Source organism: Schistocerca gregaria, chromosome X (assembly GCF_023897955.1).
Source record: "Schistocerca gregaria isolate iqSchGreg1 chromosome X, iqSchGreg1.2, whole genome shotgun sequence".
Lineage (NCBI taxonomy): Eukaryota > Metazoa > Arthropoda > Insecta > Orthoptera > Acrididae > Schistocerca > Schistocerca gregaria.
In genome coordinates, this window is record NC_064931.1 from 598,999,816 (window position 1) to 599,272,279 (window position 272,464).

The window sequence follows — 272,464 nt, forward strand, 5'->3', positions numbered from 1 at the left end:
CAATGTCAGAGATTTGATTTTTTACTGGATCCCTGATATTCATGGTACACTCGTGAAATGGTCATGCGGGAAAATCCCCACTTCATCACTACCTCAGAGATGCTGTGTCCCGTAATTCATGTGCTGACAATAGCACCATGTTGAAACTCACTTAAAACTTGATAACCTGCCATTTAGCAGCAGTTACTGATCTAACAATTGCACCAGACACTTGTTGTTTGATGTAGGCATTGTCAACTGCAGCACCATCTTCTGCCTGTCTACATATCTCTGCATTTGAATATGCATGCCTATATCAGTTTCTTTGGTGCTTCAGTGTATAACAATAACTTCTGTGTCCAGGCATGCAGAATCACATGATGTTTGTATCAAGCTGTGCACATTGTAGGTGAACAACTAATTCCTAAAATAGGTCTATCTAAATCACTGAACTTCTCTGAACATATTTTCATTCCCTTTCTAATTGCCTGGGTTTTGGTTCTAGTCAATGAAAACTCTAGGTCATGTAATTTTTTAATTGCTTCACATCTGCAGTCTGATGTTTTGAAACTCAATTCATGTCTCGCAGTGTGGTATATAAATGCAGCCTCTCTAGCAGCACACTCGAGATCATTGGTATTTCCATGTTTAGCTCTAAAAAAAATATCCTCTTATGATTGGTGACTCACTAGAATTAACAGTACACCCATGTTTAGCTACTTACACAAGGTCTTTAATATCATCCTTTCCTTTATGTGCAACAGAAAATACTTCAGTACATAAACACATTTGTTGTTACTGTCATTACACATTTTCCAACATTTGTATTCCTGTTGCAGGTTAACATTAAAAACACACTTTCTTTTGTCTGTTGCTAAATGCTGAGACAAAAAATGAATAGAGATAAAATGCTCAAAAACCTGCAGATGAGTTATTTCACACATGAAAACAACCTAAACACAGTGCCCCTGTTCTGTTGCCAAAATTCAAAAGTTATGGCAAAACCAGTAGCCACTCCTCCCCATCAACGTTTGCATTTGTTCCAAGGTCACCTGAGAGGGGAACAGCCATAAGAGAATGCTTAAAACATGATGTCTATAGGTCTAAAAGTAAAACAAATCCTAACCAGTCATAAAATTCTAAAATCTCATACATTTTTCTAAACCCAGACATTACCCCAGACAGCACTAAAAAGTGAGGACTGTCCAGGCTACCTCCTGAACATTTAGTAAGCCTATCAACAGTCGCCCTAAAAATGTATAATCAACTGCCTCCAGAAGTAAAATCCCTGCCCCATTATTTCGGAAAAAAATTGCTCAGGACTTGAAACAACATCCACTATATTCCTTGGAAGAGTTTTTCAACAGTGGTTCTAGTGAATGGACAAAATAATAAATATTGTTATGTTTTATATATAATTTTGCCTAAATTTAATCTTCTTTTTATGTTCTCAGTTAACTGCACATTTAATTTTGTGTTTTACTTAAAGTACATATTTTGCCAAAATGAAACTTTGTGTGTGTGACCTACATGGTCTTGTAAACATTTTGCTTTATGGTATTTTCATTTGCTGCTATGAAGTTTTACTTTCCTGTTTAGTTATATTTCATTTTCTCTGTGTTCTATGTGTTTTGTGCACTGCATAAATATTTTCTTTTATTTGTCATATAAATTTTGCATATGGTGTTGTATAAATGTTAGTTGAGAAACATTGTATTTGTAACGCAGTCTGTCCAGCCATGGCTGGTAAATGATGAAGATATAGTAATAAAGTAGTAATAATAAAAAAACTGAACCACAAAACAAATTAGCAGTTGGACACATGTTATCAGATAACAAGACTTTCATATTGAATTTTCACATACATCAAAATACATATCCACATAAACCTGCTGTTACGATTAAGAATGAACCAGTGATGAATAGCACAGAAATAAAATTCTTAGCTATATGTATGCAAGGTGACATAAAATGGATACGTGTAGTGTTAATGTTAATGGCAAGCTTAGCAGAAGTTGTTGTGTCAAGAGAGCTCTTAAACCTTGTGCCAATATGGAAAGAATTATGAGTGCCTACTATGCCTATATTCAGCTTTGCCTAAATTATGGTATAATAGTCTCATGAATGGATGTAAAATAAGGGAATCATACAAACCTGCTTTCATAGCACTTAATATACTTCTAAGGAGGTTAAATCTACCTGATCTAATAGCTTTTCATCCACTGTGATGTTATTCCTTTTTGCTCACTGCCTATAATAAAATAACAAGTCTATAATAAAAATGTGACTGACCTGAAACAGCTATTTGTTATGTATTTTGGGCAGTAAAATGCTTCATTAACTCTTCAAGATACAGTAAGTATGTAAGTGTGTTTTAATAATAATATGTTATTCATTTCATTTTACTGAAGTTGCCAGATTTATGGGCCTGCTGGAGTGGAGGCAGTGGAACACGGTGCAAGGCAGTTCATGACTGCAGAGAAATGCTGCAGCTGTCTGTAAACATTTTATTTTCCATGGCCTCAGGCAGTACAGGTGTCAATCACCTGCTGCTTACTTGGTGGTTTGGTCACTCTGCTTTGCTGAGGACATAGCCCCATTGCCCATGGCCCAGTTGTGATAGCCACAATGTGGCATGCTACTCCAGCAGGAAACTCTTCAATGACAGTCACGTGACATCCTCAGGTGATAAGTGGCACTCAGCCATGCCAATGCACTCCCTGTGATAGTGGAAGGCAGATGCTGGTGGGAGGCACTCCTCTGCAGCAGCTAGGATGCAATCCTCGTCTCTGGGCAGGAAGCGACCATGCTGCTGAAAGGCATGGTCTGGCCCACTGCTGGCTGGCTCCATGTCCCTTGTGAACACAGAAAGTCAAACCATAGCCCTGCCACAGACTGGAGCTGTGGTCTTCCATCAAAAGCTTCATGGGGCCACCTGTGTAGCACAGCAATGTTGTCCAAGAGACCTGTGACATGGAAAGACACTGGTATTACTTGCCTATTTATACTTGGTAGTGCGCATTTGTTTTGTGAATGTACCTCTTCGAGTCACACACTGACACACATTAGATTAGTGCCAGTGCACTGGTTTTGATGGCAACTTGTGGTGAGAGCTACTTGCAATCCCAATGAGCATGCTGTTTTGGTAACTTTTGTGCCCGTGTCAGCCCGACATACTTTGCTATTTCACGTTGCACGAAGTTATTATCAACAAGCCTGCATCTAACTCACAGGTATGGCTGCAATCCACTGCCACAAATTCACAGTAAAACTAGTTTATGTGGTGATGTCACTACATTATTTTGCCCCTTGGGAAGACCCGATCCTTGTGTCAACCTCTAACTGCCGTTACATACCCTTTAGTTACAGGGGTTTCTCTTAAGCAGAATTTAATCTATTACATGGCTTCTACAAGTTTTCATAATAACATATGTTATTTTGTGACGCTCAAGGTATTTTGCTCCGCCCACACACACATGAATCTTAAAGTTACGCTGTTACTTAAGCACTAGGCGCCAAGAATTTTGGAGTTTGCTTCTCCTCTCATGCCCTAAGCATCCAATCCATTAGGATTTGTACCATTGATGGTTTCTTTTGTTTTCTGACTTTCTGCCTTACAAGAATGAAAGCAATGCATAACAGAACCAGGGTTACTATGGCCCTCGTTATAGTGGCAATCAGGACAGTCACTCCCAGCTGTCCTCCTCTGTAACACGTGACATGTTGCATCTGGTGCTCAGCTGAGATGCACTGCTCTTGCTTGGCAATGAATTGATCCATGGACTGTATTAGGCCTGGCTCCAAGTCTGAGTCAGAAAGATTAAATTTTTTTCAGGTAAAAATCCTAACATTGCCTCCAGTCAGTACAGCTGTGGCTGCATGATGTCCAATTGTGTGACTCCTGAAATTGATGCTGGAAGATGAAAAGTTGGTTCTCTGATGTTGCACACAGCCCATAAGTCAGTATTCCAATTCCATCAAGTTCTATGTAGCTAACTTCCATGAATCCACCCTGCTCATAGCAGCTTGCCACCCCACCAGACTTTCGTAGGTGGGATAAACTCAATGCTGCCTGATTCACTGTAGACTCGGCTTGGGTTTCACTATACTCCTTGGGCAATCTATCTCCTTTTAGCAGGCTAGAAACAACTGCACCGCACATGAATTTGGATTTCTGTGTATCACTGGATGGACACACAGTTATCCTTCATCTGTGGCAATTTTGAAATTCTTCCCTTGAAATTTTGTGGTATCTGCCTCTACCTACTGAGATTACTAACATTTCCTCAGTCCGTACTTCCTTGTACTTCCTCAAAGCTCCACAACTTACTAGGTGTGGATGGATGGTATAGCACTGGAATTTCGCAGGCTTCCCCATTACTGGAGATGAAACAAGAATGTATACTTGTGCTTGGTCAGGCTTTACTTCCACCGATGCAACGTGATAGTAAAACAGTAGGTTTTTCTTGCTAGGTACCATTACCAAACGTAACCCTGGTGGCAGTTCTTTTTGCACTTTATGTAATCCCACCAAGTACCAGCCTGGTGGTAACAAATTAGTACTCAGCTGCCTGTGTAAGGTGTGATGCAAAGCTTCCTGTAGGGTTGTCATTACTCACTGCACATCCCATACACTGTAAGTTACTCCTTGCAAACTTCTCTTCAACACAATACTGGTATCCAGCACTTCCAAACATCCCTGCAAAACTCCTAGATTTTGGTTCATGATGTCTTCTAATGTTTTAGCATACTCCATCACCTTTTGCACCAGCTTATGAAGTTATCATCTGTTGTTCAGGACAGCCCCCCCCCCCCCCCTTGCAAACTCTTATCTGTGTCTTGTGCCATGCACCTGTTGCTTTACTGTCCTCTGCCAATTTCTTTACAGTTTCAACCATGCTGCTCTGTTCCATAACATTGCTTTCATCTCCCATTCCAAACACTGTCTTCAAACTTTTCCCACCTGCATCTGAACAACCCCTTTTGCCTTGCATGCAGTATAGCTTCCATCATTTGTCCATACGTTCCTGTAGCATACCTTACACCTAATGCAATTCCTAATATTCCCTGCTACTTTCCCAAGCAGTCCTTTGCTTCCTGCAACCTGTGTCTCCTACAATCTCCTCATTACGTTTTGCATCTCCCATGTGTTCAATGCTAACCTTCACACCCACTGGTGACTCTTCAACACCACACTTTCCTGCCTCGAGTGTACCACTCCTCCGTCCAAGTGCTGGACCTGCAAGGCATCCACAAGATGTGTCACTGCCAAGATTCCCATTTTTGTAACCTGAGAACAGGGATCACCATCACCCTTCCTACCATTAGAAAAGACTAGTGCACCTAGTAAGCTCTGTAATACACATAAAATCAAACAACATAACTAAATTACAACAAAATGGAATGGTTGTTCACTAATAACTAATAGGAAAAATTACACATATACTATTTCGTAGATCTCAATACATATGTCATCTCATGTTCTAGCCCAATCATGTCTTTCTGTTTCTTATTCTCTTTTTTCCTCTTCCACAAATGCCCAATGCACACAATTGTCATTCTGGTGGGCAACGTATGTTCAACATTGACCTTCTACTTGATATGGCCCTTGACACCTGTTGATGGATTTCTTGGTCTTCTCTTTTGGAGTATAGGGGCTGGAAAGCATCACCAACTGCCACCACTCTGTCCTATGGCAAACTCATTGTTCATCTCACTGCCTCCTCCTACATTTCCAAAGCCCTTGTATTTGTCTTTTGCACTTGCTTCTACACCTCCCAAACCACTTTTCTGAACTCACGCACTGATTCCCCATTTCTGCCTTTCCTAACTTTATCAGGCCAATGGAGGTGGCATTTTCTGTCTGTATACTGTCTCAAATGGAGACAACCCAGTATTCAAGAGGACTTTTGAGTTGTAAGTGCAGACAACATACCCCAGATATTCATCCCAATCCTGATGATGTGAGTTTACATAGTAACCCAGCATCTTACCAGCTGTTCTGTGCACAATTTCCAGCCTCTCATTTGTCTACAGATGCAGCATGCTCATTCTCAAACTCTTTATGTTCAGTAACTGATGAAGTTCCTTCAATAAAGCTGACAAAAATTGGTACCCTGGTTGGTAATTATCACTTTATGTACACCAAACTTCAGAATCCAATTGTTCACCAACACTTCTGTGAACATCGTTGCCTGCTGATTTGATATGACTACCATTTCTATGTACCTTGAAAAATGGTCTGTTGTCATCAGGATGAATCTGTTCCCTGCTGGTGTTTGACTGAATGGTTCCGCTGTTCTATCTGCTTCCAACACAAATTTGCCCTTTGTGCATATGTATACAACTCCTCACACCCTGGTCTACATCATTCTTCCTTCCATTGCACCAGTACCTCTCCACCTCTCTCCTATTCACTGGCCTACACCCACTATGACCAGACAATACATTATCATGTGATTCTCTTAATACTTTCTCCTTTAACTTTGCTGGCACCACTCATGGTCCTAACCTTATTTCTCTGCATAGAGGACCATCGTACATGCTAAACTGTGGCTGTCTCTGGTACTGCTTACAGTCACCATCTGTGTCCCGCATTTCCTGCCATACTACAAGACTGTGACCCAAGACTTTCACCATTGCCATTTTTCTACTTAGTGTGTCTGCATGACTCTGCTTTTTCACTGGCTCGTGTATGGGTTTGTAGTTAAACTCACTAAGCCCTAAAGAGCACCTTGTGGGTCCATCAGATGGATCTTTTAGTCCCAGTAACCATTTCAAAGTGATGGAGGCTGTTATCAAACAAAATTTTTTCTTGTACAAATAACACTTAAAATATGTAGACCAATTAAGCATTTCCCTCTATATCATCAAGCGATTCCTTTCTGCTGCATTCAATTGTCTTGATGCATATGCCACAGCATGCTGCTTCCCATCAACTTCCTGCTTAAGAACACACCACAGTACCTGATTAGATGTGTCACATGTCAGAATAAACTCCTCCTCAGAATCAGGGAAAACAAAAACTGGACTCATTGGCAAAACCATCTTTAATTTGTCAAATGCTTCCTGACACTCCCCCGTCCACTCAAACTTCACACCTTTTCATAACAATTGTTTCAGTGGCCATGCTATGTTGGCAAATCCCTTCACAAATTTTCTATAGAAATTCGAGATCCTGAGAAAGGACTCAACTTCTTTAATTGTTTTCAGTTCTGGAAGATTCTGCACTGCCTGTACCAACCTCAGATCAATCTGCACTCTATTGTTACTAATAATATGGCCCAAATATCTCACCTCTTCCAATTCAAAATGACACTTCTCCAGGCACAATGTCAAGTGTGCTGCTTGCATCCTTTAAACATTTCACTTAGATGCTGTCTATGCTGTTGCATGTGATTTGAAACTACTATGATGATGTTTAGGTATATGAGATATTCCTGTGGTTTCAAACCTCTCAATACACTATCTACATATGATGGTCTTCTATGCAGAGAAATGAGGCTAGGACCATGAGAGGTGTCAGCAAAGTTAGAGAAAGTATTAAGGGAAGCACATGATCATGTGTTGTCTGTTCATAGTGGATGTAGGTCAATGAGTAGCAGAGAGGTGTAGAGGTACTGGTGGAAGGGAAGTAAGAATGATGTAGACCACAGTATGAGGAGTTGTATACAGTGTGCACAAAGGGACAATTTGTGTTGGAAGTAGATACAACTCATTTTCTGGTTCAAATGGCTCTGAGCACTATGGGACTTAATTTCGGAGGTCATCAGTCCCCTAGAACTTAGAACTACTTAAACCTAACTGACCTAAGGACATCACACACATCCATGCCCTAGGCAGGATTCGAACCTGCGACCGTAGCAGTCGCGCGGTTCCAGACTGTAGCATCTAGAACCGCTCGTCCACTCTGGCGGGCTCATTTTCTGTGTCATGGATTAACATCATGGGACCATTCATTCAAACACCAGCAGGGTACAGATTCATTCTGACAATAACACACCATTTTCCAAGGTACATAGAAATGGTAGCCATGTCAAATCAGCAGGCAATAATGTTCACAGAGGTGTTGGTGAACAACTGAATTCTGAAGTTTGGTGCACCTGACGTTGTAATTACCAACTAGGGCACCAAATTTATGTCAACTTTATTGAAGGAACTTTGTCAGTTACTGAATGTAAAGGAGTTGGGGATGAGCGTGGGAGCATTCTTTAGACTGAATGGCATCCTTCTATATTGGTAGTGACGTCCGGGCATGGCAAACACATTTTGTGAATGATCCTCCAGAACCACTTCTAAATTATGATAACAGCTCATCAGTATCCATGGTCAAAAAGTGCTGGCACCATCTCAAGTGATCCATGTGATATATTTGAAATATCCATCGACTTTTATGGCACAACAAGGATCTTGGCTCCCCAAGCATTGTTGTTATGTTCTGTTATACCATCAGCTAGCTGCTAGTAAATAAAATACTCCATTATTGGTTGAAAATACCTGGGTATACAGGAGGGTTTATGGTAAACTGGTGCTTTGTTCCCCATTGGCTTTCTGTGCTGAAGTATCGGAGTTGCTGGCAATGGCCCTTGTCGAAAAAACAAATCCTCAGATTCCCATAACGATTTTTCCATCTGCGTCTTCTCCACTCCTTTCAAATGCTAAGTTTTCTTGCATAATGCCATGCTCTTGGTGGCTTGTGGTTTACACTTAAATTCACTATCAAAATCCCTTTCCTTCGATTCACTTCCATAGCACTATAATTATCCTCGTTCATGGGTACTCCACATTCACGCAAAGTAACTTCACAGTGCCACTACACAGACAACCATGTAAACTGAGCCTTAGTGCTAATGCAAAGTCGTTCAGTAGATTTGTTCATTATGTTGAACCCCCTTGTGACAGTTCCGCATTGATAACAGTTTCCTCTAGCTGAAATAACATTCCACTAAGCTCCATAGTTCACTGTCCGAGGTCAGTTTTGACATGATGCTGAAATAAGAAATCTGCCCCTACAACCATGTCATAATCTTCACTCACAAGTAGTATAACCTCCATGCACTGATCAAATTGAACCCCACTAGTTCGCAGCTCATGGTCATGTGGTAGCGTTCTAGCTTCCCGCGCTTAGGTTCCTGGGTTCAATTCCCGGCGGGGATTTTCTCTGCCTCGTGATGACTGGGTGTTGTGTGCTGTCCTTAGGTTAGTTAGGTTTAAGTAGTTCTAAGTTCTAGGGGACTGATGACCACAGATGTTAAGTCCCATAGTGCTCAGGGCCATTTGAACCATTTTGAACCCCGACTATTTGAAAATCCGTGTGCACTGACCCCAACGGTGTGAACTTCCCATCGCCTACTCCACACTACCTATAACATAGTGGGTTCAACTTCCTTCGACTTACAAGACTCTTACCAGCCATGGACACATGCACTCAGCATCCAACAAAAACTTAAGTTTCCTGGTTCCTACAAATCTTACGACTCAACATTCCACCCCTGCATACATACTTGTAGCACTGAAATTAAACAGATCTTCTTTATGTGGACCTTGGACTCCCTCTACCGTTAAATGGCTGCTTAACATTACCTCATCAATCCCCCCATCCTCCACATTGCTGATTACCACCTCTACCCCTATTCTCTGGTGGCTGGCAATACTGCTTCAGGATATATCCTATACAACCTGTAACACCTCAATTACAGAAACTATAATAAACAACCCTTTGTTGCAAAAGAAGTAGGAAAATCAGTCATCCTGTCAGTGACAGCAGCTACTGACGACAAAATTTACACTTCTGATACATTGATCAACAGGAATGTCATGTGAATAATAATATTTATCATGAAATAGATACTGAATGAAAGAAAATGATAGGATACACAACAAAAATATCAAAGAAAGAATTGCAAAATAATTGATAAGGAAGGTTAAAGCCAAGATGGTTAACTGGAAAAAGATAACATTTACCATAGAAGAGAGTTATAGCCGCATCAAAAAGGAAGTTTGATGTGACTGCAATGTAACTCGGAAATGGAAATGTTAGCTTCAGCTGCTATCTAGTCTTTCTCTAGCACTATTGCGATAGTAGCATGCGTGTAAGCGCTACTAGATTGTTTTAAGCTAATCGCAAGTTTGAAAGTTTATGGTATAGACTGAAGCATTATTCAGAAGTTATACTAAAGCAAAGTCATCTTTACCGTTAGCAAGATAAAGGGATACGGGGATTCGCAACGAAGTTAAATTGTGTGAGATTTTTGGTGGGACTTAGCCTTAGTGATACTGAATAAGCACGAACATTCAAGGGCATTGAAAAAGAAAGATCACTAACAGAATAACAATTATTAGTCTTGAATAGGTAACATACCGACGCCAACACGAAGAACGTACAATTGCGCCAAGTTGTCAGAAGTTGTCGTCAACGACAGAATTACTGTTGCAAACGGAAGCAATTCCCTGAGTGAGAAATCGGTGTGCGTGCTCAGCGCAGCGACAATTAGTTACAAGGAACAATAAAATTGGATTCAAACGTTAATTCTTCGTTTCGCCTACATAATTGAATATACATTATCATGCGTATTAGTGAAAATTAATTGACTATTGGAATATTATGAAGTGAGAAGTGAATTCATGATTATTTAACAGCGAACAGCCATCGATTACGACGCATTCTGAACATTGTTTAAGTATATGTTATCTCTGGAATTACGTCATGTAGTTATTGAACACATGACGTAGCGACGTCTTGACGACGGAATAACAACTTAACATCCTCGCAATTCCATAATGTGGCCACGACTTGGGTGATGGATTGAAGATTCAAGACTTTATATTATTTATATTCAACATCCATTATGTAACTGGGCATAATACAAAGAAGAAGCAAGAGCGGCGTACACATTCTGACGTGCTTCTCTATCGAATATTGACATTAATCACGAAAGACGGTATCTGAAATATGACCAAACCATTCGAGGAGTTTGTGTTTTCGTACTAGTTACAGGGTGGCGTTGTCTTGAGCGACGGACGCCGTTCCACGTTATACCGACTGGTACAACCATCACCACTGTGTCGTGTCAACTCTAAGGAGACGCAGAAAGCACATTATTAGGCGTCTGCAACGCTGGGCTTGACGACGCCAAAAACAACGTGCGGGGCTTGACGCCGACACGACTCCAACGTGAGAGTCGACGCTTCGCGACTACGAGACATTTTCAGACGGAGAACAGGAATAGAGCAGAACGTCGGTTGAGACGGCGACATCGGCTGCTGGTAGTACGTGAGCAAGACTGCAACAACACACAAACAGAATACAAAGTGTAATCACTACTCAAAATAAGTGATTATCCAAGTAAGCTAGAATTCGTTACTTTGCCAAATTGGTAATTGTGAGTATTTCATTGTGCTGGTGTATTAGTATTGTGTGACAATTGTGGTTAGAGTTAGCGTGGGTATTAGTAAAAAGTAATTAACAAAATTTACGTCATGTACAGAAGACGTAGAAAATTGCGTAGCGATTTCGACAAAACTGTTCCGAAATCCTGTGCCGAATTGAGTGAAGTATCAGACCATGAGGAGATCAATAGAACGATTGGTCAATGTGCGAATAGAATTAACATCCCTAGTGTATCTGGCTCTGGGTTAGAAAGTAAGGAAATGGAATCTGATGGTAATAATTCCGATCCGAAGGAGCAACCAGTCAATGAATACATGACAAATGTTACACCAGTGGGGTCAGGAAATGTAGATGTCCTTTAGTGCTACATTAGCAAAATTGACTATGTTGGATGATTTAAATATTAAATTCTCTGATATTAACAATAAGTTCGCCGAATAGCAAGCGACTTTAAATGTTAAATTCTCTAACATGAACAACAAGTTCCCTGAAGAGCAAGAGACTTTAAATATTAAGTTCTCTCAAATGAATAGTAAGTTTGAGGAACAGCAGGCGATGTTAGAGAATAAGTTATCTGACATCGATGCTAGGTTAATGGAGCAGTAAGCATCTATTGATGCTAAATTTAGTGATCAACAAGAGGCATTAGAAACTAAACATGTGGAACAACAGGCTAATATAATTGCCATTTGGAGGGGCAAATTTGTCGAACAGCAGGGTAAAGTTGATAATAAATTTGAAAATCTAGAGTCAAGGTTAGCAAATCGAGAGGAGGAGGAGATTAAAATTATTGACCATGTAGATAAAATCAATGAAAGTGTCAATACTTTTTCAGAACAGTTCGGGGCTGTGTGTCAAAAGGTTGATGTCTTAGCTGAGAATAACAGCTGTATCACAGAAAGAATAGAGGGATTAACTGGTCGTTTGAATGATTTAGAGAAAAAATCGTTAAGTGGATACATATATGCAAGATCAAACTAGGAAACTAGAATAAGATCTATCTGAATGGACAGAAAACAAAACAGTATAAGTTGATGGAAAGGTGCGTTCAGCTATTGAGAGCGCCCAAAAGCAAGTTTGGGGATAGGTGAAGACTGATAATTCTCTGAAAGAGAATGTCAGCAAATTAAAGACAAAATTGTCGAGGAATGTGCTAAAGGCTGTCAATCAACCATTAGTATCACTCAGTCTTCCGAGCAACCGTCAGGAAGCAATTCCAAGAAGGAAAATGAACAAATACGTAACAATATGAAATCTAACTGCGAGAGAAAACGCCCGCGAGTGCAACATAGCATGTTTGTAAGTGAACAGTGGGAAACGAACAGCCAATCAGACGAGGAGGATGCATTTCGTCATTAAAAGTGGAACAAAGTATTTTGAAAAGCCGACAGTTTCCCACATTTTCGAATGAAAAGAGTTACGTCAACCCCCGAGTATTTGTCAATTCCTTTAAAAGAATATTTCACCGTAGCTGGACGGAGTATGATAAATTACAGTTTACGGAATCGAAAATTGTAGAAGAAGCAGCGTTATGGGCAGCGCTGAAGCCAGCGAGACCTGCAAAACTTGTTCTGCATTTGAAAGATTATTTCTAGCTAAATATTGGCCCTTAAGTAAACAAGAGAAACTGCGGAAGGAAGTATACAAACCAGAATTTTACAACTCGAAAAAGGAAACACTTAGGCAGCATTTCGAACGCTATTTGAATAAGACGTGTTATTGGACCGAACCGATTTCGAGTAGATAGGGATTCGAATATCGAAGGGCAGACTACCTTTTAATATTCGAGAGAAAGTAATTCATTTTCCCGACTCTGACATAGAGCAATTCCTATCAGCAATCGATTCTAGCGACATGCTGATGGAGGATGCTAATCAATGGCATAGTAATAACAATAACTATTATTATTCTAGGAATAACGCTAGTAATAACAACTGAAACATTGGCAATCAAATTAACAGACATCTTCCAGAATTTAACCGATATAACGGTAATTCTAAGAGCAGTAATGATCATTTAGATCGCGGATAAAAGAAAAATCATAATTGGAATATGAATTACCAATATGCAAAACGGAATTTTGTAGGAAATAATAACCAAGTACCTGGAGCGGGGGCAACGAGTTAACGTCTTAATTACCAAGAGGAAAAGAAAGTATGGGGGGCAGCAATCGTCGAACAATCAATGTTGTGAAGATGGCAGCAGGAATAATTGCTTTCCTATGGAGCCACAGAATAAATCGAATTGGGGAAATTGTCCAATGCACAATGTAAGTTGGGGAAACTCTAATAATACAGGCGCATCTTCTGGGTCCAATAGACCCATACCGTTATCAGACGGAAGAGGTGTAGTTGTGGACAACCCATATCCACAAACAGGAAACGTAATTCATATACACTACTGGCCATTAAAATTGCTACACCACGAAGATGACGTGCTACAGACGCGAAATTTAACCGACAGGAAGAAGATGCCGTGATATGCAAATGATTAGCTTTTCAGAGCATTCACACAAGGTTGGCGCCGGTGACGACTCTTACAACGTGCTGACATGAGGAAAGTTTCCAACCGATTTCTCATATAGAAACAGCAGTTGACCGGCGTTGCCTGATGAAACGTTGTTGTGATGCCTCGTGTAAGGAGGAGAAATGCGTACCATCACGTTTCCGAATTTGATAAAGGTCAGATTGTAGCCCATCGCGATTGCGGTTTATCGTATCGCGACATTGCTGCTCGCGTTGGTCGAGATCCAATGACTGTTAGCAGAATATGGAACCGGTGAGTTCAGGAGAGTAATACGGAACGCCGTGTTGGATCCCAACGGCCTCGTATCACTAGCAGTCGAGATGACGGGCATCTTATCCGCATTGCTGTAACGGATCGTTCAGCCACGTCTCGATCCCTGACTCAACAGATGGGAACTTTTGCAAGACAACAGCCATCTGCACGAACAGTTCGACGACGTTTGCAGCAGCATGGACTATCACCTCGGAGACAATAGCTGCAGTTATCCTTGACGCTGCATCACAAACAGGAGCGCCTGCGATGGTGTACTCAATGACGAACCTGGGTGCATTTTTTCGAATGAATCCAGGTTCTGTTTACAGCATCACGATGGTCGCATCCGCGTTTGGCGACATCCCGGTGAATACACGTTGGAAGCGTGTATTTGTCATCGCCATACTGGCGTATCACCCGGCGTGATTGTATGGGGTGCCATTGGTTACACGTCTTGTTTGCATTGACGGCACTTTGAACAGTGGACGTTACATTTCAGATGTTGCAGGTCCTGTACGGGCCTTTCTGGATACAGAAAATGTTCGACTGCGCCGGCCGGAGTGGCCGTTCGGTTGTTTCTAGGCACTATAGTCGGGAGCCAAGTGACCGCTAAGGTCGCAGGTTCGAATCCTGCCACGGGCAAAGATGTGTGTGATGTCCTTGGGTTAGTTAGGTCTAATTAGTTCTAGGTTCTAGGTGACTGATGACGTCAGAAGTTAAGTCGCGTAGTGCTCAGAGCCATTTGAACCATTTGTTCTTCTGCTGCCCTAGCCAGCTCATTCTCCAGATCTCGCACCAATTGAAAACGTCTTGTCAATAGTGGCCGAGCAACTGGCTCGTCACAATACGCCAGTCACTGCTCTTGATGAACTGTGGTATCGTGTTGAAGCTGCATGGGCAGCTGTACCTGTATACACCATCCAGGCTCTGTTTGACTCGATGCCCAGGTGTATCAAGGCCGTTATTACGGTCAGAGGTGGCTGTTCTGGGTACTGATTTCTCAGGGTCTATGCACCCAAATTGCATGAAAATGTAATCACATGTCAGTTCTAGTATAATATATTTGTCCAATGAATACCCGTTTATCATCTGCATTTCTTCTTGGTGTTGCAATTTTAATGGCCAGTAGTGTAGTTGCTCTGCATGAACAGTCGAGGGACCTAAAAGGTGGACGGTCAAACTAATGCCAGTCATTTTAGACCTTCCTCGGCTGGCTGGTATTGACGAGGGAGGCAAACGTCGCGAGTTAATAAATATTCTGGAATGTAGTAAGGAAACTGATATTCGGGAAGCTCTTATGTTGGAACCAAAACAGGAAATGAATGAGAGTGGGTATACGTTGCAAGAAATTGTCGAAATAATAATTAATGACATACCAATTAATTTAATTATAGATACAGGGACGACAATTAGTGTGATGAGGTTGAGTTGCTTGAATATTGTTAGTCGGCAACGAAAAATATTCGCCTTAACAGTAACAGGCTGCACGGTGTCAGGGGCGTTTAGCGCAAAAGCCCAACGCTTTATTAAACAGGTTCAGGTGACGGTAGAACTGCAAGGAGTAGCTACTGAATGCACTTTCTTGGTAGTATCACGAATGTCACCGCCGTGTATTTGGGGAATGGATTTTTTATGTCATTATGGTGCAGTAATTGATATTAAGGAGAGTGTATGTACTTTTATAGTTAAAGGCAAACCATTAAGGGTAACCTTATTAAAGAAAAAGATTATTTTGGCAATGTATTGCCAAAATATATCAGTCAATTGTCTACCTGTGAATGCTTTGCGTTTGAAGGGGAATGCTTGTGTTGGACAAACTGATGTTGAGATAGATGTATCAAGCAGCGTAGAAAAAATACGCAAATCAGAATGTCTATCAGCAGAGCAACAGGATGAATTGGGAGAAGTATTGCATTGATACTTGCCAGTATTTAATAAGAAACCAGGAGTAATTAAAGATTTTGAATATTGTAGTCAAACATACCTCCACTCGATGTTTTGTAAAACTACTTAGTCAGTCCCCTGGTCAAAAAGAGAAGCTGTGACCAAAGAAATAAAAAAGATGATAGATTGGGGAATAATTGAGACTTAAACTTCCGAATACTCAAGTTCATTGTTAGCAGTGACTAAACGGAACGGCGACATTCGACTAGTTCTTGACGCTCGCGACATTCATAAGATTATCAAACCTGTAAGAACTCGTCCTGAGGACTTAAAAGTATTATTGCAGAAATTTCACGACGTGAAATTCTTGACCTCCCTCGACCTCTGAAGTTCTTACTGACAAATTAAAATATCAAAGAAATCCAGAAAGTGCACGGCATTCGTTTTTTTGGGATGGAGTTACCAATTTAAGGTAATGCCGTTTGGTCTTAATATTAGCGGTGGTGTTTTCATAACTGCGTTAGATACAGTGCTCGGTCCTGGTTTACTAGAACGTGTCACTTTATATGTAGACGACTTACTTATCGCCAAAGTGACCTGGGACGAACATATAGAATTAATTAATCGTGTATTTAATAAATTCCTTGAGTCACGATTAATTTATCAAAATACAAATTTAGTAGGAATCAAATAAAACTCTGAGGGAATATTGTGACTCCAGAAGGCATTATACCGAACCCTAAAAAGTTGGATGCAATAAAAAATTATTCGTATCTCCAAAATAAAAAACAATTAAAGTCATTTTTGGGTCTTGCATCTGTCTTTACAAAGTTTATGTCGCAAAAATTATTAAATAAGGATTATCTGTTGCAGTTGTTAAGGAAAAATGTTCCTTGGCAATGGACAGAATCTTGCAGTAAAGCTTTTGACGACATTCATAATGCTGTGATTAATGCTCCATTGTTGCATCTTCCACAAATGGATAAAGACTTTTACATAGCGACAGATGCAGCGGAGACAGGATTAGTGGTACCCTATTCCAAATGGAAGATGAGAATAATGCAGTAACTATAAAGATTATCAACTTTGCGAACGATCGTACAGAACAACTGAGCTGGAAATGCTAGAAATTATCTGGGCACTTAATAGGTTCCAAAATTTTGTATATGGAAAACGAATTGTAATCTATTGTGACCATAAAGCACTGACATTTTTGATGACAAGTAGAATGCTACATGGCCGACTAGCACGTTGGGCCTTATTGCTACAAGAATGTGACATAACTCTTAAGCATGTTAAAGAAAGGGATAATATTGTCACTGACGCATTGTCAGGTTTACCAACTACAAATGTAGATGAGGTGGGAGAAGAACCGGTAATAGATTTTAAAGTGATGATGTTCGGAACACTTCCGTATAGGAAAGAAGTTAATGAAATGTGTTCGCAAATGGGACAAATGCAGAAATCGGATGACAAATGGAAAAAAATTAGAAGTGACTTAAAAGAAGAAACTCATAGTAAAGTTAATAATCATTACCAAGTGCAAGCAGGTGTATTATTTCATCGTAGAACTAAGAAGGATGAGTGGAAGATATGTATTCCCTCATGGTGTATTGAGACCTTATTATGGTTCACACACATGTAAGATGAGGATATTTTGGAGCTCACAAATGTGTAATGAAATTGCAATAACTATGATTCTATCCAGGCTTATTGAAAAACGCTCAGGAGATACTCAAGAGAGGCAGAATTTGTCAAAGAGCAAAGCCAGTCAATGACTGCGTCAAACTTGTATTATATCCCATAATACCAAGGAAACCATGGATTATAGAGTCATGTGATATGTGCGGGGCATTTCCCAAAGCTAAAGGAAATTTTAAATATATAGTTGCCATGTATGATCTATTCACAAAGTATGTGAAGCTATACACCATGCGAACAACTAATGTAAAACCCATGGTGAGAAAGATTACAGATGATTATTTAGTGAAAGTAGAAAACCCTGAAATGATGATTTCAGATAATGCATCATATTTTCGAAGTAAAGAGTGGAAGGATACAATGAAGACACGTGGGATTCCTCATGTATTCATTGTCTGCTTTAATCCGTCAGGAATCCCAATAAAAAAGAGTTTTTATAGCATTGAATAGATTTATAAGAACTTATGTACCTAATCAACGCCATAGGTGGATTGAATTAGTCGAAGATTTTGAAGAGATGTACAATGAGTTACCTTATATATCAACTGGGTATTCGCTGAATGAGATCTTATTTAATAATCAAAATAATAATTGGCTTGGTAATTTACCATGGCTGCATAATAAACCGAAAGATCGTAGTGAAGTTATAAAAAAGGTATCTTTAAGATTACAAGATAAAGCAAATCTTAGAAAACGTCAATTTGACAAAAAGAGTATAGTATAAAGTTGGTGATAGTGTTTTATTAAACAATCATCCTAAATCTTTGAAGATAAGAAAATTAAACCGAAAATGGTGTAATTTGTATAAAGGACCATATACACCTATTAAGATTCCACATGAAGGAAGTTACCTGCCGGAAGATGAAGATACCAAGAAGATAAAGGGGGTGTACCCTCATCTAGAGTCAAAGAAATATTTTAGTTGATTAAAAGTTTAGATTTAAGTATGCCAACTGGGATAAGTCATAAAACTGGAAGACATTACAACAGTGTTTATGAATATTTCTATATAGAACTAGTGGACAATGAATTAGTGCTAAGTAATTCTTGCAACAATTAAGTTTTATTTAGTTAAGTCCTCAAGAAAGATTACGAGGTACAAGCCAACATGAAGAACGTGAAATTGCTCCGAGTTGTCAGAAGTTGTCACCAATGACAGGATTACTTATGCAAATGGAATCAATTCCCTGAGTGAGAAATCGGTGTGTGTGCTCAGCGTAGGGATAATTTATTACAAGGAACAACAAAATTGGATTCAAACTTTAATTCTTCGTCTCGCCTACATAACTGAATAGACATTATCATGTGTATTAGTGAAAATTAATTGGCTATTGGAATATTATGAAGTGAAAAGTGAATTCATGATAATTTAACAGCGAACAGTCATCGATTTGTCCCAAGATTACGACGCATTCTGAACATTGCTTAAGTATATGTTATCTCTGGAATTACGTCATGTAGTTATTGAACGCACGACGTAGCCACGTTTTGACGACGGAATAACAATTTATCAACTTAACATACTCGTAATTCCATAATGTGGCCACAACTTTGGTGATGGATTGAAGATTCAAGACTTTATATTATTAATATTCAACATCCATTATCTCATCATCATCATCATCATCATCATCATTTAAGACTGATTATGCCTTTCAGCGTTCAGTCTGGAGCATAGCCCCCTTATAAAATTCCTCCATGATCCCCTATTCAGTGCTAACATTGGTGCCTCTTCTGATGTTAAACCTATTACTTCAAAATCATTCTTAACCAAATCCAGGTACCTTCTCCTTGGTCTGCCCCGACTCCTCCTACCCTCTACTGGTGAACCCATGAGTCTCTTGGGTAACCTTGCTTCTCCCATGCGTGTAACATGACCCCACCATCTAAGCCTGTTCGCCCTGACTGCTACATCTATAGAGTTCATTCCCAGTTTTTCTTTGATTTCTTCACTGTGGATACCCTCCTGCCATTGTTCCCATTTACTAGTACCTGCAATCATCCTAGCTACTTTCATATCCGTGACCTCAACCTTGTTGATAAGGTAACCTGATTCCACCCAACTTTCGCTCCCATACAACAAAGTTGGTCGAAAGATTGAATGGTGCACAGATAACTTAGTCTTGGTACTGACTTCCTTCTTGCAGAAGAGAGTGGATCGTTGCTAAGCGCTCACTGCATTAGCTTTGCTACACCTCGCTTCCAGTTCTTTCACTATGTTCCCCTCCTGTGAGAATGTGCATCCTAAGTACTTGAAACCGTCCACCTGTTCTAACTTTGTTCCTCCTATTTGGCACTCAATCCGTTTCTATTTCTTTCCCACTGACATTACTTTCGTTTTGGAGATGCTAATCTTCATACCATAGTCCTTACATTTCTGATCCAGCTCTGAAATATTACTTTGCAAACTTTCAATCGAATCTGCCATCACAACTAAGTCATCTGCATATGCAAGACTGCTTATTTTGTGTTCACATATCGTAATCTCACCCAGCCAATCTATTGTTTTCAACATATGATCCATAAATAATATGAACAAGAGTGGAGAGAGGTTGCAGCCTTGTCTTACCCCCGAAACTACTCTGAACCATGAACTCAATTTACCGTCAACTCTAACTGTTGCCTGACTATCCATGTAAAGACCTTTAATTGCTTGCAAAAGTTTGCCTCCTATTCCATAATCTCGTAGAACAGACAATAACTTCCTCCTAGGAACCCGGTCATATGCCTTTTCTACATCTATAAAGCATAGATACAATTCCCTGTTTCACTCATAACACTTCTCCATTATTTGCCGTAAGCTAAAGATCTGGTCCTGACAACCTCTAAGAGGCCTAAATCCACACTGATTTTCATCCAATTGGTCCTCAACTAATACTCGCACTTTCCTTTCGACAATACCTGAGAAGATTTTACCCACAACGCTGATTAAAGTGATACCTCTGTAGTTGTTACAATATTTTCTATTTCCATGTTTAAAGATTGGTGTGATTACTGCTTTTGTCCAGTCTGATGGAACCTGTCCCGACTCCCAGGCCATTTCAATTATGCTGTGTAACTATTTAAGACCTGACATTCCACAGTATTTGATGAGTTCTGACTTAATTTCATCCACCCCAGCTGCTTTATTGCACTGAAATCTATTGACCATTTTCTCCACTTCCTCAAATGTGATCCTATTTCCATCATCATTCCTATCCCATTCTACCTCGAAATCTGAAACATTGCTGATCGTATTTTCACCTACATTGAGCAACTCTTCAAAATATTCCCTCCATCTGCCCGCTTCATCCTACTTTTACACACTACTGTTCCAAGACATTCTTTAGCCACTTCTAGTACTGTGTCCCTGTACCTTGTCCATTCCTTTTCAATGACTGTAATTGACTACATTCAGCTAACTGGTACCTTTCTGAGATCGCTGTTATGTACTTTTGCCTGATTTCCTTATCCTGAAGTTTCTCCACTCTTATCCTCCTACATATGGACCTGACCTCCTGCACTTTCGGCCTCACAATCCCAATTTCACTGCAGATTAGATAATGATCAGTGTCATCAAAGAATCCCCTGAATACCCGTGTGTTCCTCACAGCCTTCCTGAATTCCTGATCTGTTATTATATAGTCCATAACAGATCTGGTTCCCCTGCCTTCTCAAGTATACCGGTGAATGTTCTTATGTTTAAAAGAGGAGTTTGTAATTACTAAGCCCATACTGGCACAGAAATCCAAGAGTTGTTTCCCGTTCCTGTTGGCCTCCATATTCTCTCCAAATTTACCCATAACCTTTTCATACCCTTCTGTTCGATTTCCTATCCTGGCATTAAAATCACTCATGAGCAGAACACTGTCCTTGTCCTTTACTCTAACAACTATATCACTGAGTGCCTCATAAAAACTATCCATCTTATCTTGATCTGTCCCTTCACAATGCGAATATACTGACACAGTCCTAATTTTCTTGCTAGACACTGTCAAACCTATCCACACCAGTCGTTCGTTTACATACCTTACTGCAACTACGATGGGTACCATTTCTTTCCTGATGTAAAGCCCTACACCTCATTGTGCTATTCCTGCTTTGACTCCTGACAGGTAGACCTTGTATTCTCCCACTCCCTCTTCTTTCTCACCCCTTACCCGTATGTCACTAACAGCTAAAAAGTCCAGCCCCATCTTACTTGCAGCCTCTGCCAGCTCTACCTTCTTCCCAGAGTAGCCCCCATTGATATTAATAGCTCCCCATCTCATTACCATTTGTTTGCCAAGTCGTATCTTAGGAGTCCCTGGTTTGTCAGTTAGAGGTGGGACTCCGTCACCTCAAAAGGTCCGAGGCATTTTGCTCTGAATGTTGCCAGCATCATATTTAAAGTATCAGGGAAGCAGGTTGCTAGCCTTACTTGCCCAGATTCCCATTGTGTTTTACCCCTAATGGTTGAGGGACTAACCGGTGATTTGGTGGTCTTTGCCGTATGAGCACAAAGGTGACCACAACTCAGAATATATCCGAGATGCCCAGCCTTATTCCATGAACCATGGACCTTGCCGTTGGTGGGGAGGCTTACGTGCCTCAGCGATACAGATGGCCGTACACACACAACGGATGGGTATCTGTTGAGAGGCCAGACAAACATGTGGTTCCTGAAGAGGGGCAGCAGCCTTTTCAGTAGCTGCAGGGGCAACAGTCTGAATGATTGACTAATCTGGCCTTGCAACATTAACCAAAACGTCCTTGCTGTTCTGGTACTGCGAACAACTGAAAGCAAGGGGAAACTACAGCCGTAATTTTTCCCGAGGACATGCAGCTTTACTGTATGATTAAATGTTGATGGCGTCCTCTTGGGTAAAATATTCCGGAGGTAAAATAGTCCCCCATTCGGATCTTTGGGCGGGGACTACTCAGGAGGATGTCGTTATCAGGAGAAAGAAAACTGGTGTTCTACGGATCGGAGTGTGGAATGTCAGATCCCTTGATTGGGCAGGTAGGTTAGAAAATTTAAAAAGGGAAATGGATAGGTTAAAGTTAGATATAGTGGGAATTAGTGAAGTTCGGTGGCAGGAGGAACAAGACTTTTGGTCAGGTGAATACAGGGTTATAAATACAAAATCAAATAGGAGTAATGCAGGAGTAGGCTTAATAATGAATGAAAAATAGAAGTGCGGGTAAGCTACTACAAACAGCATAGTGAACGCATTATTGTGGCCAAGATAGACACAAAGCCCATGCCTACTACAGTAGTACAAGTTTATATGCCTACTAGCTCTGCAGATGACGAAGAAATTGAAGAAATGTATGATGAGATAAAAGAAATTATTCAGGTAGTGAAGGGAGACGAAAATTTAATAGTCATGGAAGACTGGAATTAGTCAGTAGGAAAAGGGAGAGAAGGAAAGATAGTAGGTGATTATGGATTGGGGCTAAGAAATGAAAGAGAAAGCCGACTGGTAGAATTTTGCACAGAGCATAAATTAATCATAGCTAACACTTAGTTCAAGAATCATAAAAGAAGGTTGTATACATGGAAGAATCCTGGAGATACTAAAATGTATCAGATAGAGTATATAATAGTAAGACAGAGATTTAGGAACCAGGTTTTAAATTGTAAGACATTTCTAGGGGCAGATGTGGACTCTGACCACAATCTCTTGGTTATGACCTGTAGATTAAAACTGAAGAAACTGCAAAAAGGTGGGAACTTAAGGACATGGGATCTGGATAAGCTGAAAGAACCAGAGGTTATACGGAGTTTCAAGGAAAGCATAAGAGAAGAATTGACAGGAAAGGGGGAAAAAAACACAGTAGAAGCAGAATGCGTAGCTCTGAGGGAAGAAATAGTGAAGGCAGAAGAGGATAAAGTAGGTAAAAAGACGAGGACTGCTAGAAATCCTTGGGTAACAGAAGAAATATTGAATTTAATTGATGAAAGGAGAAAATATAAAAATGCAGTAAATGAAGCAGGCAAAAAGGAATACAAACGTCTCAACAATGACATCGACAGGAAGTGCAAAATGGCTAAGCAGGGATGGGTAGAGGACAAATGTAAGGATGTAGAAGCTTATCTCACTAGGGGTAAGATAGATACTGCCTACAGGAAAATTAAAGATACCTTTGGAGAAAAGAGAACCACTTGTATGAATATCAAGAGCTCAGATGGCAACCCAGTTCTAAGCAAAGAAGGGAAGGCAGAAAGGTGGAAGGAGTATATACAAGGTTCATATAAGGGCGATGTACTTGAGGACAATATTATGGAAATGGAAGAGGATGTAGATGAAGACGAAATGGGAGATAAGATAGTGCGTGAAGAGTTTGACAGAGCACTGAAAGACCTGAGTCGAAAGAAGGCCCCCGGAGTAGACAACATTCCATTGGAACTACTGACGGCCTTGGGAGAGCCAGTCATAACAAAACTCTACCAGCTGGTGAGCAAGATGTACGAGACAGGCGAAGTACCCTCACACTTCAAGAAGAATATAATAATTCCAATCCCAAAGAAAGCACGTGCTGACAGATGTGAAAATTACCGAACTATCAGTTTAATAAGTCACAGCTGCAAAATATTAACGCGAATTCTTTACAGACGAATGGAAAAATTGGTAGACGCGGACCTCGGGGAGGATCAGTTTGGATTCCGTAGAAATGTTGGAACACGTGAGGCAATACTGACCTTATGACTTATTTTAGAAGAAATATTAAGAAAAGGCAAACCTACGTTTCTAGCATTTGTAGACTTGGAGAAAGCTTTTGACAATGTTGACTGGAATACTCTCTTTCAAATTCTGAAGGTGGCAGGGGTAAAGTACAGGGAGCGAAAAGCTATTTACAATTTATACAGAAACCAGATGGCAGTCATAAGAGTCGAGGGGTATGAAAGGGAAGCAGTGGTTGGGAAAGGAGTGAGACAAGGTTGTAGCCTCTCCCCGCTGTTATTCAATCTGTATATTGAGCAAGCAGTAAAGGAAACGAAAGAAAAATTCGGAGTAGGTAGTAAAATTCATGTGGAAGAAGAAAGAACTTTGAGGTTCGCAGATGACATTGTAATTCTGTCAGAGACGGCAAAGGACCTGGAAGAGCAGTTGAACGGAATGGACAGTGTCTTCAAAGGAGGATATAAGATAAACATCATCAAAAGCAAACCGAGGATCGTGGAATGTAGTCGAATTAAGTCGGCTGATGCTGAGTGAATTAGATTAAGAAATGAGACACTTAAAGTAGTAAAGGAGTTTTGCTATTTAGGAAGTAAAATAACTGATGATGGTCGAAGTAGAGAGGATATAAAATGTAGACTGGCAATGGCAAGGAAAGCGTTTCTGAAGAAGAGAAATTTGTTAACATCGAGTATAGATTTAAGTGTCAGGAAGTCGTTTCTGAAAGCATTTGTTTGGAGTGTAGCCATGTATGGAAGTGAAACATGGATGATAAATAGTTTGGACAAGACGAGAATAGAAGCTTTCGAAATGGGGTGCTACAGAAGAATGCTGCCGATTAGATGGGTAGACCAAGTAACTAATGAGGAGGTATTGAATAGAAAAGGAGCTTGTGGCACAGCTTGACAAGAAGAAGGGACCGGATGGTGGGGCATGTTCTGAGACATCAAGGGATCACAAATTTAGCATTGGAGGGCAGCGTGGAGGGTAGAAATCGTAAAGGGAGACCAAGAGATGAATACACTAAGCAGATTCAGAAGGATGTAGATTGCAGTAAGAACTGGGAGATGAAGAAGCTTGCACAGGATAGAGTAGCATGGAGAGCTGCATCAAACCAGTCTCAGGAATGAAGACAATAACAACAACATTCCAAAGTAACTGGTATCCCGACTGTCAGGACCACTTTCTTGGGCCACTCATACGTTGCCCGTGGTTCATGAACTATGACATGACTACAGGAACCCACACCATGATCCACCCACATCCATTATCTAACTGGGTATAATACAAAGAAGAAGCAAGAGCTTCTTACACAATCAGATGTTGTGCTCTATCAAATATTGACATTAATCACGAAAGACAGTGTCTGAAATATGACCACACCACGCGAGGAGTTTGTGTTTTCTTACTAGTTACAGGGTAGCATTGTCGTGAGCGACGGACGCGGTTCCACATTATACCGACTGAGACAACCATCACCGCTGACTTGTGTCAACTCTAAGGAGACGCAGACGCCACAGAAAACACTTACAACACCTTACGCTGGTTGAAAACGCTGTCCGCTTACCACATACCCCCATTGCTATGTCCATTTCCTCATACTGAATTGCCAACAGAGTAGCAGAGTACAGATTCCTCACGATCGCTTCAAATGGTTCAAATGGCTCTGAGCACTATGGGACTTAACTTCTGAGGTCATCAGCCCCTTAGAACTTGGAACTACTTAAACCTAACTAACCTAAGGACATCACACACATCCATGCCTGAGGCAGGATTCGAACTTGCAACCGTAGCAGTCGCGCGCTTCCAGACTGTAGTGTCTAGAACCGCTTGGCCACCCCGGCCGGCCCAGGATCTCTTCACACGCCTTTCTACGCATATTCACTAGTAACCCCATCAAAAATACAAATGCCCTCTGCTCATCTTCTTGTTGTTGTTGTTGTTGTGGTCTTCAGTCCAGAGACTGGTTTGATGCAGCTCTCCATGCTACTCTATCCTGTGCAAGCTTCTTCATCTCCCAGTTCTTACTGCAATCTACATCCTTCTGAATCTGGTTAGTGTATTCATCTCTTGGTCTCCCTTTACGATTTATACCCTCCACGCTGCCCTCCAATGCTAAATTTGTGATCCCTTGATGTCTCAGAACATGCCCCACCATCCGGTCCCTTCTTCTTGTCAAGCTGTGCCACAAGCTCCTTTTCTATTCAATACCTCCTCATTAGTTACTTGGTCTACCCATCTAATCGGCAGCATTCTTCTGTAGCACCCCATTTCGAAAGCTTCTATTCTCGTCTTGTCCAAACTATTTATCATCCATGTTTCACTTCCATACATGGCTACACTCCAAACAAATACTTTCAGAAACGACTTCCTGACACTTAAATCTATACTCGATGTTAACAAATTTCTCTTCTTCAGAAACGCTTTCCTTGCCATTGCCAGTCTACATTTTATATCATCTCTACTTTGACCATCATCAGTTATTTTGCTGCCCAAATAGCAAAACTCCTTTACTACTTTAAGTGTCTCATTTCCTAATCTAATTCACTCAGCATCAGCCGACTTAATTCGACTACATTCCACGATCCTCGGTTTGCTTTTGATGATGTTCATCTTATATCCTCCTTTCAAGACCCTGTCCATTCCGTTCAACTACTCTTCCAAGTCCTTTGCTGTCTCTGACAGAATTATAATGTCATCGGCGAACCTCAAAGTTTTTATTTCTTCTCCATGGATTTTAATACCTACTAAGAATTTTTCTTTCGTTTCCTTTACTGTACACTCAATATACAGATTGAATAACATCGGGGAGAGGTTATAAACCTGTCTCACTCCCTACCCAACCACTGCTTTCCTTTCATGCTCCTCGACTCTTATAACTGCCATCTGGTTTCTGTAAAAATTCTAAATAGCCTTTCGTTCCCTGTATTTTACCCCTGACACCTTTAGAATTTTAGAAAATGCAGGAAACGTAGGTCGTAAGGTCAGTATTGAATCACATGTTCCAACATGTCTACGGAATCCAAACTGATCTTCCCTGAGGTCGACTTCTACCAGTTTTTCAATTTGTCTGTAAAGAATTCGGGTTAGTATTTTGCAGCTGTGACTTATTAAACTGATAGTTCGGTAATTTTCACATCTGCCAACATCTGCTTTCTTTGGGATTGGAATTATTATATTCTTCTTGAAGTCTGAAGGTATTTCGCCTGTCTCATACATCTCGCTCACTAGATGGTAGATTTTTGTTATGACTGGCTCTCTCAAGCCCGGTAGTAGTTCTAATGGAATGTTGTCTACTCCTGGGGCCTTGTTTCGACTCAGGTCTTTCAGTGGTCTGTCATACTCTTCACGCAATATCGTATCTTCCATTTCGTCTTTATCTAGATCCTCTTCCATTTCCATAAAATTGTCCTCAAGTACATCGCCCTTGTATAGACCCTCTATATAATCGTTCCACCTGTCTGTTTCCCCTTCTCTGCTTAGAACTGGGTTTCCATCTGAGCTCTTGATATTCATACAAGTGGTTCTCTTTTCTCCAAAAGTCTCTTTATTGTCCTGTAGGCAGTTTCTATCTTACCCCTAGTGAGATACGCCTCTACATCCTTACATTTGTCCTCTACCCATCCCTGCTTAGCAGTTTTGCACTTCCTGTCGATCTAATTTTTGAGACGTTTGTATTCCTTTTTGCCTGCTTCACTTACTGCATCTTTATATTTTCTCCTTTCATCAATTAAATTCAATATTTCTTCTGTTACCCAAGGATTTCTACCAGCCCTTGTCCTTTTACCTACTTGATCGTCTGCTGCCTTCACTATTTCATTCCTCAAAGCTACCCATTCTTCTTCTACTGTATTTCTTTCCTCCATTCCTATCAATTGTTCCCTTATGCTCTCCCTGAAACTCTCTCCAACCTCTGGTTTAGTCAGTTTATGCAGGTACCATCTTAAAATCCCACCTTTTTGCAGTTTCTTCAGTTTTAATCTACAGTTCATAACCAATATATTGTGGTCAGAGTCCACATGTGTCCCTGGAAATGTCTTACAGTATAAAACCTGGTTCTTAAATCTCCGTCTTACCATTATATAATCTATCTGATACTTTTTAGTATCTCCAGGGTTCTTCCATGTATACACTCTTCTTTCATGATTCTTGAACCAAGTGTTAGCTATGATTAATTTATGCTCTGTGCAAAATTCTAGCAGATGGCTTCCTCTTTCATTTCCTACCCCCAATCAGTATTCACCTACTATGTTTCCTTCTCTCCCTTTTCCTAGTCTCGAATTCCAGTCACCCATGACTATTAAATTTTCGTCTCCCTTCACTACCTGAATAATTTCTTTTATCTCATCATACATTTCATCAATTTCTTAATCATCTGCAGAGCTAGTTGGTATATTAACTTATACTACTGTAGTAGGCATGGGCTTCATGTCTATCTTGGCTACAATAATGCATTCACTATGCTGTTTGTAGTAGCTTACCAGCACTCCTATTTTTTATTCATTATTAAACCTACTCCTGTATTACCCCTTTTTGATTTTGTATTTATAACCCTGTATTCACCTGACCAAAAGTCTTGTTCTTCCTGCCACCAAACTTCACTAAATACCACTATATCTAACTTTAAACTATCCATTTCCCTTTTTAAATTTTCTAATCTACCTGCCCAATCAAGGGATCTGACATTCCACGCTCCGATCCGTAGAACACCAGTTTTCTTTCTCCTGATAACGACATCCTCCTGAGTAGTCCCCGCCCAAAGATCCGAATGGGGGACTGTTTTACCTCCGGAATATTTTACCCAAGAGGACGCTATCAACATTTAATCATACAGTAAAGTTGCATGCTCTCAGGAAAAATTACGGCTGTAGTTTCCCCTTGCTTTCAGCTGTTCGCAGTACCAGCACAGCAAGGCCGTTTTGGTTATGTTACAAGGCCAGATCAGTTAATCACCCAGACTGTTGCCCCTGCAACTACTGAAAAGGCTGCTGCCCCTCTTCAGGAACCACACGTTTGTCTGGCCTCTCAACAGATACCGCTCCATTGTGGTTGCACCTACAGTACGGCCATCTGTATCGTTGAGGCACGCAAGCCTCCCCACCAAGGGCGAGATCCATGGTTCATGGGGAGAGGCAGCCTATTGTATCAGAACATTATTTTTCTCATAACTTTGTCCCAGTTCGTAAGTGTGCTCATTTATCTCTCTTAGCCTAACTGTGAAGTTCTCCACCATTTCTCCTTGCCTCTTTACCATTATACTCAACCTCTCCCAAAAGTACCATGTGCTATTCTGTTTCTTATATCTCTGCAATGAACCTTCCTTCAACTTAACAAACTCCTTCACCTTTCTCAAGGCCTCAGAACACTTCACATACATTTTAGCTTCTCCCATTAATCGTAACTTAGCCACATACAACAACTGATTATCAGTCCAACCATTCATCACAGCCAACATCTCGGGATCTCCTACAAAAGAATGCACATCCTCAGGTGCTCTAACCAAAAATGGCACAATCTATCCTACAGCAGCCAAAGCTACCTCCTGCTGTGACACTTGAGACAACACCTGCTCACCTCTGGCTGCTAACTGATTACTTAAATGCGTATTATCCACTGTTAATTCAGATATATTTTCCTATAAAATCCACATTGCCTCAAGTTCTAGCATGCCTTGTGTCCCTGACTATGGCATTGTGCTGCTTTCACTCAGCAGTATCCCAAATCACAAACCGCATCACCACAAACAGAAAAACTCCTCTGCCTGGTCATGCCACTACTCCTCACACTTACTGTAGTAAACCACTTACATACAACATAGAACAAAACAAGCTTAACTCCTACATCTTACCACTTAGACTCAATATGTTGATTCATGTTATGGCCCAAACAATTTGAAAATACAACACAAACTCAGTACAAGACACAGAATGGTCCACCAATTATACTGTCTGCACCTTACAGATACCAACGAATCATGATTCCTAATCCTGTGAGACAATGGAACAACAAGTTCCTCATACAACAAATCTCACTAAGGTTCACAACAAAACAAAACTTAAATGCTTCTTGACATCCTTCCCTAATAATAATAATAATAATAATAAACCCCACGGAGGCCCAGGAAAAGAATAGGCTTCCGGTATGTTCCGCCAGTCGTAAAAGGCGACGAAAAGAACAAACCACTAATAGGGCTAACCCCCCTTTTAGTGTGATTAGTTGGTTCAGGACAGAACTAAAGAAGCCCTGGACAAGCGCCGTCATGGTCGGGGACGTTGCTTGAACCCTATGCCGGCCCACATTGGTAACGACATTGCTAGCCAATTGGAAAATGATTTAAATCCAAATAGAGGTGTTTTGCAGGATATGCTTCCTGCAACCACCCTAGAAGGAAAACAAAGACAGAGGATGAGCTGGTCAGATGAAGTTAATCTACACCTCATGTTCTGTTATTACCAAGCAACAAACCTAGGAACCAACACAACTGGACACAGATCACAAGTATACACAACATTTATTACCAGATACCCAGAATTAAAAATTTTAACAGAACAGCGACCAGCTGATCAGATCCGTTTAATAATAAAAAAATAACAGGATACCCCAGTCAGAATTAGAAAACAACAAGTAAAACAAATACTGGAACAAAATAATGTGCAATCAGAAGAAGAAGAAAATACAGTAATGGACTCAAACATCCCAGAGCAAACAAACAAAGAACAACACACATCAATTAAACAATCAGAGGAAAACGAAATCTTAAGACAGCCACAAGAACAAGCACAAATAGAAACAAAGTGACGCAAATGTTAGATATAGAAGAAAAATTACAGCTGACATATATAGAATACCAAGACACAAATATAGACATTAGACCATTCTTGCATAGACCGCCAAATAACCCACAAGTCGAAACAATAATAAAAACTATCAACACAATCATATACAACAAAATAAATGAAAACACAACTATGGAAGAGTTAAAACTACTGGTTTATATAGGAGCACTCACTACACTAAATATACACACTAGGCAGAGATCAGAACCAACCAACACACAGAAGAAAGCCACAAAACCAGCATGGCAACACAGGCTACAGATCAGAATAGAAAAACTGAGAAAAGACATCGGACAGCTAACACAATTTATAAGAAATGAAATGTCAGAAAAAAACGAAAAATGTTAGGTAAAATCTCACAACAAGAAGCGACAGAGCAATTAGATGAAAAGAAGCAGAAATTACAAGCATTCGCCAAACAACTTAGAAGACACAAAAAAAGTGAAAATAGAAGGAAACAAAACCAAACATTCAACACAAACCAAAAGAAATTTTAACAGACAATAGATAACACACACATTAAGATAGACAATCCACCAAACATAACAGACATGGAACACTTCTGGAGCAACATATGGTCAAACCCGCTACAACTTAACAGACATGCACACTGGATACAAGCAGAAACACACATGTACAAGATGATACCACAAATGCCTGAAGTGATAATTTTGCAACATGAAGTCACCCAAGCAATTAATTCTACTCACAATTGGAAAGCCCCTGCAAAAGGTAAAATAGCAAATTTCTGGCTAAAGAAGTTCACCTCAACACATTCACATCTAACTAAATTATTTAACAGTTACATTGCAGACCCATACACATTCCCTGATACACTTACACATGGAATAACTTATCTGAAACATAAAGATCAAGCAGACACAGCAAATCCAGCTAAATATCTCCCCATAACATGCCTACCAACAATATACAAAATATTAACTTCAGTCATTACACAGAAATTAATGACACATACAACACAGAACAAAACTATAAATGAAGAAAAAAAGACTGTTGCAAAGGAGCATGAGGATGTAAAGAGCAACTGATAATTGAGGCAGAGGTGACATATCAAGCTAAAATTAAACAAAAGTCGCTACACTACACATACATTGATTACCAAAAACTTTTGATAGTGTACCTCACTCATGGTTACTACAAATATTGAAAATATACAAAGTAGATCCTAAATTGATACAGTTCCTAAACATAGTAATGAAAAATTGGAAAACCACACTTAATATCCAAACAAATTCAAATAATATCACATCACAGCCAATACAGATTAAGCATGGAATATACCAAGGAGACTCATTAAGTCCTTTCTGGTTCTGCCTTGCTCTGAACCCACTATCCAACATGCTAAATAATACAAATTATGGATACAATATTACTGGAACATACCCACACAAAATCACACATTTGCTATACATGGATGATCTAAAACTACCGGCAGCAACAACTCAACCAATTATTAAAGATAACAGAAGTATTCAGCAATGATATAAATATGGCTTTTGGAACAGACAAATGTAAGAAAAATAGCATAGTCAACGGAAAACATACTAAACAAGAAGATTACATATTGGATAACCACAGCGACTGCATAGAAGCGATGGAAAAAACAGAGGCCTATAAATATCTAGGATACAGACAAAAAATAGGAATAGATAATACAAATATTAAAGAAGAACTAAAAGAAAAATATAGACAAAGACTAACAAAAATACTGAAAACAGAATTGACAGCAAGAAACAAGACAAAAGCTATAAATACTTATGCTATACCAATATTGACCTACTCATTTGGAGTAGTGAAATGGAGTAACACACACCTAGAAGCACGCAATACACTCACACGATCACAATGCCACAAATATAGAATACATCACATACATTCAGCAACAGAAAGATTCACATTAAGCAGAAAGGAAGGAGGAAGGGGATTTATCGATATAAAAAATCTACATTATGGACAGATAGACAATTTAAGAAAATTTTTTTCTAGAACGAGCAGAAACAAGCAAAATACAGAAAGCAATCACTCATATAAATACATCGGCTACACCACTGCAATTTCATAACCACTTCTACAACTCTTTAGATCACATAACATCAACAGATACGAAGGAAATTGGAAAAAGAAAACACTACATGGCAAGCACCCGTATCATCTAACACAGCCACACATCGATCAAGACGCATCCAACATATGGCTAAGTAAAGGCAATATATACAGTGAGAGAGAAGGATTCATGATTGCAATACAGGATCAAACAATAAACACCAGATATTACAGCAAGCATATTATTAAAGATCCCAATACCACAACAGATAAATGCAGACTTTGGAAACAACAAATAGAAACAGTAGATCACATCACAAGCGGATGTAAAATACTAGCAAATACAGAATACACCAGAAGACATGACAATGTAGCAAAAATAATACATCAACAACTTGCCTTACAACATAAACTTATAAAACAACACGTTCCCACATGCAAGTATGCACCACAAAATGTACTGGAGAATGATGAATACAAATTATACTGGAACAGAACCGTTATAGCAGATAAAACAACACTACATAACAAACCTGACATCATATTCACAAATAAAAAGAAGAAATTAACACAACTAATCGAAATATCCATACCCAATACAACAAATATACAAAGGAAAACTGGAGGAAAAAATGAATAATACATCCAACTGGCTGAGGAAGTCAAGGACATGTGGCATCAGGATAAAGTTGGCATTATACCAATTATACTATCAACTACAGGAGTCATACCACACAATATCGACCAGTACATCAATGCAATACAGCTACATCCAAACATATATATACAACTACAGAAATGCGTAATTATTGATTCATTTTCAATTACCCGAAAGTTCCTAAATGCAATATAACATATAACGTACAGTTAAAAGGAAGTCACGCTTGATCAAGGTCCATGTCACTTTCCACTTTTGACCAGACATAACATCTGAGAAAAGAAAGAAATAATAATAATTATAATAATAATTTAAATTTGCACCTCCCGTACATCCTACATATTCTAAGACAAAACTGTTTATCACTCAACACACCTTGCAACTGCTGTATCCAAATGGCTCTTCCAGATTATGTAGGCAGTGGGTCTAAGTGCTGTACTGCAAAGCTGACACCTACTACTCCAACATTAGATGAAGCTACCGGAGGTATAGGGATGCTAGAGTGGAGGCTGTGGGGTGAGGCACAGTTCACCTCATGGCTGCAGAAAAATTATGTGGCTATCTGTACAAATTCTAATTTTCCTTGCCTCAGACAGTACAGGTGTCCATTGTCCTGCTCACATTGAATTCTGCTCACTTGGCAGCTTGGTCTGTCTGCTTTGCTGAGGACACAGCCCGTTGCCCATGGACCAGTTGTGACAGCCATGGCAAGCCAGCAGTGAACCCTACAATGATGTCCATGCTAGTCTCCAGTGGCAAGTGGTACTCGTTCCATGCTAACATGCTCCCCGTGATGGTGGGAGGCGGATGCTAGCAGGAGGAAGTCTTCTGTAACAGCCGGGATGCAAGCTACTGCCTATAGGCAGGAGTTGACAGTGTTGCAGGAAGTCCTGGTCTGGCCTGCTGATGACTGACCCCAAGTCCCTTGCAAACTCAAGGCCCCGCTGTAGACTGAACTGTGACTCTCCATTGGAAGATTCATATGTCACAGTACAGTTCACAGACACAAAAAGATACTAGTATTACTTGACTTCCCCTGTTTATACTTGGCAGTGCGCATATATTTTGCTAATGTGCCTCTTCAAGTCATGTACTGACATTCACTAGCTTAGTGCCAGTGCAGTAGTTTCAGTACAGCTTGTGGCAAGTTACTTGCAGTCCCACTGAGCCCGCCATTTTGGCAACTCTTGTGCCCAGATTGTCCCAACATACTTTCCTACTTCACGTTGCAGAAAGTTATGTAGACAAGATGGCGCCGATAGGAAAGTGTAGTGACGCTTCTGTCTCGTTAAAAAGGCAAAAAATGAACAGTTCTTCGTGTAGAGAATGTGAAAAGCATGTGATGAAGGGTATTCTGTGTATCAAATGCAACTACTGGTTACACGAAAAGTGCGCGAAAGTAAATCTAAAGTTCGTCAGTGATGATTTTCCGTGGACATGCCACGGTTGTTTACGTGACGAAACGGCCGATGTTGTAAGTGCAGTTGATACAAAAAACAAAGTTATAAAGTTACTACAAACTGACATTGAGGCATTGAAAACCGAACTTTCTTCCATCAAGAGAGAAAACGATACATTAATACAAGAAAAGAAGTCCTGTGTGTCTAAAATCCATCAAACGGAAAAGCAAGAAGATATCGAAAATATGAGTGACCGTTCGGACTTTAAAAACAACATTTCAAGTGTTCCCGTTGATGTCTCGGTAAACTCAGTAAGCCAAAAACCGGAAGATAAATATAAATTGAAGGTGGTGACATACAGCAAAAGGAAAAACAAGGCGACAGAAGCGCAACAAAAGGAAAATGCCTTTTTAATAATTGGCGATTCGCTGCTCAAGAATATCTCTGTCCCCAATTGCAAAATCGACGTACGGCCTGGAATTAGAACGCATCAACTCGGTAAACATTTTAAAAGTATGGTAAATGCAACACTAGATGCTACAGAACCAGATTCTGAAACCAGACATAATTATAAAGGGGTGTTTATATACATGTTGGAACGAATTCGTTAAGGAGCAGCAGTGAGGAAGAAATGGCAAACGAAACAAGAAACATGATTCGTTCTGCAAGATCATTAGAAACAAGGAAAACTAATATGGCCTGAAGGGGGTGAAAATAATACATTCTAGTTGGAAAAGAAAAATGTAAGCATTATACAAAATAAGACGATACTAAAGAATTTGCCCCACAATACAGCTCACAACATGTAAACCAACAAAAGAAAAATTACATAAAAGCACTTCATCAAAATATTCAATACTTTGGTAACAAAAAATTAGAAGCAGAAGTACTCCTGAGTGAAGTAAGACCAGACATATTATGCATAAGTGAACATAGACTAACTGAAAGTAAAATACATAATGTGGCAATAAAGGACTACAAACTAGCTAGTTACTTCTGCAGGTCTAAATATAAGGGTGGTGGCGTTTGTATATATATTAAAACAGGTACTCTATCAAAGAATGTCAACAGTGAAGTTGCTACATTGCCCATAGCTAGAGAAAAAGACTTTGAAGTTACTGGTATAGTGGCAAAGGATTTTAGAGTGTTTTGTGTGTACAGGTCACCATGTGGCAATATTAGCATCTTTCTGAAAAAAAAAAAACTGCTGGCTTATTGAGAATGAAAATGAAGAGTCATCTTATTATATGTGGAGACTTCAACATTGACATGGGAAAAGACACAAACATGACAGGATTTTGAAGAATTGTTAATACAGCATAACATGAAAGTGTCAATAACTGCACCAACAAGAGTGACTTCACAAAGTGAGACAGTTATTGACAACATAATTATTGTATGTGTAACTATGTGTCACATGTAGTTCATACAGAAATATCTGACCATCCCGAACAACTAATCAGCTTTTGCAGAAGTAATGACAAAGTATCAGAACCAAAACAAACAACCAAAGAAATTTGGATCATCAGTGAACAAAATATCAACATCTGTGGAACAATGCTAAGTAAGGAAACCTGGAATGAATCACTACAGGCCCAGAGTGTAAATGAAAAATATGATGCATTTATTTCAACAATTAAGTACCATTTTAATGTAGCGTTTCCCAAAGAAAAGATACAAGAAAGGCAGCAAGATCAAACACAGTGGATTACCAGTGAAATACTAGAACAGCGAAGGAAGCTTCAAGATGTGAGACGAATAGGCGAAGCTGAAATCTATAAAATGTTGAAAAAGAAGTATAGAAAACCAATAAGAGAAGCCAAAGCAAGAGCAATTGAGACCACCATAACGAACTCAAAAAACAAGGCAAAGGCAGCTTGGAAAGCAATCAGTGCTGAAAGGAAGGAAAAAGTTGGGTCAAACAAAGAAGAAGGTATTAGGTCAATTAAAATAGACAACACAGTGGTCACAGATGGTATGGAAATAGCAAACATACTGGATACTAACTATATCAGTGTAGAAGAAAACTTAACATTTATTAAGGTACCAAAATGATCATGCTGTACTATGTTCTTAAGACCAGTCACGGAAGATGAATTGCAGAAAACTATACAAAAACTGAAGTCCAAGAAATCAGCTGGTGATGATGAAATATCAAATCATGTAATAAAGCTGGTAAGTAAGGAGATAATAAGACCACTGCTGAACATAGAAAACTGTTCTTTCAGATATGCAATTTTTCCAGAAGAACTGAAGATAACGAAGGTAGTGACAGTGTACAAGAAAGGGTATGAGGATGACCCCAACAACTACACACCAGTTTCACTAGATTAGATTAGATTAATACTTGTTCCATAAATCATGAATACAACACTTCGTAATGATGTGGAACGTGTCAGGTTAATGAAAGATGTCTGTACAAGATATTACATTACACAAAATATTGCATGACACTAATGTTTAAGTTAGTTTTTTCCCCTCCCTTAATTTATATCTAAAAATTCAGCCAATGAGTAGAAGGAGTTGTCATCTAGAAATTCTTTTAATTTATTTTTAAATGTTGGTTGACTATGTGTCAGGCTTTTGATGCTGTTTGGTAGGTGACCAAAGACTTTTGTGGCAGCATAATTTACCCCTTTCTGCGACAAAGTCAGATTTAACCCTGCATAGTGAAGATCATCCTTTCTCCTGGTGTTATAGCTATGCACACTGCTATTACTTGTGAACTGGGTTGAATTATTAACAACAAATTTCATAAGTGTATATATATACTGTGAGGTTACTGTGAGGATCCCTAGATCCTTAAATAGATGTCTGCAAGATGACCATGGGTGGGCTCCAGCAATTATTCTGATTACATGTTTTTGAGCAATTAATACTTTTCTACTCAATGATGAATTACCCCAGAATATGATACCATACGAAAGCAGTGAATGAAAGTAGGCATAGTAAGATAATTTACTGAGATTCTTATCACCAAAATTTGCAATAACCCTAATAGCATACATAGCTGAACTCAGACGTCTCAGCAGACCATCAATGTGTTGCTTCCAGTTTAACCTCTCATCAATGGACACACCTGAAATTTTTGAAAATTCTACCTTAGCTACAGACTTCTGTTCAAAGTCTATATTTATTACTGGAGTTGTGCCATTTTCTGTATGGAACTGTATATACTGTGTTTTCTCAAAATTTAAAGAGTCCGTTTGCTGAGAACCACTTAATAATTTTGTGAAAAACATCATTTACAATAACATCACTTAGTTGTTGGTTTTTGGATGTTATTACTATACTTGTATCATCAGCAAAAAGAACTAACTTTGCATCTTCATCAGCGTGGAATATTAAGTCATTAATGTATATCAAGAACAGTAAAGGACCTAAGACCGAACCCTGTGGGACCCCTTACTTGATAGCCCCCCAGTTTGGGGAATCAGCTGTTGTTTTAACATTACATGAACCACTTATTTAAACTTTCTGCATTCTTCCAGTTAAGTATGAATTAAACCATTTGTGCACTGCCCCCCTCAAACCATAATGATTTAGCTTATGTAAAAGAATTCCATGATTTAATGATATCAGGTTTCTCAAAAATCCTAGAAATGCTTATGTATACCAGATTAGTTAACTATTTGGACAAACATAAGATTCTCATACCCTCACAGCATGGTTTCAGAAAGGGTAAGTCTACAACTCAGCAAATGCCATTCTAACAGAATACATTTTACAGTCCTTAGAGGAGAAAAAGTTTGTCTCTACAATGTTTCTGGACCTTTCAAAGGCATTTGATATCATTGACCATGAAATGCTGATCAAAAATTAAGCAACTATGGCATTCGAGGGCAACCAGGTGAATGGATAAAATCATACTTGCGCAACCGCAAGCAGTATGTATCATTAGGAATCTCATACCAATCAGAAGCCAAACCCATCAAATATGGAGTGCCACAGGGTTCGGTAATGGGACCATATTTATTTAATGTGTTTGTTAATGATATAGGTGTTGAGGAGGAAGAAAAGAAAATATTGTATGCTGATGACATGTCAATACTAAATAGTGACCAAAATATGGAACAGCTTGAGAGAAGAGCATACATATCTGCCAATGCCACAGCTCAGTGGCTGTTGGAAAATGAACTGGTTATAAATCTAAAAAAGACTATGTGTGCAGTGTTTAAAAACTAGGAAAAGGCTGTAGACATGGATTTAGTGGTTGCTGGAGCAAGGCTGGAAGATTTAGAATCTGCTAGATTCTTAGGTATTTTTATGGATAATGAACTGCAATGGAAAAAACATATTAATAATGTCTGTAAGAAACTGAGCTCTGTCATATTCTTAATGATGCAGCTATCACAGTATTCAGACAAGAACCTTCTGTGTACAGTGTATCATGGACTTTTCGAACCATACTTACAGTATGGAGTGACTGTGTGGGGAAACTCAAACAAACAAGAGACAAAACGAGTGTTCACATTACAAAAAAAAAAAAGCAATTGGGACCATTTTAAGAAGAAAGACCTCTGAAACGTGCAGAAACTATTTCATGAATTAAAATATCTTAACTTTTTCATCGTTGTACATATACAAAACAATAATGTACATCACAAAAGGTAGTGAGGGCTGGATTACAAATGCTAGTGTACACACCCACAATACAAGAAAGAAGAATGAAGTACGGAGCATACCCCACCGACTGGCAATGCTAGAAAAAGGACCCCAGTATTTTGGTATCAGACTACTAAGAAGTCTGCCCAAAACCCTGAAAGATAGTGTACATCACAATGACTTTCCAAAGAAACTTAAAGACTGTCTCATTGAAAAAGAGTTTTACAGTGTTGCAGAATACTTATGCCATTAAATTTGTATATATTGTTATTCAAAACCAATGATGTAAAAATGTAAGCGAAAAGTGTAGAAAAATAAGTGTTAATGAACGGTAATACTTTAGTATGTCCTATATTACACGTACATTTACTGTACACAATGTAATCTTACAGGATCAAATTCAATTCAATTCAATCAACAAGCCAGTACCCAACTTACAGTTATGACTGCAATCCCCTGCTACAAATTCACACTAAAAGTGACTTATGCGGTGATCCTGCTAAAATATATAACTTCTTTCATTTTCTTATCTGTTTGGAGATTTCATGTAGTGAAAATAAAATGTCTTTTTGTTGTTTCATTTTAAATTTAAGAGCAGACGCAACTAAAAAATCCATAATCTCACATAAGTATGGTACTCAGTAAACAAACTGCACGTGCGCGCATGTAAGTGTCTTTTACTGACAAAAGCTGTATGTGAGTGTCTTTTAATTGTGCCTGTCTGCAGCTTGACATGTCTTATTTACGGTAAGTAGCCATCTGCCTTTTCCTACATTGTTGATATTCCTACTTGGTGTTTCCATTGTTTGAAATGTAATATTTGCCAGCCATAAACACCATATTACTTCATTATTGGAGATAACCTAGCACCATTATTTTGGTATGAAGTTAGATGATAAAGACAAAATGTGGGCACCTGATGTATGCTACAATTCCTGGTGCAGATTTACATGGATTGATCAATAAATTCCTGTTACCATCTCTATGATTTAATCTTTATGATCTCTATGATATTCTAACATACCACCTGCAATCCTCTCACATCCACATGAGAATCATCCATCTGTAATGAATCCCACAGGGATTGTGTCTGGGTGCAGATTCTGATAAAGCCAAAATGGAGGCCACACAATACCCTTTGCTTCAACATCACAGGATACTAATTTTGCCACTGAATCAATTAGTTAGTAACATAAACTCAAGGTGATTCAAGTGAGTTAATTCAAGACTTAAAACTGCTAAAAAAAGAACTGAGCTTGTGTATTCTAGACTAAAACAGTGGAATCATCTAGAACCACAATTAACAGGAGAAAGATTTCATTTATTATTTTTTTAAAAAGGATAACCTAAATGCCTGCTGGTGAATGATTTGATGAAAGCTTTGAATGCGGTGCAGGGCCCATGGACTCTGTTCATAAACACATAAAAGCTGTATTGCTACATAATGGGAATTGTATGCCTTCTATTTCTGTGGGCTATGCAATTCATATGAAGGAAACATATGTTACTATGTAATTGCTTCTGTAAACAATTAAGTACAAAGACCACAACTAGCAGATCTGTGGCATGCCTTTGGGATACACAAAATGCTGCTGTTTTGTACATGTGTGGGACAGTGGGGACAGGTGCACGTACGGCAACAGAAAACACTGGCGTCCATGGGAAACTCTGTGGCTTAGGTGTGAGAATGTCCAGTAATTCCTCTGTAAGATTGAAATTAAATTATTCTGCTATGTTGGCATGTGGATTTTTCTGTGCCTGCAGTCTGCTGTTGGACATTGCTCTGAGATGCCCCAGAACAGGATTACAATAGACAAGCAAAGAGAAGACACCTACATCTGTAGGAGCCCATTTGTTTAATGTATTATTCTGAATTCATCTATGTTTTTGCTGTTAAGTTAAATGCAGTTTGTTTAAAATCACAATTTTCATTTGAAAAAAATAGAGCTATCCTATTATGATTTTGCTAATAGCAGCATAAATATGATTAAATCCTTCCTTGCAAACCGACAATAAGTAGTATGCATTAACAGGGAGAAGTCAGATCCAATTAATGTTAGGTCTGGCTTGCCACAGGACTTAGTACTTGGATCTCTGTTGCTTTTACTTATGATTAATGACCTGCCATGTTTTGCAAAGTCTCACACAATAATGTATGCCGATGACACGACTTTTTTTTAAAATAAAAGCCCATATTTAAACACACTAAAAATATAGTTAAAGATACCCTTGCTCAAAGTTCATTATGGTTTAGAGCGAACAGTTTTCTACTAAATGAAAGTAAGACCCAGGCACTTTCCTTTAGCTTAAGAGAGAATCATGACACAGAAAGTATAAAATTTTTAGGTGTTATAGTAGACAACAAGTTGACATGGGAACCACACATCAAACATTTATCTGCCAGACTCTCAAGAGTTATCTATTTAATTAGAAACTTAAAAAGACATTTCCCTAATAGTTGTATAAGGTCAGCATGTTTTGCTCTCTTTCAAAGTATCATATCATATGGAATCTTATTGTGGGGCAACAGCAGTCACGTAAAGGGCATTCTACTTTTACAAAAAAAAAAAAAAAAAAATAGTAAGGATAATAACCGACTCAGATGAGTTAGAGCACTGTAAACCCTTGTTTCTTAAATTGCAATGTCTGACGGTAAGAAACTTGTACATCTATAATGTTCTATTGTATGTTAGGAACCATATTTCAAATATATCATAGCCATAACACCAGGAACAAATCATGGGGAGATGTACCATATCAAAGACTATCCAAGTCATCTACAGCTACATGATTACTCTGCAATTAACATTAAAGTGCTTGGCACAGGGTTCATCAAACGACAATCATACTATCTCTCTACCATTCCACTCCCAAAAAGCGGTCAGGAAAAACGGAGCTTAATTAGAAGTTGCTTGTGAGGTACGGTGTCAAAAGCTTTCTGGAAATCTAGAAATACGGAATCAACTTGATAGTCGATAGTGGCCATTACTTCGTGTGAATAAAGAGCTAGTTGTGTTGCACAAGAATGATGTTTTCTGAAACCATGCTGATTACGTATCAATAGATCGTTCCCTTCGATGTGATTCATAATGTTTGAATCCAGTATATGCTCCAAAACCTTGCTGCAAACCGACATCAATGATATAGGTCTGTAGTTCAATGGATTACTCCTACTACCCTTCTTAAACACTGGTGCGACCTGCGCAATTTTCCAATCTGTAGGTACCGATCTATCGGTGAGCGAGCAGTTGTATATGATTGCTAAGTAGGGAGCTATTGTATCAGCGTAATCTGAAAGGAACCTAATCGGTATACAATCTGGATCTGATGACTTGCCCGTGTTAAGGCGATTTGAGTTGCTTCGCAACCCCTAAGGTATCTACTTCCAAGAAACTCATGCTAGCAGCTGTTCGTGTTTCAAATTCTGGAACATCCCATTCCTCTTTTCTGGTGAAGGAATTTCGGAAAACTGCGTTCAATAACTTCGCTTCCCCGGCACAGTCGTCGGTAACAGTACTACTGGCACTGCGCAGCGAAGGTATTGACTGCGTCCTGCCGCTTGTGTACTTTACATACGACCAGAATTTCTTCAGATTTTCTACCAAATTTCGACACAATGTTTCATTGTGGAAGTCCATGCTAAATTTCGGGCGTCTGTAAATTTTAGACAATCTTCAGGATTTCGCGTTCTTCTGAACTTCGCATGCCTTTTTCGTTGCACAGAATTCATATTTAGTTCTTGGACTTAAGTTGTACAGTAAGGTAAGTATAGATTTAAAAAGAGTTACCTGTCAATATCTTCAAAGCTAAGTTGTACAGAATACTAGTAAATAATCCTTTCTGCACAGTAGACGAATTTTTTGAAACTGAAAATACTCTCTTTAAACACTGTATCTAGCGGATGGCATTATGTAATCCAAACTAAATTGTATTTAGTAATTAATGTTAAAAATGTAAGTTATCTTGACGTTGTCTATTGCTTTATGAGCTGAACGACAGTAAAATTTGATTGATTGATTGATTGGTTGATTGAGTGTTCAGAGAATTTGTAATGGTTTCATATAACACAGGTAAAATTGCATTTTGCTGGTATTGTATTATTGTATATCTCTGACACTATAGCAAATAAAAAAAGCTAATATCAGATTGTTTTTCTACAGCCCCAAGTTAATAGAATTCCACATCATTCATTCAGGTCACAAAAATGAAGTTTGCGTTTTCTACCTGTGTATTTATAATGGTCTTAGGCATTGCAACAGTCACTTCTACTCCTTTTTTCTACAGCTCATCTGACTCTGATGATGTGTTATAGATTTTATTCAGCAGAGGCAAATATCAAACTGATTATCTGAGTTGATAATACGCCATGTAGTTTACCATAGGCAAGTTTTGGACTTCGTTTTTATATGCTTTTGTTACATGGCCAAGGTATACTATGAACTTGCCAGACCTCTTGACTCATAATGAACGCAGTGCATTTATATTTACCATCAATATGCAATGCCTGAAATTTTTCTACAGACTTTTAATGGGACACTATGTAATCCACCTGATGTTATCTTCCTGATGATATTAGTGTTCAGCTTTTGGAACCCTACTGAATGTCTGCTACACATTCAGAAAACCAGCACAATAGGTGTTGTTTCTCTCCAGAAATTTTTTTGTTAGTCATACTGCCCTTTGTCTAAATTGTCTCAAATGAACATGTGAGTTAAGTTACTGATTTTGTTTTAGAATACTTTGAAAGGACACACACTAATTTATTTTTCCATATTGTCTCAGCCACATAGATACATTTGTTGTAGCTTTTGATAAGTTTTGAAACTCTGCAGTCATAGAATTCTGCCTACTGAACCCACCTCGCATTATTTCCAGTAGTCCAAATCTTTGGTAATGAGTGAAGGTGGCATAAGACAATGATGCCATATGTTAAAAAATGGTTGGCCCAGTGTCCATGATGATGAGAAAAATGGTTGACTAGGTATCATGAATGCAGATCTGATTCATTTGGTTAACAAAAGAGTTACAGAAAACCACAGATTCACTATCTCGGAGCTTCTTATTCATTTTCTACAGATTAGTCGTACTCATCTGCACAAAGTGATTACCAGGGATATGTGCTGCTGGAAATTTAATGCTAGACGGATGTAGGTGTCAGATTTCTATGATTGCTTATTATCAAAGTTCATCAAACACAATGACAAATGTCTCAATGTGGCTGGAAACTATGTGGAAAAATTGAGTGTATACTTTCATAGTATTGTAAAACAATTCTCTATCCACATTTTTCAAAAACATAAATGGAGATTACTTTATGAATAGCCCTCGCATTTTTAGTAGCTATCTACATCTACTTGTGTAATCCAAAAACCATTGTACAGTGCATGGTTGAGGGTACTTAGTACCAATATTAGCAACTTACATTACACTAATCCATAGTATGAGTATAATTATGCCTTGGTACATGCCCTATTATTTTGTACCTCATTCTTATGATTCCTGTACAGGGTTTACAATGGAAGAAATATAACTATTAAACAGTCTTCTTAAAATGCCAGTTCTGTAAAACTTTTCAAGAGAATATCATCACTTTTCTTCCAATGGTTCCCATATGTTCACCAGGCATCTCTGTGACTCTTCCACATGGGCTACACCAGCTATTTTAGACCCTAGAAGGTCTCCTCTGAACTCTTTCAATGTCTACTGTCATATCTGCTCAATAAAGACTACAAACCTAATGTCGTGTATGTAGTTTCTTTTGCAGATGTGCAGCGGGTTCCCAGAACTTCTCAACACAGCTAAGTCTTCCACTTGCCTTCCCTACTTCTAATTTCATGTGTTTGTCCCATTTCATATAACTTTGTATTATTCCTCTAAATATTTAAAATGTGTGAATCTCCATAAAATTACAACTCCTTTTGTAATTAAGTTCTTTCTCTTCATTATGGGCATGGCCGTGCATTTAAAGAGAATGGTCATTCAGTGCACCAAATGAAGATCCTGTCTAGATCTTATAGTAATTCTTTACAGCTGCACAGTGACAATACTTTTCTGTATGTAACAGCACCATCAGTGAACAATCTGAGAGTTCTACCAACTCTGTCTGATAGTTTCACTTCTATTGGACGTTTGCTATCCATTATAATAGAGATCAATAAGAACATCATCAAGCCAGGTGTGAAACTGTGAACATTCTCCATATGATCATATTTTGGTTATAAGTGAACAGTGCAGTATTGTGTTGATAACCTTTCAAAAATCTAAGAATGCAAAATCTGCTAGTTCAGCTGAATCTACACTATGTGATCAAAAGTATTTGGACACCCCCAAAAACATATGTTTTTCATATTAGGTACATTGTGCTGCCACCTACTATCAGGTACTCCATATCAACGACCTCACTAGTCATTAGACATCATGAGAGAGCAGAATAGGGTGCTCCACAGAACTCACGGACTTCGAACACGGTCAGGTGATTGGGTGTCACTTGTGTCATATGTCTGTATGTGAGATTTCCACATTCCTAAACATCCCTAGTTCCATTGCTTCCAATGTGATAGTGAAGTGGAAATGTGAAGGGACACGTACAGCACAAGAGCGTAGAGGCTTATCTCATCTGTTGACTGACAGGGACTGTCAACAGGTGAAGAGGGTCATAATGTGTAATAGTCAGACATCTATCCAGACCATCACACAGGAATTCCAAACTGCATCAGAAACCACTGTAAGTACTGTGACAGTTATGCAGGACGTGAGAAAGCTTGGATTTCATGGTGGAGTGGTTGCTCATAAGCCACAAATCACGCCGGTAAATGCCAAATGACACCTCACTTGGAGTAAGGAGCACAAACATTGGAAGACTGAATAGTGGGAAAATGTTGTGTGGAGTGACGAATCATGGTACACAATGTGGCAACCCGATGGCAGGGTGTGGGTATGGCGAATGCCTGGTGAATGTCATCTGCCAGCGTGTGTAGTGCCAACAGTAAAATTTGGAGGTGGTGGTGTTATGGGTGGTCATGTTTTTCATGAAAGGGGTTTGCACTCCTTGTTGTTTTGTGTGGCACTATTACAGCACAGGCCTATATTGATATTTTAAGCACCCTCTTGCTTCCCACTGTTGAAGAGCAATTCAGGGAAGGCGCATGCATCTTTCAACACAATCGAGCACCTGTTCATTATGCACGGACTGTGGCAGAGTGGTTACATACCAGTAACATCCCTGTAATGGACTGGCCCTCAAAGAGTCCAGACCTGAATCCTAAAGAACACCTTTGGGATGTTTTGGAGCACCAACTTGGTGCCAGGCCTCACCAATCATCATCGATACCTCTCCTCAAAGCAGCACTCCATGAAGAATGAGCTACTGTTCCCCAAGAAACCTTCCAGCACTTAGTTTAACGTATGACTGCAAGAGTGGAAGCTGTAATCAAGGCTAAGGGTAGGCCAACACCATATTGAATTCCAGCATTGCCGATGGAGGGTGCCATGGACTTGTAATTCATTTTCAGCCAGGTTTCCAGATACTTTTGATCACATAGTGTGTTTGCAACATATCAGGTGTGAACAAAGAAACATGTGATTCATATTTATTTTTCTTAAATTATGCTGGTTCTGCAGAAATTTGTTCCCCCACAGGAATGTCAGAATGTGTGGACTTGAGAACATACTGTAGAATGCTGCAAAAAACAGATATTAGAAACATTGGTCTTTTAACTTTTTATAGACAGGAATTGAATTGAATTGAATTTTATTTGATCCTGTAAGATTACATTGTGTACAGTAAATGTACGTGTAATATAGGACATGTCGAAGTGTTAACATTTCTTATCACTTATTTTTCTACACCTTTAGCTTACATTTTTACATTACTGATAATGAGTAACAATATATATAAATTTAATGGCATAAGTATTCTGCAACACTGTAAAACTCTTTTTCAATGAGATAGTCTTTAAGTTTCTTTGGAAAGTCATTGTGAAGTACACTATCTTTCAGGGTTTTGGGCAGACTTCTTAGTAGTCTGATACCAAAGTACTGGGGTCCTTTTTCTAGCATTGCCAGTCGGTGGGGTATGCTCCGTACTTCATTCTTCTTTCTTGTATTTGGGTGTGTACACTAGCATTTGTAATCCAGCCCTCACTACGTTTTGTGATGTACATTATTGTTTTGTATATATACAACGATGAAAAAGTTAAGATATTTAAATTCTTGAAATAGTTTCTGCATGTTTCAGAGGTCTTTCTCCTTAAAATGGTCCTAATTGCTTTTTTTTTTTTTTTTTTTTGTAATGTGAACACTCGTTTTGTCTCTTGTTTGTTTGAGTTTCCCCACACAGTCACTCCATACTGTAAGTATGGTTCGAAAAGTCCATGATACACTGTACACAGAAGGTACTTGTCTGAATACTGTGATAGCTGCATCATTAAGAATATGACAGAGCTCAGTTTCTTACAGACATTATTAATATGTTTTTTCCATTTCAGTTCATTATCCATAAGAATACCTAAGAATCTAACAGATTCTACTTCTTCCAGCCTTGTTCCATCAACCTCTAATTCCATGTCTACAGCCTTTTCCTTGTTTTTAAACACTGCATACATAGTCTTTTTTAGATTTATAACCAGTTCATTTTCCAACAGCCATTGAGCTGTGACATTTGCAGATATGTATACTCTTCTCTCAAGCTGTTCCATATTTTGGTCACTATTCAGTATTGTCATGTCATCAGCATACAATATTTTCTTTTCTTCCTCCTCAACACCTATATCATTAACAAACACATTAAATAACTATGGTCCCATTACCGAACCCTGCGGCACTCCATATTTGATGGATTTGGTTTCTGATTGGTACGAGTTTCCTAATGATACATACTGCTTGCGGTTGCACAAGTATGATTTTATCCATTCACCTGGTTGCCCCGGAATGCCATAGTTGCTTAATTTTTGTATCAGCATTTCATTGTCAATGGGGTCAAATGCCTTTGAAAGATCCAGAAACATTGCAGAGAGAACCTTTTTCTCATCCAAGGACTGTAAAATGTATTCTGTTAGACTGACAATTGCTGATTCTGTAGATTTACCCTTTCTGAAACCATGCTGTGAGGGTATGAAAATCTTATGTTTGTCCAAATAGTTAACTAATCTGGTATACATAAGCATTTCTAGGATTTTTGAGAAACCTGATATCAGTGAAACTGGTCTGTAGTTGTTGGGATCATCCCTACACCCTTTCTTGTACACTGGCACTACCTTCGTTATCTTCAGTTTTTCTGGAAAAATTGCAACTCTGAAAGAACAGTTTGCTATGTTCTTCAGTGGTGTTATTATCTCCTCACATTCCAGTTTTATTACATGATTTGATATTTCATCATCACCATCTGATTTCTTGGACTTCAGTTTCTGTATAGTTTTCCGTAATTCATCTTCTGTGACTGGTCTTAAGAACATAGTACTCCATGATCTTTTTGGTACCTTAATATCCTTCTGTTTTTGACTATTTCTTTCCAGTTTTAGGTTTTCTACTACACTGATATAGTTATTATTCAGTATGTTTGCTATTTCCATACCATCTGTGACCACTGTGTTGTCTATTTTAATTGACCTAATACCTTCTTCTTTGTTTGACCCATCTTTTTCCTTCCTTTCAGCTTTGATTGGATATCAAGCCGCCTTTCCCTTGTTTTTTTTTAGTTCGTTATGGTGGTCTCAATTGCTCTTGCTTTGGCTTCTCTTATTGGTTTCTACACTTCTTTTTTAACATTTTATAGTTTTCAGCTCCGCCCATCCATCTCACGTCCTGAAGCTTCCTTCGCTGTTCTAGTATTTCACTGGTAATCCACTGTGTTTGATCTTGCTGCCTTTCTTGTATCTTTTCTTTGGGAAACGCTACATTAAAATGGTACTTAATTGTTGAAATAAATGCATCATATTTTTCATTTACACTCTGGGCCTGTAGTGATTCATTCCAGGTTTCCTTACTTAGCATTGTTCTACAGATGTTGATATTTTGTTCACTGATGATCCAAATTTCTTTGGTTGTTTGTTTTGGTTCTGATACTTTGTCATTACTTCTGCAAAAGCTGATTAGTTGTTCAGGATGGTCAGATATTTCTGTCTGAACTACATGTGACTCATAGTTACACATATTAGTAATTATGTTGTCAATAATTGTCTCACTTTGTGAAGTCACTCTTGTTGGTGCATTGCCACATGGTGACCTGTACACACAAAACACTCTAAAATCCTCTTCCACTATACCAGTAACTTCAAAGTCTTTTTCTCTAGCTACGGGCAATGTAGCAGCTTCACTGTTTACATTCTTTGATAGCGTACCTGTTTTAATATATATACAAACGCCACCACCCTTATATTTAGATCTGCAGAAGTAACTAGCTAGTTTGTAGTCCTTTATTGCCACATTATGTATTTTACTTTCAGTTAGCCCATGTTCACTTATGCATAATATATCTGGTCTTACTCCATTCAGGAGTACTTCTGCTTCTAATTTTTTGTTACCAAAGTATGGAATATTTTGATGAAGTACTTTTATGTAATTTTTCTTTTGTTGGTTTACATGTTGTGAGCTGTATTCTGGGGCAAATTCTTTAGTATCATCTTTTTTTTGTATGGTGCTTATATTTTTCTGTTCCAGCTGGAGTGTATAATTTTTCAACCCCTTCAGGCCATATTAGTTTCCCTTGCATCTAATGATTTTGCAGACATCTGCAAACATTCTGCTGAACGTTACAGACCCCAGTCTATTTAAATGCAAGCTAACCTTCGCTAGTGAGTTTTCATATAGGAATTTGTTTGGGTCTATAAAAATTGCCCCCAGACGATCACATTGCTCTTTATATGCACAGTTTATTTTGTCGATATATTTTTCACTCACCGACCTTCTGTTTATGATTCCGCTAAGTATCAGACGAGATCCTGCATACGTATTTCTTGCAGAGCGGATCATGTTTCTTGTTTCGTTTGCCATTTCTTCCTCACTGCTGCTCCTTAACGAATTCGTTCCAACATGTATAAACACCCCATTATAGTTATGTCTGGTTTCAGAATCTGGTTCTGTAGTATCTTGTCTTGCATTTACCATATTTTTAAAATGTTTACCGAGTTGATGCGTTCTAATACCAGGTCGTACGTCGATCTTGCAATTGGGGACAGCGATATTCTTCAGCAGCGAATCGCCAATTATTAAAAAGTCATTTTCCTTTTGTTGCGTATGGTGGTGATGGTTAGTGTTTAACGTCTCGTCGACAACGAGGTCATTAGAGACGGAGCGCAAGCTCGGGTTAGGGAAGGATTGGGAAGGAAATCGGCCGCGCCCTTTCAAAGTAACCATCCCGGCATTCGCCTGAAAGGATTTAGGGAAATCACGGGAAACCGAAATCAGGATGGCCGGAGACGGGATTGAACCGTCGTCCTCCCGAATGCGAGTCCAGTGTTTGTTGCGTATCTGTCGCCTTGTATTTCCTTTTGCTGTATGTCACCACCTTCCATTTATATTTATCTTCCGGTTTTTGGCTTACTGAGTTTACCGAGACATCAACGGGAACACTCGAAATGTTGTTTTTAAAGTATGATCGGTCATTCGTATTTTCGCGATCTTCTTGCTTTTCCGTTTGATGGCTTTTACACACACTGGACTTCTTTTCTTGTATTAATGTATAGTTTTCTTTCTTGAGGGTCGAAAGTTCGGTTTTTAATGCCTCAATGTCACTTCGTAGTAACTTTATAATTTCGTTTTCTGTATCAACTGCACTTACAAGATCGGTCGTTTCGTCACGTAAACAACCATGACATGTCCACGGAAAATCATCGCTGACGAACTTTAGATTTACTTTCGCGCACTTTTCGTGTAACCAGAGAGCTACATTTGACACACAGAATACCCTTCATCACGCGCTTTTTACATTCTCTACACGAAGAACTGTTCATTTTTTGCCTTTTTAACGAGAGAGAAGCGTCACTACACTTTCCTATCGGAGGAGTGACCTGTATTCCTTTCCACTCCTGCAGGAGTATTCACTGCACAAGATATTGTCTATAAATATGATCTTCAAAAGGAACTATTTCTACAGCAGATATGCTATAGAACCTGACAGGAATTCTATCCAGACCAGGAGCTTTATTTGCTTTGAGTAGTCTCAATTCTTTTTAAACAATGGGTGTGCTAATTTCAATAACACTCATTTGGAGTGACAGAAATTTCTCTCATTTGAGGAAAATAAACAAGTTCTCAGTAATCTCATTAACCATTTCAAGAGAACGTGAGTAGTGCTGTATCCTCTCCGGAGTGCAGTGATTGGATTGTTTTGGCAGATAGACTATTTTGAATGGCCACCTTTTCAACTAATCTACTGTAGTAACATATGCAACATCTACTTTGAGTTAATCTGAGCAAAACTGTGGAATGACATACAATAGACCCCAGTTAATCTTCAGATATAAACACAATGTGTTGTTTTCATTGAATAAACATCAATTACTTTCTGTACAGCCAATGAATGCCTTCTTTTAGCTATCAACATGCACCTAAAGTACTGTATCCATGAAATTAAATAAATGTGTAGCTCCAAGGCTGGTGCTAAGTTTTTGATTTGGCACCTCTTTGTGGCAGCCTGCACAATCTTCTGGCAAGTTTTTCATGTAGCTTCTCATTTCGGTTCATGAAGATGTGTGGACCACATTGTAGACCTAGCCATGGCATAAAAATGTACGGCATTCAGCAGGAATTGAGTTGTAGACTTCCACTACAGCAACCAGTGATATTAACTTATACAATCCAGTTACTCTCCTTTGATTCTATGCAGATCTACTATATTCAGTCCAGTCAAATTATCATTCTCAAATGAAACAACTGTATGGTGATGCAGATCCAGCTGCTTGAGCACTACTATTCACTGCAAATAGATGCCAAAACTCCTATTTGTTGGTTGGTTGGTTGATTTGGGGAAGGGGACCTTACAGTGAGGTCATCAGAGGAGGAAAGGATGGGAAAGGAAATCGGATGTGCCCTTTCAAAGGAATCATCCCAGCATTTGCCTGAAGCAGCTTAGGGAAATGACAGGAAACCTATATCAGGATGGCTGGCTGTCGAACCATCATCCTCACAAATGTGAGTCCTCGCTTTGTATTTCTATTTGTGACTCACCGTGTGGCCACTTTGGACAAGGGGTTGAAGCCTTCCATCATTCTCAGTGCACTACATAACGTTGTCATAAGAAAGGTTTATGTGTGCTTTCTGAGAAAGACAGTGAGAATTTCATGAGATGTGTGCTTTCATTTGCCTTCTGTACTCATGTGTGAGAGTCTACAAAGTGAAACATCAGTAAAATAGTAAGATCCTCACGTATGCAAGAATTTTTAAATGTGGAGTTTCTTAGAAGTTGATACCTTACGGGTTGCGGAGCAACTCAAATCGCTTAATACAGGCAAGTCTTCAGGTCCAGATTGTATACCAATTAGGTTCCTTTAAGGCTGATACAATAGCTCCCTACTTAGCAATCATATACAACCGCTCACCAACAGACTGGAAAATTGCGCAGGTCGCACCAATGTTTAAGAAGGGTAGTAGGAGTAATCCATTGAACTACATCATTGACGTCAGTTTGCAGTAGGGTTTTGGAGCATATACTGTATTCAAACATTGTGAATCACCTCGAAGGGAACGATTTATTGATACGTAATCAGCATGGTTTCAGAAAACATCGTTCTTGTACAACGCAACTAGCTCTTTATTCATACGAATTAATGGCCACTATCGACTATCAAGTTGATTCCGTATTTCTAGATTTCCGGAAAGCTTTTGACACCGTACCTCACAAGCAACTTCTAATTAAGCTCCGGGCCTATGGTGTATCGTCTCAGTTGTGCGACTGGATTCGTGATTTCCTATCAGGAAGGTCGTAATATATGGCAAATCATCGAGTAAAACTGAAGTGATATCAGGTGTTCCCCAGGGAAGTGTCCTGGGACCTCTGCTGTTCCTGATCTATATAAATGACCTGAGTGACAATCTGAGCAGTTCCCTTAGGTTGTTCGCAGGTGATGCTGTAATTTACCGTCTAGTAAGGTCATCCAAAGACCAGTATCAGTTGCAAAGCGATTTAGAAAAGATTGCTGTACGGTGTGGCAGGTGGCAGTTGACGCTAAATAATGAAAAGTGTGAGGTGATCCACATGAGTTCCAAAAGAAATCCATTGGAATTTGATTACTCGATAAATAGTACAATTCTCAGGGCTGTTAATTCAACTAAGTACCTGGGTGTACAAATTATAAACAACTTCAGTTGGAAAGACCACATAGACAATATTGTGGGGAAGGTGAGCCAAAGGCTGCGTTTCATTGGTAGGACACTTAGAAGATGCAACAAGTCCACTAAAGAGACATCTTACACTACACTTGTTTGTCCTCTGTTAGAATATAGCTGCGTGGTGTGGGATCCTTACCAGGTGGGATTGACGGAGGACATCGAAAAGGTGCAGAAAAGGGCAGCTCGTTTTGTATTATCATGTAATAGGGGAGAGAGTGTGGCAGATCTGATACGTGAGTTGGGATGGAAGTCATTAAAGCAAAGACGTTTTTCGTCACGGCGAGATCTATTTACGAAATTTCAGTCACCAACTTTCTCTTCCGAATGCAAAAATATTTTGTTGAGCCCAACCTACATAGGTAGGAATGATCATCAAAATAAAATAAGAGAAATCAGAGCTCGAACAGAAAGGTTTAGGTGTTCGTTTTTCCTGCCCGCTTTTTGGGAGTGGAATGGTAGAGAGATAGTATGATTGTGGTTCGATGAACCCACTGCCAAGCACTTAAATGTGAATTGCAGAGTTATCATGTAGATGTAGATGTAGATGGAATTTAATGCTTCAACTTTCTATGTCTTGCCTTCAGGTCACAAAACTAGAAATCCAAAAGAGACTGGATGGAATGGTTGAAGTTTTTCGGTGACTTTATATGATTTTATAATAGATTACTTCACCACAATTTGATTGAAAGGTGTTGCAGGCTTTGTAAATGGTCTTCCTTACAGGTGCATGAGTTGCCATGATGTTACAAGTTTCCCTGTATTTTGTTTTGTAATGAGGTTCTAAAATTCTTGACATCCTTAACATTCTCCAAACAATGCCATTAGTCCAAGGTGAGTCTATGCAGTATTTTACTAACTTCCTCATATTATATTTATCTACAGTGTAATTTATGATGCATTTAAGTTGTAACAACAACTACATTTGCTAGAATTCAAATAAATATTCTCTATATATTTTAAGGATGTTAGTGATACCCTATCAGTCCTGCCAGCAACAAAGATTTTCCTAGTTTTCTTGGCAAACTTTTTGACTTCAGTGATCTACGACTATAATACCATCCTGGCTGCTATCCTTTCTCTTTGATGATATTCTTGAAAAGATCAAGTTTGTTTGTACCAATGTGGTCTAAAATATTTCTCTTGTTCACAGGCTGCTGAACTAATTGTTCAAGGCACTTTTCTATTGAAGTGTTCAGTGGTATTTTGCATGAATATATCTCATTTGTCAAAATTTAATGGCTAATAGAAATATTGAATTATTAATTTAACAGCACCACTGCCAATTACTCTCACCCATATGAGTTCATGGTTGGATTCGGTTTGGGCCTTGTTAGACCAAATGTTTCAGCTTGTTGCTTTTGGATAGTCTGATCTAGCTTTCCATTACAGTTCCACACTATATTGAAAATTTCTTTCACATTTCAAGTAGTTCTCACGAGTTACAAGTATTGTATAAGAGTAATTGCTTTCTTGGGGGGGGGATGAGTTATGGTAATTTATAGCACATATTACAGCAGTTAATAATAATAATAATAATAATAATAACAATAATAATAGTAATTTGATATTCTCACCCTCCATAAAAAAATATAGCTAATATGTAGTACCCACCTGGTGATGCAACGCTACTTACAATACTACATTACAGGCTGAGGAATCTACAGTTGGATCTTAAACTAGCCACAAAATAGATGAAGTATATGGATTGGATACCCCACTTGGCTCCAGACAAGAATTTATCATCGTCATATCTAATACTGTAATGCAACGCAACATTAGGTTTACAGTTCAGTACAGGCACACAAGAGCACAGAGGATTTTGTATGAAAATTCCACACTTTAATCCTGCTTTTGAAGGTCTTACGCACTGTCAACACTACAGCCAGAGGTCTCTATATGCTATGAACTTCACTGCACACAATTGTGTTGTCACTGTTTAGATTCTCCTTTCTTTTTTGCCTCTGCCACACCTTAAACCATTAGCCTCACTTTCTCAATTTCTGTTACAAATTTAGTTTCCTTTACTGATACTGCTCATATCTTCCATGTTCTATCATCACTCATTATACTATTTAACCTCTACATGATTGTTCAATTTACCAGTTAATTTTATCCCTCTTCTATTGTTTACGTGTTGACTGATTCAGGTATATTGGGACACACAATATGCTAGAACAGTGAGGCAGATGTCCCCCAGGTTTTTCATAATGCTTCTTCTCCACCTTGCATACAGAGATCCTCCTTGCCTACGTTGGGAGTGGTTTGACTCCACTGCTGAGGCCTGTCGACATAGCGCTTGACTTCTTCAAAGCAGAAATGCAGGTGCTTTTGATAAAATGGATCTTTCAGTTACGCAGATTACACAAAATTAGCTGCAAAACTTTTCAAAATATCACTCTGCTAGATAGGGAGTTTCCTCATACCTACTGTCAATTTATTGGTCTTCCCCAGTAAGATATTACCAACTACAGTGTAAAATTCTCTATTACATTCAAAAGGTATTATTCTCTTTTTAATTAAGTTTCCAACCTCATACGAAGACTTCCATCAATTGGTGTTTAAGTCCAGGATAAGTAAGCACTATCACATCTGTATTGTTATTTTTTGCCTGTACTGTCTTCATTTGTTCTCTTTATGCTACTCGTACTGAGCATATCCACCAGTTTTCCATTACTAATATTTTTTGTACAATTGTCATTTCTTTTTTCACATGATTGAAATCCTTCATTCTTGTAGAGATGATCAGCAGATGTGGTTAATAGGTCAGCAGTTCAGAGTTCTGAGTAATGCACTCCCCCTGGTTGTCTCCAGTACTACCACAGGAGCTTATGTGCAGTCGGAGCCTGGCTGTAACAACGAGAAAGGGCAATCATTTGATTGGAATAGAACCCATTAGCAAATCCAGGTGATGTGTAAATAAATCCAAGCTCCTGTGTAGTGTGCTCCCTCCACTTATCTACAATACAGTCATAGGTTACAACGAGGGAAGAATGAGGTTCTCATTTGGCAAAAGAGAGGGGAAAGACATTGACACTATGTATTCTAAAATACTTTGTGTTTTATATGGAGAATCAGATGGACTGATTAAAAAAAAATAGGTGGACAATCATCTTATCTACACAATCATTTGAAATGATGTAATAATGGCATCCAGTCAGTGCAGAGAGTAGCTTTGGATTATAGTACCCAAGATGGAGAGAGTGATTCCAGGTGTAGTACTATTTTTTATTTGCTAATTTTCTTCTGCCCAATAATATTTCAGTATTCATTGTTAAACCACATACACACTGAGGTGACAAACGTCATGGGATACCTCCAAATACCGTGCTGGACTTCATTTTGCCTGGTGTAGCATAGCAACTCAGTACGGTATGGACTCAACAAGTCATTGGATGTCTGCTTCTATAGCAATCCATAACTGTGAAAGTGCTGCCAGTGCAGGATTTTATGCACTAGTTGACCTCTCGATTATGTCCCATAAATGTTTGATGGTATTCTTGTTGGTCAATTTACGTGGCCAAATTATTTGCTCAAATTGTCCAGAATGTTCTTCAAGCCAGTTGCGAACAATTGTGGGCAGGTGACAGGGTGCACTGTCATCATAAAAATTCCATTATTGTTTGAGAACACAAAGTCCATGAATGGCTGCAAATGGTTTCCAAATAGCCAAACATAACCATTTCCAGTCAATGATCAGTTCAGTTGGACCAGAGGACCCTGTCTATTCCATGGAAACAAAGCCCACATTATTATGGAGCCACCACTAGCTGGCACAGTGCCTTGTTGACAACTTGGGTTCATGGCTTTGAGGGGTCTGCACCACACCCAAACCGTACCATCAGCTCTTACCAATTGAAATCAGAATGTATCTAATCAGGGCATGTTTTTCCAGTCATCTACGGTCCAACCAATATACCCAGTAGCCCAGGAGAGGTAATGCAGGTAATGATGTGCTATTACCGAAGGCACTCCTGTTGGTTGTCTTACGCCGTAGCCCATTAATGCCAAATTTTGCCACACTGTCTTAATGGATGCATTTGTTGTATGTTCCACACTGATTTCTGTGGTTATTTCTCACAGTACTGCTTGTCTGTGAGCACAGATAACTCCACACAAATGCTGCTGTTCTTGGTCATTAAATGAAGGCTGTCAGCCACTGAAATGACCATGGTGCAAGGTAATGCCTTAAATTTGGTATTCTTGGCTTATTCTTGACAATATGGATCCCAGAACATTGAATTCCCTAATGATTTCTGAAATGGGACGTCCCATGTGTCTAGCTCCAACTACCATTCTGTGTTCAGTCTGTTAACTTCCATCGTGTGGTCATAATCATGTCAGAAACCTTTTTGACATGAATCACCTGAGTACAAATGATAGTTCTGCTAATACATTGCCCCTTTATACCTCGTATAAGCGACACTACCATCTTCTGTATATGTGATTATTGCTATCCCATGAGTTTGACGCCCTCAGTGTATCCTACAATGAAAGTAGTTTTTGTGTACAGTGAACTTCACAATCATTGTTCAGAGGTGTAAGAAATATTCATGAAGAGAAACAATCAGTTAAAGAAAACTTTGCTGTCATAGTACAGAGATAACTACAAAACTTATAAATGTGATGCTACAGTTACAAACTACATTCAGTAGAAGTGGCCAGATTACCTTCCTCAAATGAAGGTGACCTTTGAAAATACCCAATAATGCCTGTTTCATTGGGCAGCCAGGAGACAGTTTTTACACTGTGCTTTTTCATGATGCATTTGGTTTCTCCCCAATAGCACACCAGTGTATTGTATAGAATCTCAGTAACTTCAACCATCTCCACAAATTGTACTGTAGTGGTAAGGAGCAGAGCACTTCTAATCTGCCATTCTGAGTAACCATTTTTGCAGAATACCATTCTGGTGTACCAGTTCTCAGGAGAGACACACTACATCCAGAGATGGTGCATCCCATGCATACTAAAATTCTGAGCATCCCAGTGCTCTGTGCACAGTGATGGCAGCTGTCTGGTGTTGGTACAGGTCAGGGTATACTTTCTTCTGAGTGTTTTTGCATGTCTGATGAGACGGCATGCTGAGGATGTGATGTCAAACTTCACTAAGGTCCCACATAATGGTGATTAGCAGGCACCAAGTGAATCAAAGAAGTGGGTGTTGGTATATGAGAGGTTACACTTTACCCACCTAGGCCTGGAGAACACCACTCAGGAACTGTTTAAAATACTTTTATGTCTGGCTAACTATATTGATTCCTGGGCCTGGGAATGAATTGACAGTGTTACCTGGTGGCAGCCGATTCCACACACAGAAAAGCCATGGGAGGTCAAACATAAAAATTTGTATGTCTCTCAAACAAACGAGCAATCACTGAAGGCTCCTTCCAAAACTCATCAATTTGATTCACAGGAAACTGACTGGTGATGCACTCCTATGTTCACAATAGCCATAGGCATCATCAGCGCAGTTGAGCAGATCGCAATGCGACTCCTGCCTGAAGTAGCTAAAGAAGTACATTGCTAAATTTGTTACACTTTGACAAGAGCTAAACCTACATAGTCGAAAGCCAGCAGTAGAGAGAGAGTGCCCAGACAATACTGTCTTACCTGCTTACAAAGGCAATGCAGTGGTTGTGCTAGCCCATCAGGAATACACTGAGAAAATGTGAGGCCTGCTAGATGACTCACACAGGAAGGCAAAGCTGATCACACTAAGATGGTAGAGGCATTCCTCAAGGGCTTGAATTCACCTGAAGCGGTTAGCAAGAAAATATTACCACAAGGTCTTGTACTGCAAAGAATTTATGGACTCCACATAGAGATTACATCATTATGTCCTATTTTCAGCAACACTAGAGCTCCTATTGATTTGCTGGCCAAATAGTTAAGATGTACACCTCCGACATGTGGGTAAGCATGTGAATCACATCCATATTTCTGTGAATTTTGTCAAATATATTGACAGCTTCAGTTTGAAGGACTCTGACATCCCAGTGGGTTTTGGTGCTTCTCTTTTCAGTAGGGTGCCTCTACAAAAGTCACTAGAACTCAGAAATTTGACCCTAAGACTACTGATACTTTCAGACATGTTCTGACTTACAAATCTTTTCTCTCTAATGGAGAATACTGTGGACACACAGAGGGAGTCACAATTGGCATCCCACTCTCACCTGTGAATGCCAGTCTGTACATGGAGCACTTCGAGGAAGGAGCCCTGAAGTCATTCAAATGAAAACCTATTTGTGCTTTTTCTGTTATCTGGATGATACATTCATTATCAAGCCCCACTGATGAGAGAGACTAGGACTTCTTCATGCACACACACATACTAACATCAGTTTCACTAGACATCATGATCAGAAGAGTAGATGGTACCCTGGGCCACTGTGCATATCTGAAGAAACCACATGCTGACCTGTATCTGCACACGGACAGATGCTGTGACCCCAGTGGAGTAGGATACTCAAAACACTAGTACACAAGTGATTCCCCCAGGAACTGGAATGGTATTCTGGAAAAAAAAACTGGTTACTCAGAATGGCACATTAGGCACGATCTGCGTCCTACCACTACGCTACAACCTACTGAGATGAAAGAAGTTACAGCAAAAGAGGCAGCCATGGCCTCTATAGCATACAATGGCACACTTCAGGAAAAGGTCTAACAAGCAGCCAGCAGTGCTTATTAATGAAGCTATACATACAATGTCAGTTGTTTCAGTTCAGAATGTTGTGCTCAGTAATGTTTTTACCAATAATCTATTTAGCATTTACACTCCTCTGCCTCCAAGGATGTCACTCACATCCCTTCGATTCTAATTAAGATTAGGTTTGGAATTATCCACAACAATGTAGTACAATATTTTGTCACCTTTCCGCATATTAAATAAATCAACAACCACTTTTTTTGAGTGAGATGCCTATTCCAAATCCCAAATAGCATTACTGGGAGGCACCGCATCATTCACAGATTGTGCACTTGGCCCTCCACTTGCTGGTGATCTTTGGAAACTGGTGTTTCAGATTTATGCTCAAGATCTGTATAGAAATGATGACCTGGAGCCAAGAATGGAAATAACTGCTGCAGATTCTGATATTTCTCTATTATAGCAGGTGGTTACAGTACATTCAACGTTATTGTCACTGAACTTCAGTGTCCTAGGTTTCATTGCCTTACATCAATGGAATCATAATTCATGTTGTCATTGAGGGCAGTCTTTTAAAACGTTCCATACAGGAATCAGGAACTTGGGGTCAGTGGTCTTAAGTGAGATGCACTTTATGAGATGAATCCAAAATGACAATGTTGTTTTTGTTCTTTTTCTGACTCCTGCATTGTCACTGAAGGCAGTGAGGTTTTTACAGACTGACAAAGTTTTACATACCTCAGCAAACCATCACTTAACATATTCGCTGCCTACCTGTTCATTACCTCATTTCTTCTTAATGTTTTCACCTTCCATTCTTCTATTTTAATGTTTTGAATGCAAAAATAGCCTCTAATCTGACAAATTATAATGCACCAAAGCACGTGGTTGGAACAGTTTAAAAAAATCATTTGGGACCATAGATAGGCATCAAAGACTTGCATTTGTCTGCATCCAAAGACAAAACAGTTTTTGTTAAGCAGTTTCCCAAATAACTTCCAGGAAGCTGTTCAAATCGCTCTGTAAATCTATTTCCTTCGCCACCACAATATGATTCACATTCCACCAGATATTTGGTTTTGTCGTTTAAACCCCTTTGCTTCTTACCGCCTCAATTTACCTTGGATGTAGTATGTCACCTCACCACCATCCTCCTTTTCACAACCGTTATGGTGATGGTTTCACCAACTCATCGGTATAGGTTTTATTCACTAAATATGACTGAAGGTGGTGAATGGTGTCCTTTAATTAGAAATATCACTTAATATGCTACAAATTTCTGTTTTCTGAAGTACAGTCAGAACTGTACTTTGATGATACTACACCACCGGTATATCTGCTAGAGATGCCGCGACACCACCCCCATGTAAAATTTTGAGCTCTATTTTTGCAACAAATTTCATGAAAAGTAGTTTTTACTGTATTCACACAACAGCAGCATTTAAGTTTTGGTGCTACTGTGACCATCCTTCCCCTCATTACCTTGCTTATAGGACTGACATAAGCATTTTCCAGGTTTGAGAAAAATTTTGTGCTACTGTGTGTCAGATTTGAATTCATGTAGGGCTGAAGTGCCTTTGTGGATGAAGTATAAATCTATTAATTCTCTGAATTATTAAACTGAAGAGATAAACTGTATTATGCACTCAAAGCAATTGTGCTTCAGAAATTGAACAAGGCATAAACATGAAGATTACATCAAAATTATTAACTCTAGCCTATTGCACAGGCCTAGACCTGTTTTCCAGAGGACAATGTTTAATTAATTCAATATTTTTTTTCTACCATAAACTGCTTAAAAGTCACACCAACTATGATAATGCTTATCACAATATGATATCCCACCACAAACTAAAAACAATATGTTGCCTCCTGCAGTAGCGAACAATTGAGAGAGTGAAGCAGTACGAATACTTTATTTCTCACTTTACAAGTATTTGATAGACTTGAACGAGCATTACACAACAATTACACTGACCTGAAGTCAAAATTCAATTTTTAACAGATTGAAGAACAAATTTACTTTTCTAACACGAGAAATTCAAATATGTTCCTACAGGAATCTAACAGGTAAAAATTATTAAATCGGGTCTAAAATTTTCAATTTTTTATTAACAAAGTGTGTATATATATATAAAGTATCTAAATCACAATACACTGTAACAATGTAAACTGTTAAAAACCATTAAAAATTAACAAGAGTATAAAATGCACAAAATTTTTCACAATTTTTTAAAAAGTGCCTTCAGATCTAAGCAACTAGCAAAGCACATCAAAAAGAGAGCTGTTTTCAATTGTGGTCTCTGGTTTCAATCTACATAAATATGAATTCAGTAGAAAATGAAGACAATGGCATGTTAACCTCAAATACTACTATGTGCATTCTACCACAGTATAAAATTCTGTAAGAGACAGTTACAAGCCATCTGTATAAAAAGATAATGTGCTATCACAGATTATTCACAAATCACATGAGTGCTGAAGTAGCAATTGTGTTTACACATTATTTGCAGAAATCCTGGGCTATGGTGATAGCATATACTTATATGAGAGAAAAAAAATGGGCACTGTTATTCAATATAATACACTCCACTCTTGTTACAAAAATAAAATTACACAGACCAATGCAAATGATTTTATTAATGAAGAAACTTTTCTTGAGCTTGGTAGAGAAAAAAAAGATGAATATTTCATTTATCATAAATCAAATGAAGTATTTACATGACAATAACAGATTTTTTAAAAAATACACACAAAGATTAACAAATGATATAAATAAAATATATTGCATTAATACAACAAATAATAAAGACTTGGTTAAATTATATCAGTCCATAAAAAAGGTATTAGAGTCACTAATGGAAATTTAGCTTAATTTCCTACAAATGTGGGTCAGAAAGAACATCTTGAATGCATAAACACACTAATTACTTGAACAAGATGAAAGTCAAAGAAAAATCAGATTTTTTTAGAAGGGCCTATAAATCAAACACTTAATGAATATGTCTGAATGAAATTACCACTGTGTAACACCTATTACAGTATGAAGATGGGTGCTTTTTTGCAGAATTCAGTACCAACTCATCTGAAAATAATGGCTACCACCAAACATTTTAATGGAAGTTTAAAAAGATAATGATTCAATGTGTTTTATGTTAAAGGTATTTTAAAGTACAAATGGAAGAACATTTTTATTCAAACCATGCAAAAACTTGTTAATGCATTAATAAGATGTTAAGGGTTAATAATACACACACAGTGGTCGTTTATGTTATTGACAAATGACATAGGGGCAGTAGGAAGTGGCAGCTAAAAATTGTTAAATTATGTATTGGACATATCTAAGAGCAAGTAATAGAGAAACAAAGATAAATTAAGTTCTGTGTAAGATGCCATCATTTAACATATTGACTGGCATGAGGCCATAAGTGGCCATAGCACAGCCCTACACTAGACACCATGGTGTAGTCTAGTGTGTGGCAGTAACATGTTAAAACTGACTGGATATATTATGAAACTAGTAACAAAAAATGGGTGGTGGAGAGAATCACCAATTTAAAGGTGTGTAACAAAGCCAGAAATACGGCAGAATAAATGCAGTTTGTAATGATAACCATCTATGCATTATTTCTTTGATAATAATTTTGCCATAATACTAATTTCTCATGTAGCTTTAAGGTTCTATAACTACATAGCTTTCCAGCTGGTAGCTAAGGTTTTGTTGTCACTTTCACAGAAATAAAGCATTATTCACACTTTAACTGTAAGATACTGTTAAAAGTAATTTATTTGCCATTTTCTGCATTTATAAAATGCAAAGAAACCTCCACAAATCACAATTTTAATTTAAAAAAGTAATGTTTTATTAGCTAATGCTTCCCAATTTAGAAGTTACAGAGGTAGTTGAGCAAGGCTGTAGTTGCTTTTAATTCTATTTGTAACGTAATATTTCTGAGCAAAATGTAATTAGCCCCAATTACAGGTAACCCTTAAAATTCTTGCTTTTAAAATGCTGCACCAGAAGTGAGTACAACAAATACATGATTTTGGCACAAGTAGTAGCTTAATTCTTAAAACGCTGACAAAGCTGCACATTGCTCCCAGAATTGGATGAATAACTATTGATAACCACCCTTCCTACCATAACAGCAAGCAGCAATACGCTATGCAAAAAATGCTAACCACCAATGATGACAGATAGCTATATCTCTCAAAATATACTGTTCACACAACCAAAAATGTTCACATTAACGAAAGCTAATGTTTCAGCTGTGGAATGATTATGTAACATGCAGTATGGAATTGGATTTCATCGACTGAATGGGCATTTTATGCTCCAAACCACAAGCACATACGTGCCCACACACACAATACAACCGCTGTTCAGCATTTATTAACTAGCTCCTGCTAGATTAAATGCTTTGGGAACAACAGTGGGCATGGTCATGTACTCTGAGGTATCACAACTACATGGCCCACCAAAATGCAGAACATGCTCAGCTGTTATAAACACCACGACAGTTTGAAGTAGACACCATCAGCTGCATCTGCTTCTTATGAATGGCGATTTTAAAAATTCGTTTTCTTAAATATCTTTAACAAACTGGCCTCCTGTAAAGTAAAATGATATTACACTAATTAAACAGTCAAATATTTGTGTTGCTTAAATAATTTAATTGGATGTTGTTGTAAGCTTTACTTACTTACTTACTTACTTACTTGTTAACATGAACAACTTTTTGGTGGTTGTGGTACAGGTCCTGTCAACCGCAAACTTTCTGAAAGCACCGATGCAGCACTACCTGGCATTTCTTCTTGTCTCATAATGACATCAACCAAAAACCTAAAATTTAAAATAATAATAATAATAATAATAATAATAATAATAACAATAACAATAATAACAACAACAATAACAACAATAACAATAACACCAATTATACTATCAACTACAGGAGTCATACCACATGTTCAATTACCCGAATGTTCCTAAATGCAATGTAACATATAGCGTAGAGTGAAAAGGAAGTCACACTTGATCAAGGTCCGCGTCACTTTCTATTTTTAACCAGACATGACGTCTGAGAAAGGAAAGAAATAATAACAACAACAACAACAACAACAACAACAGTGTCTAGTTTCATAGGGAGTCTACTGTTCTCACCGACTAAAAAATAAGAAGCCAAATTCAAACCTTACTGTACTGAACTTCAAGGTGATTCAAATTTACAGACATGTGTATAAATAACCCCTCAATGTAAGTATGGCTACATTTGAATTCTGCTGCCCATTTCTTAATTCTTGAAATTGCAACCGAAGATGACAACACAAAAATGTGTGAATGTGAGATTGCATAATGGGCAGTTAGATGTATATAAAATGGCTGATCCCAAATGCATATCAGTACTTTTTACAAGAAAGTAACTGTAAAAAAGCACTGTGATAGTCCGAGTGCCAAACTGGATCAATGCAAACCAAAATCAAACAAAAAATTAATTTCTCAGTATGTTTGGAGCATGTGGATGAAATTCACATCTACCACATAACACCAGAAAGAAAACTGCAACCAAAGGAGGGGGTGGGAGGCAGTTGCTCGACTCACAAAGGCGAAGTCAATGTTTTCAGCTGGAACAGCTACGGTCAGATTTTTTTAAAAATATTTTTTTCCGACCTTCCAGAACTGCATTTCAATAAAAACAACTCATTATGAAATTATTAGAAAATTTGTGTTGTCCTGAAAGGGACTATACCAAAATGAATGTGCACTTATTTTACCTTAAAACCACTGCATTATTATTATTTTTTTTAAATAATAATTTCCCTCCTTCCTCTTCAGTCAGGATTCCTAACACCACATTTTTTTCAAAAATGATGTAATTAGAAACATCATTTGAATAACTTATGAATCAAATGTGACATACTGAAAGTATCCTATCACAACTACTTCAAACTAACTTTACCACAAACAGGTGAGTGAATCAGACCACAGGACAAAATTCTGGGACACGTTGGATTACCTTATAGTCGTAAGAGGATTTAAATGAAGACCCACACTGGCTGGTTGGTAAATTTCATTGACTACACCAACCTCTCAATCATTTACTCAACAAATGCACCTCAACTGCAAGTGCACAGCATACAGTAGAATAATACCCTGTGCAAAATGGTATGAACAGCAGCAAAGAGAGACAGCTAGAATTTAACCCAGAGAGAAACTGTTATCTTGCTCCTAACAGTATGAAAGTACATCACTTTTAATATTTGCTGTGCAAGGAAAGGCACTACTGAGATATTCCTGGAAACCACACTTGTCGAACTGTAAAAGAGAAATATTTTCATCACCACCAATTGGAGGTGTAATAACGAGTCTTCAACAGATTGTTCATTAGCACCTTTGAACGAGCTTTTAGTGAATTCAACAAAGAGCCTTTCCTCATAAGATATATCAGTGTGACTAAGTTATGAGTTTACACCCTTCCATCCTCTTCCCTCACTAATATTTGGAAATGCCACCTGCAAATAGAACAAGGACAAGCTGAAATGTGTTAAACTTGAAGGGAGAGCTGACCCCCCTTCCCACTATCACAAATGTCACATCAACTGTTTCTATTGTTTTCTGAGGTTGGGGTAGCTCCTCCACAGCATTCCCTTTTAATGTTGGTAAGCTAAGAGTTGCAGAACAATTACTATATTTGAAATTTCTCTCCTGTTTTACCTTTCAGAATGAAGCTACTGTGTGTGTGTGCGCCTCGCATAAAAATTCTTGGCCTCTTCGGGTTTGCCACTGAATTCTAAAACCAACACAACTCGATATTTTGGCACGTCAACCTGTCCCTAATCATTTATAGGTCCCTGTACCTTACACAAGACACGTGATGCCCACCTCAGGTGCCACCCCCAAGACCGAGCTTGAGGTGTGACCCATAGCAGAATACCAGCACCGGAAACCCTTTGTCTCTACTAATTAAGTTGCCTGCCAACCTGATTGTAAATGCTTCCTCATAAGCACTGGTGAAAACAAAAAATGTACTAGCGAGTATTAGGGTCTCATCAAATTTCATCCCGTGACCTTTATTTTAAAAATGTTGAATTATCACCAGTTTTTCAAGTTGTTGTAGCCTCATGTGATAGTCACATTCCAGTTGCCTGTCCTGAACTGTGCGAATCACCCAGCTCATGTAAGCCTTTCCATACTGACATGGAATTTTGTATATGCCAGTCCCAAATCATCCTTGATACAACCAAATAGTGCCTTAATCTTGGCACAAGAATGGAATGCACGCAAAGTCAAATCTCCTTAAAATCATCCCAATCTTAGGGAACATGCTCATCAATTTATTATAGAGATTGAAAGTGACGGGAACATCAATTTTTGGACATAATGGTAAACGTAGTAGTACTCTGGGACAATATTCATCGAAAACCAGCCCAAAGTGACATATCTGCGAGAATTGAGTTGTCAAAGCAGTGACATCCTTAGGACTCTGTTACAGAGAGCATATGCTATTTCTGATGCAGATATTATAAGGCAGGAACTTGCACACTCAGTAACAACGTTTAAGGAAAACAGTGGCGCATAGATGTAGATTCATCAGACTATGGATTAGGACCACCCCTAATGTTGCATAGCTCTGCATCCTTTATTCCTTACAGTTGTGGCATATCCTTTAAGATTAGAAGAATTTGAAGGTGAATTGACATAAAGAGTGTATTTCATCCACCTGAAAAATTAGAGCATTACTCAGCTATATCAAGGACTGTTTGGGACTTGGGAAGACTGGCATATACAAATTTCCATGTCAATGCGGAAAGGTTTAGATCAACCAATCAAGAAGCACAGTCCAGGACAGGTGTGTGGAGCAGCACTGTCACATGAGGCTACAATGGCCTGAAACATTTGCAGCAGTGGAACATGGTTTAAACAAGGGAGACGGGATGAAATAGGCGAGATTCTGATAGTTGCTAGTATAGCTGTTATTTTGAAACACTGTTCATAAGGAGGTAGTTTAAATTAAACTGATAGGCCATTCAATTAGCAGAGACAATGGGTTCCCTCTTACCTGGACATGCACTATTTCACATTGAAACACAACATCAGTTTCAGTGGCCACAGAATCTTTCCTGAAGGTGACAGACAGGTAGATCGCTAAAATATTGAGTCTTGACGATTTTAGAATCCTGCAGAAAACCTGGAGGAGGCTACTTGCATGTGACTCCTCACTGCATAAGAATGAGATTGAACAACAAACATGCAACACATTGTCATGTTGATTAATCGGGTTTCTGCCAGTTATTCGCGTCTTTCCTGCACGATATTTCAACTGCGTGAATTGCAGTCTTCTTCAGGTGCCGATTCCATGACAACGCATCACTGGGGAAGCTTGAAGACATGCAACACATTGATTTTTTTTTCAGTAGTAGTAGTAGTAGTAGTAGTAGTAGTACTAGTAATCATCATCGCCATCAGTTCAAAACTCGTTTGATTCGGCTTTGCACACGAACATGCACCTGCATGCACTTTTCATCAATTTTGTAACAGTGCTTTGAAGCATGATGGACACACCCAATGCATGAATTGTTCAGTATCAGTTCTGCATGGTTGTTTTCTCAGCAATAGAGATGAAGAAAACTATACTATAATCTTTGTTCCATTACTGAGCAAAAGGACAGTTGATAGAGATGGGAAAGCACACTGAATTTATCAATGAAGAGTGGAATGGGAAACTTTCCAAGTGTCATTTTCCCACAAAATGCATTTTCAGTGTTATTTTGTTCTTGGTACTCTGCTGCATGTCCCTAGACTTCATCTAGGTGCCAAACATGTAGAAAGTTTTTCAAACATGCATTAGTAGATGGTGCAAGGTCTCTGTGCCAAATTCTGCTTCCCTCTGGAGTCCCTAGATTTAACCCTTTGCCTACTGCAGCTGCATGTCCAGATGGCTGTGTCTAACACGTGCTTGACATTGCCTAATCCGTTTACCTGCGAAAACAACCATCTCCACGGACTGCTGTCTGTGCCTGAGCTCTTCACTTGGCCAACTTCGCCCTGTGCTGAAGTATTTCTGGAGCCAGGGCGGTCGTGAATGTCGAACAGTCTGTGTTTATTTGTAACATCGGTGATCACACTCAATGTATCTGGATACTTATTCCACAGCTTTGAATCTGGAGGTGAATGGCCTGACAGACAAAGTTATTGGACATACTGATACTTAACTATCAACTTTTTATACATAACTTATGATGAAATGCTGGAGGATCCGCAATGATCAAATATTGACGTTCATCTGAGCGCAATAATTCGCCTGCAAACAATTGTCGAGGGAAGCATGTGAATGCCGAGATACACTTAGGAAACTAATCACTATATTTTGAGACATTAACCCAATAAATTATCCCCAGGGAAACTTCAAAATCAAAAAGTGAACATTTCTGAATTCTTTTTGGGACACAACTGTTATTATACAGTAGACATAAACAATGTTGTACAACTTTATTTGAAGAATTCAATAAGGGAATATTAAAGTTTCTACAGTACCTGTTTAAATTTCAGAAACTTAACTAAAAACTGGCTTAACCAATTTGGATTTTTTTTTGTTGCATTCTTAATTGTTAAGGCAAGGTTTGAATGATAGAAAGATTGGAAAAGTTGCCTAGAAAATTGGAAAATTCTAGAAATACTGAAAGAGCTTTTTTCCTATTCGATTTTCAAGATTTTTGTTATTCACAATAGAAATGATCAATATGAATAATTCTTTTCTTGTTTCGTTCATTATAGTCTTGTGCTTCAGGCATCCAATCTGTGTTTATCAGCCCATCCTCCTCCATCATTTGGACAGACAAGGCAAAGTTAAAAATATTTTTTTATTTTTGTACTTAATTTTCATTTTTTAAAATTTTTAAATAATTTTTCCATCCTCCAGGTATTACTCCTTGACTAAAAGTAGTTCTTCGTTTGGTATGTTTTGAAACATGGAACAACATACAAGGGTATGTTGCATGTTTTGCATTCATATTTTGTTTGTTGATGCACATTCTGTTTCGAGCACCCTGCACAGCTATGCCATAGTCCACATTTCTTGGGCTGGTCACTTGGAATAACATTTGGAAAGTGTCTTCCAGTAAAGCACAGAGGATTCTTGTCATCAGAGCATCTTCCTTTTATATCTCTTCTCTGTTCTGTAACAAATTTTTCCACAAATTCTCATACCAAACATAAATGAAAATCTGCTAATGGTATTTTTCTCCCTGTCACCAATCTGTGAAGTGTGTGCTGCTATTCTGTGGTTGTGAAGTCAGAGGAACAAGTCTGGACTTTTATACAAATTGTCAACATACAGGGTATGTCCATATTCACAGTATGCCTTCATTAATGTTGCCACTATATCCCAGATTTCTCTAAACTGTGGACTTAATTTCTGTTGTTGTGTCTGTGTATACAATGAAATCCAAGACTTATCGAGTTTTACAGTCGCACAACACAAATTTCTTGATTCCAAATCTACTTCTTTTCAAAGGAATGAATTGTTTAAAAGATAAGTGACCTTTGAGCAATAATAGGCTTTTATCAAAAATACACTGTCCTCTCCACAATTGGCAGAGTTGTCACTAAAATGCAACATTCTCAAAAGTAACATAAAACGGTCATGGGATATAGTGTTGCCAAAAACTGGAATGCTCAGAAGTACACCTATGTACCAATATCCCCTTATTCTCAACTATTTAACATGGGCCATGAGAAGCCAAGTACCAATGAAGCAGTACAGTTCCTCAAGACCAGTATCTTCCCAGGTGGACAGTCCAAAATGAACTGATTCAGTCATATCTACCATGCTGAAAGTGTAAAATCAATTTGTTTCAAGTGCTATAAATTTCCATCAGATTTTCTGATTGAAACAGCACAAAGAAGAATAGAATGCTTGAACCAGGCACTAGTTGCCAACTATGTCCTGAAGATGAGTCATCAAATGCATGCAGTGCTGGACTGAAATCATGGTTTCCCATTCAAATTTGTTACAAGGTGTGGACTTTTACAGACTGATTCATCTTCACTTTAATAATCTGAAGAAGTACTATCTTGCAAGCTCTATTACGTATAGTATGTGGATGCATAGTATTATGAGATTCTTCAGAATAACAACAAGAACAACCACAACCACAACCACAACTGTCACCAAAAATGCCTCGCTCACTGTCACTGTCACTGTCACTCCTTGTGAGTATCTCCAGTATCTCTTCATTAGTGGAACTACACCGATGCGCCATTTGTTTGTGGAACTCAAAGGTGATATATAGCACTCTAAAAATCCTGATGAATAGGCAGAAAGTTAAATGACATCACAGAAACAGAATGCAGATAATGACACAAACCATCTAGCATGAATAGTTAACAGCAACTGTGAAGTTTGTCAGAAATACTGCAGACACGCGATAGATGTCCACAGGAGCATAAGTAGTGGAACCGGCTGATGGTAAAATCTGTAATTAGGACTTGGCTACACTCCAGGCGGCAACGGTGAATGCTGGCTGCAGCGCCCATGGGAAATACTAGAGCAGCAGCTAACGAGGTCTGCAGCACCTGAAGAAAGGTGATGCAATTTATTTACACAAACAGTGTCATTACCAGTTTTCAACCAACAGGTTCACTCTCAGACAGCTATTCATGTTTATGTTAAATTTGCAATTTGTTACATTTGTTGTTTGTTTTTATCTAACAACTAATGTGGGCAACAAATGTATTATAAACATGTACAACAATCCGAAGACAAACCTGTCAGTTTGAAACCAGTAATAGTGCTACTGTGTAAATAAATAGCATTAACAGTGGCTGGTTACTGCTTTCTTCTTTGTAAGCATCAACTTATGAAAATTTTCTTACCATCATTACAACCAGTCAGTTTCCAAATATGGCAACAGAGAAAAACAAATACTTTAATAAGAAAATTTTCTTTTGTCTCATTTTTTGCAGTGACGTGGTGAGTAGTACAATTCTGTGGTATGAGAATACCTTCCCAATTTTTTGGATACAAATGAATTGTGTACAAACAGAGAAGCATTGTCTCTTCCTTCTCCAGACAAATGTCAGATTTGACACTTAGAACAGTCTCCATTTTCACTCTTCATATGTTCAGTAAGCCATACTAACAGACCTAGAAGTGTGAATCAGATAATTGTGAGACTGGAACAGAGTGAAAGTTGTGGAGGGAGAGCAGGGGGAAAACAATAACCACCACATTTTAACGGCCTCTACTTTGCCACCTAGTATCCACACAGTCTCTGGCTTTGTCAGAGAATGGAAACAGAATCAACAACACATTACTTCAGTCTACCTTTACAGTATCACAGGGAAAATTCCAAGAGGGACCTAAGCAGGATGCAGCCTGGTTCAGTGACTGGACTACACACATTGCACAATTCACTAGTATTTCGAAGCCTTTCAGGATCACAACAAAACCTCTGCACAGACCACATGGCATTCACTCCTAAAGCTGCCTGGAAACCACTGAATTTCACAATGGGTAAAGGTCAAATGATCTCAGCACACATGTGCAGCACGCATAATAGTGTCCTTGGCTGTGACTCAAATACATGGAGAGAAATTTTAAAAAAGCTAACTGGATCCTTATAGTTAGTATGCCTAGTTATGCTTACTTCATAGAATCATTCACCATGAGGCCCTCTTTGGCAGAAGTTTCTGTCCAACCAATGAAATTGTGCTCCTTGTAAAATGATTCTATTTCCATTTGCTCAACTTGGCGATGTGGTAAATCACACTGAAAAAGAAAAGAAAGAAATATGAAATATATAATATGGTTTTCATAAATGTTAGAGACCAGAACACAAATAGGTCAACAGTTGCATCTACCACAGACAGAATCTTGGCAGAAATTTGTGGGCAGCAAATTGGACACATTTAAGGATAACAGAGCAGAAAAATAAAGTTTCACAATTTTCAAATTACAAGATTAAGATCTTATGATCTGTCTGAAACACTGCTTTTCAAATTTTGTGAAATTTAAACCAATTGTTTGCCTTGCTTGGAAAACAAGGTGAAGGAATGGCCCTACCCCTCATTAACATCTAACACACTCATTCTACAAGACAGACCCTTGCGCAAATTCGAAACTGTCTAATTATTTTGACCTTATTAAAAAGTATTTGATGATGGGAAACAATCTCACAGAAAGCAGTCGCATGAGAAACTGCCAAAATGTTCCACATATGTAACAATTTATTCAAGAGCTGATGGAACACCACATCAAACAACAATTAACAATTCTCTAGCAAGGATAATTTCCTTACTTAACTTATTGCCTTACAGATCAACACGCCATGTGTTCATTAAAATATGTTAAATTTAATGCAGGAAGCTTCATATGTAGGTATGTTTGTGCAGTACTGATGATATGAAAGTAGCAGCAGAATTCACATCTCCTGCATCTGCTCCTCTTAAAGACACCATTGGCGTTTCAAACAGGATTTTTGTATCTATCCATACAATGTTTGCAGTCTGCTGTGTGCGCCTCTTATTTAGTGCTCTCAAGCAAATTCTGGAGTGAATCATTTAGCATTTTGGTCTTTCCCGCAGGTACTCTTGACAAGTTTTAATTTTTTGGTTTGTTATTGCAGTTGCATCTAAAGGACTGCAGTGTTCACTTTCACTGCAGCTGATGAAGGGACAGTTGTTGTGTCAGTAATAATGCACAAGTCCTGTTACTGCTGGAGGGTGGAATTTATTTCCTACCATGTTTCGAGTGTTCATTGTCCACTAAAACTGTGTGCTGGTTTTGAAAGTTCACTGTCTATGTGCATCCAAAATGGAGTTACTAATTCCTTCAATCACCAAACAAAAAACAGATGTTTACAGCACAGTATTGCACTGACATTAAATGAATGCAACAGGTAGTAGTTATACATAAACAAGCAATCTGACAATTTCATGCGAGTACAGTAGGAGTCAAGCTGCAACTTGTGTTCTTGGACTGAGCAACACAGTATTTCAAGATTTAAGCTGATCAAAATCTGTGAAATTCTCTTGAATGTGATGCTGTACTAAAGATCTTTATAAATCCGCACTTTTTGTTTTCATGTTAATCATTAACGCAAAAGAATAGAAATGCAGCAGAATGCTCTAAACATAACTTTGACAAACTTATTACATACACACATTTGCTAGTATGTATGCACACTATTGTTCATCAGAACTTTCTAGCTGAAGATGACAGGGATTAACTGAAGCGTTCAATACTGCTTAGCCAATTCACAGCCAAACTGTCACCTGCCAACTTAATGTGGACCCCAGTCTATGCTGAAAATCAGTGTCACCACAACCTACATTTCAAAAAGTAATAAAGACATGAAATTGCATCATCATTCTGTTCTCTTTTTGTTTGCTTATGTATGATGTCACACACCACATTACTGTACAGTGTGTCTCAAAAAGAATCATCCAATAAAAATAATTTAAAAAATCACTCTAACATGTATGCGATAAATGTACTGTTGGGAAGAGCAAACTCTCGAGTTTTACATGGTTCCTTCTAGGTAGGAGTAGTATGTACCCACTTCACATCAAGTAAAAATGGTGTTTTGACAACAGAAATGGTTTTGTGCTCTACATTTTGCACAGCACAGATCAGTAATAACTGTTCAGCATGACATTCGTACTAGGTATGGTGCGGATCCTCCTACAGCACAGAGCATTAGACGATGGCATGAAAAAATTCGAGAAACACACTGTTCATGTAAAGGAAAATCGCTGGACCGTCCCCGAGTGGCTGACGCAGATGTTGAAACATTCGCCACAGTTTCACAAGGAGTCCATACAAATCCACTCACCATGCAGCTCGACAGCTCAACAAGCCCCTGATGTCCGTATCGCGTGTGTTGCGTCAACGTTTACATGTGAAACCATACAAAATCCAGTTACTGCAAGTTCCTCGTTAAGGTGACCACAACATGCAGAGTTCTGTAATTTTGTTCTTGGCAAAATGGAGGATGACAGTTTTCTTCCACACTTGGTGTTTAGTGACAGGGCAACATTTCATTGAAATGGAAAGGTCAACTGTCAATGTGAGAATATGGGGTATGGAACAACCAGATGGGGTTGTACAACATGAGAGGGACTCTCCAAAATTTAATATGTTTCGTGCAGTTTCATGGGAAAAGGCGTATGGTCCATTTTTCTTTGCTGAGAACACTTACAGGAAGCACATATCTCAATATGCTTGAGAACTTTCTTTTCCCACAGTTGGAGACTGATTCAAACTATTTTGTTTACTAACATGATGGGGTACCGCACCACTGGCATCTGGAGGAGTGGGAATTTTTAAAGCAAAGAATTACTGAATGATGGAACAGTCGCACTGGACAAAATGATTCAGCCTTACATTACTGGCCTCCAAGTTCACTGGACCTGACTGTATGTGATTGCTTCTTGTAGGAACAACAATGAAAGACCTGAGACACTGCACAACAGCAGCTGTGGAAGGCGTAACTCAAGACATGCTCGCTGCAGCATGGGAATAATCCGAATACAGCACTGACATATGCAATGCATCTTGAGGGGGGGCCTATTGAACACCAATGAAAATGTACGAGAAAAACTTTGAGTTTCCCGTTCATCGTAAAACAAAATTCATTGTATATGTTAATTAGTTTCAGAAATACAGACTCGGGTCAATCCATACCAAGTGGTCCAGCACTGGTTGCTTGACCATCTCAGAAAAATTTTATATTTGCTAGGTGAATTCCCCAATGTTTAGTAGTCACAAAAATATTTTTTTTTAATTTATTGTTTATTATTTTGAAATGGCAGCCATATTTGTTCGAGGTCGCAGGCATTTTTTCGTATTTGCAAGCATCTACATTTTTTACAATTATTCTGTAGTGGATTGTCCTAAGCCTTTCAGAAAAAATTCATTTAGTTCAACACACACTGGGCTACAAATTAACGTCATTATCACTTAGCTGACTGTATTCTTTACTATATTTTTAATAGTTCAAAGTCATCAACCACGAATTAAAAACACTCACTTTTTGAACAGTAGTTTTCGAAAGAAAGATTAATTTCTCAGCTTCAATATTTTTTTTCTGTTGTTACACTGTATAGTATAGTTACTTTTTTAGAGTATCAAAGGTGAGAGCTTACACTTAAAAATACATTACTTTAAAAAGTTGATTTTTTTTTAATTTTTCCATTTTTTGGCCTGCAATATCTTTGTCGGGGGACCAAATAAAAATCTGCAAATTTCACAGTTAATAGACCTTTATGATATCAGAAGTCAGTATAAATTTCAACTTTGAGATTCAACTGGAAATTATGGGAAAAAGATAACAAACACGAGTCAAGAATACATTTTTTAACATCTGCAATATCTGGTGGGCTAATCAAATGAAGTATACCAATTGCATAATATAACACCACAATACACTAGCTAATGATTATTTGTCAAAAAAATGCTGTGGTAATTGTTTCAGCAGGCTAACAATTGCATCTGCAATCCTATACAATTCTGGTTCTTGTCGTACCCCTTACACCGACAATTATCTACTCACACTTATTTAGCTAGAAGTTCTTGCAAGTGTGCAGTTGAAAAATGGTGTCTCAGTGTTCTGTCGGTGTTGTTAATAATGAAGCATGTCATAAAAGTGTATGAAATGCATCATGAAGACATTACTTTAATGAAAGATTACAGTGAGGAAGAAAAAGTGTTGTTTTACTTATGAGTCAGCCCAGAGATCAAATCAACATGCAAGGACCATGAAATGAAATACTTTTAAAAAAATTCATCACCTTTTTCGTCAGTTTTGCATGGACTCTTGAGAAACATTAGAAACCTATAACAAAAAGTCTGCAAGAAATAAAATTTGATCATCATTCTAAAAATAAAAGCCCTTTTGTCAATCTCATACCAGGAAAACCATTGTGTCCAACATGTCAGTCTAAGATATTTGTAATTCACAAGAGAAAGAATAGTGAAACCTCAGATACAGAATTTTGTGACTTATCAGCCACCATTAAAAAAGTAGATACTGCTTGTGAAATCCTGGGTATATCGCCTGCAACTAAAATTAGAAAACTAAGTCAAGATAAAAGACCAAGTGCCTTGAATACAAAAATTGAGAAAGTGGCAGTTACATTCAAAAAGAATTTGGAAGTTTCATTTCAAAATACAAATTGTACTAAAACAGATGGAAGTTCTGAAACTTCACCAACCGAATATGATTATTAGATAGAAAAACTAAAAGCAGTACTTCAAACAAAGAGGATAAAATTATCAGTTTACTGCCAAATTCTTGGAGTCAAACAAAAGTTAGTGACGAATTTAATGTGTTACAATGTCTTGTTAAGTTAACAAGGCAATCAGTAAAAGAACAGAGAATTTTACCAGCATTACAAAAAGAAAATTGCATTTTGGTAGATGAAAACACAATCAATAAAGTTATTAAGTATTACGATGGATGACAATAACAGCAGTTTGACGTCTGGCAAAAAAAAAAAAAAAAAAAAAAAAAAAACCTGTTTCTGTGAAAGAAAATGGTTCTAAGATTCAAAGACAAAAAAGGTTAATATTGTGTAATTTAAATGAACTATTCACTGATTTTAAAAAAGAAAAACCTGACATTAAAATTGGAAGATCAAAATTTTGCGAATTGAAACCAAGATGGTGTATTGTTGCAGGAGCATCTGGCACCCATAATGTTTGTGTTTTTATCATCAGAATGTAAAGTTGATAATAGATGGGGCCAATCTTAGAGTTGACTATAAAGACCTTTTGGAAGTTATGGTACGCAATATTGACAGTTACAATTGTATGATCACAGGAAAATGTCAAGATTGTTCAGGCAAACAAGCCTTACTTGACATGTTTGTAGAATCCAAAGAAGACTGATTGATGGCTGACAATATGAAATACATACAATGGGTCACACAAGACAGAACTGAAATGGTGACAGTCATAAAATCACGAGAAGAGTTTTCTGAAGTGCTGGTGGCTAACCTTGAAAATCTGATACTGCATCATTTTATTGCACAAGCTCAAAGTAAATTTTTGAAAGACAAAAAGCAAACCTTGGCAGCTAATGAATGCTTAGTTCCTGCTGACTAATTTGGAAAATTATTCCTTTGTTGTTCAAGATGAAGTTCAAGGGCACTACACTATTCTATTATAAAGATGAAGAAAATAATGGGCCACAGCTTTTGTGTCATAAGTGACTACCTTGAACACAACACTATAGCAGTGCACGTTTTTCAAATAAAATTAACAAACTACATTAAACAGCACAACCATAAAGAAAAACTGGTTTACTTTTTGGATGGGGGCAGCAAATATATATAGCACCGGTGGACAGGCACAATAAAATAACACACAAACACCACACAAAATTTCTAGCTTTCGCAACCAACGGCTGCTTCTTCAGAAAAGAGCGAAGGAGAGGGAAAGACGATAGGATGTGGGTTTTAAGGGAGAGGGTAAGGAGTCATTCCAATCCCGGGAGCGGAAAGACTTACCTTAGGGACGCGCACGCGCACACACGCGCACACACACACACACACACACACGCACACGCACACACACGCACACACGTCTAGATATTGCAGATGTTAAAAAACCATTTTTGAATTGTGTTTGTAATTTTTTCCCTAACTTCCAATTGAACCTCAAAGCTGAAATTTATACTGAAGTTTGATATCATAAAGGTCTATTAACTGTGAAATTTTCAGATTTTTATCTTGTCCCCCAACTAAGATACTTGCAGGCCACAAAACGGAAAAATTAAAAAAATCAATATTTTAAAATAGTGTATTTTTTAAGTGTAAGGTGCTCACCATTGATACTGTATAAAAAGTAACTATACTATACAGTGTAATAGCAGAAAAAATATTGAAGCTGAGAAATTAATCTTTCTTTCGAAAACTACTGTTCAAAACGTGAGTGTTTTTAATCCATGGCCGACAACTTTGAACTATTAAAAATATATTAAAGAATACATTCAGCTAAGTGATAATGATGTTAATTTGTATCCCAGAGTGTGCTGAACTAAATGATTTTTTTCTGAAAGGCTTAGGACAATCCACTACAGAACAATTGTAAAAAATGTAGATGCTCGCAAATACGAAAAAATGCATGCGGCCTCGAACAAATATGGCTGCCATTTCAAAATAATAAACAACAAATGTTTCAAAAAAATATTTTTGTGACTACTAAACATTGGGGAATTCACACAGAAAATATAAAATTTTTCTGAGATGGTCAAGCAACCAATTATTTTTTTCCTGGACCACTTGGTATGGATTTACCCACATGCCAAATCAGATGATCCGAAGTCCATAGGTTCAGTTGACCCAATTGCACCATAGTCTACTACAGCTATTTGATTTGTCACCAACTGTATAGGCTGCCTACTCATCATCCAAGATTCCGGAAAATGGTCCATTCTCACAACTATTGAACTGCCATGGAATGTCTTTCTGTTTATCAAGCAATTCTTTTACACTTATGCTTCAATTCTTACGCAATGTTGCCATTTCCACTGACCATAACCAGATGGTGCTGCTTCAACATTAACACTATTTGCAATAATTTTTGTGATCTGCATTCTCAAACATTTATGCCCTCCTACTAAAGTATTCTTCACAACTACATGATACACTGTTGCTTTAAGGAATATGCAAGACCCCAGTGTAGTTTTATTTATTTATATTTAGAATGAGACACTTTACCCTCCAATCTCATGGATTCTGGGGAGGTATGTATTGTATTGTGAAACAAATGTGTGGTGCTAACATTATAAAGGTAAAAGAATACACCAAATGCCTCTTACAATTTGCATAGGTGCCTAAACCGAGCTATCTAAGGCAAACACCAGAAAGCTACTCCCCACATCCCAACATTCTAGCACATATGCTATAAAAGTAAATTACAACTGTTGTAGGGTTAAAAGTTTTTACAGCGCATGCTCTAAAGCTCTGACCTTGCCACATGTTACCGATGTCTTATAACAATTGCAGACTTACTGAAAATATGGGAATTTTCTACGAGCAAAAACTTTTAGCCGAGTACACTTTATAGAAGTGGTGTGGCAAGCTTCTTTGAAATACAAGATATGATGAATTTAACATTTTAAAATGCCAAATGGGGCTGAATTTTACATTTTGCCTAGTGTCTTTTGGAATACTTCAGAAGTTGCAGCCACTAGTAGTTGAAATGAAGCCTTTTGCCATCAAAGTGATCACTGGTGGAAGCATTATGGACTTCCTGTTTCTCACTAATGGTTAAAACTGTCCCTTGTGTGCCGTAACACAAACCAGTGCAACCTATCTCATAGCAGCCATAGGACAGAGAGAGAGAGAGAGAGAGAGAGAGAGAGAGAGAGAGAGAGAGAGAGAGAGGGGGGGGGGGGGGGGTGTTAAGAAGCCCTTGTTGGCCGAAAGCTCACTTTCTGACAGCTTTTTGTTATCCCTCCCTGGGACTCAGCATCTATGCTATATGGTGAGTAGCAACTATCCTTTTCATAATATTGTGATACTCAAGTTCGCTATCATGCAGTAGCAACCTAAAGCCAACACATCTTTTGGATTCAACTCTTCATCTGGTACTTCATTTTATAATCCATAATGAAGACAGTGCACTCACCGCTGCAGAGAGAAAGTTTCATTCATACATCTTTTATATGTTTACAAACAGTGGTTAAACAAGAAGGCAGTTTTACTGCAGTGTGACAGAACTATTCAGGTAATCATGGCATATGGGAAACTGAGAATTCCATTGTTCTTCCAAGAGATGAAAGATTGTTGTATAAGAGATAAGGATGTCTTGTGAATATTAATATTTTTATATTAATTTCTCATTTCTTTACGACAGAACTGACAGCCAGTTTAGGTCCAGAATGAAATATTCACTCTGCAGCAAAGTGTACACTGGTATGACCTTCCTGGCAAATTAAAACTGTGTACCAGACCCTGACTTGAACTCAGGACCTTTTCCTTTCACTGGCAAGTGCTCTACTGACTGAGCTACAAAGGCATGACTCGACACCTGTCCTCACAGCTTTACTTCCACCAGTACATCTCCCACCTTCTGAACTTCACAGAAATTCACCTGTAAAACTTTCAGAACTAGCACATCTGGAAGAAAGGATATATTGGACACATGGCTTAGCCACAGCCTGGGAGATGTTTCCAGAATAAAATTTTCACTCTGCAGTGAAGTGTGTGCCAATATGAAACTTACTGGTAAATTAAAACTGTGTGGCAGACCTAGACACGAACTGCGACCTGTGCATTTCATGGGCAAGTGTCTTCGCAATATCCTTTCTTCCAGGACTGCTAGCTCTGAAAGTATTGCAGAAGAACTTCTGTGAAGTGTGGAAGGCAGGAAACTAGGTAGTGGCAGAAGGAAATCTGTGAGGATGGGTTGTGAATCATCCCTTGATAGCTCAGTCTGAAGAGCACTTGCCTGCAAAAGGCGAAGGTCCTGAGTTTGAGCCTCAGTCAGGCACACAGTTTTAATCGGCCAGGAAGTCTCAGCTAATTTGGATTTCATTATAATGTGACCAATCTATGCAGCAACCTCAAATTAGTCTGTAGCAAAATTATATGGGAAATTTATCAATGACTGCAGCAAAATGAAAAGGGTGTTTCCTGAGGTGACAAATTATAGCTGTAGTGCTGAGTGGACCCCACAGTCCTGTCTCATTGTTGAGCCAAACAAAACTGCCTTCAACCAGCACAGCACAGGAGTCATAATGTTACTGTTCGAACATTTATTAGTCTTTGTATTTTGCTGCCACCCTCAAACAATAATAAAAATATCAAATTACACCAGTATTTTTTAATTGTCTTTATAATGAAACAGAGAGAGTCATATCTACACTTTTATTTTCTGTTTGTCCATATTCCATCATTGACAGTGCAAGCCGATTATGAAACATAAACTTTACAGAATAAGGAAAATGTACTGAGCATGAATAAATATGGTGTCTAAGTTCAGTAGTCAATATTTTCGCAATGGCAATTTCACTACAGGCAGGATAAAAATCTTGTACGAAGAGCTAACAAGGTAGTGCATTGGCTTGTATCCAACTGAACTAAAAATTTCAATGACTGATAAAGAATATTGGTGCAGTTTGTACAAATGACAACACAGTCCTTTAAACACCTAAGCTGTAATGGTAGCAGCAATGTAACATTAAAAACATTTGAACTATTCATCAACAAAATACAGCACTGTAATGTACCTTGTTGGCTAGCAGCATGCACGGAATAGGGCTACCATCTGGAAGACTACACTTTGAGTCAACATCTCTCTTCCATTTGAGTGTATTTACAAAAGAATTTTTGTTTGTTAAATCAAACATTATAACACAGCCATCAGCGTCTTTATAGTAAACTCTGGTCATCCATGTAAATCGCTCTTGTCCTGCAAAGCGAAAGAAAACATACTCAGCTTTGACACACACACACACACACACACACACACACACACACACACACACACACACACACACACACACACACGTAATAAAATAAAGTTAATGAAATATAATCCATGTTTAACTTAAAAAATGAGACAATGAATTAATTTACTTATACACAGGCCAGATTAACAATGTTGTTTGCAGTGTAGCTCAGTGAGCATGGAAGGGGCTGAATGGTGGTTGTTCACTGTGATCTAGTTGTGGCAGCAACAACTGTGCTGTTTCATATTGAATAGGGTTCCAAGCTGCCATTATTACCCAGAAATAAGCTAGCTTTCGAGGATTGTAGTAGGCTTACCTACATTCTGCACAGACATTCTGTATAAAATAATCATTTCACACAGAGAAATGAACTACACAATAAAGGTAACCTGCACCAGAGCAGTTAGAATGGTATTAAAACAGCAATAAGAACAGAAGCTGCAAATAAGATCATTCACTGGTTGGCTGTTTGCATAGTAACTGTCCTGCAAACATAGTGTTGATCACTTTGATATTCTGAATCCAGTAATAAGACATGAAATATTGGGAGATTATAATTAAAGTGCAGTTACTAACTGTTACTATCATATGGAAACAAAACTTGGTACATATTCTAACGTGTTAAAGTAAAACTGATTTACGCCAGAAAAAAATTAGTTCCAATTTTGGCCACCTGGAGCAAATCTGTCACTGTGAATGAAAGAAAGATACACAGAAATATTTCCGTAAGTCATGTATTAGGAAGGGATGTGTGAAGAAAAGTCAAACAAGTGAGAAATGCATAAAGTTGACTTTATTATTAACCTACACTGAACAGTTTGTTCAGTATGAGTGCCAGAGATGACAACGAGATGCTGCACCTGGTGGCCAAAATTGAAGCTTTTATTTTTTTTTTTTTTTTTACCCCCAGCATAATATAAGTTGGTTCCGAATTAATGCATTGCAATAACTACTATGTTTCGCTGCCATGTGATAATCACATTTCACACTCAATAGTATTTGGATATCAATTACATCCTGAAATAAGAATCTCTTCACATTATGGCATAAATTAAACAAGATTTGAATGGTTCAAATGGCTCTGAGCACTATAGGACTTAACATCTATGGTCATCAGTCCCCTAGAACTTAGAACTACGTAAACCTAACTAACCTAAGGACATCACACAACACCCAGCCATCACGAGGCAGAGATAATCCCTGACCACGCCGGGAATCGAACCCGGGAACCCGGGCGTGGGAAGCGAGAACGCTACCGCACGACCACGGGATGCGGGCAGATTTGAATGAGTTTTGGATATCATTCCTGATGGATTCTCAGAGCCCTGATTTTAACTGTATTGGTTATTACACAAGTATTTCTAAACGGTCACTAGATGATGAAATTTAAGATACATCATGAATACTGCTGGCCACAGAGACAATCATTACAAAGCATCAGTTGTGTATAAGCATTGCCCTTCTTAACTATAGCTCCAGGAATATATGTACCACTTGAAGACGTCACAGCTTCCCTGCTTATCACAGTTTAGTGCAAACTGGTCCTCATGACCAAATGATGCCAACCCACTTCCCCTTTTGACAACCCTACAGATGCATTTCTCTTATATAATGCTGGACTATTCACTATCAACGGTATGATTCAATTACTAGCATCTTCCACACACTGCCATCCCAATGGCTTGCTTACAATATATATTTGCTTCAACTGTTCAAAACATATCTACAGCCCTTTTAGTGATGCTGCACAGCAGTTCCACAATAACAAAATGCTAGACCCCTAAGTAAATTGCTCATCCAATGTCTCAAAGTTTATGAATTGGTATGAAACTTTGCAGTGTAAGAACACATTGAAGGACACGAAGTAGTCCAGGCAAATAGTTCCTTAGTAATGGGAGCACTCATTTCTTCCTTCACACAATAACTGCCTGTATACACATGTAAAACCCCACTAGCTCTGCACTGTTCAATGCAGTCTCATGCGCGCTTTCTGACTAATCATTTTCATGTCATGCTCTCCTTAGAATGTGAAGAAAGTAATTTAAACATTTTGTTTTCTACTAATGTGGTATTGTGATTTTCACAAACGATAGCATGTGATGGCTTCATGGCATTTATGTTGATTTGTACGATATACTAGTCTTTTCTTGTGACTGTATTAGCTGTTAAAATTTGATTACACATATATAGGGAAAAACCAAGGGGAATAACAAAAGTCAAGGCAAATAGAGTGTAAGTTAAAACCAAAATTATATGGTCAAACTCTGATGCAGGTATTTGCAACTGAAAACTCATTTACGACCTGGAAACCATTCGTGAATACTGCAGTGAATTTCCTGATACTACATAGATTCGATCACTTGTTAATACTGCTTCTTACCAGCTATATCCCAAAGCTGAAGTTTTATAGTCTGTGTCTCAGACCACTTCAGAATTTTCAAAGCAAAGTCCACACCTACAGTCCCCTTGTAGTCTTTCTTATACGTATTTTGCACATAACGCTGCACAAATGATGTTTTCCCAACAGTTGGATCACCAATGATGATTACTTTGAACAGCTTCTCTGGCATATTAGGTAGTTCTGCAAACAAAAGATGGCCAGCTTTGGTGTTAATTATTACAGATATAGCAGAAAAATACATTTATTGTACTTTTACAAATCGAAAATATTACACTGGAAGGAATCTAAGATATTACAGACAAAGTAAAGAGTGACTATCAAGACACTACCAAGCACCTTTAATAAGGAAATATGACATCACCTTTGAGGGATACTAATAACAAAGTTCTGCTCTGGGCATGCAAATTCCGGCTGTGGAGAAGTTTACATTAAAAACCAACTGAACTATCAACTTACCTTTCTCAGATTCTCATATCATAATACCGTACTTTCATCCCCTTTGTTTCCTTCCTTAAGCATCACTGCTCAATTTGTCTTGCTCTGTTGTTCTCAGTAAAAAAATTATCCTTCCACTAGAGCATTATCTTTGTCAAACTCCAGAAGTAAAAACATTGGTAGGGCAAATCATAATTCAGTTCAAATTTCTAAAAGCCACTTTTATTTGTATTGCAACTTTATTTGTCTTAAGAACACCTTTTTCTTTAATACTCTACTACCCTAAGTAACACACCAGCACTGCAACTGACTTCCAGCATGAAACATCATTAGGAATGCATTAACACACGCACACGCACGCACAAATTTAATTCTGACAAAAGATTCTGCCCTGAAAGATGAAAAGTTAATATATTTAATGGTGACATCTGTCTGTTCTAAGACTGGCCTCACCCACAGCTGCCACAACATTTTTATTTTCAAGTGGGAACCCCCATTTTTATTGCAGAATCAGGTGCAGTGAGGGGGGGGGGACCTATGGTTTACTCAAAATATTTTTCTCAATTCGTAGTAGATTGTGCTGTAATCAACAAAATTCAATTTTTCTGGTTTTGTAATTAAGAGCCAACACATTAAACTCTAAATTACATTTTCAATAAAAATGTACAGTTTTTCCATTCTAAATAGTTGATATTGTTAAAAATTTAATTTAGTTTTGCAAATTTGATTGCACAGTAAAGCTTTTATGCTTAGCTACTCCTTAATGTAACATAGTTTTCTGCTTCGTTCGTGGTTGATTTTGATAAGCCTCTACACCACCAGGATGCTCGCTTTTGTTGACACTCCTTGAATCTCACCACGGAGGTGATTGGTTTTATTGTGGTTTCCTATCCACCTGCCTTAACTCTCATGCCTATTACAGTGCCATCTACTACCAATGGAAAAATTGCTTTGGATAAAACCTAGGTACTTTTTGGTGTATAATCTTGAATCTTCAATTAAAAAGGAGGGGGCTCCTATTTGAAAATAAAAAGTTCACCCCCATGGGGGGGGGGGGGGGGGGGCGGCATTTTTAACGTAGACAAATGTCCACTTTGAAAATATTAACTTTTCTTGGACATTTTTTCATATTATGTGTATTTTCTTTAGATATTTAGTTGTTCCACATTAAAACAAATGCCCTCTATGTACACCATATTACACACAAAACTGTACTGATTAGTTTTCCATTATTAACACCTATGTCCAGTTCGATCAAACCCTTAACATCTATGCATTTCTACCTTTTTAGCAGACTAGAACAAACATTTCACCTTAACACTTGGGAAAGATTACCTCCAATAAAAGATTTGAATTCAGCTGACTATAACCTATTGTTTCCCATTTCTTGCTAGTGAGTAGTAAGGCTGGAGGTGGGGGGTACTATATTAGAAAATGTTCATTCTGAGGTTTTCTAAGCACCAGTATTATTTCACTTACATCAGTAACCAGAAGGTAATACCTTTTGTTGTATTAATGGGACAAGGGAATTTTAGCCCATGATTTTTCTTCCATTAACCTTTCTCACCTATTTCAGTGTCTTCAAGAACAGATACAAACGCACCTAATAGAGTGGTGAAATGTTGGTGCGTAAAGGCACAACTGCCACATATTTCCTCTACTCATAACAGCAAGTAAAATCAGCATAAGAGATCTGCTCAGAGAGATCTGGCCTATTTCCTCCTGTAACAACATTGTGTAGATCCAGCTCTTTGACAATGTTACCTAGCAGATTACACAGACATGATAACAACAAAATGTCGCACAAATTTTGCAGAAACATTTAACTATTCAAAGTGGCCTTACCTGAAAGAGCTGGTTTTATAATACATGATCATATATCCAGGCGAGTAAATACGGCTGCTCATGCAGCAATCATTAACTACATATTTTACGGCTTCAATTCTATCAAACTCACAGTTGATCAATTCCGTAACTTTTGCTGTATATCCCTAAATACTTACTCTGACCTTACCTTCACCACTGCACTTCATTATGTCCAAACAGCTTATACCACCCTTCTTGATTCGCATAAAATGTCAGATCTCAAAGAAATCCTTTTTTTATGAGAATTAAACTATCATGGAACTAGTGTCCTTGAAGACCTTTTTTATAATTTCATGTGAAAATTGTGAATGTAAAACTTCAATATCTCAATGACTGGTCTTGATGCAAGCTGTGTATGGATATTACACTATTTGTTCAAGTACGTAAAATCATCACGGCAACACACTTTTATATCTTTTTGCCTTTCTGGTTGAAGGTTAATGGAATGCTTCCACTGCTTCCTTATTTCTGCAATCTACATCTGTACTCTGCAAATCACTGAAGTGCATGGCAGATGGTTCATACCACTGTACAAGTTATGATTTTTCCCGTTCCCTTCGCATAAGGAGCATGGGAAAAATGAGTGTTTAAATGCCTGTGTGTGCACTTTAATTAATTGATCTTGTCTTCACGATTCCTATGCGAGCGATAAGTAGGGGTTGTAGAAAATTCCTAAAGTCATCATTCAAAGCTGGTGCTTGAAACTTTGTCAGCAGGCTACCTTGGGACAATTTATGCCTATCTTCAAGAGTTAGCCAGTTCAGTTTCTTCTCTCTGTGACACTCTCCCACAGATCAAACAAAACTTAACATTCCTGCAGCCATTCTATGTATACATTCAGTATTCCATTAATCCTAATTGGCATGGGCCCCACACACTTTAGAAATATTCTAGTGATTTGTAAGCAATCTCATTTGTAGTCAGATTGCATTTTCATGGTATTCAACCAATAAACTGAAGTCTACCACTTGCTTTGCAGTGTTACACACAAGTATTTACAAGAGTTGGCCAATTCCAACCATGACTCACTGATATTATAGTCATAGGGTACTATGTTTTCTTTTTCTTCTTCTTCTTCTTGAAATGCATAGTTTTACAATTCTGGACATTTAAACCAAGTTGCCAAACTTTGCACCACTTTGAAATGTTATCTAGATTTGCCTGAATATTTATACAGGTTCAGACAGTACTCCACTATGGATAACTGTCATCTGCATAAAGTCTGAGGTTATGATTAATATTATCGCAAGATCATTAATATAAAATATGAACAAGGGTCCAAATAACTTCTATGGAGCACAGCTGAAGTTACTTCTATCTGATCATCATTCAAGATAATGTGCTGTGTCCTTCCTACCAAAAAATCCCAATCCAGTCACAAATGTTGCTTGATACCCCATATTATCATACTTTTGACAATAAGCATTGATGTACTACTTATTCAAATGCTTTTCAGAAATCAAGAAATACAACATCCACCTTACTGCGTTGATCCAAAGCTTTCAGTATGTCACGGGAGCAAAGTGCAATTTGGGTTTCACACGATTGGAGTTTGTGGAATCCCAGCTGGTTGGCATGGAGGAGGTCATTCTGTTCAAGACACCTCATTATGTTTGAGCTCAGAATGCTTTCTAATATACTACAAAAAATTAGATGTCAAGGATACTGTATGGTAGTTTTGTGAATCACTTCTACTATCCTTCTTGTAAACGGTTGTGATGTGTGCTTGCTTACTTCCAATTACTGGACCTGGGTTTTTGTTTGACAGCTCTGCTATAGATTACAGTTAGAATACAGGCTAACTCAGCCACAAATTCAATACAGAATTTGATAAGGATTCTATTGGGACCAGGAACTTTTTTCAATTTTAACACCACTGACATTAAAACTTTTCAGTAGTACAAGGATTAAATTGAGGCCATCCTCCTGGAGTTTCCTTTTTGAAGGAACATTTGAAAATGGAGTTAAGCATTTCAGCTTTTGCTTTTCTACCATCAATTCCAATTTGTCTCATTCATGAATGACTGGACACCAACTTTGGTGCCACTATCAGCCTTTACATATGACCAGAATTTCTTTGTTTTGTGAAAGATCATTTGGCAATATTTTGCTATGGTAATCACTGAAGGCTTCGTGCATTGCTCTCTTGACAGCCAAATGCATTTAATTCAGTATCTCACAATCTATAGCCGTAGGCTTTGTTTTACACCTACTATGCAGTAACATTGGTTTCTTTATTAGTATCTTTACAGTGACTTCATTCCTTGGAGGTTCCCTCCCATTATGAACTGTTCTACTGGGTATGTATCTATCCTGTGCATGGTTAACTGTTCTTTTAAACTTGAGTCACAGTTTATCTACATGTTCCTATCCTGTGTCAAGTTGGAAGTTCCTCATCAACATGGTACACTACTGCTTTTTTAAAAATCTCATTTACTGACCTTGTGTATCTTTCCACTTGTTTTCAGTTGTCCTTTGTACTTTGGTAGTCATTGTTGCCACAATTGCATCGTGGCAGTTTCAATGTGGACCTCTGCAAAGAGGTCAGATCTATTTGTTGCCATTAGATTTCATATATTGCCACATGAGAGGGGTTCAGAACTGTCTGCTATAGGTACTTTTCAGTGAAGCAATTAGTAATTTTCACAGAATGTCTTGTCAGACCCACAACTGACAAAACTGTAATATTGCCCAATGGATTGTTGGATGATTAATGTATCCAATGATTATTACTGTGTGATTGCAGAACTTATATACAACTGACCTGTGGTTTTCTCTAAAGTTTTCGATTACATCCGGAGGTAAGTCAGGTGGTTGATAAGAGGGATCCAGTTGCCATTTTATGCCAACCCCTGATAATGAGTTTTCCACAGTTAATCTCACCTGCAGCTTCAATTTCTATCTCAGCAGACCTGTTTCTCCCCCCCCCCCCCCCTCCCTACTGCAACAAATAAAACATCTCCATTTCCCATTAGCCTATCCTTTCAATAAATAAATTTCCTCCCAAAATCTCACAGCTATCCATTTCAGGTTTCAACCACTTCTTTTGCCTAGTATTATGTGAACTACACTGCTTTCCAGGAGCACTAAAAACACACTTTTACATTAGACCAGAATATCAAATACACCTATTACTTAGCAGAAATGTATAGCAATAATGGAAATTCCTGGATGGAAAAAATACGTAAAGTGAGGAAAAGGCAACCACTTACCTAGAGATATCTGATACTTGCCGCACAGAAAAGTATAATAGAAAGCACTTCACACTAGCTTTTGAGCTCTTGCTCTTTTTCTAGTGTGAGTACACAGATCACACAACAAGCAGTATATGCAAACTTGTGTACTCTTTGCTAGGAAAAGAGCGAGAGCTCAAAAGCTGGTGTAACTGCTTTCTATTACCTGTTTCTGTGCTCCACACACCAGTCCTGTATAGGTAAATGGTTGCCTTGCCCTCATTTTACACATATTTTCATTTATTGGAACTGTATAGTTTAAAACAATTTACTGAATAGCTCTGAGAAACATCTCTCCATTTATTTCTCAAAACCTATAAATATACTGAAAAATTGTTATACAACTAGTAAATTTCACTTGAGGGACGAGTGTAAACATTACCAAACAATCATTACAGTTGACTTCATTTCTAAGAAAATTTCGAAGTGGAATATCATTCTTAAATGCCCTTATGCAATACTAGCAACTTTTACCGATAGATTCTTTATTCATTGCTTACGCCACACCAGTACAAAATTTCACAGCTAATGAGGTTACTTTTTTTATTACAACAACAGTAGTACTATTTATTAAAATAAATTAAACATATAAATTACAACAGAAGCGAAAATATATAGCCCTGTTGATTACACCATTCATACCCTTAATGGTTACACACTAATACATACAGACAAACAAACAAACAAAACACATGCATTTCAAACATTATATATACATTTCTAGAACTTCTTTAGAGTGTAAAACTGATGAAATCTAAGCTAAAAAAAAAAAAGAATTACATTTTTATTGTCAAGGGAAGCTGGAAGGTAATTGTATATTTCGACCCCAATGTACATCACCAACCAAGGCAAACTAGGTTTTTGTATAGGGACACACAATGAGCTATTAGTCTCTAATTTTGAGTGTGTTAGTGTGCCATCCTCCCTCCTCCTCCCAGATACTGGTGGTAGTGACACACGTATGTAGCGTAGCTCAAGATCAATGTTCATTCCTCATTTATCATGCTATCCACAATAATGCACTGCAACCTAACTTCATAAAAGCTGTAAACCAACAACAGAAAATTTTCAGTGATGGGTGGCAGGGCAGACGGATGCACACTGGCACTATGTATTTCTCAGAAACTTTTTTCTTTTGACATATTTGAAGTCACTCTGATCTGTAAGGCTACACCCAAAAACACATAATGAATTATTTACATTTAGTATCAAATTTAAATCTGTAATGAAATGGTACTTGTGTGTGAAAGAGAGAGAGAGAGAGAGAGAGAGAGAGAGAGAGAGAGAGAGAGAGAGAGAGAGAGAGAGAGAGAGTTCCACATGTAAATAAACTTTCCATTTAATTTTTTTTAGCTTCTGCATTACATACTAGTTCGGTCTGTGCTGTGGTTAATTTAATTGCAGTTTGGACAATCAATTGTCACCAAACATGCTAAAAACTGATTCACAATTTAAAAGTTGCTGAAGAAATCCATGAAAGTTTCTAGTTTTTAATCATCAGTATGTTTCTGCTTAATATCAACACACAATTTAATGTACCCATAATATCATTTAACATATTTGTGCAGTAACTGACTTGCACCATTACCTACAACTCTCTAAATCTTTTTGGGTTAAGAATCCATTATGAAAGATCATGAGGTAAGTGTTCAGCTTATGTTCTCCCAGTGTATAATAGATTTCAGATAGGAATTGATACTCTCTCTTCTCTTCATGCAATTTCACCACATATTTTGTTTCAACAGCTTTAATACTGGTACTTTAAACAGACAAGCCTGTCACATCTCGTCTTTATTAAGAGTAATATTCTGCTCCAACATTTTTGCAACAGATTTAGAAACGAAAGCTGAACACTATACCATAAGGAACCTTCAATCCTTATGTCTTCGTGATCTCTTACCATTATCAAACACACATGTAAATAATACAGATTTTCCTCTCAAAAAAGCACAGCAAAAGAAAATCTAACAGGCAACATTACAGTCAGTCAAATGGGATTAACATCAAATTCTTACCAGCATGAATAAGTACACCAAAATATGATACTTCATTTGGTTCTGAATACTGCAGAAGAGTTGAAAAGCCAAGGGTACAGTATGTTACTAATTACTATTAACATTTATTGTCACAATAGAATTTACAATGGTGGGGAGGGGGGGGGGGGGTACTTATCTCTTTACAGAGCATTCACATACAATCAATTTTAGTGGAGATTCTAGAAAACTAATTATCAATAAGGAACACCTGTTTGAAACTTATGGAATTTCCTACATGTTGTGAGGACATCTTGGCAACATGAAAAACACACAAATAACTCCAAGTGCTGAGAAATGTAACTGGTTATTGGTATGAATAGGGACAAAATCAAAATGCCATCAGTGGTGGCGTTATCAATGTACTAAACATATATTAAAAAATAAAAATCAATGCAAGTTTTCATGGTAGGACAATTTGGGGGTTGAAAGTGTAAGACATGAAGAAGTAGCATTCTGAATACTTTCAAACCACATATGACGCTAAAGTGTAATCTGCAATAAACAATATCACCTGAGAGTCTCTAAAGAAAATTTGAGTCCAGAGGCAAAGTTAGATACAGTTTGCTGTAAGAGAAAATTAACCCTCGAGATTACTGGGCTATTACATGCGCTTTCTACATGCATATAATATAAGCTTCTTAATATCTTATAGGTAGACAACAAAACTGCAAGATATTATTCACAAGCTCATGTGTCCGACTGCCTCTTACAACCAGCCGGATAATTTGGGGAGTAAACATCACTTCTCTTGTCGGTCCAAAATCGTACGTGTCGCTGCAATTATTTCCTTTTACGTCAGTTCACATGACAGCACTAAATAACGTACATAGTGAACCGGACCTACTTTATTTCAAACGCAGTTGAAAATTGTTAACATTATCGTTAATTGAAAAAAGTATATTCTATTCTGTCACCTTATACAGATTTACTGGATAAAAATTAACTATTCTAAATTCCCTGGTTTTCACCACGGATATCAATTTACAAACATACAGTTACAAACTACTACGTTCAAGTTTCTTCAATTTGATTCTTAAGAAGACATTCATTATAAAAATGTACAGTAATTGCTTTACACACTCAAAAGACGATTCTAAACTGTTTCGTACCAAACATCTTTTAAATGACAAGCGTCTCCCGTAGCTGTCAAATGTGCTCCTCCAGGAGGCATCGTGACAAATGAGAAACGAACAGCACAAAGTCTACACATTAACTTCTCACCCATGTATCTCTTCATATTGGAATCCTCGAGTATGAACCGCAATCACCTAATATTAACTTCGTTTAAAAGAGTATCTCTCATCAATTATCACGTTCGATTCACAGCTTCCACTACATAACTTCCCCGCCATAATTTATATATGAAGACATTCTCTTTGATCCACAAGTACCAACATAGTGTAGGAAATGTGTAAATAAGGTATATGTGTGTGTTTTTTTTGTGATGTGGTAATTCTGTTTCCTTTCACTAGATCTCTTGTGCGTTACTCTGCAGTTGTCGGAAAAGTAAAAGTTAGATGGACGTCATTAATACGCAGAGATACTTGGTTCGTACAGATCTTACATAAGCTAAAGCGAGTGATGCGAAATCCGTGGAAAATTATAGGTCACATTTACTACTACTGTTCTCAACAGAAATAGTACAAACTATTATGAACATCAGATCAAGCGATATCTGGCAATCAACTGCACGCGTGTTTTGGAAAAATGAGATTCAAATTCCCGTCCGGCTATAATGATATAAATTTTGCAAAGTTTCTCAAAATTAGTTTAGGTGAACGCTAGGTTGGTTCCTGTAAAAATGGCATGACAGTGAAATGTATCTTCTTCCACATATTCTTGCATACCTGCTCAAACACCATGATGTCGACATTTAATCTACTTGTCTCAGGTGCCGTATAATAAATTAATGTAAGATGTAGGTAGATAAATACTGATTTCTTCGTAGTGTTCAGGTTGATTTCAGGCTTGAAAAAGCATACAATCTGCGATGAACCATTATGTAACAGATATTTTTCGCCAGACTGTATTGCAGCAGCTAAAAGTGTGGAGGTTTTATAATACCGATACCGTATCGGTAATTATATGATCTCTAAGTAAAGGACATTTAATACACTTGATGAGCCGCGCGTGGTAGCTGCGAGGTCATGGGGCGCCTTGCCACGGTTCGGGCGGCTCCCCTCGTCGGACTTTCGAGTCCTCCCTTAGGTATGGGTGTGTGTGTTGTCCTTAGCGTAATTTAGTTTAAGTTAGATTAAGTAGTTTGTAAGCCTAGGGACCGATGAGCTCAGCAGTTTGGTCCCATAGTACTTACCACAAATTTCCAATTTTTGCAATTGATGTGTGATTCTCGTTACTGTACTTATCAATGCACTCATTTGCGTAACGATTCCCTGATTGTTCCTGAGACTGATAATATTACTGTTTAGGAAGTCTGTTTGGACGATGTCAATGTCAGGAAGCCAGGCCACATCTGCTGGAAGATACTTGGGAATTTGGAGCATACAGTTAATGGCAACCTAACAGGCCTCTGGAGTTCCCTCACAACTCGCTTGTTAAAATGTCCTAGTGTTTAGTAGGTACATCCATTTGTGGTGGCAATAAATAGTGCCGTGTACGACTGAACGCTGTTTCCTTGCAGCGACAGAATCGTTAAACAGAACCAGCAGGACCACTCAGTGTCAGCCTGCCTGCTATGCTATCCGTGACTAGGCCCTGGTGATCTCACATTGATGCCACAGTGCAGCTCATAGTTGTGCACCTACTCCACAAACCTATCCCCCTCACCCCTCCTCCCGCCACATAACCTTAGCTCGGCGAGACGTACCACACACTGCTGCGGCCAGTATTGGCGTACACCGCTGTAGCGTGGAGAAATGTTGCAGTCACGCACATATAGGCATCCGGTTGCTTCAGCACAGGCCAAAGAAGAGTACCCGACACCTGCCCAAGGGGTTCCCTCACAAACGCGCTTCACGAGTGCACTTTCTTTGCCACTTTCGCCACACAATCAGATCATTCTACAAGAAGGCCTGACTTCCTTACGATCCAAACACTTGTGTCCTACAGACCGTACTGCGAAAGAAGAACACTGACAACTGTAGTGGGCTCGAGGCAGCACAGTTCTACAGACAACTGATGTTTTTATTAACGTAGCTTCGGTACAGCCAGCAGCTTTTCGCACATGGCATTTGAACATTAGCAACAAAGTTGCCAGCAATCGGAGCCCTTAGGAGGCATAGCTAATAGTATGCAAAGAAACGTGGCCACTAGATGGCCAGCTGTGTAATGTCTAAGTACTCTTAGGTTTCAATTTGCGTTTTTAGTGCAGTGTATGGCTGGACTGGACTTGCCCCAAACTCAACACTCACAGGTTTACGTACACTGAAGAGCCAAAGAAACTGGTACACCTGCCTAATATCGTGTAGGGCCCCCGCGAGCACGCAGAAGTGCCGCACCACGACGCGGCATGGACTCGACTAGTGTCCGAAGTAGTGCTGGACGGAACTGACATCATGAATCTTGCAGAGCTGTCCATAAATCCGTAAGAGTACGAGGGGCTGGAGATCTCTTCAGAACAATACATAGCAAGACATCGCAGATATACTCAATAATGTTCATGTCTGGGGAGTCTGGTGGCCATGCGGAAGAGTTTAAACTCAGAAGAGTGTTCCTGGAGCTATGTTGCAATCATGGACGTGTGGGGTGTCGCATTGTCCTGCTGGAATTGCCCAAGTCCGTCGTAAGGCACATTGGACATGAATGGATGCAGGTGATCAGACAGGATGCTTACGTACGTGTCACCTGTCGCAGTCGTATATAGACGAATCAGGGGTCCCATATGACTCTAACTGCACACACCCCACACATTTACAGAGCCTCCACCAGCTTGAACAGTCCCCTACTGACATGCAGGGTCAATGGATTCGTGAGGTTGTCTCCATACCCACACATGTCCATCTGCTCGATACAATTTGCAACGAGACTCGTCCGACTAGGCAACATGCTTCTAGTCATCAACAGTCTAATGTCGGTGTTGACGGGCCGAGGCGAGGCGTAAAGCTCCGTGTCGTGAGGTCATCCAGGGTACACGAGTGGGCCTTCGGCTCAGAAAGCCCATGTTGTTGTTGTTGTTGTCTTCAGTCCTGAGACTGGTTTGATGCAGCTCTCCATGCTACTCTATCCTGTGCAAGCTGCTTCATCTCCCAGTACCTACTGCAACCTACATCCTTCTGAATCTGCTTAGTGTACTCATCTCTCGGTCTCCCTCTACGATTTTTACCCTCCACGCTGCCCTCCAATGCTAAATTTGTGATCCCTTGATGCCTCAAAACATGCCCTACCAACCGATCCCTTCTTCTAGTCAAGTTGTGCCACAAACTTCTCTTCTCCCCAATCCTATTCAATACCTCCTCATTAGTTACGTGATCTATCCACCTTATCTTCAGTATTCTTCTGTAGCACCACATTTCGAAAGCTTCTATTCTCTTCTTGTCCAAACTAGTTATCGTCCATGTTTCACTTCCATACAGAAAGCCCATATCGATGATATTTCGTTGAATGGTTCGCACTCTGTCGCTTGTTGAATTCTGTACCAATTTGCGGAAGGGTTGCACTTCTGTCACGTTGAACGATTCTCTTCAGTCTTCGTTGGTCCCGTTCTTACAGGACCTTTTTCGGGCCGCAGCGATGTCGGAGATTTGATGTTTTAGCGGACTGCTGATATTTACGGCACACTCGTGAAATGGTCATACGGGAAAATCCCCACTTCATCGCTACCTCGGAGATGCTGTGTCCCATCGCTCGTGTGTCGATTATAACACTATGTTCAGACTCACTTAAAACTTGATGACTTGCCACTGTAGTGGCAGTAAACGATCTAACAACTACGCCAGACACTTTGTCTTATATAGACGTGTACTATCTCTGTATTTGAGTACACATGCCTATACCAGTTTCTTTGGCGTTTCAATCATGATGGTTCAAATGGCTCTGAGCACTATGGGACTCAACTGCTGTGGTCATTAGTCCCCTAGAACTTAGAACTACTTAAACCTAACTAACCTAAGGACATCACACACATCCATGCCCGAGGCAGGATTCGAACCTGCGACCGTAGCAGTCGCATCAATCATGATCTATAGTGTTAAGTGAATAGCTAGATTTGCTCCATGTAGGAAGATACTTAGCTTTAGTTATTGTGTTTTTCTAGCGTAGCATCAGTGAGAACAATTGGACACTGCCAGGACTGTGAAGACATAGGTTTGTTATGTATTTTCTTCCCTTCTACTACGACAAAATTCCGTGGTGAGAGCGAAAAGTCTACTCACCTGCAACATAAGTGAATTTTATGTTTACAAACACAACGGAAAGGTCGATTAAAGTAATTATATTTAATGGTAATTGCATTGTGGCTGTATTTTGGAAGAAGAATCTTAATATTTAAGGTCAAAACGCGAGCTTACAAACTGGGAGAATGCACCACAATCATGAATTTGTAAGAGTACCATTGTCGATGCCCTTACTAATAAACACCTACTTCCAGTGGATATCACATAGCTGGTCTTCTGGAAGATTGCAGTACGTAACGGTTCGCACCAATTTCGGGGAGTTCAGTGAATAGAGGAAGTAATTCCATTACTGAGAAATAAGTTATGTAACTATGTTTGCAAGGCATGGAAGCTACAAGTGGAAGTGGGGTCTCCGAATATTACGTGTGATGCCGCCATTAATGCCACGTGGGATTAGATTAGATTAGATTAATACTTGTTCCATAGATCATGAATACGACACTTCGTAATGATGTGGAACGTGCCAGGTTAATAAAATATGTCTGTACAAGATATTACATTACACAAAATATTGCATGACACTAATGTTTAAGTTGTTTTTTCCCCCTTAATTTATATCTAAAAATTCAGCCAATGAGTAGAAAGAGTTGTCATCTAGAAATTCTTTTAATTTATTTTTAAATGTTAGTTGGCTATCTGTCAGGCTTTTGATGCTGTTTGGTAGGTGGCCAAAGGCTTTTGTGGCAGCATAACTTATCCCTTTCTGTGCCAGAGACAGATTTAACCCTGGATAGTGAAGATCATCCTTTCTCCTGGTGTTATAGCTATGCACATTGCTATTACTTTTGAACTAGGTTGGATTATTAACAACAAATTTCATAAGTGAATATATATAACTGTGAGGATCCCTAGATACTTTAATAGATGTCTTCAGGATGACCGTGGGTGGGCTCCAGCAATTATTCTGATTACACGTTTTTGAGGAATGAATACTTTTCTACTCAACGATGAATTATCCCAGAATATGATGCCATACGAAAGCAGTGAATGTAAGTAGACATAGTAAGCTAATTTACTGAGATTCTTGTCACCAAAATTTGCAATAAGCCTAATAGCATACGTAGCTGAACTCAGACGTTTCAGCAGACCATCAAAGTGTTGCTTCCAGTTTAACCTCTCATCAATGGACACACCTAAAAATCTTGAAAATTCTACCTAAGCTACAGACTTCTGTTCAAAGTCTATATTTATTACTAGAATTGCGCCATTTACTGTGTTTCAACATTAACAAAGTGACCGTTGATATTATCCGATCTTCGAAGAAGTTATATTGTGAGTCAATAAGTTAATTTAATCCTTCAGAATGTACTTTTCAAGTTAAATTTTACGTTGCCGCTAGGCTAGACAGAGTGAAAGCTGTGAACTTGCATGCGAGAGATTAGGGACCATTTTGTTGTCTTAAGAGTTAACAGACTTTGTTTCCATAGAATGACTTTTATCATTTCATCAATATCGTTAAATATAGATTCCTATGATCTTAGAAAGCAGTGCAGCAGGTAGATTATAGGCGCACGATAGAATTCAATAAACGGCTCCGTGTATCTGGATGGAATAGCCACTCGTCTTATCTCCTTTGTCCGGCAGCCAAGAGAACTATTACAAGTGTGCACTGACTACACGAGACGTATGTTATGGCTGCTAAAGAAAACTGACAAAAGTGAAACTGAGTGTTGTCGTCACTGCATTTTGTAACCGCCCCCTTTGTTATGTAATAGCGGTTCTAGGCGCTACAGTCTGGAACCGAGCGACCGCTACGGTCGCAGGTTCGAAGCCTGCCTCGGGCATGGGTGTGTGTGATGTCCTTACGTTAGTTAGGTTTAAGTAGTTCTAAGTTCTAGGGGACTGATGACCTCAGAAGTTACGTCCCATAGTGCTCAGAGCCATTTGATTTTGTTATGTAATAGTTCTCTTGGCTGCCGGACAAAAGAGAGAAGACGAGTGGCTATTACGTCCAGATACATACAGGTAAGCATTTACTGAAGTCTACAGTGTGCCTGACGTGTTGGGCGCCATATTGGAGAAAGTCTTGTACTGAGAACTCACACACTTATAAGAGTAGTGACAGCCTCTAATATACACTGATAGAAAAAAATCGCAACACCAAAAAATAGTTAATGTAGAGTAATGAAATTTCGAAAACACATTTGTCTCAGTAACATATTTAAGTGATTAACTTTGCAAGATCACAGTTTAATGGACACATGAGCCGCCTGAATGTTGACTGAAAGCATGCAAACGTGCATGCATGATGTAGTAGAGGTGCTGAATGTCAGTTTGAGGGATGGAGTTCCACGCCTGTTGCACTTAGTCGAGCAATACAGGGACGGTTAATACTGTTTGTGGATGACGCTGGACTTGTCATCTGATGATGTCCCGTACGTGCTCGATCGGAGACAGATCAGGTGACAGAGCAGGCAAGATGTCGATACTGTGTAGAGCATGTCGGGTTACAACAGCAGTATGTGGGCGAACGTTATCCTGTTGGACAACACTCCCTAGAAAGCAGTTCACGAAAGACGTACAAACCTGCAGTAAGGGTGCATGGGTTAACCACGGAAGTGCTCCTGCTGTCATATGAAATCGTACCTCAGACGGTAATTCCAGGTGTGGATCCAGTGTGTCTAGCATACAGACCGATTGGTTCCAGGCCCTCAACTGGCCACCTCATAACCAATACACGGCCATTACAGGTACCGAGACAGAATGAGCTTTCATCAGAAAACGTAGCAGACCTCATCCCTTCCCTCCGATGAACTCTCGCTTGGCAACAACGAAGTCGCAAGTGGCGGTGGTTTAGAATCTAAATCTAAATGGATACTATGAAAATCATATTTAAGTGCCTGGCAGAGGGTTCATCAACCACCTTCACAATTCACCATTATTCCAGTCTCGTATACAGCGGAAAGAACGAACACCTATATCTTTCCGTACGAGCTCTGATTTCCCTTATTTTATCTTGGTGATCGTTCCTCCTTATGTACGTCGGTGTCAACAAAATATTTTAGCATTCGGAGGAGAAAATTGGTGATTGGAATTTCGTGAGAAGATTCCGTCGCAACGAAAAACGCCTTTCATTTAATAATGTCCAGCCCAAATCCTGTATCATTTCTGTAACACTCTCTCCCATATTTCGCGATAATACAAAACTTGCTGTCTTTCTGTGAACTTTTTCGATGTACTCCGTCAGTCCTACCTGGTAAGGATCCCACACAGCGCAGCAGTATTCTAAAAGAGGACGGACAAGTGTACTGTTGGCAGTCTCCTTAGTACGTCCGTAACATTTTATAAATGTCCTGCCAATAAAATGCAGTCTTTGATTAGCCTTCCTAACAACATTTTCTATGTGTTCCTTCTAATTGAAGTTATTCGTAATTGTAATAGCTAGGTATTTAGTTGAATTTACGGCTTTTAGATTACACTGATTTATCGTTTAATCGAAGTTTAACGAGTTCCTTTTAGCACTCATGTGGATGACCTCACACTTTTCGTTATTTAGGGTAAACTGCCACTTTTCGCACCATTTAGATATTTTTTCTATATCGTTTTGCAGTTTGTTTTGATATTCTGATGACTTTATTAGTCGATAAACGACAGCGTCATCTGCAAACAATCGAAGACGGCTGCTCAGATTGTCTCCAAAATCCTTTATATAGATTAGGAACAACAAAGGGCCTATAACACTACCTTGGGGAACGCCAGAAATCACTTCTGTTTTACTCGATGACTTTCCGCCAATTACTACGAACTGTGACCTCTCTGACAGGAAATCGCAAATCCAGTCACATAACTGAGACGATATTCCATAAGCACGCAATTTCACTACAAGCCGCCTGTGTGGTACAGTGTCAAAAGCCTTCTCCAGAAATACGGAATCGATCTGAAATCCCTTGTCAATAGCACTCAACACTTCATGTGAATAAAGAGCAAGTTGTGTTTCACATGAACGGTGTTTTCTAAACCCACGTTGACTGTGTGTCAATAGATAGTTTCAAAAATGGTTCAGATGGCTCTGAGCACTATCGGACTTAACATCTATGGTCATCAGTCCCCTAGAACTTAGAACTACTTAAACCTAACTAACCTAAGGACATCACACAACACCGGTCATCACGAGGCAATAAGAGAGTTTCCTTCGAGATAATTAATTATGTTCTAACACAATATACGTTCTAAAATCCTGCTGCATATCGACGTTAACGATATGGGTCTGTAATTTAGTTGATTACTCCTACTACCTTACTTGAATATTGGTGTGACCTGTGCAGCTTTCCAGTCTTTGGGTTCGGATCTTTCGTCGAGCGAACGGTTGTATATGATTGTTAAGTAGGGATAAATGGCCGGCCGGAATGGCCGTGCGGTTCTAGGCGCTATAGTCTGGAACCGAGCGACCGCTACGGTCGCAGGTTCGAATCCTGCCTCGGGCATGGATGTGTGTGATGTCCTTAGGTTAGTTAGGTTTAATTAGTTCTAAGTTCTAGGCGACTGATGACCTCAGAAGTTAAGTCGCGTACGCTCCGAGCCATTTGAACCATTTTTGAAGGGATCAATGGAATGCATGTTACAGGGAGTCTGGCTCGGAGTTGTCCTCGCAGTAACCGATTTGTAACAGTTCTTTGTGTCACTGTTGTGCCATCTGCTGCACAGATTGCTACTGCAGATGCAGTGCGTTGCGCCAGAGCCATACGCTGTACACGGTGTTCTTCCATCTCAGTAGAGCCATGTGACTGTCTAAAGCCCGGTCTTCTTGTGACTGTACATTCCCGTGACCAACGCTACCAGCAATCATGTGCAGTGGCTACATTCCTGCCAAGTCTTTCTGCAATATCGGAGAAGGAACATTCAGCTTCTTGTAGTTCTATTACACGACCTCGTTCAAACTGAGTGAGGTGTTATCGCCTTAAAGGCGTTCTTTACTAACATCAGCTCACTACGTCGGGTCTCGACGGTAACTAACTAATGCTCACGGCCGTTATATCTGGTCTTTAAAGCTAATATGATTTGCATCTTCATAGTGGCGCTACTGGCGCCAAATTTGAATACACATTATCTTTCAAATGTACAAACACGCCTACCAACTTTCGTTTATGTCGCACATCTTCTTCTTGGCGCTGCGATTTTTTTTTCCGTCAGTGTACATCATACTGTTTACCGTACATGAGATGCAAATTACCTTCCTGATCTATGTGACTAGGTGACGAAAGGCCGACTCACGGTTATCCCGAAGGAAGTCATTCAGAAAATGTGCACGATGGGGGCGCGAATTGTCGTCCATGAAGACGAATGCCTCGCCAATATGCTGCCGATATGGTTGCACTAACGGTCGGAGGATGGAATTCACGTATCGTACAGCCGTTGCGGCGCCTTCCATGACCACCAGCGGCGTACGTCGGCCCCACATATTGCCACCCCAAAACCTCAGGGAACTTCCACCTTGGTGCACTAGCTGGACAGTGTTTCTAAGGCGTTCAGCCTGACTGGATTGCCTCCAAATACGTCTCCGACGATTGTGTGTTTGAAGGCACATGCGACACTCATCGGTGAAGAGAACGTGATGCCAATCCTGACCGGTCCATTCGGCATGTTGTTGGGCCCATCTGTACCGCGCTTCATGCTGTCGTGCTTGCAAAGATGGACCTTGCCATGGACATCGGGAGTGAAGTTGCGCATCATGCAGCCTATTGCGCACAGTTTGAGTCGTAACACGACGCCCTGTGGTTGCACGAAAAGCATTATTCAACATGGTGTCCTCGCTATCAGGTTCCTCCGAGTCATAGTACGAGGTAGCGGTCATCCACTGCAGTAGTGGCCCTTGGGCAACCTGAGAGAGGCATGTCATCGACAGTTCCGAGACGCCTGGACTCTTCCCTTGTTGAGAGCCCATCCTGACAAAATAACAATGCGGACGTGATCAAACCGCGGAATTGACCGTCTAGGCATAGTTGAACCACAGACAACACGAGCCGTGTACCCCCTTCCTGGTGGAATGACTGGAACTGATCGGCTGTCGGACCCCCTCCGTCTAATAAGCGCTGCTCATGCATGGTTGTTTACATCTTTGGGCGGGTTTAGTGACATCTCTGAACTGTGTCTGTGGTATAATATCCACAGTCAACGTCTGTCTTCAGGAGTTCTGGGAACTGGGGTAATACAAAACTTTTTTTCGATGTGTGTATTTTGTTCACAATACATGTCAATTATCAAATGATATTTCGGTTCTCCTAGATGTTGCAATTGTGGCATGACTCTTTCTATTGACCTACGCTCCCATTATTAACCTTGATTAATGTTTGTACCAGCTGACTGCTTGATTCACGCATGTAAGTGGGATCGAGTGAGATGCTTCCGAGGTTTTTCGAAACAGAATCCCTTTCTAAACCTACCACTTGTTAGACAAGCTGCTTGGCAGGTAATGTACACCGCCACAACCCTGACGAAACATTATAGGAACCATCCTAAAAGATTTACAACTGGGCGCTTTCTGCTTTGTCTACACAGTCAAGCAGAGAGCAGGCGCTGGAAAACTGGTTTTCTGCATATTAATGTGAACTTCGCTAAAAAGCATGCCTACAATAAAACATAGAGACGGCAACCGAATTCAACTTGTGCGACTGCAAAACTTAATTTTTAAATGATGTAGGCGAGAAAAACCTTTCTATATGTAATTTCGAATGAGAGGTGTCAGGCAAGTCAGCAGTGCGAGCACCGTCGGTTTTCGTTGCCACCGCGCGAGATTGTAGTGGAACAGCAGCGGCTGGTGAAGCTACCACCCTGGGCAAGGAACAATATGGCACAAGGCTGCCTTCACCATCGGGGTCCATATCAAGTCACCCACAACGGCAATGCTGGAACACACCATTTCGAGAGGACCATTGACAAGGTCTAGATTTAGTGTGCTGTAGTCGGTTCCAATGAGAACTTCATGAGTCGTTACAGTCACTGGCTGGCGTGCTGTGGGTCGCCAGTTCAAAATGGCTCTGAGCACTATGCGACTTAACTTCTGAGGTCATCAGTCGCCTAGAACTTAGAACTAATTAAACCTAACTAACCTAAGGACACCACACACATCCATGCCCGAGGCAGGATTCGAACCTGCGACCGTAGCGGTGGCTCGGCTCCAGACTGCAGCGCCTAGAACCGCACGGCCACTCCGGCCGCCAGTTCAAACTCGACTATCAGCAGTTATTCGATATTTAGTATTTATAGTTTTTGGAAAGTTCTCGAAATTTCCTGTGTTTCTAATGTTCGAATATTCAGGAATATTCGATGTTTGTATAAATAACAGCACTCTCTAACCAGGAGGTCAAGTCTGTTCAGGCTTTCGTAACAAACGTGCTTTCTATGCTAAGTGTCATATTTCATTGATGTCCCTGCTTTAGAGAGTGTGCTGAGAAATAATTGTTAAGAAAAAATTCTATACGTCGCGCTTTTTCCGAATTATTTAGCGCTGAAGTTAGCCAATCAGGTCAATGCGCACGCAAATGCAAGCACCCACCCAAAGGCGGTGTCGCCAAACGCGTTCTTCGTTTGGTTTCCTCAGACTGAACAAACATATCTTTTGTTTACCTAGCTTCAGTTTATCACTTCCTAAAAAAGGCACAGTTTAACTGGTAATGAGTATTTCAACAAGTGTAGCTCGCGGATACATGGATATCTGTGCGTTACCGCATTTTAACGCGTAGAAGTGCTTGAATTTGTGCACACAATGATCTGATTCGCTAAATTCAGTACTAAATAACACGGTAACGGCGCTACGTATCAAATTATTTGAACAATTATTTCTCAGCACAACCTCTCCCGCAACTCCCTTACAAGCTTTTGAGACTGTTTCTGACGACTCTGTATAACGATAGACCAGGCAATTTCAATTGGCAGAGTTCTATGACAGCAGGTAAAACAGCTTCATCTTTGTGGGTGTAACACATGAGCCAGAAAACTAAAACAAACTGCAGTGGTGCTCTAAATTCACTTGTGTGAGTGGCGCGGATGATACTACGCCAAGGGTACCACGTCTGTCGTCTCTACAGTTGCAAGTGTTTATGTGCAATAAGTGACGTGACTATCTCAGTCAACATATTTGAAGAAGTATCCGGTGCGTAGCTGAGAGCCTTACTCAAAAAGTACCGAGAGATCACATTTTTAAATGACCCATGAACCATATTACTTCTTCCAACACACATCTCCGTGGTCACCACGATAATAAAATTTGAGATATTCCAGCTTACTCAGATGGTTACCTACAATATTTCTTACCGCATTTCATCGCTGAATGCAGTAGGAAGGGGGCAGTGGGGGAGCAGTATGGACCCTCTGCTCCACACGCAATTTGATAACTTGTGGAATACAGACATAGATGTAAATTTAACAACAAAAGTAAACTTGTGTGTTTTATGTCCTACACATGTCACTAAGTTTTACAACGCCTTGCAAAAAAATGAAGTACTCAGAAAACGTGGTCAGATGTCAATATAATTTCGTACACATACACACCATCGGCGTGTATGTAAATGGTTAAATTTGCAATTTTCTGTGACAAGTAGGATGCCCATCAGAGCCCGTTAGTGTTGTTTGTGTTAAGTGCTGTAACTGGGCCTGATAGTGTGTATAATGGGCGTGAACAGCGTCAGATGTTGAATGATCTCTGTGAAGGACACGGAGATGCCGTGTACGTGTATGAGACAGTGTTATCAGCACCTGGCAGAGTTCGAAAGGGACCTCATTGTGAATCTCCATTTGGCCGGCTGGTCGAATCGTGCAGTATCCAGATTTGTAGGGCATTTGCGCGTGACAGTGGACCAGCGTTGGTTTGCGTGGGCACCTGAGGAGATGCCTAGGCTATGTGTATTCAAAGCTCCGATCCACAACGTCTGATCATCAGAAGGGAGGATCGCTATATTGTGCACCTAGCACATTTTAAGCCCTTCACATCTGCACCTTCTATCCCACAACAAGTAATGGACTCCCTACAACATTCTATGTCATCCGACGCCATTGATCAGCGAATAGCAGCAGCCGGACAAGGAAATTACCCTCCCCTGCGTAGGCTCCAATTAACACCGCAAGAGAGACAGCTGTGTTGGTTGTGGTGCTGGGACTGGAATGTATGGAGGGCCGATGAAAGGTGTAAAAGGTATCACATTGTTTTCAGCAATGAATCACAGTAATGCACTACTCGCCGTGACCATCGTCAGTGTGTATGGCGGCGACACGGGATGTGATCCCATTCTTCCAATCTTTTGGAGAGGCACAGTAGTGTTACTCGTGATATCATGGTATGGAGAGCCATCAGGTATAACTTCAGGACATGGCTGGTAGTAATTGAAAGAACTCTGATGGCACAGTGGTCTGTCATGGATATTCTCCGTTCTCATGTGTTACCTCTCATACAACAGCGTTGTGATGCCATTTTTCAACAGGACAATGTTCGTCCACAAATGGCACGCATCTCTAGAAATTGTCTGTGTAATCTTGAGATACTACCAAGGCCACCAAGATCTCCAAATGTATTCCTGATACAATATATGTGGTACCAGCTTGAATATCAATTTCATCCCACTGCCGGTATCCAGCATATCGAAGGACAGTTACAACAGTTGTGGGTCATCTTGCATCAGGAGAGGACACATCAGCTTTATGATACTTTTCCCAACCAGATCAGTACAAGCATCGAGACCAGAGGAGGGTACAACGTTATACTGATAAGTAGAGTCATACTACCAAGTTCTTTGTAAATTTGATTCCATTTTGTAATCACTGCAATATCACATACCTTCCCAGCCTGGAAGTAATAGAAGCAACTCAGATAGCACAATGGTATGTCATGGATATCCTCCGTTCTTATATGTCACCTCTCTCGCAACGGTATTGTGGTGCCATTTTTCAACAGGACAGTGTCCGTCCACACATGGCACATGTCCCTACAAATTGTCTGTGTGATTTTAAGGTACTGCCAAGGCCACCAAGTTCACCAAATGGTAGTAATTGAAGGAACTCTCGTGGTACAATGCTATGTCATGGATATCCTCCGTGGAGAGCCATCGGGCACAACTTCAGGTCATCCAAGTTTCATTTTGTTTTTCCGTTCCTTCTGGGCACTTGACTTGTTTTGTCAGGCAGTGTGATAAATAAATGCTTTGGGTGATTGATGAAGGACTTTTGTAGCTACATATTGTTCACCTTTCTGTGGTATCGATAGCTTTAGTGACAAGTAATGAAGATTTTTTTTCATCTGTTGGTGTAACTGTTGACATAACAATTCTATCATATTTGTGATGAACCACGTCAAGGCATAAAATTCATACACTGGTGTCCACAATTAAAGCAACAAACTACTACTCTCCCGTCTGTGTAATTCACGATATAATCGTACAAACTGTCAACAGATGTTTGTACGATCGTGTTCTGCACGGAAGATAGCATTCCAGTCAACGAACAACCACGCCAATGATGGCATCAGATCACCTATCAAACGGGGTAGTGTTTACCAGGTAGTCCAAATCCACAGTCGCTGTGTACACAGTCAGAGTCGGTGCTATGTGGCACAGTGAAGATGCCTACCAGACTCTCTGCAGTGGAGGAACATAGGAAGATTGGAAGAAGGACAGTCGCAAACTCACGCGGCCCGATGGTTTAATGTGAATCGTTATGTTGTTTTTCGGATGTGGTGACAGTTCATAGAGACTGTAACTTCATCCTGACTACCAGAGAAGGGCAGACCACGTGTGACATCAGAAAGAGAGGGCTGTTATTTGGCTGTGGTACTGCCCTAGTACAGCGCGGCAACTGGCATCTGACTTCGCAGCATCCGATGGACGTGTTTTATAGAGGCAAACGGTGTACAAAAGGCTTCTGCAGAGTGGAGACCTACTGTATGTGTACTTCTGACGCGTCTTCACTGAAGGGAACGCCTAAAGTGAAACCGTCATGATGCCACGTGGACCGTCGAAGAGTGGCGAATATGCTTTCCATAGATGAGTCCCGATTTGGTCAAGAGAGTGATTCTCGACGAATTCGAATCTGTAGGGAACGTGGAGCACAATTTCATATAATGGGATCACCACATATTGTCGATATCAACACGCAGATGGTATTTGGTTCCCCGATGTATTGAAAGAGAGAGACGCGGTAAAATCTCATTGAGTTCTCTACCAGGTAACGTTAGCAAAGTCTTTATTGTTTGTAGTTGCACTCCACTAGATGTTATAAAAATAATGTGGAGGTGTAGATGGCGATGGTAAACAGCGCCCTCTGGTAGTGGTGCTGTGAACTAGGTCAGTTGGTCTCCATACCTCAAGGTGAACACACAAATTTTGATATTTCCACCAATAAATTTGAATTTCCTGTCAAAATTTCAATTTCTCGCCATTTCGAGGGGTGGGGTGGGGAGGGGAGGGGGTTGAGAGTTCCCTGAGGGGGCCCACGTGCTGGTTGGGAAAACCCATGACATCATCAGGGGATGACGGTAATTAATTGATCAATTAATTAATTTGAATAATTAATTCTATATCATAAGAAATGCAGGAGCCCCCTTACCCCATTTCTCACTGTTTCCAACTTCTGGCTGATCAGAGGATGACGGTAATTAATTGATCAATTAATTAATTTGAATAATTAATTCTATATCATTAGAAATGCAGGAGCCCCCTTACCCCATTTCTCACTGTTTCCAACTTCTGGCTGAGTTTAGGTCTCAAGAGTGAAACATGGTGGGGGTTTAGTGATGATTTTGGCAGCCACATCGTGGTAGTTCATGGGCCTCAAGGTTACTCTGCAGGATTGCATTACTGCCAGGGATTATGTGACCATTTTGGCCGATCGGATCCATTCCATGGTGCAATGTTTGTTCCCTAATTGTGATGCCGTGTTCCAAGACGACGGAGCCCCTGTTTACAGAGCTCACATTGTCCAGGACTGGTTTTGTGAAAATGAGGATGAATTGCCGCAGCCTCCCCACGCCACCAAAGTCGCCAGATCTCAATATTATTGAGCCTTTGTGATCTACTTTGGAAAGAATGGTTCGTGATTGCTATCCACCTACACCAGCTTGTCATTATTTTGCAGGAAGAATGGTATGAGATTCCCTTGAAAGCCTTACAGGACCTGTGTTTATCCATTCTAAGACGACTGGAGGCTCTTTTCAATGCAAACGATTTTCCTACTCTGTACAGAGTATGATAATGTGTTGCATTTTTAATGTTTCCATATTTTTGTCTACCCCGTATTTGTAGTCCTAAAACTTAACACTTTCTTCTTTTTGTATTTCATTGTTTGAAACACTTATTTCCATATCTTGTGGAATTCTGTGAGAAGTCCTGCACAGCGTTACTGAAGTCTTCTCAAAATTCAATGATAAACTATTTGCCGTGAACTGTCTATTCTGTAGCTATTTTCTAATATTTCGTTAGTCGCCTTTTCAGTAAAGGGAGTGGTACTACTTTTTATTAATATACTTGAGTAATCTGCAAAAAGGGACAAAATTTGCATCTCCTGAAACTGCAAACAGAAGATCATTTATCTATATCAGAAACAACAGAGGACCCACCAACAGACCTTGTGGTACATCATGCCTAAAAGCTTCAAATTCTGAATGTTTATTGTTTCGTAGTTGACATGGAACTGATAAACATTGCTTTCTGTCAACGAAGGAAGTTAAAACCATGAACCTGTTCTGCCTACTATTTCAAAATATTTTAACTTTTTCACTAAACTCTGGGTAACAGAGGCAACATCCTTCCATGTGCGCATTTCTTTCGCTTTATGCCACATGGCACAGAGATAGTCATGGGCACGAGAACACTGTCAGTGGACGCATTGGAAGCATGGAAGAAAGTTGCTTGGACTGGTGTGATACCCGGCGGTAAACGCTGATGCTAGGATACGAGAACTTCGAACACCGCTTGAAGTCATGCTTCCTGCTTGCGAACAAGACGTTGTTGAGGCAGGTAGCAAAGTTAGTCTCGCATGACAGATGTTTACCAGGGATAAAATTAAGTCCTTCATGCGTCTACCATCATTATTCATCAACTAGTGATACAAGTATCTACTTTTCAACAGTGTGCATCAGCTTATTTGCCTACAGTACCCTACGCTAGGTAGACGTTTCTAATTTATTTGCTTACGAGTGTATTAGTGAACGGTATTTATGAAAGTTATGAGTGTCCCATCAACAAATCTCATTCATGGAAGTATAGCGAGTACCAGCTTCGAAGAACTGAAACTCCTTGCATGTAGGACAAAGTGACACTTATTTAGATGGAGTCTTTTTTACCCGAAACCGTACGTATAGTTCTTGAAACAGCCATCTTTCGTCCAGAAACATCCAACGTATGGGAAGTTAACAATGAAAGTCTCTTTTGCTGGCCATTTTTGCAGCGGCTGTATATAAGTTGCAGAAGGTTACAAGACAGACGCCTTTTGTACGCTGCACATTATTTTTTTATTTTGTTTGTGCACCCAGACCGGTTTCGCCTTTTAAACAAGGAACCTTCAGTGGGTGTCATGGAATATTATTTGATTTTTTTTCTTTGTTATATATTGGTTACAGATTTAAAACAGTTCACAGAAGATTTTCGTAATAAAAATGGAAAGGTAGTTGTAGATCAGCGTCTAATTCATTATTTGAAAACCATGCAGCTTTCCCTCGTGTGGAAAACCGGTTGAAAGCCTCCAATTTTTCGTGTAGGCAACTGAACCCACCCCGCGGAATTACCCAGCCAACAATACCATACGACATTTACATTTCCACATAGTGCAGATAAAGTCCAGCATATTACGGAATGACATAATACAGTATGTTTGAGAGTAGAATTGAAAATTATTTACAGTGAGACAAAAATAACGTATAACCAACAAACCGGAAAGATAATACTACAAATTAACAACAAAATCTTAGAACCAGTTGATGAGTTTCTGTACTGAGGACCGTTGGAAACAATAACTAGATAGCCACCGAAATAAATTAACAAACAAGTGAATATGGCCAACCTAATTTTAAGATGTGTCTGCCACATGTGTATTGCCACATTTGACTTGTGACAGTGAAGTATAAATTTCTACTGTGAAAATCATTCCAAAACTAAGAGTTGCTCACTGAGCAAGAGCTTCATTGGTCCATCTGCCGTCCATGTTCTAGCTCACCTCCGCTTCATTCTGATTACAACTCGCACCACAGTATGTTTCTTCATCTATTTGTCTGTCTCTGCATCTCATGCATCACGATAATTACTAAGTACGACAGGCAAGCAGATGAGGAAATAGACTGGTGTTTCTTTCTTTCTTGGGCCTTTGTACCGCTCCAACGCTGGGTCGGCTCTGATATGACATTTGTCAGTGTTAATTGCAGAGGGTGGCTGGATACCCTCCCTCCCACCACCCCGAACCCCCCGGGACGGAAGTAGTGTACCCCACCTGTCTGCGTCCAGCGTAAGTCATGAAATAGTGTGAACGTTTTTCAGATGTCTGTGAGTCATGTAACTGAGGCGGAACCTGGGGACCAGCCCGGTATTCACCTAGCGGGATGTGGAAAACAGCCTAAAAACCACATCCAGGCTGGCCGGCATACCGGCCGTCGTCGTTAATCCGCCGGGCAGATTCGATCCGGGGCCGGCGGGCCTCCCTGAGTCCAGCAAGCAATGCATTAGCGCTCTCGGCTACCCTGGCGGGTAGGAAATAGATTGGTGTATGAGACATAATTATGGTGGACCAAGGAAGCTCCTCTTCAGAGAGCAACCCATACTTTTAGGGTGAAAATTTATGCCTCACTGCCGCAAGTCACATTTCGCAATGCACATTGATTGTTAACTACGAGTCCACTGTCTTAATTAATGCGCCAAAAGCTGCAAGAATGGGAATACTGACACAACTGACCTCCAAATTAACGAATGAGTTGTATTACTTTTATTATTGTTTTCGTGAGAAATTTCCCGTAAATGATACTATTATTTAGTGAGAATAGCCCGAAAAATGGTAATGGAATCCTTCGGGCAAGAGCACTAGTTTGTCCCCTGCGGAGATTTTTGTGTTGACTCGCAGTTCCATATCACAACCAACAGCTATTAAGAAGCCAGTTTTTTAGTCATAGCATTCCACCATCAACAGCCATTAAGTATCTAGTTTATCAGTCATAGTATTTGTTTCACCGTGTTGACGCACTTGCCTGATTTTCCTCTTCACTGTGGGCTTTACTATTGCATTCTTTTGGTACACCCGAGTAAAAATAAGTCAACAAACTTGTAGGGGAAATTACTAAAGTCAAGAACCCTATCCAGCACATCTAAAAGTTGTACTTGAGAAGGAAGTAACAGAATAGATGCGTCTGTGGAGGGAAATTGTCCCCTCTGGAATGCTTCGTTAATATAGTGCTGTCGTGTACATTACTACACTGATTAAGATCCTATTTCTTGTGAATGTGCTGTCTTAATACTGTCCCAAAGCTCGAAAAAGATTCAGTTAAAACACAAAGAAACACAAAGTAAACCATTTTTTTGTTCAGTTGAGATAAAAATAACTGTTGAGGTCTCATTAGCCGTAGATGATGCAAAGTAAAGCTGTCGTTGTAGATCTCTGTAGAACCTACTCATTTGAACGAGCTATTTAAATTAAGCTCTTGGATAAGGTGTAGAGAGTCTATCAATCAAAGAGCATAAAACTCGACAGCGTTTCTCTGTGAGAACCACAGTCTCACAAACAAAAGTAATGAGCAGTAACGGTTTGTCTTCAAGATGACCTTACAACGAACAAAAAATGACTAACTGGAAAGCTATGGAGGAAGAATCGGTAAAGGTTCGACGGGCTGTTACATTTCGCTTCTAATTATAAACCTCAAAGAGAAAATCTGAGCGCAAGTGAATAATATTTTGTGGTTACTTAGTTAATTAGTTATTTCCTCAGTTCCATGTTCCCTTGGTCATTTGAGCAGTTTCTATCGATTTTTTAAATGGCTCTGAGCACTATGGGACTTAACTTCTGAGGTCATCAGTGCCTTAGAACTTAGAACTACTTAAACCTAACTAACCTAAGGACAACAAACACATTCATGCCCAAAGCAGGATTCGAACCTGCGACCGTAGCGGTCGCGCGGTTCCAGACTGGAGCGCCTAGAACCGCTCTGTCACCCCGGCCGGCGATTTCTATCGAAATGATATAGGACGAATCAGTTTGTAGTCTCCTCGCTGAGAAGCCAGGGGTTGCCGGGTATTTATTTATTCCATACTTCAATTATTCCATCTTCTCTTCCCCCCCCCTCTCTGTCCATTTCCTCCTCCCCCTCACTCTGTCCATCTTCACACCCCCGTCCCTCTCTCTGTTAACCTCCTGCTCCCCCTTCTGTCTGGCCATTACCCTGTCATCACTCCCAACCACATCCTAATGTGAGACTCGTATTTTTTTACCCCAGCAGGAGTTATTTCCAGGCAGTAAGTAATGTGTGTACAATGTTTCGTTGAGATCGATCCAGAGGCTTAGGGGGTGATGTTGAACACGTACATATGTGACATATATCACACACAAATATGTATGAGTCTCTGCTGTTTTACTCCATATATGTCCGCATCTCGTGGTCGTGCGGTAGCGTTCTCGCTTCCAACGCCCGGGTTCCCGGGTTCGATTCCCGGCGGGGCCAGGGATTTGCTCTGACTCGTGATGACTGGGTGTTGTGTGACGTCAGTAGGTTAGTTAGGTTTAAGTAGTTCTAAGTTCTTGGGGACTGATGACCATGGATGTTAAGTCCCATAGCGCTCAGAGTCATTTGAACCATTTAATCCATATGACTCCAGATAAGGCGATAAATTTATCTGTGGTATTCAGCGGTGTGGCCTGATCGCTGCAGTACTCATCCTCGCGATTTGGTTGACTCAAAGTTTAGCACAAATGAGAGATAAATTGCATTTCATTGTTTTTAAAAGTACACTCCTGGAAATGGAAAAAAGAACACATTGACACCGGTGTGTCAGACCCACCATACTTGCTCCGGACACTGCGAGAGGGCTGTACAAGCAATGTTCACACTCACGGCACAGCGGACACACCAGGAACCGCGGTGTTGGCCGTCGAATGGCGCTAGCTGCGCAGCATTTGTGCACCGCCGCCGTCTGTGTCAGCCAGTTTGCCGTGGCATACGGAGCTCCATCGCAGTCTTTAACACTGGTAGCATGCCGCGACAGCGTGGACGTGAACCGTATGTGCAGTTGACGGACTTTGAGCGAGGGCGTATAGTGGGCATGCGGGAGGCCGGGTGGACGTACCGCCGAATTGCTCAACACGTGGGGCGTGAGGTCTCCACAGTTCATCGATGTTGTCGCCAGTGGTCGGCGGAAGGTGCACGTGCCCGTCGACCTGGGACCGGACCGCAGCGACGCACGGATGCACGCCAAGACCGTAGGATCCTACACAGTGCTGTAGGGGACCGCACTGCCACTTCCCAGCAAATTAGGGACACTGTTGCTCCTGGGGTATCGGCGAGGACCATTCGCAACCGTCTCCATGAAGCTGGGCTACGGCCCCGCACACCGTTAGGCCGTCTTCCGCTCACGCCCCAACATCGTGCAGCCCGCCTCCAGTGGTGTCGCGACAGTCGTGAATGGAGGGACGAATGGAGACGTGTCGTCTTCAGCGATGAGAGTCGCTTCTGCCTTGGTGCCAATGATGGTCGTATGCGTGTTTGGCGCCGTGCAGGTGAGCGCCACAATCAGGACTGCATACGACCGAGGCACACAGGGCCAACACCCGGCATCATGGTGTGGGGAGCGATCTCCTACACTGGCCGTACACCTCTGGTGATCGTCGAGGGGACACTGAATAGTGCACGGTACATCCAAACCGTCATCGAACCCATCGTTCTACCATTCCTAGATCGGCAAGGGAACTTGCTGTTCCAACAGGACAATGCACGTCCGCATGTATCCCGTGCCACCCAACGTGCTCTAGAAGGTGTAAGTCAACTACCCTGGCCAGCAAGATCTCCGGATCTGTCCCCCATTGAGCATGTTTGGGACTGGATGAAGCGTCGTCTCACGCGGTCTGCACGTCCAGCACGAACGCTGGTCCATCTGAGGCGCCAGGTGGAAATGGCATGGCAAGCCGTTCCACAGGACTACATCCAGCATCTCTACGATCGTCTCCATGGGAGAATAGCAGCCTGCATTGCTGCGAAAGGTGGATGTACACTGTACTAGTGCCGACATTGTGCATGCTCTGTTGCCTGTGTCTATGTGCCTGTAGTTCTGTCAGTGTGATCATGTGATGTATCTGACCCCAGGAATGTGTCAATAAAGTTTCCCCTTCGTGGGACAATGAATTCACGGTGTTCTTATTTCAATTTCCAGGAGTGTATTTCGGGTCAACTAAATATCAACAGGTCGTTTACGAACATTCTACGTCACATTCCACATCCGCAGGGCAATGGGGATTCTTACTTACGGTGTTTTTATGCAAATAATAAATCATGAACCTAAGAAATTTGCCGGCCGCGGCGGTCTCGCGGTTCTAGGCGCGCAGTCCGGAACCGTGCGACTGCTACGGTCGCAGGTTCGAATCCTGCCTCGGGCATGGATGTGTGTGCTGTCTTTAGGTTAGTTAGGTTTAAGTAGTTCTAAGTTCTAGGGGACTAATGACCACAGCAGTTGAGTCCCATAGTACTCAGAGCCAACCTAAGAAATTTGGCTGAAATTGCACCAGGTGTTTCTGAGCTATATTTCAATGCCACCCCCTTTTCTTTCCCATCCCCTGTGCGATGCAGGTGGTTCTTACCCCACAGTGCTTCTTTCCAGCCAATAAGTAACGAGTACACTGCCGATTCTTTAAGGAATCGAACTCCCCTGTATAAAACAACTTCAAACTTCTGATTACTTTTCAGGTGAATTAATGTGTTAATTGCAGAAGGAATAGTTACAAAAGGTTTGATATTATGTTTAAAGATTGTTAGAAGTCGCTAAGTGCTCACATTTTTAAACATTGGATGCGTATAATATGGGTAATTAACGCTCCATTTTAAGAAAACCTAGTTTTTCACGCATAGTGCTTATAACGTCATATCTCCTGACCTATGTGTCGTGCAATGATATAATTTTGCAGGTACGTTCAGTGGTATATTTGGATACTGTCGGCCGGCCGCGGTGGACTCGCGGTTCTAGGCGCTCAGTCCGGACCTGCGCGGCTGCTACGTTCGCAAGTTCGAATCCTGCCTCAGGCATGGATGTGTGTGATGTTCTTAGGTTAGTTAGGTTTAAGTAGTTCTAAGTTCTATGGGACTGATGACCACAGATGTTAAGTCCCATAGTGCTCAGAACCATTTGAACCATTTTTTTGCATACTGTCTGTGAAATATATCACGAATAGAGTTAGCAGTGAAGAAGTAATAAATTAAAACATCACGCATGATGCGGCAGTCTTTCACGGATCTCGTTGTTTATGACGTCATTTCCCCTGAACCGAGGCCTACGAGAAAGACAATCTGTGGCGCGTACGTTACGAAGGTAGGTCTGAGCTCGCCCTCTCGCTCCACTCAGCAAACTACGTTTCTACACCTGTTAACACGTAGCTAGGTGTGTAAGTACAAACGAAAATTGCATCTTCTACTGGAATCTGCTTTTATGGAGTCTTACTGTTATTAGTCGTACAATGATCGGAAGCCCATAGGCCCACAAATAATTTGTAACGATTATACTGGGATACAATAAAATTAAAATCATGCCAAAATGATTATCAGTTGCATTAGGCACCACTTCTTGTAGTAAATGAGGACTGTTGAGCAGTAGACACTAAATGCCATAAACAAGCCGTAATACCATTTTATCGAGTATTGATCTTAAACTAAATTTTGCTGTGCTACTTTTAATCGCTAAGACTTCATAGTAGCAGATTCCAGTAGAAGATGCAATTCTCGTTAGTACGCACACCCCCAGCTGCGAGTTAACAGGTTTAAATAAGCTTTTTGTTTGGTCAGCTGAGCGAGCGAGAGAGTTCGGACATACCTCTGTGACTTACGCGACGCGGTCTGTCTTTCTCGTTGGCCTCGCCCTGAAAGATATGTCGTACAGTGATATAATTTTGCAGGCACATTTAGTGGTATATGTGAATACCAGCTGAAAAGTATGTTGCGAGTGGAGTAAGTAATAAAGAAGTAATAAATTAAACGTCACTCCTGATGTGGCAGTTTTACCCGGAGTGGCAGAGCGAACAGCTAGGCTCTACAGTCTGAAGCTGCGTGACCGCTACGGTCACAGGTTCGAATTCTACCTCGGGCATTGATGTCTGTGATGTCCTTAGGTTAGTTAGGTTTAAGTAGTTCTAAGTTCTAAGGGACACTGATGGCCTCAGATGTTAAGTCCCATAGTGCTCAGTGCCATTTTTCTTACTGCATTCTCAGCGAAAATGTAGTAAGCGATAAACTTGTTTCCTTTGATCACTTTGTGTGGGGTGTTCGTGAGAAAAAGTATTTTTGTAAGGGTTTGATATTATTTGTAAAATTTGTTGCAACTCGCAAAGTGCTCTCAGTCCCAAATGTTGGTGGATATAGTCTGGGTAGTTGCGTGCGGGGGTTATGTTTCTTTCTCATCCCCACCTCTTCGCGAAGTAAGTGTTTCTTACCCTACAGTACTTCTTTCCAGACAGCCAGCGATAAGTCTGTCAATTTGGCTAAAATCGATCCGGTATTTTACGGGGAGATGTTGATACACAAATACATGTACATACATTTTTATAATACACAGGGCGATTCCATGGTGATGTTACAAACCTTCAGGGCTGACGGAAAAAGGTAAATGTACCAATGCCAATGCGATATGCCAGTATGGCGATGACGAATACACGATTCCAATGTGCGTTCACCGCGATGTCGCCAAACACGGATGCGACCATCATGATGCTGTAAACAGACACTGGATTCATCCGAAAAAATGACGTTTTGCCATTCGTGCGCCCAGGTTCGTCGTTGAGTACACCATCGCAGGTGCTCCTGTCTGTGATGCAGCGTCAAGGGTAACCGCTGCCATGGTCTCCGAGCTGATAGTCGATGCTGCTGCAAACGTCGTCGAACTGTTCGTGCAGATGGTTGTTGTCTTGCAATGGTCCCCATCAGTTGACTAAGGGATCGAGACGTAGCTCCACGATCCGTTACAGCCATGCGGATACGATGCCTGTCATCTCGACTGCTAGTGATATGAGGCCGTTGGGATCCAGCAAGGCGTTCCGTATTACCCTCCTGAACCCACCGATTCCATATTCTGCTAACAGTCATTGGATCTCGACCAACGCGAGCAGCAATGTCGCGATACGATAAACCGCAATCGCGATAGGCTACAGTCCGACCTTTATCAAAGTCGGAAACGTGATGGTACGCATTTCTCCTCATTACACGAGACATCACAACAACTTTTCACTAGGCAACACCGGTCAGCTGCTGTTTACGTATGAGAAATCGGTTGGAAAGGTTCCTAATGTCAGCACGTTGTAGGTGTCGGCACCAGAACCAACCTGGTGTGAATGCTCTGAAAAACTAATCATTTGATCATTTGCATATCAAAGCATCTTCTTCCTGTTGGTTAAATTTCACGTCTGTAGCACGTTATCTTCGTGATGTAGCAATTTTAATGGCCAGTAGTGTACATTTACCCTTCTTTCCTTGAAAGTTTGTAACATTTTCACGGATCTCCTTATATAGGGACATATTATGTATACAGGGTAATCCAAGAAGTTGTGCACAAATCGAAGGAACTGATAGGAGGGTCCAAACGTAAGGGCATTGGAATAGTAACTTATGGTCTTCGATTTAATGGTTAGCCAGTGAGAGCTTTGGGATGACAGGAACAACAAGGGCATCTGATGCACACACGTCATAATTTCAGCAGATATACTCGATAATCTTGTACACTGCAGAATGTGTTCGTAATGCTGACCACTACATTGAGTACTCTTCGAAGAAAATTCTGGCGTACTCTAGCAAGTACAGCAGGTACCGCAACAAGCCTCTTCCGACGCTTTAAGTATCTGGTCGTGAAATGTTTCATCTTCAGGTAGTGGTGCGAGATTGCAATGCAACCTTCCAATTGAACGCCTGGGATATGTGGCAGGTGTACCGTTTAGTTGTGTAGAGCCGTGCGTACACATAAACAGTCCATTATATTTGCTCAAATCAGGGCCGTACGCACTGATTGTCCTTGTTGTTCTTGACATTCCAAAGCTTTCACTGGTTTCGATTACTTCCAAAACCATAAGGTCTCGTTCCAGAATTGTTGCATTTCGACTCCTCTCTCAGTTTCTTCAATCTTTTGAATCATCCTGTACTATATGACTTAATCGTAAGTATGGCTACATGCTGACTATTTGCAGATTACTGAATCGTACAGTGGCTTAGATTTAATAAAAATCAGGTATATAAATTCGCAACATTACTTCTTTTTACTGATAAAACATACTTAAATTTAGCAACAGAAGTAAACGGGTTTGTTGTCCAGACTGAAGATGCAACTAGTTTTTAATTTAATATTCTTCTGTCGAATAGAAGGAAATATTCGGAAGAAGCTAATTTAGGGCCAGATTTAATATTTAGATTGGTGCCTGTCAGACATTTTATGTTTTTTGGCAACTGAAAGAAATATTATCGTGTGCATATTGTACATCTTTCTGAACCACTGTCAGTTTTAATAACGAGTAAAGGTCATTTCCTCATCTCATATTGAATATATCCACAGTACCATTCTTTTCGAATTACAATCATTATTTACATTAGTGAAGGCGTTGTTACAACGCCTGAAACCTTGAAGCGACTCCTAGAAGGTGGCAAGAGGAACGTCAGCTCACTCGCAAAACTCTAGTCACGGTGTGTAGAAAATGAAAGACAGTAGGTATGTATGAACAACAACCCTCAACTCACTCCCTAAACTCTAATCATGTTCCGTCTCACAGAAATAGCATTTGGTCTTGTTGCCAGTACCTTAGGTTAATAGCGTACCTGTGTTTTAGCATGTGTGGAATGCGGCGGCGGCGGTGGCGGTGGCGGTTGCGAGGCAGGGTTGCCAACTGACGCACTGCGACTGCGCAACCCAAGCCGAGGCCGACCGCGGTCTGCGTCTCGCCACACGTCTCAGATTTCGGCCATAGTCGACCTCCATAGGGGCCGCTTTCGTTTTGAAATCGCACACCTACTGCTTTCGTTTCCTGCCCGTTTCACATCTGATGAAATAGTCCACATCTTCATTTCAAGAGTTATTTTCCTTCCCATGGCGACTGATTGCTCACCTCTAAGTAAAGTTCAGGCGCAATGAACAGAAGCTTAACAAATTATTAAATAATGCCCAAGTGTGGAAATAGCTGTTACAAAATCTCCCTCAAAAATACTTCAGCCTACATTTCATAGCGATGTGTCGATATGAACACTATGCAGGAGCCGCGTGGTCTAAGGCGTCTTTTCACGTTTCGCGCGGCTCCCCCGCGTCGGAGGTTCGAGTCCTACCTCTGTCATGTGTGTGCGTGTCGTTCTTAGCGTAAGTTTGTTTACGTTAGATTAAGTAGTGCGTAAGCTTAGGGACCGATGACCTCAGCATTTTGGTCCCATAAGACCTTACCACAAATTTCCAAACTATTCAGGAAGGCCATATGTTTCATTTGATGGAATTACATTATTACGAAAATGGTTCAAATGGCTCTGAGCACTATGGGACTTAACATCTATGGTCACCAGTCCCCTAGAACTTAGAACTACTTAAACCTAACTAACCTATGGACAACACACAACACCCAGCCATCAGGAGTCAGAGAAAATCCCTGACCTCGCCGGGAATCGAACCCGGGAACCCGGGCGCGGGAAGCGAGAACTCTACCGCACGACCACGAGAAGCGGGCTCATTATTACGATACTCAGGCTGTGCTCACTGGAGATATTCGTGCTTCATCTGCATTTACATATAATTACGTACTCCACAAGCTAGCGTACAATGCATGAAGGTAGGTACTTTGCACCAACATTAGACACGCCCTCGTGTAGTGGGGAAGAAGGGTTGTATGCGTATCTCAATATGCTCCATAGTCTCTCTTATCCCACTTTCACGACCCCCAAACGAGTTACCCGATACCATACTTTTAATTTACCCAATATCGTTTCATGATAACAACGTCACTTTCCCTCCAACAATTCGCACGTAAGGTTCTTGGGCCTCTCAGATACACTTCTATATGTGCTATACCGACCGGTTATCAGCCTAGAAGCACGTCCGTGAATTCCCTCGATATCTGCAGTGATTTCCATTCCATAATGAGCGTCACCCTAGAACTTGTCGCTATGGAGGTTTCTATGCAGTACCTTTAAACAGACGCTGTGCACTTTTTCTAGAATCCTTCAAATAAAATTTTTTCAATTGCCTTTGCCACTAAAGATTTCACATGTTCGTTCCGTTTCGTAATATACTCATTGCCATTAAAATTGCACCACCAGAAAGGATATCTAATAATGAAAATTTAATTATTGTGCGTAGACACCATAGTAGGAGGAATATATGATTGAATGTATAGATGATATAAGGGTGTAAAAAGTGCTAAATTCAGCACACAAGGCTGCCATCTCTGGCAGCAAAAATGGTTCCAACGCAACTGGACACCGACTCATGTTGAACTTTGGATGATGGATACGGATAGATCGTTCCATGTTGCTTCGACGCTGTGCCAGAATTTATCAATCGCTGTGGCTAGTGAGCAACGGGGTGCCAGTCTTTCAGTCGGTAAGACATCTGGAGAACGTGCTGGCCATGGCAACGGTCGAACAAAATCTGTACTGAGGTAGCTCACGACAACCTGGGCAATATGCGGTCTTGTGTTATCGTGTTGAAAGATAAAGTCACAGCGACGTCGAATATAGGGTACAGCTTCAGGCCTGAACACGCAGAAATGTAACCGCTGCTGTCCAAATTACCGCTTATGCGGTTGTGCATTCAGCGGCACCTCATATCCTCACGACTGATGATGGACCCGCACGAAGATGACAAATGTAAACTCGCAACATTCGTCGTCATCAAAGCCTCCACAGACTAACACATCCATCGTGAGACTGTACGCAGAATCTGGACTCGAATGAAAGGATTTCATTGTGCCAATTTTGTGTCGAGTGTCCACCTGCCAGTGCCGCGTCGAGGGAAACCGCCACAATGCTCGGCGTGCTGACGGTCCGTGGCGTTGCAGGCGTCACCGCACTGTCCATATGTATATGCGTCTTGTTGGAAAGAAGCCCATTTCCTTCACGGCTGAGCGAAAAATTTTTTTTCTTCTCGGGCGCTAGCCGCGTTGATCCGTTGAGATCCTGCATGGCGTTGCGTATGGCAATCCTGAGCCCAAGAGTGCCATATTCGTATGAAAGTCGTGGGATGCCGACCGATGCGAGCAGCAATATCACGGAACGATAAACAACAGAATCGATAAACAACGATTCTGTTGCTGTCCAGTACCGACAAGTGCTGGTAGACGTTTACCCTTCTTCCACAAGGTATAATACTACTGGCACTTTTTACCGAAAGCAGGTTGGTTTTATTCAGGATTCCAGTAGACCATATTACTGCCCACTCTTTCGGCTATAAACCCCAATTTTTCAGCACAATCTCCGCTCAATGCGACTGCCTTACGCTACCTTACTGGGAGGACTTGTTTGCCCACTCTACTGATCGACGTCGGAGCCAACGCCTTGCTGCATCAATGATCTCCCCATCATCCACGTACTGTTTACCACGGAGTGCATCCTCCATTGGGCCAAACAGATGGAAGTCGGATGGTGCGAAATCAGGGCAGTAGGATGGATGAGGAAGAACAGCCCAGTAAAGTTTTGTGAGCTCCTCTCTGTTGCACAGGCCTATGTGAAGCCTTGTGTTGTCATGGTGAAGGAGAAGTTAATTTGCATTTTTATGGTAACGATCACGCTGAAGTCGTTTCTTTAATTTCTCGAGGGTAGCGCAGTATACTTCAAAGTCGATCGTTGCACCATGAGGGAGGACGTCAAACAGAATAACCCCTTCAGTCCCAGAAGACCATCACCATGACTTTACCGGCTGAGGGTGTGACTTTTAACTTTTTCTTCAGAGGAGAGGTAATGTGTCGTCACTCCATGGATTGCCATTTCGAGGTGATAAACCCGTGTTCCATCGCTTGCGACGATTTTCGACAAAGAATTGTCACGATTATCCCCATAACACTCAAGTAATTCTGCTCATGGTCCTTCGTCGCTCTTTATGGTCTTCTGCTAGGTGGCGTGGAACCAAGTGGGCACATACACTGCTGGCCATTACAATTGCTACACCACTAAGATGTCGTGCTGCAGACGAGAAATTTAACCGACAAGAAGAAGATGCCGTGATATGCAAATGATTAGCTTTTCAGAGCATTCACACAAGGCGCAGGTGGCGACACCTACAACGTGCTGACATGAGGAAAGTTTCCAACCGATTTCTCATACACAAAAAGCAGTTGACCGGCGTTGCCTGGTGAAACGTTGTTGTGATGCCTCGTGTAAGGAGGAGAAATGCGTACCATCACGTTTCCAACTTTGGTAAAGGTCGGATTGTAGCCTATCGCGATTGCGGTTTAACGTATCGCGACATTGCTGCTCGCGTTGGTCGAGATCCAATGACTGTTACCAGAATGTGGAATAGGTGGGTTCAGGAGGGTAATAAGGACCGCCGTGCTGTATCCCAACGGCCTCGTATCACTAGCAGTCGACATCACAGGCGTCTTATCCGCATGGCTGTAACGGATCGTGCAGGCCACGTCTCGATCCCTGAGTCTACAGATGGGGACGTTTGCAAGACAACAACCATCTGCACGAACAGGTCGACGACCTTTGCAGCAGCATGGACTATCAACTCGGAGACCATGGCTTCGGTTACCCTTGACGATGCATCACAGACAGGAGTGCTTGCGATGGTGTCTCAACGACGAACGTGGGTGCACGAATGGCAAAACGTAATTTTTTCGGATGAATCCAGGTTCGTTTACAGCATCATGATGGTCGCATCCGTGTTTGGCGACATCGCGGTGAATGTACATTGGAAGCGTGTATTCGTTATCGCCATACTGGCGTATCACCCGACGTGATGGTACGGAGTGCCATTGGGCACACGTCTCGGTCACCTCTTGTTCTCATTGACGGCATTTTGAACAGTTGACGTTACATTTCAGATGTGTTACGACCCGTGGCTCTATCCTTCATTCGATCCCTGCGCTACCCTACATTTCAGCAGGATAATGCACGACCGCATGTTGCAGGTCCTGTACGGGCCTTTCTGGATACAGAAAATTTTCGACTGCTGCCCTGCCCAGCACATTCTCCAGATCTCTCACCAATTGAAAACATCTGGTCAATGGTGGCCGAGCAACTGGCTTGTCACAATACGCCAGACACTACTCTTGATGAACTGTGGTATCGTGTTGTAGCTGCATGGGCAGCGGTACTTGTACACGCCATCCAAGCTCTGTTTGACTCAATACCCAGGCGTTATCAAGGCCGTTATTACGGAAAGAGGTGGTTGTTCTGGGTACTGATTTCTCAGGATCTATGCACCCAAATTACGTGAAAATGTAATCACATGTCAGTTCTAGTATAATATATTAGTCCAACGAATACCCGTTTATCATCTGCATTTCTTCTTGGTGTAGCAATTTTAATGGTCGGTAGTGTACCTTTGAGTACCATAAGTGGTGGACGAGTGCACTAACAACAGAGAGGTCCAGTTGAGCAGCGACGTGTTTGATTGTGATCTGTCGATTACTTCGAATGAGTATCCGCACGTTCCAGAAGTCACAGCCGTGTGCCTCCGGTCGGCACGCGGGAGGTCGGACAGGTTTCCGCGACCTTGTTGCGATAATGAGAGATGCCTCGCCCAGTGACTGACCGTGCATTTGTTCACTACCCGGTTTCCGTAGACTTCCCGCAAGCGCCTATGGATATCAGCGATGCTCTGGTTTTCAGCCAAAAGAAATTCAATGACAACGCTTTGATGGAACGCCCATTCGTTACGGGAGCTACGTATAGCGTCGCCATATGTCGGAATTTCGTGAAGCTGTAGGGTCTGGAACGGGAACATTCCGATGTCCCACAAGAAACTGCACATTTTTCAACCGAAACTGGTCGAGCAAAGGAATGTGTAGCATTACTTATTGAACGCCACATGTAATTAAAATGCAGCTATTCACAGATATCCTGTGTGACCATAATCTTCATATAACAGCGATACTTGGTTGGTATTCTAATGCGTTTATGAGAAACCTATGTATGCTGTAAAAAATTAGTTACAGTTTTGGGCACCAGGGGCAGATTTGGTTGTGTGAATGCAAGAAAGACGTATGTAATGGATTAGGAACGGGACGCAGGCAGAAAAGGTCAAACAAGTGAGAAAGGCATGATGTTCGTTTTATCATTTTCAGTCAGACAATTATGGCAGTATGAGAACTGGAGACGTCAACGGGATGTTGTACAGCGCCAGCTTTGCACCTGGTATCCAAAATTGGAACTATTTTTTCCAGCATAAATCGGTTCCGCATTAACGGATTTGCATATACAAAAAGTTTCACTGCCATACTGTAGCTACAGCCCATACTGGACCTCCCGTGAGTAACTGCACTTTAATTATAACTGCCCCGTGTCTTCTCAGAAATGTCCGCAGCTCGTGGTCGTGCGGTAGCGTTCTCGCTTCCCACGCCCGGGTTCCCGGGTTCGATTCCCGGCGAGGCAGGGATTGTCTCTGCCTCGTGATGACTGGGTGTTGTGTGATGTCCTTAGGTTAGTTAGGTTTAAGTAATTCTAAGTTCTAGGGGACTGATGACCATAGATGTTAAGTCCCATAGTGCTCAGAGCCATTTTCTTCTCAGAAATAACCAACATTCAAATGCGTTTTCTAAATGGGAAACTCACCTTATAATGTTTCCTTATACAGTATAATGAATGTAAATGGCGTTACTCCTACCCATTTTTTGCGATTGTGCTGAAATGCTAATCATTTGCATATCAAAGCGTGAAGCTGCCTTCATGCCATTTTGATGTTTGTTGCATGCCGCCGGCCTGTGTGGCCGAGCGATTCTAGGCGCTTCAGTCCGGAACCGCGCGACCGCTACGCTCGCAGGTTCGAGTCCTGCCTCGGGCATGGATGTGTGTGACGTCGTTAGGTTAGTTAGGTTTAAGTAGTTCTAAGTTCCAGGGGACTGATGACCTCAGACGTTAAGTCCCATAGAGCTCAGAGCCATTTTTTGTTGCATACCGCCTCTTTCCGAGATGCGTTAGTGGCCAACAGTGTTTAACTTCTGTAGTAGGCTCCCGAAGTTAATCATTAATGCTGTGCCAGGGTACTAAGGAATTCTTCCTTTGTTAGGGGCATTAGCTTGCATTTGTAGAGAGTGTCCATTCAGTTGAATAAGTGAAGATACGGTGCCGTCTAACTCGATCTGCATTTCCTTACAATCATCCAATGAAGATACTTGCCGCGTAGCAACTATAATGTCAGTGATTAAACTCAAAGTAATGGTGACCGTGCTAGTAAATGGTAATGGCCCTTTCTTTATGCACACCGAGTGTTGTTTTCGTTTCTGTGGAACATTGGCGAGTTGTTACAGGTATACCGTACTCAGTTCTATCGGTCAAAACTTGTATGAGATTACAACAAACGCGAGAAGATACGATCATGCCATTGTTATACATTGTCGAACGCCGTTCGATTCTCTGGCTACCTAGATGCATAGAATCTACCTGTTCGGCTACGTTTACTATTTACAGGATGTCATAAGTGAAAAATGCACGCTGTGATTCATGCTAATGATATTTCCTGGGCTTTGTTATCTTAAAGAATTTTACACAATTCGAGTTTAGAAAGTATTCTAGGATTTTGCAACACTTCTCTAACCATAAGTTTATTGCCCTTTAGTACTGTGCATCTATTATTTTACACTTCTGACCTTCGCTCCTTACCAGCCATATGCAACTGGTCCCTTTTCTAGACTGTGTCGATAAATATCAGCAAAGAAAGAAACTAGTCCCGTAGCGCATTCCAGGAATTCCAGTGGGGCCTGGCGCCTTGCCTATTTATTTTTCAGTACCGCGAGTGAATATTTCCGAATAACCCTTTTGTGAGTTCGTGCGGTGCTCAGGCTGTTATACAGTAGTAGGATATCCACGCGTAAATGTGTTTTTAAATATGCTTCCTTGAGATGAGGTTGTGTGTTGTTACGAACGCTTCGGCAGCCAGCTATGGTCTTTTAATATTCTCGTTCTTCAAATTTCGTCACTGATCTGTTTTGATAATTCATTTCTAAGATAGAGGATTTTGATATGGAGAACTCAGTGTTTCACATAATAGAAAGAAAATTGTTTGAAAGAAAGGCATTGCGAACATGGTTTGACGCCCAAGCGATCGCTTCTCGTGTGTACTGCGCATTTTCCTTTCCAGGACACTTCTACTGTTCACTACGTAGCTGCTGGCAATAGGAGTGACGAAGCCTCTTCTCTAGGTGTTGTAATTAATGACGTGTTTCTTTATTTTCATCGGTGCGTTGGCTCTCGGACTGTGTAGAGCAACCATTTTGCGACGTACAGCGCACTTACATTGGAATTTGTAGAGCATTTATGGTACGTTCTCGTGTCTCGTGCTGACTAAGCAAACCGCTCCCGAACATCCCATCTCTTCTTTGAATACGGTTAACCCAAATTTGTTAAGGTTCCATACCGACAAACAATACTGCACAACTGGTCGAAAGACAGTTTTGTAGGTGAAATAGTTCATGGGCTAGCTACACTTCCCTTGGGATTCTTCTGATGGTTCTCAGTCCGGCATAAGCTTTCCCATGGCTAGATTTATGCGGTCGCCTATTTATTTATCAGGTTACGAGAGACCATGGGAGCTAAAGGTAGTTGCTCATGGAACGAGAAAATATATCGTTTACACAACGCAAAGAAAATTTGTACACGAAACAATAAATAAAACATGAATAAAATCGTGAGAGAGTATACGAATAAACAATATATTGCAGAGAAGAGCTCTCAACCACTGTGAGGAATTCCTGTAGAGAACAGAATAACTTAACCAGAAGGGAACCATTGAACTTAGATTTGAAGACACGAGATTTATCTTTCAATTTTCTTTAGTTCTGCTAGGATCCTATTGAAAATGAAACCTAGTGAACGGTATACATCTTTCTGCACAACGCATAAGGATGCGTTATCCAAATACAAATAGTTTTATCGTCTAGTATTCTCTGAACGAAGTTCCAGTTTCTCCCGAATGAGTTCATATTGTCAATAACAAATCTCCTGACGAAGTATATGTGCAGGGGTGGATACAGTTAGAGGTCCGAGACACCTTAACAATAACTTGCACCAAGTTCCCAAATGACAATAATATCTGTCAGACCGCCCTTTTCTGGTTCTTGGTGTCTGCACGGAATTGTCCCAAAATCTGATAACATAGGCGAAAATAGAGGGAAAACAATCAAAGTAAACAAGCCTTTGCGTTTCATGGACAGAGGCAGTGGAATTTTTTTCTTATAGTGAAGATATCAACATTCAGTTTCTGCACAAGATCTTGAATGTGATACTTTCAAGAAAAGTTTTCATCTAGCCTTCAGTCCTAAGTTTAATATGGTCGAATTCGATGATTGATCGACCACATTGGGACATCAAAATGTAGCTTTTACGAGATGTCCTTATAAGAAACTGTTTACACTGCGTTTTTCTGCAGATAATCTGTACACTGGAGGCCACACGCTGGTGTTCCCGACTACCCCATCTGGTAAATTATTTACGTTACATTTCGCGTCTTTCACAGTAACAGTTTTTCTGTCTGCAAAGAGAAATTTTCGGTATCATCTATCATGTTTGGAGGTATATCATTGATGCAGGTACACGACTCCAGTCAGATTCTAATCCCTTCTCTGTTTGTTGACACTGGAGGGCAACCTTCTGCTTCCTACTTTTGAGATATGAAGTAAACCATTGTTGATATTTTTCCTAATCACATAAAGCTCCAGCTTCAGAATAAGTATTGCGTATATTCCCACATTCAATTGCTCCGCCTTTACTCTCTCCAGACGTATACTAAGGGATAACTGCTGATTATTACTGATTCCAGTGACTGACCACCAATCGTATAACCAACTGGTATCATGTCCTTTCATCTAAACTGCGCAAACAATGAAAGGATTAGTTTTGCGAAACTCCTAAATTGTCTTTCATTGTGACGCAGGCGCCCAAGGGCGCCTACAGCCTTCCTCTGTAAAGAGGAAGCGTGGCTCTCTGCGAAGACACTCTTGAGTTCGGAGACGCTTCGAACAAAATGGCTCTGAGCACTATGGGACTCAACTGCTGTGGTCATTAGTCCCCTAGAACTTAGAACTACTTAAACCTTACTAACCTAAGGACATCACACACATCCATGTCCGAGGCAGGATTCGAACCTGCGACCGTAGCAGTCGCACGGTTCCGGACTGCGCGCTAGAACCGCGAGACCACCGCGGCCGGCCGCTTCGAACAGCAAGTGTCGACGCTGCGAAGAAAAGGCCAGAGCCCGTGCTGATCACTTTAGCTAAGTTCTAGGGGACTAATGACCACAGCAGTTGAGTCCCATAGTGCCCACAGCCATTTGAACCATTTGATTACTAGGCGCCTGTGTGACAGGCAACCATTTCGACATACAGTCAGTTCCACAAGAAAGTGCACGCTGTTGTCTGTACGAATTAAAAGACACTATTATAAATATATGTTTACATGAAAATGCATGTTATCACTAATTGCAAAACTGCCTAATAGTTAATCCAATCGCCGCCAAATTTCTGGCATGTTTTCCACGAGATTTTCTGCATATTCTCTCGGTAACGATCTCCATATCGTCCTGATTTTATAAGGCAGCTGCTTTAAAGTATATACTGACTTTTCTTTAAGCTTCGTCTTAATACACGACCAAACATTTCGATCGGATTTGTATCCGGGGACATTGCACGGGAATCTACCGTGGTCACCCCATTGTCTCGTTTCCACGCTGTACAGAGACTGCTACGATGTTTTCGATCATTATTGTCTTGAAGCATCCAGTTTGACCCATTCGAATCAAGTAACTTCTTAGCGGACCTCAGAAGGCATTTTTGATACATATTGCACATTTTTGCTGCGTTTAAATTGGCTGTAAGTAAGTGCCGCTCGCTCTTTACCTAATTGGATAGTGCCTGACTATCTGTAACTTACGCAAGTTAAGTGCTTTGCACTATTCCCGCACTTCCTAATGTGTATTTTAGATGGTCCTATTGTTCCTTTTGGTCCTATTGTTGCTTTTGGTCCTATTGTGTGTTGAGCACTTTATGGTGGTTAATATACACTCCTGGAAATGGAAAAAAGAACACATTGACACCGGTGTGTCAGACCCACCATACTTGCTCCGGACACTGAGAGAGGGCTGTACAAGCAATGATCACACGCACGGCACAGCGGACACACCAGGAATCGCGGTGTTGGCCGTCGAATGGCGCTAGCTGCGCAGCATTTGTGCACCGCCGCCGTCAGTGTCAGCCAGTTTGCCGTGGCATGCGGCGCTCCATCGCAGTCTTTAACACTGGTAGCATGCCGCGACAGCGTGGACGTGAACCGTATGTGCAGTTGACGGACTTTGAGCGAGGGCGTATAGTGGGCATGCGGGAGGCCGGGTGGACGTACCGCCCAATTGCTCAACACGTGGGGCGTGAGGTCTCCACAGTACATCGATGTTGTCGCCAGTGGTCGGCGGAAGGTGCACGTGCCCGTCGACCTGGGACTGGACCGCAGCGACGCACAGATGCACGCCAAGACCGTAGGATCCTACGCAGTGCCGTAGGGGACCGCACCGCCACTTCCCAGCAAATTAGGGACACTGTTGTTCCTGGGGTATCGGCGAGGACCATTCGCAACCGTCTCCATGAAGCTGGGCTACGGTCCCGCACACCGTTAGGCCGTCTTCCGCTCACGCCCCAACATCGTGCAGCCCGCTTCCAGTGGTGTCGCGACAGGCGTGAATGGAGGGACGAATGGAGACGTGTCGCCTTGAGCGATGAGAGTCGCTTCTGCCTTGGTGCCAATGATGGTCGTATACTTGTTTGGCGCCGTGCAGGTGAGCGCCACAATCAGGACTGCATACGACCGAGGCACACAGGGCCAACACCCGGCATCATGGTGTGGGGAGCGATCTCCTACACTGGCCGTACACCTCTGGTGATCGTCGAGGGGACACTGAATAGTGCACGGTACATCCAAACCGTCATCGGACCCATCGTTCTACCATTCCTAGACCGGCAAGGGAACTTGCTGTTCCAACAGGACAATGCACGTCCGCATGGATCCCGTGCCACCCAACGTGCTCTGGAAGGTGTAAGTCAACTACCCTGGCCAGCAAGATCTCCGGATCTGTACCCCATTGAGCATGTTTGGGACTGGATGAAGCGTCGTCTCACGCGGTCTGCACGTCCAGCACGAACGCTGGTCCAACTGAGGCTCCAGGTGGAAATGGCATGGCAAGCCGTTCCACAGGACTACATCCAGCATGTCTACGATCGTCTCCATGGGAGAATAGCAGCCTGCATTGCTGCGAAAGGTGGATATACACTGTACTAGAGCCGACATTGTGCATGCTCTGTTGCCTGTGTCTATGTGCCTGTGGTTCTGTCAGTGTGATCATGTGATTTATCTGACCCCAGGAATGTGTCAATATGGTTTCCTTTTCCTGGGACAATGAATTCACGGTGTTCTTATTTCAATTTCCAGGAGTGTACATCACTGTGGCAGTTTTTCACTGCCTTAGCTGGTCGGGCCATCTCGTTGTGCCCCTTCTGTGTGGTTTGTTCCCGAGATACGAGACAAGTCTCTTTTCGGACTGCTGTGACTTTTCGTAGAAAAGTCGAGCCGAGCCGTCTGTCTAATTCTATCCTTAATTGTCTGTACTCCTGTGATATTATGTAGCTCCCTAGTTGGGAATCACGCGGGAGTTTCATGATCATCCTAAGGATTCTACCCTGTAGGCCCTGCAATCTTCGGATGTGTCAGTCTGCCGCATTGCCCACACGACTGCCGCATACTCCATTACCTGACGCTCTGCCTGTAGATGCTTGGAACTGGTACAGCAGAGTTAAACTCGTCCGTGACAACTTTCTCCCGCTTCACTGTATTCCCTAATTGATCACCAGGCTCATCCAACACGACATTGTACATCTCCATAAATAGGATGATATAACAAATTGTTTCGATTATTGGCTGTTTAGATTATTGGCCAGTACTGCTCCTCTATCATATTAAAGATTTTTTACTCATTCTTGAACACTGACTGTAAAATGCGAACTTTTTGCCAGGTAATGGCTATTTGTCACAAGATGAGGGATCACAACTGCAATTTGCGCCGTCCACCATCAAGGGAGGGAAAAGGCTGGTATATTCTTTTCGAACCTCTGACAAAATTATTGTTTGATCTTGTGCTTCAGGGGAGCGATAAACTCGTAGTTGACTCTCTGGGACTAGGGTGTTCATGTGAGAGGACGAGGTTAAAGTGCGTGTTCCGAATATATGGTTTACTTTCTGGAAGTTTTGCTGTACTACCAAACTGCTTTAGCAACAGCTAGGGTTGCCACCTTTACAACAATGATATAAGGGACTTTAACTTATAAATAAGGGACATGCACCGAATTGTTATGGAATCGTCAACAGTATGTCAGGAAATATACAGCTTAGATATTTAAGAATGGAGTTAAAAGTTTTACATCATTAATTAGAATAATGGAAGAAAATAATAATGGAAAATTAACATTAAAATGTCTGTTTTGTTCCTTGAATTGACAGCCTTCAGTTTATGAAAGTTACCAGGAGTATTTCATGCCGGTCTTAGCTGCACATTGTAGAATTCTCTGAAGGACATAATATTGTTAATGCTAATCACAAGCACACCCTTACTCCAAGAAGTTGAGGATCTGTTTCTTGTGTTTGTACACTTATTCACCATGAGAGAAAATACACGTTCAACAATAGCGTTGGAACCCGGAAAACTCGAAATAAAAGACATTAACTTGTTGAAGTGTTTTAAGTTAGAGACACCATGTTTCTTTAAAATAACAGTCCATTTTTCTATCTAACTTAGTTCAAAGCCACAAACATCATGTAAATCAGCCTTACAGATGTAAAACTCTTCATACCAGTGTTCTATATTGGGTCATTTGTCAGATGTAGCAGCTCCACTACTTGTGCCATCTCATGGAACTGTATTTTATTCTCTAGGTTGATTATTTGTTAGGTTTTGGCAACAATATTTTCAGAAAAATCATAAGCATGTGAGTGGTAGTGAATGACTTTAGCATAGACCCGGAAGAAACATTTTTCGATTTTATTTCTAGCAGAATCTATGAAGTGTTTCGAATTATTTCTAACTTAGAAACCAAACAAATTGTCTTCTCTTCTCTGTTCTAATTTTATTTTTAATACTTACATACCCTTACAAGCTTCAACAACAGAGGTAAAATCTTTTTCCAAGATCTTAACACAATCTACAAACATTTTTGCAGCATTTCTGAAGAACAACAAATACACCTGAAGTCATTTATCTTTTGTATAGCTTCAGATAAAAATATATCTGTAACATTACAGGGCAAACCTTCCCGACTTGAAATAACTTTTAATGGCAGACTAGTTATGAAGTATACGAAAACACGGTTTCGTGGCGATATTTACTGATAACGTTCTCTCCAGCTTCGAGCCGGGTCAGTTGGTTTAAAATCCACCAGCTTTCAGCTGAGTACTCCTCGGTCATTGTCAAGCGGTGACAATAAATTATCTCAAGCTTCCTGCCTCGTCAAGTGGTTTAAAATCCACGAGATTTCGGCCGAGCACTCCTTGGCTATTCTCAAATGGTTGCCACCACTTAATAATTGCCGACGAGTGTCCGGCCGAGAGCTCGTGGATTTTTAACCACTTGAAGCGGCTGGAAGCGCGAGAGAATTTTTTTCAGTTATGATGTAATCTTTTAACTGCAGCATCCAAAGAAAGGCAGCGAGTTGGTACATGCTTCCAACCATCCACAAATTTGAAATACCCTTTCAATTCTTCTGTTCTCTTAGTTGATACAGAGAAATTGCCATTAATTTTCATAACAAGAGATTTCACGTTAGAAAGATTCATTGTGTTATGCACAATATGCGCACAAGAGTTAGATGCCTAGGTTTTTCCATTCGTAGATGAAATGAAAAGTGGCCGGAAGTCCCATCTGAGCTGTCCAACCACCGGGTGCAAGTCTTCTTAGTTGACACCATTTCGGCAAATTGCGCAGCGATGATGGAGGAATGATACTGAAGACAATACACACATCCAGTCCCGAATGGAGAAAATCCCCCACGCTGCCGGGATCGTACCCGGAACCCCGTGATACACAGGCAGCAACGTTAACCGCAAGAACACCAGCTGCTGACCTCCATTTGCAGATTTAAGTTGCTTACAAGCCATCATTTGCGTTAGTATTTCCGGCAAAATGCGAAGATATCTTAGGTGTATTTAAACCACTCTGATAAATTATATTAGGAATATTTTCATGAACAGAATTAGCAGATTGATTTGCACTTTCGTAAAAGTGAAGTACCATTGTTTTCTATTATATTTTCTACTGAAAAATATCTTAAACCTAACAAGAACATTTTACGATTAACTTTATTACCGGAATCACTTGTAATCGAAAACTACAAATCTTCACTGTTGAGTACTTTCACAATATCTTCAATACATCTGGGGGCTAGCTATATTTATAATCAGGCTTTCTGCTTTGGTTCTGCCACACGAAACTTGTTTTGCAAATTTCTAATCGTCAAATATATCAACTATCAACTTATTGTTACAATCCCTACTCGAATAGCTCAGATTATGTTTGACAGCGTGACAAGGGCTAATTCTGTGGCAGTAATAAAGCTTCTTTCAGGCGATTTGGTTTGTGTAAAAAATGGCATATTTCTTTAAACTGAAGGTGTGAACTATGTTGACAGCTGATGGAGAGACAACATCGCTGTTACAGGAAGTCTGCGAAAACCAGTTATACACTCCTGGAAATTGAAATAAGAACACCGTGAATTCATTGTCCCAGGAAGGGGAAACTTTATTGACACATTCCTGGGGTCAGATACATCACATGATCACACTGACAGAACCACAGGCACATAGACACAGGCAACAGAGCATGCACAATGTCGGCACTAGTACAGTGTATATCCACCTTTCGCAGCAATGCAGGCTGCTGTTCTCCCATGGAGTCGATCGTAGACATGCTGGATGTAGTCCTGTGGAACGGCTTGCCATGCCATTTCCACCTGGAGCCTCAGTTGGACCAGCGTTCGTGCTGGACGTGCAGACCGCTTGAGACGACGCTTCATCCAGTCCCAAACATGCTCAATGGGGGACAGATCCGGAGATCTTGCTGGCCAGGGTAGTTGACTTACACCTTCTAGAGCACGTTGGGTGGCACGGGATACATGCGGACGTGCATTGTCCTGTTGGAACAGCAAGTTCCCTTGCCGGTCTAGGAATGGTAGAACGATGGGTTCGATGACGGTTTGGATGTACCGTGCACTATTCAGTGTCCCCTCGACGATCACCAGAGGTGTACGGCCAGTATAGGAGATCGCTCCCCACATCATGATTCCGGGTGTTGGCCCTGTGTGCCTCGGTCGTATGCAGTCCTGATTGTGGCGCTCACCTGCACGGCGCCAAACAAGCATACGACCATCATCGGCACCAAGGCAGAAGCGACTCTCATCGCTCAAGACGACACGTCTCCATTCGTCCCTCCATTCACGCCTGTCGCGACACCACTGGAAGCGGGCTGCACGATGTTGGGGCGTGAGTGGAAGACGGCCTAACGGTGTGCGGGACCGTAGCCCAGCTTCATGGAGACGGTTGCGAATGGTACTCGCCGATACCCCAGGAGCAACAGTGTCCCTAATTTGGTGGGAAGTGGCGGTGCGGTCCCCTACGGCACTGCGTAGGATCCTACGGTCTTGGCGTGCATCCGTGCGTCGCTGCGGTCCGGTCCCAGGTCGACGGGCACGTGCACCTTCCGCCGACCACTGGCGACAACATCGATGTACTGTGGAGACCTCACGCCCCACGTGTTGAGCAATTGGGCGGTACGTCCACCCGGCCTCCCGCATGCCCACTATACGCCCTCGCTCAAAGTCCGTCAACTGCACATACGGTTCACGTCCACGCTGTCGCGGCATGCTACCAGTGTTAAAGACTGCGATGGAGCTCCGTATGCCACGGCAAACTGGCTGACACTGACGGCGGCGGTGCACAAATGCTGCGCAGCTAGCGCCATTCGACGGCCAACACCGCGGTTCCTGGTGTGTCCGCTGTGCCGTGCGTGTGATCATTGCTTGTACAGCCCTCCGGCAGTGTCCGGAGCAAGTATGGTGGGTCTGACACACCGGTGTCAATGTGTTCTTTTTTCCATTTCCAGGAGTGTAGATGTTGGCCACTGATGCATCGTGTATACGAGTGCTGCAAGGGAGTCTCATTGTGTTCAGAGATGAATCGTTGAATGACCAGGTCGCGTCTAGGTCGGGCACACAGTTTTAATATGTCAGGAAATTTCATATCAGCGCACACTCAGTTGTGGAAATTTCATTCTGGAAACATTCCCCAGGCTGTGGCTAAGTAATGTGTTCGCAGTATTCTTTCTTCTAGGAGTGCTATACTCGTTCATCATAAGAATAAAACTGGTGTAAACAAACACAAACGCCATGATTGATCAGCAGCCGTAACTCTCGTACATTGGTAGTGTTCCGCTCTTGGAAGTAGGTCCAACTTATATGTTAAATATATCATTACTGTTCACTGTAAATGAAACTTTAAGACATTCTGATGTATTAAGAGCCATCAACGTTTTTCTTAATCATACTTTAGCTACGTAATTTGTATTTCAAAAATCGTGTACAGTCACAGTCTCTGTAAGTGCTACTTGTGCTCTGATGGCCCCCCTGTTCATACGTAACGCGAAAATAGATGACACTAGTTTCTGCATCGCAGTGAAACACACCCGCGGAACACCGTTCATGGCTAGAAATAAAGTGTTCTTAATGTTTTTCACAACAGTAAAATAAAAATCAGCTTTGACGTTTTTCGAGAACCAGGATGTAATAAACATACGATGTACTAATTGTATTCGTAGCGACATCGGTAGCGTCGGAGGTTGATTACCAAGTGACCCAATGGGCGGCGGTTTGAAACTCATTGTCATTGATCATTCATTTTTGTTCGGTTTGAATACCTAAATCATTTAAATATGAAATTTATCAATATGTTGTAATTAACTAATATTTAACAATCATTTTTTTTCAACTCTAGTTTCTAATTACATATCACACGCAGAATTATGGTTTTCGTTGCAAATACAAATTCTTAATTATCGATATATTATAAATGATTGTTAAATATTGTGAAGTTAAGCAAACAATTGTTTGGAGAAAAATGAGAAAACAAATACTCTTTGCCTGAATATGTCCATTGCTTTATAGGGCAAATGTGGTCTCACACGAACTAGAGTGATTAGAGTCGTAGAAACATGTAAAACACTTTTCACAAAGTCGAGCACACTGCACAAATGCTGCATTTCACAGTTGTCACCTTAACACTGCAATCTGAATCCAATAGAATTTACCTGGAGCCAAGGCGAAGGATATGCCATGAGAAGCAACAAGACATTTAAGCTGCCAAACTCTCTGAAACTAATGCACGAAGCTTTGTGACACGTCACTGCCGAGCGACGGCGAAATGCAGTACAGGCCGTCTTAAAAAGAGGAGGAGAAAGTTTGGACTTTTTGGTGGCTTGGGATACTACTGCTGATCGCCTCGTTATCAGCGAAGCAGCACTGAAATGTACCGCATTCCTCGGAGTCCGAGATGGAAGAAGTTCGGAGGTTACCGGACGACTGACAGTAATATGTTCAGTGATTGCAATATTCACTACATGGTGAAATCCCAGCAGTGCGCTTTCACGCCACACATAGCTCATGCAGAAACATTGCCCTTGTTAAATTCAGAAATTTTCATCACTCTAGTCTTTACTCACAGTGCTATGTTAGTTAAGATAGAGAGTATGTTATGTTTTCCACTAGATCACCTAAGAAGCGTATGGCCTGAGTTTTAGCATTACTTCCTTCTGTTCAAAAATTAAGTGGCATTCAGTGTTACATTATTCTCTGCTCGTATCTTTTTGCGTCTTTATTACAGCTGTTCACATCACTGCAGGTTAGGTGGACCAGGTGTCTGGCCAGTGCTTTCCAAGTTAAATGCCCGGTGAAACTGTTGTCTCGTATTATCGCTGAGTCGATGTACACGTAACGCACAGCATAAAACGTATCCTCATTATCGTACTTGACTGTACTCGGGACAGCTTGGCTTCTACCCCACGTGAAACGAAATCCAATGAGGTTCCAGCAAACGCGGAAGAATACATAGTGTGGTGTTTACATGAGGTTTATTCTTATGATGAACGGAGTATAGTCTTGCAAGTTTCACAGGAGAGCTTCTGTGAAGTTTGGAAGTTATGAGACGAGTTACTGGCGGAAGTTACGCTGTGAGAACGGCTGTCATCCGTGTTTGGGTAGCTCACTCGGCGACGGCAAGTTTGCTCAGCGTGTTCGGTCATAGGACGAGTTGCCCTCTGTAATATAAAAACTGAGTGAAATCTTCAACGATTAACTTGAACATGTCATATAACAACCGCCCACGCCAAATGCTGTAGAGCAATAACGATGAAAATGGGAAGAAAAAGTAGGTAGAGCTTTTCTGGAGTTCGAGTCTCGGTCCGTTACACAGTTTTAATCTGTCAGGAAGTTTCATATCAGCGCACACTCCACTGCAGAGTGAAAATTTGAGCCAAGTTCTTAAGAGTTTTTCTTTTCTCCTTCCTGTTAAGAGGCAAGAACTTCACGTGGAGACTTATAAACGAGAATATTATCGTGGCCACAGAATATTTCTTGTCGGCCTTGAACGTTGTAAACCTGATACGAATGCGATGAGCTACGCCCGCTGCACTCAGTGGGCGACAAGGAAGTAGGCGACACTCCAGCCGTTCGCTATAGCCACGTCTTTCCGTTGATGTGGGTGCAATATGCAGGACTAATTAAACATAGCGAGGGACATGGACACGGTTTTTGTTAGTTTCGTCGTTTTACGTTCGACTATATACGAAGTGTGGCACTTTGCATTTCGCATAATTACGACTTTTTGCTTATAATTGTCTATTATGCTGAGCCTTTTAGCACAGACTACGGCTAATTAACCTCTAATGTTAATGTGGTTCTGACAGTCCTGACACTTTAAAAACTGAATTCACATTTGTAAACCATAAACATCATTACTAGAAGGACGAATGAATTTCTAATTAACTCGTCCTCAGGTCGGTCAAAAATTACACATGCCGTGGTTGGTCAGGATTTCAGAACTAGCGCCGATGCTTTCTTGTGGTATGTAGCTTGCCTACCAATGATTATTAAGTCAACCACTAATCTTCTTCCAGAAAGGCTGCAAAATCGGGTTCTTTCAGCCACCTTACATTGTCAACAGCTCGAACTGAAATGTTACAATCGATTTTCATGGGTGTTAATAGCATACAGCGTAGTGTTTCGAATGTGTCTCTTTATTTTTTTGACAAAAAATCAGAAAGGAAGATTGGGTTTGACGTCCCGTCGACAGCGAGATCATTAGAGACGGTGCGAAAGCGCGGATTGTGTCAAGGATGGGGAAGGAAATCGACCGTGTCGTTTTTCAAAGGCACCGGCAGTGGTTAGCAGAATGGACTTGTATTCGGGAGGACGACGATTGAAACCCTCGTCCGGCCATCAATATTTAGGTTTTCTGTGATTCCCCTAAATCGCTCCAGGCAAGTAGCGGGATGGTTTCTTTGTAGTGTTGTTATAGACGAGAATGGAATGAAATGAAGGCCTACTGTGAGGGCACGTCTGAACATTTGACATAACCCTGTGTTGATGTCAGAATGATCAGCATCCGTTGACTGGCCGATAGTCAGTTCGCTCCCCAGGGGCCCACGTGCATTTAATGAGAAACATACAAGTAGCAAGAGAGGAGACACGGATGCTGTACTTCACAAAAGGTAACGAACAGGGCGATCATCTAATTATGAAATGAGTGGCCCACATTAATCCCTGTTTATTACAAAGTTCTCCAATGACATACATTTCAACAATTTATTAGAGGATTAGTTTGATCACAAGCAATATAGGGAATAAGAAAACTATCAATTGTTAATATCGGTCAGTAAAAATCTAACACATGAATACCTTGGCATAGTTTGGATAATACATGTGGATGGAACAAGACTGTAATCTACACATGATTCTGGAGACGTAAATCCGCAGTGATCGTGCGGTGATTGCCTGTGTCCGACGGAAGAATGAAAGAACTACACATGCAACTTTCATTTTCGATTGATTCGTAATGAGCCTGCAGACACTCATAGAAGTACTGGATTCTGGAATGTGGCTAGTCCTAACAGCACGTAGACAAACGTACTTAAATTCTCGCGCCCCGCTAGCCAACGCTGCGATCTCTCACCGTATTCAGTTCTCAGATGCACGAAGCAAAGTGGGCACCGTGATCTGCTGCATACTGCGAGATATCAGCTGAAGTCTCTAAGTCAAATGTTGCCTTCCGAGTCCCGAATTCAAGTCTCCTTCTCCGTATCTCGCAACGAAGTTTCCTCTGCCACGCATCGAACAGAAGTGACCTCCGTATCTTGCCCCGAAGTGTTCTTAACCATGCCTTATCCCGAAGTGTCCTCCTCCGCATCTCGTCCCAAAGTGTTCTCTACTGAGCCTCGAACCGCAGTGATCTCTATATACAGAAAATGAGTTCGTTGTGCACTCTGCAAGTCCCCACAATTCTACTGTGCCTCCGGAAATGGCTCTGCAAAGTGCTGGCCAGTGATGTATTTAATATCAGGCCAACAGTCTCTCCCCCACGTAAAAGTTTTGCAACATTGACCAATCGTTGCAGATCTTAAGCAATTCTGAATTTCTCTACCACCCTTCAGCGATTTCGATGTTTTAGCCAATGTGATCATCTCCACATACGCATTTCTCAAAAATCGTCGCCTTGATTTCTCCTACTCTGCTATTTGTTTAGCTCAACAGATGAGATGATCTCTTACTACTTTTTAGGCCAGAAGTCATCCACTTCGAGTAAAGTGACGACAGAGAGCCGGCTCTGTACTGTACAAAGAGAATCGCAAAGCAAGCCAGCCTCTTCTCAGGACGCGTCAAGATGTTCATCTGTCTCTGACTGCCCGCCGTGTAACATTGCTGGAAGGCGAGTTCTCGGTGCAAAACGAAGTTCCTTACAATTTTGTTTTGCCCATATGCCTCCACTTGTAAAACTGCGACTATCTCCTGAGAGCAGGTGTTCGCCACGCCTCTTTAAATATTTCTTTGAATGCAGTCCTGGACCCAAATCGCACAGCAGTAGGGGATCGGTGTCGAGTAAGTGCTTCTAGCAGGAACTACAGCTTGCCCAGTCCTCTGAAAAGGTGACATGCAGCCCCCAGGAGGATCGTTCCTAACTCTGAGTCACTGGTATGGCCCGTCCGGCTAGGCTCATCACGCACTCAATTGAGCTAACAAGAAAATTGCATGCAAAACCTACACCAGTAAAGAGAAGGTATATAGAGACAAACGGTTTCCTTCACTGACATTATTCTTTACAAATGTTAACTATTTTATTAAGCGATGGGAATAAAGTTCGGATATTAACGATTATAATTCCATATATGTGAAGACAGGAACTGTTCTCGAAAGAACAGAATACTGTTGATGACCGTGCAGCTTTTCCCTGGAATAAATGAGGACTAACTGAAAACCCTCAGCTGCCGACAGGTGTTGTTGATATACCTCGATGTGTACAGTTGAAAATGTGTGCCCCGACCGGGACTCGAACCCGGGATGTCCTGCTTACATGGCAGACGCTCTATCCATCTCTTTTTTTCTTTTCTTTTTTTTACTCATTTTGTTCGATAAAGTTCGTTGCGTTTGGTCGGGGCGGACGTCACAAGACATCCGTTCAAATTGATCGTTGGTTCCTTGTCTCAGATTTTTTATTACAGAGAGCACGCTGCCCTCTGACCGAACACGCTGAGGTACCGTGCCGGCGAGTCTTAATTTGTTCTATATTGTTCGTTGGATTTGTTCGTGGCGGACGTCCGATGACACTCGTTCAGGTTGTTCGTTGATCCGTTTACCCAGTTTTTTTTTTTTTTATTACAGAGGATAGCTAAACCCTCTGACCGAACACGCTGAGCTACCGTGCCGGTATACATCTGAGCCACCGAGGACACAGATGAATAGCGCGACTGCAGGGACTTATCCCTTGCACGCTTCCCGTGAGAGACACATTCCCAACTGTCCACAATTCTACATATGTAATGTACCTTATAGAGATTTGCCCATCCACTCATTACTCGCGCACGCTTTGGCGATTCCCGTAAGAGTTTGGCAACCTGTGCGCATTCGCACAGACGAAGGTCAATGGCTCGGTAGCCTTTAACTATATATGTGAAGACAGTAACTGTTCTCGAAAGAACAGAATACTGTTGATGACCGTGCAGCTTTTCCCTGGAATAAATGATGACGAACTGAAAACCCTCAGCTGCCGACAGCGTGCAAGTCCCTGCAGTCGCGCTATTCATCTGTGTCCTCGGTGGCTCAGATGGATAGAGCGTCTGCCATGTAAGCAGGACATCCCGGGTTCGAGTCCCGGTCGGGCCACACATTTTCAACCGTCCACATCGAGGTATATCAACAACACCTGTCGGCAGCTGATGGTTTTCAATTAGTCATCGATTATAATTCCATTTGTAATTAGTACATGAGATGCGCCAGTCCCTCAATAGACTGCCGTGTATCAATACTTCTCAGTGGTATAGGTTAGTGAACTCGGCTACAGAGACATGTCATTTTCTGGTTACATTAATGGATGGAAGAATGTCTTCATACACTGATTAAGTATTACTGCCTTGGTGAAATACCCCCATCCATAGCCGAGATCGGCAACACATGGCTATGCAGTGGCGCTCGACTCGGAGGTAGCTATTACGATTTCTGTTGGTGGAACAAATTTTTACGCCAACGTACCGGATTAATTCCAAACCGCTCTACAGTATTTGTTGCGGCGAAGACATGAGACACTGTTGGTTGCGATTCTCTGTCATATGGGGACATTAAAGCTAGCAGTTCATTTTGTGCTGTTCGAGAGGTTTTCGCTAACCTGCCAGATGAAGAGGTTTCGAGACTGGATTAATAAAAATAAAGTCGAGGCGTTGGTTTTAAATCTGTGGCCGTGCGGTTCTAGGCGATTCAGTCAGGCAGCGCGCGACCGCTACGGTCCCAGGTTCGAATCCTGCCTCGGGCATGGACGTGTGTGATGTCCTTAGGTTAGTTAGGCTTAAGTAGTTCTAAGTCTAGGGGACTAACGACCTCAGATGTTAAGTCCCATAGTGCTTAGAGCCATTTGAACAATTTTTTGATGGTTTTAATGCTCGTATATGCTCCCCTCACATGAGTACAACTCTCAGAACGTTTACACAACCGTGTGAAACTGTCATAAGAGTCCTTGTTTGGGATGTTGTTGCCGGCCGAGGTGGCCGAGAGGTTCTAGGCGCTACAGTCTGGAACCGCGCGACCGCTTCGGTCGCAGGTTCGAATCATGCCTCGGGCATGGGTGTGTGTGATGTCCTTAGGTTAGTTAGGGTTTGCGAAACTCCGTAATTGTCTTTCATTGTGACGCAGGCGCCCAAGGGCGCCTACAGCCTTCCTCTGTAAAGATACAAAAGCGTGGCTCTCTGCGAAGACACTCTTGAGTTCGGAGACGCTTCGAACAGCAAGTGTCGACGCTGCGAAGAAAAGGCCAGAGCCCGTGCTGATCACTTTAGAAACGTCCCTGGACGGAGACAGCCTGTCACTGATTAGTAGGCGTGGCCGTGCGGTTCTGGGCGCTACAGTCTGGAACCGCGAGACCGCTACGGTCGCAGGTTCAAATCCTGCCTCGGGCATGGATGTGTGTGATGTCCTTAGGTTAGTTAGGTTTAAGTAGTTCTAAGTTCTAGTGGACTGATGACCTCAGAAGTTAAGTCCCATAGTGTTCATAGCCATTTGAACCATTTTTTAGGATGTTGTTCAACTCGCGCTTCACTCTGGCTTGAATTTCGGTTATGTCGTCAAGGCCTTCATGTGAGTTTTTGCACTTTGTCGTTTTGTGGTAGGTTTGTACTGATAACAGCAAGTCTCGTCATCAAGTCAAAATGTCTGGGACAAATTTTTACATACACTTTTCTCTGATTCAAAACTTTTCGGAGATTGTCCTGGAGACTTGATCTAGAGCTGTTGCTCCATTGCGATTTGTGACACCACAACGTTAACACAGTACGGCCGCAAGTCCACTACTTAACACAGTCCCAACTTCTGCTCACAGCAGACTGGTCTCGAATGCACATATGTTGTTTACAGTTTTTTTTTTTTAAGCTATCACTGTAGTTACTGCCCTGACATCGCCAGCACCGTGTTTCGTCTTCTTCCTTCTCTCGTCATCACATCATCAAACATGATACCAGACTGCACACAATCATCACTGTCACCTATACTTAAGACACAATTCGCGAACACTGCGTGGAATTGGGTCACTATGAGCAGCAGAAAAACCTCCTTTCCTATTAGATCTTTGATCGGTGTCCTGTAAACTGCTTCCAGTGAAATCTGCACTCACTTAAAATTTGCTCCCAGAAACGGTCGAGGAAGGATCCACTAATCCCCCCCCTCCCATCCCAATACCGCGACTTGCCCGCCGGGTGGAAGAGCCGAGGGCACGAGCCGACCCACACTTACTTGGTGTGCTGATGAAGATCACAGGAGATGTTCGAACAAGAGCCGTAACGCCTTCATTTTTACCTTAGATGATGATGATGAAGTTCCATACTCCGTGACAGAGCGTAGGGGGCGGTGGGGGAGATCCGCACCGCTGTATTAGGCAAGGTCCTAGCGGAGGTGGTTTTCCATTGCTTTCCTCCGACCGTAATGGGTATGAATGATGATGATGAAGACGACACAACAACACCCAGTCATCTGGAGGCACGTGAAAATCCCTGACCCCGCCGGGAATCGAACCCGAGACCCCATGCTCAGGAAGCTACCGCGAGACCATGAGCTGCGGACTTTTTACCTTAGGAAGTGGTTAAAATTATGTTCATTTTCTATTGGACCCAACAATAATTCTTTTACTAACGGCCATATCTTCAAAAAATATCGTAGAAAGCATGAAAATCGAATTACAAACACAGATTTAAAAAAAAAAATATGTCATCTACTAGACAAGGCGTACTTTAAAATAAAATATACTCCATGCCCGTGGTTGAGCATATGGTAAATATAATGTCCATAAGACGCGTTGTCATTCTAACGAAAAGGCCATTATACATGTATACAGGGTAAAATTGAACTACACCGACAAACCTGAAGTTTTCAAAGACTTTTCCGAGTAGTTTGGTGTAAGGGACTCTGCTCTCCCGTGGATCATTACAGAGTAATTGGTTTTGCTTTGATTTCTTACCCCTTTTATCGCTATTGCACTTAAAACATGTACACAGGAGCGATATTGTCAACGACATGCGCCGTGTGTCTTGTTTGGAAACAAACTTTTTCCGTTCACTCACGGTACATGCTGTTGACAACAGTAAGGCCTACTTTATTCTTGCTCGTCAAGCTTGGATTCAATATTAAAAAATGGTTCAAATGGCTCTGAGCACTATGTGACTTAACATCTATGGTCATCAGTCCCCTAGAACTTAGAACTACTTAAACCTAACTAACCTAAGGAAAACACACAACACCCAGTCATCACGAGGCAGAGAAAATCCCTGACCCCCGGGAATCGAACCCGGGAACCCGGGCGCGGGAAGCGAGAACGCTACCGCACGACCACGAGCTGCGGACAGAATTCAATACTGTTCGACCCAGTGTCTAGTTTGTTTTTCCGGCAGTGTTAGTGGTACTTTAAAATTGATACACAACAGTATGGATTGGTTTACTGATGTTGGATCGGCCGATATGGATCTCGTCCTTGGGTTCACGGAATGCAATTGGAAAAACGGCACGACGACGGTATATTCCCCCTGTTTCCGCAGCGATGGCAACCACGTAACAGTAGTTTTGCATCTCTACATAGGCGCCCATGAATAGCCGGATCCTTTCGTCTTACTACCTTTTGGTGACTGCGTATTATGGGCTTTTTCACTGATGTGAAAGTCTTCTCAAAGAAACAAAGATAATTCTCGTAACAAAACCAAATAAATCAAAATTACATTATTACTCTGGAACGAACCACCGGAGGCTATAGTCCCTTATACCAAAATACTCACAAAATATCCTGAACAACCTTCGAAATTTTGTCGGTGAAGTTCTGGTTCACCCTGTATAATTCATAAGAGCTGTACATAGTTTTATTCTCACGCTCCTAACGCTACCTGTGCTCGCCCTGTGCAGGGTGGGGAAAATAAAAATGGCTCAGAGAATAGAGTTCCAGGGTACAAAGACACACAGCAGACTGAGCAGACTGAAGGATATACGGTACTAACGTGACTATATCAGATGTTAAAAGTGACCGCCTTTCATCTCTTGGCACTTTTGGGTCCTGGTCAGCAATTTGCTGAAGGCGGATCGAAGCTGGTTTGCTGGAATTGTTGCAGTCTCATCCGAGATGTTCTGCTGCAATTCCTGAAGACTATGAGGGTTATTACGATACGCATTAGACCTGAGGGCTCCCTACACAAAGTAATTGCACACTGACAGATCAAGTGTTAGATCAAGTGTCCTGGGTAGCCAGCTTGATCCGTGACCAGACTGATCTCTGCTAGCAACTCTGGCAGGCATGAAGATTGTGTAAATGTGTTCCAAGTCTCGGCCGGCTGTATGGGTAGTTGCTCCATCCTGTTGGAAGTAACTGTAGGTATTTTTCTCCTCCGTTAATGCTGCCACAAATGGTTTCAAAGTGTTGGAAATGTAGCGACCCTAAGTCAGCGTCTGACGAAAGAAGATGGGACCAGTGATGCGGCGTGCAGACCCCAGCCTTCTGATCATGCAACAGTGTTTCGTGGAAGGTATGCGGATTCTCCGCTACCCAGGACCTGTGACTCTGTGAGTTGACATAACCACCCCCAGTGAAACCAGGGTTTATTAGACCTAAAGAACAGATCCATGTCAAAGCCATTCATTTTTATCTCAGTGAACAGCCACTCACAAAAGTGGGGTCGCCGAGGAGCATCCGTTGGTTTTAATGCATGAACAACAGACACTCGGTAGAGATACACGTGCAGGTCCGGTCCGAGCCACTTTCATTTGCCCCACCATGTATATGTGACTTAAATACACGAAAATAATTTTCTTTATAACAATAATTCTACATTTACATCCATACTATGCAAAGCACTATGAAGTACATGGTACAGTGTACTTTGAACCAGTTATTAAGAAATTTTTAACGTTCCATTTACGTATGTACCGAAGCGGGTGAAGAATGAGTGCTTAAACGCCTCAGTGGGCACTGTAAACAGTCTAAACATGTCCTCGCGATCGCCAATGGGCTGATAGGTAGGCAGTTGTAGTATACTTATAGATTCATCAATTAAAACTGGTTCTTGAAACTTAAGTATGCTTTCTCGGTATATTCTGCCTCGACCTTCAAGCGCCTGCCAGTTTAGTTCCGGCAGCGTCTCTCTGTATACATTGAATATCACCTGGTAGCTCTATTTGTTACGAGTTCCATACACTTGAGTAACATCCTACAATGGGTCGCACCAGTATTTTGTAAGCGATCTCGTTTGTAACCTGACTGTATTTCCCTAGTATTCTACCAATAAACTGAAGCCTGCTACCTGCTTTACCTACGACTCAGGTCATGTGAGTGTTCCACTGTACACCCCTACAATTTGTTTCGTCTACGTATTTGTATGAGTTGACCGATTCCAAAAAAATGGCTTTGAGCACTATGGGAGGTCATCAGTCCCCTAGAACTTAGAACTATATAAACCTAACTAACCTAAGGACCTCACAAACATGCATGACCGAGGAAGGATTCGAACCTGGGACTGTAACGGTCGCGCGGTTCCAGACTGAAGCGCATAGAACCGCTCTGCCACATCGGCCGGCTGATCAATTCCAATTATAAATCGTTGATATTGTAGTCAAAGGATACCAAATTGTTTACGTTTTCTGAACTGCACAGTTCTACATTTCTGAACATTGAAAGCAAGTTGTCAACCTTTTCATCACTTTTAAACCTTGTTGAAACTAAATGAATATTTCTACAGCTTCTTCAGATAGTATCTCATTACAGATAATTTCATCTTCTGCTAAAAGTCTGAGGATATTAAAATGCTGTTTGCAGGATCATTAATATACAACATTAACAACACGGGTCCCAGCACACTTCTCTGGGGCAAGCTGTTGCCGACCCGCTGTCCAAGATAACTCTCTGCGTCCTCTCTACCAAAAAAGTACTGTTTACCAACGGCTTTGCCCGGTTTCATACATGTTACATATATTTCACTTAATTTAACATATTGCAAACATTTTTGTGTAAATGTTTCACCTTTATATCTAGTGAATTTCGCCCTGCAGTTTAGTTTACATGCAACTCAATCTTTATGACGTGATGCTTCCTGAACTACTATTCGCATCATAATACACTTTTGCAGATACATTCAGTGGTATACGTCAATACTGCCTGCGAACTGTGTTGCGGATAAATTTAGTAGTAAAGAACTAATAAATTAAAACGTCTTGCATGATAGGGCAGATTTTCTCACATCTCAGTGTTTATGACGTCACATCACATGAACTATGTACAAAACAACGATAACTTTTTGCAGGTACCTTAAGTGATGTTGTTGAATACTTTCTGAAAAATGTTCCATGAATAGAGTTAGTAATGGAGAAACAACAAATTGAAACGTGTTGCCTGATGAGACAATTTTACTGCAAGAACAGCATAAATGTAGTAAAGATAAACTTTTTAATTTCATCATTTTGTGCGGGATTTCAGGAAGAAAAAATCTCGTAGAAGTTTGAAATTATGTATAAAGTTTGTTGCAAGTAACTAAATGCTCTCGTTCTCAAGTACTGCATGAATATAGTCTGGATACTTGTGCGTCGTGAGTTATGCTTGTTTTTCACCCACCACCCCACCCCTTTTGAGAGGTATGTGGTTTTTATCAAGACAGTGGTTCTTTCCACACGGTAAGTGATGTATGTACCGAGTTTGGCTGAATTCCATCTAGTGGTTTAGGAGAAGATGTGGAATGTACGTACATACGTACATATCCTTTTAGAGCATGTATGGATATTAAGTAAGATGCATTTTTAAATAATGGAGTGTGCATCATAACTTTACATAACATCATAACCTACGTAACAAAAAACAAAAAGTTTTTTAGGTGACGTCCGCAGCTCGTGGTCGTGCGGTAGCGTTCTCGCTTCCCGCGCCCGGGTTCCCGGGTTCGATTCCATCTACATCTACATCTACATTTATACTCCGCAAGCCACCCAACGGTGTGTGGCAGAGGGCACTTTACGTGCCACTGTCATTACGTCCCTTTTCTGTTCCAGTCGCGTATGGTTCGCGGGAAGAACGACTGTCTGAAAGCCTCCGTACGCGCTCGAATCTCTCTAATTTTGCATTCGTGATCTCCTCCAGAGGTATAAGTAGGGGGAAGCAATATATTCGATACCTCATCCAGAAACGCACCCTCTCGAAACCTGGCGAGCAAGCTACACCGCGATGCAGAGCGCCTCTCTTGCAGAGTCTGCCACTTGAGTTTGCTGAACATCTGCGTAACGCTATCACGGTTACCAAACAACCCTCTGACGAAACGCGCCGCTCTTCTTTGGATCTTCTCTATCTCTTCCGTCAACCCTATCTGGTACTGATCCCACACTGATGAGCAATACTCAAGTATAGGTCGAACGAGTGTTTTGTAAGCCACCTCCTTTGTTGATGGACTACATTTTCTAAGGACTCTCCCAATGAATCTCAACCTGGTACCCGCCTTACCAACAATTAATTTTATATGATCATTCCACTTCAAATCGTTCCGCACGCATACCCCCAGATATTTTACAGAAGTAACTGCTACCAGTGTTTGTTCCGCTATCATATAATCATACAATAAAGGATCCTTCTTTCTATGTATTCGCAATACATTACATCTGTCTACGTTAAGGGTCAGTTGCCACTCCCTGCACCAAGTGCCTATCGGCTGCAGATGTTCCTGCATTTCGCTACAATTTTCTAATGCTGCAAGTTCTCTGTATACTACAGCATCATCCGCGAAAAGCCGCATGTAACTTCCGACACTATTCCGGCGGGGTTAGGAATTTTCTCTGCCTCGTGATGACTGGGTGTTGCGTGATGTCCTTAGGTTAGTTAGGTTTAAGTAGTTCTAAGTTCTAGGGGACTGATGACCATAGATGGTAAGTCCCATAGTGCTCAGAGCCATTTGAACCATTTTTTTAGGTGACAATCCATATCGATTTTTCATATTAGGATAGAGGTTGCATCATAAAATAACGAAAAGCGGGATATAAACTTTGAAACAAGTGGAACCAGTGTCATTTACGTATGTTAGTGGAAATTTAGTAGAAATGTGGGCAATTGGTGGTGCTCTTTTTCTTCTTCCGACAGCTGGATACTTCGTTTACGTTGGTCATTTGCATGGCACCGTCGACAGAGCGCGAACAGGGCCACAAAGCACCCCGCTGCGGGCGTAGCGAGGGGCTGAGCGAGGGCTCGAGGTGCACGTGGGCTGTGACATAGTGAGGAAGTAGTTTCCAGTTAGTCTGAAGGTAAATTTTACAGATTCCTGGTTGGGTGCAAATTTCACTGGGTGCAGTTTTCATGCATGTTGTTTCATCAACCCCTAGAAATGTCCCTGCCAACAGTGTCATATAAGTCTTTCTTTCTTTGTTTGGTAAAGTGCAAGTTGCTGCCAAGTCGACAATCTGAGATCAAGATGCTGTTCACCGTAGTAAATGTAACGTCAAAAGAAAGGTTAGAGTTTAACCTCTCACTGGCATCGAGATCATAATGGAATGAAGCTAAGAACTAGCTTTGATTGCATGGGGACGAGGGAAAGATACCGCTGTTTAAATGGTTCAAATGGCTCTGAGCACTATGGGACTTAACATCTGAGGTCATCAGTCCCCTAGAAGTTAGAACTACTTAAACCTAACTAACCTAAGGACATCACACACATCCATGCCCGGGGCAGGATTCGAACCTGCGACCGTAGCGGTCGCGCGAGTCCAGACTGACGCGCCTAGATCCGCTCGGCCACAGCGGCCGGCGATACCGCTGTGATCTTGTTGAAAGCCTGAAGTGATTTAGACAAATCACGGAAAACGTAAATCTTAACACTGCACCGATCCGCTCGGGTAGAAACGTAACATTTGAACTGACAGGCTACAACAAAGCTACCCTCTTCAGACGTGCGAAGTCACTCCTACCAAAAATAGATACACCACACACTAATGAATCTGAAATGCAATACGTAACTGTTATGTTGGTATGACATTAATACGCCAATGGTCTCGCTAGGTTGTGAGGAACAACGGTGTCCCATTAGCCGCGTACATTGATTCCAGAATGTGACATAGGAAACAAAATCGATGAGCTAGTTGGGAGCTGCAACGTGACCCTCTCATCGACGTATAGCGACTAGGGCAGCCCGTCTTTATCGGTCGATGCAACGTCATTTCATAAGACACGACGAACAGCAAGAAACAGTTGTCGAGATAAATGCAGTGCGGCCTATAAACATAACGCCTCTCTCTGGTGCACCAATTACATGTTTTGTTAAAATGGCTTTACAGCAAATTAAACTTTCTTTTCAACGAGATCAGTATTATCAATGCCGCAGTAGAGAAGTAAAATTGGACCGAGCGGGAAGGCGCTGTCATAAAGGCTTTGAGTCGTAATTATTGAGGCGTTCTTCAATGCTCGGATTTCTTAATTACATTAGGAGAATACCGGTAATAGTTTATTTAAAAAGGCAGCTGCCGTGGCCTTTACGTTTTTGACACAACCTAGTCTTACAAACCATCTGTGATTGAAAGTGTAAAATATAAGACGATTATATGAAATGTGAAAAGTTTCTGTTGAAACCATTGTTTCTTTCCGCTTCCAAAGCAGAAAGTGTACACATATTTATATGAAATGTGAAAAGTTTCTACTGATGCCATTGTTTCTTTCCGCTTCCAAAACAGAAAATTTGGTGTTTGGATTCAAAGGGCAGTTACGTTCTGTATTCGTGGAGAAGTGTAAATGAACATCATTAATCACGGGGAAGATTATCTGTACTTGCAGATCAGAATAAAAAAAATTTAATTAGATATTGATAAACTACAAGGCTGTTAAAGCTAAGGTCACAGAAGAAATCTTATTCAGCGCTGTAGTAAATGCCATATAGTACGAGGAGGCTTTAAAAAATTAAGTTACACATATCGTCCCACTCTAGGATCATTGCTCAAGAGGAGTGGCGCACTGTCAGAAGCGAGTACGTGTTCTGGGTTTCCTGCAGACGCAGTTCTGCTGTGGTACTGATAACAGGTGCATCACAGTATGTAAGTGAAGTGGTGCGGCAACGGGAAACGTACTCCAAAATTGAATTATGCGGGACAGTAAGATTTTTGTGGGCAAAACGTGTAAATTGCACATCGGTTCACCGTGAAATTCTGGCGGTATATGGACCAAATGCAACGATCAAGGCCGCATAGTCGTGGGTCATGTTGATCGGGAAACATGGGCACCGATATCGACCATAGATGACAGATGAACTGATTCGCAAAAATCGCAGATTTTCCAACGACTAGGACATTCACACAGCGATTCTCGAATTGCTTCGTGACCAAGGAGTGGATTTCTATCGTCGATAAATTGAACGAGTGGTAGAACGTTCCAACCATTGTTTACGAAGATTTGTTGACTATGTTGAAAAACAGTGTCATGTGTCTGTGTCACATTGAAGTGTAGTGCAGCATTCGATAAATGTTACTTGGCCTAACATAATAATGCGTAACTTGCCTTTTAGAAGTCTACGCACATCTAATGAGGTTATTACACACTCCTTGCGCGAAATAATCTGAATGAAGGTAAGCGTCAAAAGAAGAGCAAACACTGTAACCGAATGCTTTTGTAGACAGCCTCCTCAAATGCCTATAGTGGCAGAAGGCTTTAGAGAAAACAAGGAGAACATCATGATTGAATTTCCTGCTCATTTTCTGGTAACAGGAGATGTCAACTTACCAGCTATAAACTGGAGGCTCGTATGATTAAAATAGATGCCGTAGCTAAGGACGTGTGTGAGATTTTTTTAAACTTTTTTCTGAAAAGTACATTGGGCAGTTGAGTAACGTTGTGTAAAGTCTTAAATAGGAGTGTGCAATGTCTTCTTAGTGACACAGGTCGCCTATACGGTGCACGTGGTTGGACGTTAGGTTCCTGTACCGTTCGTTATTGAAAGTAATTTGCACTATTGTGTCATCTTTATCCGATATTATTATCCACAACAGTCGAACACTCCCCACCGTAGCAGAGGTCGCTAATGAACGCCTGTGCGGTTGCGCTCGACTTGGAGGTATGCTGGTTCGAATCGTGGTGGTGGAAAATTTTCCTTTCCTGTATTTGGCCGGCAAGGTGAGGAGACGTTGTGGTGTAAAGTTCCTGGTTACCAGTCTTTGCACCAATGTCCTGCTCTTTGGCGCCATTCGAGAGGATTAGGCTATGTGCCGCTGAGCACACAGTCATTGTTGTCATCCACACGACAAAGATACACACGTGACACTTCGGAACAGAACGGAGGAAGGCAACGGTATTAACCACCTCCACGAGGACCTTGCCAATAGCGACGGAGCAGGATTTCTGCAACTGCTCCCCTGCGCACATTTCCTGGGTTTGGAAGTTTGAGGTAAGTTCCTATGGGACGAAACTGCTGAGGTCATCGGTGCCTAGGCTTACACACTACTTACTCTAACTTAAACTAGTTTACGCTCAGGACAACACACACCCACGCCCGAGGGAGGTCTCGAAACTCCGACGGGGGTAGCCACGAGAACCGTGGCAACGTGCCTCAGATAGAACGGCAGGGTTTTCATCAACATGTGTTGTCTACAGTAGTTGACGCTGGCACCGGTAGTTTCTCTTGAACCGAGGTACACACTGTGCACGGCTTACAGTGTGGAACATGAAATGACTACTTTCGTCTGCCCCTGTTGCTAACCGAAGGGGTCCAGGTTTCTATTCCCGACCGGGTCTGAGATCTCCGCTCGGGAACTGGGTGTCGTGCTCTCGTTCGTATCGTCATAACTGACATTTCACTGTTGAGATGAGAACGTCTCGAAAGACAATGAATTAAAAAACAAAAAATGCCCAATGGCTGCACGACCTCGGCGGTGTGGTGGCCTTTATGTGGGTACCATGGTCTGACTACGATCAAATGCACTGACGTCTCGCGCCTTGCCTATACCGTCGGACAGTCTTGCCGATGGCCAGTACAAGCTTTGACGACATCTCATTCACGTGATACGCCGAACTGTTCTATTCACTGTCGTGACAAGAGAGCAGTAACTCCAAGACAGCAACTTTTTGGATTTCAGTGTTTTCTCAGAGCATGTCTTAGCAAAATACAATGTCAACAAAAGGGTGTAACAGGTAATACTTCACTAAACGTTCGTGTTAGAGTTGGTATTGTCGAATCTCTTTCAAAGCAAGTTAATGTAAAGAAGAGATATCAAAAGTACACGATGGACAAAACGTGGACTACCGACAAATGGAAACAGGTAGTGTCGTCCGAAAATCTACCTTTAAGCCTGTACCGTGTTCACAATTCCATCCATATCTTCTTAATTCTTTTGATGTTTTTCCTTTCATATATTTTATAATCGAAACTGAATTAGAAAGCCGCTTTTATCAATCCTTTGTATGTGTTCATACCAGTTGTTGTGTTAATTGTTTATTTTGTCCTGAACTGCATTCATTTCTAGTTCTTGTAGTATTGTTTCATATCTTATATGTTATGTTTTAGAGTATCCTCTTGTATGCCTCTGTTTTGACGGAATTTTTTTCTTTTTGTGGTATCCAGCTTGCTTCGTATGTGTTTTGGATAGTGTCACATTTAAAATCAAATCTGGCCACCTGTGAATGAATAACTTTGTTAGTATCATTTCGTACTTGACAACCTCGAATATCAAAATGATGATAGTTGCTCTAATATCATGCCATCTAAAACAATTTTACTTTTTACCGGATAGTAGACAGAGCATCATTATCTTTGATTTAAGTTTCGCAAATTTCTCGTCATACTCCTTACATAAGTTATTAAAATGGTGGAGTGCACACTGTAAATCGTTTTCTCATTTTTATTTTTCGAGGGTATATTTTGCATATAGTCAAATGTTTAGAAATTTATTTTGATATTTCAGTAACTATAAATATAAACTGCATCTAGCTGACGTCATTTATATAAAATTGATGTTGAACGGAATAGGTGAGACTGGGTACCCTTGTCCTACACCTCAAAAAAAAAAAAAAGGACACTGCGTCTACACCGACCGCCATGTCGGATCCTCAGGGGAGGATGCGGGGTGGAGGGGCGTGGGATCAGCACATCGCTCTGCCGGTCGTAATGATGGTATTCTTGACCGAAGCCGCTACTGTTCGGTCGAGTAGCTCCTCAATTGGCATCACGAGGCTGAGTGCATCCCGAAAAATGGCAAGGCGGACCGGATGGTCACCGATACAAATGCCGGCCAAGCCGGACAGCGCTTAACTTCGGTGATCTGACGGGAACCGGTGTATCCACTGCGGCAAGGCCGTTGCCGTCCTCCACCTTTACTTGCTAAAATTTCGTCTGTCTTGGCCTTATTGTGTTTATAATAAACTTTTAACCTTTGTACAAGTTTTTATGACTTTTATTAATTTATCACGATATCCATTATCCCCATTACTGACACATGGCCGTTTCCTAACATCATTATCGAAGTCCATAAATGCTATGTGCGCTTCGAAATTAAATTCATTTCTTTTCTCTAATATCTGCTGTAATACATATTGTATGTAGTTGATATTTCTTTTCTAAATCAATTTTGTTTTTTATTAATAACATCTTCCGAAATTGATTTATCTTCTTCCAATAATTACAGAATTACTTCAGCAGTAATTTCATGATTTTTCAGTGAGTCAAAGAGAAAGACATGGCAAGTGATATGTCATAGCAGGTGACAGCTCATTCACTAGGGTATCCAATATCCGTAGCAGGCTATCTCGTCCTCCTCGATGAAGGTGCCTCCACTCTCACAGCTGGAAGTATCCAAGACTGGATTGGTGAACAGCAAAATGAAACAGCATGTCTTCAATGGTCTATACAATGATCCATTCTATTCTGTATCTGAAAAACAACCGTGAGCCCAATGCCAAATTCTACCCTTTTTCAAGGAACTGAATTAGCTTCATTGCCCGCAAAATACGTTAGGTTAACATTCAGCGTTCAAATGCTTCGATCAGCTGGAGGACTGGGAATGTTTTGGTCTCTACATCACATTCGATGGATGTTTTCGTTTCTTTCAACCTCTCTACTTCATCAGCACTTCATTTAGCGCCGAGCAAAAGCTCGGTAAAAATGATGGTGAATGCCATGCAAACATAACAGCCACATCTGTTAAAGGGGCAAGGAAAAGTTTATGGTATAGGGTATCTATATTTTGAAAATTTCATTCTTTGTACTAATGTGGGAAGAGCATTACATTAAACGTTTTCATGCACGTTGCAATAAATTTAGAACTGAAAAAATCTATGTATCGAATGAAATGTTCCCCAAGTTGCAATTCATTCGGGACCAAACTGTATACGTGAATCTAGTGATCATATTTCAGCGGTGATAAATTCCATCATGTGCAAACTGTCTGATATTATAGAGGATGTTGTTTTCGAAGTCCTGTCTATCTAGTTATTCTTGAGCGATGAATCATCGTTTACGAGAACTGAAAATAATAAATAAAGCTGAGAAATAAATTTGAAGCGAAACTCGAAACGTGTAAATACACTGAATAGAAGCTGAAAATGCACTAGCTATGTGACACAAGACTAAATTACCTATTGGAATTCGAGTGAGTCATGTATCCATATTGTATATTTCGCGCGTTTTACTCACCTGAACGCTCAACGAGGATTGACAATTTCCAGTCAGGCCCGTCACACGTCTATCAAGCTGGTTTACCGTAAGCAAGATATGCAGTGTCTTTCGTAAGACGTTGGACGTAAAAAGGTGTCTTGACACTAGCTCTAGTTGGAATGGGGTAATCTACATTATGTCCACGTCTTGTTCGAAGAAGCAGTAAATTTCCACGGCATTTTTAATGACGTCACATTGATTAACGAGACAAAATAATTGCGGTACGACGTCCTCGAAACTACCTGATTAAAGTGTGGTATGCGGGAACACTTCCTGTTCCTCGTTATACTTAATGAGGCAAAGTAAGCAATGAATGTTTCGAAAAATGTCTCTGACGTTCCCTCGAAACTTTGGCCTCTCCCGCTGCTCATTTCCGAACACAATATTTTTTTTAAAAACTGATAGCATCAATTGGTGATTATCAATATCTTAGCAGTAACACATCTATCGTTATTTCTTGGTTATTTACTTCTAGAAATTCTTGTACAGTGACGAGTGTTATGGGTAGAACAAAACCTCTATTTCTACACTCTACAAGCCATGTTACGGCGAGTGACAGAGGGACTTAATACGTGGCGAGACTATTTGAAGCTGCTCTACTTATATAACGCTTTCCACTAACTTGAAGTGTCATTAAACTAAATAAGACTTTTACAGTTGCACAAGGTTCACTGTGAGTTAATAAATCGTGTGAGGGAACCTTACAAATCCTACTGGACAGCGTAACGCGAAAACCCTCTTTATGATCGCTACGTCTTAAATTACGTTTGACTACAGAAAAACATGGATATTGTAGCTACTTCCTTGTACAGACGTGTCGAACGTATTTCATAGACAAAATATATCGTTCTCAAAGTGTTTCCATAGACTTCTGTGCTATTTCGGTTTCATGATTTTACTGGTATAACCCAACCGCCGAAACGTATAATGGGTGACGAACTTCAGTAATAAATAACGAGCAGGTGACCAGCTCCCGAGTACCTCGAAAAATCAGGAATACGGCCAAAGGAATATTATAGTATACTTGTCCTATTCGAAGCCGATCTACACCCGAAAGAGTGGAAAATATTTTTGGGGAGAACTGTAGAATGGTTTCAAAATATTCGAGGGCGTTCAGATTTCTGTAGGCGGCACATGTAACGTGATACTGTTGTGGTCGACGCGACTTTGTAACTAGCTTTGGCCTTTCCCTGTGGTTTTTCTGCGGTTTGTGAAAACAAGAACACGAGGAAAAAAAACAGTCGCTGGAAGATATTTTGGGTGGACCAGTGTGATGTCTATATGCCATTACGCTGTTCTGTGGTATTGCTTGCCTGTCTGACAAACACCCAGATTAAGTTGTTCACTAAGCAGGCATTTTTCATAGATCATAATCGTCTGTCTGCGCGTCAATTACTTATGTCAAATCACATTCGTCTACGCAGTTTGTCAGTGAATGAAGATAAAGTTGAGACTCACATGCCTCCAGGAAAATGTAATTCCATCACATCAGCATATGACATTGTTAACGGCTACTCGTTCATGGGCTGGGGACGTCAAGTTCGGCAGCCCTTTCGGTTTCGAAAGAAATGGGCTATACCAAAGCGTTGCATATATATACATACGTGTAGTATGTAATACTTTAGAGGCCCACTATATTTCTAACACTGAACATGTTCCTTTGCTAAGTAAATAATCAACACGGAACTTAGGTGTGATGATCGCGCTGACATCACAAAACTCAGTGCGACATTATTCGCCGTCACTGCGAAGTTAGCACTCACGTCCGTACCTCTGATATGTGACAACGTAGTGTCCGTTGCTGGAGATGAAACACCTGTGATTCTGAAAAATAAAAACGAGTGCGGGAGTAAACTCCGCTGCTGTGTGGCACCACTGACTTCCCCAAAGAAAGGCATTCCTGTAGCTTACTACATCCAGCATTCTCGTTAAATTGATCTATTGGCTGGTGTTACATATAACCGGTTTCTTAAACCGGTCGTGATTTTCATGTACATTATAAGCAAATTTCTAATCACTTCACAGTCTTGAACAGAAAACAGCATCTCTTCAGAACACGGCATATGACATAGGTTTCCTTATATCTCTCTTATATAACAGATAAAGAGCAATTAATTATTATTTTACGAAATAAGACTAATAATACGCTTTCTGTTACGGTTTAAATTAATGTCGAACCTCTTATACCTTAATCGATCGAGAAGGCGCTCTGGGCTGGACTCACATTCGAGCGGACGGCGGTTCAGATCTCCATCTGGTCATCCAGAATTAGATTTTCTGTAGTTTCCCAAAGTCCCTTAAGGCAAATTCCGGAATGGGTCCTTGAGAAGAGAACGACTGATTTCCTACTACGTCCTTTCCCAATCTGAGGTTGTGCTTCGTCTCTAATGACAATATCGTCGACGGGACGCTGCACCCTAATCATCCTTGCATTTTCTTGTACCTTACTAGTCTGCACCACACTGGATATTATCTTTAAATTTTCGTTGTTTCTAGTTCATAAATAATTCCTAATTAGTAGAAAGACTACGGGCGCTGATGACCACGCTGTTTAGCGCCCGTAAACCTCAAACACACACACACAGAAAGACTACCTAATGGACCTTAAGGTAGTAGCTGAATATCTATAAATGCAAACATTATGCACGGGAAACTATTTATGAACGATTGCTAACCACTATGAGAGTTTTAAATAGGGGAATGAGGAACCGCTTACAGTTTCACCTCTTTTTTTCCTATTTCCAGTGTCTGCGATGTATATTCCGCGTCGGCTTGGATGCTTGTATCATATTTAAGACCTAATTACAGCACCACCTCCCGTTCTCACGTGTGGACTCCAAGTGAGGTACGTAACAGAGCAATTTATCTGCGTATGTGTCAGAGCATACAAATCTCAGCAAGGATGTCTTGGGGTTTTTGAAGTGACAATGAGGGAGATATGTTTACGCGGAAAAGTATCTGCATATATTCCACGAAATATAAATCAGCTTTTACTAATTGTGTAAATTGATTAGCAAGTCGATAAAAGGCAAACATAAACTACTTTCATTAATACCATTGTTGCTGATGATCTGATCATTATCATTAATATTAACATATACTCTAATATAAAAAAGACACGCCGCGGAAGAGTTATGCAAACTGATCACAACATCTACATACATACTCTACTATCCACCATACGGTGCGTGGCGGAGGGTAACTCGTACCACAACTAGCGTCTTCTCTCCCTGTTCCACTCCCAAACAGAACGAGGGAAAAATGACTGCCTATATGCCTCTGTACGAGCCCTAATCTCTCTTATCTTATCTTTGTGGTCTTTCCGCGAAATATAAGTTGGCGGCAGTAAAATTGTTCTGCAGTCAGCCTCAAATGCTGGTTCTCTAAATATTTTTAGTAGCGATTCACGTAAAGAACGCCTCCTTTCCTCTAGAGACTCCCACCCGAGTTCCTGAAGCATTTCCATAACACCCATGTGATGATCAAACCTACCAGTAACAAATCTAGCAGCCCGCCTCTGAATTGCTTCTATGTCCTCCCTCAATCCGACCTCATATGGATCCCAAACGCTCGAGCAGTACTCAAGAATAGGTCGTATTAGTGTTTTATAAACGCTCTCCTTTACAGACGAACCACATATTCCTAAAATTCTACCAGTGAACCGAAGACGACTATCCGCCTTCCCGACAACTGCCATTACATGCTTGTCCCACTTCATATCGCTCTGCACTGTTACGCCCAAATATTTAATCGACATGACTGTACCAAGCGCTATACTACTAATGGAGTACTCAAATATTACGGGATTCTTTTTCCTATTCATCTGCATTAATTTACATTTATCTATATTTAGAGTTAGCTGCCATTTTTTACACCAATCACATCCTGTCCAAGTCATCTTGTATCCTCATACAGTCACTCAACGACGACACCTTCCCGTACACCACAGCATCATCAAGCTGATATTTATACAAGTTTCGAAGGAAACAGCAAACTTGTAAACTTAGCGGCTGATTGATGAATGTGTGAAGCTGCAGGGCAGTTTCACCACGCAACTGGCAAGGGAAGTAAACAGGGGACATGTCGATACCGTGGCATAAAGTCTTTTCGAATTTCATTCCGTGTACTCAGTTGGATAGTAACTATGACAGGCGCGTGAAGAATATACGTAGATGCCAGCATTTGAAAGAGGACGTGTAATTGGGCTCAAAGAAGTCAGCTGGGCTGAAATTTGAATAGAAGCGATGCCACTGTTCGACAACGAGGAGGAATGGCCTGGGGTGCCATTTTATTTCATAGCAGGACCCCTTTGGTTGTTATCCGCGGCATCCTAAGTGCATAGCGGTTCTCGGACAATATTGTGCGTCCCGATTTGTTGTCCTTCATGGCAAGCCTTCCTGAGCTTACATTTGAGTAAAGTAGTTTCCGCCTGCACACGGCTTCGTGCTTGCCAAACCCTACCTTGGCCGGCAAGGTCGTAAGGTCTCTCCCCAACTGAGAACGTTTGGAGCATCATGGGCAGGCCCTCCAACCGGCTCGGGATTTTGACGATCTAAAGCCTCAATTGGACAGAATTTGGCACAATGTCCTTCAGTAGGTCATCCAAAAACTCTGTCTATCAATGCCACGCCGAAACACTGCTTGCATAATGGCCAGAGGTGGACCAACGCGTTATTGACTTGCTCAGTTTTTTGAAATACTTTGTCTTGAATTAATCATCCAGTTATTCTGAAATTCTAAAATCATTTATTTTTCTTTACATGTACACTCCTGGAAATGGAATAAAGAACACATTGACACCGGTGTGTCAGACCCACCAAACTTGCTCCGGACACTGCGAGAGGGCTGTACAAGCAATGATCACACGCACGGCACAGCGGACAAACCAGGAACCGCGGTATTGGCCGTCGAATGGCGCTAGCTGCGCAGCATTTGTGTACCGCCGCCGTCAGTGTCGGCCAGTTTGCCGTGGCATACGGAGCTCCATCGCAGTCTTTAACACTGGTAGCATGCCGCGACAGCGTGGACGTGAACCGTATATGCAGTTGACGGACTTTGAGCGAGGGCGTATAGTGGGCATGCGGGAGGCCGGGTGGACGTACCGCCCAATTGCTCAACACGTGGGGCGTGAGGTCTCCACAGTACATCGATGTTGTCGCCAGTGGTCGGCGGAAGGTGCACGTGCCCGTCGACCTGGGACCGGACCGAAGCGACGCACGGATGCACGCCAAGACCGTAGGATCCTACGCAGTGCCGTAGGGGACCGCACCGCCTCTTCCCAGCAAATTAGGGACACTGTTGCTCCTGGGGTATCGGCGAGGACCATTCGCAACCGTCTCCATGAAGCTGGGCTACGGTCCCGCACACCGTTAGGCCGTCTTCCGCTCACGCCCCAACATCGTGCAGCCCGCCTCCTGTGGTGTCGCGACAGTCGTGAATGGAGGGACGAATGGAGACGTGTCGTCTTCAGCGACGAGAGTCGCTTCTGCCTTGGTACCAATGATGGTCGTATGCGCGTTTGGCGCCGTGCAGGTGAGCGCCACAATCAGGACTGCATACGACCGAGGCACACAGGGCCAACACCCGGCATCATGGTGTGAGGAGCGATCTCCTACACTGGCCGTACACCTCTGGTGATCGTCGAGGGGACACTGAATAGTGCACGGTACATCCAAACCGTCATCGAACCCATCGTTCTACCATTCCTAGACCGGCAAGGGAACTTGCTGTTCCAACAGGACAATGCACGTTCGCATGTATCCCGTGTCACCCAACGTGCTCTAGAAGGTGTAAGTCAACAACCCTGGCCAGCAAGATCTCCGGATCTGTCCCCCATTGAGCATGTTTGGGACTGGATGAAGCGTCGTCTCACGCGGTCTGCACGTCCAGCACGAACGCTGGTCCAACTGAGGCGCCAGGTGGAAATGGCATGGCAAGCCGTTCCACAGGACTACATCCAGCATCTCTACGATCGTCTCCATGGGAGAATAGCAGCCTGCATTGCTGCGAAAGGTGGATATACACTGTACTAGTGCCGACATTGTGCATGCTCTGTTGCCTGTGTCTATGTGCCTGTGGTTCTGTCAGTGTGATCATGTGATGTATCTGACCCCAGGAATGTGTCAATAAAGTTTCCCCTTCCTGGGACAATGAATTCACTGTGTTCTTATTTCAATTTCCAGGAGTGTATATAACATCTAACCTGCCGGTTCGCGTCCCATTCGGATAATTCTTTCGGGGAACGTCCTTATTTTCTTTCTTAAAATGTATTTTAATACTGTTATTATTATTATTATTGTTATTATTATTAGTCGTTACTACCCCTCGTAACAATATTGTTCCAGTTATTATTTGTAATATTTTTGTTGTTCATGTTGGATACCGTTATTAATATTATTGTTGCTGTATATATAGAAATGATCACCATTTTATGAATTACATCCACTTAACAGAAATTTGAAAAACTATGTATATTTGGAATTCCTAATTCAGCGTAAGACGATGTAAGGGAGGACTTGGAGGCCCAATCTGGTCACGTTAAACATTAAACAGAGCAATACATAAAATGAACAATAAATACCATCCAATTTTCTTAGATTAATGTTTTCTTAATACGAGATTCGTCGTACTTTTGTGTTGACAGAGCTTCTTCAATAAATTAATAAAGCAGGCTTTACGAAAATAAGGGAACTCGCAGCCAAACGTAATTCAGCGATGCCAATAAGTGATATAAATGTTTCTGCACACCGCTATCAATTATGTTCTTCAGACTTCTCAAAACATACACTCTGTCGACGGTAGGAAGCGTCTTTAGGAGAAATTATTTTCCTCCACATCGTCAAATATAAATATAAATCTTCTCTGATTGAAAAAGTTTCCGGGAGGAGCATCCCCTAGAAACATCCTTAGTCGGCTGATGGTGGAGATAATTACTTGTATGGCCGTGCAGGACGGCAATGAGGATTACGTCACGTTGCAGGAAGCGGATGTGCGTCATCTCAGGCCTGCTTAATACCGTATTTTAATTGTCATTCGCCCATAGGCTTACGAAAAGCAGCTTATGCTTAACATGAACTGTGATGAGAAGTTTGAATGTCATTATTACACGCTTCTGTCATCAACGCGGACAAAATAGACTGATAGTTTTGTAGCTATAGAAATTCGAGAAAGCTGCCTTCCAAGAAATATCACGGATATCAGTACTATCAATGCACCGACTTCTACTGTCGCTACTGTTTTACCCTGGTGTGCAGAACTTAAGGACGAAAGTAACTTTCACGTGATGTGTCTCTGCCGAGTGACATAACTTCATGCAATTTGGACCATTCGTAGAAATAACTGCTACAGTATAGTAAAGAACGAATCTGAAAGATTGGAGTCACCGCCATTTCTGATGGTCTCCTGGACATTACAAAAGGTGAGACATGGTTCTTAACAGGGTGTGTGATCACTACGGATGACAGTGCATCTTCTGCAACATGTTTCCATGCTGGCCATATGGTTAATATCCTTGTGATAGGGAGTTCCAGGCCCCCGCCAGCGCGGTTCACAATTGCTGAATGATCGATGGTGCATGTGCTTCAGAACTTCTCCCAACCGCCCGCATCTCGTGGTCGTGCGGTAGAGTTCTCGCTTCCCACGCCCGGGTTCCCGGGTTCGATTCCCGGCGGGGTCAGGGATTTTCTCTGCCTAGTGATGGCTGGGTGTTGTGTGATGTCCTTAGGTTAGTTAAGTTTAAGTAGTTCTAAGTTCTAGGGGACTGATGACCATTGATGTTACGTCCCATAGTGCTCAGAGCCATTTGAACCATTTCGTCTCCCAACCTATCTCACATGTGCACAGTGGGATTTAAGTCGGGGTAATGGGCAGGCCAATCCTTTCGCTGAATATATTCTTGCTACAAGGGCTCCTCCACATGAGCATTTCGATGTGGTCGCGCATTGTCATCTATACAAACGAACACAGGGCTGAATTCTGTGTCCAAAAAGTTTGACCGGTAAGTGTACCATGTTCAGAGAGTTGGAGGTAAGTACGTCCATGCAACATGCACCATGTTCGACAATGTTTCTGGGTGCATTAAGAGTTCCCATCTCTCGCCATATGGACGTACGTCCAGAACCATTATTCTGACTGAATACGCTCTCACCCGAGTAGAGCAAACGACACCTCTCCTCGTTGGTCTTGTCCCTATGCTCTTGGCACCATCGCAAACGGTGCCCCAGATCTGCGGACGTCAGCGGGATACAATATACTGGTTCCTGGGCAAGGAACCACCCCCACTCAGTTGCCGTACAGCTGCGGAGCGTGAGACTGCGTGCTTTGCAGTCCTGTTAAATGCGGTTTCAATTGTACCCGCTGTTTCCAGTGAATCCCTTCTTGCCTGCTGCACAATGTAGCGGTAATCTGCTGTTGTAACTGACTGTGGTCAACCACATCCGCTAATTCGGGCAGCATTGCCTGTGGTTCGGAACGCTCACAATGCACGTGAAACAAAGCTGTGAGCAATAGCAGAGTCGTGGGCTACACTAGTCACATTTCGTCCTTCTTCCAGTTTCCTGATGATTCTTCCCCGTATGAAGGCATGCAGATGTTGTCTCCAAGCCATATTGTAACGCTGATGACCATCATAGTAAACACGGTAAACACGGTGAAGAAACACCGGGTCGGAACTGTGTTTTGTCCTCCGAATAAAACTCGTGCACTGGTGGCGAGCGCAAAAGATGACCTCGGTTTGAGGAAGGCCGGCGTGTACCAGATTCCGTGTCAATGTGGCAAGTCGTATATTGGTCAGACGATGCGTACCGTCGAGGATCGATGCCGTGAACATCAGAGGCACACTCGACTGATGTATCCGAGCAAGTCGGCGGTCGCTGAACATTGTTTGTCGGAAAATCACGCTATGGAGTATGACCGCACGAGGATTCTGGTACAGACGTCGAGATACTGGGACAGCGTTGTTAGAGAGGCCATCGAAATTCGCACCAATGACGACCTCATAAACCGTGACTGTGGCTATAATCTTAGCAGGGCTTGGGAACCAGCGATTGGGTTAATCAAGAGTAAATCGAGCAAACGCATAGTTGTGACGACCACGGCGGACAGAGCCATCACACCGACGTCATCTCAGACGCCGTCGCAATCTGTTCCACCGCGCTACCGTGGCGCGGGGCGCGGACGGCGGAGGGAGCGCGCCGCGGGCGGAGGGTATTTAAAACGGCCGCCGCCGCGACCGAACCCACGGATACAGAACCGCGCCCTGAAGACTGCTATGCATCTTCCGAGGCGCTTTTCGACGCGCCAACTCCACGAGGACACCGGAATCCTGCCTCTTCGAAAAAGGTTCCGCGCCATCGCCAGGAAGTTCTACGAGAGGACGGAACACTCCCGCAATCGGTTCATCCGTGGACTGGGCCAACAACCACATCACAGGCCAACCACGCGTTGGCCTGACCTGCTGAGGGATTAAGTTTTTACTGATCCCTCAACAGAGTGTGTCTTTCTCTTTTTCAGGTAAAACCAGACAGGACCATTCGACTAGACTGTTAATTAATATTTCTCTCCCTTAGAGGAACTGCAGGAACGACATATGTATGTCCATACTGCACCACCTCGAGCCAAGGACAGGCTCGTCATTCCAGCGTCAGCGTCAGCGTCAGCGACCGAACCCAGTTCCCCCTGAGCAGCCATAGCGTACGGATCTCCGTGCCGGCGCGTTCACAGGTGTTCAGTCCGTCAGTTCACCTGATGATGGCGACATGTTTGATCGCCGAAATATTGTGCCCGTTGGACACTATAGATCGGCAGTACACCCGTGGATATTTTGATTATCAAATACGCCGGGAGAAACTCAAGAATCACATCATAGTAACTGATCGCTGATTGACACACACTGTATTTTCCCATTCCTCCAACTCCTTGTGTTGCGCGGCCAGCCACTCTTTATGAAGAGTTCCCCTGGAATCAAAAAAGCACACAAGCATGCATTTCACTTTTGACTATGACATCGCGTTTTGTCTCTGGATCGTACTGAAAAAACCATACTTCCATCATCACTGACACACGGCTCAACAATTCTGGATTGATTTCCGTTAGCTCTAACAGATCAGATGCCACATTTTTCAGTGTTTCTCGCTGTTGTGGTGTGAGTTTTTTGGGGACAATTCTTGCACAAATCTTTCTCATACCAAGATCTTCAGTTATTATTAGACGAATCGTTCCTCCATTGATGTTCAGTACTTCTGCAATCATTTTCATGGATAATCTACGATCAGATCTTACGAGTTCAGGCATCCTGGCCAAGTTGACACCCATCCGGGAGGTTGATGGTCGTCCACTGCGGTCTTCATCTTCAACATTCGTTCTGCCTTCACTAAACATTTTATGCCAACGAAAAACTTGAGCTCTTGACATGGCCTCCTCTCCAAAAGCCTTCTAAAGCTTACCGAAAGTTGTCGTCGCGTTTTCACCAAATGTAACGCAAAACGAAATGGCATACCATTTCGCAATATTATGCGGTTCCATTTCCGTGACGAGAGACGCAAACATGTGTTAACTTATTACAGCACAACTCACGACTGAGCAGTTGCATCGATGTGCCACTTGGACTAGAAGCAGGCTATAGACCAAGGTCAAAGATATTGCGCCTACGCAAGTCTGCCAGGTTGCCACGTCTTGCAAATAAAATCAGTCTCATTACTTTATTGTCGCACCTCGTAGTCACGCCGGTATCATGCCATGTGACATCTAAGTTTCTGTGTACGACTGGAAGACCGCTGGCAACATACTCCCGCATTTTGATCCATTTCCACCGAGTTATTAATATGTTATGTTACTGTACGAGGTATTAAGTTTTGCAGAGCACTGTAGTCGTGTAAGAACATTCAGCGTAATTAATATTGATGTCCACCAAGTTGGCGACAACTGTGGGAGTAAGACACAAAAATAAGGAATATTATGACACCGCGCATGCAATAAATATTGGTGATGCATCTTAAATGACAATGGTTTTGAAACATTGTTTAAACAGTATTTTCTCTACATAAACATCCAGCAAATGGTGATGGAGCTTATTGCGCGTCTTATGAAGTCATGTGACGTGCTGGCGGTTATCAACTTCTCTTCTAGAGGTTACATAAATCAAACATATCCTCAGAAAATTAGTAATTAGAACACTAGGGATTAAAAACACACTTAAATTCTTGAATTAATATTTTTCTGACAGCTAAAAATGAACTGACGAAAGCAAAAGACATATGCTAGTCTAGTTTCTTTTCATGTCATTTGAGACTCGTAAAATATAGCTGGCAGTGACAACGTCAGTGATGTGAGTAAATGCACACCTGTTCAAACGTAAAAGAAAAAAAGAATAATGGTAGTGTAGTATTTAACAATTCGCCAACATCGGGTTCGAGGTCGATGTGAACAAGCGTAAGAAAGAACATGTGCATTTGTTCAGAAACCCGCTCTGCATTCGGCTTATGGGGTCCAGAGAAATTTAAGTCTGGATGACCGGAAGAAGCGTTATGTGGCGATTTTTCTGTATATCAGTGCACTGTGTTGTCCACAATACCATCTCACTCGGTATATGTCTGGAGCAGTCTAGGCAAGGTTGGTTGGTTAATTCGGAGGAGCGAACCAAACAGCGAGGTGATCGGTCCCATCGGATAAGGGAAGAATGGGGAAGGAAAACGGCCGTGCCCTTTCAAAGGAACTATCCCGGCGCTTGCCTGAAACGTTTTAGTGAAATCACGGAAAACGTAAATCAGGGTGGCCGGACTCGCAGCAAGGGACCTCAGCACGGTTCGCCCTCCATTATTCCTTAGAAATGCACACTCTTTAGGGCAGTGGTCGTCAAACTTTTTCGCTTAAGAGACAATACTGACACTGTAGGGCGACACCTCTGGCCGCGTGTGGAGGGGGCTCGGAGTGCGTTAAAGTGGCCACTCAAAAGAGAAATTAAGTTTTCACCAAACTATGGTTACTGATAGAATCTTACCACTTATACATTTAGAAGCTACATATTATAAGATTTCACTCCAAATATTTTTGAATGAACCAGGAAATAATATACTAGAACTACACTCAGTTTTCTGAAGACTCACACAGTGACCAATTTTCCGTACCTAAGCCGGTACTGTGGCCAGTGCCATCGCAACAGGACCCCGTGTTTGTTTTCCTGGTTCCCGGGCACATTTTCTAGGCGTCTGCATTCCCTACTATCTTAAAGTGGCTTCAGTACAGCGTTTTCAATCGGATTACCGCAGTAAGCCAAATATAATAGATCAGTGTTCAAAATTTTCGCAAAGTCATAGAATGGTGGACGATAGCTTTATATATGAAAGGATTTAGAAATCGGTTTTATCTGTTGTATTATGCATGTTTTTTTGGAAGCAACTAACTCTTAATGGGGTGAACACCTTGGCCACTTTACCCGACGAGCAGTGTGACCACTTTTCCCGATCTGACACTATGCCGGTATTGGTGATTCACAGAAGAAACTAACATACTGAAATAATAACAAGTAACTATATTTGTAGGGCAAAAGACGTTAAACACTGATTTTTTTTAAAAAATATATTACTCTTCATGCATGTGAGGTATCAAGAATTATATAAATCACTTATCTTACATCAGACGACTCAAAAACAAAAAAGTTTTTACTAAACGGACAAATTTCCTCCGTCAATCTCACTGACGCAGCGCTGAGTGGCCGCGTGGTTTGAGGCGTCATGTCACGGATTGCGCGGCTGCTCCCGCCGGAGGTTCGAGTCCTCCCTCGGACACTGGTGTGTGTGCGTTGTTCTTAGCATAAGTTAGTTTAAGTCGTGTATAAGTCTAGGGACCGATGACCTCAGCAGTTTGGTCCCTTAGAAATTCACACACACATCAATCTCAGTGACAACAATGGCGATAGACAGCGTATTAGAACTAGTCTGACCACTTCTCGGCAGGCGGCGGCACTGGCACTATTCAGGGAAAAAATATCCAGTGGCCACTTTTCCCGTACTGGCCACTTTACCAAAACTTCCCCTACCGATCTCATTACTAATTGGTAACCTACATAAATAAATATTTTAAATTAATTAATAACAATGATTGCAATATGAGGCACGGTCACAAATGTCTATTAAATGTTTTGAATGTAATTTGTCTTTTACTCATTGCGTTGTTTCACAACAGCCTTAATTTTATTCCATATTATGTGCTACAAATATGTACCACATTTGAAGATGACCGCCTCTATAATGCACATTGACGAACACATGTTATTTCTGCTTGACATTAGAAATCAGAAAAGCACTGCCATCCCCCATCATAACCTGAAGACCAAGAAAACCCCAAAACTGATGAAACCACAACGTCCCGCACCTACAGATGCCACACAAAAATAAAGATGATAACATAAGCACACACCACCTCAGCAGAAAATGCCGCAAGGTAACTCTGCACAAAGCAGCTAATTTAAGTTAGCCTTAAGTAAGCGGACGGAGCTTGACATTAATGCCATAGCAGCTGATCGGTGCTAGTTGCACTCGCTCGTGAGTTGTCAGCCCTGTAAGTCAAGCAATAAAATATTCCCCCTCTCACTTCTAATAACCATGCAGTGGCCGCCCTACATACCACTACGCTTGTGACATAAGCAGCAAAGTTTAATTAGCTCACGGCCAAATTCACCAACCTCAGTTAAAATCAGAGTATCTTAAAATGTTGCCGTCTCTGTAAGTATTTTTGTTTGTTACTGAGCAAGAATAATATATTCTTAAGAAGTTGTTAACCTTAGTTAACGTGTTTGGATTCGGCGTTAGTTGCTTGACGCATATTATTATAAAACAGGACTGAGAACCGTGGGCCGCACTAATACTTGATTCTGGTCGCATGCGTCCCGCGGCTGCAGTTTGTCACCACTACTTTAGAGCAATGTCGTTTTTGGGGCAGAGAAAGTTATAGGAATAGTTGAGCAATTAATGAAGTTGATGCTTCGTATGTCTTTCATGTCACAAAATATATTACAGCTTTAACGCTTTCTATTTCTAGATTCACACTTTTGTCCTGCGTCTCAAATCCGCGAATCGTTCTTTGAAGAACTGGTTTAGACTATGTGACAATATCAATTACTTGAGGGTTGTGGCGTACGTCAAATGCTATTCTCAGAGAAAAAGAGTATAATGTATACTAAAATGTATTTTAGTAGTCTACGATAATGTCTACGATAATATGCAGGGTGATTCTGTGATGATGTTACAAACTTTCAAGGATGATGGAGAAAGGTGAACGTAACAGTTAGAGGTAAGGGATTCTGGCCCGCAAAGGACGGAGTCGGAAGTTGTATGCAGACATCGTTCTGATACCTCTGACAGTGGGATACATGTTCTACGTCTATTGTTACTAAGTCTGTAGCACAGACAACTTTTAGAGGAGTGGACGAGCGGTTCTAGGCGCTTCAGTCTGGAATCTCGAAACCACTACGCTCGCGGGTTCGAATCCTGCATCGGACATGGATGTGTGTGATGTCCTTAGGTTAGTTAGGTTTAAGTAGTTCTAAGTCTAGGGGACTAATGACCTCAGATGTTAAGTCCCATAGTGCTCAGAGCCATTTGAACCAATATGGACCAAAATAAGAAACAAATCTCCAGCAAATGTGGACTCTAAAATGCATACCTTAGCTTAAGAGCTATGAGCACTTGTTCATCTTCAATACTGTGCAACAAAGTTCTTCTGTTGAAGAAATGCCCATAGCTCATACGGTATGTTTTATACAGCCCATGTTTACTGGACGTTTTCTCTTGTTTTGGTCCATACTACCACCTGTGAAAGTTGCCTATCCCACAATCTCAGCAACACCAGTCGCGGTAAATGTATTCCACTGTCGAGGTATCAGAACGATTTTCACTTATAACTTTCGATTCGATCATTTCGGTGCCAGGGTCACTTACCTCAGGATGATACATTTGCCCGTCTCCATCATTCTGGAAAATCTGTGACAGCAGCACGGTATCACCCTGTATAAGACATTGGAGAAAACCCGCGACAACAGAATAATAACAAAGTCTTTGAATGTAGTTCACCGTCGGATTTAATTTCACAACGATCACCGGTTTCGTTCTTTACTAAACATTTTCAGATTTCTAGTAGCTGCAGAGCAAAAAGTCGCTTTCATGTGCAGAGTACAGCGTCCATAAGTCGCTAATAGATAGTCGGCCATCATTGATTTAGAGCTTATTTCCTTTATTTGTGAGTGGATGTCTTCGTCAATTGCCCTAAAACAAATAAAGGAAGATTTCGCATTCAGTCGCAGATGATGTCATTAGGGACACAGCACCTGCTGAGTTTGGACAAGGATTGGAAAGGAAATCAGACGTGTTCTTTTCAAAGAAATCTTCCTGGCGTTCACCTTAAGGGAGGTAGGACGTCGAACGGGCCGACTTGGAGCAGGAGAGGCACCACAGAACATTTCAGTTTCCACTGTCTATACTTTTACAAATAAATTCATAAAACTTTGTCAGCATGGCCAGGAAGGATTCAGAATTCACCCCTATAGCAGTGGAAGTTCGAAAACATAACGAAATATTTTTTTTTCATGTGAAATTTCGCCGGCCCGAGTGGCCGTGCGGTTCTAGGTGCTACAGTCTGGAACCGAGCGACCGCTACGGTCACAGCTTCGAATCCTGCCTCGGGCATGGATGTATGTGGTGTCCTTAGGTTAGTTAGGTTTAATTAGCTCTATGTTCTAGGCGACTGATGACCTCAGAAGCTAAGTCGCATAGTGCTCAGAGCCATTTGAACCACTTTTTTGTGAAATGTCATCATTTTTTTCGCTTACTAGTTGCTGCATTTGTTGCTATAGGTACACTTTTCTTCATAATTCACTTTTCTTCGATGAATTTTGCACAGCATACAAACCATACTTAAAGGTGTATGAAATTCTAGAATTTTCCAAATCTATTAAAACCTGTGGTAAAAATTGAGGTAATTAACTAAAAAATTTGTGTTTTTTCTAAACATGAAGTTTAAAATATAACAGTTCATTCGTTTTTTCATAAATTAAATAAATTCTAGAGTTTCATACACCTGTGAGTATGGTATGTATGCTGTGCAAAATTCATCGAAGAATCTCTCTAACTTATGAAGAAAAGTGTACCTGTAGCAACAAATGCAGCCATTAGTAAGTGAAAAAAATGATGAAATTTCACACGTAAAAAAATTTATTTTGTTATGTTTTCGAACTTCCACTGCAATGAGTGTGAATCCTGAATCCTTCCTGAAGCTGCTGACAAAGTTTTATGAATTTATTTGTAAAAGTATAGACACTGGAAATTAAAATGTCCTGTGATGCCTCTCCTGCTCGAAGTCGACTCGTTTGACGTCCTACCCCCCCCACCCCCCCACCCCTCGTAAGCGATTTGGAATCCGAAATCTAGGAGGTCTAATGGGAATTTGAACCCTGTTTCTGAGAGCGTATCCCAAAGCTGCGTCCACGCCAGCGCGCCGCGCAAAACCATTAAAAGACGCTCAGCAGAGCGCGGCGCGTCCGGTGTGGACGTCGAACCGCGCCGATCTGCGCCGCTTTGCGTAGCAACGAACTAGTCCTGCGCAAAGGAATTCGTTCTTTCTTGTTTTCCATTGCTATTGAAGTGCGCGCACGAACACCGGAACATTGCTGGCCCCTACGAAGATTCTTAGGTGTCTCGTTGGTTGGTTCTGAGAAGAACCGTTGTGAAGTAGTTTCGCGTTCATGTTTAAGCCAGGAGATCTGTAGTAGATAAGTCTGGCTGTCCGGTCCTTCACCACCGAGACTCTCCAAAATATTTAGGAGTCACTCTTGATAGAACCCTCTCTCACAGGAAGCACATAGAAACACCGCATCAAAGCTGAGATCACGCAATATCATACAGAAGCTGAGTGGCACCTCATGGGGCGCAAGAGCTATGACACTGCGATGCGCTGCCTTACGACTGGTCTATTCTGTTGCTGAATACTGTGCTCCAGTGTGGCTCAATAGCACACATGTGAGAAGAATTGAAGTGGAGCCAAATGCAGCAATGCGGACAATAACAGGCCGCGTCAAATCTACTCCTCTATACTGGTTACCACCTCTAAGCAACATTGAGCCACCAGACCTCCGAAGACAGAACGCCCTCCTCAAGGAATATCAAAAATTACTTAAAATACCTGAGCTTCCAATGCACTCCGAATGAACCGATTAAAATCTAGGCAGCCATCTGTCCTACTGGCAGAATCGCTACTTTCAGTATCAACAAAAAGTGGACAGAAATGTGGAACACTATTGCCCATGAGGAACATCAGACCCTCCATAGACCTTACACAAGACTAGGCGGTATTGAACTAACGCGACGTGCCTGGAAAACAATTAATCGGATCCGCACAGGCCACGGCATCTGTGCTGAAAACCTCTACCGATGGGAAGGGCTTCAGCTTCTCAGTGTGACTTTGGAAATGAACACCAGACGATCCATCACATTGTAACAAGCTGTAGCAAAAGAGCTTACCATGTGAACTTGGAAGATTTCTTTGAAGTGACAGAAGCAGCCCTTGAACGGATAGACAAATTAGATATTAATTTCTAGACTTATTTTTTAAATTATAAATCATGAAATTAATATATTTTTTGTAAAATTTTGTAAAACTATGTAATCGACAATTGCTAGTCGCTGTTCGTATATAATGCCATACGCTAAATAAATAAATAATGTTCCATTATGCTCAATTCTGCGCTGATGAGAGCCGTTCTGCGCCACACGACGATGCACAGTACAGTAATGTGTGTTTTCAGATGTCAACCGTTGTGCATCGAGTATATCAACTGGACATGAAATACTAGGTCGCCATTTGCCTAGATGAGTATAGGCAACAACCTAAGAACAATGCTGCGGCTGATCCGTTTACCAGACAATCTGTCGTCATTCCGATGCGGGCACTTGACATGCTTCAGGTCATCTCCCTACGTCATAAGATAGCACGCTATGGGATAAAAACTATACAAGAAAGTCATACGTGCCACTCTTTATATGAGAACAGGAACCAGCAAGAAGTACTGCACCAGCTGAAAGAAGTTCAGAAGGCGTTTCTGAGCCTCACTAGCTCGTTAAAGTGCGGTTCAGATCCCTATCCGAATAACCTGACGTAGGTTTCTTACGATTTCCCTAAATCACAGCTAGCGAATACTAAGACGGATCTTAAGTTACTGTACTGACGGTTCCTTTTAAACAACAGTTGTATTTTTTGCCTTAAAGTGACAGTATGTTTAAATTGCTGCTACGTCTTGTTACAGGCATGATAAATTATGTGCGAGGCTCTGTATCGACTTTGCTTACTATCTTTGCACCGCTAAGGTCATACTATCTTTGAAGTTGTCTCCAATGTATCCATCTGTAGCATTTGTTATTCAACTGTCACACGGGAACATACGAACGTGAGAAAATGTTACTGCCGTGGTTTTTATCAGTTTTTTTAATTATGTTTTTATTATGTAATCTATGATTTGGACACCGTTCGGACTGGCCTGGAATTTGGACTAACGGCTGTATTTAGGTTTATGTGCACATCTGCATCTGAGATTTGTAAGTACTATTAACCATCGTTTTGTGTATTTTAAATAGAACCACTGCACATGCTGATACGCGGTATGCTTCCAGCTGCTTGAAGATGAGTAATACTCATAATTGCAGCCGCAAAAAATAAAAATAAAATAATTTTTGATAGTGCAAATGACCATGTTTAACCGTTCAGTAGCGTCACAGCCAAGTTTCTAATGTTCCATCTTTAACGCCCTTGATATTAACAGAACGTTTTCTATCCTCCCCCTAGAAACAACTTCTACTGTTAGCTGCCTCAGATTTTGACACTCTGAAGTAAAGAGTCGCTGATTTTGAGATATAGAACAATAGTTTAAAAAAATACGTGACAGGAAAATCAAGGTTCACCATCAGTACGTGATTAGTGCCCTTAACTTGAAAAAGAACCCATCGAAGTGGCACTGTGCATAAAACTTATTTATTTTTCAGTGGATTCACGAAATCGGTTTAGATGTAGGGATGATGCCTTAAACAAATTCCTAGCCGATTTCTTAAACTCTTTCTGCTCTTTGTCTAATTAACTAAACGTCGACAGAATGTAGAACTTTTTATTTGCCCTATAAATTATTGATTTTAATTGGTATCAATATATGAATTATTAGTAGGTCAAAGCTATGGCCAGAGTCTCATTTACGTCTGGACCACCGAGCACGGAGATAGATTTCACTTCCTAGGTTGCGTAACGTGTACTCTCCACGCGGCCCAACATACGTGGAGTGGAATCCACTTTCTATAGCCGCCTCGACGTTAAAGCTGCTTTCTGCACCCGCTTCTTTCGTTTCAAGCCCTATAACAAGACTACGAGAAACAATTGTGCCAAACGGTCCCTAAGACTTGTGTAGCGAGGTATAACTAAACAGATTCAAAATGTTCAAATGTGTGTGAAATCTTATGGGACTTAACTGCTAAGGTCATCAGTCCCTAAGCTTACACACTACTTAACCTAAATTATCCTAAGGACAAACACACACCCATGCCCGAGGGAGGACTCGAGCCTCCGCCGGGACCAGCCGCACAGTCCGTGACTGCAGCGCCTAAGACCGCACGGCTAATCCCGCGCGGCAACTAAGCAGATGCCCGTGAGCTTTAACTATTTTAGTTAAGAGAGTGTGGATAGTGAAGATCAAGTGTGTGTGTGTGTGTGTGTGTGTGTGTGTGTGTGTGTGTGTGTGTGTGTGTGTTGGGAGCTTATGGGCGCTCAACCGCTAGCTTATCAGCGTCTTTACAATACCGAAGGCCAAGAAGATCTAGTACACGCACCGCCAATTCGATAAACTTCAGTACTTCAGTATTATTAACAATTAGCTGATTCTCAAAAGACATGTTTTTCATAAACTTACGTTTAATCAGTGTCTAATTAAAAAAACGGGCAAAATTAAGACGTAAATTCATACATCCGTTGCTAATGCGGACTAGGGCAGAAATGATCTCGTGCTAAGTAAAGAAGATTTGGGATTAACGTCCCTTCGACGACGACGATGCGGAAGCATGTATTGAGGTAAGGGTGGGAGGGGAGAAGGGGAATCGGTCGCGTCACTCCAAATGAAAAATTTCGGAATTTGCCTTCAGGGACGTAGAGAAACCACTGAAAACTTGGAGCTGATTGGCCACACTGGAATTTGAACCTCCGTTCTCCTGTGTGCGAGTAACCAGTGCACCACTTCTTTCAGTATTTCGTTCCGGCTTATCAACAAGCCTATTGTTCCAAATCAGCTACCCTTAGCGTGTTTGTCAGAAATCTTACGTCATCTCTCCATAAAAACAGGAAAGAAAGTCAAATCATAGAAGTAACTGAATGTGGAGAATTGGAGATTGGGCGAAGGTATCATTTGACCAAAATCACTGTTTCTCTGTGAACAGTATACACTAGGGGGTCACGTAATTGTGACATCCTGTTAGAATACATAGTTACCACACAGTTTTTTACGAACACCGAGAGGCTGGAAAAGATGGAAGAGGCACAGTGATGTACCGACAGATCCTCATCGCTAACTGGAGTGGTTCTGTCATAAGTGCTTCTCACATGTGTTATAAAGTGCGTGAAGCAGGATTCAAAAAATGAACGCAGTCCCACAAATGTTTGTTGGTTGAATAACCGGGGAAATCCTCGGCCAGCAAATATTAATTGTTTTCCTCCAGCCATTTGAGAATATTTGTAGCCATTTGGAAAGATCATAATCTTGCCGGAAGATCGCATCCTCCGCTTGCAAGACTGTCATCACACGTGGGTGAACATGACTTCCTGGCAAAAAGGTGGGGTACGCAGAAAACATGGTAAGATGTCAAAGTAACTTTATAAACGTACAGACCATTGGCGGGTATGTAAATGATTAAGAGTTCCAATTCCCTGTGACATGACCACTAATGGCCATTAAAACTGTTACACCAAGAAGAAATGCAGATGATAAACGGTTATTCTTTGGACAAATACCTTATACTAGAACTGACATGTGATTACATTTTCACGCAATTTGGGTGCATAGATCCTGAGAAATCAGTGCCCAGAACAACCACCTCTGGCCGTAATAACGGCCTTGATACGCCGGGGCATTGACTCAAACAGAGCTTGGATGGCGTGTACAAGTACAGCTGCCCATGCAGCTATAACACGATACCACAGTTCATCAAGAGTAGTGTCTGGCATATTGTGACGAGCCAGTTGCTCGGCCACCATTGACCAGATGTTTTCAATTGGTGAGAGATCTGGAGAATGAGCTGGGCAGGGCAGCAGTCGAACATTTTCTGTATCCAGAAAGGCCCGTACAGGACCTGCAACATGCGGTCGTGCATTATCCTGCTGAAATGTAGGGTTTCGCAGGGATGGAATGAAGGGTAGAGCCACGGGTCGTAACACATCTGAAATGTAACGTCCACTGTTCAAAGTGCAGTCAATGCGAACAAGAGGTGACCGAGACGTGTAACCAGTGGCACCCCATACAATCACGCCGGGTGATACGCCACTATGGCGATGACGAATACACGCTTCCAATGTCCGCGATGTCGCCAAACACGGATGCGACCATCATGATGCTGTAAACAGAACCTGGATTCATCCGAAAAAAATTACGTTTTGCCATTCGCGCACCCAGGTTCGTCGTTGATTACACCATCGCAGACGCTCCTGTCTGTGATGCAGCGCCAAAGGTAACCGCAGCCATGGTCTCCGAGCTGATAGTCCATGCTGCTGCAAACGTAGTCGAACTGTTTGTGCAGATGGTTGTTTTCTTGCAAACGTCCCCATCTGTTGACTCAGGGATCGTGACGTGGCTGCACGATCCGTTACAGCCATACGGATAAGATGCCTGTCATCTCGACTGCTAGCCGTTGGGATCCAGCACGGCGTTCCGTATTACCTTCCTGAACCCACGGATTCCATATTCTGCTAAGTCATTGGATCTCGAACAACTCGAGCAGCAATGTCGCGATATGATAAACCGCAATCGCGATAGGCTACAATCCGACCTTTACCAAAGTCGGAAACGTGATGGTACGCATTTCTCCTCCTCACACGGGGCATCACAACAACGTTTCACCAGGCAACGCTGGTCAACCGCTGTTTGTGTATGAGAAATCGGTTGGAAACTTTCCTCATGTCAGCACGTTGTAGGTGTTGCCACCTGCGCCAACCTTGTGTGAATGTTCTGAAAAGTTAATCAATTGCATATCACAGCATCTTCTTCCTGTCGGTTAAATTTCGCGTCTGTAGCACGTCATCTTCTTGGTGTAGGAATTTTAATGGCCAGTAGTGCAGAACGGCTGCTAGAGTGCATTAGTGCTCTTCGTGTTAAGTGTTGTTACCAGGCCTGATAGGGTATATAAGAGACCTGAACAGTATCAGATGTTCAGTGATCACTGTGAAGGGCAGGGACGTGCCACACATGTATGAGGCAGCATTATCAGCACCTGACAGAGTTTGAAAGGGGCCTAACTGTGGGTCTCCGTTTGGCCAGCTACTCGTACTGTGCAATATCCAGATTTATGGGGGACTCCGATGAGACAGAGACACAGTGTTGTACTACATGGGCATGTGAGGGCAGGCATACTTGTCGTCAAGGTTCCAGTCGACCACATCAGCCACTGCAAGGGAGGACCGTCGTATCGTGCACTAAGCAATCGTAACCCCTTCACATCTGCGCCTGTCGTCCGAGAACAAGTAACGTTGTGTGTCATATCACGCCTTAGTTACCAGACTATATTTTCGCTCCCCCGCGGATTTTGCCACTCGGTTTCTGTCAGTTGTTTAATTATAGGGATTTCATGTCTCGATTTCTACTCATCTCCAATGTGTGAGAGAGTCAACTATTACGGTTGTTTATCATGTGCTGTTCCTCCTGTGGAATATTTTGCAATAAACGATTGTCTACGTTAACGATCTTTCACTTCTATATTTATCTTTGTTATTACTATTAACTTCAACTAGAGCCACACCCACTACTCACTTCGCAGGGCTAAAACCCTGGCCCCTTTTTCAGTTCGTTCCCATTGCGCACATTTTATCAAACACATCTGATTCGGAGGGGGGCGGTCTGCATATCAACCAGATTAATTCGATTCAGATCAAAGGCATTGTTTATGTTTAAGCGTAACGCAGTGGTGCCTTGCAGAGTCATAAGCTATAAGTGGTGTATCGCATCCGGAATGTCGTTAAAATAACGTGGCTGAATAGTTTGGAGACGTGACATTATAGTGTAGTTACAGAAGAACGCACAGTTTTCTAAAATTGGGAAGGTTAGAAGGAGATACTACCGGTTACTCAACTGAAATACCGCCCCACTGTGATATAACACGTAAAATTGAAATTTCATAATTTTCTCCAGCACAGAAACTGAGACTCCTTTGAAGTTTTTATCCGGTACACTGTGGCTTTTGGAGTGAAATTGTCAATGTTGATGTACGTGCCTCTGAAAAAATAAAGTTTCGTTTGGTTAAAACATTTTAAGCACATTCATTTCCCAGGGGTTGGAAGCGTTTGCAAGGACGTTCTGATCTTGCTCGAGGGCATGCCTGTGCTAATTCAGGGTACTTCCTGGGGTGTGTGAACTTCGGAACGTTATTTTAACAAATAAAATAGAACTCAGTGTCGTTGTCTACTTACTTGCTATTTTGATGCTGTAACTAGTACAACAGTAGTAAAAGAAGTTATAGCTTTCACCGAGGGCGGTGCGGTTCAAGATCTGCAGTATCATAAAACGGGGCAACTTTGTCACTGAGGTGTCACTTCGTAACAACAGATTACTCCATGTTATGTTACAAAAAGTGCTAAAAGTGTCACAAATTTGCCCAGTTTTATACTGTTTCTAATTCTGTTTCTGGAATTTCATTTACTTCTAAGAAAACATTATTTCATTAGATTAGGTGACGCCCTGCTGTGCCTTGTAAAATAGGGTTCGAGGAAAATCGAAGTTAATGAGCAAAACACTGTATGATGTGTTAGATTATGGCCAGGCAGGTTACTAGGCGAGACTGTTAGAAACAATTCACATGATTTAATGGAACAGGTGACAGATTACACCATATGTGTTTCGAATTCAGAATCTATTTTGACTTACGATTCGTATTTAATAATGGATTCTGGCAGCATTACTTACTCGTTGCCAGCTTTAATGACATATGTATTTCGGGAGATTTCTTGAAAATATTTTCAGCGTTAACAATCGACCGTAATTGTGCTGTTTAGGTGGTAACATGTACTACTGCTGAGCCACTTCTTGTAAGAAGAGAAGCCTTTGAGAACACGGAGCTGACGACAACCAAAGGCTTCTTCGTGGTCCTTGTAGTCACGAAACACTTCCGCTGAGAGCCTTTTTTCCTGAGAGCTCACCTGCGAAAAAGAAGACTGATGTGGGTAACAACGTAGGCGTATATTTCGTAACCCATAGGGAGTTTGTTAATACCTCATACACGTTGTTTTAGCCGCGTTTCAAGAATACACGCTAAATTTTGTCTCCAGCATATAAACAGTCGCGAACATATGTTGCACCAGTTTACGTTAGTGATTATTCAGGTATAATAAATCTAATCGATTCATTATAATTTGTTTTGTATTGTAAAGGTGAAAATCTAAAAATGTCTCTTTAAAGAGTTACACTTTTGATTACATATCTGTCTAGAAGTCCCGTTATACAACTTCGGTCATTACTTCTTTTAGGAGAACACATCCGACATTCAAACACGGCCAGCAACTGTACTGCAGCAACTTCGAAATAAATATGTCGCAACTTTCCTTGGAAATCCCTTGAATCGCTATCGCCTGAGTAAAAATTTGTTTATTTAACTGACATTTTTTAAATTATTATCTTTTATGGTTGAATTAAATTCCAACAATTCGAGCTATTTCTTTATGTAAGAAGCTTATAGCCTGAGGTACAGCATGAAGCAGTTGCAATTGGAGTTAGTGTCGCTGTTTACAAACGTAAAGCCAACGTACACTAGCGATCAAAAGTTTTCGATTGCCTATCTGTGGATCTGTGGTTAAAAGAGGTATTTCATTTTGAATAACCTATCAAATCCTCGTTCTGATAATAAAACAAGTATAAACAAATAAAAACTAAGTGTCTCTGTTGTATATTTAACTGGTTGTTCGCATAGAGGGGTGCTGTCGATTATACACAGCAACACTGACGTGCCTTTACCTAACTCGGTTCCATTTGAATAGGCCCCATATCTTCAGCTGTCTGTGTACCAATCAGTTCGCATTAGCTTACGATACATTGTGTGCATCTAGCAGCGTGTTGATGTACCTAATCATATTCGTACCATATTACCTCGTAATGGGACGAAAGCAGGAGATTTGAATTGAACGTGCCGTAACTGCAGCTCTGCACCAGGAATGCTACTCTAGTAGGACAATAGCAGCAGAAGTTGGCGTAACCTAGTCTACAGTGGCGTATACGCTGCAGCGGTTCAAGCAAACTGGTGCCAATGCAAGTGTTTCGCGATCAGGAAGACCCTGAATAAGATCGTACAGGGACGATCATTTCATATATGTACAGAGTAAACGTCAGAGTATTCGTACCGCACCTGAAATTCGTGAGGAAGTAAGGAGCTTGCGAGCTGCTCCAATCTGACTCAGCACTGCTATGCCGTCTTCGTGAACAGGATTTAAAGAATTGCGTAGTGGCCAAAAAACCTTTACTACACAAACAAAATAAGGTGAAAAGATAGCAATGGGTAAAGCAACATAAAGAACTGGAGCTTGCAGCAAATGGTCCAAAGTATTATTCACGCACGAATCTAAGTTAGAAGTATTTTGCATACCATCGCCGACTTCGTGGAGAAAGTACGAAAAGTCACTGGGTGACAACAGTAAAGCTTGGTGGAGGGTCGGTCAGGGTGTGACGATGTTTGCGGGTGATAAAGTCGGTGATCTAGTGAGGATTAATGGAACATTAAATAAGAATGGTATCACAGGATACTAATCAACTGTGCAGCTCCATCTGGCAAGAGACTTTTTGGTCGTGAGTTTATTCTACAGCAGGACAATGATTGCAAACATGCTTCTGACTTGTGCAGAGGGCATATCAATAGAAAAACTGAAGAATATTATTTGAACAAATCAGTCACCTGACTTTAATAATTCCACTGAACTCTTACGGAATGAACTTGACAGGGAGGTCAGAAAACTGAGGTTTAATACTGAGGATCCATGCAATAATTTACAGACATGTTGGATTGCAACTTCTACTAAAACACTACAAAATCTTATCTCCAGAAACCAAGGGTTTGTGCAGCTATTCTAATAGCAAAGAGTGGATACGTTTAGAGGTTAAAATCTGAACCATATTGTATTGCACTTAATGATAGAGAGAGAGGAAACATTTGCTTTGTTGGTCTATTTAGTTTATACGATGACTTTGTACACTAGTATATAGTTCTTATCATCGGTAATCGGGAGCTTTTGACCATAGTGTACTGAATCAGTACACCGACGAACTAATTCATAAATAGAGTGCCAAAGCCATGAAAGAATTTTAATAATTTGGTATTTCCAGCAGTGACGTCCACTGTGTGTGCAACGTGTATCTGGATCTCAGCGGTAAAACACCATCTCTCGCACAGACCAGTATCCAAAGCTTCAGAAAGGAATTGCAACCGTTATTTATTGAAAAACATCTTCTTCTTTTTTGTTGCGCAAACACACAGAATTTTGCTCACGCGACGATATGCTCTCAGGTTCTGCCGCGCTTGTAACCGCACCTTAATTTGTACTAGCGAGGCGAGGAAGCACTCTCAACCGCCACGTGTAGCATGCAAGGACGGCCCAAGGACTTCCTCCTGGTTCGGGTCGCGGCCTGGACCTTTCGTATTTTTGGCAAGTCTGCTGGTTCCCTCGATATTTCATCGTTTGTGGAACACCAACCCGGAAATTTACCAACATTTATTGTGAAGCTTCACTATCATTAGTTTAAAATTTAAAACAGGGAATACTTCACCTGAAGACGAAACCTTCTGATGAGTTTATCACCTTTGTGGCAGCAATTAAATAATGCAAACTGAATCACAATGCACTATGAGAGAATTAGAGAGCTTAGATTATAACACTGTCGTAGTAATTTGCTGGTTACTTTGCTGGAAGCTCTTCAGATAAAATAATTTTCATCTAAGTTAAAATCTTTCATAGGCTCCTTCGCTGCAAGACTGAGACAGCTAGCCACAGGTGAAGAAAAAATGCCACACTTATCGGCATTCGATTCCTCTTCCAGAATCGAGACCCAAAAAAATGTGTGTGAAATCTTATGGGACTTAACTGCTAAGGTCATCAGTCCCTAAGCTTACATACTACTTAACCTAAATTATCCTAAGGACAAACACACACACCCATGCCCGAGGGAAGACTCGAACCTCCACCGGGACTTGCCGAACAGTCCATGACTGCACCGCCTTAGACCGCTCGGCTAATCCCGCGCGGCTCGAGACAATAGTTTATGTAACAAAATCAGATCTGGTGCACTTTGAAAATAGATGTATGAAAACCGGGAGTTGGCAACACTGTCACATCGTGCAGCGCGTCGGAGTGTATAGAGGAACGTGTATCACCCCACACTACCCTACGAGCCGTCGTAGCTCTCTGCATAAAGTACAAAGATCTCAAACCTACACCCAGCATGCTGCTGTGGTTCGAATTCTCGTCTTTTTCTTATTTTTTAGACGTCCGTTCCTTAGTTCTCGTCGTTTATAAGCAGGAAATTTTGTCATACGACAATAGCCTATCGCATGACACTGGGATCCATTTTAAGGCATGCATGTGTCTACTAACTACGCAGTGCACAACCATAACGGATCCTGTCAATTCATGTAGTGCGGCTTGCCCATGCAATACACAAACGATGAATACGTCGATATGCTTTTGGTGCTGGGTGCATTCGATAACCAAGCTGTTTCTGCTGCTCGTGCGTATGCTGCACGATGCCCTCAAAGGCGCCATCCCGATAAGAATGTTTTTCGTCGCCTGGAGCAACGTCTTTGGGAAACCGGCAATCTTCGTCCACAAATAATGCAAAGAAATCGTCCAAGGACTACACATACTGCACAAACAGAGGACGCGATTCTTGAAACAGTTCACCAGTCACCGCGGCAAAGTACCCGTGATGTTGCAAGGCAGTTCCAAATATCTCAAAGACAGGTTGTTGAAGTGTTCCACGATGGAGAACTGCACTCATATCTTTACACGTTGACTCAACACCAGCCACCAGAAGACCGCATTCGAAGAGTACAGTTTTGTGAATGGATTTTGTGCCAAGTGGAAGACAACTAACATTTTATAAATATTGTGATATGGACTGGAGAATCTAGCTTCACTCTTGAAGGTATTTTCAACATCCAAAACAGCCATTCTTGGTCAGAACACAGCTCACTTGTCACCCGTGTAAGAAGCTTTCAGGCACGCTTTTTGCATAAACCATTAGGGCTGGAATCGTTGGAGGAATGCTTTTAGATCCTTACCTATTGCCGGACAAGTTGAATGGGTCCCTGTATCGTACGTTCTTTGCAGTATATTGTCTGACGCATTAGAAAACGTTCCACTTGGTGTTCGACGATAACTATGGTTTCAACATGACGGTCCACCGCGACACTTGGGACTGAATGTTCGTAATTATTTAAGTCAAGCGTTTCTAAGGAAATGGATTGGTCGTGAAAGTCAATATTCTGGCCTTCACATTGTTCGGATCTCAATCCACTACATTTTTATTTATGTTGACACTTAAAGGAACAAGTTTATACCTTTAGTACTCTACACCTGGAGGTACACGACCTAATAGCTCGTGTGCATGTCGCTTCGGCAATGGTGGATACAGGTGTGTTGCGTGGTGTCTAGCATAGTATGATCCAGAGAGTGGCTAAGTGTTTGCAATTGCAAAGTGGTGGCTTTGAACGTTTTCTCTAAAGTGAACGTTTCTCGTATTTGTACGTATCGGCTCTGCGAAAGAAAGGCTGCATATAAAACGTTCAGAATGGAATTATTGTGCGTAACGTAGGGTGCAATCTTGTGTAGCCTACCTGTTGTATTTTGTCGTGCCTCATTGGATACGGACGATGTTAATGAATCCACTATTACTTTCTATTGGCTTAATACGTATCATGGACGAAACAAAGTGCTCGTTTACATCTGTAAGAAGTTCATGTTATGTCTTAATGTTTAAATAAAAGCAGTGGAAATGCAAAAGATACTGCATTTTGGAAGTGTAAATTGGAGTCAGTATATCCGTTCTCCATGGCATCACCTCAGCTCACTGCGCTAATCGGGCAGAGCGCAGAGTTCAAAAAATGGTTCAAATGGCTCCGAGCACTATGGGACTTAACAGCTGTGGTCATCAGTCCCCTAGAACTCCCTAGAACTTAGAACTACTTAAACCTAACTAACCTAAGGACATCACACACATCCATGCCCGAGGCAGGATTCGAACCTGCGACCGTAGCAGTCGCGCGGTTCCAGACTGCGCGCCTAGAACCGCGAGATCACCGCGGTCAGCGAGCGCAGAGTTCACGCTACCTGTTCTTAGCCACGCTGCACGCAGTTGCAGCATTTCCAGAGCCTCGATTTTTAAAATCGCATTTCTATTAAACCTACTGGCGGGACTGGGTATTGCTAGATACAGTTTTGTCTTGAACTCGGATGAGGAATCGTATGCTGACCGTCAAGTGCGCCATTTTCTCTTCATCATATACTCTACGACAAAAAACGATGCACCACGAAGGAGTTGTGGAAACTGGTCGCAAATTAATATTCATATAGGAATCGACGGGAAATACGAAATTATGAACAATGGCGGCCGGTGATGAAGGTGTGACGCTGCAGCAGAATTTCACCGCGCGAGAGGCACTCAGAGCCTCACTTTCATTATCATCGATCAGACGTGCAACTGGTACTTCAGTAAACCACAATATAGGCTCATAGAAAGGGGGCTGAGCTCACGACAGCCCATGCGCCGACTACCATTGATCTCAGTACACCAACACGTCCGTTTGCAGTGGTGCTGGGCACATCCGGCTTAGAATCTCATTGACTGGAGTAGAATTGTCTTCAGTAATGAGTCTTCCATCGAACTGAGCTGCAATGACCAGCGAATATGTGTCTGGAGACGCCCCAGACAGCAGTGGGATACAAACCTGACTGTCTCCCGCCATACGGCCCGACAGCCGGGCGTGATGGCCTGGGATCTCATTTCTTTTCATAGCAGCACCCCTTTTGTTGTCGTCCGCGGCACCCTTACACCATAGCGGTAAGTCGACGAAATTCTACGCCACGTTTTATTGGTCTTCATGGCAATCCATCCTGGACTTACATTTCAGCAAGATAATGCCCATCCGCATGGGCAACAGTTTCTAACATTTGTCTTGCTGCTTGACAAGCCGTACCTCGGCCAGCAAGGTCGCCTGACCTCGCCCCAATCGAGAATATTTGGAGCAGTATCGGTGGAGCCCCCCAACCAGCTAGAGATTCTGACGACCTAACGCTCCAATTGGGTATAATCTGGCACGACGTTTCTCAGGAGGACGTCGAAAATCTCTATCAATAAATGCCAAGCCGAATAACAGCTTCCATAAGAGCCAGAGGCGGACCAACGCATTATTGACTTGCTCAGTTTGTCAATCTCTTTCTCTTGAATAAATCATCCAATTATTCTGACACTATAATCATTTATTTCACTGTATGTGTACATTACATCTATCGATTTCAGTCCCATTCGGATACTTTCTTCTTGGTATGTCATTTTTTTTTTTTTTTTTGCCTTCAGCCAGAACATTGTGGCCACCTACCAAATAATCCGTACTTCCACCTGTGGCATGGCTAACAGCGGCGACATGTCGCAGGGAAGCAACGAGACTTTGGTAGGTCGCTGGAGGTGGTTGGCACCACATTCAGGATCGGGTTCAGACATGGCTAGTGAGGGTGAGGGTGGGGCAGTACATCAACTGTGTTCCTCGTACCACTCCATCACATTCCTGCCCTCGTGACAAAGCGCATTATCTTCTTGAAAAATGCAACTGCCATTGAGAAACATGATCACGTGATCGTCATGAATGGATCGACGTGGTCTGCAACCATTGTACGATACTCCTTGGCCGTCATAGTGCTTTGCACTAACTCCACTGGACCTATGGATGCCCACGTGAACGTTCCCCAGAGCATAATGGAGCCGTCGCCAGTTTGTCTCTGTCCCGCCTTACAGGTGTCAAGGAGCTGTGCCCTAGAAGACGACGGATTCGCCCCCTCCCATCGGTATGATGAAGGATTCATCAGACCACGCAACTCTTTGCCACTATTCCAGCGTCCATAGCCGATGATCACGTGCACATTTCAGTCGTAGTTGAGGATGTCATGGTGCTAACATTGGCAGATGCATGGGTCGTCAGCTGTGGGGGCCCAACGTTTAGAGTGTTCAGGGCACTGTGTGTTCAGAAACACTTACACTCTGCCCAGCATTAAAGTCTTATGTTAGTTCCGCCACAGTTCGCCGCCTGTCCTTTTTCACCAATCTGCCCAGCCTGTAACATCCGAAATCTGTAATGAGGCGTCGTCTGGACTTGATTTCACCTTGGTTTCACCACATGTTGAAGACACTCAACACAGCACTCCTCGAACACCCGACAAGTCTTTGCAGTTTCCGCAATGTTCGTGCCGAGCCTCCACGCCATCACAACCTGCCCACAGTAAACTCAGATAGATTGCGTGCTTTCACCGTTTGCACACTGATACAACATGCACCGTGCGTTGTGTCTGACTTTGTCATTCCTCGCCAGGTGACGCTGCTATCACCTGGACGGGTTTATATCGATAGTAGGTCGGTGATCATAATGTTCTGGCTGATCAGTATATGTGTGTTTCCGCCCCTGGTAGCGGAGTGGTCGTCGGCACGGTAACTCAACGTGTTCGGTCAGAGGGTTAGCTGCTCTCTGCAATAAAAAACTGAGTCAACGGCTCATCACTAAACTTGAACTGGTGTCATGGGACATCCGCACCGGGGGAAAAAAAATGTGGTCAGCGCAAGAGAACGTCAATCTTAAGGGCCCGGGTTCGGTTCCCGGCTGGGTCAGAGATTTCCTCTGCTCAGGGACTGGGTGTTGTGTTCTCCTAATCATCATTCCATCCCCATCGACGTGAAAGTCGCCGAAGTGGCGTCAAATCGAAAGACTTGCACCCGGGGAACGGTCTACCCGACGGGAGGCCCTAGTCACACGACATTTATTTTTAGTGTGTGTGTGTGTGTGTGTGTGTGTGTGTGTGTGTACACACACACGCACACACAGAAAAAAATCGCAACACAAAAAATAATTAATCTAGAGTAATGAAATTTCGGGAATACATTATCTGTGTGACATATTTAAGTGGTAAGTGATTAATATTGGCCGGCCGCGGTGGCCGTGCAGTTCTGGCGCTGCAGTCCGGAACCGCGGGGCTGCTACGGCCACAGGTTCGAATCCTGCCCCGGGCATGGGTGTGTGTGATGTCCTTAGGTTAGTTAGGTTTAAGTAGTTCTAAGTTCTAGGGGACTTATGACCTAAGATGTTGAGTCCCATAGTGCTCAGAGCCATTTGAACCATTTGATTAATATTGCAAGATCACAGGTGAATGTAAGTAGGAGATAATCTATTGCAAATTTGAAATACTGCGCTTTAATAACCAGTGTAACCGCCAGAATGTTGACTCCACACATGCATACGCTCAAGTATTGTGTTATACAGGTGCCGGACGTCAGTTCGTGGGATGGAGTTCTGTGGCTGCGGCACTTGATCGGTCAGTTACTCCTGTTCGTGGATGACGCTGGAGTTGTTGCCCTATGATGTCCCATATGTGCTCGATTGGAGACAGATCTGGTGAGCAGGCCAAGGTAACATGTCGATACTGTGTAGAGCATCTTGGGTTACAACAGCGGTATGCGTGCATGTGTTATCCTGTTGTAAAAGACTGCCTTGAATGCTGTTCATGAATGGCAGCACAACAGGTCGAATCACAAGGCCGACGTACAAATTTGCAGTCAGGATGCGTGATATAGCCACGAGAGTGCTCCTGCTGTCATACGAAATCGCACCCAAGACCATAAAACCAGGTGTAGGTCCAGTGGGTCTCGCATGCAGACAGGTTGGTTGCAGGCCCTCAACTGGTCTTCTTCAAACCAATAAACGGCCGTCACTGGCACCGAGGCGGAACCAATTTTCATCAGAAAATGCAACAAACCTCCACCCTGGCCTCCAATGAGCTCTCGCTTGACACCAATGAAGTCGAAAATTACGGTGGTCTGGGATCTGTGGAATCCACGCTACAAGGCGCCTGGCTCGGAGCCGTCCTTGAAGTGACCGATTTGTAACAGTTCGTTGTGTCACTGTGGTGCCAACTGCCGATAAATTGCTGCTGCAGGTGCAGTTTACGATGCCCCAGAGCGATAGCCGAACAGAATGGTCTTCCCTCTCGCTTATGCCACGCGGCCGTCCGGAGCACGGTCTCGTTGCGACCGTACATTCTCGTGACCACTACTGGCAGCAATCCTATATAGTGGCTACATTCCTGCCAAGTCTTTCTACAATATGGCAGAAGGAACATCCAGCTTCTCCTAGCCCTATTAAAGAGCCTCGTCCAAACTCTGTGAGGAATTGGCAGTGTTGTTTTTGTCGCCTTAAAGGCGACATCATTTCACCACGTCCAGTCTCAAAGGTAACTAACGCTCACGTCCGTTACAGCGTGTATTTAAAGCATACCTTATTTACACCCTTATAGTGGCGCTAAAGTATTACTGACATTCAAAGTTGTCACCAGCATTGTGTATAACCCGTTGCCAGCGATGTGGAAGTCGTAGGATACTCTTAGCAGTGCCAGTTGTGTTGACAGTTCGAAAAAAATGGTTGATACATTTCACAGACAGTATAAAAAAAATGGTTCAAATGGTTCTGAGCACTATGGGACTTAACATCTGAGGTCATCAGTCCCCTAGACTCAGAACTACTTAAACCTAACTAACCTAAGGACGTCACACACATCCATGCCCGAGGCAGAATTCGAACCTGTGACCGCAGCAGCAGCGCTGTTCCGGACCGCTCGGCCACAGCTGCCGGCTGATAGATCGAGCGATGCGGTCTACTGCCCCACGAGTTTGTAGCAGTTCTGAAGCGAATGCCGTGAAGTGTTTCCTTCAGTTTAGAAATCGAGTTGAACTCACGAGTCCTTAAGTCAGGGGAGTGCAGTAGGTGCAGTCCCATCAGTCAAACAAATCAGTAGCAGCTTGCACTGTACGTGCTTGAACATTGTCCTACAAAATGATGGTCAGGTCCTGCAGAAAGTGTCATCACTTTTGTCTCTAAGCTGGTAGTAGGTTGTGTTCCAAAAATGAACAGCATAGAGACAGAAGTGATGACACTTTCTGCAGGATCTGACCATCATTTTGTAGGACAACGCTCAAGCACGTACAGTGCAAGCTGCTACTGATTTGTTAGACTGGGGATGCTAAGTTCTATACCACCTACTGCACTCCCCTGACTTAAGCCCTGGGAAGTTCAACTCGATTTCTGAACTGAAGGAAACACTTCACGGCATTCGCTTCAGAAGTGCTACAAATTCGTGGGGCAATAGACCGCGCCGCTCGAACTGTCAACACAGCTGGCACTGCTAATAGTATCCTACGACTTCCACATCGCTGGTAACGGGCTATACACAATGCTGGTGACTACTCTGAAGGTCAATAAAACTTTGAAACACGTATCTGTTTTGTACGAGCTGTAAATAAATAAAGTTCCAACCTTCGTATATATATATATATATATATATATATATATATATATATATATATATATATATATATATATATATATATATATATACTTTCGTTTATGTCGCGCAACGGATATATATTTATATAGTGGAGAGGAAGTTGCAATATGGTTAATATACCAGATTCTTTTAACTACTAAGATATCAATCGGCTGTAAGTTTTCGCAAAAAAACTATGAGCTTATTTTTTAAAATAATTTTATAGCATGTTAAGAGAGGATCATTCTTGCATGTCTATGAGCCATGGAACGTGGGAGGATGGCTCGCGTGCCTCAACGATACAGACAGCCGTATCGTAGATGCAACCACAACGGAGGGGTATTTGTTAAGAGTCAAGACAAACACATGGTTCCTGAATATGGGCAGCAGCCTTTACAGTAGTTGTAGTCTAAATGATTGACAGATCTGGCTTTGTAACCTCAGCCAACGTGGCCTCGCTGTACTGGTACTGCGAGCGGCTGGAATCGAGGGGACCATGCAGCTCTACTGGATGGTAAAATATTTTTGAGGTAAAATGGTGCCCCATTCAGATCTCCGCGCGGAGACTATTCAGGAATTGTTCGGCAGTCGGCTTAAAATGTCGGCTCTCTAAATTTTCTCAATAGTGTTTGTCGAAAAGAACGTCACCTTTCCTCCAGGGATTGCCATTTGAGTTATCGAAACAGCTCCGTAACACTTATGTGTTGTTTGAACCTACCACTAACAAACCTAGCAGCCCGCCTCTGAATTGATTCGATGTCTTCCTTCAATCTGACCTGGTACGGATCCCAAACACTCTAGCAGTACTCAAGAATAGGTCGCACCAGTGTCCTATATGCGGTCTTCTGTCCTAAAATTCTGCCGGCCGCGGTGGTGTCGCGGTTCTAGGCCCGCAGTCCGGAACCGTGCGACTGCTGCGGTCGCAGGTTCGAACCCTGCCTCGGGCATGAATGTATGTGATGTCCTTAGGTTAGTTAGGCTTAAGTAGTTCTAAGTTCTAGGGGACTGGTGACCACAGCAGTTGAGTCCCATAGTGCTCAGAGCCATTTGAACCAACCTAAAATTCTCCCAATCAACCTAAGTGGGCCACTCCCCTTCCCTACCACAGTTCTCACAGGCTCGTTCCACATCATATCGGTTTGCAACGTTACACCCAGATATTTAAACGACTTGACTCTGTCAAGCAGGACGCTAGTAGTATTGTATTGAATACTACAGGTTTGATCTTGATACTCATCCGCATTAACTTAGATTTTTCCACATTTAGGACTATCTGGCATTCATCACACCAACTGGAAATTTTATTTAAGTCGTCTTGTACCTTTCTACAGTCACTCAACTTCGACACCTCACCGTACACCACGGAATCGTCAGCAAACAACCGCAGATTGCTGCCCACTCGGTCCGCCAAATCATTTATGTATATAGAGAACAATAGCGGTCCTATCACACTTCCCTGGGGTACTCCTGACGATACCCTTGTCTCTGATAAACACTGACACCCGAGGACAACATACTGGGTTCTATTATTTAAGAAGTCTTCGAGCCACTCACATATCTGTGAACTTACCTTCGTGAACAGCCTGCAACGGGGCACCGTATCAAATGCTTTCCAGAAATCTAGAAATACTGAACCTGCCTGTTGCCCTTCATCCATAGTTCTCAGTATATCATGTGAGAAAAGGGCGAGCTGAGTTCCGCGCGAGCGATGCTTTCTAAAATCATGCTGATTCGTCGACATAAGCTTCTCGGTCTGAGGAAAGTTTATTATATTCCAACTGAGAATATGTTGAAGGATTCTGCAGAAAACAGTAGTTATGGATATAGGTCTGTACTTTTGCGGGTCGGTTCTTTTACCCTTCGTATACACTGGAGTCATTTTTCCAGTCTCTTGGGACTTTGTACTGGGCGAGAGATCCACGATAAATGCAAGCTAGGTAAGAGGCCAGTGCTGTAGAGAACTCTTTGTAAAATCGAACCGGAATCCCATCTGGACCTGGTGATTTATTTGCTTCCAAATCTTTCATTGCTTCTCTACGCCAGGTATGCTTATTACTATGTCGCCCATACGGGAGTCTGTTCGATGGTCAAATGACGCTATGTTTGGACGATTCTCCTGTGTGAACGATTTCTTGAATGCTGAATTTAAAACTTCGACTTTCGTTTTGCTGCCTTCAACTGCCACACCAGATTGGTCAACAAGGGACTGAACGGAAGCCTTAGACCCGCTTAGCGATTTTACTTAAGACCAGAATTTTCTCGTGTTTCTGCCAGATCTTGTGCTAAGATGTGACAGTGGTAATTGTTGTATGCTTCACGCATAGATCTTTTCACAGACACACGAATCTCTAACGTTCGCTTGTCGTCATTTGTGCGTTCCCTTTTGAACCGAGAGTGCAACAGCCTGGTGTCTTCCTACAGTCACTCAACTTCGACACCTTACGTTGGCGGCAGTAGAATCGTTCGGCAATCAGCTTCATAGGCTGGTTCTCTAAATTACAATTTTTTAGTCAGTTTAAGAGAAATGTCCCGGTTCGTCTTACAGAAATAGTGGCAACTGTAATTCCAGATAAATGTTGTTTCAAGAACAATCATTTTAACGTTAAGCTGTTATTGGATTTACAATTCGCGGCAGTAAATTTTCGCGCCGCCTAAGCCTAACGTTTGATGTTTGTTTTAAACAGTAAACTGTGTGCGAAGTTCTGCTTACAGAGAGATTAAAAACTAAGAAACGTCCTCACGGCCCTGAAGTTGCAGAAAAAATAGCAAAATAAATAAAAGAACTCGAAATGCTTTTTTCTGTGGCTCGAATATTTCATGAGGCTGGTAATAATGTAGATCGGTATAGAGCTGGAAGAAATAACCAAACCGGGCAATAAATTAGTCACCCCGGTGCGCACGCACCTATGAATCGTTAAGCCTTTACAGACAGTGTAGCGATAGACTCACGTGCTCCACCTCGCACAAACTGCCTGTCCGTTGAGGACAAGACAGCAGTGAGACAGTTATGTTTCAAGCGGGTATTGTACGTAAACATGGGCAAATGTAAGAACGTGACAGAGTGGCAAAAAGAGGCAATCGTGTTTGTCCGAACCCTTGGCCATACGATTTGGGAATTTGCTGGCTTCGTCGGTGTTTCGCTGTGAACTGTTCAATGAGTCTACAAGTTGTGGTGTAACACTCATGGCCAGAAAAGAGATGTGTTTCATGGCTTGTAAATTAAAATCGCTTCCAGATCCATCAGGAATACAGGCAAGTGAATGGAGGTCCATTCTCAACTGTTAGCGAGAGAACATTATGACGGAAACTGCACGAAAAGAACATTTGGAGCGAATCACTTCTCAAGAGGCCGTTACTCACATAGGTACATAAAGCTGTGCGTCCTCAATGGGCTAGAAATCATCGAACGTGGACAGTAACCGACTGGCGGAACATAATGTGGTCTGACGAACGACGTTTTGCCTTCATTCAAATGACTTACGTCGTCAAGTGGAGCAGAGGACAAATGAAGCATTTCATTCCGAATGCGTGCATGGTCAGGTTCAAGCCGGAGGTGGGACTGTGATGTTTTGGGGGTGTTTTTATTATCATGAATTGGGCCTGCTCACTGAGGTGACCACTAACATGAACCAACATGTTTATTTAAATGATCAGTTATTGTTTTCCTAACAACATTTGCATGATCAGTATGCTGTTGATACTCTTATTTTTCAAGACAACAACAGCGAAGTTCATCAGCCTGCAAGAATGTGTGACTGGTTTTCCGAACACTCCCCGAGCCTATTATATCTCGACTGGCCTGCAAAATCACCCGCCTTGAGCACCACAGAGAATTTGTGAGACATGTTGGAAGAGCGGGTAAAACGTCGACATCAGCATCCCCGTAATTTGATGGATTTGGGCGATCAAATCTTTAGCCAGTGGCTTAACCTGGATGCGACGTTCCTGCACAACCTCTTGGACTCACTTCCTAACCGAATTCATGCGGACGGAGTGGCCGAGCGGTTCTAGGCGTTTCAGTCTGGAACCGCGCGACTGCTACGGTCGCAGGTTCGAATCCTGCCTCGGGCATGGATGTGTGTGATGTCCTTAGGTTAGTTAGGTTTAGGTAGTTCTAAGATCTAGGGGGCTGATGACCTCAGATGTTAAGTCCCATAGTGCTCAGAGCCATTTGAATCCATGCGGTTATCAACTCTAGGTGCGGAATTCAACAATATTAAATCATGCGCGTAATGATTTCTGTAGGTGTGACTAATTTTTTGTCCAGTGGGCTTAGTTGTTACTTAGACTGGGGCCCACAACAGCGCGGAAATTAGTGTCCAAGATATATTCTTCCAAATGAACAAATACAATAAGTTGAAACAATAAAAACTAAGATAAATGGTAGTTATTAAGATTTTGGTCTTTGTGAATAACTGAACTCCGTTTCTCCTCCAACGACAAATCCAGTATGAACAGTGATTGTTACAGGGCAAGGGAATGACGCAAGGCAAATGTTTGTCCAGCAAGTATGTCCCAAGTAGCACCCAACACTGATATATGGCGCGCCTATCTTTGCTTGTCCTCAGTACATATGACACGAGTCTATCACAAGCTTTTACTCGGCTGTCACTCGTTCGGGACGAAAGTCCTCCCCTTCAGGATCGAGTGTAAAAGTCTAACGCTTTGTAAAACACTAATATACAATAGATATCATAGAATACCTTATCGCAATAACATGATGCATACCGGATGAAGTTACAGTCTTCAGAGAGTCTTGACGCGAGCCTTTATCAGTGCACGCGTTGAAAGGCCAAACTAATCAGCTGTCTCGTTAGCAGTGAGAAAATCTAATGCAAACTGATGCGGTGAAGATGCGGTTCTTCTCTGATTGTAGCTGAGTACTGTTAAGTGTTGTATTCTAGGAAGCAGTGTGATTTTCAGTCTCTGGACGCTATCGCTCAACTCAGTCTCTACATAACTTTTAGATCGCTTTCTGCTTCGGTTATGGTGAATGAAGAGTTGATTTCCAGCTTCCAGTTGTCAGACAACTGCAAGAGATACGCCACACAACTGCCTGATCATCCTCACGTCATTGTTGCTGAAAGCTGTACAATTCTACAACAAGCACGAACGCAACTGCTCCTGGCGCCCCAAGCCATCTCATCAGATTTGAGTCCAATATGATAATGCGGAACTCGTCGGAATGAATGAGTTACTACTAAGTGACACACGTGTACTGTAAATGTAAACGTCGCGTGACTAGGGCCTCCCGTCGGGTAGACCGTTCGCCGGGTGCAAGTCTTTCGATTTGACACCACTTCGGCGACTTGCGCGTCGATGGGGATGAAATGATGATGATTAAGACAACACAACAACCAGTCCCTGAGCGGAGAAAATCTCCGACCCAGCCAGGACTCGAACCCGGATTGACGTTCTGTCGCGCTGACCACTCAGCTACCGGGGGCGGACACCTGTACTGTGAGGTCACACTTTTCACGATACCGGATCTCTTGCTGGATGTCTCTTCCTCTTATGTTTCCTTCCATTATCACATTATAACATCAATCGAAACTTATCGCTAAAACAAATAAAAATTGCAAAATCGTTTCTTGTGGTAATACTCTCCATCATACCGTTAACATGAGTTTACTGATGCGCACTTCCCGTGATTATATCATGAGACACTCTGCAGCACATTAAGGCCTACTGAGAAGAACGCATCACTCAAAAACTGTTGTTACCTGGATAAGACCAAATCTTTCTGCCCGCTTCATTCCATATTTTTCTTCTCTCGCAACGTTCATTTCGAGAACATGTAATGGCTCAGCTGTCTGTGCCCTTGTGGTGCAATGTAAATCATTCAGGTTTTCAATATTACATTACCTTAAGGCAAGAGGAACAAAATATCGGTTTTATAAGTATCGCCATTCCAGTATGAACAACTAATGAACTACCTGAGAGAGAGAGAGAGAGAGAGAGAGAGAGAGAGAGAGAGAGAGAGAGAGAGAGAGTGTGTCATTCAGTACATACACTCACGTACTCGATGCGATGCGTATCCTCGTGTGTATCATACATACAATAAAAGTAAGCTACTGTAACTGGCAGTTCACCGTAAATTAGTGTTACGCAAATATGAGAGCAACGAAGAGGTAATTAGGAAAATCTCGTCGTTTCTCATTCGGCTTGTCGTCAAGCGTCATCTTCGACAAACGCACTTCGTGTAGCATGACCTATGACTTACTGTACCAGATACCTGACGAAGTATTATGACAGCTTCGAGAGAGGATGTTGACGTGTTGTACACTAGCATCCAGTGTTTGGTTGAACATTATCTTACTCAAACGTATCCTTAATAACAATCACTCGAAGCGCAAGAAACAACTGAATATCGTTGCCATGCTGCTACCCCGTGAGCATTCCGTCCTCACTACATATTAGCTTTCCGCAGCAGCATCAGCTGCAGTTGTCTTCCTTAGAAAGGTAAGTGGGATTGGGTTTCACTCATACTAGTTAGCTATTGTTACAATAACAAGCTACCTCAGACAAGATGTCGAAATTACTTCAAAGGCGACAGATTACGTAAAAATAGACGTGACTGGCTTGTAGCATTTCATTAACAGACTGCATAGATATGAGTGACAAACTGAACGTTTTTAAAAATGTGCGATATAATTGGCTCCTGGGTCGGTGATGACAAAACATGTTTGGAATTTGGTAGCATTTAAATCTGCTGTTTGACTTGCATGCCAGTTGTTTTTGTGAGCTTACGCTTCAAGTACATATTATACAGTTTGTTTGGCGTTCCTTGGGGGCCAGTACCCTAATAGCGCATGAGTTTTAACTTTGAACAAACCAGACGAGTTACGAGCAGTTATTTCTAGTAAATAATTGTGCCTCAATAATTTAAAATTACTTTACAAGTTACACTTACCGGTATCGGTATTGTTGTCACAATTTCATTTGGAAAGTCAATAATTACAAATTTTTGCTTTATAGTTTCGATTCTGCAAAGTGCAGAAGATGACGGAAATACGAGGGCGTGCTGAAAACTAATGCCTCCGATTTGTTTATGAGAAAATCCTTAAGGCTTTTTAAATAAGACAAACGTTATTAGCATTTTACATTTTTATTCTTCATATCTAAATATTTAGTTCTCAACATACTCGCCCTTGCGACGAACACATTACTCCCACGAGCCCAGTTTGTTGATACCGTCACTGTAGAATGTCTGACTTTGTTGACGGAGCTATAACCTCATCTCTGCTTGCACCGTTTCGTCACTATGAAAGTGAAGCCCTCGAAGATATTCTATAAATTTTGGAAACATGTGAAAATCGGGTTGGGTCTAGTCGGGACTGTATGGAGGATTATCGATGAGTGAACAAAGGTGTCGGACTGATGCAGATGTCATAGAGCTCGTGTGTGGTTTGACGTTCTCATGCTGAAAGAGAAGATGCTCCATGTGTGGATGAACCCTTCGAATCCGGAAGCCGATTACAGCATGCTGTTTCTCACGCACCGACATAGTTACGTTACACATCGCCATGTTACACGCCACAGTTCGGAGTCCTCTAGGAGCAGAAGGCTGCAAATATATAGACAAGATGAATAAAGATATAGACTATCAATAACTTTTGTTTATTTAAAAAGCTTTGTGATTTTTGACATGAAAACTTGAAGTCATTCCTTTTCAGCGTGCCCTCGTAGCAGATTCAAATAGCTGTCAACAGACTGGTGTGCAGGACAAGCCAGTGTATCACAAGTTAGAAAGCTTTATTTGTGGCTTTGAAGTAAGACACAGTAGTGGATATTTTTCTTCTTCCTTGTAGCAAAAAATTATGTAATGTCTAATAACAGACACAGCATTTATGATCCTCTTCTTATGTTGCGTTTGTCAAACTGTAGAACCAAGTTTTGTAAACACACACTAATACATGCGCACTCAAAGTTGACACTCGGCGAGGTGGCTGATGGGTGGGGCCGTAAAGGCATTTATCATTTACAGTCGCTCCCATCAGCCACCGCGCCGAGTGTTAACTTCGTTTGCGCGAACAATATTTAGTACGTTAACATACAAAACTCTAACAGTTTCCACATTTAAAAATTTCATTTGGTGCATAGAAATTACTATTCTGACGACCATTTCCAGAAAAAGCAATTCAGCATTAATACTTCCCTTCTGTCTTTCTCCGTAAGTTTTGTACCACGACTGGAAAAAAAATCGCTATTATGTCTCCTGTAGTTGTATACTTAATCTTCATTATGATAATGTGTTGTCTCAGGCGTATCCTGTCCCAAAGCGTATACCTTGTTAATTCGGTTGCCATTGTTTACTTAAACTACCATACTTTCCCCATAGTTTCCCCATCACCCTCCGCCCAATATATCCCCCTCGATCCCATTAATTATTTATAACAAGCTGTAATTGAACAAATCAGGCCAAAAGTTAAAAAAAATATAGTGGTGATACACACTGAGGTGACGTAAGTCATGGGATAGCGATATGCACATATACAGATGGCGTCAGTATCGTGTATCCTATGTACACCGGTAAAAGAGCAGTGCATTGGCGGAGATGTCATGTGTACTTAGGTGATGCATGTGAAAAGGTTTCAGACGTGATTATGGCTGAGTGAGGTGAACCACAGACTCTGAATGCGGAATGGTAGTTGGAACTAGACACATGGGATGTTTCAGTTTGGAAATCGCCAGGAAATTCAACGGTGCATTTCATTAAGGGTTATTTGGTAAGCGCAATAGCATTGTGGAGATGTTTAGCAAACTCAAGTGGCAGACTCTGCAAGAGTGGCACTCTGCATCACGGTGTAGCTTGCTATCCAGGTTTCGAGAGGGTGCATTTCTGGACGAGGTATTGAATATATTGCTTCCCCCTACTTATACCTCCTGAGGAGATCACGAATGTAAAATTAGAGATAGTCTAGCACGCACGAAGGCTTTCCGGCAGTTGTTCTTCCTGCAAACCATACGCGACTGGAACAGGAAAGGGAAGTAATGACAGTGACACGTAAGGTGCCCTCCGCCAAGGATATAAAATGTAGACTGGCAAGGAAAACGTTTCTGAAGGAGAGAAATTTGTTAACATCGAGTATAGATTTAAGTGTCAGGAATTCGTTTCTGAAAGTATTTGTATGGAGTGTAGCCATGTATGGAAGTGAAACATGGACGATAAATAGTTTGGACAAGAAGAGAATAGAAGCTTTCGAAATGTGGTGCTACAGAAGAATGCTGAAGATTAGATGGGTAGATCACATAACTAATGAGACGGTATTGAACAGGATTGGGGAGAAGAGAAGTTTGTGGCACAACTTGACTAGAAAAAGGGATCTGAGGCATCAAGGGATCACAAATTTAGCATTGGAGGGCAGCATGGAGGGTAAAAATCGTAGAGGGAGACCAAGAGATGAATACAGCAAGCAGATTCAGAACGATGTAGGTTGCAGTAAATACTGGGAGATGAAGAAGCTCGCACAGGATAGAGTAGCATGGAGAGCTGAATCAAACCATCTCAGGACTGAACCACAACAACAACAACCTTCAACTGCCACACCAGAGTGGTCAACAAGGGACTGCATGAAAGCCTTAGACCCACTTAGCGATTTTACACAAGACCAGAGTTTCCTCATGTTCCCGCCAGGTCTTTTGCTAAGGTGTGCCAGTAGTCGTAGTTGTAGGCTTTGTGCATATATCTTTTCATAGGCACACAGTGTTTAGTAACCTCCAAATTTAATTATTAAACCATGGTGGGTCATCTCCATCCTTTATTCACTTACTAGGCTCAAAACTCTCCAGAACACGATTTACAAACTGCTTTTACTTTACCCATAATTCCTCTATATCCATATTACTGCAACTAAGTGATGCCAATCCACGGTCTAAGTGAGATGCTAATAACTGCTTAACTAGTAGACACACTCTCCTAGCCTTATTGAATGATGGTATGGAAATCTCTGTACTTGTCTGCACGCAGCCAGAACAGCTGTGCTTATGATGGTGAAATATGATCAGAGTCAAATAATGGCAAAAAAAAGACCATACCATTTAGGAAAGGAATGCACGAAGGAAAACATTTTCTCAATGAGAACACAATGAGGTGTGAAATGCAGAAGAGATAAAAGTGAAATTCTACATTTCTTTTTATCTTTGTTTCACATGTTGCCACAGGTATCCACAGGAGGCGGGGCACTCCTACCCCCCCCCCCCCCCACCCCTCTAATCTGAAGTACAGAGTTTTTTTTCGTATATAGAGTGGATAACAACAAAAATTTTCTACAGGCTCTTTTACAGTGGGATCTAAAATGTGTGTTTTGGGGTCAGTTGTGGTACAAAACTTAAGGAAAAAGTCATCAAGAAATTATTAATATTGAATGGCTTTTTCTGCAAATGGTCATCAGTATAGTAGTTATTATGCACCGAAAAAACTGTTAGAATCTTGTACATTAATGTACTGAATAGTGTGCTGAAGCCTTATAAATTCATCGTCAGAGGAGAAACATAATGGTTCTGTGCAGCAGCAGATATCCATAACATTTTACAAGAGGAAAGAGAAATCTACACTATTCTCAGTCTTTCTGGTCACACACACACACACACACACACACACACACACACACACACACACACACACACACACTCTCTCTCTCTCTCTCTCTCTCTCTCTCTAAAAGGAAAAATTTGTAACTTCTGACTTTCCAAATGAAATTGTGCTGAATACCAGAAATACCTGTGTAAATAAATTTAACTTCAGAATTTATCAAGTTACTAAAACTACTTATATTTTCTTATCATTAAGTCCACTTATTAAATATTGTTCTGTCACTGTATGTGACAAAAACTGAAGAATTAAAGCATCCGTTGTACAGTATGTACCAGCAGTTAAATGTGTGTCATCACAGAGAAAGTACTTTTGAAAACTTCTCTCTCTAATGCAAATCATTTACAGTTCTGGATTAATTAAAAATGTTTTCTGCAATGGTAAAGTCTCTTTAACACTTGTTCTGTAGCAATTCAATCCAAACCTGTTATACAATAAAACCAAAACAGACCCCAACAACTGACTGGCATCAATGTAATTTGCAACAGAAAGCACCTTCCATAATTTAAGTATTACTCTCACTTAAATGTACTTTCAGTGTGTCAAAACAAATACAGCATGAAAATTGTGCTTCAAGTCACACCCCCTTATTTACTTTGGCATAGAAAACAAACTTTGGTTTCATTCTAATATTGCAGAAAAAAAACAGAACTAAAATGTTCATTTCTACATTACAAGATACAACAGAATGTGCAGAGAATATCCTGTCACTGATATCACATTGTTATTGTAGCAAACTGTCACTTCTTGTTTTGGATAACACACATTCAAAAACCTGCATATGTTGTTGTTAAAAGGTTAATAACTACTGAAATAAAGACAAGTACTCACTTGGTTCAGATGAATAGAATTGAGCTTCACTTTCTGGTTCACTGCCCTCATCTGCAGGTGACCTATCCCGACTCATATTTTCCTTATCACTCCTACTTTTCTCCTCTTCTGAGTCGATTGAGCCAACTCGTGGCCAAAATACTAGCTGGGTCCTGTTGCTGGACATGCACACCCATGTGACACACAGTGAAACAGGAAACCAACATGAGAAGACCTAGAACGCTGCTGGCAGTTCTCTCCCCCACTCAAACTGCATACTGGTAATTGGGTTCTGTGCTGCTGGCTGGCCACTCCTGGCTGTTATATAAAACCCTCCTCAAGGTTGAATACAAACTGGCTTGTTTCATAACATCTTGCTGTGTAGTGACCAGCTTACAAATATTATGTAATCAGTTTTCATTCATGGTAATACACTTGCTATATTTACCAGCAAGAAAGCTTTTACCCCAGAATTCTCTATTAAAAATTCTAAGTGTGACCCTTTCCAGAAACATATCTTACATAAAAATGCTGATCTTTCAGTGAGCATTTCTTGAACACATTTACCTGTCACATTGTCATCAACAAGCAACAAACATTTCCTTGAATTTTCTGTATTAAATATTTTACTTCTTTTATTTTGTTTCTGATTCAGATATAATACAAAACTGATTAACTGACAAAGCTTTCCTACAGATTATTTCATTGGCTGTGTTTCACGCACTTAACAATAACTCCCTTTGGTCTTTTGTGCAAAGACAATTAATTTAGATATTTACTCAAGAGAGTAATTAATATTTATAGCAGAAATTAACATATTGAGCAACATGTTGTTATTTCCTCTTTCAGTGGTAATTCCACAATTTTACTACACCAATGATAAGTGTAACTACGTTGGAAACTTCAAAACTCTTAGGGGTCCATATTGATGAGAATTTAAACTGGAAGAAGCACATTTTGGAACTCCTTAAACAACTTAGTTCAGCCACATTTGCTCTTGGAATCATTGCAAACGTTGGGGAGAGAGAAATCAGCTATTTGACATATTTTGCACATTTTCATTCAATAACAACACATGGAATAATGTTCCTGGTTAACTTGTCTTAAAGAAAGAAAGTTCTGTTGCTCAAAATGTATTTTAAGAATAATATGTGGTGCTTACCCACACTCATCCTGTAGACATCTGTTTAAGGAGTTGAGCATTCTGGCTGCTGCATCACTGTGTATTTATTCCCTCATGATTTTTTTTTTTTTTAAGAATCCATAGCAGTTTACAAGGGAACAACAAAGTTCATAATTAAAAGACCAGAAGGGAAAATTACATTCATTACTTTACTCCACATTAAGATTGCTTTTAGCACAAAAAGTGGTGCACAATGCTGCAATTAAAATTTGAAAAAGTTTCTCCTTGGTGGATGGGAGGAGGGTGGGGCAGTGTCAATTTACAACTGTTCAGCATGTAGCCATATTTACAAATTAATTTATGGTGTGAATGTAAAATAACTCATTTTACATCATTATCATTTATCATGCACATGATAAATAGAACATTTAACTAACTAACTTACACACTGAGCAGAAGTGCAGTTGTTGGACACATAATAATCAGTGAGTACAATCAGACAATACAACAGATTGACTGAGCACTCACTGAAGCTATCCTGTCTCAAATCACATTATGCTATTTCATGACATATCTGGGGAGATTTCTATCGTTTCTTAAACACACCAATCTAGAGAGACTGCAGTCTCCGATGTCATGCCGAATGTACAAAACACAGGACAGGCAAGTACTATGTATAATATGAAATTGGAACCATTATCGTAAATACCATGAGTATTTTCTCTAACGAATGGACTCTGAAGGAAGAAGATTAGAATTTAAAATCTTCAAAACTATAAAATTAGGGGGAGACAGAATGTTCTGCCATTACTTACCTTCATGTGGCAAATTTCTGGTACTGTTCAGAAACACTTTTAAAATGATAAAATTATTCCTAATTTTCAGAACTGTTAGTTCCTTCCTCAGGGGGAAAATGAGGATAGTGTGCAAAGTTAACAGGCATTTATAAACATGTGGGACAACAAAACATTTAATTACATCATTGCAGAAACACACACTTTACAGTGATATATGAATTTTTAGTTACTTCTTCCACATAATTTTAACTTATGGTAAATTCACTCCTTCGAAAACAATACAATACACAATGAATAACCTACTGTCAATCCTTTGACAATCTGTGGTGCAATAATATACACAAAAAGAACAGTTTAAATATGGTGAAGCAGACAAATAATACTCTTGTAGTTGTTTTCAAGGAACTTCTCATTGAAACATTCCACTTTCACCTGTAAGTGATACAACCTAATTTCACAATTTGTGGCACATACACAAAGATTCCTTGTAAAACAAAACATCATCAAAAACTTCAAATATGCTTGTTTAGATGCAATTGTAATACTTCTATTTTACTAATAATGATACACAGTCAATAATAAACAATTTAATTTCAGTCCTTGTGCAAAAAATGAAACTGTGATATAGTGGCAAGGAAGAGCAATAATAATACTAAGAATATAATAATAATAATAATAGTAATAATAATAAAAAGTCTCAACAAATTTACAGAATATTTAAACAATAAATTACAGCTGCTATGTGCACATAACAGGAACTTATGAACACTGAGTGTATGTGGTAACCATATTGCCAATGCGCTGGGTCACTGTCCTACAGCGACCACCAGAAAACTCTGAATGGCTCCTATGGGAGTGTTGTTGATTGTGACCATAGTGAGTTCCAAAGAATGAGCTCCCTACTTTGTGGTCAAATCCAGTATGACTGAAGAAAGGGGTGTCATCCTGCAACAAAGCATAAAGTTATTGTTTTCTAGATGATTACAATGTTTAAAGTTTTAAATTATGTATATTAAACTAAAGAACTGCATTCAAATAAGATGACTGATCTGAAATCAATCACTGAAGATATCTAACCCTAGCTGTTAAATACAATACCTACTAAAATCATTTCTCACTGTTTTCCATTTTAAATGATTTGAAATCCACTAAATTTTTTACTATGCATTCACCTTCTTCATACCTTAATACACACAGTAAATATTCTCATCATACAATCTTAAATTTTCTTTTGCATTTTCCTCTCTTCTTTTCATATCTGTTACCACAATAATGTGGTATCCTTAAGACAGATTCCATGAAGGTGTGTGTATACCTGGTAAGCTTTCCCTACAGCCATTATATACACATTCTGCAATTGCGACTGTCATCTTAGTTTCTCAGTCAGTTTTCCATACAGGAATAATTCAAATACTAACAGCTTGCTTGTTCTCAGTTTCCTAATGTTAATGTTTTATTTCGTAATCTTGTTATGTTTCACTGACATACATTACAAGTTTCTGCTTCAATCCTGCCCGACTTAGAAATGCAGAGATTTCAAAACTTGAAGAAAACAATTTCTTCTTTGCTGTTCCATTTTTATAACAAATATGTCAAAATTATATTAATGGCAGCGGCTAGGAACTGATTAAATTTGTTGAGGAGTTGAATGGGTTTGGGATTGGACATGTGCCAAAAGTAGTTGATTCAGACACTATATACTGAAGGGTTCAGTACAATTCATTACAATTACTATTTGCTACAGAACTTAATATGGTGGAGAGTGGTCATTGTACATAATTATGGTGTGAACAACTTATAAGCATACGATATGTATGCCAAAATTTTAGATGAAATTAATAATGTTTTTAAATTGTTGTTCTTCCTCTTGCAAAAGCAACAATGCATTTCTGCTTGCCATCTTTTTTTTATACAAAATAAACAGTATTTCAATATTGTGTACAATTTTATTTGTCTGATAGGGAGAATTTGTGAATGTTGTGTGAAAAAATAAGTTTTATGCAACAAAGAGCTTCATAAAAGCCAGGATATGACCTCGAGCCTTGTCTACAACTTCTGAGTATGATACTTTCACCATTAACCCATTACACTTAATTAGCAACTTGTTACAGTCATTATATCCCATATTACAGGAAACTTAATGCATCAAATTTTTTTTCCAAAATCTACAAATTGTCAAAAGATAAAAGTCAAAGCAGCTGTCTTTCTTCATCTCTAATGATGGACGTCTGGACAAAATTTTGTCAAAACAGCGTATACAAAAATGCATCACCTGAATAACAAATACATTTTCCTGTCTAGTTTGACCATATTTTTAAGAAATAGCCTTCTATTGAAATGCCATTACCAAAAAATGCAACACCAATATGTCAGTAAAGACACTGTTTAAACACATTAGCAGGACCTATGACAGAACATGAAGAGAGGGAGATGATCTGCATCCATCAGGGAAGTCTTTCAGTGTATGCATTATACAAAAAACTGAAGGAGGTTAGAAGAAAAGTTCAGGGCTTTTTCTGTTACAAAAATGGGGAGAGTTTGATATTATATAGCTTGTTTTGCACAAAGTATCATTCCAACAGAAAAGCAACAAAATACGAAGTTTCTGCAACAGAAAACAACTGTGTTACCAGTTTATTAGTGTGCACAAAATATACAGCACTGGTAACCATTTATTGAGATGAACGCAATTCAAACATGGGGAACAATGCATGCATACCTGATACACATATTTCCCCAGGAAACTGTGACAGAAGTTGTCACAGGAAAAAAGCTATCAGCAAAATCCAGGTCTACTAAGCTGTTTACTACACATATCAGAACCTTCTATACGGATTATGATATTCAATGCTTTGAGGTATGACAACACAATGAGGGAGGTAGATCATTAACTCTAGACTGCACATTTCTGAAGCTACATAGCATGATGATGATGCATACAAACAGAAAGTAAAAAATAAAATCATGTTTACTGTCAGGTCTACAACTTTTGACAAAAAGATAAATTCTATGGAGATATCTAAAATAGTATAACAGATATATTTTGCTAACTGGTCAATGCAATAAAAATAAGATGAGCAAGCCACTCCACAGTTTCTTTTTTACAGATTTTACTACACTTGTCTTGTCAGCAGCTGAAACACAAGGCAAGCCCTCACTTAAATTTGCTTCTGCCCTCACATCAAAATATAAATCATACTATGGCTCACAGTTATTTGCATGACACAAGTATCACAGACTGAGGAATGTCCTCCTTCCAGAGTAGGAAGCCAGCACGAGTATATAAACAGGGGCTGTAAAAATCATTTACACCAGATTGCATAATTTGTTACTAAGTTCACAGACTGATTTCTAGAATAACGTAACATCTCATGTCATGATCGTCACCCACAGCTTTAAAGTTTAACCCCCCTTGGGTAAGTCTGAGCTATACACAGTGCAAGCAAGAGCTGGTTCATATATACTACGGCACATGTGTACAGAATAAACAAGTAGAGATTCAACCTCAAGGCCCTGCTTGCACACTTTTGTCCTTGTGAACATTCTGCCTCCCCCACCCCCTATCCAATCACTGAAGATTGTACACAACTCACCTGCAGAAATCATGTAAATATAATTGTGGAAAACAGGTACTGTAATGTAAATAATGTCTCAAAGAATGTACATAATACACTGATGAGCCAAAACATTACAACTGCTCGTCATGAGGTTGTATGCCATCTGGTGGTGATTCGCGTGCATGACTCGGTAAGGGGAGTATATAGGTGGAGCAGACACAAATGGAGAAACATTCTACTGTCAATTCAGGTTACAAATGGGAAAATCAATTACATAAGTGATATTGACAGATTGCTTTGGCCAAGCACCTGAGAACTAGTATCTCAGAAATGGCAAAGCTAGTCTGCTTTTCAAACACTGCTGTTGTCAGTATCTATGGAAAGTGGTGGAAAGACCATGAAACCACAAGTAAGTGACAAGGTGTTGGATGTCCACACCTCATCATAGAATGCTGTGGCAGATCTGACAACAGAATACAACGACATGTTTTGGAGAACACCATAGGCATATATTGTTGAACATGAGGCTTTACAGCTGACAACCCCTGTGTGTTCCCATTGTTGCACAGCAGAATAGTAAGTACAGGAATAAAATTTAGTTACAAAACAACGGAGATGTTGCTAAGTGGGGCATGTCTGCTGGCTACACAATGGAGTCTTAACTAAATGTTAACAAAGTTGTCCAAAGTACAAATAAGCTAGGCACACCAAGACAAAAAGAACAGATTTAGCACTTCAGCAACAGTGCAGAATAGACAGCATGTGTTACTGTAATGAGGCTAAATGTAGTAATTTCACTTAGTGGTGTCTTTCAGGATGCAAACTTCGCATAATGGAATGCTCTGAAACCCTGAAGTTGAACCGAGAGCACTGATAGGCTAAGAAAACAAGAGCACATCTGGTCATCAGTGTGGAGGAGATCACATTATCACCTGCTATAAAACCTCTGCTCTGTTCACAACCCTCCCCCCACTATTCCCCACAAGCTTGTTCTCTGAGTTAGGCCATTCCAACAGTCCATCTGTATTACAGATACTGATGGAAGACCCACTCTATTAAGTAACAAGATTCTCTGGCGAACTTAACAGGTGTGTACAAGCTGCTGCCAACTTGAAGTCCACTGCTGCATTTCTGATCTGCAAACCAGATTCCTGCTGGTCACAATGGTGTGTGACTGAGAATGGAGTCAGGTTGATCTTCTGTGGATGAAGAACCATTCTGCCATCTGCAATCTGTTCAACTTAAGTGCTGGGCCACCTATGTTACCGCTACTCTGTCAGTAGCTGTAGCCCTTACTGGCTGGGTGTTGAGGCTGCCATTTGGGCTGTCCTTTGTGTTGTTGCTGCTGGGTCTTCCCCCTACATAGTGTCTCTCTCAACAACCAGCAGCAGGGGCAACCAGATTACTAGGGTCAAGCCTCAGTGCAGCTTCACTCATTCATCAGGAGTGCTGAGGCTCTTACGGAAGTTCACAACCATTCCTGGTTGCGAGGACACAGAGCCACTCCATCATCCTGTGACGGGGCGGCAGCACTTACCACAGGCAATGGAGGGCCCATGTTCAGCAAGTTCCTCGTGTTTTCAAGCAACGCAGACTCAGCACAGTCACTGCTACACAATGCTGGGAAGGAGATGGAATGGCTGGAAAACTCTCACCAATAAATGATTGTTAATTGAATGATTTTTCATTAGCATCCTGGCACTTGACAAGATCACTCATCCACACTCTCTGTCAACCTCCTGATAACAATGCGATCCTGGCTCAGATCATGACACCGATATCAGCAGTGGTTCTGGCATACTAAATTTGAATCAGAAAGTGGTTCTAGCATGCCACGTGGTGTCAGGAGAACCTGCTGTCCTACACATTGAATGCCTGAGGCACTGACATCGGCTGTCACCATTGGCTGAGCCACATCTGTACATTAACACCCACCAGCATTTGTCATCACATGGTTTTGAGTGACCAAATTTTTGTTGACCTGTTTTCTTTTTCTTTTGTTTTGGGACCATGTTGATTCAGAAGGATCTGCATAGTAATTTGAAACTGACATTATATAGGCCACAACAGCCTGAAAACCTATCACGGTCCAGGTGTACCTGTAAGGAAGAACATTATGCCAGACTAGGTGCCAGTTTTGTAATTTATCATGGCACGAGCTACTGTATATTATGACCATGTCAGTAACATGTGAAACTTTTAGACAATTTGGTCATGAAGCATGGCAGTGCAATGAATCTTGCTGCACTAAGGAACTTAGGAAAGATTAGTATAGTTATTTTTGCTTATTGATGTTGTATCAGTATAAAGGGATCCCATGTGTTGTGAGGTGTAGTTCAAAATGGATGTTACACAATGATCAAATACATTCAGTAACTTTGAATGAAACCACTGAAGTTTTGAAAAATCAGGTAGTCACTTTACCAGAGAGAAAACAGAACATAGCCATGCTAATGAAGAAATGCAAAGGAATTAGCAAAATTACATGCAGCAACTAGGCTGATGCAAGCACATGGAGGAGATAACAGCACTGTAGTTAGCATCCCTATTCCATCTATTGATTCAATGGCAGCTAGTCTCATTACACTTTTTGTGGGAAACATATGAGGGTGTGTCAGATTTTCTGGATGATGTCAAGGAAGCAGCTTGCTTAGGGAACTGGTCCAATGCAAGTTACGGTTAGCAGGTGACACTAAAATGTATGTCACATGCTATGAAACTATTGGTGAGGTCTGAAGGACTAACCCAATGCTATTGTAAGCAAAATAGTGCTTGGATTTTTCGGTTAACAAAAAAGCTCATGAGTTTGATGCAGAAACATACTGAATCAATAAGGGCATTCTCTGATATGATTCTTAAGCTGAACTACAGACTTACACATTTATGCACAATGCAGAGGTGGGGAGCAGAGAATAGGGCCTTTGATGTATTCCTGAGAGGTATTTCAGCAGATATGTCATGAAGGGTAGGGATGGAGAATTCTAGTGATTTGTTGTTTGCTCTCAGAATTGCCACACAGAGGAAACAGGTTTCGCAACTTGAAAACCGGTGTGACTGAGCTATTTTCTCCCCTGACGTTAAATGCAAGAGAGGTTGACAAAAGGGCCACACGAAGAGGCAGTGTCACCAACCACAGTGCTCTGAATCTGGTGAGGATGGGCATAAGTTATGTGACTGCAAAAATAGTAAGCAGGAGAAGCACAAGAAGAAGCAGCATTTGTTAAATGCTAACAGGAGTGCCTTGACCATCGGAGGCCATTCCCAATAAAACAGTGTGTTGCAAGAATGATTGGTCTGTTGCTCGGTTGCTATAGTAGGGAATAAGAGACAAATTCTTGATAGACAAGGCTGCACATGTGTCAGTTGTTTGTCTGGACCTCTTATGTAGGAAGAGACTTTGTTTCCACAATATAGGTTGCACAGAGTGGGTAAAAATGAAGTAATATCATTGGAGACAAAACTATTCACTTTTAGCATTAGTGCTGAAAAGTTTAAGGAGCATGTGGATGTGGTGCCCCATGTTGGTAAGGGGTACTGTGAAATTCTCAGACTTGATTTTATGAATTAACATTGCACAATAACTGAGCTTTTGTGGCGTGCAACTGAACTTGATGGAACTTTGTTTCTGTTAGGGGAGAAAGCTGCCAGTGAAAAAATATTGCAAGGTGCACCTGTCATGAAGGCAGTACCAGCTAAACTGTGCATATGTACACTAAAGGATGGTAGAACCACTGATCGGCAATGAAGTGTTAGATAAGTCACATTGTAAGGTGTGCAGGATCATAGCAGGCATTTCAGTTATAGATAAAGAATTTATAGTTACCATGAGTTTAGACAATTTTGGCATGAAATAGGTGAGTTTTCCAATGGGCCTAATAGTTGCCAGTTATGATGCTGCCAGGTTGGATGGCAGCTGCAGCCACAAGCATATCACTAACAATTTTGCACTACGTGAGAAAGTTTAGCACTTGCAATGCAAAGATATTGAAGGGATGGAAGCTTTATTGTTTAGGTTCATATATTTGTTCTATACAGAGGGTCCATTACTGGTGGCACCAATTATGCAGCACAGGACGTCAACAGGGAGCTATGCTCCAGCATATATAAGAAACCATACAGGGTCCCAAATCAATTACAACCAGTAATGGGACATTTACCAATTCATTAACAAGCTGTTGCCTGATGGAATCACTGAGGATGATAGTTAGTCCCTGAAATGCAAACATTGTCATTGTGCCCAAAAAGTCATTGGATGGTACCAAAAAATACAGGTTCTGTTGCGATTATCGCTTCTTAAGTGCAGATGCATATCCCATCCCAGGTATCATGGTGACATTCGCTAATCTTGGTCAACATAAATAATTTTGGACTAAGGATTTGAAGACCGACTACAACCAGCTTGAGGTAGTTCTGGAAGACCTGCCAAAGACAGCATTTTTAATAGGGAAATTATCAGTATCGTAGGATACAATTTGAACTAAAAAAACACACTAGCTACATTTCAGAAACTCTTAGATGGAGTGCTTCATAGAGTGAAACTTAGAAATGCATGGTGTATCTTTGACATAATCATATTTTCAAAGGACACACAAGTACATGTGAAATGATTGGAAGGAGTCTTTAAATGACTATGAACAGCCAACTTAACATTCCAGAACAATCATATTTTAGTGTCAATAGTGTGTTGATGCAGCATGCTGTTGGCATCCCTGCACATGCTTGCATTTAATGTGTACCAGCTGGAAGTTTCATTGTTGTATGTCTGTTAGTTATTGTTCAGTGCTGTCTCGAGTAGAAAATTGTGTCACACAGTTTGCATATTTCAAGATGGCAGAATTAGAGGAGCAATGCATCTGCATTAAATTTTGTGTGAAACTTGAGAAAATCTTTATAGAGACATACCAAATGATGCAAGAAACCTATGGTGATGAGCACTTGAGCCATAATCAGTGTTTAAAAATGGCGGGATGGAAGTTAAAGATGATCCTTGTTCAGGACACCATTTGATGTCTACTGAAAATGATCATGTCAGGAACGTCAATGAAATTGTGCATGCCAGTCGAAGGCTGCCTGTCCAAGAGATTGCAGAAGAATGTAACATTTCAGTTGGATCATGTCATGAAATCCTGTCACAGCATCTTGGAATGCAGTGTTGCTGCCAGGTTTGTTCCACAGCTCAGGAGTCAAGACCAGAAAGAACTTTGCCCTGCAATCTGTGAAGAGCTTTCGGATCATGCAAATGAGAACAAGATATTCCTTAATAGAATCATTATTGGTGATGAGCTGCAGGTCTATAGTTATGGCATTGAAACCAAGGTCCAATCTTCACAATGCGTCAGGAAAGGTTCCCCAAGATAAAAAAAAAAAAGCTTGTCAGGTCAGGTCAAATGTCAAAGCCATGCTGATAGTTTTCTTTGACTTTGAAGGATTAGTCCACGAACTCAAGCCACAGGGAAAAACTGTTAATCGATGGTACTATCAGGACATGTTGCGATGACTACGAGAAAATGTGAGAAGGAAATGGCCTGAAATGTGGAGAGACAATTCAATTCATTGCTCCTGCACCACGATAATGCACTCACACATTCATCCCTGTTACTGTGTGACTATTGCACAAAAAACAAAATCACTATGTTGCCTAATCCTCCGTACTGTCCAGACCTGGCCCCTAGAGCCTTTTTCTTTCTTTCTTTTGTTTCCAAAGTTGAAAACCCCATTGAAAGGATGAAGACTTGCAATGATGGACAAGATAAAAGAAAAACAGCAGCAAGAGGCGTACAAAGACTGCTTCTGGAAGCAGAAATAGTGTTGGAAATGGTGTATCAATTGTGGAGCAGAGTATTTCAAAGGAGATCATGCACAATAAGTAAAAGGTAAGCATAGATGAACTTCGTCCTCAAAGTTCCACAATTTTTTGAACAGACGTCATATTATAGGAAATTTGCACAAATTGCTGAGCCCTTGAACTGTCTACTAAGGAGAGGATTAAATTTCAAGTGGTCAGTAGAGTGTTAAGCTCCATTAGAGAAACTGAAGCATGCTTTAGCATCCAATCCTGTGCAGGTATTTCTAACTTCGAACCAGAGTTAATCCTTTCTTGTGATACAAGTAATACAACAACTGGTTGTGTTCTGAGCCAAATCATTGATAATACGAAATATCCAATGGCTTATGCATTGAAACAGTTGAATAAAGCAGAGTGCAATTAATCAACCATAGAAAAAGAGATGTTAGCTGTTATTTACGATGTTACCTTTCACTGTTATTTGTACGGACAGACATTTAAGGTAGTGACTGATCATGTTTCTCCTAAGTGGCTGTTGGGATTAAAATAACCTTCCAGGAAATTAACATTGAGGACATTGAAACAGTTTCATTATGAGACAGTGCATACATTTGGTTTAGATATCCTTTGACCTTTTAATAGAACTGCAGCTAGTAACTAGTCAATTCAAATGATAGAGGATCATTTTCCCTGGTTCATAGCAATTGTAGCAATTTCGCACCAGTGGGCAAGCACAGTCGTCAATGCAATCCTTAATAATTGGATATTAACATTTGACATTCTTGATACTATAATTATAGATCAGGATACAAATTTTGTGCCACACCTTCTGAACCAGACGTGTCGCCCACCTGCTTCATAACTGACATATTAGCCCTTTCCATCCACAAGCAAATGGTTGTACTGTACAGGTCCACCGTACGATTTCAAAGATGATAAGCCAGTATGTGAAAGTCAACACAGCAATTGGGATACATATTTGCAATATATTGTCTAAGCATATAATTCACAAATACATAGTAGTACAGGACTGTCACCATAAAAGGTCGAATACAGTAAAAAGATGCAATCTCCTTTCGAGTTTCTGAAACCTAAAATAGGTGCAAATGTGGAGTCAGTGAAGAAGTGTGTGAAACAGGTCAGATATGTTTTGCAAAAGGTCAAACAAGAGAATATAAAGGCACTCTAACATCAAGAGAAGATGCGGCAATGTATGGGGAAATTAAAACGATAACAAGGTGGTCAGTGGGTTTTTGTAACTAATACACATCAAAAGGAAGAATGAAAAAGTTTTTAACTAAATACCAGTGTCCATTATTAGGTGAGAGATGATATTTACAGTGAGTCAAACTATACACTGGAGTGGTAAACACTTTGCCACAGATTCCAATATCACAGGTGGTCAAAACTTTAGGAGGGTGAAGAAACCAGGAGTTAACACTGTTTAGGATTCATGCAGTGTACCACATGTGTTAAGACCACATGTTTAGTTTCCTTTTGTTAACTGTGCACATTTGTTTTTGTTTCAAACAGTGGGATTTTTTTTCTTCTGGGGTTTTTGTTCTTGTTTATGCTGGATAGTTTAATGAGTTCATATTGTGTAGTATTCAGTAGTATTTTGTTATGCACCAAAGCTTTTGGAAGGAGGGAGGGAAAATGATGAGAAATTCCTTTTTCTCAGGTGGTATGCTAGCAAAGGTGGCCAGGATGAATACAGAGATTTTGCTGCTTCTATTATCTTGTACAGTGGATAGAACCAACCTCTTAAATGTACAGTTGTGTTCTCAAGTCCCAACATCCTGTTAACCAGTCATCAGTGAATTCTTGGTTTAACTCTGAATATTTGGAAAATGAGTAATGAGGTGCAAGAGTTTAAAGATATCTTTGGGAAACTGCAGAAAGAAGCTAAGGAAAAGGGAATTCTAGCAGAGATGGAGGAGGAATCTAGCGGGTTGCAACTGAGGCCAAGAACATTGGGAAAAAGAGAGGATGGACAAACACAAGTGGGGAAAATTTTAAAGCAGTGTTTGGAACAGCAGATGATGATATTCAAAATTTAAATAACACCCTAGGCCAGGTACAAGTAGAAGCAGACATTATGAAGAGTTTGGTGGAATGGCATACCAACCAACTGAGGAATATGAACAAGCTGTACTAAATAACACAAGAGTGGTACAGAAACTCACAATGGATTTGATGCAGTATAGTAGAAGCATTAAGCAGATTATAAATGAATCTTAGAAGGGTACAGAACCAACCACAAGAAATAGATGGGCAAATAGTTGTAGCCAAACTTTTATGGATTTTGTCAGATAGTTACAATGAAGCAAGATTGGTGACAGAAACATTGCAAGAAGCTGTTTTCCGTGCCATAAATGCACAGCTAAGCACAACAATATTGTAACCACAGCAGTACTTAGCAGCACTACAAGAAGCACAAAAGGATTTTATAACCGAGTTACAGCATATAGCAGAACCAACTGATGGCAACTAGCAATATTTTACATGTCAGTAGCTGATGTGAAAACAGATGGATTGCGACTACACATGTCAATACATTTTCCGGTAACAGGTTTAAACACCTGACATCAAAATTGTATTATACACCATTAAACCGTGAAATGGAACATGGTAAGAAAATGGGTACAAGTACGCACTGTGAAGTACTGATAATTTTGAAGAACAGAGAAACATTTGTGCTGTTGCCCACAGAAGAGTTACAGATCTGCCAGTGGAAGATATTACAGCCTGACTGACCAGAGTAGTCACGAGTGACATGCGCATGTGAAGTACAATTGTTCCTGGGGAAGTCTGAAGCAACAATGTGTCGGAGGAAAGTATTCACCCCTTGTGTGCATTTCCAAGGAGTGATGCACACTGGATATATTTGTTATACATTTTGGAAATCGTAATAAGAAAAGAAAGCCACTGGGTATGTCCAAAACAGAGTTAAAAAATAGTACAATCTTAATAAATGGCATGATTTGCAATATAGCTGGAACAATATTTCGCTTACCAGCAACAATTACGGGTACAACAGTAATAGAGTTGTCAAACTCTTTGCTGTTTTGGCCAGGGAAGAGGGGAGAAATACTGCCAGGCCAAAGCAGGACATTTTTAAATGATACCATAAAGCTAGATATTCTTCTCTTAGTAGACCAACTACTAGAATCACAGAAAGTGTATTTCTGCAGAAAAGATGTTACAACACATCCAACAGTACTACAAGAAGCAGCAGAGAATCAGGTTATAAACTTAAGCATTTCAGCTACTAGTACTTCAACAATTCTGATTGCAATTTGTGTAATTTATGATTCATACACGAGACAGACTATACTACACTCAGAATTATCTGTGCATGAGTTACCTATTGCTTGGTTTAGCAATATAACAGGAAACGCAATGGAGTAGTTAGAGTGAATCATACATCTAAGCACTAGAAAGCAGGATTAAGGAACTGAATAGGAATTAGTGCTATATTTTAAGGGGATTAAGATTTGTGATAATGACTTCAATCTTTATAACAGAAATAGTCCAAGATGGAGAGATTAAAAAGACATGTAGACTAGTACAAAGGTGTGAATATACAGGAAGATTTTTTTAAGGCTTGGGGAATGTTGCACAGCAGAATAGTTAGTAAGTGCAGGAATAAAATTTTGTTAAGAACCAACCAATATGTTGCAAAGTGAGTTGAGTCTGCTGACTATGCAATGGTTGATGAAACCAAATTTCAACACAGGATGCCCGAAGTAGAAACACAGGGGCAGCCTATTTTATCAGACTTTGCAAGACAGAAGCCAAGAACACACTTTAAAACTCCAACAACAGTGCACAACAGACAGAAAAAGTTACCATAATGAGGTTAAAATAAGTAACTTCACTTCAGAGATATCACAAGAACACCTTTCAGGATGCAAACTTCACATATAGGAACACTAAAACCTTTCCACGAACAATACGAGACTGGAATAGAAGGGAGAACCAACAGAGGTACTCGAGGCACCCTCTGCCACAAACCATCAGGTGGCTTGCGGAGCATGGATGTAGATGTAGATTTGATGTATTAAAAATCACCTACTTTGAATGTGTGTGGTCAAAGCTGCAAGTACAGCAATACAAAATGAACTTGCAAAAGATTTTACAGAATGTCTACAGGGGAAGACAATTCTTGAGACTGGAACTGCTACTACTACTACTACTACTACTACTACTACTACTACTACTCCATGCTTTATAGTAGTCAGTGACATGCCCCCACACTTCTCCCGGACGTTTTCTAATGTCATCGGTTTACCCTCTCAGCAATCTCTCTGTTGCCCTCTATGCAGCCATGAGTTTGCACATGGTTCTCCCATTACAAGTCCATGTGATGATAATACACATCAATTGTAAGATACCTGTTTCTAGCACATCAAAAGCTTAGGTCTACTGTTTCTTTTAATGCACACAACAGGTTCAGGAGGATTTTCAGATGAGGTGCATACCACAGGGTGGTTTGCAAAGATGATCTGACAAGGAGGTTCAATAATCAAAACAGGAGGAGGAGGACAGAGGAGAAATACTCAAAACAAACTGATACGGGGACACCAGTCTTTGGTTGCGTTGTAGAAGACGAGTCCCCATTCTGGGGAAAATGACACTGTGATGCAAGTGTTCTGGGAAACTGTGGGCAATTATTGTGTAATATAATAGTAACTGACAGCATCTGATCTATGGAGGAGGACTCCCAACCTCTGCCAGGAGGCTGTCCACAGGGCTTTCTCAAAAGGTGCCAGTCGCAAGTAGGATCCTGTGATGGTGCTCTGGATCTAGTGGCTATAATGCTGATGAGATCACTAATCCATAAGCCTGACTTATGAATCCAGTTGAGTTACAATGAGAGCTTTGTTAAAATGCAAGAGGGTTGACTGGTCTGCACACCAGTATGTGTGACCAAGGTAACTGAGTGTCTAGTCTCAACAGGCACTTCATTTGAAGCTGGCAAATACATGGTAGCCATGTCAACCAGGCACCAAATAAAAGTTCCAAAAAGCAAGCTGAATCTACCACATCAAGCAGATCATTGCAAAGGTAAAACTTCTGGATTTGGATGAACAATTCTGCGACAGAAGTAGTGCATAACATACATTTCAGATCAAAGGAAAATTTAGTCCACAAAACTAAAATTGTGAAACAGAATTGCTGGCCAGTACTTACTTTCAGGAGATGAAATGTCTAGCACTGCTGATAGACACATGTAAAAGTAAAACAGCAACACTCCTAACTTTTTGGAGCCAATAGGTCCCATGTCAGGTAGGGGAGAGGAGTATCTTAAGGAAGGCTAAAAATGAAGGGCGGGTCACCCAGTCCCCAGGATGAGAGAGTCCTAGTCCCACACTTTCACACATGTCTATCGGTAGTACTAGTCATTTCATCTCCTGACGGTATGTACTGGAGAGAAATCCTCTGTTAATAAATAACATGTTTTGGCAGTAGAATACTAGAATTTATGAGTGAGGGTCCAGCATTGCACTTTCCTTGAGGCTTACTGTCGCTGCTGCTCAGTAAGACTCACAATTTAGCTGTAGCAAGTACAACACACAGGAACAATGAGACTACATGTGCTGGGGCCCCTGCAAGGCCGTTAATTAGAGCCAGTCATCTCAGCTTTCAGTCTCGCCTGCAAGCTAGTCGCCACCTTGAGTTGTACTCACAACCACAAGATGCAATGGGGCAATAGCAAGCGATAAAACATCTGCCACGATAAGTCTGCTAGTTCTCAATGCACTCATAAGACTCAGACATTCGAGTACCATTGGTTACGGAGCTGTGACGATGATAGAGGATGGTCTGTGAATGTCAAGATGAAAAGTAAAACAGAAGTGACACCTTGCACATCGTTCACCAAAACGGCCGATAACTCAGACAGCAAACATAAATTAGAATGTAAGTGGTTAAAAAAAGGGCATGTCATTACGAAATGGCGAACCATCAAAGGTTGAGGACAATGAGGATTACCACTTAACTAATGGAGATGGCTAAAAAGACAGTGCCCAATATGTAACCTACCTAAAGTAATCTCCTTGTGGCCAGAGGGCTGAGAGGATGTCAGCCAAGCTGCTGGGGGAGGTTTAATACCCAGAGCTTGTCCCCATGAAGGGAAGACCAGTGGTGACGCCAAAGTGACACAACCTACTGACAGATCATCGAAGGGAATGGAAGAAGTAGGAGGCTGAGGTAGGAGAACTGCAGCCATGACAGCAGCATCAGTGGCCTCATTTCCCATCAAACCGACATGACCAGGGACCCACATAAATATCACAGTGGCTCCATCAAGAGTGAGCAAGTGACAGCTTTCCTAGACCAATTGAACTAAGGGATGGACAGTGTACAGCACACAGAGGCTCTGAAGTGCACTGATAGAGTTGGAGCAAGTGACACAATTGAAAAGCCTGTGTTGCCAGATGTACTGCATTGCCACAGGGTGAACAGCTCCTCTGTAAATACTGAGCAGTGTTCCGGAAACTGATACTGAAAACCGTCGGTGCCAATGACGAAAGCACACCTATCACCATGGTCAGTCCGAGAGCCATCAGCGTACACAAAGGTACTATAGTCAAATTCCGTGTGAAGGTCGAGAAACATATGATGATAGTATGAGTCTGGAATAATGTCCTTAGAAAGAGAAGGACATCCTAGGTGAACACGGGCCACCACACGAAGCCAAGATGGTAAAGGGTTCCCACACATCAGGAAAGTGGCAGGTACTGTGAAGTTAAGCTGCTGAAGCACTACTCGAAAGCAAACTCCAGGAGAACAACACATTGGTATGACAGCAGTAATTCGGCAGCTTGTGCATACAGACTTTCAATGAGGAGAGCGCCAAAAGGGGATTGTGCACATTAAATTCACAGAGCAGCAAAAAGGGGTGGTGGAGTTGCCAAATAAGCTGGAGGAAGTCTGCTCTGGTGGCACTAAATTATGGAGGGATGTAAACAGTACAAAGGGAAAAGGTGAAGTGAGGAAGGAAAATGTGGAATGCAACAGCTTGAAGCCAGGTGCTCAGGGAGGTAGTTTGACTATGAATGTCATCCTGGATGAGCAGCATAACTCCCCCACAAAATGGGATGCCATCATAGCGTGGAGGTTAAAGCGGACCAGAAAGAAATTAGAAAGGTCAAAGTGGTCATGAGGACACAATTTCATTTCCTGGAAGCAGAGAACAAGTGGACACTTCGATTCCAAGAGCAGCCATAATTCCTCCTTTTTGGATCTAAGGCCAAGAACATTCCATTGGAGGAAAGTCATGATAAGAAAAGTAATGAAGGGGTGAAGCCTTGGCAGCTGCCAAGTGCCAGCCTTTGAAGACACTCTCCTACAGGGTGCAGAGGCTGGAGGATCCTGCTCCATGAGATTTACAGAGGTGTCAGCATTCTCCCTCTGGACTGCAGAGTCAAGGGCAGAAAACCAGTTGGTGGTGTGCACCAGTGACATGGCCAGTTGGGTGAGGGTATCACGTGGTGACACGGTTGAACAAGGTCTCTGAGTCAGCGAAGGAGTAGACCATTTGCCTTTTTTTGATTTCTTGGAGCCTTTCTGATTGATGGAGAAAGGCTCAGATGTTTGTTGGCTGGAGGGATTTAAGAAGTCTTCACAGGAGTATGCCTTTTGTCCTTTCCAGCCTGCCAGCTGAGTAGCAGGTGACTTTACCCTGGCAGCAAAATTTTGGAGGAGGAGAGGCAGGTGCTAGTGTGACACTGAGTGACCTTACAACCTATGTGCTGAATTTGAGGTCACATGTTTGCATTGCCATGTCCTCCATGGAGTGAGACGTAGCAAGAACAGTACTGTAAGTGCTGAATGGTAAAACACAGGGTTTCCAACTAAATAACAACTTGTAAGCAACAGGGTAAGGCACTTTTTCCTTCACCTGGATCTCCTGGACGGCCTGCTCATCAAGGTACATTGGACAATCTCGGGAGGAGGCTGCATGGTCACCATAGCAACTGATACAGCAGGGAGGAGGAGGAGGAGGAGGAGGAGGAGGAGGAGGAGGAGGTAAATAATGGGTCTCATGAGCATCCCTACCACAGGTTACACATTTGGTCGGGTGTCAACAGGACATTCAAGAGTGGTAGCAGCGCATCGGGTTCGGAATGTACGGTCTAACTGTGGTAACTTCATAGCTGGCTCTGACATTTGAGGGAAGCGCTACTCTATCAAACATGAGAAAAAAATGTGTGTGGGCACTAAGGATACATTTATCTTTTTCATCACCTGATTGCCTGCAATGACACACTGATCAGAGAGGGAAGATTGGGTTTCTGCGTTGGTCAGACCATTGTGCAACCTAGTGTAAATAACACCATGCAAAGAATTCAGCATTTGATTGGCCTCAACATGAACAAGATAGCCATGGAGGAACAAAGCTGCAAGTAATAGTTGTGCTTGAGAATCAGAAGTAGCCTCCAAAAGCAAAGTGCCATTATGTAAACAAGAGCACAATTCCACATGGCTGGCAATTACAACAACAACTTCTTCAATAATATACGGATTTAACCGTAGCAAAGGACTGACCGTCTTCAGTACGTGAAAGCATGAGCAACAGTGGTGCAGCTGGGAGGGTCTTTGAATCAGTAGCCTCATTCCATTTAAGTTTAGTAGATGTAGACTGTAAAGAAGGTGATTGTGAGAAAACCCCCCATGATTGCCAACATCACCAAGGGTGGGCTCCTTCCAACTGGAGACCCCCTTCAGAGGGGGCACACCTCCCTTAGGCGATTGTTCACACCTCAGGTCACACATCCCGAACACCCGACAGAAGAACCAATTAGTGATTTGGGAATGTCACAGCGCAGGCCATCACCCCTCCCTGCGCCTGGCCTGTACCAGGAACCCTACCTGTCAACCTGGGGCTGGGAATTATGTGTTACCCTGTCATGTGTTAGCATCAGATGAGTGGGTCGGTCTTCAGAACTGCACACAGAGGAAGCAGAAAGAGGAACCTCAAATGCCGAAGCAGAGGAAGGATAGGAAAAGCAGAGTGAAGAAAAAAAAATGGAGAGATTGTTCTGATGTCAGGCCACTGAAAATGCAGAACACATTCCCAAAAGCAACCCAGAGTTGTTCCCAAAGGGGAAGGGGAAAAAAATAGCAAGAGCATGACATGCAGCACAGAAGAGGAAAGATGCTGCAAAGGTTGGGACCCTGTGGTAGCCAAGCATGAACTCGCTAAAGAGTTGTGAGCTCCGGGGGGTTTTCAGTGTTCTAGGCTGTTATATACTATGCTACAGTGCTTCAATCTCTACTACATTAAAATAACTGAGTATTTAACGACTTATGTATCTTGCATTTTTATTTATATTTTTCATTTAAATATGACAAAGAATATTATTTCCTCCACTGAACAGTCATAATTTGAGTTTGATTACCGTAGAGAAATGTTTTACTTCTTGGCACATACTCAATGAATGAATCATGTGACTATTTTCTGGCACTGCTATGTTTCTAAACAAGGCAGCAAGAAAATGCAAACATCAAAACTTTGTGAAGATGAAATAATGAATTCATTAAATTTTTACATATTATGTTTGCAGTTTTCATTGCAGGTCATTCATTGTAACACTTCACTGATTTCCCTTCCCAGATGAGAATGACTGAGTTGCCTCATTCATGAGCACCTGTGCCCAAACCACATGATTCTCACTGCCCCACTCCCGAGCAGTTGCCAAGATCATAAGTTCTGAATGAGCTTGATGCATATACTGACCACTTCTACCATTGGTAGTTGTCAGAAGAGTGTCACATTCAGCACAGACCTTTGTAGGACTCCATTCTTGTGTGTGAAGGGTACTGTAGGATGGGACAACTCAAATGCATAACAACTGAAGAGTGAAAAAATTCTGGGTAAAAAACTGGGAAGAAGTCTCTGAAACTTCACTCATATAGTTTCATACAGATGAGGTAATGCCAAGACATATGATGGGGCTTTTTTAAATCAAAGGAGGCTTTGATGAGCTGTTGTTGACACAAAGTCCATCATCATTATGGACTCCTGGCAAATCAGGTGGTTAGCTGTATACTGGCCTTTCATAAATCCACACTGGGAATTAGATAAAGGACTAATCTCAAGCGATCAAGACAGTCACTGGTTCACTATTTATTTGGGTGGATTATACAGAGCATTCATAAGTTTGATTGGTTTGTAACTGCCGAACTCATGGGGTTTCACCATGTTTCAAGAGTGGGACAAATGTGCTTTCAGTTCGGTGGGTTGGGAACGCATCATCATACCAGATACAATTAAAAACCACAAAGACATGGGGTCAACAATCCATGGATACATATTGTAGCATTTAGTAGTGTATATTATCAGGTCCCAACGCCACATTGTTGCCAAGCTCCTGAGCTCTGAGAAGTTCCTACTCACTGAAAGGAGCATTATATGGTTCCAGATATAATGTAGTGAAGGACAGGCTGTAATTCTCTAAATGTCTTTTATACACAGAAGGCTGAGAGGTCATGGTTTGGACTCTATAGCAAGGTGTGCGTGGTGTTCAGCAATAATAGTACGGACAGTATGAACATTGTGCTGCAGAAGGTTATCAGGAATGCTGGTTGCTAGCTGGCAGTTGTAGATACACTGTAACTTGGCTCATACCCATGGAGAAGTAGTATGGGTCTGAATGGTAGCAACATAACTTTCCCAACATTTTTTATGATGTTTGATGGAGTAGTGTAGCTGAGCAGAGAGCCTTTTAAAGACAATATGGTTTCCCATTGGCAGACAGTGCATATGTCATTGAAGTGCCTGCCTGCGACCTTATATTGTCTTGGCATTTTGATGTGTGACTAGTTTCCAAATCATTCAAGACAACACTGCTACTATTAGTGTTGTGATAGTTTTATTGTGCAGTACATTGTTGACATTTCCTTGTTGAGTAGCACTGGATAGTATTGTGGTATTGAAAGCATGTCAATTAGCTTTTTTTGAGGGGCTATCATTGTGTGCACTTAGCTGGTTAATAGTGTAGAAGGGACATGACAATCTGGAAATGATCAGTATCTTAGATGCCATTGTGTAACATCAGTTGGCTTGACTGGAGGCTGGAGCTACACACTGAGAGAACACTGGACGAATATGTTCCATGTGCCACACTAGAATGAGTTGGAGTGGCATCACTCAATAAACATAAATCAAGTTCCACGATTACTTGTTGCATTAGATAGCCTAGTTAGATGTCCCAATACCACCCCACAATGGGTTGTGGGCATTTAAATATCCAAGGAGGAGGAAAGATAGGTGTAACTGATGTATAGCATTAAATATATTAATATGTTTGTGGCAAATCTGGGGGGGAAGGTAAACAATAAAGAGAGTAAAATGAATAGTTGTCCTTATGTTTTTTTGTTTTGTTTTGTATTAGGATGTAAAAATAACTAGGGTCATATATACCCATGCCAGAACCACAGAACATGAAGAAAAAAAAAGTTAAAAGCAACTACATGTTATGCCCATCGAAGGAAGGAAAGACAGATAGAAACAGGGACTTTGAGAAAGGGTCCTGAACTAAAGATTAAATGTCCTTTGCCATATTGCTATGATGCATAAAAAATAAAATGCGCTCAACAGCTCGTGCATCACTCACTAAAATGGCCTATAACTCAGATGGCAAACATAAATGAGAATGTAAGTGGTTACAAAAAAGGGCATTCTGTCATGAAATGGCAGACCGTCAAAGGTTGAGGGGAGCACCACTTAAACTGCACTGATGATTTTTGGTATCATCTTCCAGAACACTACTCAGTATTTATAGCATAGCTCTTCACCCTGCATCAGGCCACACATTACATCTGGAGACATGGGCTTTTTAATTGCATCATCTGCTCAGATTCTTTCAGTGCCCTTCAGAGCCTCTGGTGATGCCGAAGTGACACCACCTGCTGACAGGCGGCAACACAGAGATATTCAGAGAAAATGGAAGAACTAGTGGGCCAAGGCACGAAGACTGCAGCCTTGACAGCAGTGTCAGGTGTCTCATTTCCCGTCAGACCGACATGACCAGGAACCCACATGAACATCACAATGGCTCCATCAAGAGTGAGCAAGTAACAGCTTTCCTGGACCCATTGCACTAAGAGTGGAATGGTGTACAGCACACAGAGGCTCTGAAGGGCACTGAAAGAGTCTGAGCAGATGATGCAATTGAAAAGCCCATGTCTCCAGACGTAATGTGTGGCCTGATACAGGGCAAAGAGCTCTGCTATAACTACTGAGTAGTGTTCTGGAAGCTAATACCGAAAATCATCGGTGCAAATGACGAAGGCACACCCGACACCGCAGTCAATCCAAGAGCCATCAGTGTACACAAAGGTACTATCATGAAGTTCCATGCAAAGTTCATGAAACTTACGGCAATAGAGCGAGGCTGGAGTACTGTCCTTAGAAAGCGAATGTAGGCCAAGGGGAACATGGGCCGCCGCATGAAGCCAAGGTGGTGAAGGGTTCATACCCACTGGGAAAGTGGCAGGTAGCGTGAAGTTATGCAGCCGGAGCAAGAACCAAAAGCGAACTCCAGGAGATGGTTGTTTGGTTGAAAAGAATGAGTGGGGGGGGGGGGGGGGGGGGGGGACAAACTGCGAGGTCATTGGTCCCTTGTTCCATGTAAAGTAATTACACAAGGGAAAGAAGGAAAGAAAGGAGACATACAGCACAATAATAGGAGAAAGGGAGAACCAGAAGAACAACAGAAGGACAATCAACACTACCACAGACAAAACAGGAAAAGGAAACCACAGAGAGAAGCAGGAAACAGGTAGAAGCGGTAAAAACAAGTGAGCAGATGATCGTGGCTGGCCGACCATGAGAATAAAAAGGAAAAGCCAGCCACTCTGTGACCCATTAAAACATCCACCCTAACAGCATTAGAGTGGAGAACACACAGGGACAGAGGACATGCGATAAAACTGATATAAAATGTATAAAACATAAAACTAAATTAGCCGATGAGGTGCTGTCAGCTAAAATTAATGGCAACGAGTCCAGTAACTGAAGCGTCCATCGCAGGACAGCCAAAGGAGGACAGCTCACCAAGATATGGGCCACTGTCAGCTGGGCGCCGCACCGACACTGAAGCGGGTCATCATGGCGCAGGAGGTAGCCGTGTGTTGCCCAAGCTGGCCAATGTGGAGCAGGCCGAGAACCACAGAGTCCCTGTGAGAGGCCTGCATGGAGGACTGCCACACATTTCTAGTCTCCTTAATGGCACTCAGTTTGTTGTCCGTGCTGAGGTTATGCCATTTTATCTCCCAAAGCTGCAAAACCTTGCGGCATAGTACTGAACGCAGGTCAGTTGCAGAGATGCCGATCTTCATAAGCGGTTTCCGTGTAGCCTGTTTGGCCAGCCTGTCAGCAAGTTTGTTGCCTGGGATTCCGACGTGACCTGGGATCCAGACAAACACCACTGAATGACTAGACTGGTTTCCAGGACATAGATGGACTCCTGGATGGTCGCTACCAAAGGATGATGAGGATAGCACTGGTCGATAGCCTGAAGGCTGCTCAAGGAGTCAGTACAGAGAAGAAACAACTCACTAGGGCATGAACGGATCTGCTCAAGAGCACGAGATATAGACATCAGCTTGGCAGTTAAAACACTACAGCCATCGGGCAAGGAATGCTGTTCAATATGCCCTCCATTGACATACGTGAAGCTGACATGAGCATCAGCCATCGGTCTAAACCACTTCGTGGCCTCAGTACATGTCAAGAATCGAGAGGAAGTGGCAGCAGAGGGCCGCAGGATTAACCAAGTTTTAGGGCCATGTGAAAGGTCCAGGCGAAGCCGCGGTCTATGCGTACACCATGGAGGAGTACGTGAATGGACCTCATGTATTGGTGGTAAATGCAAGGACTCCAGTTCGGAAAGAAGGGATCGTACAAGGGCTGCAATTGGATGCTCTGACCTGGGCCGCCGATGCGGGAGATGGACTGCCGTGGGTGGGAAAAGGAGACGATGATTCGGACGTGCAAGAGAACTATGAACATGTGCAACATAACTGCCAGCAGTTGTGCACGCCTAACCTGCAATGGCAAGACTCCAGCCTCCCCAAGGATGCTGGTCAGTGGACTCATCCTAAAAGCTCTTGTCGCTACGCGAACGCCACAGTGGTGCACTGGGTCAAGTAAACACAATGCTGATGGCGCCACCGAGCCATAAATCAGACCCCCCACAGTCAAGGTGGGATTGAACAAGGGCTCTGCAGAGCTGCAGCAGTGTAGAACGATCTGCACCCCAGTTGGTGTTGCTCTGGCAGCGGAAGGTATTGAGGTGCTGCCAGCACTTCCGCTTAAGCTGATGAAGGTGAGGAAACAAAGCCAATCAGGCATGCATCAAAAACCACTCCAAAGAATCAATATGTCTCCGTTACAGTGAGTGGATCGTCATTAAGGTAAAATTCTGATTCTTGATGAATGGTATGACACCGACAAAAGTGCATCATAACACACGACTTTGAGGCTGAAAACTGGAAACTGTGGGCTAGAGCCCAAGACTGTGACTTGTGGATGGCTCCCTGTAGATGCCGCTCAGCAACATCAGTACTGGTGGAGTACTACGAAATGCAGAAGTCGTCTGCATACAGAGAAGGTGAGACGGATGGCCTTACAGCTGCTGCTAGACCATTAATGGCCACTAAAAATAGAGACACTCAATACAGAGCTCTGCAGGACCCCATTCTCCTGGATATGGGGGGGGGGGGGGGGGGAGGGACATATGGGAGGCACCAACTTTGACACAGGAAGTACCAAGCGATAGGAAATTTTGGATAAAAATCGGGAGCGGGCCTCTGAGACCCCAATCGTATGATGTGGCATGGATATGATGTCGCCTGGTGGTGTCATACGCTTTTCATAAATAAAAAAAGATGGTAACCAGGTGTTGGCATCTGGAAAAGTCTATTTGGATGGCAGACTCGAGGGGGACAAGACTATCATCGGTAGAATGACCCTGGCGGAAGCCGCCCTGACATGGAGCCAGTAGGCCACGTGACTCCAGGACCCAACCCAACAACTGACACACCATACATTGTAGCAGCTTACAAAGAATGTTGGCGAGGCTGATGGGCCGATAGCTATCCACATCAAGCGGGTTTTTACCGGGTTGAGCACCGGGATGATGGTGCTTTCCTGCCATTGGGATGGAAAGACGCCATCGCGTCAGATCTGGTTGAAGATTATGACAAGATGTCGCTTGTAGTCAGGTGAGAGATGTTTGATCATCCGACTGTGGATCCGATCTGGCCCAGGACCTGTGCAATGGCACTGAGAAGCTCCCACTCTGTAAATGGGGCTTTACAGGATTCACTATGGCATGTAGTGAATGAGAGGACTTTCCCTTCCAGCCACCGTTTGAGAGTGCGAAATGCTTGGGGGTAATTCTCTGATGCAGAGGCTCGAGCATAGTGCTCAGGAAAGTGCTCGGCATTTGTGTTCGCATCGGTAGATGACACGCCATTTATGTTAACACCAGGAACACCTGTTGGGGTCTGGTACCCGAAAACATGTTTGATCTTTTCCCAGACTTGGGAAGGTGACATATGGCGCCCAATGGTTGAGACATATTTCTCCCAACACTCCTGCTTCCATTGTTTGATAAGTTGGCGAATGTGGGCACGGAGCTGTTTAAAGGCTATGAGGTGCCCCACGGAAGGGTGCTGCTTATGCCACTGGAGAGCTCGCTGACGTTCCTCAATTGTTTCAGTGACTTCCGGCGACCATTAAGGGACTGCCTCTCGCCGGGGGCACCCTAAAGAGTGAGGGGTTGTGTTTTCTGCCACAGAAATGACTATTGTAGTCACCTGCTCAACCATCACATCGATGTTACCATATGGGGGAGATTCAATGGTGACAGCAGAGGTGAAATTTTCCCAGTCCTCCTTGTTTAAAGTCAATCTGGGCAGGTGTCCATGGGCCTGACGCTAGGGGAGTGACAGGAAGATCGGGAAGTGGTCACTACCACACAGGTTGTCATGTGCTCTCCGGTGTATAGATGGGAGAAGTCCTGGGCTGCAAATTGATAAATCAATGGCCGAGTAACTACCATGAGCCATATTGAAATACGTGGTGGTCCAGTATTTAAGAGGCAGAGATCGAACTGAGACAGTAAAGTTTCGACGTCTCTGCCTCGGCCATTAAGCATGGTACCATCCTACAAGGGGTTTATGAGCGTTAAAATCTCCCAAAAGTAGGAAAGGTTTAGGGAGTTGATCAATCAGTGCAGTTAATACATTCAGGGATATTGCACAATCTAGAGGAAGATATACATTGCAGACAGTTATTTCCTGCGCCGTCGTCATTCTGACAGCGACCACTTCAAGAGGGGTTTGAAGGAGCACAGGTTCACTACAGACTGAGTTTAGGACATAAACGCAAACTCCACCCGACACTCTATTAGTCACTATGGTTCCTGTAGTATCCCTTATAGCCCGCATTGCCGGGAATCAGGTTTCCTAGAGGGCAATGCAGAAAGTAGGTGTAAAGCTTAAAAGCTGCCATAGCTCAGCCAAGCGGTGGGAAAAAACTGCCGCAATTCCACTGGAGGATGACGTCATCGTGAGACTGGGAAGGCATGGAACATTCTATGGGGCAGTTTATGCCTCAGTGTCACCAGCTGTCACCAACTTTTTGCCTGAGCAGTCTATATCCATTGTGTGTGAGGGTCCAGTGAGATGTAGGTCCTCAGTGGGTACCAAAATCTCCACCTCATCAACAGACGCAGAGCTCGTCGGTAGTGGTGGTGGTGTGGGTGCCACCGCAATTCCCTTGGTCTTGGGCACCTTCTTTTTGGATTTCTCTCGCTGCTCCTTGGGTTTCTCTGGCTGGGAGGACTTCACTGACTGTGTCTCTGGAATTGAGGATGAGCGTGAAGCCCTACAACCAGCTGCTTTTGGGCTCTTCAGCCACTGATGGGTGTCATCTTTCCCACTAGCAGAAACCTGGGAAGGGAGTGACCCAAGGGACCCATTTCTAGCGAGATGAGCCAGAGAAGACCTATACTTTTCTGACTCAGAAGTGTTGACTGATATCGCTGATGGTTGGTAGGGAGGGAGGGAGGGAGGGAGGGAGGGAGGGAGGGAGGGAGGGAGGGGGGGGGCGGCGTGTGTGTTGCTCCAGATGTAGGTGGTGTGGAAGCAACAGGGAGGGAAATGCCCCCCACCATCAAGGGGGCAGGTGTAGTCTTCTGGTTCTGAGAGGCGATAGGAATGCGAGGAACTGATGGGGTGACAATTGTTCTCATAGCGACGGCATAAGAGGAGGTCACAGACACAGGAAAGAGGTGCTCAAATTTCCTCTTAGCCTTAGTGTATGTCAGTCAGTCCAGGGGGTTATATTCCATGATTTTCCTCTCTTTCTGCGAAATCCTGCAGTCTGGTGAGCAAGGAAAATTGTGCTCTCCACAGTTGACACAGATGGGAGGTGGGGCACATGTAGTAGGGGGATGTGATGGACACCCAGAATCTCAACATGTGGCACTGGAAGTACAGCGGGAAGACATATGGCCGAACTTCCAGCACTTAAAGCACCTCATCAGGGGAGGGATGTATGGGTTGACGTCACAACCTACCTTTTTGGGCAATGTGTCACCCTCGAAGGCCAAGATGAAGGCACCGGTGGCAACCAGATTATCCTTCAGACCCTGATGGATGCTCCAGATGAAATGAACACCTCGCCACTCTAAATTGGTATGCAGTTCATGGTCAGACTGCAAAAGAAGGTCCTGGTGGAATACAATACCCCGGACCATATTTAAGCTCTTACGGGGCGTGATGGTTACAGAAACATCCGCCAGCTTATCACAAGCGAGTAATGTCCGTGACTGGGCAGAGGATGCTGTTTTCATCAAGACTGACCCAGAGCACATTTTGGACAAGCCCTCCACCTCCCCCAACTTGTCCTCTAAATGCCCCACAAAAAACTGAGGCTTCATAGACATGAAAAATTCCCCATTAACTCTTGTAAATACAAGGTACTGGGGTGAATAAGCCTCACTGCCATCCTTGACCTGGCATTCCTCCCATGGTGTGATCAGGGAGGGGAATGATTTGGGGTTGTATTTCTTAGCAGTGAAGTTATACTTTGCCCACTTAGAGACTGGTGGTGGCGGACCACTAGCAAGAGATGATGTACTACGCTTCATGGTGTGTCATCTGCCCTGATGCCACCCACTCTGACCAGGTGCCAGGTGCCATCCCCATGGGCGCCACCCAGCCTCAGCAAGGCAGGATGGCCATTGCCAGGAGTCCCAATGCACCAGAGAGATGGGCATCTACTCCATGGCATACGTGGGTAGTTAAGGGCGCATACATCAACAGAGCAATCCCTGTGTTGTCAGGGGGCTACAACCAACAGGGTACATGGTGGCCCCACCTCAACGGACTGGCTACAGTGCTGGATATGAGGTGCTAAGAAGTCCATGGTCATCATCGGCACAGAAAGCGACACTGCATAGTGCATGGTGTAAAATGCACCCAGGAAGGTGTCCTTGCACAAGAGATGGGGAATGAGTGGGACTGCAATGCGATGATGAGAAAGTGGGATAACGATCTCAATGGACGATGACACGATTCACCATTTAAGGCGTCCTTCCCCAATTGGCTCGCTCTTTGGGAAAATATAGAAAGATGGAGGTCAAACCCGACAGGGGACTATCACATAAAGGCTGAAAACATGTGAGACTCCTTTTAGTCACCTCTTACGACAGGCAGGAATACCTCGCACCTGTTCTAACCCCCAGACCCGCAGGGGGGGGGGGGGGGGGGGGGGGGGGACTCCAAGAGATAGTTGTCCCTATGTGAACAGCCACAGTATCTAATGCAGTACTGATCAGAAAAAATGTTAGGGAGGCCCAATGTAGAGACACTATCTAATGCTCATTCAGGGCCAACTCTGTTATTTAAATAGACATGGCAAATATATAAGGTTGAGGATACATTTCAGGGAACAAAGTTTCCTGAAAGGCAACACATATTGTTTCATAAAATGATAGTAGCTTTTCAAGTTACGCTAGGTGGTGAAAATAACCACTACAGTTCTGCTGAATGACAGCTGTGTGTATACCCAGGTGAGGTGGGAAGGATTCAAGATGACAGGTCACATTTTGGCCTCTGCTCACCACCACACATTAAATAGAAACAATACTGACATGTGTAATTTCAATATCATTTGTGGAGGATGGGGGTGGGAGTCTAGTGCTGCTGGATCCACCAGATCTTCAGACTTCTTTCTTGTTTTCTGTCCTCTTTATTTTTATTCTCCTTACAGAGTTTTGTATCTGATTCGAGATGGGATTTTTTTCTTTTTTTTTTTTAGAAGGGGGGGGGGGGGGGTTTGCTGGAGGTATCGGGTTGTGTAATGCTGGTCAAGTTGGAATCTTTTCTGATAGGGGTCTGGAGTTGTCGTCACCAATCTGGTTGCAGTAGAAACAGAGGGGTGGAGAGGATCCTATCCCCCTCACAAATAGATACCATTTAGACAATGACCAAGGCCCATTGTTCAGGGAGATTTGGATGTCTTTATACTTGCTATAGGCATAGAACTCAGAACTTTAAACGGAAGAGGTAAATCATTAATTTTATCTTTTTGAGTAACATAGGTAAGCAAAATTAACAGCTCCATTGCCTGCTTTTTATCTTGTGGACACCTCATTGTTCCAAATTTGCATGCAGTTCTTCATGTGTTTGCAATCTGAGATCATGATGGAAAATTATAGTTTAGACGACATTGAGACTTTTCTGAGGAGAGCTGGTGATAGTAGTATCAAAGATTCTCACAGAAGAGTAATGCCCGAGACTGAGTAGGGGTCACCCATTTAATTTGGATAGGGTAGTTCCACATTTTGCTAACTGAGGTTAGCTCCCCAGAAGTGTTCGTCAACATGTTCATAAAAAAGTCAAGGGATTTGTGATTAAAAAAGCACCAGATTTGTGATGAAAAATCTATGGGTGCGTGATAAAATAGACTGAGTTGAGGTACAAACTAGGTATTGAATCAGATTTCCACCCATGGCACAGCCACGGAAGGAAAAGTCTTGGGTCACACATTTCTCTATTGAAATGATCTGTTCTCTTGAGCCTGCCAATGTCTTGCAGCCATCAGCATGAGAAAGTTTAATCATCTTTATTGCAGATTATCCATCACACAGCTACCCCCTCCAAGCATTAGTTCTCCCCATGGGTGCCACCTAACTGCAACAGCAGCTACCTGGAGGACCTGTGCCACAGACTTGACAGGCACACATTCCTTGGCATGCATGGGCAGTTTTCAGCTCTGGTACACACATTTCCCTGTGTTGACTTGCGTTACAACTGTGCAGGTACCTGATGACCCCGTCACAAAGACTGGCTACCAATCTATGTTTTGTGTATCTAATTTTACACATACACAAAAGATGCTTCAGATAGAATCGCACACTAAGTGGACTGTGCACCACTTAGGGAAACTTCCCTGCATTACCCCCATTAAAAGAGCTTTATTTCTAAGTGGGACTGAAATTGTCCAAAGAGGGGGAGGAGGGTGAAGACTAGAAATAAATAACTTTGATATTTAATATCTTGCCAGTGTCAAGTAAACTTCAACTGGATTTCTAGTTCAGATAGGCAAGGCGGGGAAGAGATTTGGCTGAAGCAGTTTTGAAGGATCTGTCACAGCGTTTACCTTAAGTGAATTTGGGAAACTACTACAGAAAACATAAAAGCGAGATGGTTGGGTTATTCATCAAACCCAGTGACTCCCAATCCAGGGTCTTAACCACTGCTCTATCTTGTACATTGAGAAAAAAAAAGAACGTAGTGACCTTTGAATAAAAAGTTGATAATTTTGTTACACATTTTAAAATTTGCAGTTAATGGGGTTGTTTCAGTCATAGCTGCCAAAATAAAGGTGTCTTTGTCCAGCCAGTACTATTTTCAAACTACTAAATCTAATTGACACTTGCAGCACAGCTACATGGTAAATTATACTTTCTATCTAATTTAGAATCATTGTAACAGGAAACTATACCTCTTCCCATAAGTCATCGAAGCTAAAGAAGTTGTGTGGCTGCTCATGATGAAACATATGTGAATGAGGATTGAAATTAAATGTATGTCTCCCAAAGTCACTTTGGAATAAGTCATCAAAATTGAAATGGTGTGCACCACCTCCACCACCACCACCAGCACCAGCACTTGCAAATGCTGAACTTCCAAACTGGTCATACTTTCGTCTCTTATCTGGGTCAGAGAGAACTTCATAAGCTGTAAAAAGAACAAAGCATCCTCTGGCATTTAAATAAATACAGTAACAACATGATATGGCATATAACAGCAACATACATTTTATTGACTGTTATAGCTGAAATTAGTCAAAAAATTTACTTCATTAAAACAAACCTTGTGCAATTTCTTGAAATTTTGCTTCAGCACCTTTCTCTTTGTTTTTATCAGGATGATACTTAATTGCAAGTTTTCGGAATGCTTTTTTTATCTCTCTGTCTGAAGCAGTCCTCTGGACACCAAGTACTTCATAGTAATCTCTCTCTTTTGCTGTAATTTGTGCTATCAAGGTAAAATGTATGAACGAGGCTAGTGTAAAATACAGCAAAATCTTCTCAGACTTCATGTTTAAGAAGCAGAGCACTGTAAATTGCAAACAAAAATTAATAACTGGTCTCAAATTTTAAATTATTCACAAACATCTCTTAAGACTTACAGTAATGCATTTTCTAATCCAGTGTTTAATGATAAGAGTAATAGTTACTAATTTATTTTCAATAACTTTATTTAACAGTGTCAAATTCATATATTAAGTGGCACTCATTATATGAATGGATATAAGATCATACCACAAAATTAAAGACATAAGGATGTGCATATATTTCTCAAATCTACGAATGTATCATGCACCACACCAGACTTTTTTCTCAGTGCCTGTATTTGCATTTTAAAAACTCAGGGATACATAACACAAGAGCCATCTGGTCAACCTGTTATTTGACTGTGTACGACTAATTACAGAAGTAAGAGTCTAAAGGAGTATCTACAGTCTGTGAGCTTTTACCTTACTACAGTTTACAGTAGTTTTTAAGAGGGCTGTTCTCATTATCATTATGTTCCTTTTCATATATAATATATTTACTTTTTCTTTTGAGATGAATGTGCCATTCCTCACTCATGCTTAGGATTTGATTAATAAAATAACAGCAGCATAATGAGCTGTTAGGTATTATTATGTAACAGTACTTACAAGGCAACTATATTTATCCCCCCCCCCCCAAATCAGCATCCAGTTGACTATTTGAGTATCCCCACACTAATTTCATATACTTTTTGTAATTAAGTTTTCAAAAACTTAAATCCTCTCTTCAGTCAAGAATACTGCTTATGTAATTTGTTGCACGTCTCCAGATTAGTTAACAATGTGATACTGCTTCTTTTGACAAACAATGCAATTATCATGGCTGAAATACATGCAGTGGATGATGTTACTAACATAAAGCATTAACAAAATGAAAATTAATGGGACCTCATAGGAATAGAGGGTTCTGGATGGGTATGGCTTTCCGATTAATGCCTTCAAACATATTAAAAGCTTGAATATATCAGACCACAGTGGGAAACATAGCAATTTTCATCAAAGATGTAAATGTAACTTTGGAATGTACAAGGTGTATTAAAAAGGAAGGACTGTCTTAACAAATTCATTGGCTTCAACAACTTGCAACCAGACTGTCATCTTCCAACCTAACCTTGCTCTTTGACTACAACACAGATAAATATTGTTTAACAAAGACAGTTCTTTGTTGTGAAACTTTTGTTGGGTTTGCCAACTCATACTTTGTCACCTTCCAATTTAACCTAGATGCCAGTCTGCCACCTCGACTTCAAAAAGAGTCCATACAGGTCTACTAGACAACATTCCAAGAACTTGTTCCCTTCAATGGATCACTATCTCCTACAAACCTATATAGGTCTAGTGAACAATGTGACATAAGCCACAATCCACAAAAACTAACTGGCGTACTACCATATAAACAAAAAACCATGAGCAACATTTACAGATGAAACATAATAACCAAATATCCCAGATGCCATCTATGTAACATGTGACAGTACACTTCAAAGAATATACCTAAGGCTCGCATTGTTCACACAACTCCACACTTCTTAACCCTGTTAACTATTTGCATAGTTAATTTCTCTTGGCAAAAAATAAGTTAACCATTCATGACAATAGTTTCTATGTTGTGTAGACAATTCTCAATAGAAATACATAACTTAAAAATGGCACTCATCTGCTCCGATGCACGACAGCAGAAAGGAACAAATAAAAATTTAAAGAACTCATGGAAATCAATTATGCAATATAACAAGTATCATTATTATTACTATGACATCACATTCATTGACTTTGCCAACTCACAGACAAACTTTCATGTTGCAAATTACGTATCAGCTGTTCTCCCAACCTACATATAAAAAATGAAAGCACATAAATATTGTCAGTGTTCTGTTCTACTTCAGTTTCCATACATACGGTATCACATATCACAACATTATTACAGCAGGTATAAAGCCCGATGTCCAGTAACGCTAGGTGGAACTGACCAGTACAAGATTGAAAATTAATCAACAATCTACACACCAGAATCTAACAGCACATCGTGATTGAGTTCTTCTATACATAGTCACAGAGAGTTTTAGTTGTTATTATACCATAAAGAGACAGAATAAAAAGTGCAAAAACAGCTCTTGTTTGGAGCTTCTCTAATTCCCCCCCCCCCCCCCCCCCACACACACACAAATTGATAACTCTAATGGTAAGGACACATACTGCAAAATAATAAAATCAGAACATTTCCAAACTAATTGTAGAAAAAGATAGGTATTACATTCCATTTTCAATGGTAGGAGCAAGCAATGGCTTCTTCAAATCATTGTGTCCTGGTGACAGTTTCACAATAAAAATACTTTTGAATGTGGTCTCTCACTTGCTTTTGCAATTAGTAATTTTAGCAGACAGGAAAATAAATTGCTTTTTCTTAATAATCTCATAAATGTGCAGCACTTAAGCATAAAAAACTAAGCTATGGATCTTGCTGAGGTCTCAGAAAAACAATAGTCACTCAGCACAGAGAACAATTGAGTATTTTACAAGCTTAATAGTGTTAAAATAATACTAAACATTAGCTGTCTTTGTCAACTTCTGACATCCTTCCTCATGCATTACCACCTCCTGTCTATAAATATCATTAAAAGTTTCTTGGGTTCTTTCTGTCACATACCAGAAGAAGAAAAATGAGGCCCTTAAACATCAAAGCTCTACTTTTACTTATTATGACGGTATAAAACAGTACCAGTACTGGTAGAAGTGTTAACATACATGATCTGTAGAGCAGCTAAAAGCCAACATACCCAACATCCTAAACTAGTAACGTTGCATCTGAGGTGATCTATGTTAGCACTACTGCCATTACTGTTACATCCTACTGTAATGCTTTCATTGGTAAGTTTGCACATTCTTTTTGCCTTTTGTAGACACATCTGATGATTTGTCAGTTCAAAACTGGTCACAAAATAAATGAAAAGTTTGGGTACCAAAGACCGTTTTGGATTCCAAGAACTTCCTAAACCAGATTACCTGAAAAAGTGTGCATTGTAATGAGTAACACTGTTCATTTATAAGAAAATTAGCAGGGACAATTTACAAACTGACAGAGTTGAAAAACAATAGCCAAATTACTGAATGTATTAGAAAGATACCACTAACCACATAAATGATGCAACACATGGGAAAATAACAGCTTCACCTTGCAACAATGAAATAAATACAGTATGCAAAGCAGGAGAGTTCTTCAAAATTAAAATGACATCCTTAATACATTTATAACATCAAAAAGTACAAGAGGAGAGCAAATTCGATGAAAGAGGAAAAGTCTGCATACACTTACAGAGCACTTCAGACCACTTATACACATTTGAGATAACGGAAGCCAATGAGAACATCAATTTGTCTTAAATTCAGTGGAAAAAAAACAATATTATTTTTCTGTTACTCAAAAACTTCCGAGTTGGTATTTTTTTTTCATAATGATACCCTATCTAAACAATCATGTGAATTAAACCTTAAAACGACATACGCTGCAACAAGTTATGGAAATAGTTCAGATATCAAAATGATGTGACTCACTATGTCAAGGTAGTAAATGAATCACATAATCAATACATATAAATTAAAAGAATGCCATACAAACAAACTTTGTGGATTGAGAGATGCTTTAGTGACCAACAATGACATTAAATCAAGGGAGTTATTTATTGAGACTAACAATATGACAGGACAGTGGATATTAGTTATTTATCACACTCTGTTGACAGATAACAAGCTCAGATGGACTACTGAGTAAAACAATGTGTATGTAAGGAACTGTCTCAGTCTTTGTGACATTGTAACCCATGTATCAGAAAGTTGCCCAGAGTCATTCTCAATTTGAAGGCATTAAAGGAAACAAGGCTGGATGACATTGGGGCTTATGTAAACATTGAAATGACTGCTACTTTGTATTTAACAATGCAGTTTAAAATGTAAAACGAAATCAAAATGAAACCACAGAGGAGGTGGGGGAGGATTGCACCAGTCCAACCAAATGGCTAATGTTGTAGAAAAATAAATGAACTATGTTACAAAAAAATCAATAGATTACCTTTGAAAGGGGATGACGTTAACGTTCACACATGATGAAGTTAAACAGTTATACAAAATCAATTAAACTGTTCGCTAAACTTCCAGGAGAATATATTTGATACTAATTTGTCTTTGTATATACAACAGGTGGTGAGATTTCATCAAACTCGTAACAATCATTTTTCGTAAGAAACGATGATGTGAGACTAGCACTTGCTGTTGGCAGAAAGAAATAACCTGCTTTATATTTCTCGAGGGCACGTTCTTCCTGCCTTAGCACTGCTTATAGTACACCTACTAATGCTGCAAGTACAAGCTGTCACTTCGATCAAAACACGCAATGCAGTTTATTTATTTTTTTGACGTACCGTCAGCTGCCTCAGAAGTACGTCTGATACAGTTTATTCCTAATTACATTGTATCGAGCGTGTTACAAATTTATACACTACTATTATTGTCACCACGCAACAGTACTCACGAAGGTGTTTCCCGTTCACCTTTAGTTGCTCCTAGTAATCTAGAGACGGATTACGATGTTATTACAGTACAACAAGAATACACTGCTTCACGTAAAACGTTACTTAACTTACCTACTTTCTCCTACTGTCACTTTCACATAGTATATTCGTCGCGACAGCACGTACTGAACTGTGGGACAGCATTCGATTTTAATAACCTTCAGATACGCATATGATGCAATAGTTTAATCCGAGTATACCTCAAGCGACCAATAGCGGCTGGGTGTTGTGGACCAATCAAATCGCTCTTCATCAGCAACAAAGGTCAGCTGAAGATACTTCTGCAGCATGCGGATTGCAATGCGCATGCTCGCCAGGTACGCGGTACTTTTGAAGTGTTATGTTTCACATTAACTTACCGGTAGGTTGAAACTGTTTAGCGCACAAAGTTTCCAACACGGATACTTGCACCTGGTAAAGAGCGTTCCTTCACTTGAACTATTCGAGCACGTTTCAAGGTCTCATACACGGTTTTAACCCAGCACCATCTCCCCTTTTTCCTCCCGAGTTTCGGAACAGTATCTTTTTTTGTGTTATTCCGTCAGTTACTGGAAATTAGTTTTAAAGAATATTATCATAATAATTCATATAATTATTTCTCATTTACACGAATTACGCACTGAGTGGTTGTCGCCTTTTGTAAAGATCAGTTTCCTGGCCACATGACAGAATAGGAATTTCCACACACCACCCGCACATTTGTTGGAACTGTAACATTTAGTTTTTCGTATGTGGCTTTATGCTATAGGAACAATAACATTTAGTTTTTCGTGTTTACTATAATGTGGCTTTATACTATAGGTACAATACCTTGTAACTACAAGCTTGTATGCTTTTGGTTAGATGTAAGAAATGAGAAGTGTTATCGTGAGTCATGTATGACGTTTGCATTCAAGTTGAGGAAGGGGAATATCAGACCCATCGAAGGAAACAGTGCAGAAAAACAATATTTTATGAATAAACTACACCCAGCCATCTATCTTATCAGTCATTAGGCTTTTCTCAGGTGCAGAATACGCTGAATGAAATGTTCTCGAACAAGTCAGCCAAAATTTGCTTTACCGAAGAACTGATATCTTTAAAAAGACAGAAAAGGAGACTGGAGTGGTAATAATTGTTAGCAATCAGTACGAGCCTTGGTTACGACAACTTTGGACAAGGTAATACGGTCTACACCTAATATCTAATACTTCAAAAAACAGTAACTAGAACTCTTCAATGAGATTGATGCGCCAAGAGGTTTTTCTTTCTTTTTTAGCATTTAACCAGCGCTACAGTGGCTACTTTGTTAATCATAGTGATCTTGACAGCAGAAAAAAACATAAAATGAGACTCAAAACAGGTACACATTGACACTAGAGGTAATTAATAAAGGTGAGGTACAAGATGGGATTACGCACAGATGGCGGAGTCCCATGTACGTGAGAAAGGTATTAATTTCATGATATTTGCTTCCTGACAGTCAGAAAGGATTGAATCGACATCATAGCTTGCCCACTTAACACATAAAACTGTGCCTTTTATGAAAAAATCTGATGATTGACACGGTGTAAGACCTTAGCAAAGCCACAAAATTCCAATAAGAGACATCCTTCTGTTCATGGATTCTAACGCCGGCCGCGGTGGTCTAGCGGTTCTAGGCGCTCAGCCCGGAGCCGCGCCACTGCTACGGTCGTAGGTCCGAATCCTGCTTCGGGCATGGATATGTGTGATGTCCTTAGGTTAGTTAGGTTTAAGTAGTTCTAAGTTCTAGGGGACTGATGACCATAGATGTTAAGTCCCATAGTGCTCAGAGCCATTTGAACCATGGATTCTAATATTTGGTCGGCAAATGAGAAGGGTCTGCAAATTCAACATGTGCATCACGGTATGTCGGTAACGTAATGCAGCTCCGTGGCATTCTGCTGCATGTCCATTATTTGCAGAACAATATTTTACCTGCCTGCGATCTTACGCTCCGCCACTATCATGTCCTTCCATTCTCGATGTAAAGAGCTGTGATCACATTTTTGTGCTTGACTTTTTCAAGAAACGGCCTGGTCGAATACCTCCTTGTTCTACACGAGCCTCTCCTCATCCTAACACACGATATACAGGTGCTGAAATAAACAATTATAATAGTGACAATATATTTGTCACAATATCAATATTTGGCAAATACCAATATTTTTTGCAGGCACACACTGGCCGCTTGCTGCCGCCGATGATGCTGCTGGCGGAATATTGGCGCTGGCGCTGCTCAGGCATTTGATAGTATGAAATGCTATTCCACACGTAGTCCCCGGTCTCGGGAGCCCATTGGCCGAAAGGTGTCGACACTCAAACGCTATTGAGCCGCCACCCCCCCCCCCCCCCCCCCCAAAAAAAAAGACACTAGGACAGGGGAGAGGGGGAGGGAGCGACACAGAGGGTCCAGAGACAGACAAAACCCAATTATGCAAGAGAGCAATTAATTAAGTTGATATCTTATCACTGGTCGTGAGTGAAGATCGAAAATTAGATAAAAATTTCCTGGTAACCGCCCTGTCATACTACTTATGTCAGCACACTAATGTGAGAATGTGAAACCTAATGGGACTGTAGGAATGAGGTTTTAGCTAAATTTTGAACCAAACGTACAAAAAACTTAAGCTTAGTATTCTGGTTATGGAGACATATGGTGATTCCTGTTATTGAAGTCTCATTCTTTGCTTCAAGGAGATAGTGAAGAAGAATCAGTACTTGCTTGCACCTCATGACCCCTCCATTAGAAAATGTCTAAATAAATTTGCAGTCTACTTGCAGAGAGTAACAATCATTGTGGGCAGGAACATGAATGACATAACATCATTTCAATCCTTGTTCCAAGGGTACATATACGTTTATGTTGATCAACGGTGGGGTCTAGAAAGAGACTATACTTCTGTATCGTAACGAAGTGCATACTATTTTCCTTCTCATCAAACTTGCTTGTTAATACAATCTCGTTTGTCTTTTCACACGCTGGCACGTCACGTATTCAATATAACACTTCTCCTAATTCACTTAACTCTTGGGATTAACCTTGCCTTCTTTTATGCTCGTCATTATTTGCACAGTTCATATTTATCTCCTTACCCGGCGTTGCTCCCCATGCACTGCTATGATATGTAGTTCGTAATCGCTCTCTGGAATTTAGTTCGGTTTGGTTCTGTTTAAATCTGAGTAACGGCTGTACTTCTTTGCTCTTACTTGCGAGAGTTCGATTCAAGTCCACCTCAGTCTTAAGCGACAACTGCTCAACCGTTGCCGTGAGGACCTGTAGTGAATCCACGACCTTGCTCAGTTCCTCGCCTCGCTGTTGCAGGATACGATCATGCCATGGCTCTTGCAGGCAAACGCTCTGTCTACTCTTTATTTCCTTCCGAGAGAACTTCTCGTTCTTTTTCAGGGTCAACTGAAACTATATCAGATCATGATCCTAAATCATTGTCATTCGATTTTCAAGTCAATTTCTTAATTCCCTGTTGATTGACCAATTCCAAGCCCGTCTTAATTGCAGTTACTTTTTACATAATGTCTTCTGTGGTATGTCAATTTTCCTCGATGAAAGCTTCTAATCTGGCAGTTTGACTGTCAAGGCTTGCTCTCTGTCGTTCTAACTTATTTTTAATGCTCGTAGTCTGTTCGTGCACACCCACATTCAGAGCCTTGAATTTCTATATTACGAGCGATTAGAAAGCATTGAAGTCGAAAATGGATGCAAGCCCCTTCTTCCCTGCAAAACACTTGGTATAAGAATACAAGAGAGAACATTCTACGCGCAAAAGAACATTCTCTGACGAGGTTGTCAACTTCATATGAATAAAAAATTCGAAGTATATCCTCTGACAAGCTCGTTCTTTCTCTGTACCTCCCTTCCTCCTTGAGATAGTTCTCGGTATGTGTTGTGTACTGCGTCCTGCACAGTACACGCGCATAATCACACATTTCGTTCAACTTGCACAAACGGGCAATCTCTTTAATGTACAAGTATGGAACTGGCATCAGTGTGTTCCGGAAGAATTGCACTATCTTTCGACTTTAGTTTTACGTGAAGCAACAAATTACTAAGACGACTACGGACTGTTTACGAAAATGAATCTGACTATGTTACCGAATTTTCGATATGCGGGAAACATTTCTGTTACTGGAGTTAGGTGAACACGTTATCTTAACGAAATCTTAAGATTACTTCACGTCTTAATCCAACCTAACTCTGTCAGGGTTTTCTAACACGTGATAATTTTGGTTAAGAGTGGCGCAAAATGGTCCGCTCGCGCGTCAAGTACTTCAGCAGTCGCCCGTGCAGTTTTGTTACGAGAGACGGACCGATAGGTTTGTCATAAACCCGTTATTAATCTGATCTGCCTACTTATTTTAACACAGCAAAATATGAGATTTATGTTGTGAGAAAACATGATGATGAACATCTGAAAACATTAGTAACACTGTTGTCTGGTGTATACCTATGTCTTTTCTTACACCAGTCTGAAAACCTGAGTCTGCTAAATAGCACAAAAATGTTTTCATTTTTGCTTCATTTGAAATGTCGCTCTCTTTTCTTTCAGTATTTATTAGGGCTACATTTATTTTTTGCCTTCCCGAGCAAGATCAATACTGCCATTTTTACTAAAAAAAATCGGTAAAACTTAATCCCAGCAGAACTTATTCAGCACGAAATATGCTGCAGAGCTCACTTCAAAGACGGAGAATGTTCTATCACATTGGGAAACTTCTCTAGTTTTATTCATACAAAATTGGAGAATGTTCTCCGTGTTGAGCAGCTTCCTCCACCCTTTTACTTAAGCTGAGAACATTCTCACGTGGAGTATATTCTCTGACTCACTTCATTCATGCAATCCTGAGAACGTTCTCCGAAAGTTCGAGAATAAAGTACATTCTCTTTTTATTAACACCGTTCACAGGGTCGTATGAACAAAAAGGTGAACATTCCCCAGAGGAGATTTGAAAAGTAAGTGAACATTCTCTTAGTAAGTTCTCAATTTTACATGAATAAAAATACGGAAATATAATTTACTTGAGTCTCGCAGTCACTGTCACTGCATGCATATATCTCCTCCACTGAATTTTCCGAAACAGCTTCTTTCCGCCATGCTGAAGTCTGTTGTAGGTCCTCACATCAGCCGTCTGTAGATTCTGTAATGGCGTCATTAAACTTGGAGCAATGCCACACCCTTCGCCTCCTAAAATTATACCATTACAACGGTTCTCGCTTAGTATCTGGCGTACATCACAGTTCCTTCACGTCCTAGCGTCATGTTCAGACCGAGGCCCTGAAGCATTGACACTACACTATATAGTGAACATTTCACTCTAATCACATGGCACCTGCATATTGATGCTAGATAAGTCCTTTCGGTTAATATATTCGTCTCCTTGTACAGAAGATTTCATGATTTGGTATGTGCGTACAATTGAGGGCCCCCACCGGACATGGAAACCGATATCTTGATTGCCATTTAAGTTTCTGTCAAACCAGATCTGCAAGAGTGCTCTTTAGATAACACGATGAAGAACATCTGAAAATGTGACACAGTTTTCTGATGTATATGTAAGTCTTTTCCCACACCAGTCTCAAAAACTGGGTCTGCTAAACAGCGCAAAATTATTTTCATTTTCGATTTGTTTGGAAGGATGTCCCCTCTTCTGTCGTGATTTTCAGGATGTTATTCGGCATTTAAATTATGTTTTCATTGCTAAACTTGTATGGGCATAAACTACTGCAGTTTTCTCTCTTCAGTATTTATTTGGAGCAACGAATACCTTTTTTGGCTTCAGAACAACATAAATTCTGCCATTTTTACTACAAAAAACTCTGTGAAACATAACCCAACAGAACTTACTCAGGTCGAAGTTTGCGACAGAGCTCACTTCAAAAAATGGAGAACTTTCTCCTCTTGTGAGAAACTTCTCTATTTTATTCATATAAAATCGGAGAATGTTCTTCACGTGGAGCACTTCTCCCACTTTTTTTACTCAAGCTGAGAACATTCTCAAGCGAAAACTCTCTTTATTCGTACAAGCCCGAGAATATATTCCGAAATTATGAGAATAAAATACATTCTTCGTTTTATTCATATGACCCATTGTACCATATGCCCTGCCTATACCTGCTGCGGTTGGTCGGTTGATTTCAAAGCTGCTCCCTCCATGACTTGCTCCAGATATGAGGTGGGTGACCGGCTATCATGACTAAAGTGCGCATCATTTACGACGGTGGCTGAGTTTAGGTTCGTTCTGCGCATCTGACGTCACAAAACACAGTCCGCCAATGAACAGAGAACGACGTTGCCAGAGCTCGACTGCAGTGCAGAGCACGGACAAGTGTCTTCAGTTTTAGAAACGTTCAATCATAAATAAAGTAATTGAACAAAAGCAATGTCTTGATAGCAGACTTTATTTTATAGAAAGTGTGGAAAAATAATTCTTTATACCAGTTGCTTCATATTCTTTTAATTAATTAAACCAAACAAGCAATAAGCCTCCTAATTCAGGCGATAGCAAGGAAAGGTGTTTGTATCATTCCCACTAACCGCTGTTTCGCATATAAAGAACAGTGGTAATTGTTTATTTCCTATTGTACTTCGACGAAACGTGAATAATTCATAGTCATACCAACAGTGTTTGTCGGTATTTTGCGTGATATCTTAAACTCCTCCACGAGGGCTGTGAATTGTGGAGCTATGTTAGCATTATGGTTAAGGTGTAAGAGTGCTAAGCAAAAGGAGCTAAGTTCAAACCTTATCCGGTGCTTAATATTTTATTTATTTAAAAACAATATCAAAGTGTCTTACTTCATGAATTTTATTCGTTTGAATGTAATTTTTTGAAATTTCTAGTGGCAACTAAAATCGACCATATGGAAAGTTTACGCTATGGACTTTTACCTCTGCAAACTCCAAAATTTCGTGCAACGGTTTACTACATTTAATGCTGCACAGTAACTGCGTTGAACATCGAAACAAAATTAAATCATTTAAGGGGGGAAGGTATCAGTCAAGAAGATGTGTAAAAATCAAATTTTTGGGCCAAATAGTTTTCGTGAAATCGAATGATGAGTGTGTCAAAGCAGTCGGAACACCATGTGTCTGCACAGGCGAGCAGTGCAGTGATGACAAAATCGCACACAGCGCGGAATGCGGGGAGCACGTTTCTGTAGCAGCCAAAGGGTATGCGGAGGTGGTGGCTTTACTTCATAAACTGCGCACTCCCCCCCTAAACGTAAGTTTGCAATCTCCCGCGTCTGGGCGGGCATGCGTGAGCCGCAAAGATAAAAGAATTGAACTATAAGAGCTCTCTCACTTTCTCTGTTGCGCACCAACTTGGCCAACTTGGCATTAGCTTCCTGTGTATTTTTTTTTTTTTTTTGAGCCATCAGGCTTCTGATTGGTCTGATGCAGCCTGTGACAAATATCTGTTCTGTGTTAACTTCTTCATCTCAGGGTGGTTCGTGCACCCTACATCCTGAATTATATGTTGGCAGTATTCAAATCTCTGTCTTCCCCTACAGTTTTTTCTCTTTACAGCTTGCACTAGTACCACAGGGGTTATTCCCTGATGCCTTATAGTTGTCCTGTCATCCTGTCCCTTCTTCTTGTCAGTGTTTTCCATATATAACTTTCCTCACCGATTCTACAGAGAACCACCTCATTCTTTACCTCATCAATCTAGCCAATTTTCAACATTATTCCGCAGCACCACATCTCAAATGATTCAGTTCTCTTCTGTTCCAGATTTTCCTCAGTCCATGTTTCACTGCCACACAGTGTTGTGCTTCAAATGTAGATTCTCAGAAACTTCTTCCTCAAATTTAGGCCTTGTTTGATACTAGCAGACTTCTCTTGTCCAGGATGCCCTTTTCACCAGTGTGTTTTTTTGTGTTCTCCTCACTCCACTCATCTTGGTTCACTTTGCTGCCTAGGCAGCAGAATTCCTTAACTTCATATACTCCTTACTTTCGTCTTTTTTCTATTTACTCTCCACCCATATTCTGTACACACTAAACTGTTCATTCCACTCAACAAATCCTGTAATGCTTCTTCACTTTCACTGTGGATAGCAATGTCATCAGCAAATATTATCACTGATATCCTTTCACCTTGAATTTTAGTCTCACTCTTGAAACTTTCTTTTGTTTCCATCATTGCTTCGTTGATATATAGATTGACTAGTTACGGGAGAAAAACTACATACCTGTCTTACACCCTTTTTAATCAGAACACTTCGTTCTTGGTCTTATTGTTCCTTCTTAGTACTTGTATATTTTGCATATTACTCGTCTTTCCTTATAGCTTACCCCTATTTTTTCCACAATGTCGAACATTTTGCACCACATTACACTGTTGAACGCTTTTTCCAGGTCGACAAACCCAATAAACGTGTCTTGATTTTTCTTCAGTCTTGCTTCGATTATCAGCCGCAAAATCAAAACTCCCAATCTCCTAATGGGCCAATTACGCCCTGATTCAGCACCTCGGATACACTGACATGTACATCCTGTTCTGTCACTTCTTCCCGTCAACTATGAAGCTTTTTGCTCTCGAGTGGGTTGTCATGCTCATACCTAGGAAGATGTTACTTCTTGACCGAATAATTTCGACACTATCTCTGTCATGCAACAATTTCTTTCACACATTCACACATGAAATTTATCAGATTACCCCGACAGAGACATAGAAATCCACACATAGAACAAACAAAATAACACCGTACATCAATGCTGCAATGCTGTAAATCAATACACAAACAAAATTGTGTTATTCCTATAAAGCCGCCATAAAATTGTACACTATAGGGTGATTTTCTCCACTATGTATGGATTCTAGAGATTGATCGGTTGAACTCAGATGAAAGCAGCATTTGTTGCTATTTCACTAGATGAAACATCAGATGTCACAAATATTCCACAATTATCAACGGTATATATCAAACCTATGAAAGGTTTGTAGGGTTTAGTTACATTAGCGATGATACACTCCTGGAAATAGAAATAAGAACACCGTGAATTCGTTGTCCCAGGAAGAGGAAACTTTATTGACACGTTCCTGGGGTCAGATACATCACATGATCACACTGACAGAACCACAGGCACATAGATACAGGCAACAGAGCATGCACAATGTCGGCACTAGTACAGTGTATATCCACCTTTCACAGCAATGCAGGCTGCTATTCTCCCATGGAGACGATCGTAGAGATGCTGGATGTAGTCCTGTGGAACGGCTTGCCATGCCATTTCCACCTGGCGCCTCAGTTGGACCAGCGTTCGTGCTGGACGTGCAGACCGCGTGAGACGACGCTTCATCCAGTCCCAAACATGCTCAATGGGGGACAGATCCGGAGATCTTGCTGGCCAGAGTAGTTGACTTACACCTTCTAGAGCACGTTGGGTGGCACGGGATACATGCGGACGTGCATTGTCCTGTTGGAACAGCAAGTTCCCTTGTCGGTCTAGGAATGGTAGAACGATGGGTTCGATGACGGTTTGGATGTACCGTGCACTATTCAGTGTCCTCTCGACGATCACCAGAGGTGTACGGCCAGTGTAGGAGATCGCTCCCCACACCATGATGCCGGGTGTTGGCCCTGTGTGCCTCGGTCGTATGCAGTTCTGATTGTGGCGCTCACCTGCACGGCGCCAAACACGCATACGACCATCACTGGCACCAAGGCAGAAGCGACTCTCATCGCTGAAGACGACACGTCTCCATTCGTCCCTCCATTCACGCCTGTCGCGACACCACTGGAGGCGGGGTGCACGATGTTGGGGCGTGAGCGGAAGACGGCCTAACGGTGTGCGGGACCGTAGCCCAGCTTCATGGAGAGGGTTGCGAATGGTCCTCGCCGATACCCCAGGAGCAACAGTGTCCCTAATTTGCTGGGAAGTGGCGGTGCGGTCCCCTGCGGCACTGCGTAGGATCCTACGGTCTTGGCGTGCATCCGTGCGTCGCTGCGGTCCGGTCCCAGGTCGACGGGCACGTGCACCTTCAGCCGACCACTGGCGACAACATCGATGTACTGTGGAGACCTCACGCCCCACGTGTTGAGCAAATCGGCGGTACGTCCACCCGGCCTCCCGCATGCCCACTATACGCCCTCGCTCAAAGTCCGTCAACTGCACATACGGTTCACGTCCACGCTGTCGCGGCATGCTACCATTGTTAAAGACTGCGATGGAGCTCCGTATGCCACGGCAAACTGGCTGACACTGACGGCGGCGGTGCACAAATGCTGCGCAGCTAGCGCCGTTCGACGGCCAACACCGCGGTTCCTGGTGTGTCCTCTGTGCCGTGCGTGTGATCATTGCTTGTACAGCCCTCTCGCAGTGTCCGGAGCAAGTATGGTGGGTCTGACATACCGGTGTCAATGTGTTCTTTTTTCCATTTCCAGGAGTGTAGATACGCAGAGGCCATAGCTAAGTTTACAGTAGACCATCTTGAAGAATCTGAATGCAACAATAAGTTGGTAGCACAGACGTATGATTGGGCACCCGTCATGATGGGACATTCAGGCTGTATGCAATGAAAAGTTGGGGATGTAATTCCACATGCAATATTTGTACACTGTTACACGCACAAGTTGAATTTGGTTTTATCATGGGCAATATCGTGTATGGCTGCACGTAGAGTATTTTTGCTAACATTAATGGTTTTGTAACTTTTTTGCCCATTCCTCGAAAAGAACAAACTTATTAGATACAATAATGAAGAAGAAATTTCCATAACTTGCGCCAGCTAGGTGGAGTTATTCAAGTCGCTTGGTATAAACTGTTATAGATCATTGGGTTGGACCTGAAGATTTATACAAGTACATTTTGGAAAATTCACAAATTTGAGCCACAACTGCTATCAATGAAGCATGTGGATTGCTCATGACGTTACAAGATTTTCAGTTTAACTTCCTTTTGTATTTGGTTGAAGAACTATTTTCACTGATGGACGTTACATTGAACATGGTTGAATCCAGAATTCATAGACATTACGTTATGCACCAAAGAACTGGAAGACTCGAAACTAAAGCTGTCCACTAAGAGATATATCGGCTTCGAGAAAATATGATGCAAGGCTGAATGCGTATGTGATACTTCAAGGAAGAGGAAATCGGAAGCATTCACAAAAACATCTGTAAAGGATGACTACAGGAGGACGCACAAAAACATCTGTAAATGATGACTACAGGAGGACGCAACTTGAAATACACTCAAGAGCCAAAGAACCTGGTATACCTGCCTATCATGTAGCACCCTCGTGAGCACGCACAAGTGCCACAACAGGACATGGCAAGGACTCGACTAAGTGCTGGAAGAAAATGACAACATGAATCCTGCAGGGCTATCTATAAATCCGTAAGAGTACGAGGGCGTAGAGATCTCTGCTGAAAAGGAAGTTGCAAGGCATCCCAGATATGCTCAGTAATTTTCATGTCTGGGGAGTTTGGTGGCCAGCGGAAGTGTTTAAACTTAGAAGAGTGTTCCTGGAGCCACTCTGCAGTAATTCTGGACATGTGGTGTCACCTTGTCCTTCTGTAATTGCCTAAGTCCGTCGGAATGCACAAAGAACATGAATGGTTGCAGGATATCAGACAGGATGCTTACGTGCGTGTCACCTGTCAGAGTCATATCTAGACGTATCAGGGGTACCTTATGACTGCAACTGCACACGCCCCACGCCATTACAGAGCCTCCAACAGCTGATTTGCATGTTTCACGCATTCATTCTCCATACCCGTACCCGTCCATCCACTCGATACAATTTGAAACGAGACTCGTCAGACCAGGCAACATGTTTCCAGGCATCAGCAGTCCAATATCGGCATTGACGGGCCCAGGCGAGGTGAAAAGCTTTGTGTCATGCAGTCATCAAGGGTACATGAGTGGGCCTTCGGCTCCGAAAGCTCATATCGATGAGGTTTCGTTGAATGGTTCGCCGGCTGACACTTGTTGATGGAACAGCACTGAAATCTGCAGCAATTTGCGGAAGAGTTGCACTTCTTCCATGCTGTACGATTCTCTTCAGTCTTCGTTGTTTCTGTTCTTCCATGATCTTTTTCTGGCCTCAGCGATGTCGGAGATTTGATGTTTAGCGCACTCCTGGTATTCACAGAACACTTGTGAAACGGTAGTACGGGAAAATCCCCACTTCATCGCTATCTCGGAGATGTTGTGTCCCACCGGTCTTGCGCTGACTACAACACCACGTTCAAACTCATTTAAATCTTGATAACCTGGCATTGTAGCAGAAGTAACCGATATAACAACTGCGCCACACACTTGTATTACATAGTCATTGCCGACCGCAGTGCCGTATTTTGCTTGTATACATATCTCTGTATTTGAATACACATGCCTATGCCAGTTTCTTTGGCGCTTCAGTGTATTAGATGTTATAATTATATGGTTAATCGACTGATTTCATTCGCTGCCTGACTTAAAGGTTATTGAAATGTTTGACTCAAAGAGCTTCTCAAACTTTGCAGATATGTTTCCCGAGGAGGCATTTGAAAATTTAAGGACAATGTGTGTAAAGTTTTTTGATTCTGTTAGGTTAAAGTCCGAAGTGAGAGCTATTTTTACGTCACTACATTTGGAGGCCAAGTCTGTGAGGGGACTACAAAGTTTCCTGTATCAAAATGAGCTTTAAACTGGACTTCTAGAGCCCTATAACTGATTTTAACCATACTGCTTACAGTTAGTTAGTTAGTTACGTGTTCCATTGACCAGTAGCACGGAAAAACTGTCATGATGTGGAACGTGTCAAATGCGCAAGAGATGCACACAGGGAACAAGTTTTCTTCACATTGTAGTGTTATACCTAAATATTGCTATTTCCATTCCATTCCCTTAAATGGCACAAAATGAATGTATTATATCTCCAGATTTATTTACTCATATTCAAGAATTCATTTATGGTATAGAAGGAGTTGTCAAGGAGGTATGATTTCAATTTGTTTCTGAAACTATTACTGCTGTCTGTCAGACATTTTATTTAATCTGGTAATTTATCAGAAAGTTTTATAGCAGCATATTTTACCCCTTTCTGTGCCAAAGATTGGTTAAGTGAAGGATAGTGTAGGTCTTTCTTTTTTCTGGTACTGTAATCCTGAATGTCGCTGTTGATTTTAAACTGGTCCATGTTGTTGAGAAAAAATTTCATTAATGAGTAAATGTACTGTGAAGCAGTTGTAAGAATTCCTAACCTTTTAAACAGATGCCTACAAGGTGTTCGACTATGAACCCCACACATTATTCTAACTACTTTCTTTTGAGCAGTGAACACCTTTTGCCTAAGTGTTGAGTTGTCCCAGAATATTATTCCGAATGACATCAGAGAGTGGCAGTATGCAAAGTATGTTAGCTTACTAATTTCTACATCCTCAAAATTGGAAATTATTCTGATTGCAAAAGTTGCTGAACCTAGTCGCTTTAGGAGATCCAAAATATGAATTTTCCAATTAAGATTCTCAACTATATGTACACCCAAAAACTTAGTATGCTCTACCCTGGCTACTGACTTCTTTTGATGTGTTATGTTTATTGAAGGAATTATACTATTTGCAGCAGAAAATTGGATGCACTGTGTTTTTTCAAAGTTCAGAGCAAGCCCATTCGCAGAAAGCCAATTAATAACTTTTCCAAAGACCTTGTTTGTATCATATTCATCAGTCGAACGATCGTTTCCACACTGAAAAGAATAAAGACTTTCACCAGGAATGCACAGGGACAGAGACGTATACCTGCTCTTTCCATCATGTCCATAGAAAATGGTCTGTTGGTGCCGATGGAATTTCGAAACAATTTTTTGACAATGTTACTGTGGAGTGCTGCAAGAAGAAACGCAGAGCGGAATTCCTCTACAGATAAATTTATGGTGAGTGAGCAATGTCTCATATACTTGCAACTAATAAATTTCATGTTCCATGCTTTAACAATATTTTCAGGATACCACTGCCTGGAAAGCACGTTCTAGACGTAGGAAATCGGCAGAGTCACTAAAATCCAGTACACTGAACAATTCAGTTGGTTCACGAACAGTCTGAGCAGCAGCAACATTGCTTCCTACAGTCTCCAAATTTTTCAGTTCTCTGTTCATAACTTTTCTCGTTGTCACATCATTCTGGGATTCATTCTGTCTAGAATGACTTTGGAATGGCTATGCACATCCATTTTTTACCACATGGTTTTTCTATAAGGTAATAATTCTGGATGCAGATTTTCTACCGCAAGGACACTGCTTAAGGCAACTAACAAGTAAGATCCTTACATACATCTAGCACAAATACTGCCGTAATTTACGCACATATTACAACAAAACTTAATAAACGTAGAACACATATACGGTTTTTCTCCACACGTAAATGACAATGAAAATTAAGGAGCCTACACATATATGAAATTCCGATACAGTCAGATGATGTTACTACTGTAGCCTATATTAACGCAAACAACCCACTGATATATAAAATCTTCAAATGTGTGTGAAAGCTTATGGGACTTAATTGTTAAGGTCATCAGTCCCTAAGCTTACACACTACTTAACCCAAGTTATCCTAAGGACAAACACACACACTCATGCCTGAGGGAGGACTCGAACCTGCGCCAGGACCAGCCGCACCGTCCATGACTGCAGCGCCTTTAGACCGCTCGGCTAATCCCACGAGGCACACTGATATATAAATTAAAAATGAGAAAAACAATGCTGACTCCACAACAACGGCGTTTCCTCGTTGGTTATTGCTTAAAACAACACAGAAATCGTCCAAGTGCTAAGTGAAAAACTTACTTAATTAACACATTTAAACATCCTACAAAAACTTAAGTCTTTTCAAAAGATTCCCTGGAAAGAGCGTAATCCAGGGTCAGGGTTGCCATTTAAACGGTTGATTGGTTAAATGGAAAAGGTTGCAGTATTATGAGGGGCATGGAATAAGCAATACAGTATATTTTTTCCTCATCCAATTTCGGCTGAAGAATTTGGTGTGGAACATTGTGTAATATTCTCGCCTCAAACCCTACAGTTTCATGAAGTTCCGATGGATAGCGGCACGATATGTAGCCTTCAAAATGGCATCTGTAACGGAAATGCGTTCCAAGCAGAGAGCTGTCTTCGAATTTTTTTAGACGGAAAACTGGAGTATCGTGTATATTCATAGGCGCTTGCAGAATATCTACAGAGATCTGACAGTGAATAAAAGCGCGGTGAGTCAGTGGGCTAGATGTCTTTCATTATGGAAACAAGCCAGTGAAAACTTATCTGATCTCTCGCATGCCAGCTGGCCTCACGCAGTTGTGACTCCTGTAATGTTGAAATGTGTGGACGTTCTCATTTGAGGTGATCAATGGATCACAATCAACATCTCGCTTTTCAAATAGGTGTCTCTATTGGTAGTGCTGACACACTCGTCCATCAGTTGGGGTAATCAAAGGTGTATCAGAAGACCATAAAGAGCAACGAAGGATCATCTGTGAGGAACTTTTTGCGCGTTACAGTGCTGATCATGACAATTTTTTGTCGAACATCGTCATAGGCGATGAAACATGGATTCGTCACTTCGAGTTGGAAAAAAAAGCAGATATCTATAGATATGCACCTCCTTCATGGTGCAACGATCAACTCTGAATCACATTGTGCTACCCTCAGTAAATAGAAGAAACGACTTTGTGCATCTGAGAAGAGCTCACGAGACTTCATCGGACTGTTCTCCCTCATCCATCATACAGACCGGATCTCACAGCTATCAGTTCCATCTCTTTGGCGCAATGAAGGCTACATTCCGCAGGAATCAGTACATGTATGATGCAGAGATTATTGCTGCAGCCAGAAGTTGGCTCTGGCGTTGACCAGGGAGTGGTACCATGCAGGCATACAGGCAGTCCTAGTAAGGTAGCTTGAGGCCTTCTAACTGACCGGAGATTATCATGAAAAATAGGATTTTTTAGCGAAAAAAGTGGGGAATAATATGGTGTATTGGTAATCCTGAATAAAATCAACATGCTTCTAGGAAAAAAATTATGTTGTATTACTTATTGTAGGCCTCTTGTAAATGGAGAAACAGGGTGACTGCTGCTTTTACCACTAGCTCATGTAATTCTCGAAAATTTGTTCACTTACAGATTGCAGCTGCAGCCTGAGTTGTCTTGGCTCTGGTTCAGTAGTTGGATGGAGTGCATTTAAGAAGAAAAATCCAGTCTGTTTAAGCTTGGGCTAATTCAAATAACTCATCATTCATGAGAAACAATGGCATGTATTCAATTATTAAGCAAGGAAATGCCGCAGGATGCAACTTGGATCAGAAGTGGATGTGATGTGTGACGAATTTCAGCTATCGTAAGCCTAACTACACTTATGGGTAAAATGAACATTTTTGATTTAAATACAGTTATGGATGAAATGATCATTTATTGACTTTGATATATTAATTAATACGCTTCTAAACTGATAAAACATGAAGGTTGCCGGTGCCTGATTTGCATACTTGATGAATCTTAAAACTTGCTTCTGAGTCCGCTACAAAATTCGTGGTTTATAGGACGGGAATAAAAAAAGGATGGGTTAACCATGCACACATTTAACATCCTCATGCAATTGCTGAGGTTTATACACAAAAGAGAAGAAAATAACGAATGTCCTCCACCACAACGACATGTGGCTCGCAAAGAGATACTGCTCCCTCGATTTAAACATGTGGAATGAAGACATAAGGTGCCGTTGAAATACACGCATAAAGAACAAAACATGTACTACGAAACACAATTAATTTAAATACACTGTATAAGCGTAATATTACGGAAGCTGTAGCACAAAAAATCTCTTAAACCCGAACACGATCACGGGATGGTTATGAACAAGGATAGGTACCACACAAATAGGAATTTCCGGATAAACAGACTGGAATTGTACTGAATTTGCCACAAAGGTAACAAGATGTGCGAGATGAAGGCCGTTAGACATGAAAACTAACGCGTGGTGGTTACGAAAAAAAGGCAAGTACCAACCAATGGCAGCTATAGAATGAAACGGTTTGAAAAATCAGTGGCAAATTCACAGTGGTATCATACAATGCACATGCACTCATTGTTTAAAAAATGAAAAGCTCATTGAACTGAATAGCTGCCTATTTCAATACCCTTTCACGTGTTTGAGCAACTGGTTGAATCAAAAAATAGCCTACGAAACCACCTAAATTTCAAAGTAGTCAACACTCACGATATTAAAATAAAATTCGTCGCACAAATTAATGTACTATCATACTACAGGAGAAGCGTTAGTAACTTAACTATTGAGGAGAAGCTCTTATGAGGAGCTGATCTGACCAAGCTCCTAGCGGACAGCGAAGAGTTTCCTTAACGAAAGTGGACAGAGAATATGCCTATTGTATTGTGCCAACGTACGTAAAAGGTTCGACCAAGGCAGACAGAAACCTCTGTGCTACCCACCAAGCATCCACTAAAGTTAGTCATACTGACGCTATAGCAGCTATTCTACTCCCAGAGTTATGCACTTAGGATTCATAACTGCACACTCACACAGATACACACACACACACACACACACACACACACACACACAAACAGATATATATTCATTTGTTTTATTATTCCAGGAGGAAAACGAAAGGACAGGTACAGTGGAGTATAGCACTTGACATTGTAAACATGAGTGTGGAACTCAGAGTAGTAGCAAAACTTAGTGTACTTCCCACAAGTGCATCTGAGTCAGACAATTAATAAAAATATGTAAACTATCGTACACCTCAATAGTCTCACAAGGCACAGCTTCGTTAAAGGCCATCTGGTTGCGACAGTTGGTCATGTCACCTTGTTAGTGTTACTTTTCAGCAGCGAATTGTGTACCCATCTTCTGTACTAGCAGTATTTCACTACTAGCCTTACTGTCCTGAGTGCTTCAGTAACAGAGAACGAATCGTCAAGTATAAGACGACAGCAGCCCTATCGTTCTCAAACTCCTCATACTCGCGGAACTACAGCGGGAATGAAGGAAATCTGTTAGCACTGATGCAACAGTGACGTCTTGATTTGGAAGTATGCACCTCGAACGTTACACTCGTAATTGCTCCGATTCTGATCTTTATAACCTACCCAGCTATGCAACTGCGGAAATGGAACCCATATTTTAACGTGGTATCCAAACACCGTGTTGTTTCTGACGACCCCTCACCTCGTTTAGATGTGAAGAGTAGGTTAAAATGAAGACTGAAAAATCAGTGGCCGGACTCAGATTCGATCTGACGACAACTCGAATACCAGGTACGTGCCTTTACTGCACTTTTTTAGTTCGTCCATATACTTTTTTTGGTCTGGTTGGCCGTGACATGACACCCCTTCGCGTTTACCGTTGAACACTTCACTAATTTTTTTTATTACAGAGAGCAGCCAGCCCTCTGACTGAAGATCGTCAGCTACCATGCCGGCGTCGATAGATCACTAGGTCTGATGTCTCAATTACCAATAAGGTCAGTACATGTGTGCCTCTAGGTAACTACGCACAATGTCAGTACTGGCACTTGAGCAAAAATTTTGAGAATCATTGTTTTAAAACGTCTAGATTCGGATAGCTCTGATATAAGAATAATTGCCAACTTTTGGGATATCGAAGTTAGCAAGTTGGCATATTTTCATTCACTGATTCTTATGGGACAATATTGTGGGGTAACTCCTCGCTTAGGCAAAAAGAATTCATTGGGCAAGAGAAAGTATATAGAAATATGTATGGAGTTCACAAACATACTCTTGTAGGTATTTTTTTAAGCTGCTTGGAGTATTCAACTACATAACTCTTTGACAAGCTCCCTACAGAAATAAAACGTCTGGCAGATAGTCGAAGTGTTTTAAAATGTGGATTAAAGATTTTTCTCCTTTTCACCTTCTTCAGTAAGGTTATTGTGAATCACTGAAGGGATTTGATAAATTCGCTGTAGCTACATTAATTGACTTATTGTCACAGAACTCAACACTCAAATAGGAAAACCCAAAAAGTTTTGTAATGTTGCAGCCGCAGTTCAGATTTCTTCCATGAGAGTGCAGCAATGAGCAGTTAGCCAAGATGGCGACAGATACTGATGAAGCATACGTTGTGCTTGAAATGCATTCACACCAGTCCGCTGTTCGCACGATGACAGAAGACATCAAGTTTTACAAATTATTGTTTAGTAAATACTTACACTGAATTCATGATATGAAAGATATAAATAAGTAACAGAAACTTATGAGTAGTGTAACATAAGAGCTACCATACATTCTTCACTAAGGGTGTATAGATATACATAAATTTAATTTAAGATATGCTTCATACAGACTAGGAATGATATTGTGCATTGTGACTTAGAAATTCATATATGCTATAATAACACCCATATAAAAGTAACTGCCTTATTTTCTCTTTAAACGAGGGCTCTTTAATTTGTGCCGGGAGAATATTGAAAATCTTGGTGCCATTGTACAGTCCCCCTTCTGCAACATGATCTTGTTTTTAGATCATAGTAGATATCAAGATTGCTCTGGGTATTACAATTGTGGTAAGAACAACTGGTTTTGAGTAAGTTACACATCGAGGAAAAAATACACCTAAGAGCCAAAGAAACTGGTACAGTTGCTTAATATTGTGTAGGGTCCCTACGAACATGCACAAGAGCACAACACAACGTGGCATGGACTCGACTAATGTCTGAAATAGTACTGGCTATCGATACATCAGTAAGTGTATGAGGTGGAGGAGATCTCCTCTGAACAGGACGTTGCACAGCACCCCAGATACGCTCAATAATGTTCATGTTGGGGAGTTTGGTGGGTAACGAAAGTGTTTAAACTCAGGAAAGTGTTCCTGTAGCCACTCTATAGTAATTCTGGACATGTCAAGTGTCGCATTGTCCTGCTGGAATTGCCCAAGTCCGTCGGAATGGATGCACAAAGGACATGAATGGTGACCAGATATCAGACAGGATGTTTACACATGTGTCACCTGTCAGAGTCATATCTAGACATATCATGGGTCACATATCACTCTAACTGCACATGCCCCACACCATTAGAGAGCCTCCACCAGCTTGAACAGTCCCCTGCTGATGTGCAAGGTCTATGGATTCATAAGGTTATCTATATACCCGTACACGTCCATCCACTCGATACAATTTGAAAAGAGGCTTGTCTCACCAGACAACATGTTTACAGTCATCAATATTCCAAAGTCGGTGTTGACGAGACCAGTGAAGCATAAAACTTTGTGTCATGCAGTCATCAAAGATACACGATTGGGCCCTCGGCTCCGAAATCTCTTATTGGTAAGGTTTCGTGCAATTATTCGCACAATGACACATGTCGACGACACAGCATTGAAATCTGCAGCAATTTGCGGAACGGTTGCACTTCTGTCACGTTGAATAATTCTCTTCAGTCATCATTCGTCCCGTTCTTGCAGGATCTTTTTCCGGCCACAGCGATGTTGGAGATTTCATGTTTTATCGGATTCCTGATACTCACGGTACACTCATGACATGGTCGTACTGTAAAATCCCCACTTCATCACTACCTCGGAGATGCTGTGTCCCATTGATTGTGCGTCTACTATAACAGCACGTTCAAACTCACTTAAATCTTGAGAACCTTCCATTGTAGCAGTAGTAACCAATCCACAACTGCACCAGACATTTGTCGTCTTATATAGGCGTTGCCGACCGCAACGCCTTATTCTGCCTGTTTACACATCTCTGTATTTGAATACGGATGCCTATGCCACTTTCTTTCACGCTGCAGTGTATAATGCTCAGCTGTTGTACAGATTTGAATATTTCTAAACCGATTTCTGCATGAGTGTCTAGAATTGAATCCACACGTAACTCTTATAGCTTGCTTCTTCACGTCCAACACTTTTTTGCTAATGGTCGATTTCCCCAGAACCTTATTCCATAGCCCATTAGTGTATTAAAACAGCCAAACTATGCTGTTTTTATTGTGCTCATCTCCCTACTGTCAGAAGTTGCTGTACTTAGTTTTTTGTACAGGTCTTGAATATAGCACTGTCACTTCGGTTTGCTGCCTATATGTAGACCCGGAAACCAGTAGGACTCAACTTTTAAGATACCATGCTCACTCATTTTTAAATTTATTTCGTCTACAATGTAAGTATTAGAAGAGAGGTGAACATAATTTGTCTTTTTTAGATTGACTGAAAGATCATTAATTTCAAACCTGTTTACGAGGTCGATGTAACCAGCAAACATGGTGACCTTTCCATATCCTGTGCATAGTGGCAAATCAATGTAAATATTAGAGAACGCCTAATACTGAGTCTGGAGGCCTCTAATGGCAATGGAACCCCACTCTGAACATACATGGCCACTATGTACGAGGGCTATCCACAAAGTACATTACGTTTTGTTTGTGTCCGTTAGGGGCAGGGTTAGCGCGGCCATCTTGGTGTCATGGCATTCCGCCGCTCAGTCGGCATCCTGCCGTGCTAGTGAAAGGTTCGTGCTGTACTCCGTTGAGTTACTGTGACGGTTTGAAATGTCAGCGTTAATTGAAAATGCCGCGAAGTGTGAAGTGCGTGCTGTAATAAGGTTTCTGACTGCAAGAAACTGTACACCGATAGAAATCTATCGGCAGCTTTGTGAAGAGTATGGGGACAACATAATCACTGAAGGTGGAGTGTGTCAATGGGTCATAAAATTTAAAAATGGCCGAACTAACGTTCACGACGAAGAGCGAAATGGAAGACCCAGCATAGTGACCGACGAACTTGTCGAAAAAGTTGATTTCACAATAACGGTACTCTCTATGAGTTTTCCACAAATTTCACGAAGTTTGTTGCACGAAATCATTACCGTAAAGCTTGGTCACCACAAGTTTTGTGCAAGATGGATACCAAAAATCTTGACAGAGATTCACAAAAATCAGCGAATGGCTGCAGCGTTAACGTTTTTGGACGCTTACGAGAAAGATGGCGACTCATTACTCGATTGCATCGTTACTGGTGACGAAACATGGGTTAAGCATGTGAACTGCGAGACAAAATTGCAGTCAATGCAGTGAGGGCACACAAATTCCCCCCCAAAAACTAAGAAATGCATGCAGACAATGTCGGCAAGGAAGGTGATGGCGACTGTCTTTTGGGACAGAAAAGGTGTGATTTTTGTGGATTTCCTGGAAAGAGGCACTACATTAAACTCTCAAAGGTATTGCCAAACTCTGCACAACCTCAGAAGAGCAATACAAAACAAGCGCAGGGGAAGTTGGGCTCTAAGATCTTGCTGATTCACGACAACGCCCGGGCCCACACGGCAAATGCCACTCTTGAAATTCTCTAATCTTTTAAGTGGGAGTTGTTTCCTCATCCGCCGTACAGTCCCTACCTGGCACCGAGCGACTTCCACTTATTCCCAGCAATCAAGAAGTGGTTGGCTATGCAGCGTTTTGATGACGACGCACAGCTTCAAGAAGAGGTAACCACGTGGTTGAAGGCGCAGGCGGCCGAATTTTACGACGAAGGAATTTCCAAGCTCGCCCATCGCTACGATAAGTGCCTTAATTTAAATGGCAACTATGTAGAAAAGTAGTATTTAAGTCCGGCTTTCATCTGTATATAATTAAAAAAAATTCCAATACTTTATTTATTTTTAATTCCAAAATGTAATGTAGTTTGTGGATAGCCCTCGTATTCCTTCCATGATTCAAGCCTCTTTCCTTTTATTCCACTCATTACTAGAGTTTCACTTTATTCGGGAGAAGGAGAATATAGTGACTTAACACTTCCAAAAGCGTTCGAACTGTCACAAAGTATTACGACTGTCATCATATTGTTATTGATGGATTCCAACGCACTGTCAACAAACGCACGTATCGCATCTTCTGTTCATACCCCTTTCTGAAAACCAAAAGAGCTATGGTTGGGAATGTTGTATTTACTAAGATGCTTAGCTATTTTGCTGTGCATCAATCTTACCAATACCTTAGAAAAAAACCGAGAGTAATTAAATTGGTCAGTAGTTTGTAGCAGCTGTCTTTCCTCTCTTTTTACAAATTGCCATGTCAGTCCATATTTTAATCTGTCACTAACTACTTCCACCTCAAGTGACAAATTAAAAATATGGCAGAGGACTTTACTCATTACTCTACAGCAATATTTCAATAATTTGTTCCATAAAAACATGGGACAATTGCCGCATTCATATATAGGGCAAATAACACGAACTGTGCAGGAACGCATTGTGGAACACCAACGTCATACTCGCCTTCTCCAACCCACCAAGTCCTCAATAGCCGAACATTGTATTTCCACAGACCATTCCATAAATTACGACACAAAAATTTTGGCCCATACATCAAATTTTGGAGATTGATTATCAATGAATCTGTGGAAATAAGATTGTCTGACAACGAGACTTTCGTCAATCGTGATAACGGTTATCAGCTGAACTCTGCTTGGAATCCTGTTATAGAGAAACTTCGTAGTCGACGTAGTTATCTGCATAAAGATGAAAATCGCCCTGATACCGATACGCCAGGCTTTCACAGTGGAAGGCGCGAGGCGCAGCGCACGGAGCCGTTATGAACACGCACGCTGAGCAGCGCATGCGCAATGTCACCTCAGTATAGCTTTAATTAGCGGAGCTCAGCGCGTAATCGCCAATACTACTACAGTGGCACTCACCTGAAGATGGCCAGAAGACTCTGCGCCGAAATACCGTGGCAGCTCTCCCGTGTTTTTATGGAACAATCAGTACACTGGGAAAGCTTTAAACATCACTTTCAATAATTTATTGGAAATGCAATAAAGTCCAGCATAATTATTTTTTTCTATTTCCTTCGCTGTCGCTTTCTGTACATGCGCCTCATGTATGTTACTTAGAGTTTTTTGTGAGAATTGTGGAGCGTTATTTACACAGCCCAAGCACCCTGCTAGATTTGTAGCACTTGAGACCTGATTGTTGAAAATATTAGCCACCATTTCATGATCATCCACTTCGTTGCATGCATTTCTTAAACTAATCATTTCTTTGGGAGCTGAAGTAGTCCGCATTTCATTTCTCACATATTTCTATGTGCTCTTCATTCTGTTATTAGGTTTATCAATTTCCTCTTTTGGACTTTCATATCACCTTCATTAATAGCTTAGAGTACCCTTTCTGTTGCCTCATCATTTCATGATTGTTATCAATTCTAGCTGATGGGTAAAATTACATTTTAGTTTTACATGACATATTTGTGCCCTGAGTATTTCATACTTTAAATGTAGTGTTACATTGGTTTTCCCTAATTCTTTTATTTGGAAACACTTCCTCAAAAAGACTCGTAGCTTCATTAACAAATTCATTAAATCTTAAGTTAACATCTGGTGCATTATATACTTCAGACCTTGCAGTTAGCTGTAGTTTCTGTTTGTATGTCTCCACTGTTTCTTTATTTATTAATGTCACTATTTTCCATGGTCTGACAGCTCATTTAAGATTTCATTGACTGTCAAGCTGCTGTGCTTGGACTTATCAACAGCAACATTTTCAAGTAAAGTACTAGAACAGACAGTTACCCTAGTGAGAAAATCTTCTACTTGCACTAAACTGTAAGAGCTCACCAGCTGCTCCGGTTCAACTCTGTTACTTCTTTCAGCCAAGAAATGTATATTAAAGTCATGTAGAAATGTGATTTTTTGTACAAATTTGACAACACTGCTTCACTCAGTGTGAGAAAGATTTCCAGATTTCTAAAAGGTGCCCTGTAAATTGAAATGGCTGCTGGTGTAGTATTTGATGTCAGAGCTATGCCACACACCAAAATATTTACTCAAACAAAAATTACTTAAATCTAAATGTTTAAATACTATATTATTTCTAGTGTAAATCACTACTCCATCTTTCTCCATTTTTTATTTACAATAATGAGATGTTAAACTGAATCTGTCAAAGCACAACATGTGAGTTCCACTAGTGAGTTAGTGTTCAGGGAAACATAATATGTCAAGTTGCTTTTCACATTCAAATACATTTAGATTCTATTACTAAGTGGTTTGTTTTATTTTTAGGTTCTCAGATGTAACAGCGCAATGATGCTTCAGAACAAAATTCAACGAAGACTCACCAGTTGCCAACTCCATTTGGCGATGGTATGCGCTGTTTAAAGCTTTAGGATGCCTCCGCATGGGGAAATCAGTAGGTGAGCCTGCAGTGAGTGAAGAAATGGTTGACTGTGATGTGGGAGAGTTTCGCACATAGCCCATGGTAGTCGATGAGTAGAGCAAGCAGAGAGTGCAAATTGGTGGTCATGAAAGATGTGCAATTCGTAAGCTCCACCTATAATGCCAAAACATAAATGTAAGTGTTCTTTGTGCGAGAAATATAATGCACTGTATGATAATATGTGCATGTGGTGTCATATTTAAATAAAAACAAACAAAAGAAAGATACGAGTGAATCTATGTGTAAATATAAGTGACAGTGATCAGCTCGCGAAATAAACACAAAATACTTTGTAAAATAGTTAGAAAACAAAAAAAAATGTTAACATCCTATGTGGCGATATAAGTAACCTACAAAAGGATTTGAAATATCTACAATCACATCGCGAATTACGCCAAACAAGAACTATCATGAGTATATTAGGCCTAACAGTTCACTCGTGAGAAACAGACAAAAGTACAGAAGAAACGTCTACAAAACGAAATCGCAACGTGCTTCTACAAATATGACAAGATAGTTAGGAAAGAAATGTTTCAATGTGAACATATATTCCGATAGTCACGGACGTAGATTCGCGAAAATTTTACATGAATAACCTGAGGTAAACTCTTGTAGTTATGTGAAACCAGGCGCACTGATGTTCGAAATCGCAAAAAGCGGAAGAGATATGACTTCTGCAAATGCAAAAAAATATATAGTAATAGTGAGGGGACGCCACGACGATTACAGGGATGATTTTTCTTGTGCTGTCCCAAACTGCAATATAGTATTGTACTCCAATAAGAGCAAAACTACAAAACTATGGTCATCATTGGAATGCTATATAGACATGACCTTATAAACGACTTGTGTATAAATAAATAAATTATTAATGTCAATAGACAGTTAGAGATGATTTGCAAAATGTATTAAAATACTTAATTTTTAACTATTAACTACCTGCAGAGAGACAGTTGCACAGGGCACCTAAATGGAAAGGACAAGAGACTTCTCAGCTATAAAACTGTGGAAATGTTAACCGCAGCTAGCAGGAGAAGAAATGATGTGCCTAAAACAGCAGAACCAACTATAAGATGCCAACTGCAAACAACAGCATAGGAACCATCACCAATTGTAGCAGAACAGTTGCCAAAAATTACATAGAAAGTGAAGGTATCAACAGCAGGACCACCACTATCAGCTGCTTCATCAGAGCCATCACTAGTTGCAGCAAAACCAGCATCGACTGGAGAAAAAACATAATCATCAGAAGCAGCAGTAACAAAAGATGAAGCAACACCAACAGGGGAAAATGCAACGTCAACAATGGCGGAAGCAATAGAATACATTTGTACCCCTAACAAGAGAAGGATTTGGGGTGCCCAACGACGACTAGAACACTATCATCCATCTCTGTAATGGTAATCTTTGACTCTGCTACCTCAATCATTTTGTCTGCACCGCATCACAAGTTTTTCAGTTATATTTTGCTTCTATGTTTCATTAAAGATTTGGATAACGACTCGCTTGTTGCTGATTTCCATCCTCTACCACATTGTCGTTAGGACTGGAATAACCACAGATTATTTAGCTACCAAATTAAACAGCCTTGTGAACTGTGGATTTAATTTCAAAGAATATTTTTAAAATTTTATTTTTTTACTAGCGATTCATCAATAACATTAACACATTTAATCACACTATGTGAGCCTGAAAGTAGTTGCCAAGGAGTAACTGATGAAATCATAAACAACTACATTTTTAACAAATGGTGATTTATTCACTTTAATGGTGCCTAAAGCATTTTTTAAAGAAACAGATTTAAAATTATAACCAGAAAGCACCCTCTAAATATCAAGTTACAATTTATTCAGAGGCAGAAAGAAACTGATTTTTGACTGTATTAGCTTTTGGGCTGAGAACCCTGCCGCTCCATTTTGGCATGGCCTTAGTTACAACTGCTCACAACAACCTCTGAAAGACTACACTGGTGCAAATCTGCAACACACCAGATTACTTTAAATTAAAAGTTTTAACAATTCACACAAGCATACAAACTATGCACCCCACAAGGGGGATGGAAATAGTACAAAACACTAAAACTAAAAAATTAACCTTACCACCGAAGGTGCAACTTGATTTTAACTTCCAAGAAAAGTCTTACGGTGGAAGGGTGGCAACTTTATACACTAAAATTACCATTTAAGCAAAAACCCATGAAATGCAATCTTATATAAAATTATATAAGGTTGGCCAAACAAGTTAACATGCTCTAGAGTACACAGATACCACCCCTCAAGATGATAGGTAAGATCAAAACATATTTGAGTAATTAGGCAATTACATTCCAAGTAATAAATTCGTTAACACGCCAAATCCGACAAACATGACAGAGGCAGCTACTAACATATAGCAGATTGATAGGGAGATTACCGAACAACCCGAACCGCAGGTTGCTCTAACCCGCCCCTACTCCACAAGGGGAAAAAAAACGGACCAGCCAATTCATAAATAACAACCTTCCCGCAGGAGGGCAAAAAAAAGAAGAATGGTGGTATGACCCCAAAACAAAGCGACTGGAGACCTAACCAAAAAACAAGTAGAATTTAACAAGTAAATGAAACAACATATCATCAATCGCTTAATTTCTAATAAACTACGATTTCTGGAGAAGACCTAGCGCAGCACCCCCAAATCGCTCTCCCGAACCATTCGCTACCAGCCGCTTCAATGCAGTAAGGCGCGCCGATCTCCCGTCCCACGGTGTCGCAGCTCACACCGACCAGACCGATGTCGTGAGTTGACTCCTGTTGCTCTCGTGTCGACTGCGAAGCCACTACCCCTCGCCATACGGCGCGGCACACTGGACTCACGTGGCGACCTCACACCCGCCGACCCTCAAGTTGGACAAGTCGTCTTGTGTCTCAGTGCGCGACCGACCAACCGATCGATCCAACCGCCAATGACCATTGCCTGACAACTTGTGCAGACTGGCCGACTAACGCGTAGACTCAGATGCAGGAACTAAGCCCCGACCGGGCGTCCACTCACTGATTTCTCTTACTGGCGGAGTGAAAAGACTCTCATTTATTCGGCTTTAAAGATTGATCCGAGCGAAAGACATACTAACACTCCGGACGACAGACAGACACTAACTGCCTCACAAATTCGGACGAGAGACAGACTAGCAAGCTGGGGTACGAGAGACTGACCCCAGAATGACTAAAGACTCACCCAGACTGGCCAATTGGCGAGCTCATAGCACCCCTATATGCACGTGAACAGGTAACCTTTCCCACCAGAGGGAGACAACAAAGTTGCGATTGCCACAATGGCACTACCGTCAAAAACAGAGGGCGACTGCTTCACACTACGCGCTGCGGCGCTATCATCAAAACAGCAATTTTTACCACAGCTCACCTTGCTTTTGGAATAGACATACCATCTCATGTAATATACATAAACAGCAGGAGAATGGTGTACCACAGTTGATTTGCATTGATAAATAGATATGGATAGACATTTGGGGAGCAATTAAAGCCTCATGTCACGAATCCTGCTACTCCAAAACAGAACTGTTAGGAAAATGTGTGCTACTCCTCCAAGAACTTCCTGTGGCCTATTATTCAAGAACCAAAAAATATTACCTATCCCTGCATTGTACATATTGGAGATTACCATCTTTTTATATGGTAATCCTGAGCTAATAGAACCAGACCATTTCAAACATATGTAAAACACTAGACACAAACAAAATGTCATGCTTCCAAAACATCACTTCAAAATCTACCAACAGACACCCCAGTACATGGGAATGAAAGTCTACAATAAATTCAAAGGGTAGAGATGTACTGAGCATTAAGACAGTTTCACTCGAGAGAATACTACTTAGTCTCCTGGTGGGAAAATGTTACAACTCAGTCGAGGAATTTATGAATAATGAGATGATAATATGGACAGTGCAACTATTTCATTTCTTAGTGTTGTGTATAATATTGTATGTATAAAATAATGTCTCGAAAATTTAGACAATAATTACTGGTACATCGTAAGGCCAACAATTCAATAATATCGCCATGTTCAGCATAAAGCTGTGCTGTTAAAAATGGTGCTCGAAAATTAAGCAACTATGTGTTCATAAGGCAAAAAGTGACAGGTCTCCTGTATAATATGATCTGTGAGGTGTGTGTTATGAGACGAATAACAAAAGCTGAACATACCACAAATGAGCACTGGTATGATCTTAAGGAAACAACTGAAGCTGAAGCAATACACCTTGCAGTTACTGCAAGCCCTGACTCCCAATGACAAAATCAGACGTTTTGAATTTTTGGGATAGTTGCAACATCTCATGGAAGAGGATGGGTTTTGTGAGAAACTCATCTTCAGTGACAAAGCAACATTCTTTTTTTTTTTTTTTTTTTTTTGAATGCCTCGATGAAGAGGCATAATGTGCAAATCTGGAGGACAGAGAATACCCATGATATTGTGCAACCATGCAAAAATCATCAAAAGTTAATATGGTCTGTCCAGTTCCACAGTTTAAAGTATATGATCCTTCATTTACTTCTGTGAAAAGACAATTACAGGACACATGTGTCC

General features: G+C 41.3%; 2 protein-coding genes across 25 annotated transcripts; both read right to left on the bottom strand.

Moving 5' to 3' along the window:
- Positions 1 to 65,239: 65,239 nt before the first annotated feature.
- On the bottom strand, positions 65,240 to 205,555 carry LOC126297604 (ras-related protein Rab-7L1-like). 23 transcript variants are annotated; one of them, XR_007552548.1, is made up of 7 exons: positions 205,223 to 205,489; positions 85,754 to 85,954; positions 83,152 to 83,333; positions 73,561 to 73,682; positions 65,632 to 65,755; positions 65,495 to 65,546; positions 65,240 to 65,463 (listed from the first exon to the last, which is right to left on the bottom strand). XR_007552548.1 is itself a non-coding variant. In XM_049988591.1 (7 exons), exons 1-5 carry the CDS (start codon positions 205,386 to 205,388, stop codon positions 65,635 to 65,637), a joined length of 792 nt encoding a protein of 263 aa, XP_049844548.1. In that variant the 5' UTR covers positions 205,389 to 205,489; the 3' UTR covers positions 65,240 to 65,463; positions 65,495 to 65,523; positions 65,632 to 65,634. The 23 variants fall into 23 exon arrangements, 21 of the variants coding, with proteins under 21 accessions (XP_049844548.1, XP_049844553.1, XP_049844550.1 ...); XR_007552549.1 differs by having other exon boundaries at positions 65,628 to 65,755; XM_049988591.1 differs by having other exon boundaries at positions 65,495 to 65,523.
- Positions 205,556 to 207,276: 1,721 nt separating this feature from the next.
- Positions 207,277 to 242,882, bottom strand: LOC126297608 (dnaJ homolog subfamily B member 9-like). 2 transcript variants are annotated; one of them, XM_049988609.1, is made up of 5 exons: positions 242,753 to 242,882; positions 240,893 to 241,118; positions 237,872 to 238,117; positions 237,501 to 237,736; positions 207,277 to 208,066 (listed from the first exon to the last, which is right to left on the bottom strand). In XM_049988609.1, the coding sequence occupies exons 2-5, from the start codon at positions 240,897 to 240,899 to the stop codon at positions 207,881 to 207,883; spliced, it is 675 nt and encodes a 224-aa protein (XP_049844566.1). In that variant the 5' UTR covers positions 240,900 to 241,118; positions 242,753 to 242,882; the 3' UTR covers positions 207,277 to 207,880. The 2 variants fall into 2 exon arrangements, with proteins under 2 accessions (XP_049844566.1, XP_049844567.1); XM_049988610.1 differs by lacking the exon at positions 240,893 to 241,118 and having other exon boundaries at positions 242,753 to 242,878.
- Between the last annotated feature and the right edge of the window lie 29,582 nt (positions 242,883 to 272,464).

Bases quoted from the DNA above. Each gene is read 5' to 3' on its own strand.
- LOC126297604 (XM_049988590.1), bottom strand. From the start codon at position 205,388: ATGTCCAGCAACAGGACCCAGCTAGTATTTTGGCCACGAGTTGGCTCA. The intron at 83,334-85,753 runs GTAAGAAGCAGT...TTCGCTTTGCAG, and splicing joins TCAGCTTTGGGATATAGCTG to GACAAGAGCGATTTACATGG. The intron at 65,756-73,560 runs GTAAGCATAACT...TTTAAATTTTAG, and splicing joins ATGGTGAATGATTCTATGAA to GTTTTTGGTTGATGTCATTA.
- LOC126297608 (XM_049988609.1), bottom strand. The intron at 237,737-237,871 runs GTTTGTTTTAAT...TTCTTTTTACAG, and splicing joins ATTTCAAGAAATTGCACAAG to CTTATGAAGTTCTCTCTGAC. The intron at 208,067-237,500 runs GTATAGTTTCCT...GCTTTGTTGCAG, and splicing joins TCGATGACTTATGGGAAGAG to GATGACACCCCTTTCTTCAG.